General features: G+C 36.9%; 2 protein-coding genes and 1 pseudogene across 30 annotated transcripts; all 3 read right to left on the bottom strand.

Annotated features, from left to right (window-relative positions):
- Positions 1-16,381: 16,381 nt before the first annotated feature.
- Positions 16,382-194,353, bottom strand: LOC144295812 (phospholipid-transporting ATPase IB-like). 6 transcript variants are annotated; one of them, XM_077868330.1, is made up of 38 exons: positions 194,230-194,353; positions 191,651-191,715; positions 188,186-188,330; positions 179,652-179,751; positions 175,931-176,029; positions 174,715-174,760; positions 173,788-173,828; positions 171,563-171,636; positions 165,099-165,168; positions 157,922-158,049; positions 156,747-156,858; positions 153,204-153,360; positions 148,911-149,038; positions 147,849-147,926; positions 141,867-141,955; positions 141,563-141,604; positions 140,663-140,738; positions 139,513-139,618; positions 138,826-138,908; positions 137,367-137,416; positions 135,515-135,584; positions 131,008-131,092; positions 129,146-129,285; positions 109,494-109,632; positions 103,071-103,135; positions 97,434-97,606; positions 91,942-92,125; positions 85,316-85,426; positions 82,909-82,983; positions 76,764-76,886; positions 71,885-71,963; positions 51,656-51,717; positions 47,361-47,417; positions 44,603-44,710; positions 38,766-38,854; positions 33,081-33,176; positions 22,641-22,729; positions 16,382-16,787 (listed from the first exon to the last, which is right to left on the bottom strand). In XM_077868330.1, exons 1-38 carry the CDS (start codon positions 194,235-194,237, stop codon positions 16,657-16,659), a joined length of 3,573 nt encoding a protein of 1,190 aa, XP_077724456.1. In that variant the 5' UTR covers positions 194,238-194,353; the 3' UTR covers positions 16,382-16,656. The 6 variants fall into 6 exon arrangements, with proteins under 6 accessions (XP_077724456.1, XP_077724457.1, XP_077724459.1 ...); XM_077868331.1 differs by lacking the exon at positions 194,230-194,353 and adding an exon at positions 193,467-193,659; XM_077868333.1 differs by lacking the exons at positions 188,186-188,330; positions 194,230-194,353 and adding an exon at positions 193,467-193,659.
- Positions 123,366-125,870, bottom strand: LOC144295811 (trifunctional enzyme subunit alpha, mitochondrial-like; annotated as a pseudogene).
- Positions 194,354-201,119: 6,766 nt separating the features above from the next.
- RNF6 (ring finger protein 6) lies at positions 201,120-235,874 on the bottom strand. Of its 24 annotated transcripts, none has more exons than XR_013362903.1 (9): positions 235,570-235,873; positions 234,770-234,852; positions 232,917-233,127; positions 231,938-232,033; positions 229,224-229,342; positions 209,095-209,213; positions 208,924-208,995; positions 207,324-207,465; positions 201,120-204,860 (listed from the first exon to the last, which is right to left on the bottom strand). XR_013362903.1 is itself a non-coding variant. In XM_077868347.1 (6 exons), the coding sequence occupies exons 3-6, from the start codon at positions 233,107-233,109 to the stop codon at positions 225,739-225,741; spliced, it is 444 nt and encodes a 147-aa protein (XP_077724473.1). In that variant the 5' UTR covers positions 233,110-233,127; positions 234,770-234,852; positions 235,570-235,874; the 3' UTR covers positions 225,459-225,738. The 24 variants fall into 24 exon arrangements, 9 of the variants coding, with proteins under 9 accessions (XP_077724473.1, XP_077724464.1, XP_077724468.1 ...); XR_013362906.1 differs by having other exon boundaries at positions 207,324-207,440; XR_013362910.1 differs by having other exon boundaries at positions 207,324-207,385.
- Between the last annotated feature and the right edge of the window lie 18,274 nt (positions 235,875-254,148).

Genomic DNA, 254,148 nt, shown 5'->3' with positions numbered 1-254,148 from the left:
GGGAGGATTCTGGGAGCAGGTGCCTGACCTCGGTGGCCCTATTGCTATGGGGCAGCCTCTGACCCTGATGTATCACCTTACTTTACTGCTGTTGCTAGACTATATCCTTTTCCTGCAATAAATTGTAAATGGGAATGCATTGTCATGTTGAGTCCTGTCTCTTTAGCAGTCAAACTTTGGATGACCACTTCATCCTACTTCCCCCAAAACTCTCCCAAGGAAAAACCCCTCAGGTAAACTGGGATAGTTGGTCATCCTACCATTTGTGCAAATGTAATTCCCTTTCTTCTTTTCTTCTCCATTTTTACTCCACATTTCAAACACTCACCCGAGGTCCATGAGTAGGGGACTCCCATGGCCATGGCTACAGACATGGACCTCTGGTTAGCAGAAAAGATTGATATCCCTAACGGGGGTGGTCCCCTCCTGGATGCATTGCAGATGCATGGGCTTCGAGGAGTCCCTGTTGCTCATGCCCAGGGCAGATTTGGAAAGTCAAGGTCAGGTGAACCAGCCTCTGAGCAGTTTCCCTACCTGGCTCAGCAGGGGAGTTTACACTCCACTTGTTCTCCTTAACAAAGAAAAATTACAATTTTCTAAAGATAAAGGACACATAAAAATGGGAGATAACTCCTTTTTTCTAAGCAGGTTTTGGTGTTGTTTCACCCAATGGCAAACAAATAAAATAGTGACTAAGTTGACTTATCAGGGTGTCCTTTCTGGGTCTAAGTTTATAATTCTGTTTTAGAGGCATAAACTGGTTAGAGTAAGGTTGTTCTTATTTTCAACTTGGAAGTCCAATAAACTTTTCTGTAATGGGAAAATATAGATATTCAAATAACTGGAGACTTCTTAATCCTGTTCCTTTTTCAAAGTTGAGATATAATTGACAAAACGTATTAGTTTCAAGTATACAACATAATGACTCAATATTTATATATATTGTAGAATGATCACCATTATTGTGACTTATTGATCTAGTTAATATCCATCACTACATGGCTACAATTTTTTGTGTGGGATAAGAACTCTTAAGATCTACTCTCTTAGCAACTTTTAAATATATATAATGTTAAGTATATCATGTTGTACATTATACCCCCAGGACTTTTTTATGAGATTGGCCTTTTTTTTAATCACCTATAAAATTCAGTAAGTTTTGAGTAAAATAATCTTTTTTCCAAAAGTAATTTGTAGAAATACAAAAGGGACTGATAGGGTAGCCACTTATATAAAAATAATGCCATTCCAGATGGCAAACAAGTAGTTTTGCATTTTTCATAATGATCACTACTTAATGTATCATTTGACACAATGTCATAAAATTTATGATGGGTGGGAGCATTTACACCCCTCTAAAAAACATGATTTCTTCTTCAATTAAAAATAACCCCTCTTGGGATCCCTAGGTGGCGCAGCGGTTTGGCGCCTGCCTTTGGCCTAGGGCGCGATCCTGGAGACCCAGGATCGAATCCCACATCGGGCTCCCGGTGCATGGAGCCCGCTTCTCCCTCTGCCTGTGTCTCTGCCTCTCTGCCTCTCTGTCTCTGTCTCTCTCTCTCTCTCTCTGTGACTATCATAAATAAATAAAATTAAAAAAAAAAAATAACCCCTCTTTCTTGTCAATTTTTTAAAGCTTTTATTTAAATTCCGGTTAGTTAATATATAGTGTAATATTAACTTCAGGTGTAGAGTTTAGTGATTCAATACTTCCAAACAACACTTGGTGCTTGTCACAAGTGCGCTCCTTAATCCTCATCACCTGTTTAATCCATTGCCCAACCCACCTCCCCTCTGGTGACCATCAGTTCTCTATAGTTAAGAGTCTGTTTCTTGGTTTGTCTCTTCCTCTCTTTTTTTCCTTTGCTTGTTTGTTTTGTTTCTTAAATTCCACATATGAATGAAATCACATGGTATTTGTCTTTCTTTGACTGACTTCTTTGCTTAGCTTAATAATATTTAGCTCCATTCACATCATTGCAAATGGCAAGATTTCATTCTTTTCATGGCATATGTGTGTGTATATATATTATATATATAAGAACTATAGTTACACACCAATACTGAAATGCTCATATTAAAATGTCTTACTAAAAAAAAAATAAAATAAAAAAAATAAAATGTCTTACTAACGTGAATCACATTGAACGTGTAGAAATAATGGACAATGCAAGATTTGCTTGTATTTTCAACATCCCAAAGATAATTATTGCTAACATTTCAAAGTTAACATATGGGGCATTATGATTCCAGTTTTGTCAGATGTACCTATAGATGTGTATGTATACTTACATACATATAAACAGGATCATAGTAAACATGCTATTTGGAAGCTTATTTTCTTCCCCTACCTTATAAAGTATGAACACCTTCTCATGTGGGTAAGCATTCTTTTATAACATGATTTTGAAAGATTTCTGAGTATTTAAAATAAGATTATATATAATTTTTTAAACCAGGGATCTATTGTGGGAATTAGATCTTTCTCCAGTTTCTGTTTCTTTACAATATTTTCAACTGAACATCCTCGTACTTGGATTTTTACCTGCAACTTAGGCTATATGCTCAGAATAAACGTCTAACATTAAATTGTTAAAAGGGAAAGTACATCTTTGAAAGTTCTGATATATTTAGACATTTTGCTCTGCTGAATGTTTCATGAGCAGTCAATAAAAGGATTTGGTTTACCACACTCATAAACACTGGTTTTCCTTTCCCAGCCATTTCTAGTTAGATGAAAAGTAGTAGCTCAGTCTTTCTCACTTGTTTTCCCATTGATTACAAGTGAAGTTAACTTTTTAATTTTTCTTTTTTTTTTTTTTAATTTTTCATTTTTAAGGGTCATTTTTGTGTCTTCCTGCATCTGTAAATGGTTCTTTGTCCCCCTCCCTTTTATCTATTAGGTATTTCTTTTCTAATTGTTTATCATAACTGTTATAAATCTTATAACCAAATTTAATTTGCCTTTTAATTTATGGTCTGCCACAAATTTGTTTTCATTTTGCATTAATAGGAAATAAGACCTTGTCAGAAAATTACATCAATCAAATGTTGTGGAGGAAAAATAGACACAAAATCAGTCTTTAGCTTTTTATTGGCCCAGTGACTATGGAATTTCATCACAGCAGGTGCTGGAACTCACTCTAACAGGTGGGTACAACCCTTGAAAATAAGGAAGGAAAGATCATTTAAAAAAAAAAAAAGAAAATAAGGAAGGAAAAATGAACTGCAGTAAGGATTATCAAAAGTTTGATTTATGGATTTATCTTGGTCAGAATCAAGTTCTGAAAATAGCCGAGTATTTGAAAAAGAATTGAATTTTGGCTCAATTTTCAAATGGTTTGGATCCACAAGCAAAATAAAATATTTACAGTGCTAAAAATATCGTCAAAAGTAGACTTTTAAGATCTTTGTTACAATTTTGTTTTCTCCCATAAATATGCTCACAGACAGCTCCAGAATATGAATACTAACATGTTGATTTATGGGGTTGACCATGAATATATTATAATTTCTCCACAAAAGAGTTAACAGGTGTTTCTAAATGATCAGCACTTTGCTTGACCCAACTGCTCTTAATAATTTAGCATTAAGGGATCCCTGGGTGGCGCAGCGGCTTGGCGCCTGCCTTTGGCCCAGGGCGTGATCCTGGAGACCTGGGATCGAATCCCACATCAGGCTCCCGGTGCATGGAGCCTGCTTCTCCCTCTGCCTGTGTCTCTGCCTCTCTCTCTCTCTCTCTCTGTGACTATCATAAAAAATAATAATAATAATAATAATTTAGCATTAAAACCAACCAATAGACCAAACTCTTTTTTTCTAGGATAGGGTGAAAAGGAGGGAAAATTTCTTCAGCCTTACTCATTCATTTCATTTCTCTGCTTTCCTCTGGTGTCTCTTCAAATCCGAATCTAATTTTCTTGAAGAGTTTAAGGTATCTTTTCCTTGTTAATTGCAAATATTACTATAAATCATGTGTTCTTCCTTCTTAAAATTTCTTCTAGAAATTTTGTAGATCAGCCTTTGGCCTTTACGTCTGTCTACCTTTTCAAATTAATTTCACATTTGATGAGGCAGAGGTTGAAGTTCAATTTTTTTTACATATGGGTATTCAGTTGTCTCCGCAAGATTTACTGAAAACATTTAAAGGTTATCCTTGATGGCAAGTGATGCAGAGCATTTTCTCATGTGCATGTTGGCCATGTCTATGTCTTCCTCTGTGAGATTTCTCTTCATGTCTTTTGCCCATTTCATGATTGGATTGTTTGTTTCTTTGCTGTTGAGTTTAATAAGTTCTTTATAGATCTTGGAAACTAGCCCTTTATCTGATATGTCATTTGCAAATATCTTCTCCCATTCTGTAGGTTGTCTTTGAGTTTTGTTGACTGTATCCTTTGCTGTGCAAAAGCTTCTTATCTTGATGAAGTCCCAATAGTTCATTTTGCTTTTGTTTCTTTTGCCTTCGTGGATGTATCTTGCAAGAAGTTACTGTGGCCGAGTTCAAAAAGGGTGTTGCCTGTGTTCTTCTCTAGGATTTTGATGGAATCTTGTCTCACATTTAGATCTTTCATCCATTTTGAGTTTATCTTTGTGTATGGGGCAAGAGAGTGGTCTAGTTTCATTCTTCTGCATGTGGATGTCCAATTTTCCCAGCACCATTTATTGAAGAGACTGTCTTTCTTCCAGTGGATAGTCTTTCCTCCTTTATCGAATATTAGTTGACCATAAAGTTCAGGGTCCACTTCTGGGTTCTCTATTCTGTTCCACTGATCTATGTGTCTGTTTTTGTGCCAGGACCACACTGTCTTGATTACCACAGCTTTGTAGTACAACCTGAAATCTGGCATTGTGATGCCCCCAGCTATGGTTTTCTTTTTTAAAATTCCCCTGGCTATTCGGGGTCTTTTCTGATTCCACACAAATCTTAAAATAATTTGTTCTAACTCTCTGAAGAAAGTCCATGGTATTTTGATAGGGATTGCATTAAACGTGTATATTGCCCTGGGTAACATTGACATTTTCACAATATTAATTCTGCCAATCCATGAGCATGGAATATTTTTCCATCTCTTTGTGTCTTCCTCAATTTCTTTCAGAAGTGTTCTATAGTTTTGAGGGTATAGATCCTTTACCTCTTTGGTTAGGTTTATTCCTAGGTATCTTATGCTTTTGGGTGCAATTGTAAATGGGATTGACTCCTTAATTTCTCTTTCTTCAGTCTCATTGTTAGTGTATAGAAATGCCACTGATTTCTGGGCATTGATTTTGTATCCTGCCACGCTACCGAATTGCTGTATGAGTTCTAACAATCTTGGGGTGGAGACTTTTGGGTTTTCTATGTAGAGTATCATGTCATCGGCGAAGAGGGAGAGTTTGGGGCAAATTAACAAGGCAGGAAACAACAAATGTTGGAGAGGATGCGGAGAAAAGGGAACCCTCTTACACTGTTGGTGGGAATGTGAACTGGTGCAGCCACTCTGGAAAACTGTGTGGAGGTTCCTCAAAGAGTTAAAAATAGACCTGCCCTACGACCCAGCAATTGCACTGTTGGGGATTTACCCCAAAGATACAAATGCAATGAAATGCCGGGACACCTGCACCCCGATGTTTCTAGCAGCAATGGCCATGATAGCCAAACTGTGGAAGGAGCCTCAGTGTCCAACGAAAGATGAATGGATGAAGAAGATGTGGTTTATGTATACAATGGAATATTACTCAGCTATTAGAAATGACAAATACCCACCATTTGCTTCAACGTGGATGGAACTGGAGGGTATTATGCTGAGTGAAGTAAGTCAGTCGGAGAAGGACAAACATTATATGTTCTCATTCATTTGGGGAATATAAATAATAGTGAAAGGGAATATAAGGGAAGGGAGAAGAAATGTGTGGGAAATATCAGAAAGGGAGACAGAACATAAAGACTGCTAACTCTGAGAAACGAACTAGGGGTGGTAGAAGGGGAGGAGGGCGGGGGGTGGGAGTGAATGGGTGACGGGCACTGGGGGTTATTCTGTATGTTAGTAAATTGAACACCAATAAAAAATAAATTAAAAAAAATAAAGGTTATCCTTAAAGTTTCACTCATTTTTTTGTATGGCAGTACCTCAAAATGTTTGTCTAATTTCAATTGACCTTATATATATATGTGGGTCTATATTTGGACTCTTCTGTTCCATCGATCCTATACATCTAACCATATACACTATCTATATTTGATTACTGTATTTTCTTTAGAATAAGTCTTGAAATTAGGTCATGTACGTTCTCCAGATTTATTCTTTTTTCCCCAAATTTTTTCACTGTTCTGAGTCTTTGATAGTCCACAAAAATTTTAGAATTAGCCATCAACTTTTCCTAGAAAAAGCCAGCTGGAGTATTATTTAGAATTATAGTGCCTATAGATAAATTTGGAAAGAAATGGCATCTTAATGATTTTTAATAAGAATTACCCAGTTCATAAACATGATATATCTATTTAGATCATCTCGAAATTCTCTTAGCAATGTAATACGCAATATTCAGTAGCACTTTGTAGAATTTATTCCTAAAGATAAATCTTGATTGTAAGTGGTATTGTTATTTATTATTTTGATTCAGATTGTGTCGAATCTGTTGATGAGTTGGGGTGATTAACATCTTAACAGTAGTAAGCTTTCCAATCTGTGAACAGGATATATTTCTTCATTTATTGTCTTCTTAATATTTTCTCATGAGCATCTTTAAAACTTTCAGCATACAGATCTTGCACATTTTTTAGATTTCTATTTATTTCCTGTCATTTGGTGCTATTGTAATATGTTATCTTAAAATAAATTTCATTTTCTAATTATTGCTACTGTAAAAATACAATTGATTTTTGTATATGGACACTGTAGCTTCAAATTTTCTGAATTCCCTTATTAAATTTTAGTAAGTGCTTTTTTAAAACTTAGGTTTATTGAGATATAATTCACATACCATAAAACTCACCCTTTTAAAGTGTGCAAATTGGAATCCCAGTGGCTCAGCGGTTTAGCGCCTGTCTTCAGCCCAGGACCTGATCCTGGAGTCCTGGGATTGAGCCCCACATCAGGCTCCCTGCATGGAGCCTGCTTTTCCCTCTGCCTGTGTCTCTGCCTCTCTCTCTCTCTCTGTGTGTCTCTCATGAATAAATAAAGAAAATCTTTAAAAAAATAATAATATGTTAGCTGTGAGGTTTTTATAGACACTCAATCATTTTGAGAAGGTTTTTTTTTCTTTGTTTCTTTAGAGTTTGAGGGGGTCACAAATGTTCTTGAATTTTGTTAACAGCCTTTTCTGCATTTTTAGATGTTCATATGCTTTTTCTCCTTGAGTCTGTTAAAATGATGAACTAGAGTATTGATTTTCAAGTTTGCCTTACTGGATTAAATTTCAGTTGCTCGTGATGTATTATACTTTTTATATATTGCTGAATTTAATCTGTAAATATTTTGTCAAGGATTTTTGTATTTATAATCTTGAAGGATAATAGCCTATAGTTTTATTATAATGTCTTTCTTTGGTTTGAGCATCAGGAAAATACTGTCCTCATAAAATAAGTTGGGAAATGTTCCTTTCTCTTTTATTTTTATTTTTTTAAAGATTCTATGTATTTGAGAGATTAAGAGAGAGCATGAGTGGTGGAGAGGGGCAGAAACAGACTCCACACTGAGCAGGGATCCAGATGTGGGGCTCAATCCAGGACCCTGAGATCACAACCTAAGCCGAAAGCAGATGCTTAACTGACTGGGCCACTCAGGTGCCCCTTCTCTTTTATTTTTGGAAAGGGTTTGGGTAGAATTGATATTTTTCCTTAAATATTTTATATATTTCATCAATAAAACTGCTTGGATTTGAAATTTTCTATAGGTGAAGATTTCAAACTATATATTCAATTTCAAGTTCTTTAATAGGTGAAAGACTATTAGGATTTTTGTTTCTTTTGTGCGAGTTTTGGTAATGTTTTATTCAAGAATTTATCCAATTCATCTAGGTTTTCAGATTTACCAGCTTAATGTTGTTAATACTATTTCTTTTTTTTTATTATTTTTTTATTTTTTTTATTTTTATTTTTATTTTTTTTGATAGTCACATAGAGAGAGAGAGAGAGAGGCAGAGACACAGGCAGAGGGAGAAGCAGGCTCCATGCACCAGGAGCCCGACGTGGGATTCGATCCCGGGTCTCCAGGATAGCGCCCTGGGCCAAAGGCAGGCGCCTAAACCGCTGCGCCACCCAGGGATCCCAATACTATTTCTTTATTATAAAGTTTGTAGGATCTGTATTGATGTTCCCTCCTTCATTCCTGATACTGATAATTAGTGTTTTCACTTTCTTTTCTTGATTGATCTAGACATACATTAATTTTATTGACGTTTCCAATGATTTAGGTTTTTAGTTTGGTTTATTTTTTCTATTGTTTTCTTGTTGTGTCCGGCCTATTGGTAGTGATGCTATCAGCTAGGAATGCCTGAGGCACTTGCCTGGCCTGGAAGACTCACAGTGACCCCCACAGATATTTCCCCAATCCGGCCAGTATTGTGGCTGGATCAGCCCTTGGGTTCTTATTGTGATGTGGGATGCACAACAGCAAAAACCATCAGGGAACTTTGAGGAACAAGATTTATGACTCACAAGTCCTAGAGGGCACACATCATGGCTGAGGGCTATACACTGCAGTCATGTTAAGAGAGGGTTAGAGATAGACAAAGGTAAAAGACCTGATGCTCTAGGTGGCTTGTCTAGTTTTTGAAGGTTTGGTCTTTTTTTTTTTTTTTTTTAAGATTTTATTTATTTATTCATGAGAGACATACACAGAGAGGCAGAGACACAGGCAGAGGGAGAAGCAGGCTCCATGCAAGGAGCTCAATGTGGGACTCGATCCAGGGACTCCAGGATCACGCCCTGAGTCAAAGGCAGACACTCAACCACTGAGCCACCCAGGTGTCCCAGAAGGTTCAGTCTTTGTTGACTAATTTAAAGCATAAGAGTGAAAATAAAATAAAATAAAATAAAATAAAGCATAAGAGTGGGAATTAGAGCACAGGAAGTGAGAAGCGGAATCACTCAAGTAGTCAGTTGTGTAGGTTACCTGGGCTTTCTGAAACAGGGACCTTCATGGACAGCCTAATTCTTTTTCTGGTTGTTTTGCTAGTAGCTGACAATATGCTTACTCAAGATGAATGTCTTTTGAAATGGATGCCTTGTCAATCTAAATCTTAATGTCAGGCACTTATAGTACATTTTTCCATTTTCTATTTTAACTACCTTCGTTTTTTTTAAGATTTTATTTATTCATGATTGAGAGAGAGAGAGAGAGAGAGAGAGAGGCAGAGACATAGGCAGAGGGAGAAGCAGGTTCCACGCAGGGAGCCGGATGTGGGACTGGATTCTGGGACTCCAGGATCACGCCCTGGGCCAAAGGCAGGCGCACTAAACCGCTGAGCCACCCAGGGATCCCCAATTTGAACTACTTTCTAATAAATTTAAATTTATTTATTTATTTATTTAAAGATTTTATTTATTTATTCATGAGAGACAAGAGACACAGAGACATAGGCAGAGGAAGAAGCAGGCTTCCTGCAAGTAGCCTGATGCGGGACTTGATCTCAGACCCCCAGGATCATGCCCTGAGCCAAAGGCAGATGCTTAACTGCTGAGCAACCTAGGCATCCCTCAATTTAAATTTAATTTGCTCTTTTTTTCCTAGGAAACTTCATTCATGATTTTGAACTTTTCTTATCTATCTTATTTATCTAGATAAGAAAAGCTATAAGTTTAAGTTTAAAGCTCTAAGTTTCCTTCTAAGCACCGCTTAGGCTGCTTCGCACAAAATTTTGATGTGTTGTCTTTTAACAATCATCTTATTAAAACTACATATTTTTTTTCATTTCTTGTTTAACTAATGAATAAGTAATACGAATGTGTATTTAACCTCCAAATATCTAGGGGTATTACAGCTAGCTTAACTGTCTTTCAACTGAGATTGCTAATTTAATACCATTATGTCCAGAGAATATATCCTATATAATTTCAAGCTTTTAAATTTATAGAGGCTTATTTTACAACTTAGTATATATTTTATATTGGTGAATATTCCATGTGCACTTGAAAAGAATATGTGTCCTATTGTTGGTGTGAATAGTGTTCTATGAACTTTAATTAGATCAACTTTAACTGGTAGTGTTGTTCAAATCCTCTATATTCTTCCTAACTTTTTACTTATTTTATCCATAACTAAGAGAGTAGTGTTGAAGTTTTCAACTATAACTGTGGATTTGTGTATTTCTCCTTTAAGTTTTATCAGTTTTTAATTTATGTATCTTGAAGACTTGTAATTATGTGCATATACATGTAGGATTGTTATACTTTTTTGATAAGGTTGATTAATGTCAATTTAACCCTAAATTTTCTGATATTAATGTAGGTAGTCTACCTTTTCTATTATTAGTGTTTCCATGGTTTATCTGTGGTTTCTATCCTTTTAAACTATTTAATATATGTATTTCTTATTGTGGTAAAAAAAAAAAAACCCACATAACATTAACTTTTTTTTTTTTTTTTTTTTTTTTTGAGAGAAAGAATGTGTGAGTGGGGGTGGGTAGGTGGGAGCAGAGAGGGATAGGGAAAGAGAAAATGCCAAGCAAGCTTTGTGCTTAGCACAGAGCCCGATGTGGGGCTCAATCTCATGACCCCAAGATCATGATCTGAGGCAAAAGTCAGACACTCAACTGGCTGAGCCATCCAGGTGCCCCAAATTTACCATTTTTAAGTGTACAAGTTCAGCAGTGTTAAATATGTTCATATTCAACAAACCTCTAGAAATTTTTCATCTTATATATTGTATTTAAAGTGCATTTCTTGCCAACACCAGATTGTTTTTTCTTTTTAATTTTTTATTTTTTATTGGAGTTCAATTTGCCAGCATATAGCATAACACCCAGTGTTCATCCCATCAAGTGCCCACCTCAGTGCCCGTCACCCAATCACCCCACCCCCCGCCCACCTCCCCCTTCTACCACCCTTAGTTCGTTTCCCAGAGTTAGGAGTCTTTCATGTTCTGTCTCCCTTTCTGATATTTCCCACTCATTTTTCTCCTTTCCCCTTTATTCCCTGTCACTATTTTTTATATTCCCCAAATGAATGAGAACATATAATGTTTGTCCTTCTCCGATTGACTTATTTCACTCAGCATAATACCCTCCAGTTCCATCCACCTCGAAGCAAATGGTGGGTATTTGTCGTTTCTAATGGCTGAGGAATATTCCATTGTATACATAGACCACATCTTCTTTATCCATTCATCTTTCGATGGACACCGAGGCTCCTTCTACAGTTTGGCTATTGTGGACATTGCTGCTAGAAACATCGGGGTGCAGGCAACACCAGATTGTTGATCTTGCTTTTTCACTGAGTCTGGTAATCTTTGATTTTATTTAGAGTATTTAAACCATAATGTAATCGTCAGTGTAGTTGGGTTTAAATCTACCAGCTTTCTATTTATCTTTTATTCTTTTTCCCCACTTTTCATGACTTTGTTTTTTGTTTTGTTTTTGTTTTTAAATTCAAGTGAGTTTACATATTGTATTATTTTGGTTTGGTTTGGTTTGGTTTGGTTTGGTTTGGTTTCGGGAGTAGAATTTAGTGATTCATCACTTACATATAACACCCAGTGCTCATCCCAGTAGGTGCTCTCCTTAATGCTCATCCCCCATTTAGCCCATCCCCCAACCCACCTCCCTTCCAGTGACCCTCAGTTTGTTCTCTATATTTAAGAGTCTCTTTTTTTTGTTGTTGTTGTTTTTTTTTTTGTTTTTTTTTTTTTTAATATTTAAGAGTCTCTTAAGGTTTGCCTTCCCCTTTATTATTTTTGGTATTCCCTTATCTTCTATAAGCTGTTTTATTAGACATACCATTTTATTTAGTGGTTTCCTACAATTTACAGTATACTTTTAAAATTCACTACAGACTACATTTAAATAACATTAAATCATGTACATATAGTACAAAAACTGTATAATAGTATACTTCCTCTCTTTCTCTGTGCTACTGTTGACAAAATATTTTATTCTACGTATGTTATAAACCCTGCAATACATTATTACTAATTTTGCATTAAATAGAAACAAATTTTTAATTAGAAAATAAAATTTTTATTCATCCAAGAATTACCCTTTTTGAAATTTTTGTAAATCACATTCCCCATCTCTTAACATGTTCTTTCAGTGTAACCAAATTCCTTTTATACATCTTCTTTTAGTTGAGGATTGTTAGTGGTAAACTGTCTCAATTTTTGTCTGAAAATGCCTTATCTTCCCCTTTCATTTTGAACAATATTGTCATTAGCTATAGAATCCAGTTTGACAATAGTTTTTCTTTTTTCAGCAAATTTCCTTTTGGCTTTTCTGAAAAGTCAGTGGTCGTTTTCAATGTGCTTTTCCTTAACTTTAGAGTGTGTGTCTGGCTACTTTAAAGATTTTTCTCCTTATCCTTGATTTGCAGCAAATTGATTATGCTTTGTGTGTGTTTAGCCTGCCATGGGTTGGCTTCTCAGATCAAGCTTGAAAAATGTACTGCCTTTATTTCTTCAATGATTATTTTTCTATCACTTTCTCTATCTGTAACTCTAAAGAATGCATATAAAATTGTTTAGTATTGTCTCCCAGGTAATTGATGCTCTTTTCAGTTTTTGTTCAGCCTTTTTCTTTGTGTTTCAGTTTGGATCATTTCAACTGCTTTGCTCAAGTTTTTATTTTTATTTTTTTATTCTGCAGTGTCTGATCTGCTAAACTGATTCAATAACATTTTCATTGTTTATGTTTTTTCAGCCCTAGAAGTTTTATTTGTTTCTTTGTTTATGGTTTTCATTTCTTCCCTCATTGTGTTCATGTTGTCCTAAATCCTTAAACATATTTGTAATAGTTGTTTTAAAGTTCTTGTCTGTTCATTCCATCATCTCTGTCAGTTCTGGATCATTCCATTGACTTTTATTTTGCTTATGGATTAGGTTTTCCTGCTTTGAAAATCTATTCATTTCATACTAGATGTTGAACATTGTTACTATTATACTGAAGTGTCTGGATTTGTTTTCTTCTCTTAGATGGGTTGGTTGTTTTTTCTTCCAGGCAGCTTAGTTAACTATGGATCCACCTGATGCTTTGGGTGCTTCTTTTCAAGCTTTGCTAAGATAAGCTTTGTTAAAATAAGATTATAGGTCTAGAGTAGTTTTTGCTCTAGTGCTAGCTTAGCCTTATTATTCAGGTCTGGCTCTTTTGGGGTCTCTATGAATATCTCAAATATTCATCAAGCCCTTCCACCCTATTTACTTGAATATTGTGTCATGTGAAGTTCTGGGAATTGTCCACCCTACAACTGGACAATAGAGGCAACTGTCTCTGGTAGTTGTCTTTGCCCAACTTTGCTGAGTTTCACTCCACCTATATATAGGTTGTCATCTAGCTGTTCACTCTGTAATATCCCTAAGGAAATGTCTAGAGCTCTTTCTGAATTCAGTTTCTTTTTCAATAGTACTATACCCAGCAAATATCAGCTGCCTCAGCCTCCCCAAACTTTTAGCTTAGTCTCCCCAATTCACTGAGAGTACTGTGCTTTGCTTGGGTACTACTTTTCTGTACCATGGTCTAGAAAGTGCCTCTAGGAAGAAAGCCTGGGAAACAGTATGGCTTACTTTAATTCTTTTCTCTTAGGGATTATGTTCCTGTGCTGTCGTTTGTCCAATGTCTGAAAATACATTTTTCATATCGTTTTCTAATAGTTTTAAGCAGGAGGGCAAAGTACATTATAGTACATTATAATTAAAAGGAGAATTCTCCTGGATAATTTTTGAAAATAGCTTTACTGAGATTTAAATCACCAATTCATCCATTTAAAGTATACAACTCAATGGCTTTTTAAAATATATTCACAAATACGTGCAACTATTACTGCAGTCAATTTTAGAACATATTCATCAGCTCAAAAAGAAACCCTGTTACCCTTTAGATAGTAACCCTTTCCCTCTTCATCTTCTCAGTAGACCTAAGCAATTACTAATCTCCTTTATATTTCTATAGTTTTGCTTACGAACTTCCCAATAGAATCATACTATATGTGGCCTTTAACGACTGGCTTTTTTTTTACTTAGCATAATGTTTCTAAGTTTCATCCATGTTGTGTGTGTATCAGTATTTCATTACTTGTTATAGTCAGATGATATTCCATCGTGTGGATATGCCATATTTTGTTTTTCCACTCATGAATACATTTTTGAGATACTGGTTAGGTTTTTCTCCCTCTCCTCCCCCTCCCCAATGTTTTTCTTATTGCCTTATCTCTATTCAAATAGTTATTAGACTTTGGGGTTATTTCCTCAGGAAAAAAACATTTGGATAGAAGAACAGAAAAGAGGGTTCTGCCTTCAAGAATTCCTGGCTTTTGCTTTTAAAAACTAAGTAGAATGGGTTTGAGAAATAGGACTTAAGACTACATGGGAAATTTGAAAGCTATCTCCTCATTCCCTCAGTGTGCACTGAAATGATGATGTGTTCCAAGAGAGGAATGGTTTTGCTGGTGATGTTAGACCACAGGTGCAATATTATGATTTATAAGGAATATATATTTGGTCAAGATGGTCATCTGAATGACCAAAACATATTTCTCATATATATTTGGTCTTTGTCCACTCACAGCAACAAACACCCTTGGAATTTCCTGAGTGATAAGAGCAATGAGAACATCTTTTGTTATATTTGGTCTCTTGTCATCAGTTCCTGAAAATGCTTCAGACGCATAAAGGTGAAATGCTATCTTTTTATCCCTAAAAAGTCCCTTTCTAAGGCAACTGGGTTTATGTTAATAAGGTAGCTTTTGGAACGCACCTTAGGAGGGGGAACCAACACTAAATAGAGGGTTGGAACTTTGAGCCCCACCCACTCCTTTCTGGAGAAGGTGAAGGAGTGGTTGAATCAATCACCAATGGCCAATGATTTCATCAATAAGGCCTATGCAATGAAGCCTCCATAAAAAACCAAAAGGAAGGGTTTTAGGGAGTTTCTGGGTTGGTGAACCAGAATTTTCCATGTATTACTGTGTAGGCCCAAACTCCACTGGGACAGAAGTTGCTTTGGGTTTGTTTTTTTTTGTTTTGTTTTGTTTTTGTGTTTGTTTTTTGTCTTTTGTTTTAGTTTTGTGTGTGTGTGTGTGTTTAAAGATTTTTTTATTTGAGAGAGAGGGAGAGAGAAAGCAGGAGAGAGAATCTGAAGTAGACTCCACACCAAGGGCAGAGCCTGATGTCGGGCTCGATCCTATAACTGTAAGATCATGACCTGAGCCCAAAACAGATGCTCCACCAACTGAGCCACCCAAGCACTCCCAAAAGCTGCTTTGTGACCTTTGCCCTATGTATCTCTTCATCTGGCTGTTGAATCATATTCTTTCATATTATTTAATATCTTTTGTAAATAATTGGTATCTAATGAGTAAATGGGTTTCCCGAGTTCTATGAGCTGCTCTAGCTAATTAATTGGACCCAAGGAGGGTGTCATGGGAAAGTTTGACTTATAAACAGTTGATCAGAAGCATAGGTGACAATCTGAACCTGGGATTGGCATCTGAAGTGTGTTTGTGGGGATGAGGGGCAGACTTGTGAGACTCAGTCCTTAACCTTTGGGCTCTGATGCTATCTTTAGGTAGATAACGTCAGAATTGAGTTGAACTATAGGATACCCAGATGGTGTCTGAGAATTATTTGGATGTATAGGGAATAAACCCTCCCACACATCAGAATTAGTGACCCAGAATCATTCATAGGTATGGGGATTTCCAACCTCCACAAAGGTTCCAATTTCACTTGGCACAGAAACCTCGTGAAGTGACCAAAATAAACCATTAGTTTTAGTGGTGACTTAATGTGGGAAGATGACAGAAGAAGAGGGTCCCCCAATGCTGTGCACTGTGTGAAACCCTGGAAAATTAGTATAAGCCTGAGGCACAGTCCCAAGAATAATTGCAGTTGAATTTCCTACTAAGTCCTAATGCATAGGGGAATCAGAATAGAGAGTACATTGATGTCCAGAAAATAAGGAGATATGTTGATTTTTGCACAATAATTTTGAAACCTGAGATTACCAGTATATTACACCTATTATATGAATTCATCGAAATCAAGAATACTGTGCAAATGTTATACAAATGTGATTCAAAGTGACAGGACATTCTACTTAAGAAAAATACTTTATATGCTGCCTTCATATGCCAGCCTTAATCTGTTGAGTTTTCAAGATACAAAGTTTCTGTGTGACTCCTTTTCAATTAAGATAGGGTTGTTAAGCATCATGACCTTCTCTACCTTTTCTCCCAAAATAACTTGTACTAAAGCTTACATTTTGGTGAAACAAAATGCTTTTAATTTTATACTTAAGACAACTGATAAATTCTCACAACTACAGAAAAGTAAACAGGTCAGGTGAAACATTGAAGACAAATTAAGGAAAAGCAAATAGGCTTCCCCCATTATTTATATCAAGGGATTGTGATCCATACATAAACCAATACATAAATAACTGGCCAGAGCCACAAGAAAAGAGTGTTCGGGGGTGTTGGCATGTTCTGCGGTTTGGGGGAAGGACATAAGAACACAGGATGTTGTGGTCCAAACCTCACTCATAGTTGGGGCCAGAAGAGGCCTTATTTAAGCTCTTACAGCCTTGGCTTTTAGTAGTGTCATAAGAACAGATTAGTTCTTCCTGAGTAATCACAGCTTGTTCTACTTGAGAAAATGCGTACCCATCTGAAAGAGTAAAGCACAGGGGAATCTGTTAGGAGCACTAATGTTCAAGGAACATTCTGACAGAAAGCAAGACCCCTACCTAACTGGCACACATTGGCCACATTAGCCAGGCTAGTAACAGAGGCAAGGAGAATGGCGAGGTGTGGTGAGAGAACAGTAATGGAGCAGCTTGCAGGTTTGGCCATATTAAAGAACCACTTAGAGGAGCCCTTTAAACATACCCATTTCTGGAGTCATCATTGAAAGAAGAAAAGTAACATATCCATGTGGCATATACTGAATTATTGGATTAACTGCAGTGCTTCTGTGTGGAAGGAAAGACGAGTGGTCCCAGAATTCTCTCCTCAGTAGAATCACCTGAAAGCTGGTAAAATCCTGGGATCCAGCACTAACACTGGACCAGTGGTTCTCACACTTGAGTGTGTGCCAGGATTCACTTGGCAACCACTGGCCCTACCTCCAGAATTTCTGGTTTAGTGAGCCTGCTGTGTTAGAGCTGATATTTCTAACAGCTTCCCAGCTGATGCACCAGCTGCTGGCCTGAGTGCAAGGTATGGAGAACCACTGTTTAGGGCAATTGAACCACAACTGTCAGGTGGATGCTGGAATCAATAGCTTCCAACCCCGGGGGCGTCCTTCCTCCTCTTTCCTTCCTACTCAGAGGAACTCGATCACAATCTCAAGGTGAAACTTTGGCATTTTTTAGAACCACTCAAGTGTTTCCCGTGTGTATCCATGGGATGTTCTTAGTGGCTATGAAGGACAAGATACCGCAGGACAGGGCCTACAGGTTTGGCAGGAAAACCCACAGGCAGGATTTCTGAGCATTCAGGGGCTGCCTCTTTCTGAGTGTGGGCCCACTTCATGTCAGCCATAGACGACCAAAGGTAGAAAAACAGCTGTCCCTTCATTTTTATATCAAATGTTCTAATCATAACAACAAGGAGGGCTACAAAAATGAATGAAACATCCCCCTTCTCTTACTTATCCCTCTGCCCTTTTTACACGGAAGACGTGTTAGCATTTTAAATTGTCTCCTCCCCACTCAAATGGAGACCTCAAACCTTTCTTTCCTGTTTTTTTTTTTTTAACTTTTATTTATTTATGATAGTCACACACAGAGAGAGAGAGAGAGAGGCAGAGACACAGGCAGAGGGAGAAGCAGGCTCCATGCACCGGGAGCCCGACGTGGGACTCGATCCCAGGTCTCCAGGATCGCGCCCTGGGCCAAAGGCAGGCGCTAAACTGCTGTGCCACCCAGGGATCCCTCTTTCCTGTTTTTAATTCTTGACCTAAGACTTCCAGAGAGCAAGTGGGTCTGAAAAGAATATTTCTCCCTGATTCTTACAAGACACATACACAGAGAAAGATCTTTTGTGAGCTGATGAAATATCAGCCACATTACCCTCATTAAAGGCTCTGGGTGATGTTTTAAATTTTTCTTTTGTACTCTAGTGATATGTTGTGATTTTTTTTTTTTTTACCCATTCTAAATATTTGCATTTAAACCTAATTTTCCTAAAAAAGGTCCCCCCAGTTGTACAAAGATTTGGCCTCAGAAAACCAGAATCTGTGGCTACTCAGAGATTAAATGGTATCTTCTGGAAATCTGGGCTGGTTTTCCTTTCCAAACTGTTCCCAGGGAGGAATGATAGCTGAAAAGCGACAACTGGACCCATGACCCTCAGCTTGTCCAGCCTGCACCCCTCAGCCTGACAAAGACACACCCTCAGGTCACCAGCTTCTACCAGGTGGACATTTAGCCCGTATTTGCATCCAAATGGGGAACTCAGAGGAAGCCTCCAGCAATTAGCCTATCCCACTTTCATTTGTCTTTCAGGAAGTCCTGGCAGCCACAAAGTAGTGATGGGGACTAGGGAAAGCCCTGGATGGACCCAACTTCTGAACTTCCCCGGGCTGACTTCCCAGTGCATCTGCTTCCTACATGCTCAGCAGCAGCCAGAATCAGGGGGATGGGGGAGAGAGGCAGGGAAGGGGACTGGAGGCTAGAATGAAGTATGAGGGAATTTTTAAGTCACTTTTTTTCTTCAACCTGGTAAAACATTTAACAGATTTCAGAATCAACCATGTCATTTCTCATTATTTTGGCATAATTGTCTCATTTAATTCACTTTATTATAAATTTAGGAGTCTGATAAAATCTTAAAGTCAGAATTTTCTGGCTCAAGAAAGAGTTGTTAATTGCAATTAATAGAGAACCTACCCGCTTATTTCTTATTTGAAGAGCTCAGAGCACTTTACAAATTAATATTGTGGTGTACAGCAGAAAAACACACAGAACCTAAAAACCTACAAACTGGCTGAGGAATTTCACCTCAAGCAACAAAAGATGATGTCGTAGAGAAAACAACTTAGAACCTCTTGTACTCCTATAAGATTTCTAATCATCCAATAGGATTCCCTATTTTAGTATTTTTACAAAGTGAGTCATGAAAATAATTTCTCCTTATACAGCATTTTTAAAAGTAATTGAAATATATTTTTTCTATTTCTCATATATAGCCAATAATGTTTTAAAGTCATTCATGTTCTCATATATTATTAAAGGTTTTGTAGTGGTTTTAGGACCATCTGATTCTTGTGTAAGGCACTTATCCCTCTATTTGAATCTACATATATGGGTCCTTTAACACTCCATTTTGCTTATGGTAACCCCAATAGCATGAAATACCGAAAAGGTAGAAAAGTACAGCTCAGAGATGGTAACCAACATGCGCAGAGTTCCATAGCAAGTCAAGAGGCAGACCTGGGAGACAATTGCCCATCTGTCTGATTCCTATGTGTCTGCTCTGGAGCTGAACAATGTGGCACTTTAGAATGAGACAGACTGAAGTTCCAGTCTGGCTTCCACCCATTTCTAGTTATATAATCTAAGGCAAGTGACTAAATTTGCTGAACCACCATTTTGTTCTCTGCAAAATGAGGATTCATTCAGTTAACTTGTCATTCAACAATTATTTCATAACTTTCTCCACATGATGGCTCCAAATATTCAGTGTAATAAAGGCCACGTGTCTAACATTGGTCAAGATCACAGTATGTGCTCAGTAAATACTGGTTCCATTTTGTCTGTGTTTAGAGTTGATATTGGACAGATGGAAGAAGGAATGACTATTTGTTAGTATATGTAATTCTGTTTGGATTCTTTATTAGTCAATTAGTTCAGTAAGATTTGTGTTGAGTGTCTACTATGTACATGCATTCTTGGAGTAAATTAGTGAAGCAAAATACTTGTTCTTATAGAGCTTATGTTCTAGCAATAATATATAAGTACATGAAGACAACAATCACATAACAAAAAGTTAATCATATAGTACCCAGGAGTGTATTAAAGAGCTAAGATTGAAAGAAAAAGTAAACTGAAATCAGGGATGCAGTTGTATAGCAATAGACTGGTCAAGGTAGACTTTATTGAGAACATGATATTTGGTCAAAGACTTGAAGGAAGTGAGAATGGACAACACAGATATATGAGGGATTTGCTTTGTAGGCTGACTTCAGCCTAGAAGTGTCAGCCAATGCAAAAGCCCTAGGGCAAGAGCAGTCCTTATATATTACAGAAGATCACAGAGAATGAAGCGGAATGAAGAAGGAAGATCAGATGACACCAGGAAAGTCAGGATCCAGATCAAGTAAGTTTTTCTTGGCCATTGTAAGGCTTTTATATAGAATGTGAGAGATAGTATTGAAGAATTTTGAACAGAAATTTGAGGTGCTTGTGCTGACATGATTTTAAATGCATCACTTTGGCTGCCATATGAAAATCAAGGGTAGAAGCAGGAGACTTGTTAAGAGATTGTTGCAGTAGTGCAGACAGGTGATGGTGGTCCTGACAAGGGTGCCAACAGAGGTATGACTGAGAAGTGGTCAGACTCTGAACACAATGTGATGGCAGAGCCATCTATATGTTAGAGGAATTAGAAGGACTCCAAGGATTTTGACGTGAGCAATTGGAGGCATGTAGTTGTCTTTAAGTGAAGGCTGCCAATGGAACAGGCTCGGTGAGAGAGGAAACCAGGTGCTCAATTTTGGAAATCACTGGTGGCCTTGACTGGAGGAATGTCAGTTAAGTGGTGAGAATGAAGGTTTAATGGAGTGGGTTTAAGAGAGATGGGGAAAAGGGGATTTGGAGAAAATGGATACAGACAATTTGACCAAGAACTGTTGCTGCAAAGGAGAGCAACAAAATGAAGTATGCTCTAATGGGTAATGTGTGGTCCAGATATAGTTCTACTTTTTAAGACAACCTTTTGTGTGCTCATGAGAATGATCTAATAGAGCAGAGTAAAAAAGTGGTGATGTTAGGAGACAGAGGAAAGAATGACCAGAGTGGGGTTCCTGGGTGAACATGAGCAAATGGAGTCAGTGGCCATGCACTGGCATGAGAGCCATCTGTGGAAACAAGTGGGAAGGGAGTAGCTGGCAGGTGAGGTGGTGGTGAGAGCCCCTGGAAGTTCATTTCTGGCCCATTTTTCTCGGGGGTGTAGGGATCAAGGTCATCGTTTGGGAAAGAGGATCAGAGGGATATTAACTCATCTAGCAAGAGAGGGGGAAGAAAAGTGCTGGGCACAGGAGAAGAGGAAGTAAGAGTGCATGTGTGCAAAAGAGAAAGAGTGATCAATCCAGAGACAGACAAACCTCAGAGATAAGAAAAACAAAGAAAATAAAAAAATCTAGAATTTTAAAATCCTACAACTCTCAGTAAACACCTTGGTCAGAAAAGAGGGACAGTTGGTTTTCATTCCCCACAAATACCCCACATTCCTTTGTAGTACCTTTTTGTTTGACTTGTTTCCTTTCTCAGAATAGTATTCAGCACTCACATTATCAGACATGAGTCACATAGGAACTAAATCTTTCAACCAGGCACTTCTTGGATGCATTTCTTATTGAAGGAAGGGAAAATGAAATGACTTTTAAAGGTTTTTGTGCCCAACGTGGGCGATGTTAACATCACACTCCCAGAAAGGGTACATAAGCTTCCTATGAGTAAAAATTACTCGGCACCAGATACCACTTTTCCATTTTAAATGGGATGTTGGGAGTCTGTCAAAGGATCTTGAAAACATGAGGATGTTAGGCTTAAGGATGTTATCATTCAAGAATGAAAATCAGGAATTATGTTCTTTGAAATTGCACTTGCTTTCAAGATCATTAATTTCATGAATCCAGTTGAGCCCTCCTGCCCTATGAGAACTACTTTACCTCTTAAAAAAATGTTTAATACTACAGGTAGTTTTGTTTTTTAAAAAAAAATTGTGGTAAAACACATGTAACATACGATTTACCACCTTGGGGTGTCTGGGTGGTTCAATAAGTTAAGTGTCTGCCTTTGGCTCAGATCATAATCCTGGGGTCAAGTCCTCTGCTCAGCTGGGAGCCTGCTTCTCCCTCTGCCTCTGCCCCTTGCCCCAACTCATGCTCTCTCATTTGCTCTGCTCTTACTCTCTCAAGTAAATAAAATCTTTAAAAAAAGTTTACCATCTTAGTGATATTTAACTATACGATTCCGGGGCATTCACAGTGCTGTGGACGCATGACTAGCAGCCACCTGCACACCTCTTGCCATCTTACCAAACTGAAACTCCATACTGATTAAACACGGAGTCCCCATTCTCCCACATCACCCCCCGCCCTTGGAAACCCCCACCCCCTTTCTGTCTCTATGAATTTGATTACTCTAAGTACCTCATATCAGTGGAGTCATACAGTACTTGTTTTGTGTCTGGCTCATTTCACTTGGCCTAATCTCAAGAAGCACCTGACATTTAATGACTCATCCTTCATGTCTGTAGTCTCTGCTTGTGGCCTACATTAGGGCAGGTTACTTACATGGGGTGCTTTGGTCAACAGATTCATGCCGGAAGACAATCTTGTGTGGTTGGCTGGCTAGGGACATTTGGACATTTTTTGCCTCCACCCTGTGGGTAAATCAATCATAGCCTCGCTTTAGTTAATTGGAACAGATTTCAAAGAACTTTATTGGGGGAAATAACGTTACAAAGTAAAAGAAAAGAGTCTTCCTCGTATTTTAGAGAGTGTTCATATATCTAAAGTAAAAAATTTATATTATCCAGACACTCAGCAAGGTGCTTCTGAAATAGGGGTTTTACTTGTGAGCATTTCTTATATACAGCTCTCCTGACTCTCCCCAGTAATCGAAAGGAATGATGCATGTCCTGTCAGTCTTCTGGCCTCCCAGAGCACCTTACAGATTTTATGGTGTGTATTTTAAAAATCTTTGTCACAACTTCCTGGTTCAAGACTCTGAACAACGCGTATCAGCAAGGATCAGCTCTAGGCATGAGAGGTTGCTTCTCTAGATCCCAAGGCTTTTTGTGGGACCACACTGGAAGCCCCAAGTTCAATACTTTCTAAATTCCAAAGAGTGAGGTCATTGTGTGTAAATATAGCAGTGTAATTAGGGAAGTCCATAGTTTCTTTTCTTTTTCTCTATAAGCCTGAAAAATGGGATAAAAGCAAAATACCCATGCAGCCTAAATTTCTCTGTCTTCTCGCTTCTGAGATGTCACCAAACCATAAGAGTCTTTTGCTGTTTTGGCATTTGTCATGTATCCTGGTATTTCTAGAGATTTGAGGGGCTCTAAGCCTGTGTAACAAATTGCAGCTTCTTTCAACAAGCACCTATACCATGCCTCCTGTGGGAAGAGGGCCTTCTCTAGAGCCAGCTTCCCTTTCATGGCTCAGAAGAAAGTTTCTAAGAGCTGCCTGAAGTAGCATCTATTGGGGTGGTGTAGCTCAAAGGTTATCACACAATGGAGGGGCCTTTGGAATAGTTGGCTATTGACTTGCCCCTCTGAATTCCACTCTAGAATGAAAGTGACCTCTCGATAATGTTCTGAATGAGATTTTTAAAAATTAATAATAAAAAAGGTTGAAATTTCCAAAGTAGTTGACTCAGAGTAGGATTTTACTTTTGCTTGTATATCTAGGAGCTGAAGAACATTTGGCTCTGGGCTTTTCAGAATCCACTTACTCATTTGCATTCTCTCCTCTCTCTTTCTCTCTCCTGCTCCTTCCCTTCCTATCTCTGTTAAATTTGTCACAGATAAAGCATTTACCTGGTTAAATTTTTAAAGAGAAAATAGATAATAATTATTCTACTGTCTTTTCCCATCTTCCTGTTTTCCTCTTTTCCTTACTGGTAATCATTCATAGTGGTTTCTTAGCTATTTTATAAGAAAAAGCGTTCATATATTATTATACCTCCCCTTTTACACCAAAGGATGCATATTGTACACAGCGCTTGACATTTGACTTTTTCTATTAATACATCCTGGAACCACTGGCATCTCAGTTCAAAGAGAGCTTCCTGACTCCTTTTCACAGCTAGAGAGTGTTTTAAGCATGTGAATGTACCACACAGATATGGTTATTCCTAAATGTTTGCTGTTCCAAATACAGCTGCTGTCCCTAACACTGGGACATATGTGAGTATTTGGGGGATGTAGGGGGGCGGTACATTCCCAGAAATGAAATTACTGAGTCAAAGGCCAAATGCAAATGTATTTCTGATACATACTGCCAAATTAACTATCATAATTCTTTCCTTTCTCATATTTTCACCAACCAAGGGTGGCCAACAATGATAGATGATGAAAAATATTCTGTGTACTTAGCATTTTTCACTTCTTACTGTAAGTGAAGTTGAGAATCTTTTCATATGTTTAAGAATCTTTAGTATTTCCTTTTCTGTGAACTGTTTATACTTTGCCTATTTTTCTTTTTCTTTTTCTTTTTCTTTTTTTTTTTTTTTTAGGATTTTATTTATTTATTCATGAGAGACACACAGAGAAAGAGGCAGAGACATAGGCAGGGGGAGAAGCAGGCTCCATGCAGAGAGCCCGACGTGGAACTCGATCCTGGGACTCCAGGATCATGACCTGAGCCGAAGGCAGACGCTCAACCACTGAGCCACCCAGACATCCCTACTTTGCCTATTTTTCTATTGCTTGGGTGTGGTCTTGCTGATTTCTGGAAATAATTTATCTATTTGGGATGTTAGTCCTTTGTTACATGAGCTTTCTTTTTGTACATTTACATTGTGTTTATATTTTTGGTTTGGTTTCTTTATTACTGAGGTTCATTTTGCATGTGATAAATGGATAGATCTTAAAAGTACAGAGTAATGAATTTTAACAAAGCTATTTACCTATGAATCCATCTCCCAGATCTGTTTTTTGTACCAGTAGCATATTGTTTTGACTGCTATAGCAATATACAATAATACTTATAATAATAATAATTTACTTTATTATGATAGCTTCATAACAGTTTGAAATCAGAAATTGTGATGCCTCCAGCTTTTTTCTTCTTCCAGATTACTTTGGTTCTGTGGGGTGTTTTGTGATTCCATATAAATTTTAGGATTTTTTTCCTATTTCTGTGAAAACTGACATTAGAATTTTGATAGGGAGTACATTGAATCTATAGATGGCATTGGGTGGTATGCACATTTTAACATTGACTCTTCTGATCCATGAATGCAGGATCTCTTTCCATTTATTTGTGTTCTCTTTAATATCTTTCATCAATGTATTATAGTTTTTGTTGTATAGGTCTTTCACTTCCTTGGTTAAGTTTATTCCTAGGTATTTTATTGGTTTTGATGCTATTATAAATAGGATTATCTTCTTTATTTCCTTTCAGATAGTTCATTGTTAGTGTATAGGAATGCAACTGATTTTTGCATGTTGATTTTGTATCTTAAAACTTTCCTTAATTTATTAGGTCTAACAGTTTTTTGGTGGAGTCTTAAGGATTTTCTTTTCTTTTTTGGTCTTTTTTTTTTAGGACTTTATTTATGTATTCATGAGTGCCACAGAGAGAGAGAGGCATAGACATAGAGGGAGAAGCAGGCTCCATTCAAGGAACCCGATGCGGGACTCGATCTCAGGACCCCAGGATCACGCCCTGGGCCGAAGGCAGGTGCTAAACTGCTGAGCCACCCAGGGATCCCAAGGATTTTCTATCTACAAGATCGCATCATCAGCAGACACTATTTTACCTCTTCCTTTCCAGTTTGCATTCCTTTTTCTTTTCCCTTGCCTAATTGCTTTGTTTAGGACTTTTAGAACAGTGTTGAATAGGAGTGGTGAGAGTGGGCACCTTTGCCTTTTGGTGATTTTAAAGGAAAAGCTTTCAACCTTTTACCATGAAGTGTGATATTACATGTGGGTTTGTCATATATGGCCTTTATCATGTTGAGGCATGTTTCTTCTGTACCCAGTTTGTTGAGAATTTTTATCATGAAAGAATGAATTTTGTCAAATGCTTTTTCTGCATATATTGAAATCATCATGATTTTTGTCTTTCATTCTGGTAATGTGGCATGTCACATTGTTGGTTTGTGGATGTTGAACCATTTTTGCATTCCTGAGTACATTCCACTTGATAATGATTGTGTGGTCATTTTAATGTGCTATTGAATTTAGATTAGATAGTATTTTTTGAGAATTTTTGCATTTATATTCAACAGGGATATTTTCTTGTAGTATCATTACCTGGCTTTGGTATCGGAGTCATGATGGCTTGGTAAAAGGAGTTTGAAAGTGCTCCTTCCATTTCTGTTTTTTGGAAGTTTGAGACGGACTGGTAAATGTTCAGTAGATTTCACCAGTGAAGCTATCTGGTTCTGGACTTTAATTTGTGGGAGGTTTTTCATTACTGATTAAATTTTCTTACTTGTTTTGGTCTGTTCAGATTTTCTTCATTTTTTAAAAAATTGAGATAAAATTGACTTATAACATTAGTTTCAAGTGTACAAAATAATGATTGTGTGTGTGTGTATGTGTGTATACAAAATGATCACCACTAATCTAGTTAGCACCCATCACCACACATAGTATAATATTTTTTTCTGGTGATGAGAATTAAGTTCTACTGTCTTAATATTTTAAAATCTATAATGCGGTACTATTAACTATAGTCACCATGCTGTACATTACATCCTTATGACTTAATTATAACTGGTAGTTTTCATCTTTGACATCCTTCACCAATTTCACCCCATCCCATCCCTAGCTCTGGCAACCACTAGTCTGGTCTCTGTATCTATGAGTTTGGTGTTTTGTTTTGTTTAGATTCCACATATAAGCGAAATCATACAGTATTTGTCTTTCTCTATGTGGTTTATTTCATTTAACATAATGCCCACAGGGTCCATTTATGTTGTCACTAATGGAAGGATTTCCTTGTTTATTATGTTTGATTAGTATTCCATAATATATATATATATAATATATATAAATATATACACACATACACATTTTCTGTATCCATTCATCCACTGATGGACATTTAAGCTGTTTTCATATCTTGGCTATTGTAAATAATGCTGCAGTGAACATGGGGGTGCAGATATCTCTTTAACATAGTGGTTTTGTTTCCTTCAGCATTTCTAATTAATTTTTAGAAAACTACATACTGTTTTCCATAGTGGCTATGTCAATTTTCATTCCTAACAACCGCACAAAGGTTTCCTTTTTTCCACATCCTTGGCAACATCCTTTATTTCTTGCCTTTTTGGTAATAGCTGTTCTAACAGGTGTGAAGTGATATATTAGTGTGGTTTTGATTTTTATTTCCCTGATGATTAGTGATGTTGAACACCTTTCCATGTACCTGTTGGTCATCCCTATGTCTTTGGAAAACATCTCAGATCTTCTGATCATTTTTTAAATGGAACGTTTGGTTTTTTACCATATTGAGTTGTAGGAGTTCTTTATATATTTTGGATATTCCCCCTTTATCAGATATGATTTGCAAATATCTTCTTCCATTCTGTAGGTTGCTTTTTCATTTTGTTGATGGTTTCCTTTGCTCTGCAGGAGGTTTTTAGTTTGACATAGTCCTACTTGTTTATTTTTGTTTTTGTTGTTGCCTTTGCTTTTGCTGTCAAATCCAAAAAATCATCACTAAGACCAATATCAACGAACTTACCCCCTATGTTTCCTTCTAGGAGTTTTATGGTTGCAGGCCTTACATCCAATCTTTAATCCATTTCGAGTTAGTTTTTGTGTGTGGTGGAAGACAGTGGTCCCATTTTATTATTTTGCATATGGTTGTCCAGGTTTCCCAACACCATTTATTAAAGAAAATGTTATATATTTCTGGTGCCTTTGTTGTAACTAATTGACCATCTATGTGTGAGTTACTTCTGGATTCTCTATTATTTTTTATTGATCTATATATTTTTATGCCATATCATAGTGTTTTGATTATTATAGCTTTGAAACATAATTTGAAATCAGGGAGTGTGATGCCTGTAGCTTTTTCTTTTTCAAGATTGCTTTGGCTCTTCAGGGTTTTTTGTCATACCATACAAATTTTGGATTGTTCTAATTCTGTGATAAATGCCATTGGTATTTTGATAAGGATTGTATTGAATCTGTAGTTTGCTTTTAGTGGTGTGGACATTTTAACAATATTAATTCTTCCAATCCATAAGCACAGAACAGTTTTCCATTTGCTGTATTATCTTCAGTTTCTTTCACCAGTGTCTTATAGTTTTCAGTGTATAGTTCTTTACCTACTTGGTTAAATTTTTCTTAGGTACTCTTATATAATTATTTTATGCAGTAACTTTTTTCAGTGCAATTGTGAATGGGATTATTTTCTTAATTTCCCTTTCAGATACAACTGAATCAGACACAACCCATTTTTTTTCGTATATTGATTTTGTATCCTATGCCTTTACTGAATTCATTTATTAGTTCCAACAGTTTTTTGATGGAGACATTATGGTTTTCTGTGTGTAATATGTCATCTGAAAATAATAAGTTCTACTTCTTCCTTTCCAATTTGAGTGAATTCCCCCACCCCCTTTTTTTTTTTGGCTTAATTGCTCTGGTTAGGACATACAATATTATATTGAATAAAAGCAGTGATAATGGGCTTCCTTATCTTGCTCCTAATCTTGGGGGAAAAGGTTTCAGATTTTCACTGTTGAGTATGATGTTACCTGTGAGCTTGTCATATATAACCTTTATTCTGTTGAGGTACATTCTCCTTACACCCAATTTATTGAGTTTTTATCATTTGAAAGGATGTTGAATTTTGTCAAGTGCTTTTTCCATATCTGTTGAGATAATCATATAATTTTTATTCTTCATTTTGCTAATGCGATGTATGGCATTGATTGTGGATGTTGGACCATTATTACATCCCTGAAATGAATCCTACCTGCCTGTGGTGTATGATCCTTTTTAGTTATTGTTGAATTTGGTTTGCTAATATTTTGTTGAGGATTTCTGCATGTATGTTCATCAGGGATATTGGCCTATAATTTTCATTTCTTATACTACCCTTATCTGGTTTTGTATCAAAGCAGTGTTGACCTTGTAAAATGAGTTTAGAAGTGTTCTATTTTTTGAGTGAGTTTGATAAGGATTGGTATTAATTCTTCTTTAAACATTTGATAGAATTCACCAGTAAAGCCATGGTCCTGGGCTTTTGTTTGTTGGGAGGTTTTGGATTGCTTATTCAATTTTCATACTGGTAGTTGGTCTGTTCATATTTTCTATTTCTTCATGATTCATCTTGGTAGATTTATGTGTTTCTCAGAATTTATCCATATCTTCTAGATTGTCCAATTGTTGGTGTATAATTGTTCAGAGTAGTGCTTTATGATCCTTTGTTTATCTGTGGTATTGGTTGTAATGTCTCCTCTTTCATTTCTGATTTGAGTTCTCTCTCTTTTTTTTTCATTAGTCTAACCAAAAGTGTTTACTTTGTCTATTTTTTTTAAATACAGCTGTTAATTGATCTTTTCTACTGTTTTAGTATCTATTTCTGCTCTGATCTTAGTTATTTCCTTCCTTCTGCTAACTTGAGGCTTAATTTGTTCTTTTTCTCCCCCTAATTCTTTAATAAAAGTTATGATTACACTATACTATAGTGTCTCTTAAGTATGTCATCGCATTATGTCTAAAAAAACCATACATATCTTAATTAAAAATAATAGATTTTTAATGTATGCTCACCGTCACCTGAACTTTTAGCAAGTCACAATCACTGTTCACAGATCACCATAAAAACATAATAATGAAAAAGTTTACCAAATTGCCAAATTGTGACAGAGATATGAAATGAGCAAATGCTGTTGGAAAAATGATACCAACAGACTTGTAGATACAGTATGACACAAACCTTCAATTTCTAAAAAAGAAAAGAAAAGGGAGGAAACGAGAAAGCACTATTTGTGAAGTGCCGTAAAGAAAAGCACAAAACAAGATATGCCTAGGTGTACTTATTGCCATTGTGTTTGCCTGTTCAGTAATTCCTTTGTTCTTTCATTTCTTATTCTGTTTCTTTGTGATTGGATGATTTTCTCTAGTGGTATGTTTAGATTCCTTTCTATTTATTTATTTATGTGTGTGTGTGTTTACTATAGGTTTTTGCTCTGCAGTTACCATGAAGGTTACATAAAATTATTTATATATTTAAAAAATATTTTATTTATTTATTCATGAGAGACACACAGAGAGAAGTAGAGACATAGGTAGAGGGAGAAATAGGCTTCCTATGGTGAGCCCGATGCGGAACTCGATCCCAGAACTCTGGGATCACGACCTGAGCTGAAGGCAGATGCTCAACTGCTGAACCACCCAAGTACCCCTACTGCTTATATTTTTAGGTTTATTTTAAGTTGATAACAACTTAAATCCAAATGAATGCTAAAGGTCTGCATTTTTACCCTCCTTACCACTCTTTGTTTTCGATGTCATAATTTACATTTTTTGTCTTGTGTATCTATTTACAAATGATTGCAACTATAGTTATTTTTACAACTTTTGTCTTTTAACCTTCATATTAATTAGTAATTTATCCACCACCTTTACAATATTAGATTATGCTGAATTTTATTATGTATTTACCTTTACCAATGAGATTTATACTTTCACATTTCTCTGTTACTGATGAGTGCCCTTTCATTTCAGTTTAAAGAAGTCTCTTTAACATTTCTTATAAGGGCAGGTCAGTGGTGATGAACTTCTTTAGTTTTTGTTGGTCTGAAAAACTTTCAATTCTAGCTTTGTTGGATACTGTATTCATGGTTGGTCGTTGTTTTCCCTTCAGCATTTTTAATATAGCATCTTACCCTTTCTTGGCCCATGAGGTTTGTTCTGAGAAATCTGTTCATAGCATTCTTTTGTGTGTGGTTAGTTTCTTTTCTTTTGTTGCTTTCAAGATTGTTTTTGATTTTTGACAGTTTCATTATAATATATCTTGGTAAGGTCTTCTTTGGGTTGTACTGACCAGGGAATCTTTTAACATCATGTAACTGGATGTGTGGAAACATATTTTAAAGTCTTTTGGATAGATACCTAGAAATGGAATTGTTGGGTCATGGGGATAAGCATTTCTTTAAACTGATTAGAAATGGCCAGTTGTTCAGACTGATTATTCAAGAGTTACAATTGTTCTTCATCATTGCTAACACTTGGTACTGTCAGTGCTGAGTACTCAATAGGTACTAAATATGTGGATGTTAACTAATCACCCCATTCATTTAATTTAGATTTGCCCATACTTCCAATTTTACTTCTTCCTAAATTAAAAACAAAAGAGTACCTTTGGATCTCTTTACCCAGGTCATACTATCCATTGCTTTTGACCCTTTCCTTCATGGTTAACAAAGTACTCCAAATATAGTAGGCATTCAACATAGTTAAAGACTGATTCTTTGCCTTATAATTCCTGTATAAATATTCCAGATCCAGGGAGAGCCCACTTAAAACCCCAGGATATGCCAGGCTTCATATAAGTGTCTGAAATAGAAGTCTGTTGTTACTGAGAAGGAGCATGGCACTTTCACTCAGAATAATACCCAGGTTATGGCAAACAATTGGTACTGATCTCTCCCTGGAGATAGTTCGGGTATAGAGATTAAAAATGTTAATACACATTATTTTCTAGCAATTGGCCTGTTCTTCTCTCAAGGCCATCAGATCAAGACCAGTGGGAACAAGGCAGCAACTGTGAAAGCCAACACTGTAACATGTTGTCTTCTTCCCAGGCAGTGGGAGAAAGGGAGCAATTCCAAAAGAAGCCCTGGTCCTTTTCTCCTTCAGTGCACTCTCCTGACTTCCTGTAGCCACAGCTTCATCTAGTAGGGAGGATGCAGAGAGAGGAGCTTCTTTCCCTTGCATGTCTAAACCTATTTGCAAGAATCTGCAGGGGAAAGTGGCAGAAATTAGCAGATTCTCTGGCCCAACACAGATATCTGGATGTCTGTCCACCAATTACTAGAAGTTAAAATAAAGTTAGCAAGGAAGGTTGTGAAAAGGGCAAAGTTTTCTTTAAAAACATGTGGGGTAGGGGATCCCTGAGTGGCTCAGAGGTTTAGTGCCTGCCTTCAGCCCAGGGCATGATCCTGGAGTCCCGGGATTGAGTCCCGCAACAGCCTCCCTGCATGGAGCCTGCGTCTCCCTCTGCTTGTGTCTCTGCCTCTCTCTCTGTCTCTCTCTGTCTCTCTCTGTCTCTCATGAATAAATAAAATATTTTTTAAAAAAAAACATGTGGGGTAAAATGAAACAATTTTTTTTAAAGTTCTGCTGACTTTTTTTTTTTTTTTTAATATAGATAGCAGTGGGATATCTGTTTAGAGGCTACTGAAATAATCCAGAAGAAAGATGATATGGGCTGGACTAGGGCAAGATAGTATAGATTGTTAGCAGTGATCTAATTCTCAGTTTACTTTGAGGTAAGAGCAATAGAGTTTTCTGACACAATGGGTGTGGGATAGTAGAAAGAGGAAATGAGAATGACCTCAAGATTTCTGGTCTGAGAAACTGGAATAATGAACTTGCCATCCACTGAAAGGAGGACCTTAGGGGAAGCTAGTGTGACAGAATAGGGGCCTGTGGGGATATGAAGTTCAAGATACCTGTTTGATATGCACCTAATAAGCTTGAGGAAATCATGGAAAATATGGAAGTACCTGGGAAGGAAAAGTGGGAGGAACAAGGAGAACAGGGGTGCCTAGGTGGCTTAGTTGATGAAGCATCTGACTCTTGATCTTGGCCAAGGTCATGATCTCATGGATTGTGGGATCAAGTCTAGCATTGGGCTCCATGCTCAGCAGGGGGTGGGGTGTTCTGCTTGGGGATTCTCTCCTTCTACCCTCCCCCCACTTGCACATGCTTGCTCACTCACTTTCTCTCTCTGGAATAAATAAATAAATATTTTAAAAAATGAAACAGGAGAACAGGTTTTTAACAAAAATCAGGATAAAGAAAACAGTCTCACCTCATTTTAAACATTGTAGGATTAAGTTCTTGAACTCTGTTACTTTCCATCTCCCGAACCTCCTCTAGTAATGTTCTGTTGCAGGTATTTTTAATCCTGTTTTATGTGGGAAAGATAAAACATAACACATAAGCTTTACACACTCTAAGCAACAATTTCTCCCTTCTTGGATAATACTGGACATCCATTGCCTATGGGCCATATGATGGGATGCAATGTAGCAGTCCCACTCTCCATATGAAACTAGACTTTATTTTCCTAGTAGCTATGAAACATTACCAGAGGCATACTGGACAGAGCTGGATAGTGCCCATTAGCAGCCAGCCACCCCAAACACTGCTGACTTTTCATGCAAGTCTGTAGATCTCAGTGTGTGTCTATGCCATTGAGGGCCCTGACTCTGGAGGAGTCAATCTGTATGAATGCATCCAGACAATTGAAGATTCACAGGACTAACATAATTCTGTATGACTTTTTCTAGCATGGTCAGTATTCTATAATCTTGATTCTCAAATTTTCAGCTGTGTGATACCTCTAATCCTTACTTCAGTCAGAGAGACCTGGGACTAACTTTGCCATTTATGAGTTATAATGGCAGAGTGGATGTGTCAGAGCTTCATGCATCAGGTATACATATTTCACTTGACATATGCAAGGCAGCCTAGACAAGATGCTCTCCGTTTCTGTGGCAGCTTGTTTTCATTGGGTCCTTTCATGCTAATGGACGTCAAAAGAAAGCCAACATAGCCATACTTGTATCAGACAAACTAGATGTTAAACCAAAGACTGTAACAAGAGATGTAGAAGGGAACTCTATCATAATAAAGGGGTCTATCCAAAAAGAAGATCTAACAACTGTAAATATTTATGCCCCCAACTTGGGAACACCCAAATATAGAAATCCATTAATAACAAACATAAAGAAACCATTGATAATAATACAATAATAGTAGGGGACTTTAACACCCCACTTATAGCAATGGACAGATAATCTAAGCATAAAATCAACAAGGAAATAATGGCTTTGAATGATACATTGGACTAGATGGACTTAACAGATATATTCAACATTTTATTCCAAAGCAGAATACACATGGAACCTTCTCCAGAGTAGATTACATACTGAGTCATAAAGCAGCTGTGAACAAGTACAAAAAGATTGAGATCATACCATGCATATTTTCAGACCATGACATGACACTATGAAACTTGAAGTTAACCACAAGAAAAAATTTGGGAAGACCACAAATACATGAGATTAAAGAACATCCTACTAAAGAATGAATTGGTTAACTAGAACATTAAAGAAATTAAAAAATACATGGAAGCAAATGAAAATACAATAATCCAGAACCTTTGGGATGCAGCAAATGTGGTCATAAGAGGGAAGTACATAGTAATACAGGTCTACTTCAGGAAGCAAGAAAAGTCTCAAAGACACAACCCAACCTTACACCTAAAGGAACTAGAAAAGGAAGAGCAAATAAAGCCTAAAGCCAGCAGAAGAAGGGAAATAAGAAAGATTAGAGCAGAAATAAATGATATAGAAACAAACAAACAAACAAAAAACCCCAGTAAAACAGACCAATGAAACTAAGAGCTGGTTCTTTGAAAGAATTAATCAAATTGATAAACCTCTAGCCAGACTTATCAAAAAGAAAAGAGAAAGGACCCAAATAAATAAAATCACAGATGAAAAAGGAGAGATCACAACCAACACCAGAGAAATAGAAACAATTATAAGAGAATATTATAAATAATTATATGCCAACAAATTGGGCAATCTAGAAGAAATGGATAAGTTCCTAGAAACATTCAAACTACCAAAACAGAAACAGGATAAAATAGAAAATTTGAATAGACCCATAACCATCAAAGAAATTGAATCAGTAATAAAAAATCTCCCAACAAACTAGGGCCAGCGGAATTCTACCAGACAAAGTAAAGAAGAATTAATACTTATTCTTCTCAAATTGTTCCAAAAAATAGAAATGGAAGGAAAACTTCCAAACTCATTTTATGAGACCAGCATTACTTTGATTCTAAAACCAAAGACCTCACTAAAAAAGAGAATTACAGGTCAATATCCCTGATGAACATGGATGCATTAGTTCTCAACAAGATACTAGCATATTGAATCCAACAGTACCTTACAAGAATTATTTACCATGATTAAGTGGGATTTTTTTCCTGGGCAATAGAGGTAATTCAATATTCACAAATCAATCAGTATGATACACCACATTAACAAAAGAAAGGATAAGAACCATATGATCCCCTCAATAGATGCAGAAAAAAATATTTGGCAAAATACAGCAGCCATTCCTGACAAAAATCCTCAATGAAGTAGGACTAGATGAAATATACTTCAACATTATAAAGCCTATATATATATATATATATATATATATATATATATACACATATATATATATGAAAGAACCACAGCTAATATCCTCAAAGGGGAAAAAACCAAGAGCTTTTCCTCTACTGTCAGAAACAAGACAGGGATGTCTACTCACAGCATTGTTTCTAACACAGTACTAGATAGAAGTCCTAGCCTCAGCAACCAGACAGCAAAAAGAAATAAAAGGTGGGGCGCCTGGGTGGCTTGGTTGGTTAGATGTCTGCCTTTGGCTCAGGTCATGATCTCAGGGTCCTGGGATCAAGCCCCATATTGGGCTCCTTGTTCAGTAGGGGAGTCTGCTTCTCCCTCTCACTCTGCCCCTCCTTGTATTCTCTCTCTTGCTCACTCAAATAAATAAAATCTTTTTTAAAAAATAAAAGGCAGGGATCCCTGGGTGGCGCAGCAGTTTAGCGCCTGCCTTTGGCCCAGGGCGCGATCCTGGAGTCCCGGGATGGAGTCCCGCGTCGGGCTCCTTGCATGGAGCCTGCTTCTCCCTCTGCCTGTGTCTCTGCCCTCTCTGTGTGTGTGTGACTATCATAAATAAATAAAAATTAATAAAATAAAATAAAATAAGAGGCATCCTAATTGTCATGGAAGAAGACAGGATACTCTATGTCGAAAATCTGAAAGACTCCACTGAAAAATTGCTAGAACCAATACACAAATTCAGCAAAGTCCAACATATAAATTCAATGTACAGAAATCTGTTGCATTTCTATACACCAATAATGAAGCAGCAGAAAGAGAAATCAAGGAATTGATTCATTTACAATTGCACCAAAAAACATAAGATACTCAGGAGTAAACCTAACCAAAGAGATAAAAGATCTGTACTCTATGAACTATAGAACACTTAAAAAAGAAATTGAAAATGACACAAAGAGGGGCGCCTGAGTGGCTCAGTGGCTCAGTGTCTGCCTTGGCTCAGGTCGTGATCCTGGGGTCCTTGGATCAAGTCCCACATCAGACTCCCTGCATGGAGCCTGCTTCTCCCTCTGCCTATATCTCTGCCTCTCTCTCTGTGTCTCTCATGATAATAAATAAATAAAATATTTAAGAAAAAAAAACCGACACAAAGAAATGGAAAAACATTCCATGCTCACGGATTGGAAGAACAAATATTGATAAAATGTCTATACTACCCAAAGCAACTTACACATTTAATGCAATCCCTATCAAAATATCATTTTTTTCACAGAGCTAGAACAATCCTAAAATTTATATAGAACCAGAAAAGACCTCACATAGCCAAAGTAATGTTGAACTGTTTATGTGAGATGACATTTTTAAATGAACTGCCATATACTCATAGCACAACCAAGTTCATTTGTTAAGGTTCCTGTAAAATGCTGCCACTAAAGCCACTGAGCTTTTAGGGGCAGTTCTTTTGGCTCTGTTTTATTTTCAGTTTCAACATATCATTTCCTTTACTAATCTATTTATGTTTTCTGCTTATAAAATATTCTATGATCCAGAATGATTTTAAAATCTTGGTACAATCCCAGGAAGACACTTAAATGAAAATTTAGCAAAAACATGAAATAATTCAAATGTATATATAGTTATATTTTAAAAGACTATATGTACTATTAAAATACTTTTTTTTTTTTTTAGCTACGTAGCACTTACACTAAAGTATAAATTTCAAAGATTTCATAGTCCCCTTTTGAATTACGGATTTTCACACTTCTATTTATCATCTAACAAAAACAAAAGTGGTGTGCTAAATTATCTTTACTTACAGGATAAAACTGGCCTCAAGTAATTAAAAAGACAACAAAAAATTCAGGATAACTATTACTTGCCTTGAAAATGCAGTTAGGAACTTGCAGACAACCTTGGCCATACTCAGTTATATAGAAGATGCTAACATACTGATAAAATGATTTTTTTAAAAGATTTTATTTGACAGAGTGAACATGAAAGAGAGGGTACAAGCAGGGGGGAGAGGTAGAGGGAGAAGCAGACTTCCTGCTGAGCAGGGATCCTGAGATGCAAGACCAGATCCTAGGATCCTGGAATCATGACCTGAGCCAGAAGCAGACATTTAACTGACTGAGCCACCCAGACGCCAGGATAAGATGATTTTAACATAAGCCCCTCAGTACCCATGTACCCTTATCTCTTTTTGGCAATCTGGAATCTACACCTGGATAAAGACATCACTGGGAAATCAATTCACAGAAGCCAGAGGTTTTAAAAAATCCAAATTAAGACCTACATTCAATATCATGGATCACTTCCCAAAAAATTTTCAAACCACTAATATTAAATTTTAGCCCTCTTGCAGTTACACATTATCAAGAAAGAATTTGGTATCCTTACATAACTATGGAATTTACTAGGCGAAGTTTCCTGGAAAACAGTAGAGACAGATGCATCTCAACCCTCACTTCCACAGGAATTCATTAAATGTATGTAGGTGGTACCCAAATTCCAAACAAATTATGTTCCAAATACTCATTTGCACATCTCCTTGGATCTAAAGGCACATTTTCTCAAATAATTATGTTTGCCTTGATACATAGAAGAATTAGACATTAAAAAGCAAAATAATATTATTCCTTCTAGAATAGTCCTTTCTCTACTTTTTAGTTTGAAGTTTATAATAGTTTAGGGCTCTGTTGTTTACATTGCAGATTATGTACAATGATACTATGTAAGTTATTTCTGGTTTTGAAAGCTTGTAATTTCATGGATTCTTTATCCCATATTAGAGATTTCAGGGAGTTGTAGCACCTTAGTTTAAAGCTCTCCCCCCCCCACCATGTTGGAGTTGGTAAAAAACGAAAAGGGGGGGAATCTAATACTTACATATTCTGGGAGAACTATATTGGACAGATTCTTACTCCCATTTTTTTAAAAAGTGAAGAATGTCTAATTTGAACATCTCCTTCCTATTTCTTATTTTATTTTTAGCTTTTAATCTGTGATCCTCTGTATCAAGTTTTGGTTCCTCTAAAGTGTATAGAAGTTATATAAGTCCCACTTCTAAAGAATAAACAGATGACCTTTTAGAAAAAAAATCACAGACTAGCTAATATCACTACAAATTCAGCCTCTCATAAATCTTGATGCCATCTTTTTCCCCCTAAATCAATTGCTGGTAAATCTCCAGTGGCAAAGGCAGTGGGCATTTACTTCCCCTAAAAGTCCCATGACTTTTAATGTTCATAAAATGGGAAATTTCCAAATTTATTTCGAAAACCATATAATTAGAAAAGGACAATTAACCATGACAACATATCTTTTGGTAACTACTTCATTTTTCAACTTACGATTTCCATATTAAATTTAGAATCAGGCACACAATGGGGACTATGAGAAAACCCAGCCAGAAGTATGGACAAACCAGGATCATATTGACCTGCAAATAAACAGAGATAAAGAGTATTTGCATAGGAATCTTTTAGTTTGTCAGTATTGGGTACCAAGTGCAACTTTCAGTTTCCTTTTTTCCTCCACAAAAACCTGGAGATGCAGGCATAGTCTAGAACCACTAAATCAATGTAAGTATGTAAAACCTAACTAATAATATTAGCTATAAACAACCAATCAAATAAATATTTTGATCAAATAAGTTTTATTTCAGGAATGCAAGAATGGTTCAACCTTATATTACCTAGCAATACAACTTTAACTTCCAGACATTGTAAGGCAATTATGCCATTATAGTCCCTGGAAAAATTCACTCCTCTCTGTCTGACAGATTAATTGGTAGCTAACTGATCACTTTAATTCAATCTAGACTGTACTGACTTGAGATTAGGTTAGGCTCTGTATTGAATATATTTTTAATTTTCTGTATATTCCAACATTTCAACATCTTAAAAAAATTTCTATCTGAAGACTGCCCCTCCCAGGGCTAGTCTGTTCTTAGAGATAGTAAGATCTCAACTGGGACGATGCCTTTGATCTGGAAACTAAAGGGCTAAATCCACAGCCCCATCTTCTCTAACTGGCCCAGGAGACAATATTCCTCTGCTGTAGTCATCCCAGAATCAGGTACCAGGCAACTAGAAACCACCTCTATCCCAAAGCCTGCAAAAATCATTCAGACTAGCCATTCCTGGGCTATTTGCCCTTCCCTGCCATGCTTTCCCCAGGGAAGTCCCAATAAAGGCAAGGTCTTAGTGCTCCCCAGCTCCTGTGTTCTGCCCACTGACCACCTTGGTATCTTTCCCATGTGGCCCTATATGGTATTCTGTGCTTTATCTTTAGGACCTGTGAGAATAATAAATTTTGTTAAAATGGCAATAGTGAGTTGTTACCTATCAGTAATTTAAGTGTAGATAGATTAAATTATCCAATCAAAAGACACAGACTGGATAAAAAAATCCAATATGCTGCTGCTAAGAGACTCACTTCAGCTTTGAGAAAACAAAGGCACAAAGTAAAGATATTGAAAAAGATATTACAAGTATGGTAACCAAAAGAGAGCAGGAGTGGTTATACTTCTATTAAATAGACATTCTGCCAAATCAGTCATAAGAGACAAAGGAGGTCAAAATATTGTGGGGCTTAATTCATTAAGAAGATAGAAAAATTGTAAATTTATTTGCACCCCGCATTGGAGCACCTAAATATTTAAACAATATTCACAAAACTGAAGAGGGAAAGTCATGGCAATATAATAATAGTAGGGAATTCAATACTCCACTTTCAACATTGGATAGATCATTTGGAGAAAATCAATAAGGAAATAGCTTACCTGAATAAAACAATAGACAAAATGGACCTTATAGACATATACAGAGCATTCAATCCAACAGCACCAGAATACACGTTCCTTTCCAGTACACATGGAACACTACATGATTGATCACAAGTTGGGGCACAAAGCAAAGAGACAACCTACTAAATGGGAGATATTTTCAAATCATATATCCAATCAGAAGTAAACACCCAAAATATTTTGGATAAGAAAGAAGTAAAAAAAAAAAAAAAAAAAAAAAGATTTCAACTAAAAATGGGCAGAGGACCTGAACAGACAGTTTTCCAAAGAAGATTTACAGATGGCCAATAGACATGAAAGGATGCCCAACATCACTAATCATCAGAGAAACGCGAATCAAAGCCACACCTTATACTTGTCAGGATAGCTAGAATTAAAATTTTAAAAATAACAAATGTTGGTAAGAATGTGAAGAAAAAGGAATCCTCATGCATTGTTAGGAGTGTAAATTGGTATAGTATCTGTAGAAAATGGTATGAAGATCCTTCCAAAATAAAAAGACATAGTGTAGGGACACCTGGGTGGCTCAGTTGTTAAGCATCTGCCTTTGGCTCAGGGAGTGATCCCAGGGTCCTGGGATTGAGTCTTGCATTAGGTTCCCTGTAGGGAGCCTGCCCCTCCCTCTGCCTATGTTTCTGCCTCCCTCTTGGTCTCTCATGAATAAATAAATAAAATCTTAAAAAAAAAAAAAAAGATATACTGTATGATCTAGTAATTCCACTACTGGGTATTTACCCTAAGAAAAAGAAAACACTAATTCAAAAAGATATATACACCCCTATATTTATTGCAGCATTGTTTACAATAGCCAAGATATGGATGCAATTTTAGTGTCCATCAATAAAGGATGGACAAAGAAGGGTGTATACATACAATGGACTATTACTCAGCCATAAAAAGAATGATATCTTGCCATTTATGACATCACAGGTAGACCTAGAGGGTATTATAAGTGAAACACATCAGAAAGAGAAAGACAAATATGTGATTTGACTTACATATGGAATATAAAAACAAAATCAAATGAATAAACAAAAGAAACAGACCCATAAATACAGAGAACAATCTGGTAGATGCCAGGGGTTGGGGGTGGGAGGATTGGTGAAATGGGTAAAGAGCAATGAAAGGTAAAGGCTTCCAGTTATGGAATGAACAAGTCATGGTATTAAAGGTAGAGCACAGTGAATATAGTCAAGGTTATCATAATAGCATTGTATGGTGATAGATGGTAGTTACACTTGAAGTGAGCATACGTATAGAGTTGTTGAATCACTATGCTATACACTTGAAATTAATATAACACCATAGGTTAATTATACTTTAAAAAAAAACAAAGCTCAACAAAAATAGTTCAGAAACAAAAAGGGAAATTGGAAAGTATCTTTAGACAAACAAAAATGAAAACACAATATACCAAAACTTATGGGGTGCGGCAAAAGCAATTTTAAGAAGGAAGTTTATATCAATAAATGTTTATATCAAGAAAAAATAATTTCGGGGCACCTGGGTGGCTCAGTGGTTGAGTGTCTGCCTTTGGCTCAGGTTGTGATCCCGGGGTCCTGGGATCGAGTCCCACATCAGGCTCCCCACAGGGAGCCTGCTTCTCCCTCTGCCTATGTCTCTCCCTCTTTCTCTGTGTCTCTCATGAATAAATAAATAAAATCTTTTTTAAAAAAGAAAAAACCCTCAATCTAACAACCTAAGGAACTAGAAAAACAAGAACAACCAAGCCCACAGCCAAAAGGAAGGAAATAATAAAGATTAGAACAGGATTTTAAGATGATGGCAGAAAAAGAAGCAACAGGGATCTGTCTCCCCACTACACAATGCAATTGCACTCATGGAATAATATCTGATGTAACTGTTCTTGAACTCTGAAAACTGTTGAAGGCTTACATACCCAGGGGATGACTTGCATGATAAATTGTGTTGAATTTTGGTCCATTACAGCTCTCAGCACAGTAGCAGCTACCCATCACGTACTTGCTGTCAAGTGGCGCATATTTCTGGAGCATCCTGCATACCAGTCAGGGAAAACTGGGGGAAAGAAACCTGTTGTCCAAATATTAGAGGTCTTTGCTCTGATCACTGATTGCTGCTTTTGATCACAGAGGTGCAAAGAGGCAGGAAGTTAGTATTGTTATGCATTCCCCCATTGTTCCAAGCTCTCCCCTCTGGCTGAAGTGACTTCAAGGTGCCTTAAAGCACCACCAGAACTCTTTTTCCACTCCATTTTTCCCCTTACTTTTCCCTTTTTAGGATCCAGACATATTTAAAACTAATAAATTAAAAAATAGCTGTATATATAAGTAAAATTATAAAGTGACCACATGTGCCCAGGAGGAGGTCCAGAAAAGACCTAAGAAGATATTAAGTGTATGCCTCATCCTCAGCACAGAGGCAACCTGCAACAATCAATCAATCAATCAATCAATCAATAAATAAATAAATAAAACCCAGCAAACCCTGGAGAAGAGGGAAAATCTTATTTCCAGAGTTGCCACATTATTAGATTTAAATTTCCAGTGTTCAGCAAAAAATTCACAAGACATACAAAGAAATAGGAAAGTATGGCCTACTCAAAGGAAAAACACAAATCAACAAATTGCCGAAGAAAAAGGCTTTGGAATGCTTGGGTGGCTCAGTGGTTGAGTGTCTGCCTTTGGCTCAGGGCGTGATCCCCGTCCGGGGATCGAGTCCCATATCGGGCTCCCTGTGAGAAGCTTGCTTCTCCCTCTGTCTATGTCTCTGCTTCTCTCTGTGTCTCTCAGGAATAAATAAATAAAATCTAAAAAAAAAAAATCTAATGGCAGATATATAAGACAAAGACTTTCTTTTTTTTTTTCTTTTTCAAATTCATTATTTAAATTCCGGTTAGCTCTGGGAAACGAACTAGGGGTGGTAGAAGGGGAGGAGGGCGGGGGGTGGGAGTGAATGGGTGACGGGCACTGGGGGTTATTCTGTATGTTAGTACATTGAACACCAATAAAAAATAAATTAAAAAAAATTCCAGTTAGCATACAGTGTAATATTAGTTTCAGGTGTAGAACTTAGTGATTCATCACTTAATTCAAACCCCAGTGCTCATCAAAGAGACTTTAAAACAATTATCTTCAAGATGCTCAAAGAAATAAAGGAAAGTATAAAGTCAATAAAATGATGTGTGAACAAATATCAGTAAAGAGATAGAAAACCTAAAAAGAAATCAACAAGAAATTCTGGGGCTTAAAAGTAGAATATCTGAAATTTAAAATTCAGTAAAGTGAACTAAAGGCAGACTTGAGTATTCAGAAGAACAAACCAGTGAGGTTGAAGATAAGAAATGGAAATTACTGAGACTGAGGACCAGAAGGAAAAAAGACTGAAGAAAAATGAACAGAGGCTAAGGAAGATGCCAGGATAAGGAAGGAAACAGCTTCCCTTCTTTCAAGAATCGTACCCTCAAGTGTTATCTCTCTTGATTTCTAGCCAGTGTCTTCAAACAATTCTTATATCTTCTTCAGTTTTTAGAGTTGTTTTTGTCAGGCGCCTCTAGTACTGGCCGCTTAATTGTGGCTGAAACAGGAAGTCTCTTAAAAGTATTGTTTTCCTGAGAACTGGGTTGACATGGGCCAGGGGTACAGGAGTCATCTCCCATTTCCACAGAGAAAGAGAATATGAAGGATGAAGGATGACTATGTGATAGATAGACAGGGATTGAACTGGGCAACTCTGGACCTGTCTTTAACCATTTGGTAACTAACTTTGGGCCAAGGCTATTTCTAGTTCTATAATCATGTAATTCTGTGATCCATTTTGTAAGCATCATAGGCCTAATTCCCCATTATAAGTATAGACAAAGTAGAATTTAGAAATATGTAAATAATTGTAAAAGTTTAAAAACTATATCACCTCTGAGATTTAACATAAGTGAAATATCAGTTTCATGAAACTTTAAAATATTTAGAAGCTGGAGCTTCTGGAGCTTCAAGGAATGTCTCTTCTGGTTAAACATTTCAAATAAAAATGTTTTCTTAGTTGCCATGCATGCCTTACCAAATACCAAATAGCACATAGCACATTACATGAAAAATATAATTATAGTATTAGCTATTTTAGATGATTCTGAGGTGATTATAGCTTTCATCAGTGATGCACAAAAGATAAAAACTTTGGAAACCATGGTTAACATATATATTTTAAAGTAATGAGATTTTAGATTAAAATATTATAACTACAACATCAACCATAATTTAGTTGGATCACCAACTATCTAACTGCATTGAATTTATCTTTCCAAATTCCTTTGAAAGTAGATAACATAAGCTTTTCTTATTAACGAACATTGGTTTTCAAGAGGAGTGTAAAGTATACTCACCAATGACAATTAATAAAACTAACCTGTCCTGTCATTTCAGGAGCAACGGGAATGGTGGGCCATACGAAAGAGTAAATTGCAAAAAACACCAGCCATATAATTATGCTTCCCCAAATGGCCAAATGACTAAACTGCAGAAAGAAAAATATTACAGAGGCACTTCAGCCTTTTCTATTTATTTATTTTTGCCTTTTCCATTTAAACGAAAAAAAATTCTTTATGAACTGACAAAATCATTTGTCTAGGCCATGTGTTCTCATATGAGGAAAATTATAATCTTTTGATTTCTTGAGACTTCCTTTCTAACATCCTTCTCCAAATATTTTGCTGCAAACTCAAGGAGCCATTGTTTAAAGGATCCAAAACAACTGTACCTTGTCACCCAAGCCAAATGATATTCAGTGTCTTCAGTGAAATTGTTAATTCTCAATCAGAAATGGTTCATACAATTGATAGGTTATTCAATGAGACTTCTGCTTCTGCCTACTTATTAAGCCAAAGCTCTCTTCAGAAAAAAAAAAAAATTGAACAGAAATCATTCAAAAGGGTAAAAATGTGACCCTGTCATATCTGTTCCGGATGAATAATTTTGGGACAACAGCAGACGTTGTGACTCTTAGATTGAAACTGGAGGGGTTTTCTGTGCATATCAAGTATGGATGTTATTAGATTGAGGATGTTGGCTGAAGGATCACTGTCTGTGCATGGGGCTGGAAATTGTGCCAAATTCTTAATGGTAAATGCTAAGAAGGTAGGTCCTTCTGTTGATCTGACCTGTTGCCTTGTATGATTTGTGTTAGCAGAGCAATCATAAGGAAGATGAGTAGGAGACCTGCGTTCTAAACTGTGCTGGGTACCTCAGAGTTACCATCTATGTATATATCAGTGATTTGTGAGATGAGGTGATTTCTTAAGGGTCGAGTGCTCTCATCCTATTAGGTAGGTACTTCTCATTACTTAATCCCACCTGAACAACAAAAATATGGAGGAAAAAACCCTAATTTGCTATTTCTTCAACTATTTGTTTCTTCTTTATGAGTCCTTTTCAAAGGCAGTTTTTTAAACTCTTTAGAAGTAATCTCTTACTCAGAGGATTTCTCTCTCTGATTTAATAGAACTGGTCCCCTAAGGGATCACGCAGGAGATGATGGAGAAAAGAATCAGCTCAAGACTGTGAGCTTTAAACTTTTCAAACACTTTAGTGTATTTTCATGTAACCATTCACGTTTAGTTGGCATTAACACAGGAGTGGCAATGCAAGGCTTTCTTTGTGGCTTAAAGAGTATTTTCAGGTGGGTTTCTGTTGGGATCATCCCCTTGGGGGCAGCAGCAAACTGCCATTGCTGCTCTGAGATATATTTCCTTCTCTCTCCCTGCTGGGCTCACTCTCTGTACCTAAACAGTGGCTGCCAGCATCCTCTACCTCAATGAAGAAGCCTAGGCGTCCTCCTCAACCCTACCAACGGGGCAGAGTAGCCTATAACCAAAAGTGAGAACCAGTCCCTTTTTCTTGCCCCAGCCTGCCGGCTCCTTCCTAACCAACATGTGAGCTGGAGGACAGGCATCTGGTAGCTCGTAGGCCAGAAGAGTTTTGTTAAGTCCACTTTGGCTCTGAAATACTGCCTTATTCATAAATGAGATTCACCACATGCAGATAGTGTAGGTGGTTGTACATTTAAGAAATACTCTTACTGAAGAGAATTTAACAATAATTAAAAGGAGGAATGGAAAATAATCGTTTATTTATATGTTACCTTAATGTGGTACAATACCACACAATTGGTGTACCATTTGAATTACTAATAAAACATCTTTGTTCAGAACACTGCAGTCCCAACTTTGTGTTGATGCTCCCTGCTGGGGACAGTAGCAGTGAGAACTCTATGTTGTTTGCATTAGAGAAGAAATACATGATACGCTAAGTAATTTTAGCTCTCCAAAGGTGACAGGCTGATAAAAATTCATTTTCTCTCATAAATTTTTGAGTACAACTTGGAAAAAAACTTATAAGTGTGTATATGTACATACGTACATATTCACTTAAATTATGGATCAGTTCATAAAAAACATTCTACTTATCAGAAGTTCTACCTTTAATAATATTCTAGGGAAATTATTACTAATGTCTAAGTATACAAGTACATCTGTGTTCATAACAGTACTGATTATATATTATTTATAGCAACAGAAGTTAACACAATTTTTCTAAAAATAATGTAAATAATAAGCATCTAGGTGATAAAATATTATAATACAGTCATTAAATAAAATATAAATATTAAAGACATAGGAAAATGTTAAGGACCTACTATTAAGTGAAAAAAGCAAATTATAAAATATTAGTTACCTTAGAATTCTATTTTTATGAAAAACAAAACAAAACCAATCACATAAAACAAAGACTGAAAAAATAGAACATAAATCAAAATATCCATATCATTGATATTGAAAGGTATGGGCTATTTGTATTTCTTTCTTTTTCTGTATTTGCTAAATTTTCCATTATAATTCTGTGCATTGATAATAATAATGAATTAAGGATCTCAATGTCATGATAAATTGAATCTATTTCTAAGATATAAGGCAGGGAAATGAATCTTTTAAAGACATTAGCTAGCTAACATGCCACCCAGTTTAAATCAACAGTTGAATATGCAAAACAAAAGAAGATAAAATATGAAGACCAGAAAAAAAATGCTTATTACTTTTTGAAAGCTTAAAAAGTTAACCAACATGCAAACAACTGTACAGGATTGAGGAAGTACCCTAAAGAATACTCACTTTAGTCCAAGAGAGTGTGTCCAAACCAGCTTTTAGACAGACAGTAACAACCACGTACTATGCAAGGAGATGAGAAGGGGAAATAGATTGGAAAAAATGTATTAAAATTTCCATTATCATACACGTCATCTCACTCCCTCCCTGATTCCCCCACCCAGTCCCTGTTCTCCACATCCAGTGAACTCTGGTGTCACAGGTCACTGTTTTGGTAAGTTTTAATTGAGGAGAGAATGTAGTACTTTTCAATAAATGTTTTCATATGTAGAAGCCCTTTAACATGACAAAAATCATGCTTATATTTACATTCTTTATAAATCAGAAAGATTTCTTTCTGATTAGAAATCCAACTGCTATTGATAAAAAGCACAGTTGAACAGGGTAAATTGAAATCGTCATAAAGAACATTTTGGCTATTCTTGTCCTTTTGCATTTTGATATATACATACTTTAGAAATAGCCCATCAGGTATCTGGGGCTTTTGATTGGGATTAAAATAAATCTATAAATCATTTTGAGGAGAGCAGACTTCCTTTTAGTATTGAGTATTCCAATTAATGAGCATGGTATATTTCTCCATTTAGATGTTCTTAATGTCTCCAATATAGTCTTATAATTTTCCTCTGAGGTCTTGAACATTATTCATTAGATTTGTTCATGTTAAAAACAAAAAGATTTGGGACACCTGGGTGGCTCAGCAGTTGAGTGTCTGTCTTTGGCTCAGGGCGTGATCCTGGGGTTCTGGGATCGAGTCCCACGTCAGGCTCCCTGCATGGAGCCTACTTCTCCCTCTCCCTATGTCTCTGCCTCTCATGAATAAATAAATAAAATCTTAAAAAAAAAAAAAAGATTTGTTCATGTTTTTCCTTTGATATTATGGTAAAATAGTATAGAAATTATTTTCTAAAAAAATTCTTTATTTTCTAAATATTTATTGTTATTATGTTGAAATATATATATATATATATTTTTTTTTTTTGATAGTCACACACAGAGAGAGAGAGAGGCAGGGACACAGGCAGAGAGAGAATCAGGCTCCATGCACCGGGAGCCCAACATGGGATTCAGTCCCGGGTCTCCAGGATCGCGCCCTGGGCCAAAGGCAGGCGCCAAACCGCTGCGCCACCCAGGGATCCCATATAATTGGTTTTTAAACATTGGCCAATATCCAGCAAACTGCCAACCTCTTTTATTAATTATAATATTTGTAGAATTTTTTGTATTTTCTGTATACACAATTATATCATGTATGATTTAATACCAATTTTTCTCCTTTTCCAAGGCTTGTGCTCCTCCTTTTTTTATCCTCTTGTTATGTTAGTTAGTAACTCCTGCACAACGTTAGAGAGAAGTGATAATACTGAGCAGCTTTATTTTTCATCTTATTCTTAATCTCAAAAAAAAAAGCTAAAAAAAAAAAAGCTGTCAGTGTGTCATGGAGTATGATTCTGTCAGTGTGGTTTCCTGTGCAACAACAGATGTGTGGTATACACCGGGTGTGTAACGTCCTACTTTTGAAGCAGACTTTATGTCCACTCTCTCGCTCTAGACTCAGCATTCCAGCTAGCATCCATCATCTCATCTAAACTATTACAAAATCTTAAAGGTGCCAAGCCACTAGCCTCTGCTACTGCAGCAAGTTCACCTTTGCCATCATCCTGAACCTCCCTTGCCCAACATGCAGTTCACACCGTGCTCTAGTTCCATTGGGCTTCTTTAATTCCCTGAAAGCATTAGGGTGGACTCTACCTCCCTGGAGGTTTACTGCATTCCTCCAAGCACTATCTTTGGGCCTATTACTTCCTCCAACCCACTGGCACTGGGAAGAGCATATCAGGAAAGCCGACTTAATGATCTCACCATGCTGACCCTACTAACTCTACAATTTTTTCTTTGGCATGTCATTTTGAGGTATTTAGCATGGATCTAGTCCCCTTTACTTCTTCAATTGCTATGCTAAATTTATTTTGCTATTGTTTATTGGTGGTGGTTTTACTATACTTTTTTCTTTTTCTTTCTTTTTTTTTTTTTTCCCCTTGGGAGATTGAGATTCCATGAGATCAATTTACTCTGGCATCTTAACAAGGATTATTTTATATGTTTGCATATATACACACATGCCTGTGTGTGGTAAGGTCTGAAAAGAAGGTAACTTGCTGTATGCATATGTCCAAATAAGTAAGAAACTACTACCTAACCACATTTGGTGTTTAGGACTATATAATACAGAATTAAAAGCCACAACCAATAACATGAAATAATAGACAACCAGCTAAAGTGAAAAGAGATAATATGCCCATAAACTGCTTCTTACACAGAAGAAAGCAACATGTGTTGCTAAATGAAAAGGAAAAACATGCAGAGGAGTATGTTTCTACTTGCATACCAACAGGATAACATACAATTAAATACACACCTTTGATTTTTAGAATCACGAGTAAGAAATTAGTGGCAGACACAAAACTCAGAAGCCATAAAGCAAAAATATCAATAAATTTAACTACATAAAACTAATATGCAGAATATATACCATGATCAAAATGCCATGAAAAGTGAAAATGTAAAACTGGGAGTATATTTTTGTAACAAATATGAGGAAAAAAATTAACATCCTTACCACATAAAAATCTGCTAATAATAATAAAAAAACCAACAAACTAATGGAACTAGTAAGGTAATTCAACAAGCCTTCATAAAAGAAGAAACAGAAGTATATTTTTACTTCAAGCAAATATGCTTATCTTTGCTTAGGCAAAGGCAATAACTGCAATAGAATACGTTTTACCTACTAGATCAAAAGTATGATAAGACTACTGCCCATAGTGGCTTAGGGAAACTGATATTCTTTTTTTAAATTATTTTATTATTATTATTTTTTATTCAAGTTCAATTTGCTAACGTATAGCATAACACCCAGTGCTCATCCCATCAAGTGCCCCCCCTCAGTGCCTGTCACCCAGACACCTCCACTCCCCGCCCACCTCCCTTTCCACCACCCCTAGTTCGTTTCCCAGAGTTAGGAGTCTCTCATGTTCTGTCTCCCTTTCTGATATTTCCCACTCATTTTTTTCTCCTTTCCTTTTTATTCCCTTTCACTATTTTTATATTCCCCAAATGAATGAGACCATATAATGTTTGTCCTTCTCTGATTGACTTATTTCACTCAGCATAATACCCTCCAGTTCCATCCACATCGAAGCAAATGGTGGGTATTTGCCGTTTCTAATGGCTGAGGAATATTCCATTGTATACATAGACCACATCTTTTTTATCCATTCATCTTTCGATGGACACCGAGGCTCCTTCCACAGTTTGGCTATTGTGGACATTGCTGCTAGAAACATTGGGGTGCAGGTGTCCTGGCATTTCATTGCATCTGTATCTTTGGGGTAAATCCCCAGCAGTGCAATTGCTGAGTCATAGGGTAGATCTATTTTTAACTCTTTGAGGAATCTCCACACAGTTTTCCAGAGTGGCTGCATCAGTACACATTCCCACCAACAGTGCAAGAGGGTTCCCCTTTCTCCACATCCTCTCCAACATTTGTGGTTTCCTGCCTTGTTACTTTTCCCCATTCTCACTGGTGTGAGGTGGTATCTCATTGTGGTTTTGATTTGTATTTCCATGATGGCAAGTGATGCAGAGCATTTTCTCATGTGCTTGTTGGCCATGTCCATGTCTTCCTCTGTGAGATCTCTGTTCATGTCTTTTGCCCAGGAAACTGATATTCTTGTAACTAAATGTGTGCAACCTCTTTGGGGTATAATTTAGTAATGATTTTAAAAATTCACAGTACCCTCTGATCCAGCAATTACACTTCTAGAGATTTGTCCTACAGACATACTTACTCATGGGTATAAAGGATAATACTTGCAGCATTGCTTACAATGACGACCCAAAACAACTTTAGTGTCCACTAATAGAAGAGTGACTAAATAAATAATGATGAGATAGTCATATAAGCAGCCCTGAAAGAATGAAGTAGATATTTATGGGCTTATTTGAAGTCATCACCAAGGCATACTGTATAGTGAAAAAACAAGATATAGAAGGGCACCTCTCTACCCGTACAAAAAAGGGGAGGATATATATGTTTGTTATATGTATTTCATATTTATAGAAATTATATATGCGTGCGTATATATACACCCACACATATATACACATGCATATGCAACCATTATAATAGTTCGTTCTTGGAAAAGGTACTGAAGCATAAAACTTATGAAATTCTTATAATGCTTGAATTTTTCAATTAAAAACTAGAAAAGGCAATTTAATTATATGGGGGATCTTACCGTATAAATAAAATTTCCAAGAAACAAATAGTCTGTAGTGTGACCCCCTTGTAAGACCATATCTGAAAAATGAAAAAGTCATTTTTAAAAATCTCTTATAGAGTCTGAAACATAGATTTGAATTTATTTTTACCAAAGGAACCCATACTAGCCACCAAAAATGTTTCTCAATTATTGGTCATATTTCAAAAGTGACAACAATGTTTCCATTGTTGCCTGTCACAATTGTAACATTTTTCCATTTCTTATTCTCTCCAAAGATATATTAAGCAAAAAATGGGTAAATAAATTGCAAGGAATACATGAATGTGATTATGAAAACTAGTTTCAGATGCATAAAGACCATCTGGCAAATTGAAAATCCAAACCATCTCATGAGTGATGTCAGGACACAAGGCTAGGATTTTAAGCATTTTAAAATCATACTTTTCACTTTATTTCTTTCCCAGGATTACTAAAATAATAAACCTAACAGATAATTTAAATTTATAATGGAATTTCATATTCTCTCATTGCTAAGTCTGCTAGAACTTATGAATGTCATTCTGTATGAAGGGTTAAAGCTATCTCAAGATTAGGGTGATTTTTTCACTTATAAAAATTCTCAAATATATAATTGTCCTTTGGCCCTGGTTGATATAGAAATTTGGGGATGTAAGTTCCTGATCCCAACACTGAGTCAGAAGCTCACTTATTCTATTTTCTCCTGATTTATAACCCACTAAAATACACAAGGCTCATAACCCTTTCTTAAAATTATCTAAAGTGGAGTATTAAGGCATCTCATTGACAGAAGCTATAGGTAAATATTCGGGCCAGTTTAGAACAGTTAGAGAAGTGACAATCGAGTCTGGATTGTGTATAGACCTAAGTTGGTGAGTTTTAATGGGAATGGGGTGATAGTATAGATGAGAAAACTGAATAGAATGGCCATATTGAGTTATGTTGTCTAGATGCATATTCACAAAGGGAAGAGAGAAATTATAAGATTTGTTGGGACAAAAGGGAAACTTGCAGTTTGCACATGGTGATGTCATACAGAAATTCTTTTCTTTCTTGATATTGTACAAAATCAATGATGCAAACAGAAAATTTCCACAGAATCTATGTGAGGAAAACCGTGAGACAAAAAAATCCAGTCTCAGAAAGCTTAATGAGGGTTTTTAAGCAGCTATGATGAGCACAGAAGCTATACTTGGTGATAGTAAAAGCACCAGAGCAAAGTAAATATCAAGCTGGCCAAGGGCAGCAGGCCTCAGAAATATCAGCAAAAATACTCTCCTTAAAAGAATCTTCTTCCATTAGCTGGGAAAGAAAAAATCTAATTTCTTGAGGAATGATATAAAAAGAAGCAGGCACAACATCCATAAAAAGAGACTATAGGAAAAAAGGCATGGTATTCTATTCTATGTTATTTGTGTGGTTACCATTCACTATACTAGAAATTTGTCTAATGTATAAAATATGTTTGAAAATGGTTTGAAAGCAGAGGTACCTGGGTAGCTCAGGTGGTTAAGTGTCCCACTCTTGATTTCAGCTCAGGTCATGATCTCAGGGTCATGAGATGGAGCCCCACATTGGGCTCTGCTCTCAATGTGGAGCCTGCTTGAGATTCTCTCTCTCCCTCTCCCTCTGCCCTTCCCCTCATGCTCACTCTTTCTAATAAATAAAATCTTTAAACCAAAAAAAGTGTTTTTTTAAATTCTAAAAAAAGGTTTGAAGGCAAATGAATAGAAGGGCACCAAAACTTATTAAAGTATACTCACCAAGGAATTAAAAACAAAAACACCTATTATAACCAGCCAACAAAGAAATGATTCAGAGAAGCCAGAGCAAAAAGACTTGTGCGAATTTGATATATTTGACCATAGAATTAAAATAAAGCAAAATTAAAAACATAGTGCTAGAATGATCAATCCGATTGTAATTATTCAATGGCCTAGATAATGTGGGGATGATGAAATTTATATAATATCTGAGGATAGGTGAATTCGATGGAAAGTACAGTAAGTTTGCAGACTGTCTCATCTAAAATTGGGAGTTAATAAAGAATATTCAAAGTTAACAAATGATGGAATTATAAGTTTATATCAAGTGTAAAGGCATGCCATATGCAAGATAATGGGTTGCTAGAGGAGAAGGAAGGGAGATGGAAGGATGGGAAACATAATTCTTTTTTTTAAAGATTTTATTTATTTATTCACAAGAAACATTTTTTATGTTAATTCAAACTTTACTATAAAAATGAAAACAACAGAAATGATGATGCACAAGATTATCATACACACGAGTGAACACATGTTGGAGGGAAGTGGGAAAGGCAGTAGGGCAGCCCCTCCCCCTGCCCCATGAGGCAGTACCCACCACAGTCCTAAAAAAAAGGCAGGAAAATATCATCTGCTGACGTAGGAGCTTTAAAGGGAAGCTCTTCTTACAATCCAGATGGGTGTGGTCCGTGGTACTGGCAAGGGTGGCAGGACTTGTTACCTGTTTCCCTGGGCTGTACCAGCAAACCTGTCCTATGATCTGGGCCTCAGTGGGCCAGTGAGACACCGGTGCCCAGAAGAGCTCCTGAAAAGGCTGGGGGATCAAAACCATTTCTAAAAAAAAAGTTGGCCGGGAGACTAAAGAAGAAAAAGAATGGGTGCCCCACAAATCTGTAGGGGTGGGAATAGGGGCCGTCAGGGATTAGAAATCATTCCCTTGGTGGAAAGGCAATGAATAAGCCCTGAGGTCAGTTGTGGGAGAGAAAACACACCTCAATTTCCTTTTATTTGAGACACACAAAGCTCTTCCCTGTCTGTGTGCAGCCTGGGGAGGCTTAGGCTACTGATCCCTAATTTTGCTTCAGGGTTTGCTGCTCTAAGGATCTCTCACACCTGTCGAAGGTGCTTGCTGCTGCAGGCCCCCCACCCCAAATAAGAGAGAAGCTCACTTATTTATTTATTCACAATAAACACACACACACACACACACACACACACACACACACAGAGAGAGAGAGAGAGAGAGAGAGGCAGAGACATAGGCAGGGGAGAAGCAGGCTCCATGCAGGAAGCCTGATGTGGGACTTGGTCCTGGGGACTCTGGGACCATGCCCTGAGCCAAAGGCAGATGCTCTACCACTGAGCCATCCAGGTGTCCCAGGGAAACATAATTTTATCATACTTGGAAACCAGTGGATTTGTCCAAAGAAACAGAGCACTATGTAAACTTATAATAAAAGTAATCATAAGAACAAAAATTCAAACCTTCCTGAATACCAGAAGATAACACACAGAAAACCACAAAGAAAGCCAAATATATAAAGATTAGAAAAATCTATTAAAACAGAAATGCAAGGTCAAATGAAAAAAATTTTTAAAAATTTTATTTATTCATGAGAAATACAGAGAAAGGGGCAGAGACATAAGCTGAGGGAGAAGCAGGCTGCCTGCAGGGAGCCGGATGCGGGACTGCATCCCAGGACCCCAGGATCATGACCTGAGCTGAAGGCAGATGCTCAACCGCTGAGCCACCCAGGTGTCTTTCAAACGAGATCTTGTAAACAAAACCTTTTTTTTTTTTTTTTTTAAAGAATGACTCTCCAATTGTGTTCAAAAACAAAACCCAATTCTATGCTATATACAAGCAACAGACCTAAATAGTAAGTAAGTCACAAAGTTGAAAAATAAATTACAGGCAAGGAAAATACAAATTAAAAGCACAAAAATGGTATTAAGAAGAAATTGAGGCTGACAACTAAACAAGAAAAAGAAGAGCACCTTGTAATGCCAAACAGCACAAGTTGCAATGAGTATGAAACAGCTAGAAGTACTGGTGCAACAACAAACATTTGTAAACCGTAAATTATGAGAAATTAAAAGAAAAACAAGTATGTTAGTAGTAGGAGACTTTCAGTGATATTTCTCAGTACATAACAAACTAGTGACAAAAAAAAAATTAGCAAAACCAGGACTTTTCCTTTCTGACCTATGAAGAAGTAACAGTACTCTCCCTCTTGCTATAATTAATTAGAATATTGAACAAAACATGAAATAATTTTTTCAGACACTGGATAGAAAGCACCACAGGACTGTAATCCCTGAGAGAGGGGCAAACAATTAGGTGAGACCTACCACTGCCCTGGCTTCATACCTGGAGGCAATTTCTGGTCTGTGCAGAGAGGAAAAGGCCAAAGACAGGTCAACATCTTGGCTGAGATGATGAGACAGAGATTGGACTTTAGAGAGGCCAAGATGGCTGGAATTTGCAGAAGTGAATGCTGGAAATGAAGGAACAATGCAGAAAATGAGCTCCAGAAAGCTACATGGGGGTCCTCCTAGGTCTTTGGCTGAATGCCAATCTGCATATGTGTTACTAAGAAATTTCACAAGGCCATCAATGAGCAATTAGCATGGAAAAGCAAATTACCACAGACCTGCAAATTGAAAATTGCCAGATCGAATATAAAGCTGGGATTTACTCAAATTTCCATGGGCCAAAATAAACAGACATCATTCAATATGAAGCATTCAGTAGACACCCAAGAAGAGATAACCTTTGTATAGGAACTAAATTATTTCTATAGTAAAAGATACTCTAGATTCAACTTGAAGAAGAGAAACAGATTTTAGAAGGATCAAACTGTTCATAGGGAATGTAACTACCTGCCAAAACAAAATCCAAGTATTTAAATGTATACAACAAAAAACATTCAGCAGTATAAAATTCACAATGTCCAGCACCCATTATAAAATTATGATATATGAAGAAGCAAAATTATGACCCGTAAGCAGGAGAAAATTGGCAATAGAACCAACACAGAAATAACATACATATTGGAATTAGCAGGAAAATTTCTAAGATAGCTATTGTAAGTTTTACAATTACACTCAGACATTTGAAAGAAAGCAATGAGAGAAAGGAAAGATGTAAAGAAGAACTAATTTGAATTTCTAGAGATGAAGAATATTAATACATGGAAGGAAAACATCACTGGGTTGTTATTAACTTCAGAGAGACTGCTAAATAAAAGATCAGTGAACTTAAAGACAGGGCAAAAGAAACTAAAAATGAATCAAAAGAGAAAAAGATGGTATAAATAAAGAGGTGGGAAAATATCAAGAGTTCTAACAGGTGTGTAGCTGGAATCCCAGAAGAAGAGGAAAAAGAGTGAGAGAAAAAATATAAAAAGAAATGATGAGTAAATTTTTCCATATTTGAGAAACTATAAACCCCAAACTGAGTGATCTCAAGAAGCATAAATGCAAATAAAACCAGACCAAGGCATATCAAAATCGAATTGTTGAAAATCAGCGATAAAGAGAAAAAACTACAAATCATACAAAAATAGAAAACATAATAAAGAGAAACAAATAGAAGAAATATCAGACTTCTCAACAAAATAATACAAACCAGAAGATACCAAGCATTTTCCAAGTGTTGAAGAAAATGAACTATCAACCTAAAATTCTATATACAGCAAAACTTTTTTTTCAAAATTGAAGGAAAAAATCTTGACAAATAAAATTTGAAAGAATATTAATTTGCTTTAAATTTAAAAAGAATTTAGATTAGCTTTAAATGCTTATGTTAGAGTAGGAGTCTATAAAATCAGTGACCTAATCTTCCAACTTCAACAAGTTGGAAAAGAAGAGCGAATTAAATCTCAGTTAAGTAGAAGGGAAAGAAATAATAAGGGTAGAAATTAATAAAATATTAAAAAAATGGTATATAAAATCAATGAAACCAGAGTTGGTTTTTCGAAACTATCAATAAAGTTATTCAGCTGCACTGATCACCACAAAAAAGATAATTCAAAATTACCAGTATCAGTAAATGAAAGAGAGAATATCAATAAGTTATCAGTATGAGTATCACAGATAATAAGGGAGCATTATAAATAAATGTATGCAAATAAATGTGACAACTTGGGTCAAAATTAAAAATTCCCTGAAAGATACAAATTAACAAAATCGATTCAATTAAAAAACTGAATATCCTTATATCTAGTAATAAGATTAAAGTCATAATTAAAAACTTTCCCATGAAGAAGACTCAATACCCAAATGACTTCATCAGTAAAGTCTATCAAATATTTATGGAAGAAATAATACTAATCTTAATCTTTTTCATAAAACAGAGGGTAACACTGTCCAAGTCAATTTAACAAGCAAGTACTACCATGATTCAAAATCCAGACCAAGAATATTATAGGTAAAGTCAGACAAATATCTCTTACAAATATAGGTGCAAAATCTTTAGCAAATATAAACAAATCAAATCTAGCAATGTGTAAAAAGGATAATAAATCATGACCAACATAGGCTTATTCCAAGAATGCAATATTGGCTTAATATTCAAATATCAGTGAATATAATTAGTCATATTAGCAATAAAGGAGAAAAATATGATCTTAATAGATGCATTTAAAAATAATTTCATCAAATCACAAATCTATTCACAATAAACTAGCAAACTAGAAATAAAAAGAAACTTCCTCGCGATGTCTGGGTGGCTCAGTGGTGGAGCATCTGCCTTCTTTTCAGGTCATGATCCTGGGGTCCTGGGACAGAGTCCCACATTGGCTTCTCCCTCAGCCTAGGTCTCTGCCTCTCTCTGTGTCTCTCATGAATAAATAAATAGAATCTTAAAGAAAGAAAGAGAAAGAAAGAAAGAAAGAAAGAAAGAAAGAAAGAAAGAAAGAAACAAACAAACAAACAAACAAACAAACAAAACTTCCTCGATATGCTAATGGACATCTGTGCTAATATCATAATTTATGGTAAAAAGAATTTTTCCTCTCAAGAGGAAAAAAAGCAAACATGTCTACACTCATCATTTCTATTTAACATAGTTCTAGAGATTGTAGACTCTGCATCAGTGCAAGAGGAAAGGAAAAGGAAAGAAAAGGAAGAAAGGAAAAAAGGAAAAAGCAAATCTCTATTCATAGACAACGTGGTCGTATATATAAAAAATCCTAATAAAGCAAAAAATAGCTACTAGAAGAATTAGCAAATTTAGCAAAGACACAGGACGCAAGTTATTGTAAGAAATAAAATGTATTTCTATATAGTAACAATGAAATTTGGAAAATAAGATCTAAAAATACTACTTAGAATACCATTCAAATTTGAATACTGATGGATAAGTTTAACAAAAGATGTGCAAAGACACAAAACATGCCGGAGAGAAATGAAAGACAAGTTATTCAAGAGAGATGTTTATGGATTGGAAGACTCGATAAGGTTAAAATGTCAATTCTCCAATTCTCCTGAAGTTAATCTATAGATAAAATGCAATTACAATCCAAATGCCAGTATTTTTCATTAAAATTTGAAAAGCTGATTTTCAATAATTTATATTGAAATTCAAAGGACCTAAAATAGCCAAAATTTTTTCAGATAAGCTATACTACCTGGTTCAGGATTTAAATATGAAGCATAGTTATTAAGACAATATGGTCCAAGAACAGACATGTTGATCAATGAAACAGATTTCAGATACAGATCCATACATATAGTTTCAAAGATGCCACTTTTCATGGGAAAAGCATAATCTTGTCAACAAATGGTATTAGAAAATTGGATGTCAATATGCAAAACTAAATCTCAACTCCTATCAAATCATAAACAAAAATTAGACCAGAAAACTAAACATGAAACCTAAAAAGAGAAAACTTCTACAAGAAAACAGAATTAAGTCTTTATAACCTTGGGGTGGGAAAAGATTTCTTAGGACAGAAAGAAAAGCACAGACCTTAAAAATGTTTAAATAAATTGTACTTAAAATTGAAAACTTCTCATTTTAATAATGTTAAGAAAAATTGATTAAGGGAAAAAATTACAATGTATACATTTAAAAGGATTCTTATCCAGAAAGAACTCTTGCAACTCTATAAAATGTTGACAATTCAATTAAAAAATGGGCAAAGAACTTGAAAAAAACTCCCTCAGAAAAGGTATATAAATGGCAAACAATCATATGAGGAGATGGTCTATATCATTAGTCATCAGAAAAATGCAAAATAAAATCACAAAGAGCTAGTGTAGAATATTTCAGTGATGTTGCAAACAGTCAGTGATACATGGTAAAATGTTTGGGGTGAACTTATTCACACTGAATTTCTAAATTAAGATTGTTTGATAAGAAACCATCATACAAGTAAAATTACAGTCCCTGATTTATACATATCCCGGTTGCAAATGGCCTCCCATACAATGGGCTTCTATGGTCACAAAACCTCTCCAAGACCTTTCTGTGAGGATCTCAGGCCCAGGTCTTGATCCTTGCCCTGTCACCACTCCGACCTTCCTGCCCTAAGAGCCTATATTACCACTGCTGTTGGAGATACCCAGCTGCAGCTTGCACAAGACTACCTCAATCTCTGAGAACTCCCAAGAAGGAAAAATATCATGATATCTGAGCAGGTCAGTAACACCACTGTAAGTAAATTAAAAAGGGAAAATATGTCCCAAATTCTAAATAATTTTTAATGACCTTTTAGAATATAAAATTTTCATTAGTTGTAAATCATCAGAAATATAATTAATATTATAGAATACAAGCACATTAAAGCCTTAAACACAATGCAAACATTTTTAGAATATGGAAAATCACCATTCCTTGCCTGTTTGCACTTGTACTAGAGTAATAATTCCCAAACTTTGTATTTCGGAATCTTCTGGTGAGCTTCATAAGCTACTGATGCCTGTAGCCTAACCAGAGATTGTGATTCCGTTGGTTTGGGGGTGGTCTGGGCTTTGGATTTTTTTTTTTTTAAATCTTCCACTGATTCTAACATACTAGTTTGGGAACTGCTGTCTCTTCTAGAAAATGGTAGGGATGATGATCCTCTCTCTCTCTAATTATTTTTAATGTCTTCCATTAACAGATTTCATGTGATACAAGTTAAAACATAAAGAACACTATGTAGATAATGTAAACCTGGTCAGTTACATTTAGTATGACAAATTTAGGCTGAATTTATAAAGTAGGAACCTAGAAAAAACTGGTTGTCATTTCACGTATCTTTGCCATGGTGAGTGAGAGTTTGTGATTATGTAGTTTGCTTGCCTGTTAAATAATTCAGTCCCATTAACTTTTAAGTAAATTTGCAAAGATTAGTTTATTTAAGTTAGTCCTCTGTCCCACCCAGAAAGCACAAATAATTAGTAATTGTTTATTCCTTATAAAGAATGTGAGGGTGTTGTCTCTGCGTGTGTGTGCCCCATTTTAAAAGTTATGAGTTGAAAATTTTAGTGAATCTAAGAGAAAAATGACAAAAAATGAATTTTAAAAAAATTCATTAATTTTTAAAATTAGCTTATTTAATACTTGACATTAACAACATAACTTCTGTAAAATACGAATTTAATAACTGTGGTATTTCTGGTTCTGGGTTTGCATTCGTCATTACCACAGTGGTTCAGATCCCTTTCTATATTTTAAGAATGATCTATGATCCTTCAAATATATTCTATGTATTGTATAGTTAGCATTATTTTCTCTGGGCTACTTGATATATTATGAAGTTAAGTCTTCATTAACTTTTTTTTATCAGATTTATTTAGATATACTTTACATACCATACATCAACACACTTAAAGTGTACAGTTCAGTGGCTTTCAGTTTATTAACAGAGTCTTGCAACTATCAGCATAATCAATTTTGGAACACTTTCATTTCTCTCAAAAAGAAATCCCAGACCCCTCAGTTGTCACTGTTCATTCCTCCATCCCCTCAGCCTTAGGTGAACACTAATCTACTTTCTGTTTCTATGTATTTTCCAGTTCTGGACATTTCATGTAAATAGACTCACACAATATGTGGTCCTTGTGACTAGCTTCTTTCATTTAGTATAATGTCTTCAAAATTCATCACTGTTGTAGTATGACCAGTACTTCATTCCTTTTTATTAACTAACATTATTCCATTGTATGGATGTAGCACATATCCATTATACATTCATTCATTGATCAATGAACATTTAGGCTGTTATAAATAATGCTATGTGTACACATTTTTCTGTGGGTATAGATTTTACTTTCTCTTGGGCAAATACCTAGCAGTGTAATTGCTGGATGGTATGGTAACTCAATGCTTAACCACTACAGGAAATTCCAGACTGTTTCCCAAGCAGCTGCACCATATTAACATTCCTGCCAGCTGTGTATGATGAGAGTTCCAATCTTCACGTTCTTGCCAATATTCATTGCTATCTGTCATTTTGATTATAGCATCCTAATAGACATGAGGTAGTACCTCATTGTGGTTTTAATTTGTATTTGTTTAATGATTAGTGATGTTGAGAATTTTTCATGTATTTATTAGTTATTTGTATGTCCTTTCAGGGGAAATATTTATTCAAATATTTTGTATATTTAAATAATTGGGTCTTTCTGTCTTTTTACTGTTGAGTTGTAAGCATTCTTTATATATACCAGATAGAAATCTGTGTTATAATGTGCAAATGCTTTTTTTCCATTCCATGTGCTGTATTATCATTTTTTATTGAAGTATAATTGACATACAATGTTATGTTAGTTTCAGATGTAGAACATATTGATCAGACAATTCTATTACTCATTGCTCACCATGGAAATGTTAGTCACCATCTGTCACAATAGTAGGTTATTACAATACTATTGGCTACATTCTCTATGCTGTATATTTCATCTTTAGAACTTATTTTTTTAAGATTTTATTTATTTATGCATGAGAGATATAGAGAGAGGCAGAGACACAGGCAGAGGGAGAAGCAGGCTCCATGCAGACAGCCCGAGGTGGGACTCGATCCAGGGTCTCCAGGATCACACCTTGGGCTGAAGGCGGCGCTAAACCGCTGAGCCACTGGGGCTGCCCTATAACTTATTTTATAAATAAAAGTTTATGCCTCTTAATCCCCTTTATCTATTTCATGCATCCCCTGTATACCTCCCATCTGGTAACCACCAGTTTATTCTCTGTATTTGTCTGCTTTTTGTTTCTTTGTTCAATAGTTTTGTTTTTAGATTCTCCATGTAAGTGAAATTCCCTAGAATTTGTCTTTTTCTGTCTTATTTCACCTAGCATAACACTTTCTAGGTCCATCCATGTGGTCACAAATGGCAAGATCTCATTCTTTTTATGGCTAAGTAATATTCCATTGTGTGTGTGTATGTGTACCACGTCTTCTTTATCTATTCATCTATGGGTGGACACTTGGGTTGCTTCTACATCTTGGGTATTATAAGTAATGCTGTAATAATCAAATGGGTACATATATCTTTTCAAATTAGTGTTTTTGTTTTCTCTGGGTAAATACCCAGTAATGGAATAACTGGATCATATGGTATTTATATGTTTAATTTTTAAGAAACCTCCATGTGCTTTCTACAATGTCTGCACTAATTTACATTCCCATCAACAGTGCATGAGGGCTCCCTTTTTACCATATCCACACCAACACTTACTTTTTTGTCTTTTTCAGATTAGACATTCTGATTGGTATGTCTCATTGTGGTTCTGATTTACATTTCCCTGATGATTCGTGACGTTGAGTATCTTTTAATGTGTCAGTTGGCTATTTGTATGTCTTCTTTGGAAAAATGTCTATTTAGTTCCTCTTCCCATTTTTTAATTGGATTGCTTTTTTTTATGTTGAGTTACTTAAAGTTGTTTATAGTTTTTGGATATTAATCACTTACCAGATACATCATTTGCAAATATCTTCTCTCATTCAGGTTGCCGTTTGTTTTGTTGATGGTTATTATTGTTATGTAAAAGCTTTTTATTTTTAAAATTTTATTTATTTTGGTATAGTCTCAATAGTTTATTTTTGCATGTTTCCTTTGCCTGAGGCGACCTATTGATAAACATGTTGCTAAGCCTGATGTCCAAAGATTACTGCTATATGTTCTTTTAAGAGTTCCATGGTTTCAAGTCTCACATTTAAGTCTTTAATCCATTTTGAGTTTATTTTTATGTATGGTGTAAGAAAGTGGCCCAGTTTCATTCATTTGCATATAGCTGTCCAGTTTTCCCAACACCAATTATTGAAGAGGTTGTCTTTTTCCTATTATATATTCTTGCCTCCTTTGTTGTAAATTAACCATAGAGGCATGGGTTTATTTCTGGAGTCTCTATTCTAATCTATTGTTCTGTGTGTCTATTTTTGTGCCAATGCTGTATTATTTTATTATAGCTGTATAGCATCTTGAATCTAGGATTGTGATACCTATCTCCAGGTTTGTTCTTTTTTAAGATTACTCTGGCTGTTCAGGATCTATTGTGGTTCCATACAAGTTTGAGGACTATTTGTTCTAGTTCTGTGAAAAATGCTATTTGGTATTTTGATCAGTACTACATTGAATCTGTAGATTGCTTTGGATATTATGGACATATTAACAATATTAATTTTTTCAATCCATGAGCATTGTATGTCTTTCCATTTGTGTTGTCTTCAATATCTTTCATCAATGTCTTATAGTCTTTGGAGTATAGGTCTTTTATCTCAATTAATTTTATTTCTAGATATTTTATGCTTTTTTGCACAATTGTAAATGAGATTGCTTTTTAAATTTCTTTTTCATTATTGTTTAGAAATGCAACATATTTTTTTAAATTTTTATTTATTGGGATCCCTGGGTGGCGCAGCGGTTTAGCGCCTGCCTTTGGCCCAGGGCGCGATCCTGGAGACCCGGGATCGAGTCCCATATCGGGCTCCTGGTGCATGGAGCCTGCTTCTCCCTCTGCCTATGTCTCCGCCTCTCTCTCTCTCTCTCTCTCTCTCTCTCTCTGTGTGTGTGACTATCATAAATAAATAAAAATTTTAAAAAAATTATTTATTTATTTATTCATGAGAGAAACAGAGACAGAGGCAGAGACATAGGCAGAGAGAGAAGCAGACCCCCTGTGGGGAGCCTGATGTGGAACTCAATTCCAGGACCCTGGGATCATGATCTGGGCCAAAGGCAGATGCTCAACCACTGAGCCACCCAGATGCCCCCAAACAGATTTCTTTATATTACTTTTGTATCCTGCAACTGTATTGAATTCATTTAATACTTCTAATAGTTTTTTGATGGCATCTTTAGGGTTTTCTGTGTATAGTACCATGTCATCCACAAATAGTGACAATCTTACTTCTTCTTTACCACTTTGGATGTCTTTTATTTCTTTATTTCTTTTTTCTTGTCTGATTGCCATGGCTGGGACTTCCAGGACTATGTTGAACAAAAGTGGTGAGAGTGGACATCTTTGTCATGTTCCTTAGAGGAAAAGCTTCCAGTTTTTCACCATTGAGTATGATGTTAGCTGCTGGTTTTGTTACATATGGACTTTGTTATGTTGAGGTTTATTTCCTCTAACCATACTTTGTTGAATTTTTACTATGAATGCTGTTGTATTTTGTCATATGCTTTTTCTATATCTACTAAGTGATCAGGCATTTGGTTTTTTTGTTGTTGTTTTGTTTGATTTATTTTATTTTTTAATAATAAATTTATTTTTTATTGGTGTTCAATTTGCCAACATACAGAATAACACCCAGTGCTCATCCTGTCAAGTGCCCCCCTCAGTGCCCGTCACCCATTCACCCCCACCCCCTGCCCTCCTCCCCTTCCACCACTCCTAGTTCGTTTGACAGAGTTAGGAGTCTTTATGTTCTGTCTCCTTTTCTGATATTTCCTACCCATTTCTTCTCCCTTCCCTTCTATTCCCTTTCACTATTATTTATATTCCCCAAATGAATGAAAACATATAATGTTTGTCCTTCTCCTTTTGACTTATTTCACTCAGCATAATACCCTCCAGTTCCATCCACGTTGAAGCAAATGGTGGGTATTTGTCATTTCTAATGGCTGAGTAATATTCCATTGTATACATAGACCACATCTTCTTTATCCATTCATCTTTCGATGGACACCGAGGCTCCTTCCACAGTTTGGCTATTGTGGACATTCCTGCTATAAACATCGGGGTGCAGGTGTCCTGGCATTTCATTGCATCTGTATCTTTGGGGTAAATCCCCAACAGTGCAACTGCTGGGTCGTAAGGCAGGTCTATTTTTAACTCTTTGAGGAACCTCCACACAGTTTTCCAGAGTGGCTGCACCAGTTCACATTCCCACCAACAGTGTAAGAGGGTTCCCCTTTCTCCACATCCTCTCCAACATTTGTGGTTTCCTGCCTTGTTACTTTTCCCCATTCTTCCTGGTGTGAGGTGGTATCTCATTGTGGTTTTAATTTGTATTTCCCTGATGGCAAGTGATGCAGAGCATTTTCTCATGTGCGTGTTGGCCATGTCTATGTCTTCCTCTGTGAGATTTCTCTTCATGTCTTTTGCCCATTTCATGATTGGATTGTTTGTTTCTTTGCTGTTGAGTTTAATAAGTTCTTTATAGATCTTGGAAACTAGCCCTTTATCTGATATGTCATTTGCAAATATCTTCTCCCATTCTGTAGGTCTTTTAGTTTTGTTGACTGTGTCCTTTGCTGTGCAAAAGCTTATCTTATCTTGATGAAGTCCCAATAGTTCATTTTTGCTTTTGTTTCTTTTGCCTTCGTGGATGTATCTTGCAAGAAGTTACTGTGGCCGAGTTCAAAAAGGGTGTTCTCCTCTAGGATTTTGATGGAATCTTGTCTCACATTTAGATCTTTCATCCATTTGAGTTTATCTTTGTGTATGGTGAAAGAGAGTGGTCTAGTTTCATTCTTCTGCATGTGGATGTCCAATTTTCCCAGCACCATTTATTGAAGAGACTGTCTTTCTTCCAGTGGATAGTCTTTCCTCCTTTATCGAATATTAGTTGAGGCATTTGGTTTTTATTCATCCTCTTGTTAGTGTGATTTATCACACATTGATTGATTTGTAAATATTGAAAGACACTTGCATCCTTAGAATGAATCCCACCTGATCATGATGAATGACTTTTTTAATGCATTGTTGAATTTCGCTTACTAACATTGTGTTGAGGATATTTGCATTCACGTTCATCAGAGGCCCATAGTTTTCATTTTTTATAGTGCTGGTTTTGGTATCAGGGTAATGCTAGCCTCATAGAATGAATTTGGAAGTTTTATTCCTCTATTTTTTTAGACTAGTTTGAGAAAAATAGTTATTAACTCTTCTTTAAATGTTGGGTACAATTCACTTGTGAAGCTGTCTGGTCCCGGATGCTTTTGGAGGGTGATTTTTGATTACTAATTTAATTTCATTACTAGTAATTGGTCCGTTTAAGTTTTCTATTTCTTCTTGATTCAGTTTGGAAGATTGTATATTTCTAGGAATTTATCCATTTATTCTAGATTGTCAAATTTGTTGGCATGTAATATTTTATATTATTATATATAATATATATTATTATATATGTATAATATTATTATACATATATAATAATATTTGTATTTGTATTTGTATGATGGTAGTTGTTTTATCTCCCCCTTCCTTTTGGACTTTGAGTCCTTTCTTTTTTTCTTAAAGAGTGGCTAAAGGTTTATCCATTTTGTTTATCTTTTCAAAAAAGCAGCTCTTGATTTCATTGATCTTTTCTATATTTTTACTTTCTTAATGGTGTCTTCTGATACACAATTTTTAAATTTTGATTAAATCCAATTTATTTATTTTTGTATTGTTTCTGTTGTGGTGTCATACATCTAAGAACCTTTGCCTAACCAAAGTAAAAAATATTTATCCCTATAAATTCTGCTAATTATTTATACTTTAACACTTTCATTTAGTTCTATTTTGAGTTCACTTGTATATTTTGTGTGTGGTATATGTCCAGATTTATACTTTTGTATATGAATATCCACTTGCCTCAGAACTATTTGTCAAAAAGAGTGTTCTTTCCCACCCTTCACTGAATTGCATTGGCACACTTGTTAAATAATCACTTAATAATAAATATGAGGGCTTATTTCTCAATTTTATTCATTGAGCTATATATATCTATGCTTATGTCAATATTGCATTGTCTTGATTAGTAGCTTTGGAGTAAGTTTTGAAATCAAGAAGTATGAGTTCTCCAACTTTGTTTTTCTTTTTAAAGTTCGTTTTGGCTATTCTGAGTCACTTATATTTTCATACACATTTTACAATCAGCTTATCCATTTCTGCAAAGTCAGCTGGTACTTCAAAAAGGATTTAATTGGGTCTTTAGACTGATTGGGAAGTACTGCCAGCTTATCAGTATTACATCTTCTAATCCACAAGCATGGGCTATCTTTACATTCACTTAAGCCTTCTTTAAAGTCTTTCAGCAAAGTTTTGCAATTTTTAAAGGATAAATTTTGCACTTCTGTTAAATTTATTTCTAAGAGTTTTCATTTTTATTCAGTAGTTAATAGAGTTGTTTTCTTAATGTCATTTTCTGTTTCCTTATTTCTGTTGTATAGAAATAAAATGGATTTTTGTATATTAATCTTGCACTCTGAAACCTTAATTTATCGCTTATAATAGTATTTTAATTTTAGCATTTTATCAAAATAACATATAATTTTAGCATCATATATATATGAATTTTATATATAAAATTATATAATATGCAAATAGAGATCATTTTACTTTTACTTTTCTGATCTGGGTAATTTTTATTGCATTTTCTTGCCCAACTGTACTGCTTAAAATTTCCACTACAATAGTGAATAGAAATGTTAGAAATATCTTTGTCCAGTTCTTGATTTTAGGGGAAAGCATTCTGTCTTTCACCATGAGGCAAAATGTTAACTATGGGGTTTTTGTAGATGTTTTTTGTAAGTTGAGGAAGATCCATTCTATTTCTACTTTGTTGATTGTTTTGGGTTTTTTTTTGTTGTTGCATTGTTGACTGTTTTTATCCTGAAGATGTATTGGCTTTTATCAAATGCATTTTCTGAATTTATTGAGATGATCATGTAGTTTTTGTCCTTTATTGCTATGATGTATTAGATTAATTTATTGTGGGATGTTAAGTCAGCTTTACATTCTTGGGATAAATCCCATTTGGTGTTTATGTATAACCTTATATATATTTCTAGTTTTGGTATGTGGAAATTTGGATGAAGATTTTGCATCTATACTATTTTATGACATTTCTTTTTAAATCACTTATGAAAAGAAAAGAAGAAAAAATATAGATTTACACTATCATACCTGATTACATAATTACCTTTACCAAGGCTCTTTGTGGATTGAGTTAACTTATTTTTAATCTGAAGAATTTCCTTTATTATTTCTTGAAAAATATGTAGTTGAGTAAAAAAATCATCTCTTTTCCTGTTTATATGGTAATGTCTTTATTTTGCCTTCATTTTTGAAAGATTATTTTGCTCAGCATAACACTCTTGGTTGAAAGGTTTTTTTCAGCACTTTGAATTTGTCATCCCAGTGCCTTCTGGCCTCTATTTTTGTGTGTGTGATGAAAGTCATCTAAAATCTTACCCCTTGTACATGAGTAATTTTTCTTTTGTGATTTCAATATTATTATTATTATTATTATTATTATTATTATTATTATTATTATCCCATGGTTTTTGGCTTTCAACATATTTGCTCCAATGTGTCCAGATATAGATCTCTTTGCAGTTATCTCACTTAAAGTTCACTGAGCCCCCTGGATGTGCATATTAATGTTGTTAAGCTAATTTGAAGTTCTTTAGCTATCATTTCCTTGAATATTTTTTCTACTTCATTCTTTTTCTGCTGTTGTTCTAATATTCCCATATGCCTATATTGGTGTGTCTAAAAGCTTCTTACATTTCTGAGTCTATGTTCATTTTTCCTCATTCTACTTTCTCACTGGTCTTCAAATTGTATACTTTCTATTAATATAAGATCAGGTTTCATAATTCTTTCTTCTTCCAACTCAACTCTACCATTAAGCCACTCTAATGAATTGTTCTTTATTCTTTATTAAAAGTTTTCAACTCCTGAATTTTTATTTGGTTCTTTATTATAATTTCTATCTCATTATTGACATCTGTTTGATGTACCTTCATACCTTCAAAACTTTAAGCATTTTTTTTGGTTCTTTGAACATGTTTATATGGGCTAATTTGAACACTTTGTTAAATCTGGTGTGTAGGCCCTCTCACAGGCAGTTTTTGTTACCTACTTATTTCTTGGTGTATGGGTCATGCAGTCCTATCTTTTTGTGTATTATACTTTTTGTTTATTGTTGAAAATTGGAAATTCTACATAATATACTCTGGATACTAATTCCCCCCTCCCTTCAAGATTTATATTTGTTTTGATGCTTGTTATTTGTTTTGAATTTGGCTGGCTATTTTAGTGGTCTATTTCCCCAGTGTCAAACCTTGATATCACTTAGAAGGTGCAGCTCTGGGAAAGCACAGAGTTACCTTGGTTTTATCTTGTCTGTCTTGACTGTCTTTTTCTCTAATTTCTCCATTAAACTATCTGACTCATTTGGTATTAAACCAGTTTTTTAGGCTTCACTAATTACCCATGGATTAGTCTATTGTTTTTGAGAAAGTTATGGGACATAAATTGTACAGCAGTCTGATCCAATTAAATTTAGGCTGAGAAAATTTTGAGACAAATCTTTGAGGTTTGTTCTTACCTCAGGAGAGCTATTTTTATCTGTTTCTGTCCCTGGTTTTCTTCGGTAAATTAGTAGGCCTATGATTTAGTTTATTGGTCTCAATTAGGAACATCCCTAGACTTGAACTCTTCCCCTAGTCTGTTTCAAATAGTCACTTCCTTTGGGAAGAGTTTTGGAGTCCTCTTTTCTTAAGTACTACCTCTCACCATAGGCAAAATCTTATTGCTACTACTCTTGAGGATAGTGAGGTTGTAGTCACTGGTCTTCTTGGCTTGCCTTCCCGACAATCTTTTAGAGATTCTCTGTCCTACAAGCAAGCTTTGGTGAGAGTGATCAGGGACCCAATAATCTTAGCCTGTCATGCCTGTAGTAGAGACTCTGTCCTATGGATATAAATTGATTGGAAAATTGGAAAAGGGGACCTCTAACCTCTTGTTCATACTCATCAGGAATTTTGCCTCTGTAACTCAAAATTGTGGGGGATGAGAAATGCTGGTGGCTGCCTTTCCTGTGAAATATAGTAACCCTGATGGGTAATTGAGAAGACTAGTAGTACTACACTCTTGACCACATCTGCTTGCAGTGGAGCTTCCACCAAGCTAGGTTGTGAATAAGAGAGGGAAGGAGTAGATCATAGCTACAATTCCACAGACTCTTGATATTCTTACTGAGTTGCAGTAGACTTGCTTGAATACATATTTCTTCATTTGTCTTTGGGATAATATCCAGAAAATTTGCAGAGCTGTTTTTTTTTTTATAGTTTTGACCAGTTTAGCATATTTGAGTGGAGAGTAGACCCAAAGAGCCCCTCACACTTCCATCCCAAAAGGAACTTTTTGTAAGCTTGTGACTTTGCTATATTTGTTATCATTTGAAAGCTTTGTCTATTTTGTTTTTACAAGGAAGGCCTTTAGCTATATTAATGGCAGATCCATTCATTTAAATACCAACAAACACAAACACATGCAACTCAAACTCAATGTTTAAAAAATATATCCACAATAAAGGACATATTGCTAGTAATACCCAATGAAAATTAAATCTTGTTAAAGAAAAGTAGTTACATTTTACACCTTAATTTGTGGCTGTGAACCCATTATACAGCAATAGCCTACTTCATAAATGTATCTCCTACATTTAGATGTACTGAACCCAGGTCAGTCTGTAGAAAAACTTCACACATAATGTTTGTTTACAACATTTTTTACATCAGGATGTAAAAAATGTTTTACATCAGGAAAAGGAGACTTGGTCCAATAATGTTTGTTTTGAAAATGTACATCAGGAAAAGAAGACTTGGTCCAATATATTGGTCCAATATATTGAACTTGCGTTAAAGTCTAAACTAAAGCATGAAGTTTGGAAGTGAAACAAAAAATAGACATAAATTTCAAACTTACTAACAGAAGGTGTCTATAATTCATTAGAACTGTTGTGCTTTCTATTGGACCTGCTGACTCAAATATTTATTACAAATTAACAATAAAAGCACTAATTCTCAATTTATATATGTCTAAGACAAAGAAGATGGGTTGTAAAGATCAACTCTTAAATGTCAACCAGATTGTAATATTACTTATAGGGGAATATCTTTAAATTCCATTTTTTTTGCCTTCAGTTCTATCTATGAGGACACACACACACACACACACACACACACAGAAATACTGGCTCCAGTGAGAAGAACATGCTTTGTTGAATATATGAAACAATGAAGCCATTACCATGCTCCAACATTTTCATGGGCATCCAGAACAGAATAAAGGAGTGGACCAAAGCATTAATACATTGAAACCAAAACACCTAAAAGAAAGGAAAGCAAGAAAATTATGATAGTGCATTGGTCTAAATCTAAAATGCGACATTATGAAATATGCTTGAAATAGTTATAAAGCCAAAATGTTTTCCTGGATATGGAAAAACTCCATTTCTTCTACTTCTAAGAGAAATGACTGTGAAAATATGAGATATTATTTGAAAAGAAAACTCAAATATAGCATACGTGTTATAAAAAATTATAGAGATCTAAATTATCCAATGAAAAAGAACCGGAAGTAATTTAAAAAAATATTTTCAATACTTAAGATGTGGTATTTTAAATATAATTCCATACTGTATTTTATATGATACATTCTGCACCTTTACATCTACATCCAGACTCTGGTCAAAATACATTTTAATAAACCACATACAATTTTCTTAGAGGAAATCTTAATATAAAATCTCTAGGGTCAAAAAAAAGTGCACGTTGGATTAGGAGATGGTCGAACAACAACAAAAACAAATCTTTGTTCTTTTGATTCTAAATATATCACTTATTTTTATGCTTGCCAGGAAGACTTACAGATAAAGGACTAGAGAAGAAAAAAATGTGGAAAAAAAACATACTTTGTCCTGTGACCTAAATTTCTTGGAGCAAAGCTGTTTTTAGGAAAGAATGTTAGAAACTGGTTTAAAAACAGAGCTAATGCCAAATTGGAAAACCTCAAGACTCATGGAACATTGGGTAGAATACATAGAAGTTTTTGTCTTGGTAGTGGAGAAAAATTATCCTTGGACTTAGCACAACTCCTGTCCTTCCTAATAAATATTAAAATGCAGATCCAAAAGGATTAATTGTTTCCAGTTAACTTTCTTGTTTTCCAGAAAAAAAAAGTCAAGAATAGTCATGGTAATACAAAATAAAAAGTTTTTGCACACAGCAAAGGAAGCCATCAACAATACAAAAAAGTAACCTATGAATGGGAGAAGATATTTGCAAATGATACATCCTATTTGGAGCAAATATCCAAAGTACATCAAAAAACTTCTACGGGATCCCTGGGTGACGCAGTGGTTTAGCGCCTGCCTTTGGCCCAGGGCTCGATCCTGGAGACCCGGGATTGAATCCCACATCGGGCTCCCGGTGCATGGAGCCTGCTTCTCCCTCTGCCTGTGTCTCTGCCTCTCTCTCTCTCTCTCTCTCTCTCTCTGTGTGTGACTATCATAAATTTAAAAAAAAAAAAAAAAAAAAAAAACTTCTACAAGTCAACACCAACAAACCAAATAATCTGATTAAAAAATGGGAAGACATTTTTCTAAAGAAGACATACAGGTGGCCAACTAACACATGAGAAGATGCTCAACATCACTAATCACCATGGAAATACAAATTAAAACCATAATATCACCTTATATCTGTCAGAATGGCTAAAATAAAAAACACAAGAAACAACAAGTGTTGGAGAGGATGTGAAGAAAAATGAACCCTTGTGCACTGTTGGTGGCAATGTGAAGTGGTACAGCCACTGTAGAAAACAGTATGGAGATTTCTAAAAAAATTAAACATTGAAATACCATGATCTAGTAATTCCACTACTCAGTATTTACCCACAGAAAACAAACACACTAATTCAAAGAAATATATGCAACTCTATGTTTACTGCATTATTTACAATAGCCAAGACATGGAAGCAACCCAAGTGTCCATTCATAGATGAATGGATAAAGAAGATGTGGTAATATATATACAATGGGATATTACTCAGCCATTAAAAAAAAATGTGATCCCACCATTGGCAACAATATGGAGGGACCTAGAGGGTATTATGCTAAGTGAAATAAATCAGGCATAGAATGACAAATACCATGATTTCATTTATATATGGAATTTAAAAAATACAAAGACAAACAAAAAGTAGAAACAGACTCATCAATACAGACAACATACTGAAGGTTGCCAGAGAAGTGGAGGAAGTGACGGTGGGATGGGGTGGCTAAATGGGTGAAGGGGTGTGAAAGATACAGGTTTCCAGTTGTGGAATGAATAAATTATGGGGATAAAAGATATAACATAGGGAATATGGTATTATAATGGTATTGTATGGTGACTGATAGTAGCTACACTTGTGAGCATAGTGTAATGTACAGACTTGTGAATCACTATATTTTACACTTGAAACTAATATAGCATCATGTTCCAACTATACTTCACTAAAATTTTTTCTAAAATAAAGAAAAACTATTCATAGTTATACAAAAATATCCAATACCTAGGTATCTAATGCAGGCATCCAATTCAGAATTACCAGGCATGCCAAAAATCAGAAAAATACTACCTAAAATAAGGAAGTAAATAAATGAATTAAATCTAACCCACAGCCAAAATAGATGTTAGAATTTGCAGGCAAGGATGCTGAAAAAGTATAACTCTATTCTTCATGTTCAAATGGCAAATAGGGAAATAGAAGATATATAAAAAATTTCCAGGTAGAAATTCTACAGATTAAAAGCTACACTTTTTGAGATAATAAATTCACTAGATAGCAGTAATGCAGATTCAACACTGCAGAAAGAAAAATTAATGGCATAGATATTACACAAGTAAATTGAAGACAAAATAATTTTTAAAAATACTCAAAATTCAGCAGAGAGGAGAATATATGAAACAAAGATATAGATTCAATAAGGTTTTGGACAACTTCAAGTATTTTAATATATGTATAATTGGAAGCAAGAGGAGAGAAGATAAGCCAGAAAAAAATATTTGAAAAAATAATGGCTGAAAATTTTCTGTATATGATGTAGACTATAAACTAGGAAACTTTTCTTGTACAAAATGGAAAATATTTTATATTTTTGGGGTCCACATGATCTCCATTATAATTACTCAATTCTGCTATTGTGACTGTAAGGTAATTACAGGGAATTTGTAAATGAATGGGTCTGGCTATTTCCCAATAAAACTTTATAAAAGCAGGCAGGAGACTAGATTTGGCCTATAGACCATGGTTTGCTGATCTTCTTACTATAAATCTACAGATCCAAGAAGCTCAAAGAACCCCAACCACAAAAACGATGAAGAAATGAGACATCACAATCAAATTGCTCAAATTTGGTAATAAAGAAAAAAATCTTCCAAAAATCCATAAAAATCTTAAACATTTACATACCTAATAACAGTACTTCAAAATACATGAAGCAAAACTGATAGAACTTTAAAGGGATATAGATGAATCCATACTTTCAGTTGAAAATTTTAGTTCCTCTCCATAATTGATAGGATAACAAACAAAATTAATAAGAATGTAGAAATTTGAACACTATGAACTTGACCTAATTTAAACATTCTGTTCAAGTAAACATGAAATATTTATAAGATAGACCATATTCTGAGCTGTGAAGCAATATATTTAAAAGGCCTATGTTTTTTCCAAAAGTCTATATTTTTTTATTGAAGTATAATTAACATACAATGTTATATTTGTTTCAGGTATACAATGTAAAGATTCAATAATTCTAAACATTACTCAGTGCTTATCATAAGCATACTCTTGATTCTCTTTGTCTATTTCACTATTCTCCTACCCAACTCTCATCTAGCAATCACCAATTTGTTCTGTTTTTAAGAGTCTATTTTTTTGACTCTTGTTTTTGTTATTTGCTTCTTAAATTCTATGTATAAGTGAAATCATATGGTATTTGTCTTTCTCTAACTTATTTCACTTAGCATTATGTCCTCTAGGTCCATCCATTGTTGCAAATGGTAAGATCTCATTCTTTTTATGGCTAAGTAATATTCCATTTTAATATATATAAATCACATCTTCTTTGTCCATTCATCTTTGATGGACACCTGGGTTGCTTCTCTATTTTGACTATTTCAGATCATGCTGCAATAAATATAGGAGTGCACAGGGATTAATATGTAACCTATGTAAAGAACTTCTACAACTCAACACCAAAATAATAATAATAATAATAATAATAATAATAATAATAATAATATGATTTAAAATGCACAGAGGACCTGAGTAGACATTTTTCCAAAGAAGACATAACAGATGGCTAACACATCAAAAGATGCTCAACATCACTAATCATGATGGAAATGCAAATTAAAAACACAATGTGATGTCCATTTATACCTGCTAAAATGACTGAAATTAAAAATACAAGAATTAACAAGTGTTGATGAAAATATAGAGATAAAGGAACCCTTGTGTACTATTGGTAGGAATGCAAATTGCTACACCCATGGTGGAAAACAATATGGAAGTTCCTCAAAAAATTAAAAACACAATTATCATTGATCTAGTATGGTACTACTGGGTATTTGCCCAAAGAAAACAAAAACACTAATTTGAAAAGATACTTGCAGTATCTGTCTATATTTATTTTAAAGCTTCACTAATGATTGAGATACAGTTAGGTTTACTCTTAGGACCTGTAAAATCCCTTTAATTCCCCTGTTAAATCTCAACTCCATGATCCCAGAAAGAAATCATTCCAAAAGAATCACTCGTCTCATCTAAAAATAGGCTTATGTTCCTCTTTTGTATTTTTCCAGGACTGCCCATTACACAACATGCCTCTTGAAGCTGCTCAGTGCAGTTGGTTGGACCATACATGGTGCCTTGCTTCTTTTCCTTAAGGCTTCTCTTCCCCACATACTGTTATTTACCCCTCAATTCCCTGGATAAACTAAACTACAAGGTAAATGATTGCACAGGGCTGCATCCCTCGGTTTGTTAATTATTTGTTTAAGCATCAAAAAAAGAAAAGACCAAAGGTAACTCTGGCATTGAGCTGAGATGAAAGACCTGCAATAAGTCTTCTGTTTACCTTTGTGTTGAAAGTTTTCCCTGTCTGAGAAACTGTGTAGAGTTGTGGATATGTAAGCAGGCTCTTCTGACTGCAACACTGTTCAAAGATCCCCAGAGTAAAAGGTGGTAATGAAGTGAAAATCTACATAGAAAACAAGGATTTATTAAAAAGAACTTTTAGTCTATAACTGAGTTAAATAAAATTGTAGCAATGTCAATTTCATGACTTTGATAATGTATTGCAACTATTAAGATATCATTATGGGAGAAGCTGGTTGAAGGATAAACAGAACTATTTTTGCATCTTCTGGTAAGTCTTAAGCTATTTAAAAATAAAAATTATTTACAAAGAAGATTTAAATCAGTCACATAGATTCAAATATTTAACAAATCATGGCTTCATTTTTCTAATTGATTTGATTCAATGGGTTATAACTATGTGAATATTCCTTTATGAGCTTAAAATGAATAATATTTTCTTCTGTTTAATGACCATAAAAATAAATTGAATATCTAGATATTTAAATAATAGGCATAATACTCATCAATGTATCTACCAACAATGACATCTGTATTCCTCATAAGAACCAACTGTTTTATAAGCTAGTTCACTTGCCAGGACTTGGCATGTAGTAGTTACGCAGTAAATAGTGTTGTGAATATTAGATTAAACAAAAATACATTATATAAAAATTCTCTATCTTGATCATTATCAGAAACAAAGAGATGTTTCCTATTCCCTTACTCTTCAAATATTTTGTTAACAATCATTATGGTAGCAACCATATTATATAAAAAATACACTATCCTTTAAAAAGTTCTGGACCTTGTCAAGGAGAAAACCTTGTACAGTGGATATAATAATATGAGAAAAAGTTTAAAGGGAGAAGTTTAAAAAAGAGAAGGAAGGAAAAAAGGGAAAAGAAAATGAGAGGAGAGGAAAATAGCAGGAGAATAAAGTGACATATTTCTGTTCCATTTGGTTTCTGTTCCTATGGCTGGGACTGATCACAAAGAGCAACGAGATGGTGCAAGCTTCAGTGAGCAATTATTTTTCACACCTCTGCTCTTCTTATGTCTGCTTTTGTCTCATTGGCCAAATCAATCACATGACCAAACCCAGAGTCAGTGTGGGTGGGTAAACCAAAAGTTGTGGATACAGAGGGCATGAACAAATTGGGGGACTTTTATTATACAACGTAACACAACACATGACTTACGTAGATTTTCTAGAATTTTATACAGAATATTGACAACTAAAGCAGGCATTATACTTTGTCAATCCTTTTTTTTTTTTTTTTTCTTTCCTTTTTTCTTATTGTACTGGCTAGGACCTACAGATGATGTTGAATTGAAGTGGTAAGAACATACATTCTTCTCCTGTTCTTGATCTTAGGGTAACAGGCTTTGCCATCAGGTATGATGTTAACTGTAGGTTTTTCACTGAAGCACTTTCTCACTGTTCATCAGAAATAAATGGCTGGTGCTGGTGTAGACTAGGGTCCCAGGGCTCATGCAGGTGGTAGGCTGGCTAGGGCACCCAGATGCTGTTCATGAAGGAGAGTTTAAGTCTCTGAATGTAAGAGTCAATTTACTTAACTTGTTGCCATTTAGTTACATCAATGTCTGCTTCATTTCTTTTCTTTTTTTTTTTAATATTTTATTTATTTATTCATGAAAGCCTCAGGAAGAGAGAGTAGCAGGCTCCATGCAGGGAGCCTGATGCAGGACTCAATCCCAGGACTCCAGGACCACGCCCCGGGGCCAGAGGCAGGGGCTCAACCACTGAGCCACCAGGCATCTCTGCTTCATTTCATTTTTTTTAAAACATATTATTTTATATCCTTCAGTATTATCTTCTATCAAACCCTTCCATTAGAATGGCTATGGAGTAGCAACACTGATTTTTTTTTTTTTTTTTTTTTTAATTCATGAGAGACAGAGAGAGGACAGACACAGGCAGAAGTAGAGGGAGAAGCAGGCTCCATTTCCTGCAGGGAGCCTGACGTGAGACTCAATCCCAGGTCTCCGGGACCACACCCTGGGCAGAAGGCAGCACTAAACCGCTGAGCCACCTGGGCTGCTTGCCCCCTGCTTCATTTCTAATTATTTTCTAATAAGCTATGTTGTTCTTAAATAGTTAGGATTCTAATGTGTTATTAATAAGTTAATGCTTTGTAATTAAGAAATATTCATCTTCATCACTAGCCATATTTATTTTTCTGAAGGCTATTATTTCTGTTACTGATATAGCCACTTCGCCTTTTTTAAAAATTACTGTTTACATTGTAAATCTTTTTCCATCCTTTTCCTTTTTACCTATCTGTGCCTTTATATTTGAAGTAGGTTTTGATTTTGTTAATCCAAGCTGACAATATCTGCCTTTTAATTGGAAATATTTAGACAACTTGCATTTCGGTGTAATTATAAATGTGGTTGGATTTAAATCTCCCATCTTCCTATTTGTTTCCTATTTGTTGCAGTTAGTCTTACTTTTTACCTTATTTCCTGACTTCTTTTGAAGTAACTTATTATTAAGATTTTATCTCCATTATTGGTTCATTAGCCATAACTTTCAGGGTTTTAGTTGTTCTTTAAGGTTTATAGTATACATATGCAATGTATCACAAAATTAAATTGGACACCCCCAAATCCCTCCTCTCATTCTTTGTGCTATAGTTATCATACATTTCTATATCATACATTTTAATTCTAAATTAATGACAAATCCCAGAATACATTATTAATTTTGCTTTAAACAGTTATTTGTCATCATGATTGAATATGAGGAGAAGAGGGTAAGTCTCTTATTAATTAATTAATTATTAATTCCCACACAGTTAACATTTCTCTTCTTTATTTCTTTGGATAGATCCAAATATTATCCCGGTATATTTTTTTCTTTTGTTTGAGGAGCTTCCTTTAACATTTCAGGTATTACATGTCTTCTGGTGATGAATTTTCTATTTTCTTGGTTTATTTTCCAAAAGACATTTTTGCCGGACATAGAGTTTTGGGTTAATGGACTTTTTTCTTTCAGATCTTTAAAGACATTCCATTGTCTTCTGTCCTGCAAGGTTTTGAATGAGGAATCTGCTTTTATTCCTACATTTATTTTCCATACATAATATTTATTTGATTGATTTCAAGATTATTCTCTTGGTCACTGATTTTCAGCCATTTGGTTGTGTGTTTTTCTGATTTTTCTCTGTGCTTCTGTAATTGCTGTTTTCATATTTACTGATACTATTTCTGAAGTTTCTAATTTGCTCTTAATCCCATCCAGAAAAACGTCCATTTCCTATTTGTATTTTTCATCATAAGGTTTTATTTGGTTCTTTTCTATATCTTCTGTTTCTCCCCTCATTATGTTCCTTTATATTCTTGCACATTTATAAGATTTAAAATACCTGTTTTAAGTCCTTATCTAATAATTCGATCATCTTTATAATTTATATATCTACTCTCATTGACTTATTTTTCACATTATGGATCTTATTTTCCTATATTTGCATGACTGAGAACTTTTGTTGGATGTACAACTTGGAATTCTGTGTTGTTGAATACTTAATTTTGTTCTTTAAATAGTTTGCCTGTGTCCTGATTTGCAGGTAACTAACTTGCAAATTAGTTTGATTTTTTTTTTTAGAGCTGCTTTTAAGTTTTGTTATGATGGGCACAGAATAGTGTTTATTATAGGTCTAATTTATCCCTGTTTTTAAAAGTGTGACTTAAAAAAAAAAAAGTGTGACTTAAGTTTTCCCAATATTATGTGTAACTAGTTATCCCTAGCCCTGAGTAAGCTCCAATAATTCATCCTACTGCATTCTGGTAGTTCTTTCCCTAGCTTTGGGTAGATTTTTCTCATGTGTATACAGACCAGAACCTATAGATCTCCAGAGTCACTCCTTCATTCTCTCTCTCAGTATGGTTCCTTCTTTGACATTCTAGCTACCATGGCCCACTGAACTCCAACTTCTGTATCTTTAATTCATTAAGACACCTGGGCTTTCTCTTGGATCCATCTTCCTATAACTGTGGCCTGAAAATAGGACTTCTCTCAAGGATCACCGCCATGGGCAGCCTGTTGCTTAATGTTTGAAAACTATTATACTATATATTTTGTCTGACATTGTAGGTATTTCTGGTAGGAGGGTAATTCCTGTAGCAGTTAGTTATCCGTGGGTAGAGCAGAAATAATATATAACCTCCAGAAACAGTATGACAACCAATTTAAATGAGTTATTTTTTTAATAAATTTATTTTGTATTGGTGTTAAATTTGTCAACATACAGAATAACACCCAGTGCTCATCCCGTCAAGTGCCCACCTCAGTGCCCACCACCCAGTCACCCCTACCCCCCGCCCCCCTCCCCTTCCACCACCCCTAGTTCGTTTCCCAGAGTTAGGAGTCTTTCATGTTCTGTCTCCCTTTCTGATATTTCCCACTTATTTTTTCTCCTTTTCCCTTTATTCCCTTTCACTATTTTTATATTCCCCAAATGAATGAGACCATATAATTTTTGTCCTTCTCCGATTGACTTATTTCACTCAGCATAATACCCTCCAGTTCCATCCACGTTGAAGCAAATGGTGGGTATTTGTCGTTTCTAATGGCTGAGTAAATGTAGTTATTAAATAAGCAATCTAGCTCTCTTATTGCCAGTAACTATTTGAAATGTCCTAGGCTCTATCTTTTTCCCATCTGTAAAATATATACATAATGAGATAAGATTTAATAAGTCAATGGATATTAATGTCATCATATACTGTCCTAAAATATCCACAATTTTAAGTTTCCCACTAGCCCTCATTTACTGCTTATTTTAAAAAGCTAGTCTCTGAGCTCCCCTTTATTATAATTTTCAAAGATTTCATTTATCTATTCATGAGAGACGCACAGAGAGAGGCAGAGACATAGGCAGAGGGAGAAACAGGATCCCTGCAGGAAGCCTGATACAGAACTCGATCCCAGGACTCCGGGATCACACCCTGAACTGAAGGCAGATGCTCAACCACTGAGCCACCCAGGTGCTCTCCTTTATTTAAAAGAAAAAAAAAAAAAAAAGGATTCCATTGACCAATATCTGTGGTCTATCCATTCACAGTGAATTTTCTCACACAGAGGAGAGACTCTGCCACCCTAGTCTGTAATGAAACTCTAAAAAAAAATTGAGTATTGTCATCTGTGACCCAAAGCCTGGTAGAGACAAATATGGATATGACCTCAAGTTCACTGGTATAATGCTCTAGCCAAATATGTTTAGAATTGACTTGCACACAACTATAACTATTCATAGCACTAGACATTTTTGTATTATTGGACAGTCAATGACTTCTGTCTGAGGACTTCTGTCTATGCTGTTTCAGAATTCAAGCTCCTAGAAGACAGAATTTTAGAGATTAAAGCACAGGGTATCTAGATTGTAATATGCTATGATAATGGAGTACAAAAGAAAGGCCATGAAATACTCACTGGGAGCTTAATTTTTATGCTAGTTTTCCCTAACCTCTCATTTTTAAGGTAGAATAATAAACAAGAAAAACAAAACAAAAATCTAAAAGGCCACTTAACAATACTGTTATTTTTAGTTTTTTAATTTAAAATGAGTTAAGTGATAGTTTGGGATTGTTTAGTTTCAGAAAATTCTGTTTATTTATTTATTATATTTATTATTTATTATAGGACTTCATACCAAAATTCATCATTTCCTACAAACATAGGGTGAAATATTTACAAAAGGACAAATTTTCCACCAGGAGGTTTAAAAGGCCAGGAAATTACCCACATTTACAGAGGTAGATAAATATTAATTATGTGTATTAAATGGACTGCATAGAGGTAGAGTTCAATAATAATTACTTGGCTTAAAAGCCTGAAAACATTGTACAGGCATATAGTAAGGAGATTTTGGATGTATTATCAAAATACACTGCATACAAATTTATTGTAGTTGCTGTAGAATGATCTCCTATGATTGAAACCATGTGTGGAGAGTATGGGCTTCTGCAAGATGTGTCATAGCAACAAAGGCTCTAAAGATGTATCTGTGCTGCCTGCTGTGTATACAGATGATTGACTTAGATACACGTCCCAGACATAAATAATAAAGAAATGTCACTGAAGTTCTGTATGCTATCAGATAGAGACGGAGAATGCTTACCACATTGTACAAGCTAATGCACCAATGTTCAAATATAATCTGGCCAGAAAATCCATTAACAAAGGCAAACCAAAGCTGAAAGAAAAGAAAGTTCAAGAAGTTTTATATCAATATTGACCTAAATGTTTCCATTCACTGAAGTACTTAAAATATTGTACTTTATCATTCTTTTTTTATGTCATCAAATGGGATTTTGCCAAAATGTAAATAAAATCAAGCTTGAGTATTTGAGCTTAGCAGAAAGCCATCTGTTTATTTTAGAATTTTTATTTCATTCTCTATCAAAAAATAATTTCAATGAAATATTTAGATCTAATTGTCCAATAATGCATTGTATCGTAAAGAATGATATTGAATTGTAAAGGTTCAGAATGATTTTGTCCATGGCTTCAGCAAATTGTACCATCTGCAACTAATAACAGTTGTAACTGACCCAGCCAAAAAAAGGAGAACTCCTAATTCAAAAAGACCTATGCTCCTCTATGTTTATTGTAAGATTATTTACAATAGCAAAAATGTGGAAGCAACCCAAGTGTTCAGAATAGATGAATGGATAAAGAAGAGGTGGTATATATATCCAATGAAATATTGCTCAACCATAAAAAAGCATGTGATTTCGCCATTTGTAACAACATGGATGGATTTAGAGGATATTCCCCTTTGATGTGAGTTTGTGTTATGTAACTTTTTGGGAAGAGTTTGAGAAAGATTAGTGTTAATTCTTCCTTGAACGATTGGTATAATTTGACAGGGAGGTGTTGATTACTGATCTAATTTCTTTCCTATTTATAGTCTGTTCATATTTTCTATTTCTTATTTACCCAATTGATTTTTGACAAATGTGGAAAATCAATTTAATGGAAGGATAACTTTTTCAACAAATAGTACTGAAGTAATCAAATTGCCATGGACAAAATAACTAGATAGTCTAAACCCTCTACTGTACACAAAAATTAACTGAAAATGGATCATGACATTAAGTGTAAAGTACAAGACTTTTAGAAAACTACATGGAGGAAAATCTTTGGAATCTAGAGCTAGGAAAAGAGTTTTTTGACATAGAACCAAAAGCATAATCCACAAAAGGAAAATTTATAAATTGGACCACATCAAAATTAAAAACTTTTGTACTCTGAAAGACTCTATTAAGATGACAAAACAACATGATACAGACTGGAAGAAAATATTTGCAAACTACATTTCTGCCAGAGGACTAACATCTAAAATATGTGAACTCTCAAAAACAATTCAATTAGAAAATGGACAAAAAAATATGAAGACACATTTCAATGAAGAAGATATGAAGATAGCGAATAGGTACATTAGAAGATGTTCATTAGCTCCCATAGAAATGCATTTAAAACCACAATGACATATCACTACCCATCTGTCAGAATGGCTAAAAACATAGTGATAACATCAAATGCTGGTAAAGACCCACAGAAACAAGATTAACAGATGCTTTGCTGATGGGAATTGAAAATGGTAAAGTCATTCTGGAAAATAGTTGGGAGTTTCTTTTAAAACTAAACACGCATTTACCATATGATCCAGCAATTGTACTCTTGGACAGTTGTCCTAAATAAGTGAAAACTTGTGTTTGCACAAAACCTATATACAAATGCTCTTAAACAGGTTGATGCTAAAGGTTATGGTAAGGGAACAAATGATCCAGGGAACAACTTGTATCAATCTCAAGGGAATTATTCTGACCGAAAAAATGCAATCTCAAACGGTTATATACTAGACGATTCTACTTTTATAACATTCCTGAAAGAACAAAATTATAAGGATAGGGAACAGATTAGTCAGTCAGGGATTAAGTGTGGATGTGGATGTGGATGTGGATGTAAGGGGCAGCATGAGTGGGATCCTTGTGATGGAACAGATCTGTATCATTGGGGAAGGATTGGGGAGGGAAACCGGGCTCTGTCTCCATTTCTGTGGTGTTTATATCAACCTACACTTGGATAAAAGTACATAGAATCACACACACAAGTATGTGTAAAGCTGGTGAAATATGAATAAGCTCTGCTGGTTATATACTGCTGTTGATATTGTCCTGGATTATTCAAGGTGGAGTTTCGGTAAAATTGGGTGAATGTTTCATGGGACCTCCTAAAAATATTTGTTGTAACTTCCTGTGAATCTATAATTATTTCAAAGTAAAATATTTAAACATATATTTCCATAGCCAAATTAAAGGTTTACACAGGTATTTTTTAAGTCAGGCTGGTAGTTAGAAGATTCAAATTTACTGAATAACTTTGGGTGAATACCTAAAGCAGTATTATGTAATTTTAATTTAAATGACACAAAGATGGCCAAAAAACCCCCTAGACCACCAAGCCTGATGTCAAAGAAAGACCTAACTTTTCCATGAAAGAAAGCGTATCTCTTTTCTTACCTCAATAATGTATAACACTACATTTTTGTAGAAACAATACAATATGCATTTTGTTACTCGAAAATAATTCCAAGCTCCATGAACCAACAGAAGCTTCTCCAAGTAGCTAAACTAAAAGAAACAACAGTCAGTGCAAGTTCAAACGAACCTACCATTTAGTAACAAAACCCACAAAACATCATTTTCTCTGCATTTCACACCTTAGAGTTCCCACTCTAGAATAATACAACACAGAAGGAAGCAGAATAAAACCAGTTTTGCAGACAACCTGACATAGCAGTTCTCTATAAAGAAAATTTTTAAAAAGCTTTATGAAATTAACTTCTCTTATCACTAAAAAAACCCCTTTTTTAACATTACATTTTTTTTTTTGCCCAGTAAATACTGCTTGGATTTTCACTTGGAATATTCAAGGCTTTTAATCTGATAGTCACCTAGGACTTTAATCATAGTAATGGGACAGAATTATTTAATGACAGGAACATCCTATTAAAAACAAAAACCCAGGGCAGCCTGGGTGCTGGGTGGCTCAGAGGTTTAGTGCCACCTTCCTCCCAGGGCGTGATCCTGGAGACCCAGAATCAAGTCCCACATCAGGCTCCCTGCATGGAGCCTGCTTCTACCTCTGCCTGTGTCTCTGCCTCTCTCTCTCTCTCTCTCTGTGTGTCTCTCATGAATAAATAAATAAAATCTTAAAAAAAAAACCAAAAAAAAAACCAACAAGAACTCAGGCTAAATCACTCATCTTCATCTTTTTTTTTTTAATTTCTGATCAAGTATAAGTAATTATGTCTTATAGGTATCAGTTCCCCACTTCCTATAATAAATAGTTAAAAGTGAACGTTACATGCAGCCTCTGCAGTGTAGATGAGCCTTCTTACCCTCATCTACATACATACTTTCATAGCAGTTATCATGTAACAAATGATAGACATTACTGTATATTTTTGTTTCCCACAATGAAAACTCCATGGGAGTAGGTCTCATTATTTATGATGAATCCTAAACACCCAGAAACATGAATAGAATTTGATATTCACTCAATGAACATTTTTTTGAATAAGTGGCTATTTAGGAGTGTCATCCCACAAAATGAAGTAATTCAGTCATTGAAAGACTCCTAGAATTTAGTACTCACTTGAAAATGACACAAATTGATAATATGAAAAAATTTTCAACTTTCAAAAAAGGAGCATTTAAGATTTTGGACCATGAGGGAGCAGAATGTGGAAGAAGATGCTCAATCATAAAATGCAGAGCTAAACAAAAAAACAAGTGAATTAAAGAAAGGAGTCACTAAAGACAACATTCCTCTTGCCTCAGTTTTAGCTTTGTAGCAGTTTAAAGTCAGAGTTCCATTTCTTGGGATGATTCTAAACTATTAAGAAATTTGGGAAGAAGGATGTGAATAATTTGCACTTTTCAGAGAATAAAGTGATCCATAATAAACATTATAGGTAGAATGTCATACTGATATCCTCTGAGAAGGTGAAGTTGTGCATTGCCCAGGAAGAGCAAAAGTAAAAGACATCTGTTTGACCACTGCTGCAGAATGCGTACAAAAGACTGGTAGTACGTGGGGCTGCAATGGGCAAATTTCCACTTACAGTTCTGGGGATAAGATTCGTTCTGGAAAAAGTATAAAATGGCACGCATCATGTCAGAATACCTCTGCCCTCTCTGTGGTCAAAGCTGCTCTTGGGTCAAAGTAAGATGGAGGGAAAAACAAAAAAACAAAACAAAAAAACCCAATGTGGCTCCAAGTATTATCATTGACATGAAATAGCCTTTTAATGGGGGCCTGAGCATGAATCAAATCAATCTCCTGCATTAGTCTTGGTGTGGCACTTTAGGGTTGGGTGGAAGGAAGAAAAGAAAACTTGGAAGGTCCGATCCAAGATGGTGTCACAGGAAGGCCTTCAACTGACCTGCTTCATAGACACACCATATTTACACTTATTTACATAGGAATTCCTCCTGAGGGCTGACTGAATAGCTACTGCACAACAAAAGATGGAGACTCAGTAACAGAAAGATTCCCCACCCAGGACACTGCAAACTGCGGTAGGGAGGAACAGGAGTTCTTAGGGACAATGAGTAGATTCCTTTGCCTTGGGGCACAGAAAAAAAGGCACAGTCTGAAAGGGCAACTAGAATATAAAAGAACCAACCCTAGAACATTCCCAAATAGCAGAGGAATGCCCTAGAACTCTCTCCAGGTTGGAGGAGCTAAAGAGTACCATGGTTTGTGTTCTCCCTCTACCTTGATAGTTACCAACAGGAACAAGGTCTGGGTGGCATAGGCAGCCTGCCACCTCAGCAAGCCCTAGGCCACTGGCCCACTCCAGCCCCAGATACCAAAAAAATCCCCCCAAATGAACAAAATGCAAACAAACAAACAAACAAACAAGCAAAAACCCCACAGTTTAAAAGAGCAACTAGAATATAAAAGAATCCAACCCTGGAATTCCACCAAATGGCAGGGCAGCTGCTGGAACTCATTTAGGTTGAAGGAGCTGGCAAGCACCACTGTTTGCACTCCTCTCCCCCTTGATGACACAAACAGGAGCAGAGTTCAGGTGCCCTAGCAACCTAGCCAACCTGCCACCTAAGTGAGTCCTGGGCACCTAGCCTAGAGTAGCCCCAGACACTTTGGGCCACCGGATTTTAAAATGAAGATGGGTTAAGGGATCTCTTAGACAATATCAAAGGAAGTAACTGTGGAGGCCGAGAAAAATTAAGGCCATTCCACCTAAAGTTTAGCATTAGCACAAGTACAGCCCTCTTAGGCCCCTGTGAATAAGAGCTGAACTTTACAGGAAAAAACTGCAGAATGTCCTCAATGTCCTTGGCGGGGAATCCCATATCAGAAAGACAACAGAGCCCATGCAGCCCGCCTGTGGTAGAAAGTCCCATTTTAGAATGAGAACAGAGCTCAATGCCCTTAAGCCCCATATCAGAATGTAAACAGAACTTGAGAAATTCCTCCACCCCTTCTGAAAATCCCCTCGACCAGCTTATAAAAAACCCAGCTGTAACCCATTTCGGGGTCCAAGCCCCTGCTCCCCTGTGTCGGGTATACTTGGACCCAAGCTCGAGCTTGTAAATAAACCCTCGTGTGTTTGCATTAGTGTTGGCTCCTTGGTGGTTTCTCGGATTCGCAATCTTGGGCACAACAGTAACATTCACATTATACAGGTCTCAGAGGGAGAAGAGAGTAAGGGGCAGGTAAGTTTATCTGAAGAAATAATAACTGAAAGCTTCCCTAACATAGGAAGGGAAACATACCCAGATTCAGGAAGCACAGAGAGAGAGAAAAAAAAATCTTTTACACAGCAAAGGAAACCATCAATAAAATGAAAAGGCAGAGAAGACATTTGAAAGTGACACATTTGATAAGGGGTTAATATTCAAAATATATAATGAAGCTATTCAACTAAGTGCCTGAAAACTGCAAGTAATCCAATTAAAAATGGGCAGAGGTGAGAAGGATGAGTTTAATGGGTGATCGGGATTAGGGAGTACACTTGTGATGAACACTGGGTATTGTATGGAAGTGTTGAATTACTATATTGTACACCTGAGACTAATATTATACTAATATTAACTAACTGGAAGTTAAATAAAAACTTAAAAAAAAATAAAAATAATAAAAAATAAAAAAATAAAAACTTTTAAAAATGAGGAGAGGACATGAATAGATATTTTTCCAAAGAAGATACATAGATAGCAAGCAAAAATATGAAAAGATTCTTTCTCTCTCTCTCTCTCTCTTTTTTTTTAGTAAAGATTTTATTTATTTGACAGAGAGAGTGAACAAGCAAGCAGGGGAAGAGGTAGGCAGAGAGAGAGGGAGAATGAGGCTCCCTGAGGGAGCCCAATGTGGGGCTAAGCCAAAGGCAGACATCAAGCAACTGAGCCACCCAGGCGCCTCATATAAAAAGATTCTCAGGGATCCCTGGGTGGCACAGCGGTTTGGCGCCTGCCTTTGGCCCAGGGCGTGATCCTGGAGACCCGGGATCGAATCCCACATCGGGCTCCCGGTGCATGGAGCCTGCTTCTCCCTCTGCCTGTGTCTCTGCCTCTCTCTCTCTCTCTCTCTCTCTCTATCATAAATAAATAAAAATTAAAAAAAAAAAAAAAAGATTCTCAGCATCACTAATCATCAGGGAAATGCAGATAAAAACCACAATGAGATATCACCTCACACCTGTCAGAATGGCTAGAATCAAAAAGATAGATACCACATGTTGGTGAGGCTGTAGAAAAAAGAAACCCTTTTACACTTTTGTGGGAATGCAAACTGGTGCAGCCACTGAGGAAAACAGTGTGGAGGTTCCTTGAGATATTAAAAATAAAAATACCAAATAATCTTGTAATTCCACTGCTGTGTATTTACCCAAAGAAAACAAAAACACTAACTTGAAAAGATATATATATATGCACCTTTATGTTTACTGAGGCATTACTGACAATAGCCAAGACACGCAAGCAACTTCAGTGTCCATCAATAGATGAATGGATAAAGAAGATGTGGTGGAAGGGGGATATATAATGGAATATTAGCCATAAAAAAAGGATGAAATCTTGCCATTTGTGAAAACATAAATGGACCTAATAGGTATTGTGCAAAGTAAAATAAGCCCAAAAGAAAAAGGTAAATGCCATATGATTTCACTTATAATATGGAATCTAAAAAACTAGACCAAAAAATAAAACCCCAGAAATATTTCCCTGGATCCCCAGAACACCTGATACTGGCCAGGGTGATGTGTCTATAATGTTTAATAGTTCAAGACTTATGTCACATAAAACTGCTGAGATCACTGGAAGCATGTGTCCCAATAGCATGTAGCAGTTTAGGACAGGATCAGGTGAATTTGGTGTGGTCATTTCCTTGTTTACAGACACAGGTGCTTTGTTCATAGTTTACTGACACCCCAACCCAGATACTCTAGCATCCTTAGTTTTCCCTGCTATAAAACCAGAACAGTTCATCTATGAGTGAGAACAAGGTTTTCAGAATGGATCTGATTCAAACACTTGAATCATATGCTCTTCATCTATGCTGTAGAATCCTAGGAATCCATTTTGTTACCACTCTAGCTTCAGGCATCTGTTTACATGTGGACAGGGTACTAAATCATCTATCCTCTCAGAGACAGCCACCATAAGAATAGCCCCAGCAGGGATGACCTATTCAGAGTATGGGATTATACCTCAGGAGCTGTTCAAGAATTACAAGTGGCTCCTGAATTCAGCAAGAGTGAAAAGTGTTATTGTTAGTTTCTCAACTGTGATGAAAATACTATATCCATTAAGAGCTGATCTTAAATTATTGATTAAAATACTATATTCTTCAAAAGTCAAACTGTCAATATGTAGAAGGAGGAGGTATTCTTGTTAAACATCCTAGGATATTATATAAATATGCAGAGGATGTAAATCACAGGCCACACACTCTACTTAAATACCTTCCAATAAATGGTACAGCCACTGTGGAAGGCAGTTTGGAAGTTTCTTACAAAACTGAACATATTTTTATGCTTTCACTATATGATCTAGTGATTACACTCCTTGGTATAAACCCAAAGGAGTTGAAAGCTGATGTCCACACAAAAAACCTGCACGTGGATATTTATAGCAGCTTTATTAATAATTGCCCACACTTGGAAATAACCAAGATGTTTTTCAGTAGGTGAATGGATAAAGTATTGTACATCCAGAAAGTGGAATATTTTTCATCACTAAATAGAAATGAGTTGCCCGGCCATAAAAGACATGGAGGACACTTAAGTGCCTATTGCTAAGTGAAGGAAGCCAGTTTGAAAAGTCTACATACTGTATGAATAGGACATTCTGGAAAAGGCAAAACTAAGGAGATAGTACAAAAATTAGTGGTTTCCAAGGCTTTGTGATTGGAGGGAATGATGAATAGACAGAGTACAAAGAATTTTTAAGGCAGTGAAACTACTCTATATGATACTATGATGGTGGATACTTGTCATTACACATTTCTCCAAACCCTTAGAATGTATAATCCCCTAATGTAAACTGTGGACTTTGGGTGATGATGATAATGTGTCAATGTGGGTTCATCAGTTATAACAAATATACTGCTCTGGTAGGGGATGTTGATAATGGGGGAGTTTTGGGGGGAGGGCAGGGAATATATCAGAACTCTATATATTTTCTGCTCAATTTTGTTGTGAAGCTATAACTGCTCTAAAATATACAGTATATTTTTTAAAATGCATGCCAAGAGGCAATGCCTACTTAAAAAACAAAAAAACAAAAACAAAAACAAAAACAAAAAAAAACACGGAAATGGGGAGATTACAAGTCCAGGAAATAAATCTTCATTGAGAGACACCATAAAGCAAAGTACATATTACAGTTTGATGAGACTGGAGATTTAGAGATTATATTAGCAGAGCTATAGATTCTTGATGGCATCAGTATGACCAACTCCATAACTGCTCAAGGAAAACTTTTGCTATAAAGTGCATGGGGACAAAACTAAAGAAAATGGCCAACATGCTGGTAGTTTCATATGAAAACAAACAAGTGGGGTAGGTCTCAGGGATGGACTCGCGGTATTCAATGCTCATGCCTGCACTACTGACCTGTGCAATGGAATAATCTGAGTTGTTAGTGGCCTGCATGCCTTCATTCCCACTGATTCCCACACCCACGTGGGCCATCTGGATCATTCCAACATCGTTGGCACCATCCCCAATGGCGAGGGTGATAGCCCCTACATGCTTCTTAACTAGGTACACAATTTCTGCCTTCTGGAGGGGAGATAACCTGAAAAAGAAGACAGAAACCACCACTTTTTTAGTGTTTTGTTTTTGTTCATTTTACTTCACCTTTAATCTACACATAACCACCTTTAAATGGTAGTTACTAGTAAATTTCCCAATGCACTATTTACACTTTTTACATACATAAAAACATTCCACCCACTAATCTGAAAGAACAGATGAATAAACAAGCAAAAAGCAGAATCAGAACTATAAATATGAAGAACAAACTGATGGATGTTGGAGGGGAAGAGGATGGAGGGATGCACAAAATGGGAGAAGAGGACTTGGAGATACAGGCTTCCAGTTATGGAGTGAATAAAACATGGGAATAAAAGGTACTACATAGGGAATATAGTCAATGCTATTATAATAGTGTTGTATGGTGACAGATGGGAGCTACACTTGCAGTGAGCATAGCATAACATATAGAGATGTCCAATCACTATTTTATATTTCTGAAACTGATGTTATGTGTCAACTGTACTCAATTTTTTAAAAAAAGTTCCCTCCCACCCTCACCCAAAATAAAAAGAAAAGAAAAGAAACCATGAAGTAACTTCTTAAACATCCCAAAAGAAATATACAATATCAGTTGCCCAGTTTACATGGAGATAAACTCTTCAATTTGCCTTTCTCTCCATCACTTCCTGTTGTCTAACACTGACCTGCTATATTAATTTTTATCATCTACCTAAATGAGAGCAAGAAGTGAAGATTTTTGAAACTATATGAAGGCATTTATCCAAGGGATAGCCTGTAGAGTAGCCTATGAAAATCTAACTACCCTCAAGTGAACTTGAAAAATGCCAAGATATATAAAACCATGAAGATATCAGTCAGGAGAGTCTGTGGTAACAACAAACAAAAGCTAAGTGATGTAACATAACAAATGCTTGTTTCTTTCTGTGGTATGTGTCCAACACAGATGAGGATACTGTTGATCCTTATTTTCCCTCAGATAAGCTACAAAAGCAAATTTTTAAATATTTCAGGCTAGCCAACCCTGTCTACACAAAATATTTACAGATATACTAAGGAAAAAGAACCAAAAGTTTTATCTCTTACTCATCGTTTACTAATGAAGCAGTCATTCACTAAATAATTGAATACACACTTCTATCCAAAATGACAAGGGACACACAAAGGTTTTATTTTCTAGATCAAATGATCATCCCCTTCCCACAAAACAGATCCTAAAAACTAAATTTAAGCCTTTCAAATTTTAGGTGAGATTATTAGAAACTGGAGAGGTTTCCTTGACACACTCCAAATTTTAAAACAGAAGCACAGATAGAAAAACTTTTGCTTCATAGTGAAGAAAATATAATGAGTTAACATTACTATATTTTAGTTATAGTATGAAAAGTCATTGCAATAGAGGATGTTCCAGAAACTATTTGTAATTTCATTTCAATCAAGAGATGTTGGTTGTTTTGCTGGAATGCCCCCAATGACAATAACTTCACCATTTAGTCTGGCAACTACTTTTAAATTCAGACTATGATATTTGTGGAAAAATGAAAAACCATCTCATATTAATCCCAAATTAGACTCTTCATACTTTCAAATCTTAATTCTATCCTCTGGGCGAAACAAGCTCTCCAAATATGAGAAGAGAACTATCAGGTGCCCACTAAACCTTTTTCTCCCCTTGCTAAACATCCTTGGGTGCTTCTGTCCTTTGGTAAATGTGGTTCTGGGCCTTTCACCAAAGCTCCAAATCAGTTCTGACCAGTTAATAATAGAAATGGATCATCACTATACTGATTTTGGATCCTCCCCACCCATATCTGAAAATAAATCCTAAAATATTAGTCTTTTATAACCATCTGTTAACTGAGCTTCAATTAATAAAACACTTTACGTCATGTGTCCATGTGTAGGCATTAAGCCAGATTTCCCTAATCCTGGAATTTTAGGGTTATACCCAATTGATAGTATTTACATTCATGTCTGGCAAAGTTCATCATTTCATTTTATTGGCTGAAACAACACAGAAGTCCCATAGCCATCTATTCACTAAAATTGAAAGGGGAGAAGTCTACTTAGGGTAGGAAAAAAATAAATATGCTCTTTCAAAGCATAAAACTGATAAGAAAACACAGCCCTAAAACACAGTTTTAGGAATTCAAAACAGACATTAAACAGCTAATTTCTATTCTTCTCATCCAAATAGACATTTTTACCTTCCAAAAATAGTATTTCACATGTCAACTCTCATTGTGATTTATAATCTATAACATGGAACCAAATAACAAATTCAATAATAATTTAGAAAGAATACATAATATATTATAATCCTTAAAACTAATTATTGAGTCACATTTGACTTAATGTAAAAATTGCAGTACTCTTGTCATTTATTTTCATGGATTAAAAATATACAAGGATAAGTAACACACAAAGATAAGTAAACCAATTGACTGGAATAATGTCACAGTTTTTCCATGGGCACATACTATTGACTTCCTTATCAATATAATCAGTGTGAGGAATAAAAAATAAAATGGTTTCCACTCAAAATTTGGGTTACATAGGTGATGAATATTAGAGAGTGTACTTGTGATGATCACCAGGTGATGTACAGGACTGTTGAATCACTATGTTGTACATCTGAAACTAATATTACCCTGTATGTTAACAAACTAGAATTTAAATAAAAGCTTTTTAAAAATTATAAAATAAGTTCAACATATAGTATGGCATTGATATATTCTTGGATTTATAAGCAAGCTTTCTTGCTATGTTTGTGTTTTGAATTTGCTGAGTAAGCTACTTAAAGGTAATCTCATATTCATGTATTATTCTTCATTCAAGAAATATTTATGTCCCTAAAATGAGCTAGGCACAATTCTTGAAACAGACGATAGAGCAGAAGATAAAATATATAAACATCCCTGCCTTCATGAAGTTTACATTGCAGTAGAGAGGAGACAGACAATAAACTGAGTAAGTAAAACAAAAATTATGGCATACAGTGATAAGAACTTTGGGGAAAAAAGTCTACAACTTCATAATTGACTTTTAAAAATTAATTTTTCTCTTTTAATTATGTTCCCCCAAGTACCAATGATTAAGCAATTATAACAAATACTATGACACTCTCCAAGTATCTAAACTTTTATTTCTAAATGACATCCAAATTGTCGTCAAAATTTTAAGAAAACTTTCTATACCTTTTAATGGTTATAAGGACATTGGGAAATTTCCTTCAGCGAGAAAACAAGTATAAAACTGGAAAAAAAATGATTAAAAACAAACATTTCAGCTCACCAGAAAATGACCCAAAGTGGAAAAGAACTAGAGACATGTTCATTCATGAAAACCTGTTACTGTATCAGGTAAGTGCAGCAAGTTTGTGACCTTCTTTCCTGGAGGTGTTCATATTCTCCTAACCTGGGAGTGGGGCAAGAATCTGCAGATTTACTGTAAGGATATGGTTTGGAGCAGATAATGAACAGCCACATCTTTACCAACTGGAGTGGCCCTCCCAGTTCAGGGAGGGCAGCAATCAGCTAGAAATTTAACAGGGACATTTTGCAACAGAATAATCATGGGAGGACTGAGATAATAAACTTCCCACATATTCCTCTAGTGGATCACTAAATTAAAGATATGCAGGGAAGAGCCCTGAGAGACCTGCAACTTGTTATACCTCTGAAAGCATTCCTTCAACCACATATAGCACTAGTAGCAGAAGCAGAAGCCTTAGGGTTTGAATTGCTGAGGACAAACTTGTCCAAGTCATAGTCACCCATAGACATTGGGTGATGACTAAAGTTGGCAGGCACAGGAGAAAGCTCTGGGAAAGCAGGCTTTAAAAAAACAAAAACAATAGCTGAGGAAAGATATCAGTAACTGCAAATGAACAGGGAAACAGATTTCACAGTCAAGTTACTAAAATACTGAACCAGTAAAATGCAGAAGAATAAACTAGAATCAGAAGAATTACTATTGTATTTTTCCACAATATCCACTTTTACTTAAAATAAAACAAAATCACTAGATGTGCCAAGAAGCTTGAGAGCATTGTTTCCATACAAAGTAAACAAATCAGTCAATAGAAGCTGAGAATCAAACTGATGTAGGATTTAGCAAAGATTTCAAAACAGCATTATAAAAATGTTCATAGAATTAAAATACATTCAAAGAATCAAAGAAAATTGTGACAATTATGAGTTAGCAAATGCATATCCCAACAGAAGAACTGAAACTATTAAAAAATAAAAATCTAGGGATGAAGTGAAAAATATACTTCATGAACTTAATATCAGATCTGAGATAGTGGAAAGAATCAGTCAATTTGAAGTTACATCAATAGAAAATATGCAATTCAAAAAGAAAGGAGGGGAAATTAAAGGAAAATGCAGTGGCAGTTCCACAAGTCTATAGTCAATATCAAGCATTCACTCATATATGTTACTGGAGTCCCAAAAGTAACGGAAATCAAAAATAAGGGGGAAAAAAAGCCCTTGAAAAAAATAATGATTGAAACTTTCCAATCTGGTAAAAACAATACATTAATTTAGGGATCCCATGAATCCAAAATAGAATAAATAACAATAAGAACCACATTTATAGCCAACATAGCCAAACAACTGAAACCCAATTTCAACAACAACAAAAAAGCTGGAAGGCAGGAAGAGGGAAATGATACATCACATACCAAATAACAACAGTGAAAACTTGTCATCATAAACAAGGGAGCCAGAAGACAGCAGAATAACAAAGTATTAAGGGGAAAAAATCAGCCAAGTATTTTCTCTGACAATAGCTTTAAGTTAGAAATCAGTAACAGAAAGGGATATAGGAAATACCCAAATGTGTGAGAATTAAATAACACATTTTTAAATTGCCCATGAGATAAAAAAAGAAATCAAGAGAAATGAGAAAATACTGTCCTTTGAACTGAATGATAATGAAAACACAACATATTAAAATTTGCAAAATGTAATTAAATCATGCTTAGAGACTTATGGCTTGAAACTCTTCTAGTGGAAAATGGATTTTTTTTTTTTTCAGATTTGCTCTTCACAATAATACAGGGCCTTTGTTCTTACTGACAATGTCTTTTATCTGGTCAATACATCAATAAACAATTTATCACTGAAAAATTATAATCTGCTTTCTAGTACATCTTAAGCCTGACAATTAGAATTAAATTCGGACATTTCTCAATTTGAGCATATATTTTACCAATAAGGAACTTTGCTTCTATGAAAACTTGTATTTCCATATCTACATTTTCTTTATATATACAGTGTTAAAGATAGCAGAGAAGAGAAAAAGAACAGTGACTATTTCCTTACCTACAACATAATACTGCTCTACATGAGAGGGCCAAATTGAGGAAACTCCTTTCAACTTCAAAATTGAGGGCATACTTCAATGTTTCACCATCAATGATGAGGGCCAGGTCATTTTCTTTACCTATCAGAGTTCCAAGAGCTTCACAGTTTTGAGTAACTGCTTGTTGTGTTGCCTAAAACAAAGCAAGGGGGCAGAAATCACTTTATGTTTTCTAATTTTATTTATTTTTATTTTTTTAAAAGATTTTATTTTTTTATTCATGAGAGACATACAGAGAGAGAGAGAGAGAGAGAGGCAGAGACACAGGCAGAGGGAGAAGCAGGCTCCATGCAGGGAGCCCGATGTGGGACTCCATCCCTGAACTCCAGGATCATGCCCTGGGCCGAAGGCAGGTGCTAAATCATTGAGTCACCCAGGGATCCCCGTATTTTTTCCCATTTTAATATAAATGAAAAGACTTTCTGAATCAATATAGTAGACTGAAGCACATTTTTACCTCATTCTTCCCTTCAAATAGCTCACTGAAATTAAAAAGTAAATAACATGAAAAGAAAATTGACATTATTGGTTATCAGAGAAATGATAATTGAAACCACAATGAGATACTACTTCATACCAATTAGCATGACTAGAATCAGATTAAGTCAGATAATAAGTATTGACCAGGATATTAGAGAAACCTAAAATTCTCATACAATGCTGCTGGGAATGTAAAATGGTATAGCCACTTTGGAAAATAGTCTGACAATTCCACAGATGGATAAACATGGAGTTTACCAGATGACTCAGCAATTCCACTCATATAAATATATATATATATGTATTTTTTTTTTGACAAATGAAAACATGTGTCTACACAAAACTTGTACTTGAATGTTTATAGCAGCACTATTCACAATTGCCTAAAAGTGAAAAGAACTGGATGAATGGATAAACAAAATATGGCATATACATATAATATTCTTGAGCCATAAAAAGGTTTTGAGGTATGAATGCATGCTATGACATGGACAAACCTTGAAAATATGGTAACTGAAAGAAGCCAGTCACAAAAGACTGTATACTATTATTATTCTACTCACATGAAAGTCGAGAATAAACAAACCCATAGAGACAGAAAATAGATTAGTGGTTGTTTAGAGTGGGGGCAGGAGGATGAGAGAGATAACTAAAGAGTATAGGATTCTTTTAGAAGTGAAGGAAGTGTTCCAAAAGTTGGAACTTCCAACTTCCAAAGGAAGTGTTCCAAAAGTTGACTGTGGTGATGGTTGCATTTATATGTGAATATATTAAAACAGATTGAATTGTACACATTAAAACATTTTTTTAAAGATTGTATTTATTTGAGAGAGAGATAGAGAAAATGACAGATAGTGAGAGAGAGCATGAACAGGGAGGAGGGGGAGAAGCAGGTTCCCTGCTGAATAGGGACCCCATGTGGGACTCAATCCCAGGACTGGGATCATGACCTGAGCCGACAGACAGACACTTAACTGACTGAGCCACCCAGGTACCCCAAATGTAAATTTTATGTGATGTGGATTATGTCTCAATAAAGCTGTTTTTTAAATGGTATATGAGTAAGAGTGAATTCATATCAGTTGGAAAATACAAGTGGATGCTAATAGCATACCAGAAAGCTCAGAGAATTTATGAGGAAAATGTCAAAGGTGGGGACAAAATAATGGTATGAACTCTATAAAACTGAGTCTCAGGCTTCTAAGGGAGAAATATAAAAGTTGTAGAGACTCATCACTCAATAGAAGATGTGTGGGAGGCACTCCCTTAGCTTATTTTCCTCATCCCAACCATTTTTTCCTTCATAATTCACATAAACCATTGAAAGCTCAAAATTTTAGAGAAATGACTCCCCATGCCAGTGTCAGAGTGGAAAACTCATGTAGCAGAGTATTTTAAGAAAAATATGTAATAAAATTTTAAGTCATACAGATTAATGCTAAAGACAATTCTTTCATCAAATACAAGTGGAACTTAAAAAATATATCTGTTACCACTTTCTATTGAAAGATTAGTGAACTAATAAGTGTGTCAAAATATTTGATTCTTGCCAACTGTTTCATTTCTATGACTATGTGAAATGAATGCCATAAAATACTAAATCATATTTTAAAACTTATTATTTATTCTATTTAACTATAATTTTCAGTTATATTCAGTGATCTATAGAAATCGGATTTTTTTATGATCTCCCCTAAACATACTAATAAATGAAATTTTAACAAATTTGCCACCTGGGGAGAAATTTTAAAGCATGACTAGTATCAAGCACCAAAAGCTTTAATGAAAAAAATATTCCTCCCTATTTTTCTCAGAAGGCCTTCATTACTCATTACTCAAATGAAATAATTGGCTTTCCTGAAAGAAAAGGTATTTAATAATCCGTGAATTACTGAGGGCTTTATATAAACCTGAAGGTCTAATAATAGATGGGATTCAGGCACTTGAAATTTGATTTCACACTGTATAGGAACTATGATGTATGATATATGTATCATACTAAACATTTCTACTTCTGCTTTTTCCACACAATGGACTGTATATCCCATCAATGATCTCAAGTGACTGTAATTGTTTTGTTGCCCTCAAAATAATCTGCCAAATTGAATTTTTCTTCTATTTTAATCATTCTTCTCACATTTCTTTTAATTAGTGAACACAAAACTTGGTGCTTTTCTATCTAATTAATATATCGTTTTTAATTTTACAGCTTCTTAGAATACGTAAATGCTTGGAGCTAAAGCTATTAGTTTTAATGTCTTCTTTTTTTTCTTCCATTCCTAAATTGTTTCTCTTTACCATTCTTCTGTTGCCAATGTTAACAGTGTTAAGGTAATTCCACCCACATGGTTCACTCTAGAACATGACTACCTGCTCATTTCCTAACATTAATTATGTAAAATCCTACAGCACAACCTACAGTACATTATATGAGGAAATTGCACTATATGCTTCATCTATAAAGCAAGTCTATCAGTAGCTAAGTAATAATTATTTAAGAATAATGAGTTTTGAAAATGACATAACACTAAAGTTTACAGGAAATTAAAATATAAGAGAAAATCTTGGAGAAACAATGTACCAAGGTCACTATGTAAATCATAATGTTTAAGTGGCATAGAGTTTTCCATAGCAAACTTCATTAACAAGATTTGCTTCTGGGAAATTCTAACTCATTCATCTAATTACTTAGGCAACTTTATTCCTCTTAAAAACTTGAATGCAGTCCACTGTACAAACTTAAATTGAAGGTCAGAAGTTAGTCTAAGGCACTGAAATTTCAACAATGACACAGAAAGAGCTTGAATTCACCACTGCCATCCTTATAGAAAAAAAGCTGAACAAAGTGAAAACCAATCTTCTTTAGGCCTATCAGAGACAGGTGAGATCACAGGACAAACGTCCACCCAGAAATCTAAAGAGACAAGTGAATACAGAGAATCACAGCTGTTTCACTGGAGCAGAAGGAACTGAGTCACAAACTGATAGGAACACTTAATTGGTAATTTTGAGGAACTGAGGCTGAGTATGGATTACCACAAAAGTGAAACTTCTTGAGTTGCAGTCCTGATGGGCAAAGACTCACATTTTTGTGGATTTATTCTAGAAACCTCACCAGGTTCTCATGGTGAAAAGCCAACAAAACAAAATAAAACAAAACAAAAAAAAACAAAAAACAAAACAAAAAAACCTTCCTTCATGGTTCAGGCAGGAGGGGAAAAGTGATCATTTGATATATGCCCAGAGCATTCTCCATAACAAAAGCCTCATCTCCAAAGTTAAAGACTACCAGAGTTTTATCCTATCCAAATGGAAGGGTGTTTGCCCAATTCTAGCCCCCTCTAACCTCCCAGTCTCACCCAAGGGAAGAAATATGCTTAATACTTAAGAAGACAAAGTAGCACAGGTTCACTAAATGACTGAGATTTAATCTTAAGAACATTTCCCTTCCAACACACCTAACCACACACCAACAGGGCCCCAGTATAGTAACAGTGCATTAAACATAAAAGAACTGTGAGGCACAGATCTACCTAAGGAGGAGTTCTTGGGAAAACCCAAAGACAACAAAGGGGAATAAATAAGAACACTAGAGGAATGTGGAGCATCTCATGTATATAGCTGCAGCAAACATTAAATACAGTGAGATTACCATAAAACTTCATATTACAGGCCTCTACAACAATTTCTCTTACCAGATTCATCATATCCAGCTTTCAACAAAAATTTCAAGGCCTGCTAAATGGCAAAAAAAGCACTGTCTGAAGAACTAAAGCAAGCATCAGAACCAGATTCAAAGAAAACAGATTTTGGAAGTATCAGTGAATTTAAAATAAACTATGATTAACATATTAAGGTCTCTAATGGAAAAATAGACAACATAAAAGAACAAATGGGAAGATAACCAGAGAGATGGAAATGCCTAAGAAAGAATAAAAATGAAATAAAAATCACTATAATAGAAATGAAGAATGCCCTTGTTGGGTTCAATGATAGAGTGTGCAAAGTCTAAAAATTAATGAGCTTGAAGATATGTCAACAGAAATTTCCCAAACTGAAATATAAAGGAAAATAAGAATTAGGAAAAAAATAGAATGGAATATCTAAGAACTGTGGGATAATTTAAAAGGTCTAACATATAGCTAATGGGAATACCTGAAGGAGAAGGGAAAGAAAACAGAACAGAAAGAAAATTTTAACTACTAATGACTAAGAATGTTCCCAAATTAATGGCTAACACATAAGTATAGACCCAGGAAACTTAGAAAACACCAAGCAGGATAAATACCAAAAAATTTATATCTAGGCATACCACATTCAAACCACAAAATCAAAGGCAAAGAAGAAATGTTTAAAAAAAGCCAAAGGGAAGAATAAATAAGAAATATCAGGTTCTCATCAGAAACCATGCAGTCAAGAAGAAAGTGTTAAAAGAACAAGAGACAACAACCAAGAATTCTATATCCAGTGTAATTATCCTTCAAATGTGAAAGAGAAATAAAGACTTTCTCAGACAAAAACTGAGGAAATTCATTGCCAACTGATCTGCCCCATAAGAAATATTTTTAAAATTTTTCAAGGAGAATAATTATTATATGTGTCAGAAACTCAGATCTACATTTTAAAAAAGAAGACTGAAAAGGAATAGATGAAATCTGTTTATATTTTTTAAAATACGTGTAAGTAAATTACACAGTAAAAAAAATATTTAACATAAAATAAATGGCTATAGCCATTTAATTTTTAAGGGCAAAGAGGTCCAATATTAGATTATATTCCTTCAATGTAAATGCCACTGATCAACTCAAACTTTTGATAAAGATTGCTATATGCATATATTTCTTCTCTCTCTCTCTTCTCTTCTTCTTCTTCTCCTCATTCTTCTTTTTTTACATTTTTAAAATAAAAAATCTGAGAACTGGATTTGGCATAATGCCAGAAGCAGAGGTGTTAAAGGATTAGCCTAAGACTGAGACAAGAAGTGGGGACCAGAGGTAATGTTCTAATGGACCTGAGTGGGAGTTCAAGGCAACTTATGTAGATTTTAGGATGTGGGGGAAACACTCTAGTAAAGTTGATTATATTCATATTAAATCAAATTTTAAAAAATCACTTACCTCAAGTGAGTGTGTATTCAATCGAATACGAGGCATTTGAGCTGATATCAATTTACAGGAATATGCTACCAAAAAAAAAAAATAAAGATGTCACATATTTGAAGACTCAATGCCTTCTATGAGTTCATTTTTTTAAATTAAAAAAAAATCTACTTATATTCTTTCTTCATCATACTCTATGCCTTATGACTAGGTCAAAGCCCAGTAGCTCACCACAAATACTGAGCAAGAGATTATAGAGGGAAAAAATTGAAACACTAGTTCATTTAAATCTTAATTGGCAACCTAAATAGAAATGGTTGGGAAGGTGCATATAACTAATGCCTAAATCTGTACTTTCAAATATCTGTGGATTCTTATTTTTATTATCTTTCTATGACACGAGATTCAGTTTGCTTTATAACAATTCCAAGTCTTGAGAAGCCAAGTTTTGTTGTATCAAGCCACTATATCAACAGTATTATGCCTACTATGCTAATAGAATCCTAGGTACAATTAAAGGAAATAAATTCACCCAATGCTCATAATAACGTTCGATGTAATGATCAAGTTAGACACCTCAGGAAGCATTTTCCAATTTTAAAACTTTAAGTCATTCTCACTTTAGAAATTAGACTAAGAATATTTTTGTAAATAGAGGATTTAGCCTATGAGGACCCAAATATACAAAATTATATCTGTATCTACAAGAATGAAACTATCTCTGAGATAGATGAGCCCTTATCAAAAAAAAGTTTGAGTCTTTGTAAAAGCAGTCATTTTAAAGTTCTGTGAAGCAGAAACTGTGTTTCTGAGGAAACATCCACTAACGAATAACAAATCATCCAAAAATAGTTGCTTTCCTTTCGTCCCATAGGCTCACAGGGGCAATTTGAAAGCTGCTAGAGAGGAATGCCTGGGTGGCTCAGTGGTTGAGCATCTGCCTTTGGCTCAAGGTCTTGGGATCAAGTCCTGCATCAGGCTCCTCACAGGTCTCTGCCTTTCTCCGTGTGTCTCTCATGAATAAATAAATAAAATCTTTAAATTCAAAAAAAAAAAAAAAAAAGAAAGAAGAAAGCTGCTGGATAAATGAAAGGAATTACCCTTGCTGTGAAAATCATGGGAAGTAGTGATTTGAGTGAGTATAAGAAGAGAACCCTGCAAATATTGAGCAAGTTAGGACAATATTTCTCTTCTTATAGATTCAGTTTTTGTCCCTGGGAACTAAGGGCTGTCCTAAAGAGATGGTGTGCAGGTGTTTAATTCAGCAGCTATACACAAATCTGGGAGACACCCCCTCGCCCCCAATCTCCAGAGTACCCTCCACCAGAATGGTCCTCTCGGCAAAGTGAAAGTATGGGATCTCTCTTGTTCAAAAACGGGGGAGAACACAATGCCACTGCATATTCTAAAATATAAAGCTTTTCTTTAAAAATATTTTGTAATTGTGAAACATAACAGGGGTAATGGTGATACAAAAAAAATTACAAATTGCAAAAAATATATAGTTTTGGTGCCATAATCTTAGATAATGTGATAAAAATAAAACTATTAATGTGATATCTTGTTTGATCATAAGATTTTTCTGCCTTACATTTCTGCAAATTCATTTATTCGATTGTCAAAACTTACACTTTTAGCAACTTTATTTTCAAACAACATATGTAATTAAAAGCAATGTAAGTCACTCTTGGAAAATGCAAGATTGTCAGTAATTTTTGACCATTTCAAATTTTGAACAAGATCTTTCTGATGTAACTATTACTGGAGCTATTAAGATTTTTTTTAGACTGTGAGGACACTGTGATAAATTTCTGATAAATTATTTTGAAAATTAAATATTTATACATTTGTAACTAATGATTTCTATGGGTCAAATTTTCTAAAACTATTCATATAAATCAGTTTCATTAAATTGGAATTTAAACCTAAATTTATACAATATCATTTTAACATTTCCTTTGAAGTTTCCTGAAACTTGTGGACATCATACAGAAAAGCAAAAGTAGCTTCATGATTTTTACTTAATTCAAAATGCCTACTTATGTATTCTATTGAAAGCCTATCCAATTACAGGAAACAATCATTTTTTAAATGGTCTTCTTCATCAATTATTTGTTCATCTGATGCTTCCTATGTAGACAGTGTTTTCCCCCCACAGAATGTAATGATCTTTAAATTTGATTTCTATTTCAAAATCTGTGGATATTTGTTTTGCCTTATTGCAGCAATATTTCAAAACCAGAGATTCTAAACTTTTCAAAGAATTCTAAAGATTTCCTGATACATTTTATTGCAATGTTCATGTGTCCACTTTTATTTTGTAATAAGTTACTGACAAAGTTAACTGCCTAATGCTGACAGTTTCTGTAGCAGCACCCCGGCTGGAGAGTTAATATTTGTGCCTGACACTGACAAACCAGCCTCCCACTGACCACTGTGGGTTCTGGTGCAGCCCCGATGAGGAATCTTCTTCTCTCCTGAATCTGTTGCTGTTGCTGGCTCTATATAGACAAAGGCTAAAAGTCTCTATATATTATGATGAAATTCAATCAGTATGCAAGTGCTGAGTGCTTACTTGTACCCAGCATCATGGTGGGCGCAAAGGAAGATTTACAATAGATATATGATAAGCCTCTTAAAACCTAAAGAATCAAAGCTAATACAAAAGAAAAAAATAGCATATTGGTAAGTGAAATACATTAACATAAATGCTGCTGAGTTTAGGAAACAGCAGATTATGTTGAATCATATTATCAGAAAGCTTTCAGAAGTTAATAGAACTAGCAGTCTTAGAAAATAGGCCAAAATGAGACAGCAGTCCTTATATAATCACTTGTGGCTATTGTCAAAAACCAGTCTTGACACACTGATTCCTAAAAGTTACCCTCCTGCCAAATCCTTAGTCAAATTTTGTTTGTAACCAGAATCAAGACTATCTTTAGTCTTTTAACTGCAAAAACATTAGCCAACTTGAGCTCCATGAGAGGTGATGGTAATTAGAACTGTCACAACATTCATAAAGGCAGCAGCCAACATTTTCAAAGCCCTCACTGTGCCCAATACTTTGGAAAAAACTTGACATACACATCTCATTTAATCATCACAACCACCAGAGATATCATGGTTATCTCAATTTTACTAATCAGAAAATTAAAGCTGAGAAAACTCTACAAAAGTACAAGCTCATAAATATAGAGGCAAAAGATTCAGGTTCAAAACCCGGTCCTAGTTAACTCCAAAGTCTGTGATTTTCAACCACTATGTTCTACATTCTCTTCTAAAGGTGTAAAGATGTCAGCTCTCAGACATAGCTCAATCTTTTTATTTTTGAATTCATTTCCCAGACATTCAAACCATGAATGTAACACGAGAGCTCTCTAACCAAAGGCTATTGCTTTTCTTGGAAAAAGCTAGAGCTCAGAAAGCCCCTAAGAAACAAATTATGTCAGCACGGTCTTCGGTTTTTACCAAGGTTCACTGATTCCATCTTCTAGCTGGTCTCTACAGGGATGATAATAAAATTCGATCTGGGACCCAGGACTCCAAAGAGGTTAGGGGATTGTAGACTGCTTTCCACTAACAGACGTGTTTTGCTTTGCTCTTGCAAAGTTTTACACATTCGAGGCAACATCTCTGCATCAGGACATTTCACATCAGAAGACAGAATTCTCAACTGTCTTTAAAAAACTAAAAACCTAGGTCACCTGGGACTCATTCAGTTAAGTGTCTGACTCACAATTTTGGCTCAGGGTTGTGAGATGGAACCCCACATCAGGCTCCATGCCGATTGTGGAGCCTGTTTAGGATTCCCTCTCTCCCTCTCTCTGCCCCTCCACCCCCTAAAAATTTTTTTGTAATTAAAAATTTTTTAAAAATAACTTTTTAGTTAGCAGACACTCATTTCCAAAAGGCAAGGATGCACTGGCTGCCCCTTCAGGGGACAGTCCTCCCCCTGTGTCCTCCCCCTCCAACATGTATATATTGCCCTTCCTCCACACATGTGCATTGCCCTTCACTCTTGTCCTGCCTGGTTCTTCCAGGTATTTCCAAGTTCTGCTTTAGGAAACTAGAGAGATTGTTTCCTTTCTTCCTTTAAGTCCACCACAGTTACTAAATAATTACTTTTGGAAATGACTGCAGTTCAATATAGCAGTTATCTAAGAATCCAGTTATTTTGAGCAAAGAATCCTTCAAGTGAATTATAGACTTCTGCTAACAAAAATAAGTCTCATTCAATAAGGATTAAAAATTCCCCTACCAACAATGACTGTGTCTCATCAATATTGGGATTCAGTCCTGAGCTGAGGAGACAGTCAAAGGCTTAGGGAAAATAAACAATCCTCAGGTTGTAGATCTGGAAAAAGTGACTAGGTGCAATTTAGGAAGGTGGTGAGAGAGCAGTTGTCCTCTCCTGTGGGGCTGTCAGCTAAGTCCCTTCACAGGATATACTCTGAGAATATACATCATGTTACTGTGGTCACTGAGTTCATAGTTATCAAGAAACAGCAAGTCACACTAAAGCCAAAATATGGGAGAGCTGGCGAAAGGAGAGTATGTGTGGTATGTTCTCAAAAATTGGCCAGGTGGTTAAATGAATGACTATCTCATGGTTGCATTCCTTTTTGTGAGTCCTTAATAATTATGTTAATATCTAGCATTCATGAAGGACTTGTAAGTGCTTCACACCAAGCTAAGCTCTTCATAGGGATGACCTCAAGGCATCCTCAGAATAACCCTATGAGGTTAAAACTATTATTTTATCCCCATTCTACAGACATGAAAATTGATGCTTACAGAGGGTAAGTAGATCCTTCAAAAATAGCCAACCTTCATTGACTATGTGTTCTCTTCCAGCTATACCCTATTTCTCTGCTCCTCTTCACAACAAAACTCTGACTCACCACACTCCCTCATCAGTGAGGCCTGAGAGATCAATCTACCAAATGTACCCCAAATTTAGTCCCTCCCTCACACTTCCCATTACATGCTAGTACAAGTCACCATCATCTCTTCTCTAGACTTTGATGAAGGCTTCCTACCTCATCTCCTGACTTCCATTTAGTCCAGTCTTCATAAAATAGCCAACAAATATATTTTTTTATTTATTTTTTTAAAAAGATTTTATTTATTTATTCATAGAGACAGAGAGAGGGAGGCAGAGACACAGGCAGAGGAAGAAGCAGGCTCCATGCAGAGAGCCTGACGTGGGACTTGATCCAGGGTCTCCAGGATCATGCCCTGGGCTGCAGGTGGTGCTAAACCACTGCACCACCGGGGCTGCCCTATTTTTAAAACATAAATTAGATCCTATTACTCTCCTGCTTAAAGCTGTGTACATTTCTTATTGTGACCTGACAAGCTCTCATCTCCTATCTTCTCTGCCTTGCTCCCTGTACTCCAATTACTCTGGTTTTTCATTTGTTACTCTAGTATGCACATCCCCACACCAGGGCCATTATGTTCATTATACTCTTTGGCTGGAACACTTGTACCAGAGATCTTCCCAGCGCTTGCTCCCTCTTTCCACTTGGGTGTCAGGTTCAAAAGTCATCGTCTTAACAGGTGTTCTATTTGATTACCTTGTCTACTTCTTGCTATGTCTTACTGTGTTTTTATTCTTAGCACTGACTGCAATATTACAAAACACAGTGATTGGCTTATTAATTTTATCTTTTCCACATGGATATAAATTTCATGAGGACAGAGATTACTCAAGTTTTCATTCCCAGCTCCTAGATTTTCCTGGTACCTGGCAAGTATTCATTCAATATTTATTAAGTGAATGAAAGTAAACTAAATAGGTGGTGACATTTAAAGGGGGTGTCTGGTGCATCATTTTATCATATACATTAATCTAACTGGAGCTGCTACCATGATGATTATTAAGAAAATAATAATTTCAATTCCTTCTCACTACCAAAATTTGAATATTTGCAGCTAACAACTGATTTTCAACTCTTATTCTGCACATCTCAACCCTAAGATACAATCATACAGTAAAGTTACAGGGGAAAAAAGCCAAAAAAAAAAAAAACCCAAAAAAAAAACAAACCAAAAAGTGACACTGGAGCTTGGAAAAAAACAGCCAAATATTCTCACTAATAATCAAAATTTTTATGAATAAACACATATAATACAAAGATAAGTATATATGTTATAGGGGAAAATATGCCCTACCTTCTTCAAAGGAAAGCAACAAGAAACTACATATTACTCATGTAAGCATTCTCCAGTTTCTATTTCAACAATGTGAAGGAGACAGAACTGTTTGCTTTGCTTAGTTTGTTCAATTTTCCTGCCATGTAATGGCAAGATTCCATTGCACTCCGTTTTGCCAAAGACATATGAAACAATTACTTGAAGGAAGCTCAATAATTCCATCTTGATACTAGGATATATATACCTGTCCAATCAGATTTTCTAAAACTTTGTATCAATTACCTATGTTAATTGCAGTTTCTTGTTTATCTCCTGTCAAGACCCATATTCTTATGTTTGCTTTCAGTAAAGTCACTATCGTTTCTGGAACACGTGCTTGAAGACGATCTTCAATGGCTGTGGCTCCAAGCAGCAGAAATTTCTAGATATTTTTTTGAAAAAGATATTTTTAATACTAGTTAAGATTAAAAAATATTTTAGCATGGAATAAATAGGGCAAATTTTGACAAATGATATGTGGTCTACTTCTTATGTGAAGTCCCATACATGTTACCCACACACACATTTTTTTCCTAGTCTCTTCCATTGGTCTATTTGTCCCTATTCTGCTACAACATGAAGCAGTATAACATGACAGAGTAGACTCATGGGAGCACCTAGGTGGCTCAGTTTAGCGTCTGCCTTTGGCCTGGGTCATGATCTCAGGGTCCTGGGATCCAGCCCCACATCAGGCTCCCTGCTCAGTGGGAGCCTACTTCTCCAATGGCCTCTATCTCTCCTCCCCACTTGTGCTCTCTCTCTCTCAAATAAATAAAACCTTAAAAAGAAAAAGAATAATGTCTAACAGATTATAATTAGACAATTAGGTCTAGAGAGGTAAGCCTCTTTCCTTTATTAGTCTTCAAAAAGTATCATAATTCTCTGCCTCCTTCTACTTCTGTATGAATTTTGAAACAAACTGCTCAAGTTCTATAAAAATCCTGTTGGGAATTATATGTATCTCCAAATTATTTCCTGTATTACATTGAATTTAAAAATGACTTTGGAGAGAATTGCCACATTTATTATACTGGGGTTTTCTATATACTGTATAAACCTATGCATTTATATAAGTCCTTACAAAAAAATTCATATTCTCTCCATAAGCTTCTTAGCACCAGAAAGTTTATAGTTTTTGTTCCTATTTTAAATTATTTCCCTATCACTATAGATATTCCAGCAGAAGCTCTATGGTAGATAAAGAAGTGTATATAAAGCATAATTTGTTTCCCAGAAGCCAACACAAACTAAAGGTTCAAGGGTTTTTTACATTGCTATTTGTCATTAAAAATGAAATTAAGAAATAAAACAAGCTGATTCTGTGCTGATAATTAGAATTGAAATAATTTGAGATACTATCATATATAAACTATAAATTAAATTTTAAAATAACCATAAAATTTTTAGTCTTCCCAATGACCAACTGAATTTTTAAGTGATAAATATCCAAGTATACCAATCCTATTAGATATTTTTTAATTTTATTATTCTATTTGGGGCCATTTCTACTATAACACTTCCAAGTTATTTCTGTATTAAAACTTTAGATTTTAATGTAAAATTTTCCATAGCTAGCAAAAAAGTATTTTTAGTAATGATTTATGTTTCCATGTATGAAATATGGATTTTTAAAAGAATGCTTTAAACATTTTCATGATAAAAATACATGGCTAATTAGGAATAAAAGGGACCCCCTTCCTGATTATGTTGGAGGGGGAAGCAAACATTTTGAGATACTCCCAGATTATCCTGCTCTCTTCACAAAGGCCTTTACTCAAAGGAAACTATCTTATCAGAGGCTTATCACCTTGGGCTTACCAGAGCCTTCCAAGCTAATGTAGGGGAAATACTCATCTCTAGCACCTTCTAGTTTTTGATGTGGGGGAAGAGAAATAACATAACTCAGGTTCACAGAAGTCTGAGATCTAATCATAATACTACAAAATAATTCTCCTCTCCTTCACCTTACCACATCACTGTCTCTTTCATGAATATGTGGGACTGCCAATGAAAGAAGTGTAAGACTCAGACTCTATTTAAGAAGGAGTCTCTAGGGAAACCTAAAGACAGCAGGAGGATGAAAACAAGGACACTGGATACAAATTTAACCTCTACTACCACAGCTCCAACAAACAGTAAACAGACTATTTCTAGTCAGAGAAACATGAAACTTCACCCAAAAGCCCTATTTGCCTCATTCCTTTTACCCAATACATCATGTGTGGCTTTCAACAAAAAAATAACAGGGCAGCTCAAGACAAAAAATCACAGTCTGAACAGACAGAGCAAGTGTCAGAACCAGACTTAGATAGGACAGATATTTGGAAATTACCAGACTAGAAATTTGAAATAACTATGATTAATATACTAAGGACTCTAATGGTAAAAGTGAACAACATGCAAGAACAGATGGATAATATAAGCAGAAAGATAAAAATGCTAATAAAAAAAATCTAAAGTAAATGTTAGCAATAAAAAAAACACTGTATCATAAATAAGGAATGCCTCTGATGGACTCATCAGTTGCCTGAACAACTGTAAGGAAATAGTAGACATGAATATTTGTCAATAAAAACTTCCCAAACTGAAAAACAAAGAGATAAAAGAATGAAAAAATAAAATAAAATGCCAAGAACTGTGGGGCAGAGCAGCCCTGGTGGCTCAACGGTTTAGAACCACCTTCAGCCCGGAATCAAGACCGGGATCAAGGGATCCCGAGACCCGGGATCAAGTACCACGTCAGGCTTCCTGCATGGAGCCTGCTTCTCCCTCTGCCTATGCCTCTGCCTCTCTCTCTCTCTCTCTCTCTCTGTATGTGTGTGTGTGTGTCTCACAAATAAATAATAAAAACAAAATCTTAAAAAAAAAAAAAGAACTGTGGGGCAATTATAAGAGGTATAACATATATGTAACGGGAATACCAGAAGTAGAAGAAAGAGAGAAAGGAACAGAAAATCCTTGAAATAATTATTGGTGAGAATTTTCCAAAATTAATGACATATATAAATCCTTAGACCCAGACCTCAGAGAACACCAATTATGGTAAATACTAAAAATTGGCATCTACATATTTCATGTGCAAACTGTTTTCCAAAGAAAATCTTGAAAGAAGCCAGAGAAGGGGGGAAAAAACAAGCCTTACCTATACAGGAACAAGAATAGTGACTACATTGGACTTCTCTTTCAAAACAAGAGTGGAGTAAAATACTTAAAGTGTTAAAAGGAAAAATACACCAAGCTAGAACTTGTGTCCAGTGAAATTATTCAAGTGTAAAAGAGAAATATATACTTTCTCAGACAAACAAAAATTGAAGAAATTTGTTGCTCACACACCTGCTTTGCAAGAAATGTTAAAAACTCTCCAGGGAGGGATCCCTGGATGGCGCAGCGGTTTAGCACCTGCCTTTGGCCCAGGGCACGATCCTGGAGACCCGGGATCGAATCCCACGTCGGGCTCCCGGTGCATGGAGCCTGCTTCTCCCTCTGCCTATGTCTCTGCCTCTCTCTCTCTCTCTCTCTCTCTCTCTCTCTCTGTGTGTGTGTGTGACTATCATAAATAAATAAAAATTAAAAAAAAAAACTCTCCAGGGAGAAGTAAAATAATGTAGGTCAAAAATTCAGATATTCATAAAGAAAGCCATAACATCAAAGAGGGAATTGGTAAAGATTAAGTAATATCCTTTTTTTCTTATTGGCTTAACATATATGGTTTCAAATATAATGTAACAATGTATTAGGTGATTAGGGTTATGAACAAATGCAATGTATGAAAGCAATATAAGAGATAGGAGGGAGGAATTGGATAAACTATCATAAGGTACCTGCCCTTCCCATGACATGGTATAGTATTATGTAAAAGTGGACAATTTAGTTGTAAAAGTAAATTGTGAACTCTAAGCCAACCATTAAAAACATTTAAAAAATATATAATTGAAATGCTAAGAAAGGAGAGAAAGTAGATCATTAAAACCAGAGAAGGCAAAAAAAAAAAAAAAGTGAAGACAAAGAAAGAGTAAGAAAGTATTATAAATAGAAAATAGTTATGAATATGAAATATATTAACTAGTAATCACTGTAAAAATGTATGGCCTAAATATACTAATTAAAAGACAGAACTGTGTGAGTAGATTTAAAAAAAAGACTGTTCTCTGTAAGAAATGCACATTAAACATGAAGAGACAAATAGATTAATAATAAAGGGATGGAGAAAGATACACTATACTAACACTAATAAAAGAAGCTGAAGGAGCTATATTAATTTCAGACAAAGCTGACTTCAGAATAGAAAAATTGTCAGGAATAAAAAGAGGCACGGCCTAATAATAAAGGAGTCAGTTCTCTAAGAAGACATAGTAATCCTCAGTGCACCTAACAACAGAGCATCAAAGTATATTAGACAAGAACTCATGGAACAGCAAAGAGATGAATGTACTCTTATAGGTGAAGACTCCAATACCTCTCTGTCAATAATCAACAGATCCAACAGACATAATCTGTAAGGATATAATTGAACAGATCAGAGCCATCAATTCATTACATGTAATTGACATTAAGAGAATGTTTGTTCAACAGCAGAATACACTTTTAACTCAAGCTCACATGAGACACCAAGATAGACCACGTTCTAGGCCATAAAGCACACATTAGCAAGTTTTTTGAAAAATAGAATTGATCAAAGTATGCTATCAGGTCACAATGGAATTAAACTAGAAATCAATAATAGAAAGATAGCTGAAAGAGTCCCAAAATATCTGGAGATTAAGCAAAACTATTTCTAAATAACACATAAGTCAAAGATGAAGTCTCCAAAGAAATTAAAAAATATGAACTAAAATAAAATTAGAATGCAATTTATCAAAATTTGTGGGAACCTAACACTCATTAAGTTTTAAAGTTCCTAAAAAAAAAAAAAAAAAAAACCCTCAGGAAACCTAGAACAGGGGGAGACTTCCTCAACTTGATAAATAACACTTACTAAAAAACCTATACCTAATATACTTAATGGTGAGAAACTAGATGCTTTTCCTCCTTAAGACAGGGAACAAGAAAAGGATGTCCTTCTTAACACTCCAATTCAACATCATACTGGAAGTTCTAGCTAGTATGATAAAATAAGGAAATAAAAGGTAAAAGGATTGGGAAGGAAGAAAAATGACTTTGTTTGCAGATGACATGATTGTTTATGTAGAAAATTCTAAAGAATTAAATGTAACAAGTGATTATAGCAATGTTATAGGATATGTGGTTAATATACAAACATCAATGAACAATTGGAATTTGAAATTAAAAACAATACAATTTACTTTAGCATCCAAAGGGGGTTTATAAGTATAAATCTAACAAAATATTTACAAGTTATATATGAAGACAACTACAAAACTCTGATGAAAGAAATCAAGAGGACCTAAATGAATGGGAAGATACATCATGTTCATAGATAAGAAGACTTAGTATTATTACGATGTCAGTCCATATCAGTCTTAACAATCACAGAAAGTTATTTTGTGGATATCAACAAACTGATTCTAAAGTTTTTATTGAAAGTTAAAAGACTCAGTTTAGCCAAGACAATACTGAAGAAAAGAACAAAACCAGGCAACTGATATTACCCAACTTCAAGAGTTACTATAAAATAATAGTAATCAAAATACTGTAGTATTGGTGAAAGTATAGACAAATAGGTCATTAGAACCTAAAATAGAAAATCCAGACAGAAATAGACCTCTACAAATATAACCAATCTTTGACAAAGGAGCAAAGGCAAGTCAAGGGAAAAAATAGCTGAGCATGGAAAAAACAGCTGGGCATGCACATTTAAAATATAAAATTAATCCAGGAGAGTCCAAGATGGTGGAGGAGTAGGAAACCTTAGTTTCACCTGGTCCCAGGAATTCAGCTAGACAGCTATTAAATCATTCTGAACGCTTGTGAACTCAACCAAAGATCTGAGAAAAGAATAGCTACAACACTACAAATAGAAAAGCAACCACTTTCTGCAAGTTACATTCTACCCATTCATTGTATTTAGTTTTACTTTTGTATATATATAAGCTCTTCTTTCTTTATAATTTTGGGATGTCGTTTCTTCTAACAGACCAAATATACCCAGAATATAGTGTATGGCTCTGTTCTCTTCACCTGTCTGATCATATTCACTTTCTTTTCTTCTTCCCCCCCCTTTTTTTTTTGTTTTTTTTTCTATTTTGTTAAAATCTTTTTAAATTTTCATCTTATTACATTCTAGCCTTTCAATGTATTTAATTTTATTTTTGTATATTATATTTTTTTTTCTTTCTTTATAATTCTGAGATGTAGTTTCTTCTAACAAACTGACCAAAATACACTCAGAATATGGTATTGCTCTGTTCTGTCCACCTGTCTAGTTACATTTCTTCTCTCTTTTTTATTGTCTTTCAATTTTCATTTTTACAGTTACATTCTATCCTTTCATTATATTTAATTTTTTATATATATCTAAGTTTTTCTTTTGTTACAATTTTGGGATCTAGTTTTCTAACAAACAGGCCAAAATACACCCAGGATCCAGTGTATTGCTCTAATCTGTTCACATGTCTGATATTCTTTTTTGTTTGTTTGTTTCAGGTCTCTTCTAATTTGTTTAGTGTATATTTCTCTGGGGTCATTGTTGCCATCTTAGTAGTTTATCGTCTCATTCATATATTCTTCTCTGAACAGAAAGACAAGATGGAAAAATTCACCTCCAAAAAGAGAACAGGAGGTACTGACTGCCAGGGACCTAATCAGTATGGACATAAGTAAGATATCAGAACTAGAATTCAGAATAATGACTATAAAGATATTAGCTAGGCTTGAAAAAAGCATAGAAGACACTAGAGAATCCCTTTCTGGAGAATTAAAAGAACTAAAATCTAATCAAATGGAAATCAAAAAGGCCATTAATGAGATGCAACAAAAAATGGAGGCTCTAACTGCTAGGATAAATGAGGCAAAAGAGAGAGTTAGTGATATAGAAGACAATATGATAGAGAATAAAGAAGCTGAGAAAAAGAGAGATAACTACTGGATCACAAGGGGAGAATTCAAGAGATAAGTGATACCATTAAGCAAAACAATATTAGAATAATTGGGATCCCAGAAAAAGAGGAAAGAGAGGGGCATAAGGTATGTTGGAGCAAATTATAGCAGAGAACTTCCCTAATCTGGGGAAGGAAACAGTTATCCTAGTCTAGGAGGCACAGAGAAGCACCCCTTAAAATCATTAAGAATGGATCAATAGCCCAATATATAATAGTGAAACTTGCAAATCTCAGAGACAAAGAGAAAATCCTGAAAGCATCTCAGGACCAGAGATCCACAACCCAAGTGAGTAGAAACATTAGACTGGCAGCAGATGTATCCACAGAGACCTGGCAGGGCAGAAAGAATTGGCATGATATATTCAGGGTGCTAAATGAGAAAAATATGCAGCCAAGAATACTTTTCCAACTAGCATGTCACTCATAATAGAAGGAGAGATAAAAATATCCAAGAACAAACAGAAACTAAAAGAATTCTTAATCACTAAACAAGCCCTGCAAGAAATATTAAAAGAGACACTTTAAGTGAAGAGGGAGCCCAAAAGTAGCATAGACTAGAAATGAACAAAGACAATATATAGAAACAGTGATTTTACAGAAAATACAATGGCATAAAATTTGTATCTTTCAATAGTTACTCTGAATATTAATGGGCTAAATGCCCCAATCAAAAGACATAGATTATCAGACTGGATTTAAAAAAGCAAGAACTATTGATATGCTGTCTGCAAGAGATTCATTTTATATCCAAAGACACTTCCAGATTTAAAGTGAGGGGGTGGAAAGCCATTTATCATGCTAATAGACATCAAAAGAAATCTGGGGTAGCAATCCTTATATCAGACAAATTAGATTTTAAACCAAAGACTGTAATAAGAAATGAGGAAAGACACTATATCATAATTAAAGGGTCTATCCAACAAGATCTAACAATGGTAAATATTTATACCTCTAACATGGGAGCAGCCAATTATATAAGCCAATTAATAACAAAATTAAAAAAACTTTGATAATAATGCAATAATAGTAGGGGACTTTAATACCCCCCAGTCACAGCAATGGACAGATCATCTAAGTAGAAGATTAATGAGAAAACAAGGGCTTTGAATGACCAGATAGACTTTACAGATATATTCAGAATATTCTATCCTAAAGCAAAAAAAATACACATTCTTCTCAAGTGCACATGGAACATTCTCCAGAATAGATCACACATTGGGACATACATCAGGTCTCAACTGGTACCAAAAGATGGAGATCATTCCCAGCATATTTTCAGACCACAGTGCTTTGAAACTTGAACTCAGTAAAAAGAGGAAATTTGGAAAGAACCCAAATACATGGAGGCTAAAGTGCATCCTACTAAACAATGAATGGGTCAACAAGGAAATCAAAAAGAAATTTTAAAAAATTCATGGAAACAAATGGAAATGAAAACATAACTGTTCAAAATCTTTGGGATGCAGCAAAGGCAGTCCTAAGAGGGAAGTATATAGCAATATATAAGCCTTTCTCAAGAAATAAGAAAGGTCTCAAATACAAAACCTAACCTTACACCTAAAGAAGCTGGAGAAAGAACAGCAAATAAAGCCTAAACCCAGCAGGAAAAGAGAAATTATAGAGATTAGAGCAGAAACCAATGAAATAGAAACCAAAAGAACAGTAGAACAGATCAACGAAACTAAGATAATTAATAAGGTTGATAAATCCCTGGCCAGATTTATCAAAAAGAAAAGAGAAAGGACCCAAATAAATAAAATCATGAATGAAATAGTAGAGATTACCACCAACACCAAAGAAATATAAACAATTATAAGAACATATTATGAACAACTATATGCCAACAAATTAGGTGATCTGGAAGAAATGGATGCATTCCTAGAGATGTATAAGCTACCAAACTGGAAACGGGAAGAAATAGAAAATCTGAACAGACCTATAACAAGCAAGGAAAGTGAATCAATAATCAAAAATCACCCAAAAAACAAGAATCCAGGGCCAGATGGCTTCCCAGGGGAATTCTATATATATATTTATATATATAAAATTTTTTTTAATTGGAGTTCAATTTGCCAAAATATAGCATAACACCCAGTGCTCATCCCATCAAGTGCTCCCCTCAGTACCCGTCACCCAGTCACCCCAACCCCCCACCCATCTCCCTTTCAACCACCCCTTGTTTGTTTCCCAGAGTTATCTACCAAATATTTAAAGAAGAATTAATATCTATTTTTCTGAAGCTGCTTCAAAAAATAGGAATGGAAGGAAAACTTCCAAACTCTTTTTATGAGGCCAGTATTACCTTGATCCCAAAACCAAAGACCCCAGCACAAAAAAAGAATTACAGACCAATATCTCTGATGAACATGGATGCAAAAATTCCCACCAAAATACTAGCTAATAGGATCCAACAGTACATTAAAAGGATTATTCACCATGACCAAGTGGGATTTATTCCTGGGCTGCAAAGGCTGTTCAACATTCACAAATCAATCAATGTGATACACTACATTAATAAAACAAAAGACAAAAACCATATGATCCTCTCAATCAATAGATGCAGGAAAAGCATTTGACAAAGTATAGCATCCTTTCTTGATTAAAACACTTCACAATGCAGGAATACAGGGAACATATCTCAATATCACAAAAGCCATCTAGAAAAAGCCTACAGCAAATGTCATTCTCAATGGGGAAAACTGAGTTTTTCCCCTAAGGTTAGGAACGTGGCAGGGATGTCCATTACCACCACTGTTGTTCAGCATAGTACTAGAAGTCCTAGCCTCAGCAATCAGACAACAAAAAAGAAATAAAAGGCATCTGAATCAGCAAAAAAGAAGTCAAATTCTCACTCTTTGCAGAGAACACTGATACCCTATGTGGAAAACCCAAAAAGACCCCACCTCAAAATTGCTAGAACTCATACAGGAATTCAGCAAAGTGGCAGGATATAAAAATCAATGCAAGAAATCAGTTGAATATCTATACACAAAGAATGAGACAGAAGAAAGAGAAATTAAGGAGTCAATCCTGTTTACAGCAAAACCCATAAGATACCTAGGAATAAACCTAACCAAAGAGGTAAAGGATCTGTACTCAGAAAACTATAGAACACTCATGAAAGAAATTAAGGAAGACACAAAGAAATGGTAAAATATTCTATGCTCATAGACTGGAAGAACAAATATTGTTAAAATGTCTATGCTACCTAAAGTAATCTATACATTCAATGCAATCCCTATCAAAATACCATCAACTTATTTCACATAGTTGGAACAAATAATCTTAAAATTTGCGTGGAACCAGAAAAGATCCCAAGTAGCCAAAGGAATGTTGGAAAAGAAAACCAATGCTGTTGGCATCATAATTCCAGACTTCAAGCTCTATTACAAACCATAATCATCAAGACAGTACGGTACTGGTACAAAAACAGACACATAGATCAATGGAACAGAACAGAGAACCCAGAAATGGATGCTCAACTTTATGGTCAACTAATCTTCAACAAAGTAGGAAGGAGTATCTAATGAAAAAAAAGATAGTCTCTTCAACAAATGGTGGTGTGAAAATTGGACAGCCATATGCAGAAGAATGAAACTGGACCATTTCCTCACCCTGTACACAAAAATAGACTCAAAATGGATGAAAGACCTATGTGAGACAGAAATCCATCAAAATTCTGGAGGAGAACCTAGGCAGGAACCTTTGTGACCTCAGCCACAGCAGCTTCTTATTAGTTATGTCTTCAAAGGCAAGGGAAACAAAGGCAAAAATGAACTATTGGGACTTCATCAAGATAAAAAGCTTTTGCACAGCAAAGGAACAGTTGAAAAAACCAAAGGACAACTTATGGAATGGGAGAAAACATTTACAAATGACATATCAGAAAAAGGGCTTGTATCCAAAATCTATAAAGAACTGATCAAACTCACCACCCAAAAGATATGAACAGACATTTCTCCAAAAAACCCATACAAATGGCCAACAGACATGTGAAATAAAGCTCCACATCACTCGGCATCCGGGAAATACAAATCAAAACCACAATGAGATACTACCTCCACCAGCGAGAATGGCAAAAACTAACAAGACGGGAAACAATAGATGTTGTTGAGGATTTGGAGAAAGAGGAACCCTCTACACTGCTGGTGGGAATACAAGCTGGCGTAACCACTCTGGAAAACAGTTTCCTCAAAAAGTTGAAAATAGAGCTACCCTATGACCTAGTAATTGCACTACTGGGTATTTACCTCAAAGCTACAAATGTAGTGATCCAAAGGGGCACTTGCACCCCACTGTTTATAGCAATAATGTCCACAAGAGCCAAATTATGCAAAGAGCCTAGATGTCTATTAACAGATGAATGGATAAAGAAGAGATGGTATATATATATACATATATATATATATATATGTATATATATATACACACACACACACACACACACACACACAATGGAATACTACTCAGACATCAAAAACTGAAATCTTGCCATTTGCAATGATATGAATGGAACTGAAGGATATTATGCTAAATAAAATAAGTCAATCAGATAAAAGCAATTATCATATGATCTCTCATGTGGAATTTAAGAAACAAAACAGGATCATAGGGGAAGAGAGGAAAAAATAAAACAAGACAAAATTAAAGAGGGAGACAAACCATGAGAGACTCTTAAGTATAGGAAAAAAGCTAAAAAAAAAAAAAAAAAGGAAAAAAGCTGAGGGTCACTGGAGGGGAGGGAGATGGAAGGATGGGGTTACTGGGGATGGACATTAAAGAGGACATGTGATGTAATGAGCACTGGGTATTATATAAGACTGATGAGTCACTAAACTCTACCTCTGAAACCAATAATATTTATTTTAATTAGTTGAATTTAAATTTAAAAATAAAATAAAATAAAATGAATCCAGATACCTGAATATAAAATGCAAAACTATAAAACTATGAGAAGATAAGAAAATCTAGGTAACTTTGGGTTTGTTGGTTATTTCTTAGATACCAAAAGCATGAACCATGAAAGAAAAAAATTGATATTTAGACTTCATTAAAATTAGAAACATGTTCTGTGAAAAATACTGTGAAGTTAATAAGAAGACAAGCTACAAACAAGGAGAAAATAGTTTCAAAACACATATCTGGCAAAGGACTTATAACCAAATATACAAGGAACACTTAAAACTCAACAGTAAGAAAATAAAACAACCTGATTTTAAAAATGGGCAAAAGGTCTAAGCAGACACCTCACCAAAGAAGATATACACATGTCACCAAGCATATGAAAAGATCATATGTCATCAGAGAAATGCACACTAAAACAACAGTGAGATACTACATGTGCCTATTAGGATGTCCAAAATCCAAAACACTGATAGCACCAAATGCTGGCAAGGGATGTGGAGAAACAAGCACTCTTACTCATGGCTTGTGGGAATGAACACCCATTTTGGAAAACAGTCCAGCAGTTTCTTATAAAGCTAAACATGTTTTACCACATGCTTAGGCAATTATGCTTCTTCATATTTACCCTAATGAGTTGAAGACTTATGTCCACAAAATAAATATAGACTTGAATATTTATAGCAGCTTTTTTCAGAATCACCAGAACTTGGAAGCAACCAAGATGCCTTTCAATAGGTGAATGAATAAACAGACAATAAAATATTATTTGAAAAATATTTAAAAAGAAATGAGCTCCAAGTCATTAAAAGACATGAAGGAATTTAAATGCATATTCCTAAGCAAAAGTAGCCAATCTGAAAAGGCTACATACTTAAGATTACAACTCTATGACATGCTGGAAAAGGCGAAACTATAGAGACAGTGCAAAAAAATCAGTGGTTGCCAGTGATCAGTTCAGGAGGAAAGAGAGAATAAATAGGTGAACACAGGAGATTTTGAGGGCAGTGAAACTATTCTATATGGTACTGTAGTAGTGGAGAGTGACATGCATTTGTCAAAGCCCATAGGACTGTACAATAGTGAACTTTAATGTAAACCATAGATAGTTTAGCTAATAATAATATATCGATATTGGTTCATTAATTGTAACAACAATTAATTGTAACAATTTGGCATTGAAAAGGAATGAAATACTGATACATGCTATAATATAGTTGAATCCTGAAAATGTTAAGCTAAGTAAAAGAAGCAAATCATTAAAGACCACATATTTTATGATTTTTGTTTACATGAAATATCCAGAGGGAGTGAATCTATAGACACTAAAAGTAAATATTAAATTAGTGGCTGCATTGGGCTGGGGGAGAGAGTAGAAGGGTAAAGAAGGGTAACAAAGAGTGAATTCTAATGGATATGGGACTTGCGGAGGGGGGGGGGCGTTGTTGAAGATTTGTGTTCTTGTGGTAATGGTCTCATAATTCTGTGAATAATCTAAAAACTGTAGATTATATACTTTAAATGGGGGGAATTGTATGGTATCTGAATTATATCTCTGTAAAACTGTTGTACTTAAAAAAAAAAAAAAAAGACAAGGAATGCTTCAAAGTCTAATTCAATCAGCCAATATGTCAAAATCATATTTTACCAACAGAGTGACAACATTAAAGTTGTCACTGGCAACATTAAAATTAATTACTTTAGCAGTTATGGTCTATTGATACAAATATAGACATTGTCTTTCTTACTCTTACCCAAGAGGAAAGAAATTTATTTATTTATTTATTTATTTTTGAGGCTGAAAAGTATTTGGTTTTTATTGTTATGTATTTGACTGGGTGAAGGAACTGCCTTCGTCACCACTGGCCCTAGAGGAGCAGGCAGCAAGATGGTTCTGGAGATACTGCCAATTTGGGTGTCAGGACTTACAGGTTCATGAGCACAGTGGTTCTTCCTTCTATTGAAGTGCAAACTAATTCACAGCCAGACTTCAGCAGAAGGGAGCAACTGTCATAGCTGAAGGCACTTTAATCAGGGTGCACACCCAATGCCAGAGTTTGTTTTCCTTCTGGTTACTCTGACAAATCTAAATGCCACTCTGCTGGAGAACCAGCACCACAGGCAGCTGGGTTAGTGTGTTAGTCTAGTGAGCAAGGTGAGGGCCTGCTCACTAGTAGAACTTCTTGTTAGCACTGTTCGCGTGGTCAATGAGCAGCTGGCATGGGGTGAACTGTTTTCCATAGGCAGCCTTATACTTCCTGAGCCGGTCCACTATCTTCTGAGCACCATACAGATCCACAAAGCAGAAGGGCCCACCCTCTAAGACATGGGGGAAAGCCAAGTCCAAACACTGCTCTGATGTCTCCCTCTGTGGGTGTGGCCAAGATCCCTTCCTACAGGCACATGATGGCCTCATTCACAAATCTTGTCACCAGGTGGTACTGGATGTCTTCATCCAAGGAGACGCCATACTTAGGGCGCACCTTCAGACTTGCCAAAATACCATCCATGTCAGAATTCACATTCTTAGTCTTCACACCCTCCTGGTAGATGTAAAAGCCCTTCCCAGATTTGTGACGCAGGAAATCCCTGGACACCATCTCCTTCAGCAGTTCTATGTTTCCACCTTCAAACCGTTCCCCAAAGGCTTTGCCCAGATCTTCTGATACATATTTTGCTACATCCACACCAACTTCATTGACCAGTGTGGCAGCACCCACAGGAAAGCCAAAGCTTGTGGTAAGGGAATCCAGCTTCTTAGGCTCAACTCCTTCCTGGAGGATTCTGAGGACTTCAGACATCATGGGTGCAAGGCACCTGGTGGTGTAAAAGCCAGGTCCATCTTTCACCACAGTGATGACCTTCCCCTGCTTGAGCCCAACAGCTACCACTGAAGCAGTGGTGTTCTTAGACGTTTTATCTGTTGTAATAATCTCCAGCAGCAGCATCTTGTCCACAGGAGAGAAGTAGTGCATGCCAATCACCTTCTCAGATCTTTTGCTGGCAGCAGTAATTTCATTGATTGGGAGAGTAGATGTGTTACTGGCAAAGACAGTGATCTGGAATCACCACCTCTACTTCTTTTAACACTCTATGCTTAAGACTCAGGTCCTCAAAAACAGCTTCAATCACCATGTCAGCCTTTTCAAAACCCTGGTAATCAAGCTGCCTAGTCAAGTTGCTAAAAATGGAGTCCCTTTCAAATGATGTTAGAGCTTTCTTCTTCACTGTATCATTCAATCCTTTGAACACCTGCTGCTGTCTTCAGCCCAGCCCAGTTGGCATAGCATCTTTAAGTATGGTCTTCAGGCCCTTATCCACGGAGACCTGGGCAACACCAGCTCCCATCAGCCCTGCATCAAGAATGGCTAGGTCCGGGATCCCTGGGTGGCGCAGCGGTTTGGCGCCTGCCTTTGGCCCAGGGCGCGATCCTGGAGACCCAGGATCGAATCCCACATCAGGATCCCGGTGCATGGAGCCTGCTTCTCCCTCTGCCTGTGTCTCTGCCTCTCTCTCTCTCTCTCTGTGACTATCATAAATAAATAAAAATTAAAAAAAAAAAAAATTTAAGAATGGCTAGGTCCTTTACTTCTTTCTGCAGAGCTCCAAATTTATTCTTCTTACACAGGACCTGACCGTGATAGTCCCATCAACACCTTTGATTCTTTGGTCATTGCAAGCTCTCCAAATTTCTGAGATTCAGAGAGATAGCCAGCATCGTTCCCTTGCTCAATTCCAATCTTCACCACATCGATTATTTTCAGAGGTGCAGGATAAAGGCCTTTGGTCTGTTTTCATACTTTTTCTTCCACCTTTTTGTAAACCTATTGTCTGACAAATGGAATACTCAGGGCATATGATGTCAATTTTTTTACTAATCCCTTGTTTCTTTTTATAGAGATTTTCTTATCAGATAGTCCTTTGGCAAAATTAACTGCAACTTCTTCTGAGTATTCAATTGTCCATCCCTCTGGAGGTTTTAATCCTGGTCTCAGGAGTTCCACTAATTGGTCAACCAGATCCATTTTCTTTGCTCTGTCTGCAGTCAACATCATGTCAAAAGCAGAAGGCAGACCCACCATTTTGGGCAGCCTTTGTGTGCCTCATGCTCCTGCTAAGATCTCCAGCAAGACTTCAGGGGCACCTAATACTGTTTTTCTATCTTTGGTTGCTATTCTATATTGGCAGGAAATGGCAAGCTCAAGTCCTCCTCCTAAACAGGCTCCACTGATGGCAGCCACAATAGGCTTTGTGGACTTCTCAGGTTTCTCAAACATTCTCTGTCCTTCCTGTGATATTTGTGTTATCTCTTCATGGGTCTTACAAGAAGCTAACATGTTGATGTCAGCACCTGCAATAAAGCAGCCTGGCTTCATAGAGATAAGGACAGCACTTCTGATTTTATCACTAGCCCAGATTTCATTCATTACTTCCACGAATTCTGTTTAGTTCTTTATTCAGTGTATTTACCTTTGAATTGGGCGAGTTAATTCGAACAACCACCACAAAGTTAATATGGGTTATTGACTCCATAGTTAATATGGGTTCTAGATCACAGAGCAGAGGACCCTGTAAAGTTGCAGCATACATAACCTGGGCAGCGGAACATCCGGGAGGCAGTGGTGCAGCTGAGGCTGCCTATAGCTCAGGAGGGCACCATCTTGAGCTGAAGAGGACGAAAGCGTCAAGAAATTTAAATCTTATAAGTGTCCAAAGGAAAAATACTCAGGAGGCAAAGAAGTGCAACTAGTCTCAAGAGCTAGGAAGATCAGAAAATAACTCCCTATAACTGAAAACAATGAGGATCATAATAATGTACATGGAATTAACCATAAGAATCAATTTCATCAATTTTCATCAATTTCACCCTGATAAGTCTTTGGTGCCAGATTCCAACACTTACCTAAAAATCTGCAGAGAATAGCCATATAACTGTAACTAACGCAAGATCAGAACTGTGGAAATTAACACAAGTCATAAGGCAGAAGATTAGATGCTCTGGTGGCTAATAAAAAATAAGAAAAATGACAATTGAAGGACAAGTTTTTCTAGATGGCATACAGTTGTTGCAAGCCCAGAGTACTAGAACTGATGACATAGATTTCGAAAGAAATTAGAAAGAAAGAGAAGAAAGAAAGAAAGAAAGAAAGAAAGAAAGAAAGAAAGAAAGAAAGAAAGATAGATCAAGAATAAAAATTCTTTTAGGCCATTACATCTTGAAAGATCTATCTTTTTTAAAAAATCCAATTTTCTCTGATCAAAATCTATGTACACTTGACAATCCTCTCATGAGTCATTTGCTCTCCTAATGTGTCCATTTTTCATGAAGTACCCTTCAGTGGGCGACCTAGTTCCCAAGACAGGTCTCTCTGGACAGAGATGTAATGAAGAACAAGGTCTAGTCCCCAGTCCCCCAGAAGTTTGGTCCATGTTACTCAATCCCCAGGAGCTCATTGCTCCTGGGTGAACTGGAAAACATCCTGTGTGCAAAAGGGAAGGGATGATAGTAAAACACAAATGAATACATTTGACAATTTTCACTGTGATTTTAGCATCTCAGAGCCTGTCATTTGTATAAGTGACTCAGGCTAAAGAGATATCCCAGTCATACTAAACACAGACATTGAGTATTCTGACTCTTGTACTTTTTAGCCTCAGTCGTGGAGAGAAAATTCAGTGTTTTCTTAAAGAGTATGACATTGTTTTGTTAAAGTCTCTAAAACTGATTAGATCTCCATTCAGACCTTCCAAGCACTGCATGCTACTCATTGCTAGCTCTGAGTATACAGACAATCTTTAAAATGTAATATGACACTCACCTAGGTCAAAAACCACCAAGATCAGAAAGGAAAAACTGGGCCATTTATTACTGCCCTTTGAAGTTTAAAGAAAAGAATAAAAGCAGTTAACACCAAGCCCTACCAATTATACATAGTTATCTACCTTACTGGGAAAGCAGAGAAACTTAAAATATTCAACTCCCAATATTTCATTCGTTTATTCAACTAATATTCGTTGAATACTGACTACGTGCCATTCACTGTGTAGTGTGCACTGTGTACACTGGAGACTAGCATTCAACTGATGAATGAACCAGTCAACATAAGGCCATGACACTCACCACCCATCTCACATACCTGGCCAAGGCAAACTTACTTATTCTTTTTCTTTTCCTCTGACTTCCTTACTCTTTGACTTTGTTACCATGACTTCCAGGTTAAAACTTAAAATTAAAATATAAAATATATCAGTTTAATTGAAAAAGAATTGTACAATCTTTCAAGTTCAAGAAGCCAATTTTCCATTTTTTTTTAAAGATTTTATTTATGAGAGACAGAGTGCATGTGGCATAGGGTTGGGGGCAGGGGAGACCAGGGGGAAGGGTACAATCAGGCTTGCCACTGAGCATGGAGCCTTATGTGGAGCTCGATCTCAGGACCCTGAGATCATTACCTGAGCTGAAACCAAGAGTCAGAATCTTAACCCACTGAGCCACCCAGGCGCTCCTAGAGGTCAATTTTCAATTGCCCAGATTTCTTCCTAGTATGGGAGAGCAATAGACAACCTGGTGGGAACATAAGGAATAGGAGGGTTACATAAATCGGTTAGTCTCTTCATGTGCTGTGTCAACAGATGCTGAATAATTATCCACGAGGGCTGCTGCAGCACATTCATGCACTTGGTGTGAAGCAAGGTTAGGTTCCTAATTTTTCAATACATGACTTTGAAAAGAAGATGGACCCAATGATGTAAAAAAAAAAAATCCTCCAGTCTAAATCTGTTCTGGCTCCTGCAGGAACGAAATGCGGAGTTCATGGAACCCAATGACAAAAGAACTCAAGCCAAGAAACTAAGATAGCAATTGGTTCAGGAGCTACAGAGCCTGAGGCCCCAACAAGCAAATTCACAATGACCCTCTGGTGACACTCAGGAGTCCAAGGTGCATGAGATCCCTCTGAACAGTAACCACCAAAGAATAGCACAATAGAAGTGTACTCTTCCATGTAATAGAATACCATGGATTAATCTAAGAAAATAACAGAAGAATAATCAGTGCTATGGAAAAATATTTCCAGTTTATTACGTGAAAAATCTCATGATTTGAGCAATATTTTTAAAAGATTTTATTTATTTATTCATGAGAGAAACAGAGAGAGAGGCAGAGACATAGGCAGAAGGAGACTTGATCCCAGGACCTCAGGATCACATCCTGAGCCAAAGGCAGACAACCACTGAGCCACCAAGGCGTCCCTGAACTACATTTTTTGGGGAAAATTTGACAGAGATTTTGGATGGGGGAGATCTTTACATTTAACTTCTATGGGAAAAATTCATGTATGTGTATTAAAAACCTACAGTGGAATACTACATATGTGAAGAAAGACATTGGAGGATTATACACCAGAACTTAGTCATTAGCCCAACATTAAAGATGATTATTATACTATTTAGCTTAATTTTCTGTGATAAACATGTATTTCTTTTAGATGGGAAAAATTATAAAAAGGTGTAACAAAATTGAAGGGATTAGGATATAATTCAGAAATGAAAGAAATACTTCGAATATTTTAAAAGATGTATTTTATAAATTTTCAGTATAAGACAGATTTATTCTTTTTTAAAGATTTTCTTTTGTCAAGATTATTTATTTCTTTTACAGAGAGAGCAGCACAGGCAGGGGGAGCAGCAGAGGGAGAGGGAGAAGCAGGTTCCCCGTTGAGCAAGGAGCTCAATGTGGGGCTGGATCTCAGGTCATGACCTGAGCCATAGGCAGCCACTTAACCAATGAGCCACTCAGATGCCCCAAATTTATACTTCTGAAGGAAAAAAATATTTAACTGAGTTTTTATAATTTCATCAGGATATGAAAACACTAGTAAGTCTATATTTTCACATATTTCACTGGGCAAGTAGAGTACATATCAGGTATGTTACCTTTTCAATTTTATCATAACATTCTTCCAAACTTTGCATCCTGTCTTGTATAACTGAACTAGCTTTTTTATACTCTGTCAACCACTGCTGATATTCTTCCTCAGTTAAATCTGTATAGGCAACACAGAGAGTTCTCAGCCCTGTAAGAGAGAATGAAATTATAAACAGATCAAGCCACCAACAATCAGGGAGATCGGGGAGGAGTACAGAAATCGAAAACAAAATCCAAAAGTATTTTAGAGGTCATGGGAACTCCTTCACATGGCCTTACCTGATCTGTCCCTGGCTACCTTGCTGATCTTATTTCCTCCTCTCCTCATTGCCTATGGTCCTATCCCTGCTGATCCTCTCACTTCTGGACACTTGAACTTGTTCCACCCTTGACCTGGAATACCCTCCCCAAGAGAGCCATGTGGTTCTCTTTCCCTTCCTTCAGTCTCTACCTAACTCACCCTATAGAGATAGCACCCCACACTCTGTTCCACGGACCCTGTGTAATTTTTTTCCATAGCACTTACCACCCCCTGACATTATCTATTGGCTAATTCCTTCAGGGGATGAGCTATGTTTTGTTCACTTCTGTACTGGAAGCTTAGAACAGTGCACAGAATTCAATAAATAATTAGTAACTATTTGTTGAAGGAAGGAAAGAATGAATGTGGCTCTAGTTTTCCAATTTCAAAGGAAGCCAAATAATTGTTAAAATAACAGAAAATTAATCTGGATCTCATTTTGCAAAGAAACGATTTTAGAAATCATATGGTACTTTAATATTTTAGGCTGACTCCTACAAAACATTCAGATAGTTGAGGATCCCCTAGAAATTAACTCTCCACAGATAAGCTATAGAAGTTGTTATCCTGTTTTGAGCTCCATTATAATACAGTTCCTATATGCTTCTACCTGTTTTAACCTGCCTATATCTCACATATTTTAAGATGGCAGCAAAAGGCCCAAAGTGTAACCTTGCAAAATATCGACACTTTCAGGCAAGACACACATAACTATAGGAAGCAGTAGTTTATAAATAGAAGGACAAAGTGAGATACAGCTTCCAGGTATTATTAGCTTTACTTTTACATTAGCTTTTTTACTTTTACTTTACTATTACACCTCACTTCTTCAAAAGTTCTGTAAACCTTTTAGTGAGTATTGTTCTTATTCAAAACTCACTCATGGAATTTTATTTCTTGAGAGATAGATGACAAGTCAAAATCAGGAGGATAATAAGAGAATGGCAGGAAAACATCAACTGTCAGGTTTCTGAGTTATATAAACAAAGTAATTAACTTCGAAATATATAACAGGTCATTTCCATTATGGGCCAAGTTCCTAGTACAACAAATAGAGATGACAGAGGTCTTTGAATACACTGCTTTTGGAGTAAAGGAAGAACTGCACAGTAAAAATGTATTTTTCAGTGTTTGCTCATAAACATAAAACACTGGTGGAGAGAGGAAGAAAGGAAAAATAATATCTCAACAGGGTTTGTTTGAAGAACTATTTTTTTTAATTTTTATTTATTTATGATAGTCACAGAGAGAGAGAGAGAGAGAGAGAGAGAGAGAGGCAGAGACACAGGCAGAGGGAGAAGCAGGCTCCATGCACCAGGAGCTCGACGTGGGATTCGATCCCGGGTCTCCAGGACCGCGCTCTGGGCCAAAGGCAGGCGCCAAACCACTGCGCCACCCAGGGATCCCCGAACTATTTATTTTTAAGCAGACAGAAGGCATTACAAAGTCACATATAGAAATGGGTTCCCACATATGGGCCATGCATCAGTGGCATGCGTTCAGGTTTAATTTCAATATTTAAGAACAGCATTTGAAAAGGAAACAAGATTCTGAACTATTGTCATTTACCTCCTTTGGCAAAATGTTCCAGATGGGTTAATGTCTCCTTCATAAAGAGAGAATCTTCTGAAAGTCTCTCATAAATCACTGTATCCTATCAAAAAAAAAAAAAATTATCATGACCAACATCTTACCTAAGCCTGAAAATCTAACTTCTAAATACTGTGTTATAATTTTATATTTATATCTAACACATGTGAAGGAACACAAGCAGCCCCACAGAAGGCTTAATTCCAAAAATGATACATTACATACAGAGCAACAGAGATAACAGATTTCTCACTGAGACAATCAAAATAAGCCAGTAAAGCACAATCTCTAGAGAACTGAAAGAAAAAATTGTCAACCTAGCATCCTATATTGAGCAAAAATTTATTTCAAAATGAAGGTGAGAGAAAATAAAGATGAAATAAAAATCTTTTCAGACATGAACATATCACCAACAGATCCATGCTATATGATATGGTAAAGGGAATCTATCAGACAGATTATAGTTAATGGAAATATGAGTCTGAAGAGCCCTGAAAAATGATAATGAGTAGTCTGTGTAGTGTGTGAATGAATGTGGCTCTCTCTATATGTGTGTATATATATATATATATAATATTTTTCTTATATATTTTATTTAAAATAAATTATTTTTATTTTATATACTTATATAAACATATATATTTATATTTTATTTAATATAAATTTAATATTAAATATTAAAATATATATAATTGCTTGAACAGTGTGAAGTTGATAACATTTGTAAAATTAAAATGTCTGACGAGAATGCAAAGATGGGGAAGAGAGAGATTGAAGTTCAGAATTATAATTCTTATATTACACATGAAATAATATATTATCACTTGAAAATAGAATGTAATAAATTGAAAATGTCTATTATAAGACCTAAAACAACCACTAAATTTTTTTTATAAAGGAAATAAATTGGAATTAAAAATACTCAAGTAATTATTGGAATAAAGAAAAAAAGAACTGGGACACATAGAAAATAAATGGCAAGATGATGTATTTAAACTAGCTATATCCATAAGCACACAGGTAAATGGTCTAAACATGTAGTTAAAAGGGAGAGATTTCCAGGATAAGTATGAAGTGCATGAACCAACTACATGCCCTCTAGAAATCACACTTTAAATATACAGACACAAATGGATTAAAAAGAAAGAAAAAGATACTCCCTACCAACACTAATCAAAAGAAACGTGGAATGGCTATATTATAATGACAATAGAGATTTCAGAGTAAAGAAAATTGCCAGGGATAAGGAAAATCATTTTGCAATGACAAAAGGGTTGATTTATCAAGAGGAATTAGCAATTCTGAATGTTTATGCATCTAATAACATCGTTTTAAAATGAAGATAAAATAGAAGCAAATGCAATGAAGTAAAAACTAACAGAACTTCAAGATGAAAAACACAAATCAACAATGACAGTTGGGGGTTTCAATATCCCCCTTTCAATAATTGATAGAACAAGTAGACAAAAAATCATTAAGGATATGGAAGATTTGAATAACACTATCAATAAACTTGACTTAACTGATAGTTAATAAACTACTTTACCCCAAAACAGCAGAATACTCAGGTTTTTTAAGTGCATACAAAACATTTCCCATTAGATAGGTCAGTCTGAGCCATAAAACAAGTTCCAACAAAATTAAAAGGAGTCAAGTCATATAAAGTATGTTCTGTAATAAAATGGAATTATGTCATAAGTCAATTAAAGGAATATTTCTGGAAAATTCCTAAATATTTCAAAACTGACCCACTTCAAAATAACTCATGAGTCAAAGAAGAAATCAAAAGAAAACTTAGAATATTAGAATATTTTGAACTGACTGAAGATGAAAATGCAGCACAAATCAAAATTTGTGGCATGCTACTAAAGCAATAATTTGGAGGATATTTATAGCACTAAACATTGGTATTAAAAATAAATAAAAAAAAATAAAAATAAAAAATAAATCAAGTTTTGCCTTATGAAGCTAGAGAAAGAGGAGGAAATCAAACCACAAGTAAGCAAAGAATGGAAATAATAGAGAGTAGAAACAGATGAAACAGAAAACAGGGAAACATTAAGAAAAATCAAATCTGAAAGCAATTTCTTCAGGAAGATCAATAAAACCAAATAACTGAAAAAATGAATAAATAAAACCAATAACTGTCTAGCTAGCCTGCCCTCAGGTTCAGGTGGCTTTCTGGTAAATTTTAGCAAAGATTTTAAGAACAAATATTATCAATTCCACACACACTTTTCCAGAAAACTGAAATGGAAAGAGTACTCCCCATTAATTTTACAGGGCTAGAAGTGAAGAAAGAATAAACAGTTTAATAAATGGTGTTGGAGGGCAGCCTGGGTGGCTCAGCGGTTTAGTGCTGCCTTCGGCCCGGGGCGTGATCCTGAAGACTTGGGATCGAGTCCCATGTCAGGCTCCCTAAATGCAGTCTGCTTCTCCCTCTGCCTGTGTCTCTGCCTCTCTCTCTCTGTTTCTCATGAATAAGTAAATAAAATCTTTTAAAAATAAAAAAATGGTGCTGGAAAATTAAATATTCATCTGTAAAACATGAACTTATATCTCATACTATATCCACAAATCACTCAAGTTGGTTTCCAGAGGTAAACATAAACCCTAAAACTATAAAAGGAGGAGAAAACAAGCAGAAATCTTTGTGACCTTTAATTAGACAAAGATTTGTTAGATGGGTTGCTAAAAGCATGACCCATAAAGGAACAAACTGTTGAATTGGACTTCATCAAAATTATAAATGTCTGTTCTTCAAAGATGCTGTTAAGAGAATGAAAAGATAAGCCACAGATATTTGCAGATCATGTATTTGATAAGGGACCTATATCCAAAAGTTAAAAAAGAATTCTCAAAACTCAATAAAAAGAAAAACAAACAGTTATAAAAATAGGGCCAAATATTTAAACAGACGTTTCACCAAAGAAAATAATTGGGTAATGTGCAGAAAAGAGTTATCATCATAGGTCAGAGAAGGCTATCCTTAGAAAGACCTACTTATAAGGTTGGCTCTTGGCTGGTGTCTAAGGAATTTGGCTTGTATTCAATTCTCTGAACAGATATGAACTTCCCATGTGAAGCCTGCACATGGATTCCTCCAGACTCTGCTTGTGACTTTTCCCTTATAATCTGATTGTGTATCCTTGCTACATTACTGTAATACATCTTAGCCATGCATATAATCATGCATCCTTTTAGAGATTCACTAAAAAGATATGGGTAGTCTTGGGAACCCCAGCACAGATAGAAAACAAGCACATGAAAAGATGCTCACTGTCATCAGTCATGGCATGGAAATGTAAATTAAATTCACAATGATATACACACCTATTATAATGGCTAAAATTAAAGAGAATAACCATGTCAAGTGTTGGTGACAACTGCTGGTAGGAATGTGACCACAGTTTGGTGGTTTCTTAAAAGTTAAAATACACCTTCCATTGACCTAGCCATTTTACTGCTAGATATTTACCAAAGAGAAAGGAAACTATATGTTCATACAAGGACTGTACACAAATGTTTATAGGAACATTGTTTGTAGTAGACAAAACTGCAAACAAAAAGTCCATTAACAGGTGATGGATGAACAAACTGCTATATCCACACAATGGAATACCACTCAGCAAAATGAAGAAATGAACTACAATGTTTATGAATTTTAAAGTAATTATGAGTAGAAGAAGCCAGAGAAAAAGCCATACAACCTATATGACTTTATATAAAATTTAGTAAATGCAAATAAATGTATAGTGACAAAAAGCAGATTGGTGTCAAAACTTACCAAACTGTACATTTCAAATATGTGCAGTCTATTTTATGTCCCTTTTACCTGAATAAAGCTGTTTTTCTTTTAAGTACTTATGTCCGTGAACATATACACAAGTCTTAAAAAAAAGAAAAAAGGATTTATACAGGTAAAGCCATTTCCTGAGATTCACCAAATCTAAGCACTTTGGGCTTGAAACTGGGATCAAAATTCCTGTTTTAAACCCTTAGCATCAACAAGTTAATCATTTGTTTTCCACAAAGCAACTTAATAACAAATATTTCACTAACATTAAAGCTTAATAAACACTCTGGTGTGGGGGCAGCCTGGGTGGCTCAGCGGTTTAGCACCGCAATCAGCCCAGGGCCTGATTCTGGAGACCCGGGATCCAGTCCCACGATGGGCTCCCTGCATAGAGCCTGTTTCTCCCCTCTGCCTGTGTCTCTTCCTCTCTCTGTCTCTCATGAATAAATAAATAAAATCTTAAAAAAAAAAAAACTCTGGTGTGAACCACCATAAATTTCAATGCACTTGACTCTTAGGGAAGCTTTGAGGCTACTCTATTTCACTCTTGGATGATGCTGTCAACAACCAGTGGCAACAGCAGACACAAAGTAACAACATTTTAAAATATTCTGAAGTCATAAAAGGCTTCCTACAAGTTGTTGAAACAGTGGGAAGGAGTTAAGATGAATAATGAATCCCTATACTTACAGCCCCTTTACAGTAGAGCCGGAGATTTCCTGTAGGAGTTCGCACAATTACAGACATCCTTTTTCTATTACTAAAACAATATGAAATGTATTATTAACTTCTATGTTCCTCAGTACATGGTGCTCACACACACACTCAAAATCAAAGTTACAAGAATTCTCAAAGTCCTCAGCTGACCATTAGTGAAAAGGTCAATGTGTTTCTTGCTAGTCTCCGTTTCTTAAACTACTTTCTACCTACTTTCTACCTACTTTCTCAAACTGAGATTCTAATACAAATGTCCACCTTCTTCTACTATTTCCCAGTGACTCTCCTTTTCCTCCAGGGAAATGTATTGGCACAATACATTTGTCTCTATCAGGTAGACCTTCCTGTCCTCACCCTGCTGCATAGAGATATTAACCTGCTGGCTTGTAACTTTATGTATAGTTATTTTTATGTATAGTTCTGTCTCAAAGTCCTTTGGATTTTTTTCGTTTTGTTCTTGTTTTTTTTCTGATGGTAGAACCTAAACTCATGGATTTTATTCCTGATTTAGCAGGCCAGATAGGCTTGAAGATCTACCCTCTCCACCTTACCCCACACACTGCCAAAGTAAACTGGTCAAAATTGGTTGTTGTTTTTTTTCCTTCTTCCTCATCTTGTCATTCCCTGACCATCACCCTGGATGGCTCTCCATAGCCTATAACCACTTTTCAAGAGACCCAAACAAACTACCAGCAACTCAGCACCTTCTCAGGTATTTATCATATCTCGCGACCCTAAGTATTACACAATCCAAGGAGGGTTCCAGTGAGTAGTTCTACAGCTGAACATGTGAGCTAGAAAGTACTTGTCAAAAAGATAGGGACTAGCAATTGCTTTAACTACTTAGCTGTCAGAATACTACTAAAGACAACTGAGTCATTTAAGTGTCACCTAGCCAGAAGCTTATCTTTTAAGGACAGGAAATGAGTGCTCCAATAATAGTGATAATCAGATATTAAGTAAGGGGAAAGCTAGAATGAGCATCAAAATACATTTTCTTAAAATAAAGTTTTTAGAAAAACCTTTCCTAGAGAGAGGAAAAATTGGTAACAACTTTTCTGAGATTTAAAGCTTTTTTTAAAAAGATGTCATTGGCTAACAAGCCTTTTAAAAAATATGATTTTAAAAAATCATCTGGCCTTGAAAAGAATGAATTATTCTTTTTCTAATTTTCTAGAATTTCCTTTTCTAATTTTTCAGATTCCACATTAGAAATGCTCAGATAGTCTAAGCGATAAGACTTCCTGAGTATTCAAAACAGTACAAAGAAAATAAAATCATCGCCAATATCCTCACAATAGGCTTTGGGGATCAGGCCATAGTGGCTGAACCAGGAGGCCTTCTGAAGTCTCAGGGAAAAGGATTTGGACATACATTGTTTCCTTTGGGGGAAAAAATGAATTAATACACTATTTTTAAAGAAATAGTTTTGGGTTTATTGGTTAAAATAATGTTCACTATTCATCCATTCACCAAATGTTTATCAAGCACTTACTAGATACCAGATTCCATAGAAGGTGACTCTGGCCCTCCTGGAACTTAGGATCTAGTTGGCAACATAGTCAATAAGTAGTAACCCAGATGTAAAATCTCAAGTGTGACTCTGACAAGTGCTAGGAAGGAGAGGCGTGGGAACTCTTCTCAGTTACAAAAAGGGATTTGGCCTAATGATGAGCAAGCACCACGCTCAGATAAAGGGTGGAGGAAAGCTAACTAGAATTTTTGTATTCTGTATTCAAGTTTTGATTTGCATTATCAAATCTCAACTGAAGAGCCACAGAAGGAACCCTGGAGGATATGTGAACAGAACGAAAAGGTATCTTACCTAGAAAATTCCAGAATATTAAGAATTTCAAATGTGAAGTTTTCTCCCATCTACAGGAAGATAAGACAACGTCTTCTTACCCAAGGAAAAAACTACTCATCCTGCAAAATAGTTCACTCTCCCAGTCAGAAACAAATTTTACCCTACAACTACACATCTTTTTCAAAATAGAAATTTTCTTGCAAACCTGATGAGATAATGGTGCCCTCTTCTGGCAAGAACATTGTTTGCAAACTGGAATATGCAAAGATGCTTCTCACAGTACAAATTTAACACTAAAACACTCTTTTCAACATTTTATGAACTCTAATGTTGCAAGGGCATATGGAGCCAATGAAACAGTCAACAGACAGAAATTGGAAAATAAATCTTTTCATAAGATCGTACCAATCAAAAAAAATCCTTAACCCTTAGAGAATTTGAAGAGGTGTACATAAAGAGATGACATGCTGTAAAATGTTATATCAATAAAACTTGCATTCCTTTCTAAATTGTTCCAGCTACAGCCTCTTGACTTCCTATAGCCAGGATCAATTCACTAATAAGGTAATGCAGAATTTCAAATAATTTGAGAGTTCTCCATGTGGCATATACTATGGCTATAAGGATGAATAATAGTGAAAGGGAATATAAGGGAAGGGAGAAGAAATGTGTGGGAAATATCAGAAAGGGAGACAGAACATAAAGACTCCTAACTCTGGGAAACGAACTAGGGGTGGTGGAAGGGGAGGAGGGCGGGGGGTGGGGGTGAATGGGTGATGGGCACTGAGGGGGGCACTTGACGGGATGAGCAGTGGGTGTTATTCTGTATGTTAGTAAATTGAACACCAATAAAAAATAAATTTATTTTAAAAAACCTAAAAAAAAAAGATGAATCAATCAGTCCATTCTGCTCAGGACTGACTGTCCAGTAAACATCCTTAATGACTGCATTATTACTAGAAAAAAATTAGTATGTTGGGCATCATGTTTACATTGCTTCACTTCTTCCCCATAATATCAAAAGCTGTGATAAATGGTCATCAAGACAAAACAAGAAAAATATATACATAATATACATTACATTACATGAAATGAAAAATTTAACATAATAACAACTCACCAAAAAATAGCTTGAAAATTTTTAATTTTTCATTAAAAATAGTATCTCTCTTGATGACCTGTTGATTGTAATTCTTTGGAATAGCTCACTTTTATTGAGTACTTTCTCTGCTCAAAGCACTAATTCTGATTACTTTACATATATTAACTCCTTTAATCCTCACATAAACCCTATGACATGCATGTTAAGAAAACTGGGGCAAGCAGAGAAGTTAAGGAATATGCCTGAGAACAATGGTTGAGAAGGTGAGGGAATCCCAGGTACTGTGATTCTAGAGCTCCCCCATTCAACTACTCTATTTGTGTCTCTCTGGAAGGGATGTGTAAACCATGAGAAAGTGTTTAAGATACTACTCACAGCTTCTATGGTGACAGAGGTTGGTGTTCTTGTAGTAAAAACAAAACCAAGTTTCTTCACCCATTTCACTAAAGCTGCTTCATCTGTGAATAAAAAGTCTGTATTAATGGAGATTGACCAAATACATTAACACCAAATTTAATTTAAAACAGATTTCCATTCTCCAGCACTAAAATACCATGACTTTTTTTTTTTAATTTGGCTTTTTTTTTTTTTTTAATTTTAATTCCAATGCCCTTATCTAGGGACCAGAAAATATTCATGAAAGAGGAAATTTGGCTAATAGGCCTCTTTCATCAGGAATAAGATATATTTACCAGTTTAAAATCCTTTCTTAGTACTCATTATAATTTTGTTCTATTAGCCATTAATAGAATCATCACAAGATGTTGCAATGCCTTAACCTTACTCCTGCTTAGTGACTGGTTTTAACTAAATGTTCTATTGAACCCCAGCTCAGAGAGTGCCCCCCACCAGCCTCCTTATGGCAGCCTTTGAGGGTATAGGAAGCAGGAGCCCCAGAGCTACAGAGCAGCTCAAAACTGCACAGTACCATGAATAGCCCTGACCCATGAGAACTCTAGGGAAGGAGCAACACAGAAACAATCCAGAGATCAGGGGCAGCATCACCTCTTCTCAGGGTGCATCACAGGCCGGGTGCTTTAGGAACACACAGTACCTACCTACCTGGGGAGGAAGCCTGGTAGATTATTTTATCTTCATCTCTCTCAGGAATAACAGTGTGGCACACGCATAATAGGGTAAGAAATTCCTTTATATAATCTTTTGTGGGCTACAAAAAAGGCACAAAGCTAATGAGTCTCTGCCAACACCAGTGACATAAGCGTTATATATAGTCTGCGATTAGTATCGACAGTGGGTTTTCACTTCAGGCACCCACAGAATCAGGCAATGACTAAAAACCATGTCATGCATTCAAAATGTGTTTGTAGAGTGGCCACCAAGGCAGGGACAGTGCAGGGCTGGGGAGGCCTCAGTGAATAAGATGATCCTGCTCTCTTGGAGCCTCTGTGCTCACTGGGGCAATGGGTTTTCTCAAAACTGAAAGAAACAAAGAGGGCTTGTCACAGAGAAAAGAGGGGCATATTTGAGGTAGGTGACCAGGAAAACAAAAAACAACACATCGAAGAGATCATATTTAACTTCAGACCTAAATGGAAAGGTTAGTTGGCAGTGTTCATTGACATGTGACTGTGGCACACACAGTCAAAGGGAAGAGCACTTCAAAGGCCCCAAGGCAAGAAAACTGAGTCATGGGTTTGTGAGCTTCAAGACAAGTGTGACTCCAGCATCTTGAGCAAAGGAACAATGACACAGAATGAGGTTGGAGAGAAAGTCACAGTAATGAGATAGGATTTAATCTGTAGGGGGTGGGGGTGCCAGTTCTCTGAAGGTTTTTAAGCAAAGGGAGGACATGTACACCTTTATGTTCTAAAAGATCACTTCTATTTTTGAGAAGATTTCAAATCAAGTGGATAAGTATCTTAAAATTGGTTAAGTGAAGATCTTGGTGACATACAATAGTACCCAATAGCTTAGAAACATTTAGAGACTTTCTTACAGAGATTGCTACATGGTAAAATAAAATGTTCTTGTATAATGTTTGGATTCATTCCCACTAAGTTTAGCAACGCACGCCCCCCACCCCCATGATAGCAGTACAAAATCCGATGTTTATGATATTAACATCAAAAAAATTTTTCAAGACTCCTTCCTGGCTCAGAAAATTATACCTTATGATAAACCATATAGATGTGTTAAAGTTGTGCAGCATTACCATTACTGTGTCAACTTTGAGTGAAAATAGCAGACTTACATGACCATTCTCAAAGTTCTGCAGTAATGTTGGGTCATTAAATTCGTAGGACTCTGTGAGGACAGAGGGTGACAGACTGAGGAAGAACAGAGAAGATTTGCTGTAAATAAAATTTCCTGATGGTACCAGTCGGCAATCACATGGATCTTAAGCAAACACACAGCCCCTTGTCCTGTTTTCAGTAAGTTACACTACACAGTATATAGAGCTACTGCTGACCCTTGAACAACATGGGTAGGAACTGGGTGGGTCCACTAATACAGATTTTTCTTGTACAGTAAATGTATTTTGTCTTCTTTGTAATTGTCTTAATAACATTTCCTTTTCTCTAGCTTTATTGTAAGAGCACAGTATAATATATATATATATATACACACAAAATATGTGTTAATCAACTGTTTATATTATAATCAGTAAGGCTTCTGGTCCAACAGGTAGCCTCTTAGTAGTTAATTGTGGAGTTAAAAGCTATACATAGATTTTTCAACTGCTGGGAAAAGTCAGTACCCCTAACCTGTGTGTTATTCAGGGGTGAACTGTATAATAAATATTTTAAGTTCTGTCCATTTATAATCCTCTCAGGCCTCAAGTTGCAAAATGGCACTAGAAAATGCCTAAATTAAAAAAAAAAAAAAGAAAATGTCTAAATCTGTGTTGAATATCATGTAGTTTAAGACACAGAGTTTAAGACAGAGTAACTAAAAAAGCAATAAATCAAAGTCTGAATTTTGGGTTCTTTGAATATCACATGGGGAGATTTCTGGGAACTGCCTTTGGAGGTCTGGGACAAGGGACAGCTGTGTTATACATCAGAACTCTAGTACTGATTTTTTTAAAAAGTCCATTGTGGGGGGGGGGGAAGGAACATGGGCAAAGTAGAAAAGAATGTTGTCTAGTTACCTTAATTTTTTTGTATCGACATCACTTTTGTCTGACTGATTCCTGAGGAAAAATGAAAGAGGAAATATAATGGTTTTAAGACTGTAGCTATAAAATGCCTTAGGGATCCTAGCCACATATAAAAGCAGACATAAGCCATATATTTTTAACAACTGCAAATTTTCATTTAGGTTTAAGTTTTAATTTCATTCAGTTATAACTATGTTATTAGAAATTCATATAAGTTTTGAAGTAAATAAAGGCTAATTAATTTGTTAAGAAAAAATGAGAATTTTCAACAGAGCATGGCAATAAAAACACTTACCCATATATTATACCTGCAATGGAACATTTCTTAAATTTCATAATATTGCAAGTGAGGGTTCCTGTTTTATCAGAAAATAAGTATTTTACCTAAATAAGGAAAAAATAAACATGATAAACAACATAAATATAAAATATATTTAGAGAGCAAAGACAAAATTAAGTTCTTTCTCTTGAAATCCTCAAAATATTTGAACTTTAAGGAAACAAGAAGTTCAATCTATAAGAATTCTACCTTTAAGAATTACACTTCTTTTAGAGATTCTATTCTCTGTTTTATACTACAGGTAAAATTCTATGTTAATATGCAAAGTAAATTTCAAGCCATCAAACCTAAGAAAATCAGAAGTTCAAGTTCATTTTTTTTGCCACAAGAAATTTCATCAAATGTCTCTTGAAAAAATTGAGATTTATAGACAGACAGATACACACATCCACACCCCAAAACCAAAGACACCATAAGAAAAAAATTACAAGCCAATATCCCTGATGAACATAGATGCAAAAATACTTGACGAAATATTAGCCAATCAAATTCAACAGTACATTGAAAGGGTCACACAACATAATCAAGTAGAATTCATTCCAGGGATACAAGAACAGTTCAATAAATCAGTCAATGGGATATACCACATTAACAAAATAAAGAATATAAATCATATGACCATATCAATAGGCACAGAAAAAGCACTTCACAATATTCAACAAAAACTCACAATGAAGTGGGACTAAGGGAAACAAACCTCAGCATAATAAAGGCCAGTATAACAAGCTTGCTGCTAACACTAAAGGTCAATGGTGAAAAGCTGAAAGCTTTTGCTCTAAGATTAGAAACAAGAAAGATCATCTACTCTCACCACTTTGTTCAACATAGCCTGTCCAGAGCAATTAGGCAAGAAATTTAATTTCTTCCAAATTAAAAAGGCATTCAAATTTAAAAGGAAGAAGTAAAACTGTCACTATCTACGGATGACATTTTACATATAGAAAATCTTAAAGAGGGCAGCCCGGGTGGCTCAGCGGTTTAGCAGCGCCGTCAGCCCAGAGCGTGATTCTGGAGACTCGGGATCAAGTCCCATGTTGGGCTCCCTGCATGGAGCCTGCTTCTCGCTCTGCCTGTGTCTCTGCCTCTCTCTCTCTCTGTGTGTCTCTTATGAATAAATAAATAAAATCTTAAAAAAAAAGAAAAAGAAAATCTTAAAGATTACAACAAAACCCCATTTGAATTAATGGATTCAATAAAGTTGCAGGGTCAGCCCCGGTGGCCCAGCGATTTAGTGCCACCTTCAGCCCGGGGTGTGATCCTGGAGACCCAGGATCAAGTCCCACATCAGGCTCCCTGCATGGAGCCTGCTTCTCCCTCTGCTTGTGTCTCTGCCTCTCTCTCTCTATGTCTGTCATGAATAAATAAATAAAATCTTTTAAAAAAATAATAAAGTTGCAGGATATAAAGTCAACATACAGAAATCTATTGTATTTTGTTTTCTTTTTTAAAAATTATTTATGAATTTTTTTAAATAGACTTTTTATAGCAGTTTTAGGTTCATACTAAAATTGAGTAGAAAATACAGAGTTATCTTCTGCACCCACACATGCACAGCCTCCCTTACTATTGATATCCTGCCCCAGAGTGGTACATCTGTTATAATGAATGAACTTACACTGCCTTATCATTATTACTGAAGTCGATAGTTTACATTATGGTTAACTCTATTTTTATTTCAATTTTTACTTTTATTTATTTTTCAAATTTTATTTAAATTCTAGTCAGTCAACATATAGTATAATATTGCATTTCTATACATTAATAATGAACACCAGAAAAAAAGGAATTAACAATTTCATTGACAGTTACATCAAAAAGAACAAAAAAACCTAAGAATAAATTTAATCAAGAAAATGAAAGACCTATACACTGATGAGAGAAAGTGAGAAAGACACAAATAAATGGAAAGATATTCCACATTCATGCATTGGAGGAATTAACATTGTTAAAATATCCATACTACCCAAAGCAAACTACAGATTCAATGTAATCCCTATCAAGATTCCAATGGTATTTTTCACAGATTTAGAACAAAATGTATATGGAATCATGAAAGACCCCAAATAACCAAGGCAGTCTTGAGAAAGAAGAACTAAGCTGGAGGCATCATGCTTCTTAATTTCAAACTACATTACAAAACTATAGAAATCCAAATGTATGCTATTGGCATGAGAACAGACACATAGATCAATGGAACAGAATAAAGAACTCAGAAATAAGCAATGCACCTCTTATCAATTAATTTAGAACAAAGGAGCCAAAAATAAATGATAGGGACAGTACAGTTTCTTCAATAAATGGTTTTCAATAAATAAATGACAGTCTCTTCAATAAACTAGGCAACCATATGCAAAAGAATAAAACTGGACAACTTTCTTACACTATATACAAATTAACTCAAAATTGATGAAAGACTTGAACAGAAGAACCTGAAACCATGAAACTAGAAGAAAACACAGGTAGTAGCTCTTCGACATCAGTATTGGTGATGATGTCTTGGATTTGACACTAAAAACTAAGGCAATATGGAGCGCCTAGGTGGTTCAGTTGGTTAGGCAACTGCCTTCAGCTCAGGTCATGATCCTAGGGTTCTGGAATTGAGCCCCACACCTTGTGCTCCCTGCTCAGCTAGGAGCCCATTTTTTCCCTCTTCCTCTGCCTCTACCTCTCCCCCCAGTTCGTGTACTCTCTCTTGCTCTGCTCTCTCTCTCAAATAAGTAAATAAAATCTTTAATAAATAAAAAGCTTCTGCAAAGCAAACCACCAACAAAATGACAAGGTAACACAATGAATGGAAAAAAAAATATTTGCAAATCATATATTTGATGAGGAGGGTTAATATTCAAAATATATGAAGAACTTCTACAACTCCACTACAAAATAACAATCCAATTTAAAAAATAAGAGAACGTCAATAGACATTTTTCCAAAGAAGACATACAAATAGCCAACAGACACATGAAAAGATGCTCAGCATCACTAATCATCAGGGAAATGCAAATCAGAACAGATAACCATCAGAACCATAATGAGACATCACTTCACACCTATTAGAATGGTTATTAACCAAAAGACAAAAAATAACAAGGAGCACCTGGGTGGCTCATTCAGTTAAGCATCTGTCTTCAGCTCAGGTCATGATCCCAGAGTCTCAGCATGGAGCCTGCTTGTCCTTCTCTCTCTGCACCACCCCTACCTCACTTGTGTTCTCTTGCTTGCTCTCTCTCTCTCTCTCTCTCTCTCTCTCAAATAAATAAATACAACCTTTAAAAAAAAAAGACAAAAAATAACAAGTGTTGGCAAGGATATGGAGAAAAAAAGAACACTTATATACTGTTGGTGCGAATGTAAATTGGGGCAACCACCATGGAAAACAGCTTGGAGACTCCTCAAAAAATTAAAACTAGAACTACCATATGATCCAGCAATTCCACTTCTGGGTATTTATCGGAAGAAAATGAAAACACTAACTCAAAAAGATATATGCACCCCCATGTTCATGGCAGCATATGTACAATAGCAAGATGTCTGTCGATGGATGAATGGATAAAGAAAATGGTATATATATAATGATACATAATTATATACACACATACACACTTACACAAAAATTTAGCTATGAGAAAAAAAGAAATCTTGCCATTTGTATAAAGAAAAAAGACTTTGAGGGCATTATGCTACCTGAAATAAATCAGACAAAGAAAGACAAATACCACATGTGTGATCTGAAAAAGAAAAATAACTAAACTCATAATTACAGAGAACAAATTGGTGGTTATCACAGGCAAGGAGTGGTAGATAAGCAAAATGGGTGAGGAGGGGGTCAAAAGGTACAAATTTCCAGTTATAAAATATGGAAATCCTGAGGATCTAATGTATAGCATGGTGATTATAGTTAATAATACTATATTGCAAGTTCAAAAAAAATACTATATTGCATATTCAAAAGTTCTCATCACTAGAACTCTGTAAGTAATGTATGGTGATGGATGTTAATCAGATGTATCATGATGGTCATTTTCCAATATTTATAAATATCAAACCATTACATTTTCTTTTGTCTTCTTCAAACCATTATGTTGTATACCTGAAACTAATATAATCATAAATGTCAATTATACCTCAATAAAAAAGGAAAAGAGGCAATGTTAAAGCATTTTTTATTATTGTAGAAAAATGTATTTGGATAGAATTTACCATTTTAACCATTTTTTAAGTGTTATTGAGCACATTCACATACAATCATCCCCACCATCCATCTCCAGAACTTTTTCATCATCCCAAACTGAAACCTCCTACCAACTCAACAATACAGTAACTCTCCATTCTCTCCTGTCCCCATAGCCCCAGGTAACCACTATACTGCTTCCTGACTCTATAAGTCTATTTCAGGTACATATAAGTGGAATCATATACTGTTTGTCCTTTTGTGTCTGGCATGTTTCATTTAGTGCGATAGGCACAGTCTATCTATGTTGTAGCATGTTTCTGAATTTCATTCATTTTCAGGGCTGAATAATATTCTATTGGTATGTATTTAACATATTTTGTTTACTCATTTATCTATTGATGGACATTTTGGTTGTTTCCACCTTTTAGCTATTGTGAATAATGCTGCTAAGAACGTTTGTGTACAATACCTGTTTGAGTCCCTACGTTCAATTCTTTCATGAAAATATCCAAAAGTAGAATTGTTGTAACATGTGGAGTCCTTGGTTTAATTTTTTGAGGTTTCACCATACTGTTTTCCACAGTGACTGCATCATTCTACATTTTCACCAGTTTTACACAAGGGTTCTGCTTTCTCCATGTCCTCTTGAACACTTTTTGTTCTCTGTTGTTATTATTGTTTTATAGTAGCCATCCTTTTGGGCATGAAGTGGTGTCTCAGAGTGGTTTTCATTTGCATTTCCTTAAAGATTAGTGATGTTGACCATCTTTTCATGTGCTTATTGTCCATTTACATATATTCTTTAGAGAAATGTCTTTTAAAATCCCTTGCCAATTCTTGAATTGGGTTATTTGTGGTTTTGCTGTTGAATTGTAGGTGATTTTAAATATATTCTGAATATTGAAACTCTATTGTCTTCTGTTGTCAATATCACTGATTTCTGCTCTTACCTTTGTATATTACCTACATACACAACATAATTAATTTTTAAAGCTTGAGTTCCACAGGCAGTTTTATTATATTTAATTACTACCCTAAAAAGGCTAGAGTCAACTGACTAGGCAAGGTGGATAAAGTGATCTTTTCCCAACTGTCAACAGAAATCATATGTTCTATAGAATTAGTAAATAATCAGATTTTCATGAGCAGAAAAGTTGCTAGAAAGCTGATGGTTCCATCCTCCTTCATCTTTAGTTGTCCAAGGTAAAAAGGCTGTTCATGTTCTCAGATCAGTTATTTCCAGGTGCCAGAAACCTTCTAAAATAAATATTTCCTGAAAACTCACTATTCAAATGATACTACACAATGTAATCATAAGTTAGAAATCATATATGCAAATTACTGGTTATAATTATTAGTATTAATTAAACCCCTTCTTCATACCAGGTACTGTGCTGAGTGTATCACAAATACATTATGTCATGAAATCCTCCAGGAGCATGGCCACCAGTGCCAGGTCCCCAAGCTCCTGTGACTCCTGAAAGCTAACTGAAAATTTGAGAGCCAACTGAAAGCTTCCCTGCCTGCCTCTCCAGCTCCTCTATTCTTTCATAAGTACATGAATAATCTGCATTACTTCCATTCTACTTGCAACCCATGTTGCATTATCAATGTTTTTAACAAACCGCACTTTTGAAGCTCCATATGGATATCATATTAACTATAGCCTATGGCTGAATTCAGCACTTTGACCTTGCACATGCTCTTCCTAGATCCACCTTCTTCAAAGTTCTTGTCACATACTCAGTCCCTGAAGAGACCCTCACCTGCCCAAGCTCTTCATTAAGGTTGGATGTTCTAGCAATGGCATAGATATTATTTTCTTTGTAATGCATATCTTCATCCTGCAAGAAATGAAACAAAATAGCCAAGCCACAGTCAGAACAAGGTTCAAAATTTCTTCAGGTCGACTGTACTACCACTGGTTTTCTGACATGACTGACACAAGAAAATTCAAAATGGCAAGTCTAGAATACCTATAGAGTCTTGGGTGCTAGTTTCTCATATACACTGGCAGAGCTAATTCAGAGAGACAATGCTATGTAAAAACAAATGTCAGTATGTTGTTGGTTTGGTATTAGAAGACTAGGCTTCCAAATCCTGGCTCTAACTCAGATACTCTGTGGGATCCTGAGTGTGATTTGCAGCTACTACATCTACAAAATCAGAGCAATAGCACAGATCTCATAGCACTACTGTGAAAATTGAATGAGAATACACTTAAAAGCACTCTGTCTCATTTTGCGGTTGTTAAAAATAACAGTACCCTTCAAGTGATGGTAATTCATTGACATATGGAGATCATTTTAATGAGACATCTAGAAAAATTTTATTTCCAAGTCTTTTAAAATATAACAAAATTGCAAACATACATTCAAATTGGAAAATTCAGTTACATGTTACTAAGTATTAAGTGAATGCATGGTTTTCACTTAAGAAATCTTTTCCTTAATTTGAAATGATTCTGGAATAGCTGTTTCTGTCACTCTTGCCAAGATAAATAAATCTATTATAAGTCTACTGGACCCTCCTCCTCTAGAGTATCTTAAATTTTAAGGAGCTATCTCTTTACAGTTGCTGCTAAGCCACTAGTTCTTAAATCTTTCCTCTCAGCTAGAAAAAATATATTTTAAAAAATGGTGTCTTCAAGAGTGACAGAGAGAGGTACAAGGCATGGCTGAGTTAGGCTGACACCAATGTTTGGCTTTCCTGTCAAAAGCACAACTGTCCCAAGGACTAGCATCGTGGTAAGATTATACTGATTTTTAAAACCGAAGCCACAGACCAAGAGAGAACTGTTTGTTAAACTTTCCGATTTCAATACTCACCCAGTTTATAAACATGGCCTGAACATATTTCACAATTTCCAGAGTGACCAGTAGACTAATGGGAATGAGATTGTGGTATAGGATGATGAACACCAATAAGTCAAACCCTAAGCTGTGGGAGCTGTAATCTGTGGGAGAAGATCAGAGGAAACATGTCACAGCTTCAGGCAATATCTTTATTCATCTTTGTTTGCATTATTACTTTTTAAAATTGTGAAAATTTCTCCATGAAAATTATTAGAAGCGTAATTAAATGGATACATCAAAATGGTTTTTAAAGTATCAGTTAAGCACCAACTATGTAAAGGATGTTTGACACGTATCAACATACAAGATCTAATAAGAGTAGACCCTGCCCTCAAGGAGCACTGGATGCAGCTTGAGAAAGTAAGATGAGTCAATAATTATGGCACAATGAATTCCACAATAGCCTTGAACATGAAGAGTAGCAACAATAACACAAAGTGGAGGGCCAAGAGAGAGGGCACAGCAAAGTTTTGAAGAAGGGAGTTTGTTAAATGGAGACAATGAAGTGAAGAGAATTATGAAGATCTTTTATTTAGCTGGAACTATGTAGCTTGAAGACAGAAATAATTAATGATTTTGAAAACTCAGGGAATGAAGGAAAATGAAACCAAAAGGAAAAGAAAAAAAAAGAATATACTTTGTAAAACCTAGTGATAAAAGCTCTTCATTAAGGTTGGATTTTAAAGAGATAAATATGTTTGAGAGAGTAGTTTTTCAATAAAAATTCATTCTAACTTCACAGAAATTTACTGAAAAATACCTAGAAGGTATTCAGGGGACATATACCTACTGCTTTATATATGTCATTCTGAAAACTTACATCTCAATCTTAAATATTAAATTTATATGTTGAGTTATGGGAGAAGGAGTAATAACTGAAAAGATTCCAGTTATAAAAACACAAATTAATTTGTAAAATTTAATTAATTAAACACAAATGTGTACATATGGGGACAAAATTAAGTAATAATTTAAGTTAAAATTTTATATTCATTTTTCCTAAAAAGGGGGCACACTTGTGATTTAGAACAACAGTAGTTAAATACAGATTTCTAAACTCCATCAATTTAAAAGTCGAATTTAATTCACTACAATTTCTATTCAAATTGTTATCACTGTGAGTTTTCTAGCTTTCCCTTACTTGCCATGATTATACTTTTATACTTACTGTATAATTTTAAGATCATGAATTATTCTTCTAGGCATACTAGAGGCAGATATTATTATAACTGTTTTAATAATAAACAGTCATGAGACAGAGAAGCAGACAGGAGATCTTTAGTGCTTTCCTACATTTTATTAATTACTGAAAATAAGGTTATACTTTAGTTACCCAATACCATTTTCTTCTTTTGGATTAGAATGTCCTGGGTAGAGAAATATAGTTCAGAGCCAATTACGGGTTCTCATTCCAAACAAACCACTAAGTTCCTCTATACTTTTTGGTAAAAATACAGAGTCTATTTTACTTTCACAAAACAAGGGACTGGACTAGAAAACTATACAGTTCTGCTTCTAAATATAAAATTATTTATTTTAGCCAAAAAATTACTGAGTTTCTATTATGAAACAGCACTGTTCTTGGAGTTAAAGATTACAGTGCTTCCTGTCTTCAAAAATTCACAATCTAGCTGGGGGCAGGAGACACAAGCAATAATAATAAAACATGGAAATGGAATGATATCTATTAAGGATATTACAGAAGCCAAGAGGGTTCCTAATTAAATTAAGAGAGAAAGATAAGATATGGGAAATGCTACAGGAGAAGGTAATATCTCATCTTGGACTGAAATGAGAAATGACAGGTATCCAGTCAAGAAGGGACCAGAGACACTTTTGAGGCAGAAGGAAGGAACACATGATAAAAGGCGTAGAGATGCTGAAGCAACTGGTAGATGGAAGGATCATGAAAGAGAACAAAAGTTAGTCTTCTGTGAATAGAGACTAAGTATTCAGGAAGGGGTGGTAGGATATCAGGTGATAGAGTTAGGACCAGGTTATAAAAGTCCTGAGTGCCATGCTATGTAGATTTATCTTGACCCTGTAGGCCAGGAATCTACAGCCAGAGTGTAAATATTTTAGGTTTTTCAGGACATACAGTCTCTGTTTTTAACTACTCAACCTTGCTATTGTAGCGTTAAAGGCAATCACAGATAATACATAAATGAATAAGTACAGCCATGTTCCAATAAAACTTTATTTACAAAAGCAAGCAGTGGGGCATCAGGCAGTAGTCTACCAAGCCATTATAGACAATAGGATACACTGAAGCTACTGCATGTATTCTTAACTACTTTTTATCTACATCTTTCTAGAAACTGTATGAAGAATGAATTTGAGTGGAATTTGACTGAGGGCTGGAAAACCAGTTGGAGAATTGTAGCAGTAGTCCAGGGATGAAAAAGAGGGTACACACAGGGAAAATATTGAAAAGATGAAATGAACAAGACTTTGGGACTGATTGGATGATGAAGACCACGAGGGTATGAGTGGAGAAAAGAGGAGGAAGCTGAGAAGGAGGGGTAAGAGTGACCTTTATGTTTCAGCTTGGATGATGGTTGGATAGCAGTACCTACAATTTACATAGAGAATACTGAAAATAGACACTGGTTTGGGGGGAAAAAGATGAATTTAGTTTTGTACATGCTGAGTTAAGAAGTCTACATGATACCTGGAAAGCAATATCCAGGAAACAATAAGTTAGTAATTCATAGAGTGATCTGAGCTGGAGCCAAACAGGTAGAAGACATCAACTGATGGATGGCAGTTGAGATTATTAGAGCGAGTGAGCTCTGTTAGAAGGATCTAGTTGGACAAGATAATCCCTAAGAAGCTGGTGAAGGTCCTTCTGCAGGAAAAAAACAATGCAAATATACATAAATGAATGAAATTTTCACAAAATTCTCAAGATTTATGGACCCAAGTTGAGACATTCTTGGTTAACCTAGGATCCTGAAAAGCACTAGTATTTAAAAGGTGGATCAATGTTTCTACGAATCAAATAGAGAAGAGTGGGTTTTTTTTTTTTAAAAAAATAAGACGGTAGTGTAGGTCCAAATGGATTCCACTTAAAAAATGACCATTGGGTTTGGCAATTACAAATTGATTCCTACCCTTGAGCCACAATTCCAGTAGACTGATTGAAGTGGCTTGCAGATGAAATGGACTCAAGAGTGACCAGGATGTAAGAAAATAGAAACAGTGAGGGTTGTGTCTTCTTTCAAGAAGTCTGATCAGAAGGTAAGTACAGGTCATTTGTAGGGTATGCAGAACTTGACACATTTTATCGACATCAAAATATCAGTATGGCTGTGTTTCAATAAAACTTTATTTTTGTAAGACTTTTGTAAGAATTTATATCTGTTTCTAAATAAGATAATATTCACAGCCCTGGGCTAGGGCAAATTAAATAAGCATATTAAATTGAGATTACTTTTTTGGAATCACTGAAAATCTAAAAGCTTGAGATAGAAACTGAATAGGTACCATTTAGAAACCCAAACTGCATAAGAATGAATCTTTTATTTTTTTTATCCAACCTACAAAGTATTTATCTTAGCTTCTATATTTTTAAGATGCTCCCAGACAGATCCTCTCAAGGGAAGTTAGAACAATAAAATCTCCAGCTGATAGATGAGAAAAGGCAGAAAGATGCATGATGGTTAATTCTGAAAACATGGAAAGATAGAAGTGAAAAAAAAAAAAAAGACAACTTTGAATGCCAAGTATCAGTTTACCTTTAAGTCTTTTGCTGACCTTCTGGTCAATTTAACCACTGAATCCCCTGTGGGGCCCCTTGTCCTCATTTTCTTGGCATCATTCATTGTATGCAGAGCACTGTACTAACCCAGTGAGGTGGGTATTATCCCCATTTTCGAATGAGGGAAGCCAAGCTCAAAGAAATAAAAAGCTTTGTCCAAGTTCTCCTGTTGATGAAGAAGTGGGCCTTGTCTGTCTGGCTCCCATCTCTTTCCTCTGCCTGTATCCTCCCTCTCCTTTATTCTGGAAAGCCAAGATTATGCGGAACTGGCAGAACAATGTCAAGAAGGAAACACTCGGTTTCTAAATTCATTAATCCTCAGCATCTCAGAAAACAAACAATAACAATAACAACAACAAAAAAAAAAAAACAAAAAAAAAAAACCACCACCAGTTAAAACAAGGGCCTTCCCTTTCAAATAAAAACATGGAAACAAGTGTTTAAAGTCATTTTAGAAGCATTACAACTCCCCAAATGGTAGCTCCTTACCACCCCCAGACACTTACCTTTTGTCCCGAAGTACCAAGTGCCTTCTACATTCCAGAGTATGGCTCCCACGCAGCTCACCAGGGACATGGCCAGAAGCAGCACGAACAACACCAGGATCTGCACATTGGTCACCTTCTCAACACGTGATTTCTTGAGAGGCGATTTGATAGAATTCTGCAAAATAACACATGCACACGCACCAAAGAGAATGAAAAGCCATCAGAGGAATTATCATGCATGAATATTTTGGTGGCAGGAAGAAGTAAAAAATCCCAACAGGTGAAAAGGAGAACATATATTTTGCCAAATAACTGCCACGACTAAAAGTGTGCCACAGTGCTGAATGACATGGCTTCTCCACATTCAGTCCTTAAAGCATCTGTTACTAATTCAAAAAGAACATATTCATGCAAGCAATCTATCAACTGAGAGTTCTAGGATATAAAAAAAAAAAATCAAATGTATTAAATCAGACAGTCTAGGTGATCTTTGGTACAGAACCCCCCCACCAAAAAAAAAAAAAAAAAGACAGTACTAATTTATTGGCTTTGGTATTTATAGTTTTTGAATTATTTCTGGTTTAAAAAGCATAGAAAGATACCTTTCAAAATATTCGAGATTTTACCAGTACAATAATTGCTCTGACACACGCATATTTTAGGGAAACCAAAGCTTTGGATTAGGGCTGCATTGAGAGTTTCAAATAATAATTTTCTATTACCATTTCAAGTTTGCCCATAAATTCCTGATAATTGCCTGTAGAAGTCTACTGAAATGTTGGCAAATAAATGTACATTTAGTTTTTTAATATATAACACATAATTGGCAAGCATATAGATATATACAGATAAAGAGATATTTAACTTTTCAAACACACTTTGCCAGATTGTTTGCCATTTCTACATTTTTTTAAGGTAGAAGCATAAATCTTCAAAATCTACAAGCTATGAAAATATGAGTTAGTAATCTAAATTACTCAACTTTTTTTTACAAAGCATAGGAATAAGATTTTTATGATCCTAGGTTTAACTTCATTAAGCATATTATTAGTGAATGTCTGTGCATGTGTGTGCACATAATTTAAAATATATATACTTATGTATATCATCTCCAAAGCAATCATGTCATTCCTCCTCTTTTGTTAACCTATATAAGTAATGTCTTCAAATGTTACACAATATAGAACAGATTCCAGCTAAGTGGGTTCTACTTAAAATCTTTCAGTAAGGAAATATTGACATTTACTAGTTCTTTCTTTCCTAAAGTCATGAAAAAGCCCTCTTTGAGATTTCTGCTATTCTGAAATGACACAATCAACATGTATAATACACATTTGCAATGATTTACACCCATAGAATAATGTGTTAGAGAAGGATGCACTTTCTCACGAGCTGCAGCACAGACAAGCCACACTGGGAGGATAATGGAGCGGTCTTCTTAAATTAACAGGAGGACATTGAAACCTAAGATGCAATGTTGTATAACCAGGTGTACAATTAAGTAATACAGCATAATAATTTGAAGTGTACTGTTGGAGGGTTGTCCATTTTACAACTGAATCATGGGTCATGATTATGTGGGTTCTATGTTGCCCTTGGTTCCCTGTCCAAATACAAACTTCTGTTTGTAGATAGTGTTTATATCATTTCTTAGTCTGGGGTTCTCAGTATACAGAGGACAAGGAAAATGTACATGTTAATGCATCATTGTGGGGTACAATCCAGGGCAGGAAGAATGGAGGAAAAAGAAAAGTGAGACAAGAAATCAGGAAGCAAACAGAGTGGGATGTCACTGACTGGTCATAGTTTTGCAAGAAAATGTATCCAGGTCCTCAGTCATGCAGCTCCCCAACTTTTCCCAGACTAGTCTGTCACCATTCCATACCTTTTTCTCTGCCATTTACAAGACAGTCACACTAAATTGCATTCCTCAATTGGATACATGCCAATTCTTGGTCTACTGCTCTCCTATCTGCCTCCCTTTTTTTTCTGAACCTCACCATGCCCTTGACACTTCCATGTATTCTATTCAGCCTTCAGGTCTTGCTTTACATGTTACTTCCCCACAAGAGCCTCAACATCAGGTCACATGGAGCTCCTATGTAGACACAGAGCATCTTATACTTACCCCTCCTGAGTGACCTCTTGCTATTATTATCTTGACTATCTTTCTTCACACACTACAAGTAACTCAAGGGCAGGCAAGTGCCCTTGAGCCAACTATACCCCCAAGTTCTTAGTACAGTGTCTGGCATTATATAGGTACTAAAGAGATATTTGTAGAATGAACAGTCCAAACCAAATGTTTTATTTTAGTGGATGGCATAATGGGTAGACTTATTGTCAAGTTACTTCTCATTAACAATAAACATGCAAAAAAGTTCCTACTCCAAAACAAAGTTGTCTTAAGGGATTCTTGAAACACAATGATTGATTTTTAGGCACACAATTTAGTGATTCAACACTTCCATACAACACCTGGAATACATCACAACAAGTACACTCTTTAATCCCCATCATCTATTTAATCCATCCCCTCACCCATCTCTCCCTAACGGGACTTTAAATAAAAACTTGAAAAAAATATGCTGCCTTTTTTATTTTCAATACTGTCAATGCTAGAGATATATCTTGTATTAAAAAAAGCAGCTATCCATGTTCACTGCAGCGATATTTATAATAGTTTCTCTCCCCTAGACTTTTTAATGTACCTATGTCATTTCCAACATTAAAGATTGGTTGATTATTGATTTCAGAGAGAGAGAGGAAGAGAGAGAGTGCATGCATGCACATGAGCAGGGAGAGGGGCAAAGGGATAGAGAGAGAGAATCTCAAGCAAACTCAGCTCTGAGAATGAAGCCAGGTGTGGAGCTCGATCCTACTACCCTGTGATCATGACCTGAACCAAAATCAAGAGTCAGAAGCTCAACCAACTGAGCCACCCAGGTGTCCCTCCACATGTTTATATAGAATGTAATTTTAAGTCTTCAATAGCAATTCACATAATATTCTGTACAGATTGATGATACTATTTTTGCCAACACAAAATGTTTTCCATACATTTATGTGTCTATATACATATTATTAAATATTTGTTCATTATGCAATAAAAAAGAAAGAGAGAGAGAGAAAAAAAGAAAGAAAGAAAGAAAGAAAGAAAGAAAGAAAGAAAGAAAGAAAGAAGAAAGAAAGAAAGAAAGAAAGAAGGAAGGAAGGAAGGAAGGAAGGAAGGAAGGAAGGAAGGAAGGAAGAAAGAAGAAAGAAAGAAAGAAAGAAAGAAAGAAAGAAAGAAAGAAAGAAAGAAAGAAAGAAAGAAAGACAATTGAGAGGAATGGTACATGATGGTAAGAATTTACACAGAACTTCTAATGTCATTTTGGCCAAAATAATCTTATCACAAATGGGAGGCATATAGACTGAAATGAAATATGGATCTCCCTTCAAACTTCAGGTTAGTAAACAGAAATAAGCTTCCTAAATTTAAGAGATAAATGCTAAACCCCTCACTTCATGAAAAAAGAAAAAATGTAGAGGTAATACTGTCATCACAAATTATTTTACCTGCATGAATTTGGTTTCAAATCCAGTGTAAACAACTATGCCAAGGACCCACTGAGTATTTTTAAGTTGTGTACCTCTTAGCAAGACCTGATCAGGCCCAATTGGAACAGGGCTAAAAATAAAGAAGAACATTTATAAATTACCAAAAATAGTTTTTTTCCTTTTTTTTTTTTCACAATGCATAGCAAGCCTAAGCTTTCATCTTATATATATTTCCTTTTGTCAAGTCCAACTGTAAGGGGAAGTAGCAATAAAACAAATGTGTTTTCATAGAAAGTACCTCCTTCTAAAAGAGGATGGAAAAAATTGTGTTATCATCCATTTCTCACTAACCCAAAGTTATGTCGATTAAAATTTGAGAAAGAAAATATCTCTTATACCTAGAGAGACTACAAAACTTATTGTCAAGTAAGAAGAAGAATAAACACCTGTGTGCCAACTTGGTAACCTATAGAAAAGATTACACGTGGTCATTCAGAGCACACAAAACAAGCTCAGTCTGCCATATTTACCTGTCCTCCTCTGCTCCCGCACAGGCTGACTCATTATATAAAAGATGTTTCTATAAAAGTCTTAGGTGGAAGCTAAGTAGAAGTGGAGCAGAAATTAGGAAAAATCCTTCATCATTGTCAAACTGAATCCTTAGTGGGTTCTCTTCTTAGATGACTTTCAAAACCTTATTCTTCCCACTAATTGACCCCAAGAAATGTGCTAAGTGCTTGTATACAAAAGGAACTTGGACCAGACTTCTCAAGCCCTTCCATTTGCAGGTACACTGATTAAGAAAATGCCATACATTTTCCTCTTCCACTTAAGAACTCCTTTTTTTTCTTTTTATATCAATATACTGATGCCTCAAGTAAAAAAAAAAATGAAAAAGTATAAAGGTTTAAAATGTTACCAACCAAGAGAACAAAAACTTCCATATTTTCTGTTCCATTAAAAAAAAAATGTTTGGGGCAGCCTGAGTGGTTCAGTGGTTTAGCACCACCTTCAGCCCAGGGCCTGATCCTGGGGGCCCAGGATCGAGTCCCATGTCGGACTCCCTGCATGGAGCCTGCTTCTCCCTCTGCCTGTGTCTCTACCTCTCTCTCTCTCTCTCTCTCTGTGTGTGTCTCTCATGAATAAATAAATAAAATCTTAAAATAAAATGTTTGAGGAGAGAAAGATGATACCTTTCATCATTTAGATACAAGGTTCCAATGAAGGTATTGAAATGACGATTAGGTCCTTCACATTCTATTTTTCCAGATAGGCTTGACAATTGCCTTTCTGTTTGCATTTGAGCTGTTTCTAACAAAGCCTGTAAAATAAAGTCAAAGTTAAAAAAATGAAAATAAAAATTTAATGGCAAATTTCAATGTCTCTAGTAGTTAATAAAATAAAATTATGAAAATCAGGATCTAAAAATGTATTGCACTTAACAGATAATAAATAATGTATATCAAACTTTAACATAAACTTTGTTAGAAAACTGCCATACCAGAATTTTGCAAATAACTTTAATAAGGTTGAAAGGAGTAGAAAAGTTAAGTTTTCATCACCTCTGTATGAAAATAACACTTTTGAAAGTGAAGTCACTATAACCAAACATCATATCACATTTGATACATTTATGCCTTTAGTTGATGATGTTGAACTCTGGACCACGCTAAGAGCAGCAAGGATCTAGAATAGCGATTCCAGATTTTTGCATCATCAGATTCACCTGGAAGTCTTGTTAAAATACAGATTGCTGAGATGTACACCCAAGGTTTTTTTTCAGTAGGTCTGGGGCAGGGCACTAGAATTCACATTTCCAAAAGGATGGTGATGCTGCTGGTCCAGGGATCACCTGGAGAAACACTGACCTAAGGAATTTCTCATTGCAATAAGATGATCCCAACTTTCCAGAGAGAAAAAGTAGATCATCTTTGGGAAAACAAGAATCAAATTGTCATCAGTCTTTTTAACAGCAATATGAGATACAGGAAGACAGTGAATTTTTATTTTTAATTATCTAAATAAAAGACCCTTTAAATTTAAATGTTATATCTTCCCAAATATCAAACAAAGGCGAATATATAATGCAAATATTCTCAGGCATGCAAACAATGTCTTAGAGGTTTCGATGCTCAGAAACCAACATTGAAACAGTCTGGGATGAACTTCTGTTAATCAAAAGATGCCTTAAAGAAAACATAAGAGCAAGTTACCAACTGGGTAAGTGTCTTCTAGACGTTTGTAACACATATAACTGACAAAGAATTGGTATGAAAAATATGTAAAGAAATTATATAAACCAATAAAAATTACAAATATCTCAATATATAAGTGAACAAACCACATGAACAAGTACTTCCTAAAGAAAATTTGTATTGCCAGTAAGCTCAAAAACAGATGTTCAAGTGATATATTAATGAATTTAAAAAGAAAAAGCATTATTACATCGGTAGAGGCTGAAAAAATTAGTAAAAGGCGTAAGATGTATTCTGGAAAAATAAAACTCTTAGCAAAACTTCACAAATTTGATAAAAAGCAAACAAAAAGCAACTATTCACACTTAGCTATAAAATGTTAAAGCATTTCCATGTTCGTTAGGATCAAGAAGAGACTAGGTTCTATCATCAAATATATCACCAAATATCTGCAACTGCTCAGGAATTTCTGGGTAATGTCAAAAGATAGGGGGGATTCTTTTACCCAAAAAAATCCTATCTCCTTGACTTAAAAATCACAAACATGTGTAATAGAATGGAAGGTGGTTGGCTTCAAGATCAATAAACAAAAATAAGTAGATGTATCACAGTTAAACATTCACCCACTAGAGTGTCCTCTAGTAAAGCTGCTATGAACATTTGCATGTTTATTGTTGTCACGTGAACCTAGGTTTTCATCTCTCTGGGATAGTACAATTACAGGTTATATGATAGTTGCATGTTTAATTTTACACAAAACTGCCAAAATGTTTCCCCAAGTGGCTGTGTCATTTATATTCCCGTATTATATATATGTCATTTATATATTGAATATAAATATATATTTATATTCAAACCCATAGTGTTTGAATGATCCAGTTTCTCCACATCCTTACCTACATTCAGTGTTGGAACTATTTTCAACTTTGGCCATTCTGATAGGTGTGTAGTGACATTTCACTTTGATTTTAATTTGCATTTCCCAAATGGCTAATGATGTAGAAAATGTCTTCGTGTGCTTATTTGCCATTTTTATACCCTGTTCTATGAAATATCGCTTGTGCTCAATTTCTAATTGAATTGTTTTGTTTGGCCTTTTTTTTTTTTTTCTGTAGAGTTGGAGAGTTCTTTACATATTCCAGATACCAGTCCTTTGTCAAACATGTGGTTTGCAAATATTTTCTCCCAGTTTTCAGCTTGTCTTTTCATCCTCTTCAAAAGTGAAAGCCTTTCATTTTGATAAGGTCCAACTTCTCAATTTTTCCTTTTCTGGACCATATTTTTAGTATCGATTTTGAGAAATCTTGGCCTACTTACTCTAAATTCTGAAGATTTTTTTTTCCAATTTTTTTTCCTAAAAGTTTTATATTTTATATTTAAGTCATGATAAATTATTATTTAGCTTTTATATAAAGTATGAGACTTAGGTCAACAGTTTATTTATTTTGCCTATGAATGTACAATTACTCCAGCACCATTTGTTGAAAGGATGATCTTTTCTCCAGTGAACTGCTTTTCCTCTTTTGACAAAATCATTTGGGCACATTTGTGTAGATTTGTTTCTGGGTTTTCTATCTGTGGCTTTGAGCTATGTGACCATCCTTTTACCAAAACTATACACTCTTGATTACTGTAGTCACAGAATGTCTTGAAGTCAGATAGATTTAGTCCTTCCATTTTATGCTGCTCTTTCAAAGTTGTTTTAGCTAAAGTTTTTTTGCCTTTATGTACATATTTTAGGATAAATTTATCTGTCTCTACAAAAAGTCTTGCTGGTATTTTCATAGGAGCTGCATTAAACCTATATGTCAATTTGGGGAGAATTAACATCCTTACTGTGTTGAGTCTTTCAATCCATGAACACTGTTTATCTCTCCATTTATCTAGATCTTCTTTCATTTCTCTCATCAACATTGTAATGAAATTTTTGGCATTCAGGTCCTGTCAGTATTGTTAGATTTATATCTAATTTATATTTTGAGCACTTATAAATGAAACTATATTTTCAAGATTGTATTTACTTATTTGAGAGAGAATGAGTCAGGGAGGGGCAGGGAGAGAGGGAGGCAGATTCCCCACTGAGCAGGGAGTCAGGGGCTCAACCCCAGGACCCTGGGATCTCGACCTGAGCAGAAGGCAGATGCTTAACCAGCTGAGCCACCCATGCGCCCTGACCCTGTATTTCTAATTTCAGGGTCCACATGTTTATTGCCACTATAAGAAATAAAGTGGTTTTTGTATGTTTATCTGGTATCCTGCATCCTTGCCAAAAACACATTATTTCATTTTATTTTAGATCTCTCAGGAATCTAAGTAAACAACTTTCCTATGTAGACAACTATGTCAAATCAAATAGACAGTTTTATTACTTCCCTTCCAATCTGTAGGCCTGTTTTCTTCTTATTGTACTTCCTACCTCTTCCAATGCTATGTGAACAAAAGTAGTGAGAGCAGATATCCTTGCCTGTTTCCCATCCGGGGGGATGCATTTAGTCTCTACCACTTATATTTTACCACTTATTTTTAATATTAGCTTTAAGTTTTTTTGTAGATGTTCTTTACCAAGTAGAGAATATTCTCCTTTATTTCTACATTCTCTAAGTTTTTATCATGAATTGACACTGAATTTTGTCAGATGCTTTTCCTGCATGTATTGATATTATTATGTGATTTTTCTTCTTTAGCCTAAAATGGTGGATTACATGAATTGATTTTCAATTATTAAACAAGCCGTGACTACATGGAATTAACCTTTATAATTCTTTCCATATATTGCTGAATTCTACTTACTAATATTTTTAAAGAGTCTGAGTGTTTATTCCCACAAAGGATATTGGACTGTTTTCTTTTTTTCCAGTCTCTGTCTGATTTGAGTATCAGGGTAAAAATAACAGCTTCATGAAATGAGTTGGGAAGTGCTCCCTCCTCTTCTGTTTTCTGGAGAAGACTGTGTATAATTGATGTTAATTTTTCTTTGTATGTTGTTAGAATTCTCCAGTGAAACCATGTAGGTCTTGAGATTTCTTTTGGGGGAGTTTTTAAATTATAAATTCAATTTCCTTAGTAGTTATTGGGCTATTCAATTTACCTTTCTCTAGCATTTGTAGGTTCTGTTATCTTCATCACTGATTTCCAGCTTTATTCCATTGTGGTTGGAGAACACGTCCTCCATGGTTTCAATTTTTTTAATTTTATGAGGTTTGTTTTATGACAAAGGTATTGTCTATCTTGGTGTATATTCCTTGTACACTGAAAAGACTGTGTGTCTTTCTTTTGTTGGGTATTGTTGAATGTTATATAAATATAAATCAACAGATCCTGTGGATTAATGGCACATTGTTCTGTATCTTCGACAATGTTCAATCCAGTTGTTCTGTCAATTAATGAGGGTAGCTGAAGTCTCCAAGTGTAAATGTGGATTTGTATATTTATCCTTTAAATTCTATCACTCTTAGCTTCACATATTTGCAGTTCTGTTTTTTGATGTATACACACATCAGCATTGCTATGTCTTATTGGTGGATTGACTCCCTTATCATTGTATAATGATAAAAAATGTTCCTTTCTGTCTCTAGCAATTTCATCTGCTCTCATGTTTATTTGACCTGATATTAATCTAGCTATTCCTGATTTCTTTTAATTAATCTTTACATGATATATCTTTTCCATTTTTTTACTTTTAACCTGACTACACCATTATAAATAAAAATGTTTTTTTAATAAATAGCATATAGTTGGATCATGTTTCTAACCCATTAGATGATACTTTAACTCAATACTTAATGGCATATTAATACCATTTATATTCAATATAATTATCGATATTTTTATTTTTCCTTTCTGGTTTTGCTTTTTGCTTTTTCCTGCCTTCCTTTGGATTACTTGAACATTTTTTAGAATTCCATTTTGGTTTATTTGTTTTAAAATATGTTCCTTTGATATAACTATTGCAGTGGTTGCTCCAGGAATTATGTTATTAATAAGCAACTTCTCATAGTTTATTTGTATCATCATTTTACAAGTTTAAATATAGAAGCCTTGCTTCCTTTTGTCTCATCATTATATATCTTAAATTTCTCCCACACATTTAGAACCATATCAGATAATTTTATGATTTTTGCTTCAACCATCAAACATAATTTAGAAAACTCAAGAGGGAAAAAAAAGCTTATTGTATTTAGCTTTATTTTTGCTTATCATGTTCTTTCTTCCTTCTTCCTTATGTTCCTTTTTTATGGTTTCCTTTCTGTTTCAAAACCTTCCTTTAGCCATTCTTTTACAGTGAGTCTTGTAGCAACAAATTCTGTTATTTTTCCTTCGATCGGGAGTGTATTAATTCTCTCTTCATTCTTGAAAAGTATTTTTGCTGGATACATGATTCTGGGCTGACAGTTCTTCCCTATCACCATTTTAAAAATGTTATGCCATTTTTTTTTCTGATCTCCACGGGTTTTAAAGAGAAATTTTCTGCTATATGAGGGGTCTTTTCCCTATAGGTAGGATCCTTTTTCTCTCACTGCTTTAAAATATTTTTTCTTTGTTTCCAAAAGTTTTTAGTTGTATAGATTCTTTGGGTCTATCCTTTTCGGCTTGCTCAGCTTCTTAAATTTGTAGTTTATGTCTTTTGGCAAATTTGTGAAGTTTTAGTCATCGTTTCTTCTAGTAGTTTTTCAGCTCTACCCTCTCTTCACCTTCCAGAATCTCATGCCATAAATGTACTGGCTTCCTACTTGGTTTTTCTGACACATTCTTGTGGGGGAGTTGGGTGCCTTATTACAGCTGGGTAAGGGTGAAGGTCTAAGGCTCCACACTTAACTTTTGCTGGCATAGGTGGGAGTGGGGCCAAATACTCTGGTGTTTTGCTGGAGTAGAGTGGTCATTGTCTCAAAACTTCTATCCTGCTGGCTGCCCCTTTTCTGGTCCTTTGACTAAAGAATGGAGGTTTTATTTTGTTTTGTTTTTTGTCTGTGCCATTGGTTTTTCTGGGTTTTTGGTTTCTTCAGTTCCAAGCTTGGTATATACGAGGCAAAAAGAAAACCCAGGGAACTCGCCACCCTGTTGTTCCCTGGGTTCCATGGTTCCATAATATGTTGTCTTCAACCACTCTTTCAGTGTTTTCTCATATTTGCTTTCTATATAATGTCCAAAGGCTTTAGTTGTCCTCAGCAGGAAAAATAAAAGAAACTATGTTAACTTCATTTCCCCTGAAACAGAAATCTGTAATTGCATTTTTAAAAATCAGGAAGGTACCACTAAACTATTACAATAATTAGTACTGGGAATAAAGATGGGATTTGGAAGGAGGAGATAAAGTTTAACAGACAGCCAAAGTTTCTATATTATTTATATTATTTTTACAAAGATGATATATTACTTTAACAAATTCTAAATATGTTTCTTTCATTTTTCATTTTTTTCATTAAATCAAGTTAAAGTTTGCATAAAAGATTAGCAGACATGTAAATAGTCAAATGTAAATTCAGGGACTTCCTTGCTGAAGCAAAGTGATAAAGCAGACTCAATTATCTTAAAGATTGTCTCTTTCCATTAATAGGAAGTTAATTGGAAAACTATCTCTTTTATAATCACAAGTTACTCTGAAATGCAAATAATAGTTTAAAAAGCAGTGGTTATATGCTCAGAGCTCATTTATACCCCTTTAATCTAGTTATGATGTTTATCATGACGGTTGTTTTATCACCAAAGCATTAACAAAAATATCCTCAAAATAATATGCACAAAGGCATGTCATCCTTTATATGATCTGAATTTTATAGGACATTTTTTTTCTTGCACTAGTGACATATCACCTAGTTCCTACTTAACTTTTTAAAAGAACCCCTCTAAATAATTAGTAAGAATGAATTACCTCTATACAACAGCAGAGAAATACTTTTCTTCATGAGAAAAATAATAACTGGTACCTGGAAAAAATTGGCATTGTGAGCTTAGACACAGAATTAGGATTTAAAAAGGTGTCTTGGGATGCCTGGGTGGCTCAGCGGTTGAGCATCTGACTTCAGTTCAGGGTGTGATCTCAGGATCTGGGATTGAGTCCCACATTGAGCTCCCTGTGAAGAGCCTGCTTCTCCCTCTGCCTATGTCTCTCCCTCTCTCTCTGTGTGTGTCTCTTATGGATAAATAAATAAATCTTAAAAAAAAAAAGTGTCTTTACCTGCCGTAATTTTAGGTTTGTCTCCCCATCCAGATTAGATGTTGCAACATAGCATGTTACTTGAGGTTCACTAAGGAGGATAAAGCAAATAACATTGAATTAATATCTCTCTAAAAATTAATTTCCCAATAATGTTAACAATGAAATAAGACCTACATCAACAGCTGAAAGGACTGTTGAAAGCTGAAAGAATGGGACACCTGGGTGGCTCAGCAGTTTAGCACCTGCCTTCAGCCCAGGGCATGATCCTGCAGTTGCAGGATCAAGTCCCACATCGGGCTCCCTGCATAGAGCCTGCTTCTCCCTCTGTCTGTGTCTCTGCCTCTCTTTCTGTGTCTCTCATTAATAAATAAATAAAATATTTTAAAAAATAATAAAGCTGAAAGAATTACAATTACTTTTTCAGGAGACATTAGCAGTCTGATACTATAAGTCTAAAATTCATCTTATGTAGAAAACTTTCTACCCCTACAAAGCCCTTTAATCCCAAAAAGAGAAATGGCTGAGGGTGAACAGAAGAGGTTATATAGCTCAGAACAGACCAGTGTCACAGCTAAGGTCAAATCTAAAATTCTGTTGTTTTCTAAAATAGGTCCATTGTAGTTCCCAATGGCTCAGGCTCTATGGTCTTTATATAATGAGGGTAAAATCTTTAGGATAACTCTGGACAGAGCAGAGGCTCTCAAACACTACACTTGGGCTTCTCTATTTCTACCTAACCTCATCATTTAAGAAGTCAAGACACTAAAGTAACGAACATTTGCCTTGCCAGATTCTACTCCATGTCAAATGCAATTCATTCATGAAAATTAATTGTTTTGGGGGGAAATGCCACAAAGAATAACAAAAACTGTCATTAAAGTTTACTTAGTTTTGATTTCAGTCTTAACTCTTTTGACTGTATTTCACTTACTGATTATCAAGTTTAAAGTAAAACAATCTGTATCAATTTTGCCCGATAAGACCATATACCTCCAAAATAAAAATATATCTTTATTAAAGATATCAGTGATATAACAAAGTAAGAACTTCTAAAAATTTTCTCTTCTATAAAACAGTGAGATAACTGACAAAAACTATGAGAATCAACTTTCTTAGAACTTGGAAAATTAATTAAATACTTAAATCAACCCAGGGAGATTTTACTCAAGAAAAAAAAAAAAGCCAAATATTGGTTTTGAAAAAGTTCCACTTCTTCCTTTTGACTGCTTTAAATATAATAGTCCACATTCCTGGTAATGAGGGAGCATAAAACAGCAAGACTTCTTTTAAAGTATGCTCCCATAAAGTCATTATTTTACCTATATGATGGATCTCTGAAAGGTTCCCCTTGAAGGGCTTGTTTTTATTTGACCTGACCCAGAGTTTACCCAGTGCTAAAATCCTGGGTAAACAGTGGCGGGGATGGGGAAAACATTTGTTGAGAACATCATGAAAGTGTTTTAATATTGCAGTGTCTGAGGTGATATATAACAGGGGAAACAATAGACTAATCAAAGGGCCTATAAGAAAAATTTGTACTGAGAAGCAACACAAATAAATCCTGGGTGGGGTGCCTGGGTGGCTTAGTCGGTTAGGTATCCAAATCTTGATCTCAGCTCAGGTCTTCATCTCAAGGTCATGAATTCAAGCCTGCTTTGGGCTCCACACTGGGCAGGGATCCCTTAAAATTTTTTTTTTAAATAAATCCTAGGTAAGAGAAAGAATCTGATTGCCAGAGATGCCACATTATATTACTTAAAATGTCCCACTTTCAATAAAAAACCACGAGACATGAAAACCATGAGAAGTAAGTATGATCCATACACAGATTAAAAAGCAATCAATAGAAAGCGTCCCTGAGCAAAACCAGACATTGAACTTACTACACAAAGATGTAAATCAGACATGCTAAATATGTTCAAATAGCTAAAAGAAATTATGTTGAAAGAAATAACATATTAGAATATGTCCCATCAAATAAAGATTATCAAGAAAGAAATAAAAATGATAAAAATGAGACCAAATAAAAATTCTAAGTTGAAAAGTAAAATAAGTGAAGTGAAAAATTCATTGCTTAGATTTGAGCAAGCAGAAAAAGACTCAAACCTGAAGATAGATCAATTGAGATAACTCAGTCTAAGAAACAAAAATTTTAAAGAATAAAGAAAAATAAACAAAGCCTCAGAAACATGTGGAATACAAACAAACATACCAACAAATGCATAATGGGAGTCCCAAAAGGAGAAAACTAAGGGACAGAAAAAAAATATTAAAGAAATGCTGTTCCAAAACCTCCCAAAGTTGATGAAGAGCATTAATCTATACATCCAAGAAGCTCAACAAAATAAGCCTTCAAGTAAAATATTCTCAAAGAAACCACACCTAGACAAATAATAATCACACTGTTAAAAGTTAAAGCCAAAGAGAAAATCTTGAAAGTAACAAGGGGAAAGCTACTCACCACTTTCAAGAGATGCCAAATAAGGCTATAAATCATTTCTCAGCAGAAACTTTGGAGGATTGGGGCACCTGGGTGGCACAGTCGGTTAAGCATCCAACTCTTGGCTTTGGCTAAGATCATGAACTCAGGGTCATAAGATCTAGCCTTTCATTGGGTTTTGCACTCAGCATAGAGTCTGCTTGAGATTCTCTCTCCCTCTCCCTGCCCCTCCCCCTCTCTCTGTCTCTTTCATATTAATAAATCTGAAAGAAAGAAAGAAACAAACAAACAAACCTTGGAGGATAGAAGGCACTAGGATGACATATTCAAAGCAGTGAAAAAAAATACACATTCTTTGAATATTCTCCAAGATTGATCACATGCTAGACCATACAACAAGCCTCAATAAATTTAAAGGGTTGAAATCATACAAAGTACATTCTTAGATCACAATAGGATGAAGTTGGAAATTAATAGGGAAATAAATTTGGGGAATTCCCAAATAAGTGGAATTTAAAGAACACACTACTAAATAACCAATGGGTCAAAGAGAGATCAAAAAGGAAGTTAAAAAAATACTTTGAAGTGAATGAGAGTTAAATTTATACCTGTAAATGACTACATTTTAAAAAATTAAAAAGAAAAATCTCAAATTAATAACCTTGACACCTTAAAAAAACTAAAAAAAAGAAGATATTTTAGATACATTTATAAATGAAAACATAAAGCTTGCAAAATACAAGGGGGGGATGTATATAGATGTATTTGTCTATAAACATAAAAGATCCCTGGAAGTATACACAGGAACATAATAGCATTGCGTATCTGATGGCAGGGAAACAGAAGGGAGGGAGACATCACTGGATGTCTTTTCCTAACTTTTAAAACTTGAAACACATGTGTGAATTAGCTATTCTAAAAAATTAAAACATTTAAAAGCCCCTTGAAACTCCTCTTTCAAATTTGAAATACTCTAATGTACTCAGTCTAGCAATCATATAACCATGATTTTGTTCAAGCCCTGACTGGCTTAGAGCATTGTATTGGTGTTTCTCCTTTCAAATCCATTGCTAATAAATGTCTTATTATCTTTCTATTTTTACAACTCCCACATGGAAAACATAAAACAAACTATTCTTTTTTCTGAGAGAAGTGAGAACCAAGAATACAAATAGAAAAGATCTGTTCCAAATGATAAAGCTTTTCCATTAGACCAATAGCCCTTATTTAAAAAAAATTTTGTCTCTAAATTTGATCATGAGATATGCATATCTACGGCCAATAAAGTGGTACCTGCTTTTAAAATATTTTTAATACAGAAGACAAATGTTTCAAAGAAAGTGAATTTTAGCAAATTTTTATATGTATCTCTTACAAATTTGAAAGATAGAAAAAATTAAATTTTATTTTTTGTGTGAAATATATCATACATCCAAAAGTTTATAGAATGTTTACAGTGTGAGAACAACAAAATACTGTTTTATTGCTATATATATTGCCAGATAAGAAATTGACCAGAAAGGCCTCCCAATTGCATTTTCCTCTCTTTCTCCTAGAGATAGCTACTATATTAATATTTGTGATAATTATTTCCTTTTCCTTATAATTTTATTACTACATTTGTGTGTATCATTAAGCAATATATTGGTAACTTATTATCTATAACAATTTGGGGGGGTTATGTACACAATAATATCATCTACAAATAATGAGAATCTTGTTCTTTTATTCTACTCCATATATACCAGTTTTTTCCTTTGATTGGGTTAAAATAGTTTCCTTTTATTGGTAGTTTTCTAGGAGTTTTTATCACAAATGAATGTTGCATATTTTGAAATGCTCCTATTGATATAATCATGTTTTTTACCTTTTAATCTACTAAAATGAAAATGCATTAAAGTGCGTTCTTTGGTTTCCTAATAATGAAACTGCTGTGGTCACTCTTCAGTAGTAGGATCAAGCCCCTACCCAAGATTTGGTTTGAGTGTCAAAACTGATAATGCCACAAACATACCAAAATGGTGGGAAGGTTATTATTTATAAGGTGCCAAAGGAGGGTGCACACAGGCTTTCCTGTTAGGCAGCCCAGACATGCACGAAGGGGAAGAGGAAGAGAGGCTTAAAAGTTGTCAGCAAACATCCAAAAATGGAATCAGACTCCTTATTATAAAAATAAATTGCATTCCTGTGATGAACCCCATCTGATCATTACATATTACCATCTTTAATATTGTCAAGTTTTAGTATTTTTATATTATAATTAACAAAACACACCTGTAAATTTACTTTATCATCCCATCTTTGTTCATTTTTTGTATGAAGGTTATATATATCAGCCTCAGAAAATTAACTAGAGAGTATTCTTTCTTTCTATCTCTTTGAACAGTTTATTGGAAGATTGGTATTTCCTCTACATTGATCATGTGACAGAATTTTACGATTACAATGTCTGGTCCTGAGAGTCTCTGTGGGTTTTTTTTTTTTTTTTTTTTTTTTTTTTTACTACTTTCATAGTATTTTTAATGATTATATGACCATTCAGGTTCTATATCCTTTCTAAAACAACTTTTGGTAAGTTATATTTTTCTATGGATTTATGCATTTTATTTAAATGCTAAAACATGATTATAAACTTTCATAAGATCCTCTCTTTAATCTCTGATGCATTTCTAATTATATCAACTTCTCAATTTTTTCATATTGTGTACTTGTGCCTTTTTTTCTTCCCTGATTAATCTTACCAGAATTTTATTAGTCTTTTTCTAAGAAATAACAGTAAGCTCTTTTGTCCAATAGGTTAAAGCACTGGTGGCAAAAACAAATTACATCTGGTAGGAATAAGAGTTAGCATTGGTATTTCTGCTTTTCCAGAAGCTTTGATAATGGCTGTGGAACAAATCTCTCTTCCTAATAAATCTCTCCATGCTGCAAGATGATCTGTGTCTAGAAGGCGAGGAACATGTTTTTATCACTTTGAGATGATTATGACTTGATCTAGGGAAACATTTTACCCAACATATCAAATGCAGCTGTGTTCATAACTATAGCCACTCTTACCTAGAGATGCCCCAAACTATGTTCTCCTTAGAGGGAACACGAGGACAGAGCTGAGCTCTCCAAGGGGCCCAATATAGAAACAGATGAGGAGGTGGTCAGACATGACCTAATGGGAAGGAAATACTGATTGTAGGGAGTCTCTGTATGTTTCCTCCAAAACAGCCAATGAATAGTTCTACATAAAGAACAGAGACTATGTTTTTAAATTTGAGCCTCACACGAGCCCACTAAATGGTGGTACTGAAAAATCACTTACTCTCGCGTGAGTCACTGTTGATAGAATAGAAACATCTCAGTATTAGCATGAGATTAAAATATGATAATAAGTGTAAATATTTTAAAGTTTTCTGAATGTCTGTAAAAATTACAGAAAGGATGGAATTAATCTAAAAATTAGGATGGAAGAATATATGTCCAGGGAATTAAAGAAAAGATAATAAAAGGATAGAAAAGCAGTCAGCAAACTATGGCCCACAGGCTATAAAGAGGTTCTGACTCTTTTTATAAATAAAGTTTTATAGGAACACGGCCACACCTATTTGTTTACATATTGCCTATGGCTGCTTCTGATGCTACAACAGAGTTTGCATGGCCCTCAAAGCTGAAAATATTTACTATCAGTCCTTTCACAGTAAAAGGTTTTGCAACTTGACTTTGCAGTAAGACTTTGCTGGTCTATCATATAGAAAGAGATGGAGAAAGGGGTGAAAGGGAAGGCCTTTGGTTTTCTTAAAATTTCTAATTCAGAATAAGAATTCCTTAAATGGGGGTGCCTAGGTGGCTCAGTCTGTTAAGAATGTGGCTCTTGGGTTTGGCTCAGATTTTGATCTCAGGGTCGTGAGATCAAGCCTTGTGTCAGGCTCCATGCTCAGCACAGAGTTTGCTTGAAATTCTCTTTCCCAGTCTGCCCCTTCCCCTCCAAAATAATAAGTAAATAAATCTAAAAAAAAAAAAGGTTCCTTCAATGCCCACTATCATAACCAACCTGGAAGAAATCAGAACCATGTCTGCAGGAAGGAACTGTCCATTTGAGGCCTTCACAATATCGCCCACAATTACCTTTGAAACCATGAGAGAAATCACAGATGCATCAATTTTAAAAGCAAACACAGAGTCAAAATGTATCAAATATTTTTAAGAAAAAAGTATGATCTGAAAATTCTGGAACCATGCTAAGAAACTCTAGATATTTTAGAACAATTTTATTCTTTGAGGGATTCATTCCTCTAACACAGTTGTTCTTAACCGGGAGCTATTTGCCCTGCTCTTCCATCAGGGATGGAAGTGTCTGGATGGAAATGTCTGGAGACATTTTGAGTTGACACAACTTTAGGGGTTTTAGGAGATGATGCTATTGGCATCAAGGGGATAGAAGCCAGGGACAGCCCCCCACCTCAACAAATGATTTTCTGACCCAAAATGTAAATAGTGCCAAAGTTGAGAAATTCAAGCAACTGTTTTTGCAGTGATGTGCAGTTCATACACTATCACACTGTAATTGCTTGCCTAATGGTGCGGTTTCTCTCTGCTGGTCTGGAGCTTCACGTAGAACAGAAAAAAAAGCCCATCTCAATCAATCAATCAATCAATCAATCAATCAATATTTGTTTACTGAATGTATGAGTGAATTCTAACTTGTAAGAAAGAGAGATCTAAATACTAGGAACAATACATGAAGAAAGCAGTATGAGTTTTCGATGCTTCCTTCCTGTGTGCTTTTCTTGAACAAACGCCTTAAGCATTTACACTGTGCTAAGTTATTGAGGACACAACTCTCAAAATTCACAGGCCCTTCCTGGGCAGCTAGAAAAGCTGAGGGAGGAGGGAGGATTGAAATTCTATCCTAAACTAATTCTGGACCTATACTGAAAAAAATAATAATTTCTTTCTGAAGAGGAAAAGAACAAGGAGACTCTATTTTTCTTTTTATAGTATGATTATATAGATCATTTCTATCTTCATTAATTGAGCAAAGATTAATTAAATATTTCAAATCAAAGTGAGAAGAGAATCTTAAAAGCTGTGTCTATAAATGCTGAGAACACATGTAATAGTAGGGAAGAAAAAAGAATTGTTAATTAAACATTCACAACTTATATCAAGTTCACAGTGCAGTGAACAAGGCATTTGTAGCTTATATAAACAACTAACTTACAGCACAATCTAGCAATGGCTAGAATGAGACAAGCTGAGACTTTGTGATTAAAACTAGATTTCCCCCCAGAAACAATATTAAGGCAGAAGATTATGTACCCAGGGAACTGACAGTAAGCAGTCATCACCCTAAGGGAGGTCATGAAAAGCACGTCTCTTACAAACTCTTATTTCTATTTTGCCCACAGGACCCCAAATCAGCTCCCTTTTCCTTCTGTAAGCACCTGTGTAAAGTGCTCCATTTGGTTAGACAGGTGTAAAAGGAGTCAAGAAGGATAAGAATTCCTGGTCCTTGGCTCTAGTTGTTTCACTTGTTCTTTCAGTGGAAGGCACTGGAGGTAAATTAAACTCAATCATACAATTACCTCTGCTCAGAAAGAAGCCTGCCATCCCCCAACCTCCTGCAACCTCACTCCTCTCCCCTTGTCTCTCACCAACCCTCTCCCCTGAGACTCTGCCACCAGGGATGGAGTGGATCTCTCAGGGACTTCTTTCTCTTGGTCCAGTGAGAGGAGCAAAATTGCAATCATGACTGACTCATCTGTTTTATCTCTCTCAGGGCAAGAAATGCTGACAATACTTAGAAATGAAAACACTTTTATAATTAGTCCTCAAAGGAATTTTACACTGGTCAGCAATGAATTATTGAGGAAGACAAAGTATCTAGCCCCACTATGCCTTTAACTTCTATCATAGGGCAAATATTTATGAAAACATTCCCTGATGTAGTCTCCATATAACGATTGTCTTGTACCCTGATCAACAGTTTGTGAAGCATCATCCTTAAAAATTCCAGACAATGACACAGAGGTTAACACAGAAGCACATTAGAAAGGATGTAGTCTTCCAACCAAATAGACTTAAATTCAAAGCCTTTCAGTACTTTCACACTGTGTAACTTTAAGCAAAATACTTATTCTCTTTGATCCTCTACTTCCTTACTCATCTACAAAACAGGATAATATGACAGTTCTTAAAGGCATGTTTCATGGATAAAAATCTGTTTAAATATGGTAGGTGTTTATTACTAAGTGAAAACTTATAATACATTCTTACCTCTTTCCACATAATGATTTTCCACACATTCTCTCTTAACACTGGAAAACATATAGCTACGTATTAACTGTAACAATTGCATTAGGTAAAGTCCAAAATCATAAAAGATACTTTTCCAAAAAAACCCAAAAGTGTTTCTTTATAAAGTACTGTCTTTATTAATTTAACTTTGATATAAACTGGAAAAATATGGAAACTCTGTTCACATGCACTGCACCAAAATAGAGTGATATGCATCATACAATGCAACCTAAACTAACTTAATGATAGAGAGATGACCCATAGGTAAAGCTACATTAAATTACTTCTTTTTTAAAAAATATTTTATTTATTGATTTGACAGACTGAGAGAGAGCGAGAGAGAGAGAGAGCACAAGGAGGCACGGTGGCAAGTAGTAGGAGAAGCATACTTCCCACTGAGCAGGGAGCTCAAAGCAGACTCAATACCAGGACTCTGGAATCAAGACCTGAGCCAAAGGTAGATGCTTAATCAACTGAGCTACCCAAGTGACCCTACATTAAGTTACTTCTGATTCTAAAGAGAAAACCATTTGCTATTACATGCTAAAATACTGGCTGATAGCCTGAAAAGCAACATTATACATTTCTAATCAATTACAAAGAATAGCACATTTCAAAGCTAGGACTGAGAGAGACTATGTAACACCCAGATTGTTTTTATCAATATAAGAATTGCTCATATCCCAAATATTCCAGCTTCCCATCTTTTTTCTTTTCTTTTATTCTAATTAGCAAAACTGACAATTTTCACATATAAGAAACAGTTTCCTTATGGTTGTTGTTCTTTGTTCCTATATTTCTTTAAATAATAAAACATTATGAAACAAAGTACATGTATCTATTTGGTCAATTTGGGCATTTTTTTTTAATAGTAAAGAGGGATAAAAACTTAATCTAGTATCTTACCTATTATATCCTTTGTGTTAACTAATTTGTCTGCTATATGTCGTTTCTGTTATAGAAAAAAAAATCCATTATGTCAAAAGTTCAAAGTGAATAATTCACATCATAATACAAGTCATAGGTTTAAAGAATAGAGGCAGCAAACCTACTTGTAAAGGGTGGGTTTTTTGTTTTGTTTTGTTTTGTTTTGTTTACTATAATTGATTACAATTTTGTTTTGCCCTTATCTGACTTTCTACACTGAAATGTGATCTAAGGGAGGGAGTATAGCAAAGTGGTTAAGTGTGTGGCCTATGGCAACAGCTTCCTTGGTTGACATTCCAGCTCTGCCTCTTACGAATACAGCCGTGTCAGGTCACTAACCTGTCTGAGCCTCAGTTTAAATGAATACACGCACACACACACACACACACACACACACAAAACATACAGACATATAAATACAGAAAATACAGGGTCTCCTACATAGTGAAGCGCTACTTGAAATGCCAGTATATTATATGCTGCTTTAAACACTAATTAGCAATCTTGAATTTTGCCCCAATTCAGCCCAGGGCTTTTGATTAAGTTTGAAAATTTTCTTTCATATTATAAACCAATCAAAAGACCAGCAACCAAAGAGATTTTACTGATGATCTATCTTTATAAAATAGGAATGAGGCAGAAACATAGGAACAACAATAGCAAGCAATTTTTGGAAAATGAGCATTAGGATTGTGAGTGAGGAGGAAGGGGACTCTATTAGAGTGACCTCAGCTATATTTGGGAGGGTCAGAACAAACAGAAAACAAATAAGGTTGAATAAACAGGAAAAAAATAAATTATATCTCTCTTCTTTTCCTTCATTGCTAAAATCTGTAGGCTCATGTGAAACTGTATCTGTGATAAGGTTAAAGAAGAAATGAAGTCACTGCACAATTTCTGAACTTTCTAGCCAGTTAGGACTTTCTAATTGCATTATATCCTCCAAGATACATCTTATGGTCACTATTAAGTGCCACTGATTTCTCAAACATACACACACACACACACATACACACACACAAAATTTAAAATCTGAAACCTTAAAACCTTAATGTGCTTTTCACATCAACTACAGATTTAAAGAATTATACCAGCTCCAACTAGAAGCTTGAAAGAAAAAAAACAAAAAACAAAAAACATACCCCTTCTACTCATGACAGTAGTTTTGAGAACATTTCACTAACAGTAAACTTACATAATCTTCTACAATCTCTTTGATGCCTGAAATTGTAAGAATAATCATCAAAGGCAAGAGAGTTGTATATTTTCCTGTTGGAGACACATCTGGAATTTGCTGCAAAAAGAGTTACACTATGAATCTTATGATAAATCTTTCTTACATTTTGCTAACACTAAAAGTCAGGCAGCTAGTGACATACTCAGGACATAAGAACAACACACGGTGTTAAATGAGACTCTTAGAACATCAAAATCCACCCTTAAGCATGATACTAAACATCACATTATGGAAAAGTCACCAGTGTGACTGCTTAACACTTCAGTCCTTATGTCACCTTTCCAATAGAATACTTTTATTACATTTCGAAGAGACTAGTTCAGAACTTAAGTGTCTAAAATAGCATCCTTTCAAAAGAGTTAAATCCAGAAGGTCAGTTAACTGAAACTTACTTCTTTTTTGAGGCAGAAGAGAAATGTTTTGGGGGCACACGAGAACAACATTTGTTGTAATAACAAATTACCTGTGGAGAGTGCTTGCTATAGGTCTACCTGCCACTCCTTAAAATATGAGAAATACAGTGGGGTGCCTGGGTAGCTCAGTCAGTTAAGTGTCCGACTCTTGATTTTTTTCTCAGGTCATGATCTTGAGGTTGTGAGATCAAGCTCTGTGTGGGAGCCTGCCTAAGATTCTCTCTCTCTCCCTCTGCCCCTTCCAACTCCTCCCCACCCTGCTCACACTCAATAATTAATTAATTAATTAAGAGAAATAAAGTGATAAACAGGCTGTGGCAGTTTCCTGATGGATGGAAGGGTAGGTAAGGTCCTAGATTGGACCCTTTAAGTTTTCCAGATTTAGACCAGTTTTTAGGCTTGTATTTCCAGGCGTGGGCCTGTGTGTACTCTCTATGCTGCCTTATTTCCTGCTGGCTTATTATTTCTTTGTGGAGCAAAACAGTGTCTATTGTGAAGTTCTTGATAATTCTTGCAACTACTTTTAAAGCAATCTGAGAACCAGAGGAAGAAGAGGAGAAATTTTAAGATCACTTAGGCTATCAATTAAATCTGTCTTTCAAATAACTTCTATCTGTCCCTCTTCTCTATCTCTCTGCAATGCACCTCCAAGCCAGTCTTGCTGCTCACAGGCCTCTCTCTGTCTTTCCCTCAGTTAAGCCTAGCCAGAGCTGGTCACTTCACTTTCGCTCCTGTCATTACCTTCTCACTGTCCCTAGAATACAGTCTGAGCTTCTGAATGTAACATGCTAAGTTTCTTATAACCTGATCTCAGATGACATCTTCAGCCTCTTTTCTACTTTATGCTCCAAACAAATTTTTTCCTGTTTCCAGAACATTTCAGACACTAGAAAAAAAATTTAATACTTTAAATTTTCACAATTCAAAATCTATAAAAGCTTCCCAGAGAAATTTTTACCTCTTTCCTTTCCCCCCTTGGTCAACCAGCGTTTCCCATTTCTGTGGCTATATTCACAGTCTCCTGAGCCCAAAAGACCTTCTCTTCTTCCACTGCCCCTCTGCTTACTGTTAAACTCCTCCTCCTCTATTCTTTGGCTCAAATGTCATCTTCATTTTCAGCAGCTTTTCCTGAACCATTCACCCTCAAACCCAAAGTAGTCTCTGTTTCTCTAGCATTTTATAAATAGGTCTTAAAGTACTTGTATGTTAAGACTACCAGCTCTCCAAAGGTAGGAACTATGTCTGATAATTCATCCTTGAATTCTTAATTCCATGCACAGACTTTGGTACATACTATGGGACCTCTATAAATGTTTACTAATGCCATCTTCTGTTTAAGTTCAATTCAACCGATATATTAAATTCTTATCTCAAAAGTTGGCCGTTTTGAAGGCATTTTTTCTATTCTCTAGGAACTTAGAGTTTGCCAGGAAAAATAAAGCCAATTATAATGTATAGAATAGATCACTGCTACAGAAGAGAAAGATGGGGGAAATCAGCATGGAGTATGGCATTTGGTGAAGTTGAGAGGAGGGTGATTTTGAGTTGTGCTTTTAAGAAAATGTGTAAAGTATAGCCAGATGAGTGCCTTCTAGGTTAGGTAATAGAATGAACCAAGGTCTAGAGATAGGAAGAAAATTAGAGAATTGTGAGAGGACTTGCCTCTTGGATTGCATTGGATTGTAGGGTTCATGATGAAAATAAGGTTGAATAAACAGGAAAAAAATAAATTATAGAAAGCCTTGAATTTAACTGTTTTGAAAAGATGTTATTCCTAAAAGAAAACATAGAGGGAAAGCTTCTAGACATTGGTCTTGGCAATGATTTCCTGGATATGACGCCAAAAGCACAGGCAACAAAAGCAAAAATAGACAAGTGGGACTACATCAAACTGAAAAGCTTCTGCACAGCAAGAGGAACCATCAACAAAATGAAAAGGCAACCTACATAATAGGAGAAAATATATGAAAATCCTCCATCTGATAAGGATATTTAAGGTACTCCAACCCAACAGGAAAAAAATAATAATAATCCAATCAAAATGGGCAAAGGACCTGAATAGAATTTCTCCAAAGACAACATGTAAATGGCCAAGAGGTACATTTTGAAATGTATGAAAAGGTGCTCAGTATCACACATCAAGCAAATGAAATTCAAGACCACATTGAGATATCACCTCATACATGCATGTCAGGATGGCTATTAGCAAAACACGAAAAATTAACGAGTGCTGGTGAGGATGTGAAAAGATTGGAACCCTTGTACACTTCTGGTGGGAATAGAAAATGGTGCTGAAATTACAGAAAATAATATGAAGCTTTTTCAAAAACTTAAAAATAGAACTACCATATGGTTCAGCAATCCTACTTCTGGGTATTTATCCAAAAGAGTTGAAATCAGGATCTTGGAGAGATAGCAGCACTCCCATATTCATAGCAGCATTTTTCACCATAGCCAAGATATGGGAACAATCTTAATGTCTATCAATGGATGGACTGGATAAAGAAAATGTGGCATACATATAATAGAATATTATTCAGACTTTAAAAAGATGGAAGTCTTGCCACACGTAACAACATGGATAAACCTTGAGGACATTATGCTAAGTGAAATAAGCTAGCCACAGATTGATAAATCTGCATAAGTCCACTTCTATGACACATCTAATATAGATTCATGGAATCAGAGAGTAAAATGGTGATGTCAGGGGATGGAGAGAGGGAGAGATGAGGAGTTGTTATTCAACAAGCATAAAGTTTCAGTTATACATGATTAATAAATCCTAGAGATCTGCTGGACAACAGATGTCCATGGTTAACATTGCTGTATTATACAGTTAAAATTGTTAAGGAGGTAAATCTCACATTAAGTATTCTTACTGAAATGCAAAAAAAAAAAGATAGAAAACAAAATTAGTTATTTTCAACTGGCATTTGGACTTTCTTCAAACTATTCCTTTAAAAATATTAAAATTATCCTATCATGGAGGTGGCATAAATTATAAAAGTCAGTCCAATAATAATTAATTAGTGATATAAATCAGGAAGAACTGTGGACCAGTTCATATATTGGGCATCAACATGTTTTTCAGGCCAAAAATGGGAGTTTGGTTGTCTTACTGAATAACTTAATAATTGTAAGAAGAGAGTTCTCTTCTTACAGTGTTTGAATTTATTCTCTATATCAAATTCTTATTTCAGCTAAGTGAGCTTTTTATATTTTCTTCTTTAGAAAGCTTATTCTAGTAATGTGTTCAGAAATATTACCTGTAATATAGTAATGAACAGGAAGAAAGCATTAGCAGCTTTGCTAAACTGCAGATACAAATATCGAGGGAGGAATGACCACATGTTGTACTTGGCTGTGCTGTAGATAAAAAGAAAAATACCACTGTCAATTAACACTGTGAACTCTAAAAACATCAAAGAAAAACCCAGAAGTGGATAAAATATTGTTGTAAAATACTGACTCTTTTCTAAAGATTTTTTTTCATTTTTAAAAACATTCATTGTTATCTGAAAACAATGTTAGGATAAAGAATTTTCCCCATTTCAGAAACAGTAGATACAGTAGATAAGCAAGATGTATTCCACATTTTCTAATGGCCTATAATTCTTTTTTTTTTAAGATTTTATTCACGAAAGACCGAGAGAGAGAGAGAGAGAGAGAGAGAGAGAGAGAGGGAGAGGGAGAGGGAGAGGCAGAGATATAGGCAGAGGGAGAAGCGGGCTCCTCACAAGGAGCCTAATGAGGGACTCAATCTGGGATCCCGGGATCACACCCTGAGCCGAAGGTAGATGCTCAACACTGAGCCACCCAGGTGTCCTGAGTGGCCTATAATTCTTGTAACAAAACTTCTAAGTAACATTTCTCTTATAGTTCAAGGATGGTAAGAGCCACCAATTTTTCTCCTTTCTCTCCCTCATGGGCTCGTTATCACTAAAAGTTATCTTAAATGCCTAAGCCATGTCATGGACAAAGAAAATCATCACCAGTGTGTTTCGTGTTTTCTAATTAATCTACTATATTTTTAAATCAGAAAGACCAGGAGTTTTGGGAAGCCAGCAGAATAGGAGGACCCTGAATTCAACTTGTCCCACAAAGACACTGAGATAACAGCTCCATCCCAGAGAAGCCACACCAAAAAGGGCAGGAAAGGCAGAGTTGTAATTGGAAACCAAATTCCCTGCACAAGTAGCCACAAACAGGAGAGACAGCATAAGCCCCAAGAAGTGAGGGAGTCTGACCCTACACAGGGCACCCCCAGACCTAGGGACCCACACTGATGAGTCCCCAAAAATCTGGCTTTGAAAACCAGGAGGGCTTCAATCCAAGGGCTGTAAAACTCAGCAGACAAAACTGTGGGAGAGCCAGAGAGTGAGAAAAAACGGAGTCCCTGCCCTTAAAGAGCCAGTATACTAAAAAACTCAGTCCAAGACCTAACACAGAAGCATCAGTTTCAAAAGCACAGGGAGTATACAGGAAGGATACTTATTTACTAATGTTAGAAGGTATGCTGCAGGAACAGGAATCTGCATGAGAGTTTTCTGGGAATAAGAGTGCTGGAGGAGGCCATTTCTCTTTCTAGCCTAGGTAGCCAGATGTTTGTGGGAGCCAGAAATACTGTTCGTCTACCTTACTAGCATTTGGTGCCCCAACCCAGCATTCCCCTGTGAACCCACCCTATCCAGCCAGCCTGATTCCTCAGCAGGCATCCCACCAAAACAACTCCTGCCCCACCACACTCTGCAAGCAACTCCCACAGGGAACAGCAACACTTCAAAGTGACTCCTACCCTGGAGAGAGGGAGAGATAACCCCACATACTAACATACCCACAGTTTCTGCAGTCAGGCCTCTTAGTTGGTTACACAGAAAGATGTACTGTACATCTGCAGCTGTGGCAAAGAGGCTATTTGCAGACAGCTAGGCTGACTTCTGGCCTCGCTCACCAACAAGCCCACAGTAGCCACAGATAGGCCTCTCCACAGTGCAGGGAGCAAATCCTATCCAGTACACAAACAGAAGGAAAAGTGGGTCATTGCAGCTGGCTGAATTAAGGGTAATTGAGGCCCAACCATAAGAGGAGGGTGCAAGCAGCCCAGTCAGGAGACACTCCTGGAGGATATGGCTCTGGTGACCAAGGGAGATTGCACTATAGGGCAACTCTTCTACAGAAGGCCATTATATTTAAGTCTAGGAGACATAAGTAGCCTACCTAGTACACAAAATTAGACACAGAGAGCTAGACAAAATGGAGACAGAAGAATATGTCACAAATGAAAGAACAAGATGAAATCACAGGAAAAAAAAACAAAATGAAACAAAATAATATGCCCAATAAAAAAAAATTTCAGGGATGCCTGGGTGGCTCAGGGGTTAAGTGTCTGCCTTTGGCTCAGGGAGTGATCCCGCAGTGCTGGGATCAAGTCCAACATCAGGCTCCCCATGGGGAGCCCATTTCTCTCCCTACCTCTCTCTGTATGTCTCTCATGAATAAATAAATAAACCTTTTTTAAAAATTTTCAAAATAATTGTCATAAAGATACTCATGGAACTTGAGGAAAGAGTGGATGAACTCAATGAGAACTTCAACAAAGAGACAAAAAATCTAAAAAAAACAGTGGGATTTGAAGAATTCAATAACAGAAATAAATACACTAGAGGAAACAACAAGCAGATTAGAGGATGCAGAAGAACAGATTAGCAATCCCAAATACAGGGTAGTAGAAAGCAACCAAGCGGAACAGCAAAAAGAAAACCCAATAATGAAAAATGAGAATAGGTTAAGGGAACTCGTGACATCATCAAGTATAATAACATTCACATTATAGAGATCCTAGAAGAAGAAAAAGAGAAGAGGGCAAAAAATTTATTTGAAGAAATAATAGCTGAAAATGTCTCTAATCTGGGGAAGGAAATAGACATCAAGATACAGGAAGCAGATATAGTCCCTAACAAGATGAACCCAATGATATCGACACCAAGACATATAAAATAAAATGGCAAAGAGTAATGATAAAGATAGAATTTTTTAAAAAGCAAGAGACAAGCAGAGAGTTCATACAAGGAAAACTCCCATAAAGCTATCAGGTGATTTTTCAGCAGAAACTGTAGACCAAAAGGAAATATGATATATTCAGAATACAAAACCCTGGGTGGCTCAGCAGTTTAGCACCTGCCTTCTTCGGCCCAGGGCGTGATCCTGGAGTCCTGGGATTGAGTCCCGCATCAGCCTCCCTTCATGGAGCCTGCTTCTTCCTCTGCCTGTGTCTCTGCCTCTCTCTCTCTCTCTCTCTCTCTCTCGAAGAAATAAATCTTAAAAAAAAAAAAAAAAAAAAAATATATATATATATATATATGTATATATAAAAGAAAGCCTACAATTAAGAATATTCTATCCAGCAAGATTACCATTCAGAATAGAAAAAGGGGTAAGGAGTTTCCCAGACAAAAGTTAAAGGAATTCATCACCACTAAAGCAGTCCTATAGGAAATGTGTAAGGAAATTCTTTAAATGGAAAGAAAAGGCCGTAATTGGAAGTATGAATATTATGAAAGGAAAAAATTTCACAGGAAAATACAAACATATAGTAGAGGTAGTAGATTAATGACTTATAGTGAGTATGAAGATTAAAAGACCAAAGTAGTGGGGTGCCTGGGTGGCTCAGTTGGTTAAGTGTCAGACTTAGGCTCAGATCATGAACTCTGGGTCCTGAGATCAAGCCCTGCATCAGGCTCCCCAGTCAGGGGGAGCCTGCTTCTCCTTCTCCCTCTTCTGCTCTCTCTGTCTCTGTCTCTGTCTCTCTCTCTCTGTGTGTCTCTCAAATAAATAAAATCTTTATTAAAAAAAGACAAAAGTAGTAAGATTACCTACAAAAAAGTAGTCAAAATAAAAAGACATAAAATATGACATCATAGGCATAAAACATAGAGAGAAAAGTAAAAATGTGGTGCTTTTAGAATGTATTTGAACTTAAGCAACTATCAACTTAACATAGAGTGCTACATACATAAGATGTCATATATAGGTTCCTGATGGTAACCATACATCAAAAACCTATAATAGTTACACAAAAAATAAAGAGAAAGAAATGCAAGCATAACACTAAAGGAAGCCATCAAACCACAAGGAAAGAGAGTAAGAAAAGAAAGCTAACAGAGAAGTACAAAAACAATCAGAAACTGACAAAATGGCAGTAAGTAAATACCTATCAACAATTAAACGTAAATGGATTAAATGCTCAAATCAAAATACATAGGGTACTGAATAGATAAAAATAAAATAAGACTTATCTATAAGCTGCTTTTAAGAGACTCATTTCAGATCTGAGAACATATACAGACTGAAAGTGAAGAGAAGAAAAAATATACCAAGCAAATGGAAACCAAAATAATAATAATAGTAGTAGTAATAATAATAATAATAATAATAAAAGCATGGGTACCAATACTTATATAAAACTAAATAGACCTTAAAACAAAGACTGTAGCAAGACACAAAGAAGGTCACTACATAATAATAAAGGGATTAATCCAACAAGAGGATAGAACAATTGTAAATATCTATGCATCCAACATAGGAGCACCTAAACACAAAAAGCAAACATTAGCAGTAATAAAGGAAGAAACTGACAGTAATACAGTCAATAGTAGGGGACTTTAGCACTCCACCTACATCAATGGTTGGATGATCTAGACAGAAAATCAGCAAGGAAACAGCAGCTGTGAATGGCAGCTGCTGGACCAGGTGGACCTAACAGATATAAACAAAATATTCCATCCAAAACAGCAAAATATACATTCTTTTCAAGTACACATAGAATATTCTCTAGAATAGATCATGTTAGGCCACATAAACAAGTCTTGATAAATTTAGAAGATTAAAATATCAAGCATCTTTTCTGACCAAAATGATAGGAAATTAGAAATCAATTACAAAAACAAAACAAAACAAACAAACAAAAAAAAACACCTGGAAAAAATACAAACACATGGAGGCTAAATAAAGTGCACCTAAACAACCAATGAATCAATGAAGAAATCAAAACATACATGGAGACAAATGCAATTGAAAACACAATGATCCAAAAATCTTTGGAACAAAGTAAAATCTGTTCTAAGAAGGAAGTTTATAGTGATATAGATCTACTTCACAAAATTTTAAAAAAAAAGAAATCCCAAATAAACAACCTTACACTTAACAGAGCTAGAAAAAGAAGAATGAATAAAGCCCAAAGCTAGTAGAAGGAAAGAGACAATAAAGATTAGAGTGAAAAATAAATAAAATGAGACTAAAACATTAGAAAAAGATAAATGAAACCAAGAACTGATTCTTTAAAAAGATGAAATTGAAAAAAAAAAGATAAAATTGATAAATGCTTACCAGAGTCATCAAGGAAAAAAATGACTCAAATAAATAAAATCAGAAAGAAGGAGGAGAAATAACCAACACCATGGAAATAAAAGGATTATAAGATAATATTATAAAAAATTATATGCCGGGATCCCTGGGCGGCTCAGCGGTTTGGCGCCTGCCTTTGGCCCAGGGCGCGGTCCTGGAGTCCCGGGATCGAGTCCCGCATCGGGCTCCCGGCATGGAGCCTGCTTCTCCCTCTCTATCATAAATAAATAAATAAATAAATAAATAAATAAATAAATAAATAAATAAATAAATAAATAAATAAATCTTTAAAAAAAATTATATGCCAAAAACTAGACAACCTAGAAGAAATGGATAAATTCCTAGAAACATATAACCTTCCAAAATTGAAGCAGGAAGAAATAGAAAATTTGAACACATAGATTGCTAGTATTAAAATTGAATTGGTAACCAAAAAACTCCAAAGAAACAAAAGTCCAGGGCCAGATAGCTTCACAGGTGAATTCTGCCAAACTTTTGAAAAAAGTTAATACATTGTCTTCTCAAACTATTCCAAGAAATAGAAAAAGGAAAACTTCCAAATTCATTCTACAAGGCCAACATTACCCTAAAGCTAAAACCAGGCAAACATTGCTAAAAAAGAAAATGACAGACCAATATCCCTGATGAGAATAGATTCACAAATCCTCAACAAAGTATTACCAAACTGAATCCAACAATACATTAAAAGAATCATTCACCATGATCAAGTAAGATTTATTCTAGAGAAACAACTGTGGTTCAATATTTGCAAATCAGTATGATACATCACATTCATAAGTATAAGGATAAAAGCCATATGATCATCCCAACAGATGCAGAAAAAGCAGTTGATAAAATATAATATCCATTCTTGATAAAAAAAAAACGCTAAATAAAATAGGTTTAGAGGAAACATACCTCAACATACTAACGGTTTTATATGAAAAACCCACAGCTAACATATTCAACAGTGAAAAACTGACAGCTTTCCCTCTAAGATAAAGAACAAGAAAAGCTGTCCATTCTCATGAATTTTATTCAAAATAGTACTGCAAGTCTTAGTCACAGCAATCAGACAAAAAAAGAAAAAGAAAAGGCATACAAATTGGTAAGGAAAAAGTAAAGCTGTCACTATTAGCAGATGACATACCATATATGAAAAACCTCTTAAAGCTCCACTCTTAAAGCCCATTACTAGAATTGAGAAATGAATTTAGTAAAGTCGCAGAATACACAATTAACATATAGAAATCTGTTATTTCTACACACTAATAACAGAGTTACAGAAAGAGAAGTCAAGAAAAAAATCCCAGTTACTGAAAATAACTAAATACCTGGGAATAAACTTAACCAAGGAGGTGAAAGAGCTTACTCTGCACACTATAAAACACTGATGAAAGAAACTGAAACAAATGGCATGATATTTCATGTTTATGGATTGGAAGAATCAATATTTCTTAAATGTCCCTACTACCCAAAGTAATTTACAGATTTAGTGCAATCCCTATCACAATACCAACATTTTCCACAGAACTAGAACAAATAGTTTTTAGATTTGTATGAAGCCACCGCAAAAGATCCCAAATAGCCAAAGCAATCTTGAGAAGGAAGAACAAAGCTAGACATGTCACGGTCCCAGATTTCAAGATTTACAATAAAGCTATAGTAATCAAAACAGTATGGTACTGGCACAAAAACAGATTAAAGAACATAACAGAGAGCCCAGGAATAAATTCACACTTAAATGGTCATTTAATCTATGACATAGGAGGCAAGAATACACCATGGGAAAAAGACAGTTCCTTTAGTAAATGGTACTGGGTAAACTGGACAGCTAAATGCAAAAGAATGGAACTGAGCCACTTTCTTACACCATACACAAAAATAAACTCAAAATTGATTAAAGATGTAAGCCTGAGACCTGAAATCATAAAACTCCTAAAAGAACACATAAGCAGTAATTTCTTTGGCACCGGATGTAGAAACATCTTTCTAGAAATGTCTTCTCTAGCAAGAGAAACAAAAGTAAAATTAAAGTATCAGGACTACACCAAAATAACAAGCTTTTGCACAGTGAGGGAAACCATAAACAAAACAAATAGGCACCCCACTGAATGGGAGAAGATATTTGCAAATGACATATCCAATAAGAAGTTAACATCCAGAATATATAAAGAACTTATTTAACTTAACACCTCCCCCAAATTAATCTGATTAAAAATAGGCAGAGGACCTAAATAGACACTTTTCCAAAGAAGACATACAGATGGCCAACAGACACATGAAAAGTGCTCAACATCACTCATCATCAGGGAAATGCAAATTAAAGCCACAATGAAATACCACTTTACACCTGTCAGAATAGCTAAAATATAAAACACAAGAAATAATAAAAATGTGGAGAAAAAAGAACCTGGGTACCCAGTTGGTAGAAATGCAGATTGGTGCAGCCACTATGGAAAACAGCATGGAGGTTCCTTGAAAAATTAAAAATACAAATACCATATGATCTAATAATTCACTACCGGATATTTACCCAAAGAAAGCAAAAACACAAATACACAAAGATATATGCACCCTTATATTTACTGCAGCATTATTTATAATAGTCCAGATATAGAAGCAAGCCAAGTGTCCATCCATAGTTGAATGGGTAAAGATGTGGTGTATAAATACAACAGATTATTACACAGTCATAAAAAAGAATAAAATCTTGCTATTTGCAAAAGCATGGATAGAACTAGAGGGTATAATGCTAAGTAATATAAGTCAGTCAAAGAAAGACAAATACTATATGATTGTAGTCATATAGGGATTTAAGAAACAAAGAAAAAAAGAGACAAACAGACTCAAATACAGAGAATGAACTGGTGGCTATCAGAGAGGCACGAGTGGGGGGACAGGTGAAATAGGTAAAGGGGATTAAGAGTTACAATTATCTTGATGAGCACTGAATAATGTATAGAACTGTTGAATCATCGCATTTTAATTCTGAAATTAATATAACACAGTTTTATTTATACTTCAATTTAAAAAAAGCCTAATGCTCAATTCTCCAATATAGGATATTGGTGGGAGCTCAGCAGATCTGTGAGGTTCCACTGGAAAGCACTTTCCCTCATAGGTAGGTATTACTAAACAAAGCTCTCAAATGGCAGAGGGCTGCATAATATTGCTATGAGCAGGAACCAGTGAGAGGAGAAACCAACTCAGAGACAGAAACCTTGAAGGTGAGGTGAAAACACAGCCTATTCTTGGTAGTGAACTTGAGAATTCAGTTTCTCAAGGTTTGAGACAATTATTATAGCCTGAAACATCCACATCCACAAGTGTTTTTTGCAAGTGAGGACCACATCTTCTTCCTCCTTCTCTCCTCCCAGCTACACACACTTCTCACCTGATCGAGTTTTTGCAGAAATTGTTCTTAAGGGGTTCATTGAGGTAAATGGTGCGGGCTTTGGACACTTCTGATCCTTGCAGAGACTTTTGCCAGCCCATCTTTTCCTCCACCTTCTGACAGCCCACAGAGAAATCAGCAGGTCCTGCAGCAAGAAGGCACTGGGATGTTACACAGAAATGCAAATGAAGCCAGGCTCCAGGGAAAGTAGGAAATGCACTGTGTGTTCTGGTTCAGCACTTTAGTCTCTGTGAGTCCCCTGGAGTCAGATTGCTTCCTAGCCCCAGGCCCTCATCTGCCGGATCCACTTCTCCAGAAATCACACCCCCTAGGTCTCCACTGCCACCCTGCATTGGAGGGGCAGTTCCAGTTCCTTCACAGTTCCCACACCCCCACTCTCCCCAGCCCCAGAGGCTCTGGGTAGGCATGGACATTCTGCCCCAGGAGGAGACAGTGGACCAAACAGTGATATAGGTCCCAGCAGCTGGGTTCAGAAAGAAGAGAGAGGAGGGGAGAAAGTAGAGAGGGCTGGGGGAGGGGAGGGGCTGGGGAGAGTATCTTGGCTGAAGAGCAATAGTTCCCTGACCAGAAAGCAGCCCCCAGGCCATGATGGCCTTAACATTCCCCTCACTTTGACTAAATTTTAAACAGAGGTCTTATCTATAGACCCTTAAATTCCCTACTTTTTTGCTAACATAAAACATTTACTTTATAAAACATAATTGTAAATTTTTACTCTACTCTCTTTGGAATGTATATAAACATCCTTAAAAGCCCCTTGCCAGCTTTAAGATCCAGGGAATGCCTTTCTCAAGGACCTGGGATATCTCTGAAATGTAATCATCAAAGATCTCCATGGTAAGGTGGGAGCCTAACTTCAGGGGGTGCCTTGCTCTAAGTGTAAAACCCCCTCCTGTCATGAAGATAAGAGAAAATGTACTTATTCTTTGGGTGAAGTCAGTTTTCAGACACAAGGGGCCAATGACAATCCCCATCTTCCCCACCCCATCTCTTATAAATTCTCCCATCTTTTGTTTCAGCTGAGGTGAATTCATTTTCTCTCCCCTATTGCAATAGGCTTGAATAAAGTCTTCCTTGTCTGGTTAACTTTGCCCAGGCAATGTTTACTTTGATATCTCTTAAGACAAAATTGAATGAGATTTTTGACCAAGGGGCCAAGGAAAGTCTCATTTGTTTTTGATGAGAAATAGAGGCTAGTATGTCCTCAACAGTAAAAAGCATCTTTGTGCTAGAGTCCATGTGCTCAAATTTCCTCAGATCCTTGAGTAAAAGAACTTTCTGACCATTATTGTATGTTTAGCTTAGCTATTTTCTCTTCAAGCACCTCCCTAACAACACATCCATGTGTGAGGGTGAAGAAACAAAAGGTGAGTGTTAGTTAACTAAGGAGATGCTGATGAATATAATGCTCAAATCACCTCACTAAAGACCTAGAATCTTCAAGGCTATCTGCTGACCTGCTACCTGAGAGAAGGATGCTGGTGGCCAAGTATCCTAGTTGAAAGGCCTAAGCTGATGTCCCAGCTCAAATACTCAGTGCTTTTTGCCACACTAACATGTCTCTTCAACAAATAACTGGTCTGTTAGAGTGGCCCCTTTAAATTTAGTAATAGTAAAAAATGAGCCAGCATAGAATCTATGAAAAAATAATGCTGCCATTTGCCAAAAAAAAAAGACAAAGTATAAGGAACAAAAGACAAAGGAAATTCTTGTTTGCACATCAAAAGAATTCTTACAAAACTCACAGAAAATGCATTTCCTGTAAAAGATATTAAATATGTCCATTATGAAACAAGAGGTCAAAAAAAGAAATACAAAATTATTTTTTAAAGTGATAATGAAACTGCAGAAGAATTTTTAACGTGACCTGAAAGAGCTCAGAAGAGAAATGAAAGAGAAATATCTTAAGAAAAAAGAAAGCCACATTAGAAGCAATTACAATAACAAACAGCTGGAAAGAGGGATGTCCTGCCCAGACCACAGAAAACTAAGCAAAATGAAATGAAAAAGAGCACAGAAGATAAAGAACTGAAGAGAAATTATAGATGTGGGACAACGGATATTTAATGTATGCATATCCTTAAACAAGAAATAAAAAATAAAACAAAAATATTGGTGAAATAGACCTTTCTTTAATGAGAACATGACTAAGAAAGATCTGACACAAAATAAATGCCAAGACACTTCTTGGCAAAGTTTATTAGACTTTAACCATAATGAAAAAAATCATTATAAGACAAATCAAATCATTTATGAAGGTTGGAAAGAGAGGGAATATTGGGGCCATACTCAGACATCACCATTGAAATATTCAAGCTAGAAGCAGGAGACTCAGATATCCTGTCAAGAAATGAATGAAAAGCTGATAAACAAGATGTAGAAACCAGTGATTTATTTGTATATATAAACAAGGCTTTAGATAATGGTACGCCATCCTATTGTGACCAAACTTTCTGTTGAAACAGCTTCAAATGCTGACTTTAAAGGATGAAGAAAAGCTTTTTAAACTCATTAGGCAGGATAGTTATTATCAAGTCAAATTTTAATCAAAAACAAAAAGCAAGAGAAGTAAGCAAAAAATTCAAAAGGCACTTTCCTCCTGAAGAAATCTGCCAATTAATACTAAAGTTAGCTGTGAGGAAATGGGGGGAATGTAAGTCAAAGCTCAGGTTGTGCCCAAGGTGGAGGAGACTCTGAGAAAACCCCATAGTCACACAGATTCATCTCAGGATTAAAGTGAAGTAGAGGGCAGCCCAGGTGGCTCAGAGATTTAGCACCGCCTTCAGCCCAGGGTGTGATCCTGGGGACCCGGAATCGAGTCCCGAGTCAGGCTCCCTGCATGGAGTCTGCTTGTGTCTCTGCCTCTCTCTCTCTCTCTCTCTCTCTCTTTCTCTCTCTCTCTCTCTCTGTCTCCCTCTCTGCCACCCCCCTCCCTGCTCATATTCTCTCTCTCTCTCTCTCTCTCTCTCTCTTTCTCCCTCTCTCAAATAAATAAATAAAATAAAATAACACATTTCAGATAGGCTAAATGTCTAAGTATGAAAAGTAAAATTTCAAATATTCAAAAGAAAATATTAATTAAATCAGTGTGATATCAAGGTATGGAAAAGATTACTTCAAAAAGGTTCAGGGATCCCTGGGTGGCGCAGCAGTTTAGCGTCTGCTTTTGGCCCAGGGCTCGATCCTGGAGACCCGGGATCGAATCCCACCTCGGGCTCCCGGTGCATGGAGCCTGCTTCTCCCTCTGCCTGTATCTCTGCCTCTCTCTCTCACTCTGTGCCTATCATAAATAAATAAAAAATTAAAAAAAAAAGGTTCAAAAGCACAAATCATAAAGGAAAATACTAATTAATCTGACTTACCTCATGAAAATAAAGAACCTTTGGTACATTAAAAAGTGAAATAGAATTTAAAAACAAACTACATAAAAAAAAAACTACATACCTCCAGAATATATTTTAATGTATATAACTGACACAGGTTTTCTACCCAGATGATTTAAAGAATTCCTACAAATCAATAAAAAATATAAAAACATGATCAATATACAAATTGGTGATTAACTTATAGAAAGAAAAAAGCAAAATGGCCTATCAATACATGAAGATATGCTCAAGTTCAATCAAGCTAAAGCTAAAAACTAAAGAGTATGACAAAGCCAAGGCTGGTGAGGACATGGGGAATTAGAAACTAGTAGAGGACAGGTGGGAGTACAAATTAATTCAACCATTTCGGAGTCTAAGTTTAGACTTCAGTGTCCCACAATCCAGTACAGTAGTCATTCCTCATCCATGGGTGATATATTCCAAGACCCCCAGTCAATGCATGGAAACACAGAGTACCGAGCCTTATAAACACTATGTTATTTCCTATACCTACACATTTATGATGAAGTTTAATATATATAAATTAGTCATGCTAAGAGAACAACAGCAATAATAATAAAATAGGCCAATTATAACAATATACTGTAACAGAAGTTATGTGAATGTGGTTGCTTTCTCAAAATATCTTGACAGTATTGTAATTCACCCTCTTGTGATGATGTGAGATGATAAAATGCCTGTGTGAGAAGACAAAGTGTAGTGAATGATGTGGGCATTGTGAGCTAGTGTTAGGCTACTATTGGCCTTCTGACCATATGCCAGAAGGAGGATCATCTGCTTCTGGACCGTGAGTGACCCCCCGGGGGTGACTGAGACTGTGGAGAGCAAAACCATGGTTAATAGTGGACTACTGTACTTCTGCTTCTAATTATAGCTTTTAAAAAAAATCTCGTGCATGTATACAAGGAGGTGTGAACAAGAATGTGCATTTCCACTGTTTGTAACCATGAAAAAAAAAGGATAAACCTAAATACTTATCAGTAGAGGAACAATTAAATAAAACCCATCTTAATCATATGATGAAATATTGTGGAGACATTTAAAAGAGTGACTATGGCTAGATGATCAATATGATAGATAGAGCTCAGAAATCTAAGAATGATGTGAAAATGATATATGTACTCTATTAAATCATTTATGTAAACTTTTCAGAAACATAACTACAATATTGTATCTTGCTTATGGCTCTATATTTGTAAATGTAAATGTATTATAAATGTAAGTATATAAATGTATTTTTAAGCCACTGAAATCATACACAACATAGAATAATAATTGCCTGGAGCAGAGGCAGAGGGAAGAGAACAGGAGGACTGAGCCTTGAGATAATGGTTAAAGGTGATTTTTGCTTTGCCTTATCTCCAATGATTTCTTTAAAAATTTAAATTTAAAAACAAAAATTACTATATATATAAGGTTGTTTATATACTATATATAGTTATACAGTATATGCTATGTATAGTTATATAATATATATATATATATATGATATAAATATATAGGTTTGTTTATTTTGTGTGGTGAAAATACACGTTTGTTGAATTTCATTCACGTGCATTGACATACATCACACAGCCTGACTGCATTGGCATCTGCCAAACAGTGACAGTCCAAACCACTAGAGCGTTTTTAAGCAATAAGTAAATGACATATGAATCTATCATCTCAGTTTACTGCCTCTCTGGCCATTTAGGGTATGGGACACCTGTTCCACAAAATTTCAAGGGCAAGACCCTAGAATGAAAGGGAAGGAACAGCTCCCTGGATGAGCCTGGGACATCCGAGAATGGAGCTAAGTTCAGTTACTGGAACAGTTGCACAGCTGCTGCTTAAAGGGGCCACACCCTGAAATAGAGGGCTTCCTAGTTACTCACCAGTCAGGCTGGCGACACCACCTTTGACCAGAAAACTGGCCTTTTAGGGTTAATATCCTGAATGTCTTCACTTAGCACCAACAGCCCTAATCCTGACGGACCTGGCCCCAGTCTTGGCCCAGAATGAGCTGTAACCTTCCCAGCTTGCCTCTGGAAATTCTGACAGTTGGCTCAGCACTGCCCTTGCACGGTGCTCCTGAGACAATGCTGAGCTGCGGCACTTCTTGTCCTTCTGACTCACCAAGGCTGCTAAGTATGAGTAGAGGGAAAGATGAGCTATGGTATGTGAATGCAATAGAATATACACCAGTCAGAAGCATATTCTATAAAGTAACATGAATAGGTCCTGAAGACCTAACATTTTATAAAAGTTAGCAGAATGAGATTCATAGCACAATATCCTTCACATAAAAAAAATTAAAATGTATACAAAATAAATTCCAATATGTAGTTTTTCAAGGAAATATATTGGAAATGCTGAAGATGGCTTGGGGGTAGGGGACAAACATTAAATATACAAGCAAGTGAGGAGTATGGACATGCAGTCAGGAGATGAAGAAAAATTACTCATGAGAGGAAAAAAAAATCAAAAGACAGATTACTCGGTAAAGCTATCTGCCATAGATGGACAGGAGAAGTTTTATAGCTCTTTTATTTATTTATTTTTTTAAAAAAGGTGATTTAGGTTTCATCCTCTTCCTGTGCCCCATCATTTCCAGGTAAATTCCACACATGTGCATGTACACTTTTCATGTCTTCTTACCACAGCATTTAAGTTATTAGAGTATCAGTTGGTGAAGTGATGCCCATGCTTCATGTGCCATGAAACAGCTTGTTTCTGATTCACTATCATCCTCTCAACTGTAGGTTTGCTTCCCTGGATGAATCTGAAAAGGGAACATTTCATGAGTTCAATTGCACTTGGAAATCAGCACATGAACCAGAGTTAGCCTTCTTCCCCTAATTCTATTTTTAAAGTGAAGCATCACTTGTGGCAAATATGTTAACTGGATGAATAGTAACATAAACCCAGGTAGCAGAGACCAAGAACTAAATCTGCTCAACTTTCTATGTTTCTCCATATCATACCCAGCTTAGAGCCCCTTATCAGCTTTCCATAGGATGCTATGACCATATGATGGGTTACAGTCTAGGGAAACTGTGGGGCAGGCCATGCTTCTAGACTGTCCACCAGGAGACTTAATAACACCCATTCTCATATCAGTTTGGTAGGACTGCCATAACAAAATGCCACAAACTACATGACGACATGATATAAATCCATTTTTTCATAGTTCTGGAGGTTAGAAGAGCAAGGTGCCGGCAGGTTAGATTTCCTGAGACCTCTTTCCTTGCCTTGCAGATGGCCACCTTCTTGCTGTGTTCTCATGTGGTCTTTCCTGTATGAACACATATCCCTGGAGGCTCTCTGTGGATTCTAATCTCTTCTTGTAAGGATACCAATCATACTGGATTAAGGTCCACTCTAAAGGCCCCATTTTCACATAATTACCTCTTTAAAGGCCCTATTTCCAAATACAGTCACATCCTGAGGCACTAGGGATTCATATGAATTTTTTGAGGGGACATAATTCAATCCATAACAATTTCCAAAGAGTCTTGCTCACAATGAGGTGCCTCTTGATGCTTTAGTAGCCAAGGAGTTCAGTATTAACCAAGGTGTTCATTTTCTAAATCAGGTGTATTTTTAAGAGAATACCCTAACCCAAAGAATAAGGAGCTTCCTTCTCCAGCCCCCAAGTCCTCAGGCACATTCATCATCCCCTCTTCTCTAAGATAACCCCTAGTGAGTAACTGTGGGATATCCTTAGGGCTTATCACATTGCCCTCCCTAAGATAAAGCTTGGCTTATTAGTCTTTGGTGCCTGGTTACCATAACAGCTCCTGGCATCCTAAGAAATATTGTACGGATGTACCTTGTTTGCAGGTCATGAGCAGCCTGAAAGTGAGGAACACTGGGGAGGGCGGGAGAACCAGAAGAAAGTGCCAGGGAGTCAGAGAGGGTGGGCCAGAAAATAAACCATCACCCCTTCACTTTTGCAGTGACCACCCCTTCACTTTTGCAGTGATGTCCCTGTACAGAAGCATGCACTTCCAAGTTATAGCAAGATGCAACACAATTTCTATTTGAAAATGTGCATGGAAAACAAAAATGCTAGATTTCTTATGGTTCTCTCATACTTATTTAAAACTTATGATACTCAAGGCACAGTGGCTATGTGTTTGATCAGGGAAAGGTAGAACACAGTATTCTCACATTCCAGGGAAAGCCAGCAGTGGACTTTCTCTGGACAAACCTAACACTTTGTGTTCTAAGAAGTGAAACCTTAGATCTGACCAAGAGGAGGTGAAATCACTGAACGGCAATGATGGTTGTCTGGGTTGTGAGGCCTGATGTGAAACAGAAAGAAGGGTTGGCTGATAAACCCTGAACTGAAATTCCACCTTTCTGGTCAAGACAGGCCATTGTTGGGGCACCTGAGTGTCTCAGTCAGTAAAGCTCCTGAATGTTGATTTAGGCTCAGATCATGATCTCAGGGTCGTGAGATCAAGCCCCATGTTGGGCTTTGCACTGGGCATGGAGCCTGCTTGGGATTCTCTCTCCCCCTCTCCCTCTCCCTCTGCCCCATCTCTCACCCCCCACCCCTCTCTCCCTCTCTAAAAATAATTTAAAATAAAAAAAAAGACTGGCTATTGTTATATAGGGAAATTTGTCTTCAGTTCATTTCCTGGATTATCTAGTCTATATTTTTACTTTAAGCACACTCTTCCCTGCCTCCCTTTAAAGACTGCTATGGATTAGACTGTGCCCCCTAAAAAGATATGTTGATATCCTAACCTATAATATTTAAGAACATGCTCTTATTTGGAAGTAGGGTCTTTGCAGACGTAACCAAGTTGAGAAGATATCGTTGAGTAGATCCTAATCCAACAGGACTGGTGTCCTTATAAGAAGAAAATGCCATGTGAAGACAGAAACACACAAAGAGAATGCCATGGGATGATGGACAGAGAGAGATTGGAGTGATGTGTCTACCAGCAAGGAAACACCAAGAATTGACAGCCACTGCCAAAAACTAGGAAGAGGCAAGATAGGGGATCCCTGGGTGGCTCAGTGGTTTAGCGCCTGCCTTCAGCCGGGGCGTGATCCTGGAGACCCGGGATCAAGTCCCACATCGGGCTCCCTGCATGGAGCCTGCTTCTCTCTCTGCCTGTGTCTCTGCCTCTCTCTCTCTCTCTGTGTGTGTGTGTGTATGTGTGTGTGTCTCTCATGAATGAATAAATAAATCTTTAAAAAAAAAAAAAGGAAGAGGCAAGATAGGATTTCTACTCAAGATCTGAGATAGAGCATAGCTTCATAGATAACCTTGATCTGAGACTGTGAGAATACACTTCTGTTGTTTTAAGCCACCTGGTTTGTTGTGCTCTCAGAAACTGACACAAAACTTCTGGATACAGCAGTTCTAAGGAGCTGATACAAAGACAAACCTCTTGGAAGTAATGTCTATACCAGCTGACCCTGCTTCATCAACTCCCATTAACCACTCAACTTAATGAAATCTGGCTACTACCACTCCATGGAAACTACTCACAAAGATCACCAATGTCCTGTTTGTCAACAGCTCCAACAGATTCTTCTTAGACCCCCGTGTCACTTCCTGGCAGCATCCTCTTCCTCTGCCTACCTCCTAAACATCAGTGGGCAGTAGAACTCTAATCTTTTCTTGTTTGAAGCCCTGTCCGTGTGAAAGTCTATTCATTCTTCAACACCCAGGTGATAATCATAACTATGAAAGGCCCAAATTCAAGTCACCCCAAACCCATTCCATCTTACATTTTCTATAAGTTGAGAAATAGTTGTACAATCTATCCTGCTGCCAGAAACTTAACTAAAACCCTTCAGCTTACTCTCTGACTTTCCACATCCAACTAAAAAGCAACCTCCACTTAAATACCTTCCCCCTCCACCACCATTGCCAGAAGTTAGCCACTTGTTTCTCACCTGCACTGTTGCAAGATCCTCCTGCCTCTAGTTATGTCTACTCTACAATGCTTATTTCTTTCCAAAATACAAATATGATGATGTCACTCTCTGCTTAAAAACACAACTGCCCTCAAAATGGAGCCAAAGCTCCTTAACAAGAGTGTTCTATTACCTGACCCCTGGTTACTTAGTCTAGTCCCTCACCCTCTATGTTCCAATTACATTGAACACTGAATAATTTCCAGGTCCCTACACACTCAAAAGTCATTTCCTTGCCTATAAACTCTAGCATGTGATACCCCACTAGACCGCAATTTCCATAAGGAAAAGAACTTGCACTAAATGAGAAATTAAATAAGAAATTATAATGTATTGGGGTGCCTGGGTGGCTCAGTAGGTTAAGCAGCCGAGTCTTGATTTTGGCTCAGGTCATAATCTCGGGGTTCTAGGATCCCGCCCTGGAACCACTGGCTCCCTGCTCAGCAGGGAGTCTGCTTGAGATTCTTTCTCTCCCTCTGCCCCTCCCCCCTCGGCCCACACCTGCACACTCTTACACTGTAACATAAATAAAATTTTTAAAAAGAAAAAAAAAAATCAAGGTATCCGCAAAGCACCGCTTTGCTCCCTTTGGAGGCTCTGATGAAGAATCTAGTCCTCAGCCCATCCAGCTTCTGATGGCTGCCAACATTCTTTGGCTTGTGGCCATAAAACTCCAATCTCTTCTTTCATCTTCATATGGCCTCCTTCTCTATTTCCTGTGTCCAATCTCCCTTTGCCTCTCTCTATTTAAGGACACCTGTGATTGCATTTAGGGCCCACTCTGCTACTCCAAGATAAACTCTCCATCTAGAGATCCTTATTTAATCACAGCTGCAGACTCACTTTTTTTTTTTCCAATTGAGGTGACATTCACAGGTTCCAGGAATTAGGATGTGGGTATATTGGGGGTTGGTACATTTTCAGCCTACTACAATGGGCCCATACTTCCTAAAACATAACTAGGTAGTCCATCAGTCTTCTTTCTAAGATGTAAAATGGGCCCCTCTATTCACAAATACATCTTTACCATAACTTAACAGAAAAAGCCTGACAACCCAACCATGATCCCTAAGAGTCTAATGTTTGCTCCCACGGTTCTTCATGCAATAATGCTGGCTGTCTGGTGAGTTGCCTTCTCCCCAACCATTTAATACTTCCCCGAAGAGTCTCTTCATACATATACCTTAGATTACTTTCTTTCCTCTAGCAGGGGAACTAGTGAATATAATACAATATAAGGAATATACAGCCGTATCAAGAAACGTTTTGCGGGATCCCCAGGTGGCACAGTGGTTTACCACCTGCCTTTGGCTCGGAGCGTGGTCCTGGAGACCCGGGATCGAGTCCCACGTCGGGCTCCCTGCAGGGAGCCTGCTTCTCCCTCCGCCTGTGTCCCTGCCTCTCTATTTCTCTCTCTATGAATAAATAAATTTTAAAATGTTTTGCAACGTGTAGCTTAAAAGAACAGCGCAAATGTCGTAAATGACCGGTCTCTGGGCAAGTAAAGCTGTCCCCAGCACAGCCTTCCAGAAGCTGATCCTCCAGAGGGAGAGGAGGAGGGAGCACAAGCACAACAACCGGAGCTGCCACCGGAGCGCAGGGGTTGCTCTTCGCAGTGGCAGGTGATGGGGAAGGACATCCTCCCCTCTCGCTCTTCGTCCCGCCCTCGCCACCCCTGCACCCCTCCGTGACGGAAGCGCCGGCAGCGCGCGCGTACAGGCGAGGGGCGCGCCAGAGGCCAAGTCGGCAGCCAGTCACTCGGCCCGACGCGGTCCTGCCGGCCCACTTTCTCCGCGGGGCGCTCGCAGCTGGCCCCGGCGCGGGTGCGCCACGGCAGAGGCTGAGTCGGCCCCGCAGCCCGGCTTCGCCCCGCACCGCAGGCCCGCGGACCGCGCACCACACGCGGCTTCCGGCCTCGGCGTCCCGAGGCGCGCACGCGCACAGCCGTCGGGGGGGGGGGGGGGGCGCTGATCCGCCCGGGCCCCGCGCGTGGGCCTCCTCGGCCGCCGTCGCGGAGTCCTGGCCCCTTGCTCCCGGGCGCAGGCCGCGGGGTGTGCCGACGGCGGGGACGCGGCCGAGGCTCAGGTTCTAAGCCTCCAGCGCTCCTCCGTCGCCCGCGCACGGGCAGGACTTCTCCGGAGCCTCGCCTGGTCTGCAGCTGCGGGCGGCGCGCCCCCCCCCCCCCCCCGCAGCGTGCGGGCCCCGCGGGCTCCTCTGGCCCTGGCGATGCCGGAGGTCCCATCCTTCAGCTGGAAACCCGGCGGGAGACAATAGGACGGAAACTTTTCAATTTTTTTTTTATTGGAGTTTAATTTGCCAACATATAGCATATACCCAGTGCTCATCCCGTCAGGTGCCCCCCGAGTGCCCGTCACCCAGTCACCCCCACCCCCGCCCTCCTCCCCTTCCACCTCCCCTTGTTCCTTTCCCAGTTAGGAGTCTTTATGTTCTGTCTCCCTTTCTGATATTTCCCACTCATTTTCTCTCCTTTCCCCTTTATTCCCTTTCACTATTTTTTATATTCCCCAAATGAATGAGACCATGTAAAGATACATCCATGAAGGCAAGAGAAACCAAAGCAAAATGAACTATTGGGACTTAAGATAAAAAATCTTCTGCACAGCAAAAGAAACAGTCAACAAAACTGAAAGACAACCTACAGAATGGGAGAAGATGTTTGCAAATGACCTATCAGATAAAGGGCTAGTTTCCAAGATCTATAAAGAACTTATCAAACTCAACACCAAAGAAACAAACAATCCAATCATGAAATGGGCAAAAGACATGAACAGAAATCTCACAGAGGAAGACATAGACATGGCCAACACGCACATGAGAAAATGCTCTGCATCACTTGCCATCAGGGAAATACAAATCAAACCACAATGAGATACCACCTCACACCGGTGAGAATGCGGAAAAATAACAAGGCAGGAAACAACAAATTTTGGAGGGGATGCGGAGAAAAGGGAACCCTCTTACAGTGTTGGTGGGAATGTGAACTGGTGCAGCCACTCCGGAAAACTGTGTGGAGGTTCCTCAAATAATTAAAAATAGACCTGCCCTATGACCCAGCAATTGCACTTCTGGGGATTTACCCCAAAGATACAGATGCAGTGAAACGCCAGGACACCTGCACCCCGATGTTTCTAGCAGCAATGTCCACAATAGCCAAACTGTGGAAGGAGCCTCGGTGTCCATCGACAGATGAATGGATGAAGAAGCTGTGGTCTATGTACACAATGGAATATTACTCAGCCATTAGAAATGACAAATACCCACCATTTTCTTCAACATGAATAAGTCAATAAGACGGACACTTAATGCTGTCTCAAGAAGGGTGAATGTGGACGCCTGGGTGGCTCAGCGGCTGAGCATCTGCCTTTGGCTCGGGGTGTGACCCTGGGGTCCTAGGATCTAGTCCTGTGTAGGCCTTCCCCCCCCGGGGAGCCTGCTTCTCCCTCTGCCTCTGCCTGCCTCTCTGTGTCTCTCATGAAACAAAAAGAAAAAAAAAAGGTGAATGTTTGGTGGTAGGACAGGGTAATAGCCTTGGGGATAGCAGAAATATAAGAGTTCTTGGGGTGTCTATGTAGCCGGTAAGAATATCAACTCTGGCGAGCAAGAAAGGTCACCCCTCTTCATTCTCTGGGTCTCAGTTAATTTCTGACTCCTCTGAACCACATCCACCTGCTCTTCCCTGCTCCCATCTGATAGGCTGGTTAAAAAATAAAAATTACCCCAGTCTTTGGAGTCCCCTTGCCAGGGATTAGGCCAGATTCTGACTTGCTGGGTAAATTAATGGTTTAGTAACTTATGCAAGGTCACATTACCAGTGACAGGATTCACACCCCGATCTCCTGGACTCCAGAGGCTGTGCTCTCAACCCAGATGCTACATCTCTTTATGAAATGTTTAGCCTCAGCCCTGTTTGAACCCAGTTTGGATCACGGTGCTCTGAAGCATAAAACACCCTGGACTAGAAGTCAAACAACAGAACCAGAAGTCAGGAGGTGACCAAAAACGTGACTCTACAGTTCTCTCATCTTCAGTTTCCTCTGGACAAAATGGGGTTAATGTCCCACGTCTGGGAATTGTAGGGGGTGTAACTGGTCATTTGAAGGCCACTATCCAGCCCATCATAATGTCTTCTTGCTGACAGATTTTCAAGAACAGATGCAGCATCTAGGTAAAGTGGCCTCATCATCACTGATGCAAAACTAGATTCTATACCACTAAACTGGTTGGTGGCAGATGAGACATGATGACGGTGCAAAGGAGGTAATTATGACACTATCCACCCCCTACATCCACTCCCTCTTCACCTCCCGGTAAACAGACTCCGACAGGAACTATGCCACATGGAGAAGGAAGACTGACTTTGAGACAGTAAATCTGTTGTCAAAATGCCACTGGTCAGTTTGAGAGAGATACCTCACATCACATAGGGCTGAGTAGCTCCTGGAATTATCGACAGTCCTGCTGAATTCACATATCACTTTCCCAAACAAGTGTAATCCTCCCAAAAAAAAGCAGGAACCTCCAGACGTTGCTTAAGTCACATTTGCAGACTTCCTTGAAGCCAGAGGCTAGTGACACATGAATGCGTAGACTAGGGGGAGTTTTTTTTTTTTTTTAAGATTTTATTTATTTTTTCATGAGAGACACAGAGAAAGAGGCAAAGACATAGGCAGAGGAAGAAGCAGGCTCATAGCAGGGAGCCCGATGTGGGACTCAATCCCCAGACTGGGATCACACGCTGAGCCAAAGGCAGATGCCCAACCACTGAGCCACCCAGGCGGAGTTTTAAGTGAAATCTGCAGCAATTCTCTCCCTCTCTGAGGAGGACTTTAGTTGGCAAGTCAGAACAGATTCCTGAAGAGGGTTCTAGTTGTATGAAAATTGATTTTCGGGCTCAAAGGCTTGCATTTCCCTGAGATAAAAGGGAGTTTTCTTAAATTTAAGATGTAATAAAAATGGTTCCTATTGTAACATACCTTTGTATGGAAATAAGCAGCCTTGCTCACTCATTCAAAATCATATGGCAGGCTCATTTGAACATAATATCAGTGGCTGTGTTATTTATGTATATGTTCATGTGATATTTTATATTTCATTCCAAAAAGGAAATTTTAAATTGCTTCAATTTGGACATTTTCACCTAAAACACAAAGCAGTCAGAAGACAAATTCCATTTAAAGGCCATCTGAATGAATGAATGAATGAATGAATGAATGAATGAATCAGTGAGCGAATGAATGCAGTTTGTCCCAATCTTATAGAAACGCTACCTTTTCTGAGCTCTTTTATAGACTCCAGGGAATAGGAATTCATCTAGCTTATTATCCCCAGAACTCAGGTAATGGAACTTTAGACTGAGTTCTTGACAGATCACATTCACTCACTTTGATCTTTAAGCTTCTGGGAGATAGGGATTTCATAATCTACTTGATAAACCACCTCCAAGTTTAAAAACTCTCACCTTTGGAATTGTTTTCCTGTTATTAATCCAGTCCCTCCTCTAACAATTTAGTATTATGGAAACTTAGATCTGGAAAACAGCCTTAAAGGTTGTTGTATTAGTTTTCCAACAAACTTGATTAAAATACAAACTTATTACTTTACAGTTCTGTACCTTAGAGTCCAACAGAAGTCAAAACAGAAGTCAAAATCAAAGTGATAGCAGGGCTGTGTTCCTTCTTTGGGGGCTATGTGTGGAGGCAAAGGGACTCTTGCCTTTTCTACCTTTTAAAATCCAGCTGTAGTCCTTGGTTTGTAGCCCCCTTCCTCTTTCTTCAAAGCCAGCATTTCTCTGACTGTTCCTCACATCATCCTTTGACTGTGATATCAGCCAGAAACATTGTCTGATTTTAAGGACACATAATTAGATTATTCCCCCCATAACCCAGAAAAATCTCCCTATTTTAAGGTCCTTACCTTCATCACATGTATAAAACACCTTCTGCCACATAAAGTAACACTGAAAGGTTCCAGGGATTAAGACGTAGACGTCGTTGGGGGCCATTATTCCACCACAGCCTAGCCACATTTGTAAAAAGTATTTTTAATATTGCATCTGTCCTGGCTCCCTGGGTATTTCACTTTTCTGACTCAGGTTAGACCTTGGCTAAGTCTCTAACATCCTCAGTAGCTCCCTGATTTTAACTACATTAGTTGAATGCACTTGATACATCAGTGGCCTCGTTTCTACAAAGGGCACCCCCAGCACCGTGAGGACGGGACACGCCCACGTGGTGTATCCAGCTATTAACGCGGAAGCTGTGATGTGTGGCTGTGGAATATTTCTAATAAATATATTGTTTCCAAAAAAAACTTTTTTTTCAAATCCTCTCTTCAAACTCCTTTCATCTCTTCAAACTCCTTTGTATTAGAAGGAATTCCTTAATAGATGCTTCTCTAATCTGAGTACTTCCACTGATGGGAATGTTATTATTTTACAAAACCACAAAAGGCAATGTTGACCAACACTAAATGTCACAAAATTCTTATGTTCAGTCCCAGTAGCCCCCATGCATAGGTCCTTGTCTTAAAAAGCACAGGAGAAAACCAGTATCCCCACCTACACATCCCCCACATGAAGTTCTTTATATGCAGACAGCCAGAAGATTTCCTTTTTTTCCTTTAGTTGAACAAATTGAACACCTATTGTATGTGGATTCTATTCTAGGTTTCAGAGATACAGTGATTAATCAGCTAGAAAAGTCCCCAGTCTCATAATGCATTTCTTCCACTGAAGGAAACAGGTGGATAATCCAATAGACAGCCTTAGCATCACCTTAAATACCACCAAACCAGGGGTACCAAAATAATTTTTGAAAGAATTTTATATATATATATATTTTTTTTTTTTTTGAAAAATCACCTGCTGGGGCACATAGGGGGCTCATTCTTTATTTCAGTTCAGGTCATGATCTCACCACATCAGGCTCTGCGCTGGGCATGGAGCCTGCTTAAGATTTTCTCTCTCTCCCCCTGCCCCTCCCTGCCACTAAAATAATCTCCGATCTAGCAATTATGGAGGGGGTGGGTAGAACCAGTTAGATCTTTGTACACATATTTTATATTTTAGAAATGTTTACATTTTGAATAATGGAATAATACCAAAACCTTTTCAGAGCCATGGTCCTCTGAAGATCTTACTCTGGTCTTGAGGGAAAAACAATTTTAGGGCAGCCCAGGTGGCTCAGTGGTTTAGTGTCTGCCTTCGGCCTGTGGCGTGATCCTGGAGACCCACATCGGGCTCCCTGCATGGAGCCTGTTTCTCCCTCTGCCTGTGTTTCTGCCTCCCTCTCTCTCTCTCTGTGGGTCTTTCATGAATGGATGAATAAAATCTTAAAAAAAAAAAAAGAAAAACAATTTTAAGTGAGGTAGAACAGTTTCTATTAGAGTAAGCAAAGATGACTTCCTAGGAAAAGTAGAGCCTTCCAAGATGACTTTCCAGGATTTCAATAAGACTAGCAGGGAGAGGGATGCCTGGGTGGCTCAGTGGTTGAGCGTCTGCCTTCGGCTCAGAGCATGATCCTGAGGTTCCAAGATCGAATCCCACACTGGGCTCCCCACGGGGAGCCTGCTTCTCCCTCTGCCTATGTCTCTGCCTCTCTATTTCTGTGTTTCTCATGAATAAATAAATAAAGAAAAATTAAATCAAATTTTAAAAACAGGGAGATATTCTATAGATTCGTATTGACCTAGGCAGCCAGGTGAGAGGGAGAATCAGGGCAGATAAGCCTTTTAGTTTGGGCATATGGTTGAGGATAGGGCATAATCTGATGTTTTACTTTAGTTATTAAATAGAAGTCTTCTTAGAGGCACAGAGAAGACTAGGAATTCAGGGATAGAAGACTAGGGATAAGACAGTTCTGGCAGCAACCCCTGCTATCTGCAAACATCCTGTAAAGCAAGAAGGAACCAAAGGTCAGACATAGAGGATAAGCAAGGCACTTGGGAAGTTAGTCTCCCCAGTCCAAGGATAATTTCTCACATGATTGGCAACACATCAGAATGGGGAAGTCTGACTCTGTAGTGCTCAAAAGGTAACATGAGCCCACCAATGAGCTCTTTAGAAACAACATGAAGGTATTTGGAGCACAAGGGCCACTTCATGCGGTTTCCATCTCTACAGGCTACAAAATCCAGACCTAAGCACGTTCAACTTGCTGTGGTTGAGTTTACCGGAGTCACTTGAAACTCCAGGTTGTGACAACCTGTAAAGCAAAAGCTAGAGGATGCTCCAATGAATAAGGTCATCAAGGCATTTGTTCTTATTCATTCAACTTAAATTTTATCTTTTTCTTGTGGTCTAAATTCAGCCTCTCCACATGCATTCTCAGAGCTGGCAATAGGAACATGTCATTTCCACTCAAATTCTGTGCTGCTGTTTCTGAAATATAGATGTAACTGAAATAGGGGCAACTGGGTGGCTTAGTCAGTTAAGTGTCTTGACTTTGGCTCAGGTCATGATCCCGGGGTCCTGGGATAGAGCCCTGCATCAGGCTCTCTGCTCAGCAAGGAGCCTGCTTTTCTCTCTCCCTCTGCCCTCCTCCCACCCCCCGCTTGTACTCTCCCTCTCTCTGTCAAATAGATAAAATAAAATCTTAAAAAAAAATAGATGTAAGTGAAATAATGTAAGTAAATCTAACCAATTTTTATTCAAATTTCCTGACATAGAAAATGAAAAAAATGTTTATTTTCAATTCAACTTTTCCAGAGGCTCTGCTGTTGACATTATAATATTGAAAGTTCATTGGACTAAGTTATCTGATGACACAACTTCTCCATTGTTGGGAAAGTGATGCATTTTGTAATTAACATTTGAGGTATCTCCTTCGATTTAGCTTTCTTATTAGAAGGCTTTGTTGTAAAATGATTGTTTAAGTTTGTGTATTTATTTTAGGCATGTTTGCCTTTAAGACTCAGAAGAATTCTGACTTTTGTTTGGCTACAGATTGACATTAGTCATAGTTTTGAAGACCTTAAATGATTGCTGGAAGTGTTTCAGGCATTGTTTTTATTGGAACCAAATTTGTATCCTGTGATGATACTCTCATTCTCAGTGTTTCTTATTTTTAAATTTTGTTGGGTCCCTACGTGGGTATGCTTACTTGAAACTAGAAATTCCACTATAAGTGGGCAAAGTGTAAAATGAGAACAAAAGAGTAGTACAGTGCTGGCTGTCTGAATAAATAATGGTATGACATTGGTATCTTATCCTTTTTTGGTTCCCCACAAGGTTCTGGATAACTCTGATCACTCCCTTCTATTACTACCTGTATCCTCCCAGAGAACTTGGGCATGACTGGTAGTAAAGATCAGTGGTTCCCATTCCTGTGAAGCAAAGTATAATCTTTCTTACTGGGGCAGCCAACTATGACTTGGCTTCTTTCCTTATTCATACAGAGGGTTAGCTGTTTAAAGATATAACATGATTGAGACAATTTGAGTGAACCAAGCTCTGCTCCCTTAATGTCTACAAATACAATGGAAAATATTCCAAACCTCAACATCTACTCTTAAACAGGAAGTTGTCTCTTGGTAGCTCCAGGGTTGACAGATCTAAGATATGACCTTTATAATATCAGATCCTTACTGACATGTAGACTTAGACAGTGGTGGGTGGGAGCTGAGAGAACTTGCCTTCAAGCACACATGAAATACTCTGAGGAGTCTCACAGAAAGAAACAGGAAGACTGAGAGGAGATGGAGATCATACACTAGCTGGTGAAAGTTAGGGCTGTAAAAAATGGCTTACTACTGTCCATTTTATCTTATTTGTCATTATTCACCACTTCTCTTACCCAAAAGATGTCATGGCTGGTGGATTCATGGGTTCTTCATCATCACCATCATCACCAATGTTCTGATGCATTGTTCATTTAGCATGAAACAGAAAAATCCAGAAATCCAAAGGGGGACTGAGTCAAATGAAAGGTCAGAGAACTAGAGTGAAAAATCAACAAATTCTTTTTGAGAATACATAATCATTACCCAGCTCCAGTGTTCATGAGGCCAAGCCTCATTAAAGCTTGCCATAAAGCTAGAATATTAAAAAGCTGGTAGAGAAATGGATAATGTTCTATGGAACATTACTCTCTATTTAGACTATTTCATTCAAGTCAGTGGGGGAAGGGTGGTGTGTCAGATAGATTATTAAGTAAAAGGTGCTGGAATAATTGGTCCTGTTTATGGGTGGGGGGAGTGATTAGGGTTCATTCTTCTCTCCAACCATTCATAAGAATTAATTCCAGATGGATTAAATATGAAATACATTTACTCACTAAACAAATATATATTAAAATATTATCATGTTTAAATTACTATAGATACAGCAGTAAACCAAACAAGAATCTCAGTTCTTGGGGCACCTGGGTGGCTCGGTTAGTTGAACATTGATCTCAAGGTCTTGGGATCAAGCCCCATATTGGACACTGGGCGTGGAGCATCCTTGAGTTTCTCTCCCTTTCCCTCTTCCTTTGCTCCTCCCCAACTTGTGCATACTCTCTTTCTCTCTGTCTCACTAAAATAAATAAATCTTAAAAAAAAAAAAAAAAAGAATCTTGGTTCTCAGGGAGGCTACATACTAGTGCAGAGTGACAAACAATAAGTTTATTAGTAGGAATATGTGTTATGGAGAAAAACAAAGCAAGCAATGGGAATAGGGTATAGGAGTTTGCAATTTCAAATAGGATATTTAGAGAAAGCTATACTAGGAAGATGACATTTGGGTAAAGACTTAAATAAGGTGAGAAAGTTGCCATGTTGTTCTGGAGCAAGGACATTTCAGGCAGAGGTAGCATTTAATACAAAGCCCTAAAATGGGAACATACTTGTTTCAGAAATAGCAAGGAGTGGCTGATGTGCAGTGAGCACAGGGGAGAATAATAGGAAATGAGGCCAGAGAGGTAGCCAGGGGTAGAAAGCTGATGGCCATTATAAAAACTTTGGCTTTTTCAGGTCAAATAGGAAATAACAGGATCTAATTTTTTTTAAGATTTTTATTTACTCATAGAGACACAGAGAGAGAGACACACAGGCAGAGGGAGAAGCAAGCTCCATGCAGCGCGCCCTGGCGTGGGACTCAGTCCCGGGTCTCCAGGATCACGCCCTGGGCTGCAGGCGGCGCTAAACCGCTGCGCCACTGGGGCTGCCCAACAGGATCTAATTTTAATGGAATCTTTTCTAGTGTTTGTTTTGAAAATAGTCAGTGAAGGCTAATTCAGGAACAAGGAGACCTATTAGGAGGCTATTGCAATACTCTAGCTGAAAGAGAGCAATGGCTCGGACCAGGGTGGTAGCGGTGAACGTGGTGAGAAGTGCTTGTTTCTGAATATACGGAAGGTAGAGCCAATAGGATTTGCTGGTGGGTTGAGTGTGCTGGCAAAAGGAAAAGAGGAGTACCTCTGCCTCCCGATAATCATGTCGTTTTGTAATCCCCTCCTCTGGAGGGTGAACTGGACCCGTAGCCTGCTTCTAATCAATAGAAGACGACAAAGATAATGGGATGTTACTTCCATGAGTAGATTACATAATATTGTGACTTCTGTCTTATTAGCAAACTCTTTCTATTACCTTCTTAGCTTGCATGCTTTGATGAACTGAGCCACCATCTTCTAGAGGCCCATGTAGCAAGGGACTGAGGGTGGCCTCTGGCCAATTGCCTGCTGGGAATGGAGGCCTCAGTCTGACAGCTATAAAGAGAAATATTGTCAGATTTTATTTCATAATAATTGTAAATTTCTTTAGAAAAAAATGAAGTTTTTAAAAGTTCAGTCTGGAATAAGAATTTATAACATATATATAATCAACAAAATAGCAATATGAGTAAAATACAGTTGCAATAATACATACTAATATTTTAACTTCATAATATAATCTAAAGTAATAAGAAAAATCTTATAACCCAACGAGTATTAACTCAACGAATATATGTAAATGCACAACAATACAAGCAGGTAATTCACAGGGGAAAATATGATATATAAATACATTAAAAGATACTTAACCTCACTAATTTTTAAAAAATGCTAATTCAAACAACAAAATACCATTTTTCCTTCTTACAACTCCATAAAGTAGGTACAAGCATACCTCATTTTATTATACTTTGTAGATATTGCAATTTTTATAAATTGAAGGTTTGTGGCAGTCTTGCATCAAGTAAGTATGTCAGTGTCACTTTCCAACAGTATTTGCTCATTCTGTGTCTGTGTCACATTTTGGTAATTCCTGCAATATTTCAACTTTTTTCATTATTATATTTGTTATGATAATCTGTGATTAGTGATTACTACTCGCTGAAAGAGGATGGTTAGCATTTTTTAGCAACAAAGTATTTTTAATTGAAGTCTGTACTTTGGGTTTTTTTGAGACACATGCTATTACACACTTACTAGACTTCAGTATAGTATAAATGTAATTTTTATATGCACTGTGAAACCAAAGAATTCATTTGACTCTTTGCAATATTATACTTATTGCAATATTAGCTTTATTGCAATGGTCTGGAACTGAACCTACAATATATGCCTCTGAGGTATGCCTGTACTAACACTGTCCTCATTTTATAGATGAAGAAACTGAGGCTTCAAGAAGCTAAGTAACTTGCTCAAGGTCACACAATTATTCAGCTGCAAAACCAGAATTTGAAACCAGTATGTCTGTCTCCAGAGCTAGTAGTCCTAACCACTGTACCATCAGGGGGTGAAATGCAAACTCTCATTATCTCCCCTCTTATACGCACACCCCCTACACACACACATACACACACACACACAAAACACACACACACACAAACTCATATACAGGACCATCTTTGTCATTTCTCTAAAGATGATGTTATTATTTATTTGAACCTAATCTTCCTTGGACATGTTATATGGGTTATTCTTTTCAGTCAAATCCTAATAAGGTAAACCCAGAATCCTGTGGGAGGAAATACCAAACAGATTAACAGACATATAGTAGGAGACCCAGAAGAAGAAGAGAATTAGAATGAGGCATTAAAAATATTTAAAGATATAATGACCAAAATTTTCCAAAATTTGACGAGATCTCACAGATCCAAAAGTTTATTGAACCCAAATAAAATAAATTCAAATGTTCCTACCTAGGAACATTGTAGTCAAACTGCTGAGAACCAAAGATAAAAAAAATGTCTTGAAAGCAGCAAGAGAAAGAAGATGTCACAAACATACATTGTTTCTGATGAGAAACAATATAGGGCCAGAAGTCAAAGACAGAAAATCTCCAAAGTGCTGAAAGGGAAACATTACCCAGAATGTTATGTCCAGAGAAAGGATCCTTCAGAAATAGGAGAGAAATAAAATATTTTTATTTTTATTTTTAAAGTAATGAAGGTCCCAGACAATGTTACAAGTCAAGAAAAAAAAAAGAGGCATACATATTGGGAAAAAAAATAAAAGAAGAAAACTTTTATTTGCATTTGAAATGATCGGTATACAAAATATAATTAAGAATCTTTTTTTTAAAGATTTTATTTATTTATTCATGAGAGACACAGAGAGAGAGAGAGGCAGAGACACAGGCAGAGGGAGAAGCAGGCTCCATGCAGGGAGCTCGATGTGGGACTCAATCCCAGGTCTCTAGGATCATGCCTGGGGCTGAAGGCAGGTGCCAAACGGCCGAGCCACCCAGGGATCCCTATAATTAGGAATCTTTAAAAAAGCTACTAGAATAAGTGAGTTTAGAAAAATCAGAGAATATAAGCTTAAAATACAAAAACCAATTGTATTTCTATACGCTAGTAATAAAGAGCTAGAAATTAAAATTGTACAAAAATAACACAATAACTTCAAACAATGTGAAAAACTTAGGCATAAATTTAACAAAATATGCAAAATACAAGTACACTAAAAAAGTACAAATCATTGCTGAAATTAAAGAAAACCTAAATTAATGGAGATATATATAATATTGATAGATTGAAAGATTCAGTATTTTTAAGATGTCATTTCTCCCCAAATTGATCTATTGATTCAATGCACTCCCAACCAAAATTCCAGCATTCTTAGGGCGAGGCTTAATAGTTTTTTATTTAAGTAATCTTTACAACCAGCTTGGGCCTTGAACTCATGACCCTGAGGATCAAGAGTCAGATACTCTTCCGATTGAGCCAGCAGGCACTGCCCTCCACCCCACAATATTCTTTTACATAGAAATTAACAAGCTGATTATAAAATCTATACAGTGACACAAAGGATCTGAAATAGCCAAAAGAGTGTGGAATGGCACAAAAATAGATATATAGAACAACAACACAAGAGAATAGAAAATATAGCAGTAGACTCACACATACACATTCAACTAATTTTCAACAGAATTCAATGGAAAGGATAGTCTTTTTAGCTTATGGTGTTGAAACAAGAGAGAGTATCCATATTCAAAAACAAAAAAAATAATCTGGATTCTTACCTTCCACCACACCAAAAAGTAACCTCAAAACGGGTCATGTATTTAAATATAACAGCTAAAGAAGACAAAGAGAAGGGGGTGGGGGGGAGACAAATTACAAGAGGAGGAGAAGGAGGAAAGAAATCTCTGTGACCTTGGATTAGGTAAAGATTCTTAGGTAAGACACAAAAAGCATAAACAATAATAACAAACACTGATAATTTGGACTTCATCAAAATTAAAAACATTCTTCTTCAGCGATGCCATTAAGAAAATGAAAAGGGGGATCCCTGGGTGGCGCAGCGGTTTAGCGCCTGCCTTTGGCCCAGGGCGTGATCCTGGAGACCCGGGATCGAATCCCACATCGGGCTCCCGGTGCATGGAGCCTGCTTCTCCCTCTGCCTATGTCTCTGCCTCTCTCTCTCTCTCTGTGACTATCATAAATAAATGAAAAAATAAATAAATAAAAAGAAAATGAAAAGGGAAAAAAAAAGAAAATGAAAAGGGGCCACCTGGGTGGCTCAGTGGTTGAGTGTCTGCCTTTGGCTTGGTCATGACCCCGGGGTCTGGGATCGAGTCCCACATCGGGTTCCCTGCAGGAAGCCTGCTTCTCTCTCTGCCTATGTCTCTGCCTCTCTGCGTCTCTTATGAATAAATAAATAACATCTTTGAAAAAAAAAAAGAAAGAAAGAAAATGAAAAGTCAAGTCAGACATTGGGAGGAAAAAACATCAATAATGTGTATATAACTATATATAGTGTGTATATATATCGATACATATATAGTATAGATAACTACATAGATACACACATAGCATCTATGTATCCAGTATCTCATATCACATAGATGTAGATCACAAATGACTGATACTCATAATACATAAAGAACTCTTACAACTCAATAATAAAATAAATCAATAGGGGGATGGGCAAACATACAATTATATAAAGACAGAATTAAAAGAAGATGTAAAAGAGCCAACAAATACAAAGATAGTCAACATCATTAATCACAATGGAATTCAAATTAAAACTACAATGTGATACCATTTCACAACTATACAATGGCTAACATCAAAGAGCCTGGCAATAGTGATGTTAGTTAGGGAGAATGTGCAGCAACTGGAAGTCTCAAGTAAGGCTGGTTTCCTAGGCACCATGCTCAGAAGGTCTCCTCACTTGAATTAATGCTCTGCTGTCACTGTCCTGAAATTCTCAACAATGTTAGCTTTGAACTAGTGTTTTTTAAGTCCAATGAAACAATGGAAAATGTATGTGAGCAGAGGAGATGCTAACATACATGCCTGTTTGTTCCTTGCTGCCTCATTCAGGTATGGTGTTTGCAGGGTCCCATGAGCACAGAATTCCAGTGAACACAATGTATTGGGGTTCAGGAAGACTCAGAGCGAATAAAAACTAATCATGTTGTTCCTCAGAAAATTAAAAATAGGATTATCATATGATCTAACAATCCCATTTCTGGGTATATATACCCCATAAGAAATGAAAGCAGAGACTTTGTACACCCGTGTTCATAGCAGCATTATTTGCAATACCTAAAATGTAGAAGAAATGCCACTATCAATCAATGGATGACTGGCTAAACAAACTGTGGCATGTATGTACAATGGAATATTATTCAGCCTTAAAAAGGAAGGAAATTCTGCCACATGGTACAACACGGATGAACCTTAAAGACATTATGCTAAGTGAAATAGCCAATTGTAAAAGGACTTTGAAATGCTGCAAAAAAAATACTATATGATCCCACTGATTTGAAGTACTTAATGCAGCTAATTTTATAGAGGCAGAGAGTAGAATGATGGTTGCCAAGGGACTGGAGTCAAGGCAGAAATGAAGGAGTTTGCGTTTAATGGGTATAGAGTTTCCATTTTGCAAGATGAAAAGAGTTCTGTAGGTGATGGCTGCATAACAATATAAGTGTACTTATAGCCCCTGAATGGATATTTTAAAATGGTCAGTGGTCATATGTATTTTACCGCAGTTTTTAAAAAAGTAATTATATTACATCTATGATTGAGGGAGAAGGGGGCAGTGACAGCCCTAAGATATAGAGTTGTTGGATAAAATAAAATGTGTCCCATGCAGTATTTGGGATGTACTTTTACTAAAGAAATGACAGTGGTTTGCCTGAGGCCTAGCTTTAATTGTTCATCTCCTAATTTTATTTGCTAACACTGGCAATCCTACTCAAGAAGCCACACTTTCCATTTGAACCAGAACTTGCTTTGGATGAAGAAAGTGGCGATAGCCTTCTAAGAAACACAAAACTCCAAAGAATGCTATTGTTTCCTTGTTCACTTGGGTTATCCCCTGTGTGAGCCAACCACTTACACTGAGAACGAAGCTCTAAGACATTAAAGGAACAAAAAGGGTCAGGAAGCCTAGAGTTCCTTTTCCTTTCGCTCTTCCTTACTCATCAGTAAGCCTAAGGGAGTCTCACTACAAAGTGCATGTGTCGAGAAGAGAAATAGAGACAGCTGAATCAGTTTTCTGCAGTGTTCGTACTGTCTTCCTAAGAGTTAAATACATGAGCTATGAAACCTAAACTGTGTAATTTCAGTGATTCCTCATACAAGCTAAAAGCTCTTGTATTTGCACCCAAAACTGGCTGTTTTGGATTCTTTTATGAGACCATTAGTCAGGTGGAGACACAAGAGGAGAGAGACAAAAGGCTCAAGACAAAACAAAGGTAATTATACTTACAGGTCCTAGAGACAGGAGGCACACAAGGCCCTATGAGAAAGATACCAGAGTGGTCAAGAGGCAGAAAACAGGAGTCGGGGCAGTTATGTGCGATGCCAGGAGTGGAGCTGGGGCTGGGAGCGGTGCACGCAGACCATGGTCTTTATTGGTGTTTCCTTGGAAAAGTCAAGACAGGGCAAGAGAACAACATAGGATAGAATAATTTGAATAAAAACAAAAAAAAAAAGAATAATTTGAATAATTTCTGTGGGCCTTAGACTACAGGGCTGGTCCCTAGTTTCCTGGGATGATAAAGTCAGAGGAATGAATATAGCCTACGAGGGATGCATGGGCAAGAAAGAGGAGGTAATTCCTTGCTGTCTTTAAGAATCGGCTAGCCCGGGATCCCTGGGTGGCGCAGCGGTTTGGCGCCTGCCTTTGGCCCAGGGCGCGATCCTGGAGACCCGGGATCGAATCCCACATCAGGCTCCCGGTGCATGGAGCCTGCTTCTGCCTGTGTCTCTGCCTCTCTCTCTCTCTGTGACTATCATAAATAAATTAAAAAAATAAAAAAAAGAATGTTTATATTAAAAAAAAAAAAAAAAAAAAAGAATCGGCTAGCCCAGGAAGGCATGCTCTCCCCAGTCAGACAGGATTTTTAAGATTTCAAAACATGATAAGGTATAGGAGGAAAAATACATACACACACACAGTGCAATTGGTGCTCTGATGTTTTAACATCATATTAAGGAAAGTTTGGGATGATAGTAGTGGAGGTTTTTAGACTGGGCATAAGTTGCCTTAAACAGCATAGAAAACATTTTATTTTGAGTAGAGAGGAAGAATAGAAGTCAAACTACAAGGAGACTGGTCCACAGGCTGGTCCATACTACATTTCCTATCTCCATGGCAGGAAAAATAGAGCTGAAATTTTGAGGACTTTAACAATATCTTGGTGGAATTGCAAAGTTTGTTAGAAATATGTTCAGTCAAGGTGGCAGGTCTGGCAGTTATGTTGTTGAAGGGTATGAAATATAAGTTAGTAAAATATATATTAAGACGAGTGGTTCTGTGTGTAACCAAGGAGAAACAGTGGTTTGGTGGTCATGGTCTGAGATGCAAGGTGGAAGATCATGGCAGAAAGCTGGAAGTGGATAGTAGGAGAAGGCAGTGGGAGGGTCAAGTGTTGACTAATATGGAGCAGGTGCCTCCTGGGGAAAACAATAATTTCCATTAATTCTTAGAATGGTACAGATAGTAGTAACTTCTACCAGATTCCTCATTAGGAATGGGAATGTAGGGATGTACATTTGAGAAGCAAGGAATATACAAGGATCATAAGCTCAGAAACAAAATAGAATCCCTAATGTCAAAAGAAGAAAAGCAAACATGCCTTGTGTCCAATTTCTGCCTAAGGAGAGGCAGACCTGGAACATGGTTTGGGTGAAGAGCTTAATATCCAGGGCAAAGTATCTGACACAGTGGCCAAAGTCCTCTCCAATGGCTAGTCTTGGGCAGAGACCATGTCATCTGAGGTGATATCATCTCCAGCAGTGAGCTCCTGGGTCAGGGACGTTGAACTGGGGTATTCTTATCAAGTGAGTACTTACTGGAATTGATGTGGGTCTCAGCATTTGCCATGTTTGGTCGAAACAAATGTTTACTGGAGTGTAAATGAGTGAAAGCACCCAGACCAGGAGTAATGAGATCAAGACTTAACAGAGTTTTGTGGGGCTTTTTTGTTTTTGTGGAAGTTGAGATTCAAATGGGTCCCATGTCAGATGGCAGGTGCCTGGCCCAGGGGACATTCTATGACTAATTGGTCCTAAAAGAGTATAAATTGGCTAGCCTAGGAGGGAGCAGTCTCTCCCCAGCCAGGAAGGCTTTTGAGATATCTAAACATCATAATACAAAGAACATTTTCCATATACATATTAAATCCCTTGACATTAAATCATATAAAAATGAAATAGCAGTGAACTTTATGCTCATAATTAATAACATGAACAAGTAAAAATCACCATGACAAGTCAAGAGAGATTACAGAAGAAAAGAGCTTTATATTTCCTGCTTTTTGAACAGTGAACCACTCATTTATTTTGCACTAGATTTAGCAAATTATGCAGCTGGCTCTGGCTTATACATTTCTGGTAGGAATGTAGATGGTATGACCATTTTGGAAAATAATTTGGTGACTTCTTGTAAAGTTAGCCATGCATTTACCACATGGTCTGGAAAGAAGCTAACTGAGCTAACTTGGTCATATTTGTACCCTTCTGAAGAAAAGTGAAAGAGATCTTATGATCAGCAGCCCTACCAGTAACACATAGAATGGAGGAAAACTAATTCCCCTAAAAGAATGGAGAAAGGGATGCTAAGCAAGCAAAAATAATGGAGGCAGAAAATGAATAAAGAGAGAAGCAAGAATATTCTATTACAGATGGGAGGGCTCCAATTTCAGGTTGCTGCTTTGATTCAATTCCTTCTTTGATTCAAGCCTATATTAAGACATTATCTAGGAAAATGGCTGGTTTCTGCAAATAAGTGCTTGTAAATTACACCTGAGGCAACCAAACAGATTAAATATATTGAAACACATATGGGCTACTGATCCCTAAGGAGCATATGTTTGCTTAAAAGTAGTGTAACTAAGAAGCAGGCTTCAGCTCAGATTCCTAAAATAGTAATTCATAATTCATATGAGGCCCATCAAGGGCCTGAAATTTTATGTTGCTACCCAGAAGTTTGGTTTCATACCTTGAAAGCCAGTTGACTGATACCCAGTGACCCAGCTGTGGGACCAATCTAGAAGCTTTGGGGACTGACTACTTACTACTGGGAGGACAAAGACAAGCTGCCTGTGAAGGTCTAGTAGTACTAGACCCCAGCATGGTGGAGGAAAGAATGCCATTCTGCCCTTATTCAGAAGGTATAGGTCTATCCTGTCATGGGTAGCAGTCTGGCCCAAACTGAAGAGCCTCCACTGTAAATCTGGAGAACCAAGGTCTGTTTTTGGCACCGCCATTGGCCTTTTGGTTGACTTGGGCAAATTATTCACTTCTCCATACTTTAGTTTCTTCCAAAATAAGCATAAGTTATTCTTAACCAACCTACTCTCTTTGTGTATAAAATGAGATAAGCAGGGATCCCTGGGTGGCGCAGCGGTTTGGCGCCTGCCTTTGGCCCAGGGCGCGATCCTGGAGATCCGGGATCCAATCCCACGTCAGGCTCCCGGTGCATGGAGCCTGCTTCTCCCTCTGCCTGTGTCTCTGCCTCTCTCTCTCTCACTGTGTGCCTATCATGAATAAATAAAAATTAAAAAAAAAATAAAATAAAATGAGATAAGCAGCACAAAATCTCTTTGGGCAAATGAAATTTCATTGAGAATTAAGACGACTGGGATCCCTGGGTGGCGCAGCGGTTTGGCGCCTGCCTTTGGCCCAGGGCGCGATCCTGGAGACCCGGGATCGAATCCCACGTCGGGCTACCGGTGCATGGAGCCTGCTTCTCCCTCTGCCTATGTCTCTGCCTCTCTCTCTCTCTCTCTGTGTGACTATCATAAATAAATAAAAATTAAAAAAAAAAAAAAAAAAAAAAAAGACGACTTGTTAGTTATTAGTAACACTAGAGAACGGAGCTGGCACCCTCCCCTTCCCTTCCAGATTATTGGCAATGGGAGAGGATCAAATAAGGATCATGTTTGGATTTGGAAAATGACCTTTCAATATTTTGCTATTCATGAAACAAGGATCAAAGAGTTTTGTGGCTATGCCAACTTCCTGAAAACCGAAGGACTGCTATGAATCCAGAAGAGGCATTAGTTGTTAAAACTCAGAGATGGAATAGTCTAACAGTGATACAAGGCAGCTTCTTATCTCTTGCCTCACAGCATCACTAAAACAAAACAAAAACAAAAACAGAAATGAAAACCTTTAATGGATTCCCCAAAGCACAGACTTTACAGAAAAGCTGAAGGAGAGAGAGAGTCAGTGAGCAAGAATAAAAACAGTCTGGTACATTCAGGAAGGAAAAATAGAGACATTATCACACTGGCAGATACTGAGAATAAATAATGAACAAAAGTACCTCAAGGCTTAGCCAAATGGATCACAAAGTGGATATGAGTCAGCAACACAAGTCCTTTTATTAGTAAAGGTCAAGACTGAATACAATGCTAATATTTTATGATGTTTATGAAGCACTTAGTATGTGCCATGGACATTTAGTATATACATGCTTTAATCCCACTGTGTAGGTGTGATGTTATTCAATTTCACGAATGAGGAAAATGATGATCAGAAAGTTAGCCTTCAGCCCAGGGCGTGATCCTGGAGAACCCAGATGGAGTCCCATGTCACGCTCCCAGCATGGAGCCTGCTTCTCCCTCTGCCTGTGTCCCTGCCTCTCTCTCTCTCTCTCTCTCTCTCTCATGAATAAATAAAATCTTAAAAAAGAAAGAAAGAAAGTTAAAGTACTTCCACAAGTTCCCGTAGCCCATATTGTGGCAAATCGGAGACCCACGCTGATATCTCTGGTCACCAAAGTCTGTGTTCCTAATCCCAATATTGTAAATCGACTCCAAAAGAGCTCCCTGCCCACAGAGAACATGGGTTGCAGTTCTGGGCTTTGGCAAAGGGGCTTGGCAAACCTGATTCAAAGGATAGCAGTGAAAGAAATAAGATTATTTAATCTGGAGAAAAGAAAGCTAAGATCTGAAGCAAGGTTAACTTATCTGATAGCAATTGGAATAAAGGAATGGAAAACCATACAGGTTTCCAGGAGTCAAAGTAAACCACGATCAAATCGTGATTGTTTCTAGAAATGAAGAGTGCTAAATATCTGTTGCAGTCATGAAGATGCACCCCTCAAGAGAACCTTGACAAGGGGAGCATAAGTGACTGAGCCTTCAGGTGTCACAGCTTTTGGGTCTGCCCTGGCACTCAGGCCCAGGACATGCTCCCCCAGGCTACCCCTACCAGTGACTGAGCCGGAGGAGGTACAAGAGCTGGGCCATTCCTCCCCAGTGAGGGACTCTTCTATCAGCCTTGACTTCCCACCTGACAGTCATACAACTCCACTGCAATCTGAAGCTTCTACCCAAGCTTCCTTCTACCCACCTCCTTTCTTAGGTAGCATACCTACATCCTAGCCTAAAAGTTCTCCTTACCTACTCCTGCTCCCTCCCCATTCTCCTTAACAGGTCTTTCCGCAGTAAATCCCTTGCATATAATCCCGTGTTGGTTTTCACTACTCAGAGACCCAAACTGATACAATATTGAGTGTGTAGTGAAAGACAAATAATACCTTTGTCTTTAAAAGCAGGTGTGGCAATTAGTGATTGAGAAATTTTAAGTAAGGCTCTCAGGGCCCATAGAGAATGTGCTTAGAAGATGGCCCATCTTCCCTTAGACCTGAAATTCTAGGAGTCTGTATTTGGGGCATAAATATAACAGGTTGAATGTTCTTAGCTTTTTAAATTAAAAAAAAATTCACCGCATTATTTAAGTAAGAATTATGACCTTAAGGTGTTATCTGAATGATAATGAGAAATGCCTGAAATGATACCTTCATTGCACCTGTCACCATCTGTGATTTGAACCTGCACTGCTCTAACAGATGCTTTTAAAATTATTGCAAAAGTGAATAGGAACCAATACTCATAAGTAACAGACAGCTGCAGATCTGAGGCTTGAGCCCTCACAAACCAGCTTTGGAACTCTACTAAAGCCCTGGAGCAGCATGACTCAGCTCAAACTTCCCCAAAGTCTTAGAGTCAGAGCCCACAGCTCAGCATTTGTCCTGACTAGGTTAGAAGAGGTCTTTCCCTATATTGAGTCATCAGCCTTATAAGACCAATAGACATATTTTGGCAGTGAATACATGGTGTCAGAGCTTTGAATAATTCTTCGTAATAAAGACATCTAAAAAATTACAAGGCTATTATTATGTCTTGCTTTAAAAAAATAATTCTTCGTAATAAAGACATCTAAAAAAATTACAAGGCTATTATTATGTCTTGCTTTAAAAAAAATTATTTATTTATTCATGAGAGGAACACAGAGAGGGGGGGTGGGGTAGCAGAGACAAAGGCAGAAGGAGAAGCAGGCTCCCCACAGGGAGCTGGATGCAGGACTCAATCCCAGGTTCCAGGATCACAACCTGACCCGAAGGCAGGGGCCCAAGCACTGAGCCACCCAGGCGTCTCTTATGTCTTGCTTCTAACCAACTGTGTGACCTTGAATTATTGAAGCTATCCAGATTCTCTCTCTCTCTCTCTCTCTCTCTCTCTCTCACACACACACACACACACACACACACACACGCACGCACACGCACGCATGCGCACATGCATGTATGTGCACACACACACTGCAAGTTAAGGGGGTCAGCATTTTAAGATCAGTGAAATTATAATCCTCACCCCCTATTAAGGGGTTAAAGTTATTCTTTGTTTCCCATGAGGACTGAACATTTAAGAAAATACCTTTTCATTGGGATATTGTACACTTCCTTTAGATGTATGTGGTAATTATCCCTCTCTGTATACTTAGTCAAGAAGGCTAAACCTCTGTTCTCACCTGAACAAACTGTTTAAAGAGCTTCATGATAATATTACATTGAATAAGGCATTTGCTATCATCAGCTCCAAAGACATAAACAACTCTATCAAACAGTCACACAAAATAAACATTTTAAGACTAAACCTAAAATCTTTTCTTTGCAAGAAAAAAAAATCTGAGTACAGTTTTGGGTGAGACACATTCAGAATTAAGCTATAAAAGGGCTAACCTGTTCTGCACTTGCAACCACCAAATTCCTCTCCCACTTGGCTATGTGGTTCTTCCCACAATCAAAATGACCAGCCTGTCTGCTTACTCTTTGGCTGCTTTACCCTTTGCCCCCTCCTGGTTGTTAGGGATGGGAGTCAGGAGAGCAGATGGAAGCTGGGAGAGACAAGAAAAGCAGAGTACACACAGCCAAAGCAACATTTTACCAAGCAGGGTGGCCCAAGGCAGAAATTCCATCCAGTTTAGCCACTGTGGTAAGTGAACAAAGCAGCAGCAACAGGCCAATGAGGAAAGGGCAATTTGAAATTTGAGAAAGGCATCCTAAGGGCACCTGGCTGGCCCAATTAGTAGACTTGTGACTCCTGATCTTGGGGTCATGCGTTCAAGCCCCACTTACATTAAAAAAAAGGTGGGGGGGGGGGAGAGGAAAAAAAAAGAAAGGCATCCTTTTTAGAGTCTCAAACACTACTATTTGAGATAAATTTTTAAAATATTTCTTCACTTTCATTTTTGTTCTGTTAACTTGCAGGAATATTAGGTTTTTCTGCTCTTGCCGGCACTTATATTTCAGAAACATTCTAGGTAAGGTAGATTTTATCTGGGCTGGCTTGGGAGCCTTTCCCCTCTTGCCTAGTCACAAACATGGCATTGTATCTATAGTAAATGTGTTCTGAGTTAAAAAAAAAAAAAAAATCTTACAAACAAGCTTTTAATGTAAAAGCTATTTGCAAACCAAGGCCTACCTATATATGGAACTTTTATTCATTTACTTATTAAATATAAACTGAGTGACCTACTATAGGTACCAGGCATCATGCCAGGTGCTGAGGATAACTTCAAGGAACTCTCAGTTCTTTGCAGAAGATATAGTGTAGCTGAAGGACATAATGGGGAGATGAGAAGGGCCACATCGTTACTTTCATGGGCTCTCAGCACTTTTGCCTTGCTGGGGTCTGGAAGTTTGGCACATGCCAGACAGAGGTGCCTATGTGACCAATCCCCAATAAAAACCTTGGGCACTGAGCCTGTAATGAGCTTTCCTAGTAGACAACACTTCCCTCATGTCCCATTTGGTGCTGGAAGAATCTAAGTGTGTCTTGTGTAACTCCCCTGGGATAGGACTCTGGAAGCTTGCCTGGTTTCCTCCAGACTTAATCCCATGTGCCTTTTCCCTTTGTCTCCTTTCCTTATAATAAATCTTAGCTGTGAGCTATAGGCTGAGTCCTGTGAGTCCTCACCAACCACTAACCTGGGGGTGGTCTTGGGATCTTCCAACACAGAGTTATCAGAAACACTGGGCACTTCAATGCTGGGACTCAGAACAGAATTAACCCCTCCCAAGCTACATGCTTGCGGTGGATGGGCATGTGACCTGAACCCACTGATCAGAATGGAATGGTCACTCTGCCTCATCCTACAGACAAAAATGAACATATCTCCTTCCTATTGTAAAGCACACTGAAATGCAGCAAAGGGACATGGGGGGATTAAAGAAAAGCTCCCAACTACAACATAAGCAAAATCTATTTAGCTAAGAATTAGAGATAGGAGTCTAAAAAAATGCTTAAAAAAAAATCCCTAAAGGTGTTATAAGGGCCAGGACTATTTCTGTTAGCAAATCAAGAATAAAAGATTTCTGGCATGTGATACAAAAACCCAAATGAAATTGTTAAGATGCTAATTAAAGTTTTAATTAGATAAAAAAGCCCCTAACCTGTTGTACAGAGACTTACGACTGTTCAACATTAGGGCAGTCCCCAACATCAAAATGCTAAGATCAAAGCTGGTCACTAACATTTCTTCCAACCTTTGAGCCCCTACCTACCACCTACTCCCACCCCTACCACCAATAGGGAAATTCTCCATGGAGGTCTTTCTGAAAGTGGCCCCAATTCAGGATCGGGGCCAGCCAAATTGGCTGACCAAATAACTTATTCTACATTCAGATAAGAGTGTCAACAAAGAGATGCTAACAAGACTCATTATTTCTATCATTCATCCTACTAAGCTTGTTCAGCAAGATGTGTGTACATTCCCTACCAGTAATGAACATAATCAAGGACACTTGCTTCCCCCTTTTTTGTTTGACCTTTATTCTACTTCACTCTATCAGGTAGGTAGAAGCTACATTTATCATTTATCCCATAAACTGGATGGTAAGGGGTCACAATTAAACCTGGTCAAATCCAAGCTAATGGAAGGATGGATACCATCCGGAGAAGCTGAACTCTTTTAAGAGTTGCTGAATAGTGTCACTTCACAATATAGAGGCTATATATAAATTTAGATTATTTCCCATGGCGGGGGAGAATGTGAAAACATTTCGCAATTGCACAGAAGACAGTTTGATTAAGTAGGGGTAGTTTTGCAGTGAGAAGAGTGTGTGTGTGTGTGTGTGTATATATATATACATATATATACACATATATGTATATATATATATACTGGGCAACGAAGAGCTTTCTTGGTCTTCAAATGAGACATTAATACAATAGAGGAAAAATACACCTAAAAGCTTTTTTTTCATTTTGGAGAAGATAAAGGATTGTATTAAAAAAAAAAAAAAAAAAAAAAGAGGAAAAGAAAAGTATAGGGGCCAACTCAAGGGTCTTCAGAGATTTAATGCTCAAAATAAAATAAAAACCTTGCTGAGAATAATTATTGCTCCCTAATTATCCTAAGGGCAGCTAGTCAAGGCCTAATACATCCATAGTAACTGAAAAGAACTCACAATCTGCCTGTAGAGATGGAGGAAACAATCACCACTGACACTTGCAGTCATGTCCTCTGGAACATGGGGCATTTGGCCTTCTCAGTGATGGATGGCTCTGGCTTGCTGGGAAATCATCTTCTGTCCTAACAGATAAACCAGCGCTCTGACTTCCAGTGTTATAAAGGATTGTGGAAGTGACCCCAAATGAGCTTACCGGCACTGCAAAGGGAATAATTACCCCCCCCCCCTTCACTTGGAGCACTATTTCTACGTAATTTCTTGCTCCTCTGACCAGACATTAGTCTGAAGATTAGAAATCCATTAGAACTTCTCATGTAGGAGTGATATTTGTGAAAATGCCTCAGACTCCGCTTACAAATTATGATCCTTAACACAGGTTCTTCAGATGCCTTATTCATCTCTGTTCTGGTTACATCCTTACAACACAGATTCTGCTTTATAACTTTCAGGAGCAGTCTGCTCATCATTTGTGAGACAGAAAGTATGTATTTGCATAGGAAGATTAGGGTAATCACAAAGACATGCCATCACAAAGTCACAAAACTAGAAAAACATCTTTAGGAAGGAGTAAATTAGACTGAAAACTTCCCAAAGCATTTCTGCTTTTCCAGAACACAGTTGAGTGGGAAAAGCACAAGCTCTGTAGGCAAATGGTCCCATGATTGACTCTAAACTCTGCTGCTTATTATGTTAAATGGCAGTAATACTTCAACAAGATCTTGGGAGGCTTAAATTATAAATTCATTTTAAATACTGAAAGGAAAATAACCTCAGAACGAATAAAAGATATTCAAGTACGGGCCAGTGCTAGGTGAAACTACACAAAACTGGGATACAAGAGGGAAAGCAGCTGGGAACCTGATGGTTTTGAAATAGAAGTTTGCAAGACAGCCACACAATAAAAACAAGCTCTAATGACATGACCTGGAACATAATATTCAAATGAAGAGTTTTAAGCCATTGTTCCTTTCTATATTGGAACCGTAAGGGGTACAATCATTGCTAAATAGAGGCTATAAATAAAGAGCCTTTGTATTTGTCATCAGCCTCATTTACTGGGAAATGAGTGAAAATATGATAGAATACATTTCTTTGTTCCCAACAAGGGTACCAATTTACAAAACATATTAAGCCTTCCCGCTGTTTTCAGGGAACTTTCCATATAGTATAGAATCTGGTATTATTTCAAATGCCTATTTGGGATCCCTGTACATGCCGGTGCTACCACATCTTACAAAGGACTAAATCAAACAAAGAAGCAATGTGCTTTTATTTTTCTTCTTTATCCCTACTTTTTTCATTTCCCCCTTTGTTCTTCTCTTGATCTTCCTAACTGACCAAACCAGGGGAGGTAGAACTTCCTGAAGAATATTCCATATGAGCAATAAATGCTGGATTTAGTCTCTTATACTGGGAACAAATGGTAACACTGAAATGAGTGCAATACACAAATAAGGCTATGTTCAAGATAAATGTCTCTTCTTCTATTCAGGTGATTCTCCATCTGTGAATATATCACTCTCCCACTTCTTCATACTGAACAAGAAACCAAATAATGTCCTTTTTTCCAACATTTTTACTTCCTTCTCTTTCCAGTTTCACTGCCATCACTCTAGGATAGAAAACAACTTAGGATGATGGTAACTGATAATTAAATGATCACAATAGTTCTTTTATTCGTTTCTTTTCACTCTCCTCAGCCCCCATTCCACTGAGTACTACACTGCACCAATTTTCCTGAAACATGAAAGATGATCTTATCATTCGCCACTAAAATTCATCAAGAGACATCTAAAACCTGTAAGGTAAAGTAAAATTTCTTAGTGGGGTATTGAAAGCCTTCAAATGTTCCAGTCCCATGTCCCATAACTGAACTATATAAACCATTTACTCCAAGTCATGACTCTTATTAAAACCTTTCACTCCAGGTGTTAAATGCACTCCCTAAAAATTTCTGTGTTGTATCTTACCTGGTGAATTGAATATAGTTACTCATCAGAAAGAAAAACTAAATCTTGAGATACATGTAAATCTTACAGAACCTGGTCTTGACATATTTGTTCTTGTGATTTTGCTCAAGCAGTATCACCACAGGAAAACTGTGTCATATTTTCATAAACACAAAAGTCATGTAATTCATTAATTCATTTTATCAACTGATTTTCAGTTTCTAAGAGCAAATATCCTCTTGCCTATGAAGATAGAGACTGTCCTCAATAAATCCTCAACACCTGTAACACTGCCTGGGCACCTTGTAGGTGCAAAAAAAAAAAAATTTATTTTTTAGTAAATAAACCACAGGGGACCAAAAGAAAAGAATAGTTCACATACAGCTTTGTTTTAATATTTATTGGTAGAAATAGATCTTCAATGCATACTTTTTGTGTTTATATAAATTCTACATTCTCTTAAGGGTTTTTTGTTTTGTGTTATTTGGAGTTTTTTCACCTCCAAGAGAACTTAACATATTATCTATGCATTTGAGATTCTTCATAGACATTTTTTTTTTAGATTTTAAAAGTAAATTTAAGAAACCATGCATATTGTATACCTTACTTAATATAATCCAAAGAATTGTCTGCACGTTCAAAAAATTCACAAAAAGGCTGAACTCAAGTTAAATAATCTATATGTACTAAAATGTCCACGTTCCGTTTCTGAGTAAAGAAATACTTGTTCAGTATTACATATTGCTTGCTGTCTAGTAAGATTGTCAGAGACGCTTCAGTAAATTATCTCTATTTTTAAATATCTTAATCTACTTCCTCCCAGAGATGATCCTGTAAATGTTAAACATTGTGCCATATGCAGTAATAACCCAAAAACTTAAATAAGAACCAAACTGGTAGTTTTTTAGATTGAATATTTTAACCTTAAAATTATATATCTATATATACATATATGGTATGTGGCATATTAAATTTAACATTTCAAGTAACTTAAATATATTTAGCAAACATTCAGCAAAACACTCTTTCGTGAAAAGATATTGTCCTTAGAACAAAAAGTGAAAGGCTTATTTAAACACCGATGTCTGGACATGGTACTAAGCCTATGGAACATGAAAGTCCAAGTAAAGTCTGCTGTGCTATTAAGAAAAGGAAGATTTATTTTTAACCGACTGACTTGTGCAGATACAAAAGTGCTTAGCATGACAAAATTACCAAAATAAAAACATTTTAAAGATTATTTGGTTCTAGCAATATTAACTATTCTGTACTTGTGGGTAATTTAACATTTGCCATTTTAAGTTTTATATAAATTTTCTTTTTAACAAGTTAAAAAAGCACACAAAAAATAGTTCAAACTATAATAATCTGTTCTTTTTCATCCTGGTTAAGCTCATCACAAATAATTCAACAAAAGAGCGCTTAAATACTCAGCTCTACTAAAGTGTAATATTTGAATAGACCCAACACCTCACCCATTGTTTGCTATGCTGGACCCTAAAACAGGCTGCCGACAGATGGGGCAAGTGCAATTCTCTGAGAGCCATCGGTCAATACAATGAATGTGAAATTCATGCATGCAAGGTAATTGCCTGAGCTTGTTTCCAGTTACATAGTCACTGATACAAACACTACAGATTTTACCTAGTTCACTATCAATACTGTTATGCTCATAGTTCCGGGTGGAAAGATTGTCAATCTGCTCTTTGGTTAAACCACGTATGTGATCATCATCATCACCTTCATTTAGTAAAAAGAAATGAGCAAGGCGAAGGATAGGTAGTGTTCCAGTTTCAACTAAGTTATTTGAATTTCGCAACTGCCTGCCACCTCTAGTATCACTGTTTCGGGCAGGAGGCTGGGTAGTCTCATTTTCACCATGCATTGCAGTGCTGTCTTCTTGTGCCCGCCTGTTTTGAGAGGTACCTTCACTGTGCTGGCTGATGTCATTAACTGCACCTATGTTACTCAGACCTGAGTGCCTCTCTGGAAAATGCTGACCGTGTCTCTGAATCTCTGACTCAGATTCGGCCTCCATTAAAGAACTCAATTCTCCAAAACCAGTCATGATCTGCCTTAAAATTGACCGAAGAGCCACTGATGACGGTTCAACAAGCTCATTCTCAGAAATCCTACGAAGAGGAACTGTGATAGTACTAACATAGGTTTGAATACCCGATCGCTCTAAACGAGAGATAGTTCGGCGAAAGCCCCCACTATTGCTTTCAATAGTGACTGTATTTTCTGCTAGCCCTACCCTAGATCGAGTTCTGCTTGCAATACTATCCCGATCTCTGTTTTCTCCAGGACGAATCCTTCTCACTTGGAGGTCCAGTGTGATTGTTGGATGTCGTCGTGCAGCAGTTGAGGATCTGCTGGATTCTTCTCCTTCTTCTACTGTTATTCTTGACACAAGTCTTGAGTTAGAGAATGGAGCATAGGCAGTACCTCTACGTTCCCTATCTTGCTCTAAAAAGACACGCGTTATACCTCTCCGCCTAACAGACCTTCTAATGTTTTGCTGTAAAGGTCTACTTTCCCTCTGTGAATTACGATAAACAGTGCCACTTTGTCTCTGAATTGGTGAACGGCTTCGACTACTGAAAGTAGACCGTAATCTTATTGGCTCTAATCTTTGGTTTGTATTTCTCACTGTAACATTAGTTCTAGCCCCATTTTCCCACACATGTGCTGCTCCAAACCGTTGCCCCTCCCTTTGCCTGAGTTCACTACCACCTGACTGGTTTGTGTGACCACTGAAATTGTGTGGACCACTAGTTCTAGTAATGCCAACTGCTCCCCCGATTCCATTTCTTAATCTTCCTAATGTTGAGAAAGATCCTTCTACTGAATTCTGCCCCCTTGAACCAAGCCTAGTCCTTGGGATGTTGGAACTACTATCACTGAAATTCACTGAGGTTTGGCTTCTTGTTCGCCTAGCCACAGGACTAGCCGATCTTTGTTGCCTACTTGTAGTATGATCCCTGCTAATATCTGAGAGTGGAATGCCTGTATGATCTTCACCATGAATTTCAATTCCTCTATTCTCATGATTTATGTGTATTTCCAGACTAAACCGAAACTCTCCACTGTTTGGGTTTGTTCGACTCACAGCTCTCCAAGTTTGGTTCCCATTTTGTCCACTTCGAGTTGCGTTTCCTGTGCGTCGAAAGGTGTTCAACCATTCTAGCAGAGAATCTTCATTTGAATTTTCTCTAGGGACTTCTGAGTCTGGAAAGCAAACCAAGTTAACTTAAGATCAATTCCAAAAATCTACGCTTGGACTTTTATTGAAAACTTACAAGATAAAATTTTTATCAAATTAAGTTATATTTAAGAGCATCTGTGCATTTTAATGAATGAAAAATGGGAAAAAACTGAACTTTCTAAAAGGTGTATACTGTAAGCATATTATAATACATTCCCATGTATTATAAAAATATACTCTTTGCAAAGCCATGGAGAAATCCTTACTCTTACTTTCTATATGCCTATTACTGGGAAAATATTAAGGCAAATGAGAAATAGATCCAATACTAAAATTATATATTTAAATTGCTTTACTTTAAAGTCAGTAAAATATAGTGGCAAAACTTATATATAATTCATCTTGAATTTGTGGAATCCTTCTAGTAAAAGTAACTCAGCATTTTTGCAATTACATATTTTTGTAACCTCAGGAATTTTATCCTATTTCTCAGGAACTGCCAAAAATGTTTATCTCAAGAAATATGGCTTTCTGAATACAATATTAGAACTACATAGGTCTTTATGTAAAGCTGGGAAACTTTAGGCATGTTATGTAATGACTGTATCCTTATCTGTAAACTGGAGATAATAAAAGCATAAACGTCAGAGTTATCATGAAAATAAGATACTGTATATAAAATGATTAACATCACCTGGCACATAGGAAGCATTTGATAAATGTTAGCCATTACACATAACATATTTTCTGTTCATTTAGAATGTAAGCTCCATGAAGATGAAGGGTTTTGTCTTGTTTTATTTACTGTTAAATCCCCAACTTCTACAACAGTATCTGGTAGAAATCAGACTCTCAATATTGTTGAATTAATCAATTTAGAAATAAATGTGCCCCTGATATACTTTTTTGACTATAATTCTGCCTCTATGGGAATTTTTAACCAGTGGATTATATATATAAAGGAAAAAACTCAACAAAAAGCATTCTAATGCACATGAACTATACAGACTTTAACCTCAACATTTATTCTACGCAAAAATGGCTGTTAAATGAGATTGCTTTGGTTTCACGTCATTACTGTAATCTTTTATAAAAAACTATTTTTTTTTTTTTAACATGTTAAAGCTATTAATCAGCTTCTGGTGTCAATAACATAAAGAGCAACTTTAACCATATCTAAAGATACAAGCTATTTTATGTATGGTTATGTACATTTTCCATTAAAACATAGTATAGTAAAAGGACCAGTTTTACCAGCTATAGCAATATAGTACAACTCTCATACCTACATATACAGAAAAAAAAAGAATTAATATCCAATTTCCATTTTAATTTGGAAAGAGACAGGAATAAAAGGCAGGTAAAAAGCATTCTAAAGGTTATTTCCTTCTTTAATTCCTAGAACATTGTGATGATATGTATATGTAAAAGAGTTCACTAATTATCTAACAAAACCTGTCCTGCCCTTCTCCCATTGTATGCATTATAATGGTCACATGGGCAGCTGGGCAGCTGGTGTGGCCATGTGACTAAACTCTCATCAGGGAAATGGGAGTGGAAGTGATATATCTCACTTTCGGGCTGGTGCCTGACTCTCCTTCTGCAACCTAGACCTGCCAGGTAGAATCTGTGTTGTGACTGAGCTTGGTCATGCAAACAATACTATGGAGCAGCAGTGTCCAGTGAAACTTTCTGTCGTAGTGGAGATGTTCTACATCTGTGCTAATATAGAAGTCACTAACCACATGCAGTGACTATTGAGCACTTGAATATGGCTAATATGAGTGAAGAAGTGAATTTTAAATGCTATTTAATTTTACTTAATTTAAGTTTAAATGGTCACCTGTGGCCAGTAGCTCTGCACTGGATGGCACATTTGTAGAACTACTCTGCTGGCTTCTGGAGTCAAGTTTGCCTATGTTCCCTGGACTATTAACATGAAAGAGAAATAAACTTCTATCTTATTAAACCATTGCATTTTTGAATTTTTAACAGTCTTTGCCCATCTAATACAATAATCTTGATATAATATGTGAAACACCAAAAAAAAAAAAAAAAAAGTGAAACTACCAATAATAAATACCTCTAGGGAAGGAAATGGAACTGGTAAAAGCTACATTAGATTGACTCTATTTTTAATTCTTCATACTTTTGTTTAGTTTGGGTTTTTTTTTTTTTTACACTTTATTTTTCGTAAGGACATCTATTATGACTTAGTGTTTGTTCAATAAAATGACAAACACAAAAACAGTAAAAACAGTAGACAGGTTTCCTCACTTAGTCTTTCTGGTATTGCTCTGTATAAATTTTCAGAAGCTAAGTTTAGTTCTACTACATTAAAATAAGTAGTGTGTACATTCTAAGATTAAAAAGAACTATGCTGGTAATTAACTTAATTGTATACTAAGAGCTCCCTAAAGGCCACCTGTGTGTAAAATATTTGTATTCAAACCCTGTCCTATATTGCCTAACTATGCTGTTTTGCATATTATGGGTAAATACTGAGTATCACATTAAAATTGGAAGACATGAAGAACAAACATACAAAAGATCCAGTAAGTTCATATCCACAATTGCTCCAATCAAACCTGCTTCTATTGGAAAGGGGTCCACAGTACCTCTGGTATTTGTCCCATTTCTCAAGTCAGGCTGATTTGCTAGTTGTTCCTTGACTCCATCTAACCGCTGTTGTAGTTCTTCTGACGTTATTTCTCCTAAAACAATAAAAAATTGCTCACTGAAAGTAACTATTGTAACCTATTGTTTTATGAGAATTCATGAAGGGTAAGACTAATCCTCAGCAATCTATTAGAAGACACTCTATTATTTTCATGTTCTATTAAACTGAAAACAGTTAAAAATATTTAAGTGATACAAGCATATATCATTTTGGTTGTGTTTCATTTATTGTTTTATTAAAATGAAAAAAAAAAGATTTAATTTGATTAATTTAAAAAGTCCTCTCAGCTGATACACTTAGGAATCTATAAGCTTGATTCATCGATTCTTGTCAGAGTTAAAAAGAAATTTAAAGGGAATATTTTGAGAAAAAACTTTGAATCTTTATTTGCTTGAATTTTACTTCAATAGTTCATTATATGGGTTATCAATATACAACGTGCAAATATGCAATTACAAATATATTCTCTGCAAACATACAAGTTTCAATTAGTTCATTTGTGAGATGAACTTATAAAAAATTCATGGAGCACATCTGACTCTTGGAGTGTTATTAATTCAGCTGAATAAGTTATAAAACCTCAAATGAGTTAGAATTCGGTTTTAAATATTTTATCTGTACAAGTATCACTTAAAAGAGAAAGAGGACCATATATGTAAATATTTGACACCATTATGTATAATAAGCTATTTGTTAGGTTGGCATTGTATGAGGCATTGTGCCTCATGTCTAAGATTCATACTTACTTATAAAATATAGAAGTAAGCCAGTGATGTTCTATTTTGTTAAACAGTCCTTAAATTAAAAAAATGGTGCATTATATTTTGGGAGAGGGAAGAAGGGGGAAAACTCTCCTTATTTTGAAACTCCTTTCTACAATGATAACAAAGGTGTCTCCTCTTTTACCCATTTCTTACCAGGGGTGCCTAAAAGATTGTGGTCTCTCATTAGCCTATAATCTTCATCATTGAGTTCATTAATAAACTGATAATAGGCTTCTTCTCTGTGGAGACGCTCTTGCTGCCATCTTCTCTCACCTTCACGATGATTATGGTCTTGAGATGAGGCTTCTTCACTACCATCATGCGATCTAGATCTAGACGGATTCATACTGAGATTCCTGGCTTTCTTTTCAAACAATATATATGAGATTCAAACTGTTAGTCAGGGACTACACATGGCTTCATATTTTTAACTTACATCTATTTTCATTTTTAAATTTCATCCTCTACCCATATATCTCATATGCCAAACCTTGCAGTGAAGAATACATGTAAAATGAAAAACAGCTTCTGGGCAATAGAATTCAACTGGACCTACTTCTTTGCTCAAAGCCATTGTTTAAGTCAGACTTGATCTATTTTATCACTCATTTCTAATATCTGAAGACCAAAGTGATTATCCTTTTTTTTTTTTTTTTTTTTTTTTTACCTCTTTCACTCTGGTAAAGTTGATCTAAAAGCCCTCACATTGATGTTTCAAATATCTGGGTACTTCATGTTAGCATACAAATTTTAAGCTGAATTATACACTTTAAGCCTAATTTTAAATTATCCTCTTTACTCCGTAAGCAAAGAGCTATTGGGAGGCTATCATCTACATTTATTTCCAGCAAAGGTATTCTTCCTAAAACAAAACTCATGTTTGTAATATTATACTCCACTGTACTTTGTTGAGGTAAAAATAATTTAGCCTACTGTATCTACTGAACAGATTGGGAGTTGGTCTCTTACACCTAACAGGACACAGTACTCAATGCATGGCTCTGAGGGCTGGAAATGTACAGCAGAGCACTCTGTGTCTCCCCACAGCAAATCTCATCCCTGGGCCTCGAATTGTTAGTCCCAGAGGTTTTTGAGGGCCCATGAAACTTCCTGCCCTTGCCTAGGCAAACCTTGTATTTGGATTATACTTCAATGCCACTCCTTAGGGGCTTAAACTATAAAGAAACTGATGGGGAAAATTATATTTGTTTCATAAATACTTTAGAATTTCTTAAACATGTGTATTTAGTGAGTCAACAGTTCTCACCTGGTAACGCACAGCAAACTTACTTGAGGGAATTTTTGAAAATACAGATGCCCAGATCTCATCTCTAACCCTAAATCAGAATTTTCCAAGCTAGGGCCCAGGTCTACCTGTAAGAGCTAATTTGAGTTTTCTGTGGATGAAACAATCTATTCCTTGACAATGTCTGGATGTTAATAAAGGGTATGTGTAATATGGCACACGACTTAATCGAGGCTGGAGAATCAAATAGCTAAGTGGCCAGTGAAGCAATTGTTGCAGCTCTGACTCACTGCTGAAGCAAATCACTTTACATATAAAGTAAATTGGTCTACACGTCTAAACTACACCTGAGTAAGCAACTCTCCAACTTCACTTACGTTCTAACATTTGATTACAAATTCAAGGATTTTATTACATGATTTATATACAAATACTAGGACTTATTGAATGATTTTATTACGTGATTATTATATATTTTTAAAGGAAAGATCTAGTGGCACTACCCCATCGTTTAACGCCAATTAACATGTTTTAAAACTCAAGATTTCTTTCCATTTTCAGAACAAACAAGATTAGGCCATCACGAGCAAAGACCACACTCGACAGGAACAGCAGTAATAGGATTTTTGTACTCAACAACCCAAACATTTGAAACCTGTTCTAAAATCAAGCTGGCCGAATATTATTCAAAACTTTAAGAGCTGCTCCTCGAAATGGTAATTTTCTTGCACGATGAACCACAACGAAAGAAAAGGAATACCTTATTTTCCTTTCGACATGCTTTTAATATATGGCATGGTATCCGTCCTTCAATTGTTTGTGCTTTTTTTGAGAGCTGCCCATCTGAAGCAATAAGAGAGAACTGAATTATTCGAGAATTGTGGTCTCTCTGAAGGACAGGAATGGCTAGCAAAGTCAAAGCTCTGCTGCAAAGTCAAAGCAAAATCTTCAGCGGATTGAGAGACACTCACCTAGAAAATTAGATCCCCAAACAATTAGGTCATCCGCACCTCCCACAAGGCCCCCTTCTCCCACAACGGAAACTAGGCCTTCCCTCCTGCGAGTCACAGCTCCCGGACCGCGGCCGCCGCCGCCGCCGCCGCGCCAGGGCCTGCCTGCCTTCCTAGCCTGCTCCCATTCAGACGTTACCAGGCTTAGGGGTCTCCAGCTTCCTCCTGAACCTTCACTTTCTCGCCACCCCCGCCCTCCGTCCCGCTACTGGTTCCTTCCCCGGCCGTTGCGACGGAAGCTCGCGCCAGTGCACGGTTCGCACTACAATAAACAAACCGGGCTCCGGGGCCCAACCAACCTCTTCCCAACCGAGCCTCAAGTAACGCTTCCCTTAGCGACCTGGATGCCCACAGGGAGCAGGTGACGGACGGCGCAGCTGAGCCAATCAGCGGTGCGGGGAGCGCATGAAGGGCGCAGCTAACCAATCGGAAGAGAGACGGGGGGGTCGAGCGGGGCGTGCTTTCCTCGGCGTCTCCCGGAAGTAGTGGCCGGGCCCCGAGCCTCTCCCCGCCCCCCACCCCCCGCCCCCCGCCCCCCGCCCCAGCCCACCTCGTCCGGCGCCGGGCGGTCTTGCTCCGGCCCACAGGAGAGTCGGCGGCGGGCGGCACTCCGCCGGGGGTCCTGGGAGGCTGTGACCGAGAGGCCAGAGGGGCGCGCCGCCGGAGGCCGCTGCGCCCCGTAATCGTCTACTGAAAGGAGAAGCCGGAAGTCCGTGTGGCAACTGGGGGTCGTCCAGCTGGCGGGGCGGCTCCGGAGGAAGGACGCGGGCCCCAGCCCTTCTGCCCCCGCCGCCAGGGCCCCCCTCGGACCAGCAGAGACGCTGCACCGCCGGCTGGGCGCTCGCCGGTGCTACTGAAAATTGCGTCCGGCGGGGTGTAGGACGCTGGCGTTCCGCGTTCCGTCCGGTCAGTGCTCGAGGCCCGGCGGGTGGTCCCAGGGCCTCGTGGAGAGCCAAATGCCGGGCGGCTCAGCGCTCCTGCAGCTGCTTTCCACCCTTGGGAAGGCATAGCTCCTACCCTGCGCTATGTTGTGGCCAGTTTGTCGAGCCTGGCTACGGAGTGCCCCCCCAGCCATCTGTTCCACCTCCCTCCTGCCCGGGTACCACGTAACTCATCAGCCAGGCTCTTCTCTTGATTGCTCACGGGCACCTGGAAACTGCAAATCCCAGCCATTCCAGAGTGCTTTTGTGTTTCTTCACTTTCCCGCTAGGAATGCACTTGGAAACTCCTCGCGTTCATGGCCCTCGTTTTATTTGCTTAGATATGCCACTTAACCAAACTCACTTCACCATTAAGGAAGCCCTTGAGAAGGACTGCCCGGCCTGGTGCACGCTCCTTTCCTGACAGCCCTACCATCCAGAGGCTTGATGTGTGCGCAGAGCGAGCGCACGCTACTGTTGTTCGTCATTCACTCGTTCATTAACCCGTTCATTCATTTCTGTCTTAACTTTTGAGGAGCTAGTCTATCCCCACCATTATGCTGAACGGCTGGACAAATGATGTAGTCTTTTTTCTTTTTTTAAGATTTTATTCATTCATAAGATACACAGAGAGAGGCAGAGACACAGGCAGAGGGAGAAGCAGGCTCCCTATAGAGAGCCCCACGCAGGACTCCATCCCAGGACCCTGGGATCACGACCTGAGCAGAAGGCAGACGTCTACTCAACCACTGAGCCACCAGGTTGCCCCAGATGATGTAGTCTTAAGCATGGATGAACTATGGCTTTAGTAGGGATATATAGACAAATTTTTTAAAAAAATCATATCATTATAGATACTAAAATGGAAATATATGAATAATGCAGTCTGCAAGGACCTTTGGGACATCTCTACTGCATACCTCTATAGACTGATCTCTTCTTGAACTACTTGAAATTCCTCAACAATCATATAGGAACTCCTAAGCAACACCCAACCCCACTTTTACCTAATTTCTTTGAAATTTCTTTGATCTCTCAAGACCCAGCTCATTCCTCATCTTCAAGGAACTTTTTCTGATACCTCTGAAGTGACACCCTCACTCCACCCTCCAGCCCTATATTTACACATAAAACTAGGCAGATGTCCCTTTGGGGGCTCCCATAGCTCCCTCTGTATAACTATTCAAGCATATATTTATTTATTTGTCCAATACGGGGTGCCACTACATATTAGGTGCTAGTAATAATAGCAAAGAATAAGACAAAAAAGGTCCTTGCCCTCCTTTTCAATGGAAAAAGATAGCCACTGAGCAAATACAAGGATTTTCTGTTAATTTATACATCTCCTCCAACTAAAAGTCTAAAATCTATAAATTTGAACAAATGGTTTTATTCATTTTCATAGTCCCAGAATCTAGCATAGCTCCTGGCACACTACTCTTGGCTTACTGCATGGGTGAGCAGAGAAAAATGCAAACTTTCTGCACACAGGATTGAAGCAATGACCTCAGAAATTGTGAGTACAAGTCAGAGAAAGCCACAGGTGAGATATCCAAAATTCAAGCAGAAGTCATTTGAAATAGTCTACACAAGTTTTTTATTTTATTTTTTTAAAAAAACTTTATTTATTCATGAGAGACACAGAGAGAGAGAGAGAGAGGCAGAGACACAGGCAGAGGGAGAAGCAGACTCCATGCACGGAGCCTGATGTGGGACTCGATCCCGGGACTCCAAGATCATGCCCTGAGCCAAAGGCCTACATTCAACCGCTGAGCCATCCAGGCATCCCTACACAATTTTTTAAAGAGTACTAGTCCATCGAGTACAAATACCTTTAAATGTTCAACTGAAAGACATGTATATATCCTAAGAGTCAAAAAATGTAAAATCCAGTCAAGTGATTTAGCTGGTGAGAAGCTGCAGATTTTTGTGAGTAAATAGATAATGTATGTAACTTGAATCCAACAGTTTTTGTAGTTAACTATAAAATGAGTTAATTCTCAAGGGAAATGAGATCTGGTAATTAGGACAGACAGATAAATCATGGATATTTGTATTTCAAGTCTCATAACCTGCCAAAATCTCTGGTCTGATGAATCTGAGATTACTGGAATGGTACCTGACCTCTTTTAACTTCAGGGCTTTTTACAATTAAGAATAAAAAGGTGTTAAGAGAATTTAAACCATGACCTTAAAAAGATGCTCTGTGTATTTGGTTTTTTGTGTACTTAAAATGTTTAAATAATTTGGGCTTCTTACAATGGTAGCCTTAATTAAAACTTAAAATGCAAAATTGAATAGTTGATTTAGACATCTAAGTTTTGGTTGAAATCTTACTGAGTTTGTAGCCAGTATAGGAACAGCTGAGAGAAATTCAGGTTCATCATAGAAATGTTTATGATTAATTTCAACATTATTATTTAAGGATTCACGAACGCATTAAATCCAACCCTTGAAGTACTTGTGGAAGGAGCATCTCTTACAGAACTGACCGAAGAGGAGAGCTACCACCCCTAAGGTGGCACCTGGAAGTCCTGCGTCAAGGAGGTAACTGCATCAGCTGCTGTAGTACAGTGATCTGGAACCCAACCTCTGAGAATCTCTGCCACCACAGCCTTCAGTTGTCTCTTAACACCATCAAAGCTGATAACTGGGTGCTGCATCCTACTGCAGAAAATCCTCCCCTCTCTATAACCTCACTTACCATCAGAGAAATAGCCTCAAATGGGTAGAAATACAGCCTCTGTGTTGGCTCCATTTTCCACATCTTGGTGAATACATTTTAATTGGCAGAATCTAATTTGCATTAGAACTGTAGTTGCAGAAAAGTCTGGGTCAGGTCACTTTTAGTGTTCCAGCCTTTCTACAAGATGGCACACTAGAAGAAGGAAGGAGTGGAGGTTGAACAAGGAAATCCAAAGTATCCAAAACTGGTCTCATCAATTTTCACCCACCCATCAATTTCACCATCCATCCAGTAGGCCAGAGACTGTCTTGGTTCAGGTTCTCTAGAAATAGAGCCTGGGGGATCCCTGGGTGGCACAGTGGTTTGGCGCCTGCCTTTGGCCCAGGGCGCGATCCTGGAGACCCGGGATCGAATCCCACATTGGGCTCCCGGTGCATGGAGCCTGCTTCTCCCTCTGCCTGTGTCTCTGCCTCTCTCTCTCTCTCTCTCTTTGTGACTATCATAAATAAATAAATAAATAAATAAATAAATAAATAAATAAATAAAAATTAAAAAAAAAAAAAAGAAATAGAGCCTGGGACAAGGATGCATATTCAAGTGATTTATTAGGGAAGTGCTCTCTGGAGAAGGGGAATGAAGGAAGCAGGATTGGCCAGGAAGACAAAGAAATAAGAATGAACCTCAGCTGATCCCACAAAATTGACAGCAAGTGTTATCCAAGAAGACCAATGGTTTTGTACCCCAATGCCATTGGTACAATGGTTTTGTACCCCAATGCCATTGCAGGGGCAGGAGTATAATTCTCTAGGAAGGTGGCAACCTGAATTGTTATCCAACACTCAGAGCAGCTGAAATATAAATGAAATAGCTTGTCAAGTAGATTTGGGCAGAGCACACACAGAATTCACTCTAGTCTGCCCTTTGTAATGCTTAGAGCACTTACTTTGCACATTGTTACTCCATACAAGCACAATTTTTCCAGAATTTGTATTAGTCACAATCTCTGGGAAATTTTTTATAAGAGGAAGGTAATGGGACAAACTACAGTCCCTACTACTACAGTCGACCTCAAGGCCATAACTGATAGTTGTTATCTCCCTCCTCCAGCACCCTCCTAGATTCCCCTCCACTTGGGCTATCGCTTCTGCTAGCATAGGTTGGTTGACTGATGGATTAACCCAGGTACTATTCCCTAAGGGGTTTCATGCCTTGGTTATCATGTTCTTATCAGGCTGCAGATGCTGTATTTAACTGTTCAGAGTTACAACCAGGCATGTGAATACCAAGAAATGTTCCTAGAGGACCTCCTGAGCAACAAGCACATTCCTCTCTGTCTCCATGATGTAGCAGTAGCCCCAACTCCCAATGATTTGTAGTCTTCTGGCATTAGGAGCCCAAAGTGACCAGAGAGCAACCATAGCTTTAAGTTTAGTGGGACTCTCACAGGAGGAAGCATCCCATGTCTGAGTATCAGGATCTCTAGGTTAGCAGGGCCTGAAGTTGCAGACAAGAAACATAAAGTCTCTGAATGGATCCTTGGGAGTGATGGGAAGCAGCCCACTCCTACTTTTGTCCCTTGATCTCTGGATCCATATATTCTACCTACTAGGGACACTGGCCCCTATTACAGCCATTGCTTCGCGAAGTATACTGCATCCTGAAGGATAATGCTCCAACCTTACAAGGGGTCATTTCAAACCTGGAGCCTCAGCTATGCCTTCCATAGGGCCATAGTTTCACCCCATCAATCTGACAGCTCTCTAGCAATGTGGTGTATGGTATGTGTTATGGTCAGTGGAGCCTCTGGTCAAGTGCCCGCCACCACACCCACTTGCTGTAAAGTCTGAATGTCTTCCTTCCTCAGTCGGAGGCAGGGTTATGTGAGATCCCATATCAGAATTTCAGACTTTGATCTGAGGCAGTATTATGTGAGATTCCCTGTCAGTATCCTTGGATAGTGGTGCTGGATGAAGTGCTGCGGGCAGACCCATACTTGGAATACATGTCAAACCCAGTCAGGATGAAATGTTACTCTTTCCAAGTTAGGAAGGTCTGATGTAATCACCTTGCCACACAGCAGCTGTTTGGCTTCCTTAAAAGCTCAGCGTTGGTGTCTGCTGCTGACAGATCAGACATTTAGTAGCAGCAGTGGTTATGTTGGCTTTGGAGAGACAGTACAAGATGTAAGGTCCACACATCCCTTCATCTCTGCCACCATGGCTACTCCATCCATAAGCCCGCTGCATAAGAACTTGGGTGGCCACCTACCTAGGCTGACATCTGCTGGCCTACACATCCTATCTGCTTGGTTGTTTAGTGCCTCTTCTACAGTGGACACTCTAATGGGCATTATGTGCTATAAAAGATCTTCACACTCTATGCTCTCCCACAAATCCAACTCTCTGTCTCTTCTGCAACCTTCCCCAATCTTTCTTCTTCCACCTCCTGACAAACAAGCTAAGCTAACATTCCTCACTATAGAATACACCCTTGCCCTGGCCACTTCTATCTCCAAAGTTAATGACTAAATGCACTGCCTAAAGCTCTGCCAACTGGGAAGATTTGCCTTCACCACTCTTTCAGAACCACCCCCAAGTGGGGCTAAATCACAGTAGCAGATATTTTCAGCTTGTATCCATACCAAGGTGACCCATCCATGCATGAGCCAAGCTTAGGTGTGTCAACTGGTCACAGGGACCCTCCACCCCTGCCATATGTGTTGTGGGAGAAGCATTGATACAACAGTGGTGGGTGACATGGGGGTCTCAGCCACCTGCTATACAGCTCGCTTGTTCTCTCTGGACTTGCTTGAGCCTAATCCCAGATGTGTGAAATATACTTACAGCACATTGCTGCTACAACCATCTGGCCCTCTGACACTGTAAGTCTGGCAGAACCCAACTTAGGATCACTTGGGGTCTCATGTTAGATGCTTAGTTTCTGCCGGGGCCCAGTAGCATGACAGGAGCTGCTTTTCAAATGCTGAATAGTTCTGTGCTGCAGATGGCATGGCCTTGCTCCAGAACCCTGGGGCCTGTGCTATGTCTTGCCTATTGGGGCTTGCCAGAAACACCAAACAGCATCTTTCTCTACAACAGATACCTTTACCACCAGAGAATCTTCTGGCTCAACTGGCCCAGGGGCAGGGCTGCTTGTGCCATAGGATGCACCTACCATAGAAACCTTTACTGCCCTGGGCCTTACTAAAAGATAGCAACCTTTTAAATCACTTGATAAATATATTCCCAAGTGCAGTTAATATGCAGCCTCCCAAGTCCAAAGAGACCTCTGAGCATGCTGCTGTTTTCCTAGCAGTAGGAATGCACAGTCCAATACCTTGCCCCATACTTTAGAGATGTTCTAGCATGCCCAGACCACTGGACCCCTAAAACCTTCACTGATGTGGCAGGCCCCTGACTCTCTGTTGGCTTTATCTCCCACTTTCTAGAGCAAAAATATATTACCAAGGCATGCAGAGTACTTGGTTAAGTTTGTGGTACTCCACTGTCATATGTCATGATCCATCAAGTTTTTGCAAGGTCAGAGTCACAAATTAAATAGGACTATGACAAGGAGCAACATATCTTCATTTTTAAAGACTTTGGGGATGGTACTAATCTCTGCCATCCCCTCTGGCCTGCAATACAGTTTTTTTATTTACTATCTTGGTGAAGAGGGATGGCTTTAGGGACTACTTCTTGGAGTTTCCTACTATAGTAGTTCAAGGAACCAGTGTGAGAATTCTACCAACAGCTAAGCATTCTAATTCTGAGGATACATTTGAGAACCAGGGAAATCACTGAGGCCATGGACTCAGTTGACCCCTTTGAGGACAGTGGCCAGAACTCCAGTTATTACCTGACTTGCTATTGGTCCCTCCTTATAAGAATGCAACTTTCCTTTCAGCTGGTTGGTTCCCAACCTAAGAAATTAGTCTAGTCCAGAAATTGCACAAGATCATGACTTTCCATTGTGAGGCCTGACCTTAACATTCTACTAGCCCATTATTAATTAAGAATCATATTCTATTTACTTACTTTTAGCACTAATCTTCCTACCTGCCCATCTCGCTCTCTGTGGAATCCTCTCCATGGATCCTGTTGGTCCATGGATCCTCCATGGATCCTCATGGCTGAGGTCAGGCCCCTCAGCCAGCATTCTGACTTGGCCACCCATTCCAGTAATTAAGTGATTCTAATATTTAAGTGCTTCTGATGGCTAAATGCTGTCACCTGGCCTCTGCTGTTCTGATATTCTCTAAGCCCCTTTGCTACCAGGAAGCCCATTTTTGTAACACCATCTCTTATCAGCCTCAGCCTACAGGGAACAATCTCAATGATGTTGGTAGCCCTTTCACCTGTGAATTTCTTATTGCCTTAGTTTTTTCTGGGACCTCTTAAGAAAGATAATCAGCTGGTGGGCTTTCTGACCTTCCATAGTAGATCCATTCTATCATGGTGTTATGGACTATTTGTATTCTCCTCAAATTCATATGTTGAAGTCAAACCCCCATTGTGGGAGTATTAGGAGGTGGGGCCCTTTGGAAGATGATTAGGTCACAAGGGTGGGGCCCTCATGAGTGGGATTAGTGCCCTAATAAGAAAAGGCTATAGAGCTTGTTTGCTCTCTTTCTGCCATGTGTAGATATAACAAGTCAGTATTCTGGGGCACCTGGGTGGCTCAGTCGGTTAAGCATCTGCCTTAGGCTCAGGTCTGGGATTGAGCCCTGAATCCGGCTCCCTACTCAGTGGGGAACCTGCTTCTCCCTCTGCCCCTTGCTTGTGCTCTGTCAATAAATAGAATCTTTTTAAAAAAAAAAAAAAAAAAAAAAAACGTTGGTATTCTGCAACCCACAAGAAGATCCTCACTAGAACCCAACTATGCTGGCACTGTAATCTCAGACTTTCAGTCTCCAGAACTCTAATATCTGTTGTTCCAAAATCACCTAGTCTATGGTGTTTTGCTAAAGTCCAAGCTGACTGAGACACATGCTCACTTCTAGCCTTTTGATCTCTTCCTCCATAGTTCTGGCATCTCTACTTCATTTAATGTATGTAAGCCACTGTTCCTTCCAACCTTCTAAGAGCCATTAGCAGCATAACATAAACATTCTTGAGGTGCTTTCCAGGGAATTAAATCCTGTTTCATGGGGAAATGCCTCTATACTGACAAATTCTCTTTTCTCCAGCTTTTTGGTCTACCTGCCTTGCTCCAGGACAACTGTGGTCCTGTCTCAGAAATTTTCTCCCTATAGTTGCTGATGAAAAGTTATTTAGAGACAATTGCTCTTTGGCTTATAAACCCTCTCTACTTACAGCACAACAAGCACATCTGTAATTGAATCACGGTGAAATGCAACCCCAGGTTTTTGGTTTGGTATCCAGAAGTAGGTGGTGGAAAATCCTTGTCTTCATCTAAGAGTTCTGCATGGCAAGGGAGGGAAGATTCTATCTTATAGCAAGGGACGAGGAACACTTCTGCGTGATGATTAATTCAGGGGAGGATGGGAGTTTATATGCTGTATCTACTCAACAATGAGATCTGTATACCTCAGGGTCCCACTCCCTCCCTCTCAGGGTTCTGCCTTTGGCAGAGCAGATCTACCTTGACTGAGCATTGAACCTTCCTGCAGTTCTGCTGCTCTGGCAAAGTTATACCTGGACCAGCTGTCAGGAATGCTCTCTGACTCTCACATTTCACTTTTAATTCATGATTAAGTGACTTGAGCCTGCCATTTTCTTTCCTCAGTACATCAATGGTGCCCGGCAGTAGCCATCCAACTCTATTGCCCTTATAGTAACTACTTCCTCCATATCTCTCAAATCCCAGACAAGCAGCCAGGGCATTCTCTTTCACTTGCAATACATACCAACTCTCCACAAGTGAAAACCTTAGCAGCTGCGCTTTTCATGTGCCAGGACTGTCAAAACTCCACTAAAGGCTTTATGGCCAGTCACCTAGCAGATGATTCAGCTCCAAAAGGTCATCCTTGCTTCCTTGGATTTCTCTAGGTATCAGGCCAATCTTATATCTTAGAAACAGAACATGAGTCAGTGATTTATAGAGTATTCTTCAGGAAAAACCTTTTGGTAGTGAAGGAGGACAGGAAAGGGAGAAGAGTGGAGCAAGATTGGCTAATGTCTAGCCTAGCTTGGTTCTTTTATTTGGGAAAATCAATCCTATCACTCTCTGCCAAGATAACTCTTAGGACTCATAAGCTCTAGCATCTCCACTTCCGGAGAAGATTCACTGACTTGTTGACCTTGATTATGTTTTCCTTCTATGTGATCTTATAGGAACCCATAATAATTTATGTCTCCCACTTATCATATAATTGTCTTCCCACTTGTTTGAGGAAAAGAGAAGCATTTTCCAAAACACCTGTGGTACTCCTCTCTCTTGAGGGTTTTAATATGCCTTAGGGTGAGGGAAGGGGTAAGTAAGTAAGGTATAGGTATATAATATGCAAATTTCATATCATACATACATACATTTAACTCTCTAAAGTGATTAGGTTATATTTATAGCTCTACCCTCCAGGTGAATAGGATATATTTTATAGCTCTATCCTAAATCCCCTAATATCCGCTAGCCCAGTGGTTCTCAATTCTGGCTAAATTTAGAATCTAAGGCGCTATTAAAAATTTTGGAATGTGGGCCTGATTGCCAAAACATTCAGATTTAATTAGTCTAGGATTGGACCTGGGCATCAGTGATTTTTTTTATAGCTCTCAGATTATTCTAATGTGGAATTAGGATTGAGAAACACTGAGCTAGACTGTGATGTGCATGGGGCAGGCATCTGGCCCTATTCCTCTAGTATATTTCCAGGGTTTACCTCAGTATCTATGGAAGATAAACAGTAATGTTGAATAAATGAATGATTAAAAGAAGTAGAGAGATAAGTGCAATTTCTTCCCTATTTATGACACAAACTGACATTTAACAATATTAAATCACATTTATAAATAAAGTTGACCTAAGCAGACTTTCCATTCCTATGGTCACAAATATCCCCAGAAGAGGTTAAAAGTCACCAAGTTCTACTCAGGCTTATAAAAAGACAGCTTTGGCATACAAGGGGAAGATTAAAGAATATCTTACTGGAAGAGGCAAGAGGACAGGGATGGACAAGTTCATAAGAAGGTCAATGTCAGTGGGAAAGGAAATAAACATTTATGAATACCCACTATGTTCCAGACACCATACCAGCTGTTTTCATAGCAGTCAGAAGGACATAGCATACAATAGTAGCTCAGTAAGCAATGTCAGAAGAATAACGGAGTGAGGATGGAGCAGATGATGGATGAGAGGGGGAATGACTGCTGTGTAAGTCCACACATGCCCTGCTGAGAACTGTTTTTAAAATATGAAGGGAGCACCTAGGTGACTCGGTCAGTTAAGCGTCAGACCCTTGATTTTGGTGCAGGTCATGATCTCAGGGTTGTAAGACTGAGCCCTGCATTGGACTCTGAGCTCAGCAGGGAGTGTGCTCAAAATTGTCTCCCTCGTGGGATCCTGGGTGGCTCAGCGGTGCCCCTGCCTTTGGCCCGGGGCATGATTCTGGGGTCCTGGGATCGGGTGCCACATCGGGCTCCCTGCATGGGGCCTGCTTCTCCCTCTGCCTGTGTCTCTGCCTCTCTCTCTCTCTCTCTCTGTCTCTCATGAATGAATAAGTAAAATCTTAAAAAAAAAAAAATCTCTCCCTCTCACTCCCAACTCATCCTGCCAGTCTTTAAAACAAATAAGTCTTTAAAATATGAAGGATGTCATATCTGGAAAGAACTACAATGAACTGGGCTGGGAATGAGAATAGGAGACAAGAAGTTAAATCTGGAGGTGCTAGAAATTCATTTCAAAAAGCATTGTTGGGCAGCCCGGTGGCTCAGCGGTTTAGCGCCGCCTTCAGCCCAGGGCGTGAGGCTCAGCGGTGCTCCTGCCTTAGGCCCGTGATTCTGGGGTCCTGGGATCTCGGGTGCTACATCAGGCTCCCTGCAGGGAGTCGGCTTCTCCCTCTGCCTGTGTCTCTGCCTCTCTCTGTGTGTGTGTCTCTCATAAATAAATAAAATCTCAAAAAAACAAAAACAAAAAAGCATTGTTTATGATTCAGAATGCATATTCTAGAGGAAGCATGCATGGTAATTCCCAGCCTAGTCCAAAAATACACATTTAATCAGTCGTGGATCTAAATTATTAATTGTCCAAATATGAGTTTTACTTCCTGTGATCAGATGTGCATACTATAAAGTATTGCAGGGAGAGAAGGGGGGAGGAGAGGAAGAGTATTTTCTGATAGTTACAGAAATGAAGTTTCTGATCTAAAAATCAATTGCATTTGAAAATTTGTAAATTGTTTATCAGGAATCAGAATTCATTTCATTAAAAAAAGTATACATGGTGGTTTAGTTTCTAACTAGCCCAAAAGCTTAACTGGTAAATTGCTTGAAATTAATTTTTTAAAATTTGATTTGATTCTCCTACTGTACTTGACCTGGAAGTTTATTCATCTCTTTTTTCAGTTCCTTCTCTTATTATCTGTGACCTTGGGCCAATTACTCAATCTCTATATGCCTTCATGTCCTAAATTGTAAAATGAGGATAACCATAGGACCTACCTAATTCTGAGGATTGAATGACTTAATACTTTGCACATAGAAAATATTCAATTAAATAATAGCTGTTATTTCCATTATCACATTATTGTCTGTCAATGCTTGGCTCTCCACCCTTTACCCCCTGCAGAAAAGCAAAATCACAGACAGGGATTTGTGTAAAAATACTTTATTTAGGAAGTATTTCCTGGAAAAACCAGAAAGGGAATAGGGGAGTGGAACTGCAAAGGAAAAGAGCTTAGGTAAATGATGCTAAGTCACCTTTCACCTAAATTCATAGAGGACACAGGAGACAATGCAAGTCACCCCAGTGTGGTCCCAATCAGAGGTTATGAGAGCTAGAGCATTCATACTTGCACCTATAGTTGTTAAGGTGGGGTGGCTTAATTCCCAGGTACATCAGCTTTGCATGTGAGAAGGAAGATGGGTTCCAGTAGCCTAAGGGTAGCGCTACATGTAGCCCCACGTCAGCGCTCTGAAAGGTTATGGTCATCTGCTTGACTTGGCATCTGCTACAACATCTTCCTCATCATCAAAATCATCATCATCACCACCTCCCAGAAAACACACCATGGCAGATAGTATAAAAGGCATAGCGAATTCTAGACTAATTAAATCTGAATGTTTTGGCATATGTCCCTCCACACATTAGAATTCTTCTGAAAACACAGGATAAATACACAAAAGCAGAAGTATATGCTAAATAAGTGTAGACAAGGTACTTGCTATGAGTGTATAATATCGGCTTGGAGTGACAAGGAAAGTTGCTAGTAGTATCTGAGTTGGATCTCAAAGAATGGGTAGGATATAGAAGAGTAAAGAAAAAAAAGTGGGAGGTGTTAATGGGGAAAGGAGTGGAATGATGAATGCTTTAGGGAGAATCAATAAACTTGTTCTAATGTGGTGGTTCTCAACCTTGAATGCTCATTAGAATCACCGGGGAGCTTTAAAGGTCCAGATGCCCAGCTGTAGCCCGGATCAATTACGTCGGAATTGCTGGAGTGATTCCCCAGGTATTTCCAATGAACACCCAAGGCTGAGGACCACTGTTTTAAGTGGGATAGGATACAGCTTATGAGAAACTGGCTAGGAGCTACACTAGAGATACAGAAGAGCTCAGATTGTGGAGGCATTAGCTATGCAGGGCTAATGATTTTAATCTCCTTCTGACATTTCCATGTGAGCTGCCTTAAAGCATTTTCCTATGTCAGGCAAAAGTAAATACAGCTCCTGGAATATTAGATGAAGGAGTTTGAACTTCATGCTGTCAGCAATGAAAGGTCACACAGGGTCCTTGAAGATTTTTGAGCACAAGAATGATATAAATAAAACAACATTTTAAAATTTAAACAGGATGTAGCGTTTTAGAGCAAGAAGGACAATATCTGATGGAACTTGACCTTGGGTGGGAGGGGGAAGGGCTACTAAAGGAAAAAAGTTCCAGAGGTTCTGGAAGCATGAAGTTGCATGGAAACAAAGAGCCCCAGGTGTCAAGTATCAGGTGGTTGCAGAGGTGACCTAACCATGTTTATGTGTGAGAAAGTGAGGTCTGTGGCTCACAGGAGATCCATGTTTGTACAGGAACCAGCCAGAAAAAACTTGGCTTTTCTGGTGATTGGGACTGAGTAACAGTCCAGCTAGCTAAAGGGTGAAGCATAGTAGAATGAGAAGCCAGAATAATATTTTAAGTCTTGAAAAACCGAACACAGAACTAAACTGTGTTCCTATAGATTACTTGCTACACGGTTGTGTAGTGAAATTTATTTCAAACTGAAAAACAGTACTATGCTTATTCCAAGACAAAAAAGGCATCCAATAGAAGAAAAAGGGACATGATTATAATACTGTTTATCAACTTAAAGAGGTAAATTTTCCTTAATACTTAGAGAACACAGAGCAGAATTCATAATTGATAAATGGGAGACATTCTCAGTTTGGGATGCCCCTATCAGTCACTGTAATGGGAATCTATTAGATAAGAGAAAAACAAATTCTTAACCTGTTATTTATATTATTTTTTCAGCTGTCTGTTTTACTTAGTATTTGATGGGGTCTTGCTCTCATACTGCTTCTCATTAAAGAAGCAAGGAATGAGTATAATTATTTTTTTAAATATCCTACAAAAAATTAAGTTAAAAATTCCAAGCTAGTGTTATGCTATAAAAGGGAAATCCTGTTCTCATTTTCCTCCTTTCCCAGCTTAAATGTCATGGTCTGTCATTTTAACTACTCTATTGCCAATAATTCTAACCTCTGTCGCCTCATCTTCTTTTCATTAAACCCAGCTGGCAAGTCTCTAACCCTGGATGAATCTAACATCTGTCTTTGCCAGGCCTCCACCTGGGCTGTTGAGTGCTGGTGATGAAAATCTCACAACAGGGCAGATGGATATTGATATAAATGCATGGCTGCACCTGCAAATGGACCCGTGACATTGGCTAGAAGTCCCACGATGATATCCTTGCCAGCTATCTCTCTCATTCTGCCCAAAGCTTGTTTTAAACCTGAGTCTTCATAGGCATGAAAAGATATCACTGCTTTCTCCTTCCACTCCTGTCTCCTCACTCAGAGAGGTAAGCTTTTTTTGTACTTATGGAGAAAACTGAAGCCATTTGAAGAGGAACTGCTTCAACTTTCACCAAATCCACAGATTCATGTGTATCCATGAAAGAATTGAAAAACATGGCCACAATATTTCACACTTCCTATCACTGAGAAGTGGAGTCTACTTGCTCACTCTTTTTTTTTTTTTTTGGTATTGCATTTTGCTTTAACCTAAACTTGTTCCTCTCAAAGTCTTTCTCATTTCAGGAACTGTCAACCTCTTCAGGAATCATTTCAATTCCTTCCTTAACTTTACTTCCCATCCAACTGAGCAGCAAGTCCCACACCTACTTGTCTGTCTGCCAATCTATCTTTCAATATTGTCTCCTGTGATCCATTGTTAACATAGCAGCCAGGATATTCTTTTTAAACTATAAATCACATCTCGCTGCTCCCTTACAACTTTCCAATGACTCCTTATTGCCCTAAAAGTAAAATCCAAACCCCCAACTATGGTCTGAAAGGCCCTATTATAATCTTATCCCTGCCTACCTCTTTATCTTCATGTCACACAACTTCCACCCTTACTCGTGACACTCCTATCGTGCTCCTATCCTTTCTCAGCTTAAGCCTTTGCACTTGAGGCACACCATTCATGTGGATTACCCTGATCTTTCATTTTTGCAGGCTTTTTTCCTTATCTATCAGGTCTCACTTAAGCATCACCTCAGAGAATCCTTGACCATCCGTCCAATTTGAAGCAATCTCCTCCCAGTTCACTTTCCATCACATTGCTTTGTTTCAGAGACTTCATGGTATTTAGAGTTTTTTTCTCCCTTTTCTTGTGAGCTCCTCACCCCATCTTCCTCATCCTTCTGAACAAAGGAGCCCCTGTGGGGTATTCTTATCCACCCCTGCCCCTGTGGGCACACTTCATGGGCCACTGACCTAGCTGGACCCAGAGCCCTTCCTGTGATTTTTAGAACTGGAGTTGAGAAACAGAGTCAGTTCTTCTCTAACTATAGGCATCTGATATCAAATTCAGCAACTGTTAGTGGTCATCTTTCCAGTCATGTGGAAATGAGTCTATAAGAACAAATGACATTCACATGATGAAGGGGAGAAAGAAAGTTATTTTTGAAGTGCTTTTTGGTTCTGGTTGTTTCCAAGTTTTAAATGATATTCTGGGTGCATATAGGGTTAATTGAGAAATTTTGCATTAGTATTTTCTTTGAAAAAATTTAAAAGGCAGAGTGTTGATTGACCTAACTTGTTCTTTCTTGTGCCTAACACTACTCAAATGTAGATGTTTAGTATGTGCTTTTTGATGAAGATGAACATTCCACCTGCAGAATGGAAGATTTAGATACTTTCTGCTTAAAGCATATTTTAATATTGAACAAGAAAACAAGCTGTAGAGATGAGAAGTGATCAACCTGGAGATTAATCTCTCTTCCCCCCCACCCCGCCGCCTTAAAGTCCATTTCAACCTTTACAGAAATCAATCCAATTAAACACATTCTAATTAAATATAATTATGCAAACTATGTTCTGGGCACTTTAAGAGATACAGAGATGAATAAGTCAGACTCAGTCATTAAGGTGTTCATTAACGGACAGATTTTTTTTTTTAAGTATATAAAAATAAATGACTAAAACACAAAGTAGCTGTGATGTTTCCACATGAGTTACAAATTAAGTATAATGGTGCCAGGGCTGAGGTTAAAAAAAAAGGGGGGAGGTCATATTCAGTTGTAAGAACCAGGAAACGCTTCATGACTAAGTTAAGCATTTGAGCTGTACCTTGGAGGATGGGTAGGACTACAAAGGTCAGAGATGGTATGAGGAAGCATCCAGACTTTGAGAACAGGCCAGACAAAGGCATATTTGGCATGAGTATGAAGGACAATGTGCTGCTAATGAAGCCCTGAACTCGTAGGATTGGCAGTAAAACAACAGAATGTCTGTCTCCTGGCATTGTTCTTCACTGGATTTGGGAGTTTTGGGGGCACGGTATGATCATTTTCAGAAATTTTAAGTTTGAGATGACAGCAGAATATCCTCTTAGGTTTAACAGGAGGCAGTTGAATTGTGGGGCTTGTGTTTGGGAGGCATGTTAAGACTGGAGATATGAAATTTATAATGTAAATAAAACCATATTTATGAAAAGCATGAGCATTATTTGCACACTTTTTGGAATATGAACTAGTGAAGGTCATAGACTTTGCACTCTCATGACCTCCAGTGACCACATAAAGAGACATGTGATACCAGTAGAACCTGAAATTGAAAATAAAATTGAAACACCAGCTCCATGTTCCTGATATGCTCAATTCATTTAAATAACAATTAAGTATGAACTATCATCCTTGACCTATAGGAAATCCATTCTAAAAACAGATTCCATTCCTCAAGTTTTTGGAAACCTAACATGTGTCCAGTCCTTCCTAGCTCATTGCTTTGACTCTGTAGGCCACTTCCTATCTTTCATAATTGAGTCTTAGGCTAGTGCCCTTTCCTTTCTTCCAAGTATGGACACAGTATAGACCAGGCTGATAGCCTGGGTATAACAGAAGGGAACTCCCACACAGAAAAGAAAAACCTAAAGCCAGATATTAGATATTACTGCTCCTAACACATTAGCCAAGCTTCCCAAAAAGGCTCTAATGTCTATCTTTTCCTTAGCTCCCCATCCTGATATTGTGTTCAGGGGTCTGTTTACCTCAAATGACCATATTTTCCCAACCTGGCATTCAGATCTCTAACTTTCACCCTAGCTTCAGAGAGGGAAGCAGGCTTTCTCTGCCCTACTTCAAGGCTGGCTTCCTTTCCTGCCCCAAGATTACTGATAGTAAGAACACTGTTACTTAGCTTGATTATAGTAATCATTTCACTATGTCTGTTTATATACATAAACACATAATGTTGTATATTTTAAAACTATACAATTTTTTTAAGAGTGGGGGGGGAAGGGTTGAGGGAGGGGGAGAAAATCTTAAGCAGGCTCCATACCCAACGCGGATCCTGGCCTGGGGCTCGATATCACGACTCTGAGATCATGACCTTAGCCAAAATCAAGAGTTGGATACTTAACCGACTGAGCCACCCAGGTGCCCCCAACCAATGCAGTTTTTATTTAAAGAAATCCAGTCTCTTCAGGGGGAATTCATACCTTCATCCATAGGGTAGATCAAGTCAAAAGAAATCTGGGACCTTCAGTGTTTTGGAATATCATATTCAGGTGATACGGGAGATGAGTGGAGAGCACCCATCCAAGTGCAGAGCCAAGCCCAGTCCCTTGCTTCTTCACAATCTTCCCCAATGTGGTGCTTTGGTTTCTCAAGATCTATAAGTAAATAGTTGGGCAAAAAAGCACAGCCCTTAATAAACACAAATATATAGTTTTCTGAAAGAATCTATTCTAAATCCATACTTGGGGGACACCTGGGTGGCTCAGTGGTTGAGCATCTGCCTTTGGCTCAGGTCGTGATCCCAGGGTCCTGGGATCCACTCCCGCATCTTCCTGCAGGGAGCCTGCTTCTCCCTCTGCCTGTGTCTTTGCCTCTCTGTGTGTCTCTCATGAAATAAATAAATAAATAAAATCTTTTAAAAAATCCATTATTTGGGAAAATATTTAATTCTTTATGCAAAGAAAGAGTCCTGCTATAGAATCACCCAATTGACATCACTGACTAGAACAGGTAGCATTCTCTAAGGGCCTTTTATTGCTCCATTTCCCAAAGAAAGCAACTGAGGGTTCAGAGGCAGGAGGCTAATAAACAGCGGGGCAGGATTCAAACCTGTTATGGGGGTTTAAAGGTGGGAGAGATTATATGCCCCTTGGAGAGTGGGGAAATTTGGTGTAAAATACATACAAATATTTTTTATTTTTTTGAAGATTTTATTTATTTATTCATGAGAAAGAGACAGAGAGAGAGAGAGAGAGATGCAGAGACACAGGCAGAGGCAGAAGCAGGCTCCATGCAGGGAGCCGATGTGGGACTGGACCCTGGGTCTCCAGGCTCAGGCCCTGGGCTGAAGGCAGCACCAAACGGCTGAGCCACCCAGGCTGCCCCCCACATACAAATATTTTTATAAATTAAAATACACATCTAAATAAAAAGGAATAGACAAAACGAGAGATTATTATCAGACATGAGGACTCCTTTCCTACCTTCAGCTGGCACCTTTCCTACTTAAAATGATCAACAATTTAGTTTCCATGCATTTAGATTCATTGCTGTAATCATGGCTAAACTTTGCTGTTCTAGGCAGTGGTGCAGAAGGCTGTACTCAAAATAATGTTCCCTCTGAATGGATGGGAAGCATTCAGATGGTCACCTGTTACAGGATTAAAACTATGACCA

Source organism: Canis aureus, chromosome 24, assembly GCF_053574225.1.
Source record: "Canis aureus isolate CA01 chromosome 24, VMU_Caureus_v.1.0, whole genome shotgun sequence".
Classification (NCBI taxonomy): Eukaryota; Metazoa; Chordata; class Mammalia; order Carnivora; family Canidae; genus Canis; species Canis aureus.
This window is presented reverse-complemented; position numbering and strand designations above follow the sequence as displayed.

What these genes read in the sequence shown, in the direction of transcription:
- LOC144295812 (XM_077868330.1), bottom strand. An exon ending in TTGAAACCAAATTCATGCAG is followed by an intron (nt 153,361 to 156,746) that starts GTAAAATAATTT and finishes GTTATTTTGCAG; the next exon opens with AATTCTATCAAATCGCCTCT. An exon ending in AGGCCATGTTTATAAACTGG is followed by an intron (nt 147,927 to 148,910) that starts GTGAGTATTGAA and finishes CATTTCTTGCAG; the next exon opens with GATGAAGATATGCATTACAA.
- RNF6 (XM_077868338.1), bottom strand. Translation starts at nt 233,109, where the DNA reads ATGAATCCGTCTAGATCTAGATCGCATGATGGTAGTGAAGAAGCCTCA. An exon ending in CAATCTTTTAGGCACCCCTG is followed by an intron (nt 232,034 to 232,916) that starts GTAAGAAATGGG and finishes TTATTGTTTTAG; the next exon opens with GAGAAATAACGTCAGAAGAA. An exon ending in AAATGGGACAAATACCAGAG is followed by an intron (nt 229,343 to 231,937) that starts GTACTGTGGACC and finishes TTTGCTTTCCAG; the next exon opens with ACTCAGAAGTCCCTAGAGAA.